The 229,246-nt window shown below is 47.7% G+C and overlaps 5 protein-coding genes, 1 non-coding gene and 1 pseudogene across 16 annotated transcripts; 5 read left to right on the top strand and 2 right to left on the bottom strand.

Moving 5' to 3' along the window:
• Positions 1-6,557: 6,557 nt before the first annotated feature.
• On the top strand, positions 6,558-43,912 carry BCAR1 (BCAR1 scaffold protein, Cas family member). Of its 5 annotated transcripts, none has more exons than XM_069456568.1 (7): positions 6,558-6,648; positions 30,266-30,898; positions 36,880-37,041; positions 37,250-37,366; positions 38,119-39,216; positions 39,924-40,013; positions 42,890-43,912. In XM_069456568.1, exons 1-7 carry the CDS (start codon positions 6,580-6,582, stop codon positions 43,400-43,402), a joined length of 2,682 nt encoding a protein of 893 aa, XP_069312669.1. In that variant the 5' UTR covers positions 6,558-6,579; the 3' UTR covers positions 43,403-43,912. The 5 variants fall into 5 exon arrangements, with proteins under 5 accessions (XP_069312669.1, XP_069312668.1, XP_069312671.1 ...); XM_069456567.1 differs by lacking the exon at positions 6,558-6,648 and adding an exon at positions 8,616-8,801; XM_069456570.1 differs by lacking the exon at positions 6,558-6,648 and adding an exon at positions 21,137-21,296.
• A 10,000-nt stretch (positions 43,913-53,912) lies between these two features.
• Positions 53,913-58,970, top strand: LOC138373867 (chymotrypsinogen B). Its single transcript, XM_069456489.1, has 7 exons — positions 53,913-53,986; positions 56,857-56,960; positions 57,044-57,123; positions 57,226-57,304; positions 57,492-57,672; positions 58,159-58,292; positions 58,756-58,970. The coding sequence occupies exons 1-7, from the start codon at positions 53,935-53,937 to the stop codon at positions 58,915-58,917; spliced, it is 792 nt and encodes a 263-aa protein (XP_069312590.1). The 5' UTR covers positions 53,913-53,934; the 3' UTR covers positions 58,918-58,970.
• A 24,216-nt stretch (positions 58,971-83,186) lies between these two features.
• ZFP1 (ZFP1 zinc finger protein) lies at positions 83,187-111,974 on the bottom strand. 4 transcript variants are annotated; one of them, XM_069456352.1, is made up of 4 exons: positions 111,853-111,974; positions 105,853-105,911; positions 96,206-96,332; positions 83,187-85,288 (listed from the first exon to the last, which is right to left on the bottom strand). In XM_069456352.1, the coding sequence occupies exons 2-4, from the start codon at positions 105,865-105,867 to the stop codon at positions 84,207-84,209; spliced, it is 1,224 nt and encodes a 407-aa protein (XP_069312453.1). In that variant the 5' UTR covers positions 105,868-105,911; positions 111,853-111,974; the 3' UTR covers positions 83,187-84,206. The 4 variants fall into 4 exon arrangements, with proteins under 4 accessions (XP_069312453.1, XP_069312455.1, XP_069312454.1 ...); XM_069456354.1 differs by lacking the exon at positions 96,206-96,332; XM_069456353.1 differs by lacking the exon at positions 105,853-105,911.
• A 5,065-nt stretch (positions 111,975-117,039) lies between these two features.
• On the top strand, positions 117,040-117,909 carry LOC138373857 (U2 small nuclear ribonucleoprotein B'' pseudogene; annotated as a pseudogene).
• Positions 117,910-121,702: 3,793 nt separating this feature from the next.
• On the top strand, positions 121,703-126,216 carry LDHD (lactate dehydrogenase D). Of its 2 annotated transcripts, none has more exons than XM_069497854.1 (11): positions 121,703-121,817; positions 122,625-122,737; positions 122,974-123,115; positions 123,335-123,476; positions 123,631-123,790; positions 124,315-124,379; positions 124,474-124,602; positions 124,680-124,807; positions 125,420-125,510; positions 125,632-125,743; positions 125,826-126,216. In XM_069497854.1, the coding sequence occupies exons 1-11, from the start codon at positions 121,746-121,748 to the stop codon at positions 125,989-125,991; spliced, it is 1,320 nt and encodes a 439-aa protein (XP_069353955.1). In that variant the 5' UTR covers positions 121,703-121,745; the 3' UTR covers positions 125,992-126,216. The 2 variants fall into 2 exon arrangements, with proteins under 2 accessions (XP_069353955.1, XP_069353954.1); XM_069497853.1 differs by having other exon boundaries at positions 124,180-124,379.
• Positions 126,217-129,983: 3,767 nt separating this feature from the next.
• ZNRF1 (zinc and ring finger 1) lies at positions 129,984-225,526 on the bottom strand. Of its 3 annotated transcripts, none has more exons than XM_069497849.1 (5): positions 224,503-225,526; positions 144,250-144,345; positions 133,674-133,779; positions 132,022-132,113; positions 129,984-130,793 (listed from the first exon to the last, which is right to left on the bottom strand). In XM_069497849.1, exons 1-4 carry the CDS (start codon positions 224,924-224,926, stop codon positions 132,056-132,058), a joined length of 684 nt encoding a protein of 227 aa, XP_069353950.1. In that variant the 5' UTR covers positions 224,927-225,526; the 3' UTR covers positions 129,984-130,793; positions 132,022-132,055. The 3 variants fall into 3 exon arrangements, with proteins under 3 accessions (XP_069353950.1, XP_069353953.1, XP_069353952.1); XM_069497852.1 differs by lacking the exon at positions 129,984-130,793 and adding an exon at positions 131,090-131,109; XM_069497851.1 differs by lacking the exon at positions 129,984-130,793 and adding an exon at positions 131,157-131,479.
• On the top strand, positions 162,165-162,273 carry LOC138374095 (U6 spliceosomal RNA). Its single transcript, XR_011231365.1, has one exon. It is a non-coding gene; the product is annotated as a U6 spliceosomal RNA (small nuclear RNA).
• Positions 225,527-229,246: the final 3,720 nt, after the last annotated feature.

The following is a 229,246-nucleotide window of genomic DNA, read 5'->3' as shown; positions in this document are numbered from 1 at the left end:
GTCTGCAGAATGAAAATGCCCCTGACAATCATGAAGCAACGAGACAGGGCTTGTGGCAGCTCTTCCCTTCAATGCCTCAGAGGAGGAGGAGGGGGCTCCCGGCCTGCCAGGCTGGAGCCCTGGAGAGCAGGAGGTGGTGCCAGCCGGGCTTCTGTGCTTGCGGATGGGGACTGGCCCCTGCTCTCAGCCACGCAGGACCACGGGATGCCCAAGAAGAGCTGGATGGGCTGAGGCCGCTGTAGACCTCAGGGCGGGTGGAGACGCCATCCCTGGAGACGGGTGAAGGGATGGTCTGAGAGGCAAACTTTCAGAATCAAAAGTCACATCCTCCTCAGGTGAGAGAGGGAGAATAACACAGGGAAAAAAGAAAACAAAAAGTGGACAATACCAAGTACTAGCAAGGATGTAGAGCAACTAGAATTCTTATACATTATTAGTGGGAATGCAAAATAGTCTGGCCAATTTGTACAGCTCCTTCTAGAACCTTCTGTCAGACATTCCCGTCAAACATTGAGCCCAAGGGCCTTATGTAAAGAAACTGCCCAAGATTATCCAAGAGACCAGAACTTGGGCCAGCGTTCAGCAACTGTATTAGCCCGGCCTCCGCTCAGCCCCCGGGGTAAACACAGGGGCGTCCTTCTGGAGGAGCAGGGCCATCTGCTGCCGCAGGGAGTTCTAGAAGCAGAAAGCTCGGGCAGGAAGCGCGGGCTGGTGGGTGGAGGATGGAGAGACCGAGTCAAACAGCAATTCCTACTGAGTGTCTCCTGCGTGCCAGGTGCCACTCCAGCCTTATACCCAAGTCCTTCCAGGGCCACAGGACGTGGATGCTGTGTCTGAATCGGGCCACGACACCGCACAACTGCAGCGCGCCACCCACACAGGGTGGAACAGGGATGGCGCTCCCCGCAGTTGTGAGATGTGAGATATTTTGCTGCTTTATTAATGGGGAAAAACATGCCCGGAGAGTATAAATACCTTGCTGAAGTTCACACGGTAGGACTAGAACCCAGGCCAGCCCCCGCCCCGCCCTGCCACTGGAAGTCAGAGGTGACAGGGAGCCTGGCTTCTCGCCAAAGCGCAGACCTCGCTCCCCACAGTGAGTTCCTGTTTTCACAGGCTCAGCCTCGCTCCCAGGGAGCAGCGAGATTTTCCCAGCGCCCCACTCCCACCCGGGGCAGGCCCTTGGCCTCCGGCGACATCACAGAGCAGCCGACCCTGTGCCTGGCGTTCAGGCCTCGCTGAGAACATGAAACTGCTGCTCTGGGGACGCGCTCCAGTGACCCCGGTGTGGCAGCCGCTCTTTCGGCTCTTTAATAATTTAGAGAATGTATACTATTCAGCAGGCAGCTCCATCTCTGGGTTCAGAAACACAATGCCCTGGGGATGGTTGCCAGTGGAGAGTGACATTCCACTTGTCACAGTCACCGAGGACAGGAGCCTGTTCCTGGAAGGGGCTCTGGTCTCTGGGTGTTTGCAAACATTCTAGAAGACCAGGAGGCCGGCAGCCGGGGCCCTGGGAGCCGAGGTGAGGGTCTGGGGGTCTGCTGCAGCTCCGAGGTCGGATGCTGGGCACCCCCCCCAGCACCGCCCTTTGTCCCCCTTGCCTGATTGGGGGTGCGGGGGCTGCATAGATTGGGATGTGTGGGTCCACATTGCTGCTCACAGCTTGGTTGCTCCCCCCACCCCACCCCAGCCTCCCTCAGTGTCTGCCCCTGGGAAAGACCCTTGCACCAGCCCCCAGAGGGTCCATGGGAACCTTTCCAGGGAGGCTTGCAGCTCCTAGAACTTAGTAACTGCATTTTTCCCTCAAAAATCGTTCTTAAAAAAAGAGTTACACTTGAAAACATGATGCTAAGTGAAATAAGCCAGGCACAAAAGGACAGATAATGTCTGATTTCATTTATACAAAGTACATAGAATCAGCAAGTTGATAGAGACAAAAGCGGAAAGGGGTTGCCAGGGGTTGGGGGTGGGGGGGGCAGTTATTGTTTAATGAATAATGAGTTTTGGGGGGTTTTTTTGTTTGTTTTTTGTGTATTTTTTGAGACACAGTCTCACTCAGTTGCTCAGGCTAGTCTTGAACTCCTGGGCTCAAGCAATCCTCCCGCCTCAGCCTCCCAAATTACCAGGACTATAGGCGTGTGCCACCATGACTGCCTGATTTTTTTTAATTTTTTGTAGAGATGGGGTCTCGATATGTTGCACAGGCTGATCTTGAACTCCTGGCCTCAAGCAATCCTCCCACCTTAGCCTCCCAAAGTGCTGGGGTTACAGGCCTTTGCCACTACTTGCAACCATGAATACAGAGTTTTTGTTTAGGATGATGAAAATGTTCTGAAAATAGACAGTGATTGTTGTACAACATTGTGAATGTACTTAATGCCACTGAATTGTACACTTAAAAATGGTTAAGCCAGGCGCAGTGGTGTGCACCTGTAGTCCCAGCTACTCAGGAGGCTGAGGAGGGAGGATCGCTTGAGCACAGGAGTTCAAGACCAGCCTGGGCAACATAATGAGACCCCCGCCATCTCTACAAAAAAAAAAAAAAAAGGTTAAAATGGTAAGTTTTATGTTACGTATATTTTGCTACAATTTAAAAACTGTTTACTATGAAAAATTACACAAGGAATGAATGAATTCAAGAAAAAGTAGAGAATAAAGCAAATAAACCCATTCTCCGCCCCCCTCACCAAAACAAACTAACCTGTGAAATTCTAATCCAAGGAGAAAAGTCCCACTTATGGACCACACAGAACAAGGCACCCAAAAGGCCCTCCCTAAATATTATACAATGGTGGGAAAAAAATCCTACCTCTTCCTCCAAGAGAGCCACAGCTGACATTTTGGTGTCTATCCGCCCATACTTTTCCCAGTGCAAATATACGACATAAATATAAATATGTGAATTTTTATGAAAATAGGTTTCCGCTATTCTTATTACTTGGAAGCCTATTTTTTCTCACTTCTCAGTACACTGTAAACACATTTTCCATGTCCTGCCCTGTTGTTTGTGGTAGCTACCCGATTCTGCTGTGAGTGTTCCATGACTTTTTAGCTAACAGGTGCCCGTTACAAAACACGTAGGTTGTTCCCAAGTTGTCCTGATCACGATCATAAGAAAAGCTGCAAGTAGCATTCTTGCATGTATAGCTTTGGCTATTTGTGGGTGCATTTTTTAGAATAAATTCCTGGATTTTCTGGGTCAGAAGGGTCTGTCCATGTGAGGGGCCTGCCCGCATCTTGGGAGATGTTGCTTAACTGAACAACAGCATTCCTGAGCTGCCCAATCTCAGCCATGGTACCCAGTGGGGCAGTGGTGGAGGGGCTCAGGGGTCTCCCCTGTGCTACCTAGCTGCCAAGGAGTTATCAGTTCTCTTACTCACAGAGGGTGTGGTCTGCAACCAGAGGACAAGAGTGGGTGTCTGCGTGAGAAATCAGGACTAGGTCCCAGCCCTGAGAACATGGAGGGCCATGCACAAGCCTCCCAGTGTCTGCTGAATAACAGCCCCTAAAGGTGTCCTCGCCCTAAACCCCGCAATCTGTGACTGTGCTACCTGACAAGGCAAAAGGTGCTTTGCAGATGTGATTCAGTGAAGGATTCTGAGGTGGAGAGAATTTGCTGGATTCTCCAGACGGGCCCCATGTCATCACAAGGGTCCCTATGAGAGGAAGGCAAGAGGGTCGGAGTCAGAGAAGGGGATGGAGGATGCAAGCAGGGGTCGGGGTGATGTGTGGGCCACGACCCCAGGAGGAGTGGGCGGCCTCTACAAGCCAGAAATGGCAGGGAAAAGGATTCTCCCCTAGAGCCTCCCAAAGGAATGCAGTTCTGACAACCCATTTTGGACTTCTGACTTCCAGAACTGTCAAGTAACAAATCTGTGTTGTTTTGAGCCTGTAAGTTTCTGATGATTTGTTACAGCAGCAACAGGAAACTAATACATCCCTTTCCCAGGGTCTTGAAAGCCCCACTGACTAAGGGACAATGGTCTCCCTCTGCCCTCCACAGCCTGATGTCCTGGACATCCCCCCCGCCCCCCGCCACACCAGCTGTCTCCTCCAGGCAGAGTGCACCCAAGGTTCTATGCATGGGGGACAGACAAGGGGGCGGCCTGCCCCAGCCCCCAAGGCCCACTCTTGACCAGACTGTAAAATTACCGTCAAGGATGTTGGAAACTGAACATGTTTAAGGTCATGGAGGAAGTGTGAGGTGGTACCAGGACTGAGTCTGGCTGACTGATGGGATCCCCATCCACTTCACAAAGCTGAGTCTTTCTTTCTGTGCCAGTCTGACTTACCTTCCTGGTGAGAGATAGTCCTTCACACTTTAGAGAGAGTAAGATAGGGCATCTGGCACCTGGTAACGTGGCGTTACTACAGGGTAGTAGACATCGTCTCTCATCTTGAAAACCAGGCTTGGGGTGAGCAGTCCCTGTTCCCACCCACTCTACAGCTCATAGGGTGTCTTCAGCCACCCATATTCCTGAAGGTGCCCTCCAGGTCTCCCAGGATCAAACTCAGTTCTTGCCCTCCGTAGGGAGCAAGAGGCATAACCATGTCTGGCTCATGTGTGTGGCAACGATGGTTAATGCCATTTAATCAGCAAGGCATCTGTACCAGGTCCAGTGCCCCAAACGTTACCTGTGTCATTTAACCAAAACCTCTCAACCAGCCAGGGAATAGTCTCCCATTTTACAGATGAGGAAACAGCCCCACGCAGGTTAACTCGCATACACGAGGGCATTCAGCCACAAGCAGCACGGCCGGGTTAAAACCAGCCGATCTGACTTCAGAGCCCAGATTCGCCCAGAGTCGGTGCGAGCATTTCCTTTGGCTCATTCAGTCAACGTTTCAAGATCCAAAGATTTTTTAAAAACACAGTCTGGATTTCTAGATTCTCTTGAAAAATCTGATTCACCAATTGCAAGAGCTCCCCATGGCCAAAGCAGGAAGAATTTGAGCCACAAAATACATAAAGTAGTATTTTTTTTTTTTTTTTTTTTTTTTTTTTTTTCTTTTTTTTTTTTTTTTTTTTTTTTTTGAGACAGAGTCTCACTCTGTTGCCCAGGCTAGAGTGAGTGCCGTGGCGTCAGTCTAGCTCACAGCAACCTCAAACTCCTGAGCTCAGGCGATCCTACTGCCTCAGCCTCCCGAGTAGCTGGGACTACAGGCATGCACCACCATGCCCGGCTAATTTTTTCTATATATATTTTTAGCTGTCCATATAATTTCTTTCTATTTTTAGTAGAGATGGGGTCTCGCTCTTGCTCAGGCTGGTCTCGAACTCCTGAGCTCAAACGATCCGCCCACCTCGGCCTCCCAGAGTGCTAGGATTACAGGCGTGAGCCACCGCGCCCGGCCCATAAAGTAGTATTGAGTTATAAACCAAAGTGTAAACTAAACAGCCATGAGTCGATAGTGAAAGGCAAATTAGTGCAGAAGAAATTCCAAGTAATTTACGTAGCTGCCCCGCCCTCAACAAGGTGGGAGGGACTAAACTCCCCACCCCGCAAGTGTGGGCTAAACACAGTGACTTCCTGCCAAGGAGAACCACGGGGAAATCAGAGGGGAAAGGGCAGATTTACGGCGCAGAGACTGGACAGGCACACCTCAGCCAGGTGCTCAAGGTCAACATCAACAGTGACGTCATGTCATAGTAGGTACCCTTGACATGAGGTAGTGAGAATGGCACTGTCCCTCTGCGGCTGTCCTCCCCAAAACCAACAACCCCAGTCCAATCCCGACAAAAACATCAGACAAATCCCAAAGGAGGGTCATCCTATAAAGTCCCTGGCCACCTGACACCTCAGGTGTCACGTGACACCACCCTGACACCTCAAAACTGTCACGGTCATCATAAACAAGGGAAGTCTGAGAAACTGGCACAGCCCAGAGGAACCAGAGGAGACAGGACAACTAAATGCAGCGTGGGACCTTGGATGGGATCCCAGAACAGAAAAAGGGTGTTAGGGAAAAACTGAGGAGATCTGAATGAAGTGTGGGCGTTAGTTAATAAAGATGCGTCAATAGCGGTTCATTAATGATGACAAATGTACCGTACAGATGTAAAATCGTTACACAGAGCCTGGAAGGCACCTCCAAAGATTTGCTGCACACTCCTAGGCTAGGGGCTCCTTTGCCAGAGAAGCCCCCAGTTCCCAAGGTGGGCAGAGAGAGAAGGCGCCACCTCCCAGCCCTCAGCCCCTCTAGACATGGCAAGGCCCAGGGGACAGAGTGCTTGGTGTTGAGAGCGCTGGGTTGAAGCTGGTCTCTGCACAGGTTTACCCTGTGGCCATGTCCAAATTCCTTTCCCTCCAAGTGCCAGGAACAACAATGATCCCTGCCTCCCTGGAGTCTGAGCCAGCGCCCATGGGTGTGAGGGCCCTGGTCAGCCCTCAAGGACCTTCTCGGGGTGCTGGCGCCTGCTTAGGCAGCCCAGCTATTGCTTCTGGTCTGAACTGCCAGGCGCGAGGAGCCCAGAGGCCGTTCCCTGCAGGACTGAGTGAGTCATCCTGGGATCATTTGCTGGCCAGGGCGGGTGAGGGAGGAGCCGCCTTTACAGACACCTGGTACAGTCTGGAAATGGCGTTCAGTGCCCTGTGGGGCACCTGGCTGCCTCCAAGCCCGCACCCTAAGGATCCTGGCCTTGGAGTAAGGGAAGGTGCTAGCCAGGGGCCCCTCTCCCTGTGCTAAGGGATGAGTCAGTGACGCCTTCCTGAGTAAGGGCTGAGAGGACCCAGCCCCAGGGGCACCCCTCCCCTAGGTTCCCACTTCCCTGCACCCAGGGGTGTGGAAGGGGTCTTTCCCTCTACTGCCCACCGCGTTCTGGCCCAGGGACCTAGAGATGGGGGAGATGGGAGAGGAGACAGAAGCTGTGGGCCAAAAGACAGAGCCGCCAAAGTGGGAGAGACAGAGGGGAGGCGGAGCCTGCCCCAGGAGGGGAGGGGACAGAGGGTGCTTGGGTGGCGTCAGGGCCTGAGAGACAGTGGGGCGTGTGGCCGGGAGGCGGGCGCCAGGCTGAGCTGCTGCTCCCAGCTCAGGAGCCCCGGTGCCAGCTGGACGCTGGAGGGTGGGCACGGGCAGGGCTGTGTGCCAGACATGCACAGAGCGCCCTTTCAGGAGATGGCAGCTGTCGGTCCAGACTCCGCTGCTGGCTGTGGCCCTGCCTGCCCCCTCCAACGCCTTGCTGAGCACCGGGCTGGGACACTGAAGTGCACAACTGGAAACCCCACTAGAGGGGTGAAGGGGGCAACCCTGCTCAATTGGGGCATGGGGGGGGACCCCCTCATCAGTGTCAGGACAGGGACCTGGGGCCTGTGGCAGGCCTCCATTGCCCCCTTTCTCACACATCTCACACTCCTGTCATTGCCAGTGGCTAGTTAGGACCCTCCTTGGGACACCCCTGGAAGGAAGAAGGCCAAGAGCCTTCCAAACTCCAATAAATGACCTGCTGATGGGGTTTTGAGGTCTGGAGAGCTGGGGCCAGACGTGGGCCTCCGGGGAAGCCAGCCTGCTGCCTGTGTCAGCTTCCTCCATCCTGTCACCGTGGGCCTCCTGGCACAGCACACCCGTCAGGCAGAAGAGCCTGTCCCCTAGGCACATGCACATACACACAGATTTCCTAGGGGGTGGGGCTCCCCAGGTACCCCTATGAGCTGGAGCTGCTGCCAATCAGCTTCATGGAAACAGCTGTGTCTTTCCTCCCCAGGGTCGCTGCCCTGGCCTCCACCCAGCCTGGTCTCGGTGCTCACTCACCCTCCCTGGGCAGCAGAGCAGAGTGGTCAGACCCCTGGTTCTTCCTTTTGGTAGCTGGGGGATCTGAGCCTCAGCCTATTAAATGTAACCTGGAAGCAGCAGCCAGGTCTACCTGGCAGGGGGTGGGGGGGGGGTCAGGACAAACATGTATGTGCCCAGTGGTTGCAGGTACCATGTTTAGGCACCATGTCACATGTCAACAGCTGAAGAAATTGAGGGTGTTTAATCTGGGGAAAGGAAGGCTCAGGTCCGCGAATGCCCGTCTGCCAGCATCTGAAGGGGTGGTCCTCGGCCCAGCCGGCCTGGCTGTGGGTGGGCCCGTTTGTGGGGTCACCGGGAGACCGGAGGGAAAAGGGATCCTCCCTCGAAGCAGTCCAGATCCCACTGTCGGGTGACCCGAAGATGAGCCAGTCTGTCGGGAGCTCCTCTTCCCTGGGGGTGGGGGCAGAGGCGCCCTGGCAGCGCCGCGTGGGGTGTTGGGGGTCTCTAGGCTCCCCCTCGGCTGGGGGCCCGCAGAACAATTCTAGGAACCCTGCTCTGCCAGCCAGCCGTGGCCTTCGGCCCGACCGAGCCCCTCCCCCGTCCGCGCCGGGACACGGGGACTGGGAGTTGGGCCAGGGCCACGGGGCAGGCGCCCAGCACCCAGGGATGTGCAATGTGGGGGTGGGGCACCCGGGTGGGCGAACAGAGCATGGTGCGACTGACTGGAGGTGGCCCTTGAAGGATGGGCAAGGTGTGGACACGAAGCCTCCTCGCCGCGTTGGGCCGACAGAAAAGCTCCGAGGTCCAGGGTCCTCGCCTTTAATGCGGCCCCCCGGCGGCGGAGAAGGGAGGGGGAGGGGGAAGGGCGGCGCGGGCGGCGCATGCGCGGCGCGGCTGGAGAGGCCGGACCGTCCGGCGGCCGGGAGCGCGCACCAGCCCGCGGGCCGCCGCGACAGCGCCGGGACCCCGCGCCGGGGGCTCTGAGCGGCGCGGGCGGACCCAAGCCCCCAGACTGCCGCGCCGCTGCCCGCCGGGCCCCGGGAGCGGCGGCCAAGATGTCTGTGCCGGTGAGTACTGACCGCCGCCCGGGACCCCGGGCTGGTGTCCCCGGCGGGCCTGCGACCTCGAGCCGCCCGCTATAGGCCTGATGCCGCGGGGGCTCCCCGACCGGGACTCGCCCTGGCTGGGGGTCGCTCCGCCCAGGCCTTGTCGAGCCTGGGAGGGGAGGGTGGGGGAGCGTCCCCCAAGCCGGCCTCTGCCCCTGCCTTTCCATCCTCTTCCAGGAGAAGGGGTCTGTGCTGTCCTCGCAGGGAGCCCCGCAAGATGGCTGGGTCGGCAGGGGTCTTTGTTGCCCGCCCCCGGCCCCCGGCAACCCCCGGGGACAGCTGGGCCAGGCTGGAGTCCATGCTGTGCCCCAGGACCCCACACTAGGAAGGCTGGGCCTGGTGGGGAGGGGTCTCTGACGCTCCCTGGGGAAATCCTTCCAGGACTGCTGGGCGGGGTGCGGGGCTGGGGAGGTCTGTGCTGGCTCCCAGGAGACCCCCTCGAGTAGCTGCCCTGCTGTGCTCCCGGGACCTCCGCGGTATGGCCAGGCTTGGGGCGGGGTCTGTGCCTGTCCCCGTAGACACCCCTTTCCTGGAACAGCTTGATTTCGTGGGAATGGTGCCCACCCCAGAATGGCTGGGGTACTCACTTTCCCAGGAAGTTTTCCTCCCTCCGCTGAATCCCCGGGGCCCTGACTGGCAGCTCCTTCCCCCCTGGCTGTGGGGGCTTCTCTTCTGCTTGACACCCCCTCTTGGCAGGGCTGGCAGGCTTGGGCAGACCCAGGGCCCTGGCGTCTCTGGGCATCTGGATCTCACCTCTTGAGCAAGGCAAGTGATCCTGGCTATCCTTGGTGACCAGGCCTCAGGCACAGGCCCACTTTACAGATCGACTGACTGAGGTGGGAGGTGGACACCCCTCATCCTGCCAGAAAAGGGACCTTCTGCACGCTGGAGGCCACCCAGCCATTGTTTCTCTGCTGAGTTAGAGGGTTGTCACAAAGGGGCAGTGGGCCAGAGTGCCTGTCCACTCTGGCCTTGTTTCTGGAACTGCTCCTCACCTGGGCGACCCCATCCTTTCTGTGAAGCAGACGGTCAGGGCTTCCTGGCAGGGCAAGTGGCCCCTTCGTTAACTACCACAGAGTGTGTGCAGATTACTGAAGGGGAGATGCTGGGTGAGTGCAAAGCATTGTTATTATGGAATTAAAGATCCCGGCTCCTGCCTGCCTCCAGAAGCGGTAATGCAGAGTTGCAGATGAAAAAATTAGGGCTTCCAGACCACGCTAATGTGAACCCCCCCCACCCGCCGTCTGTTCTGGTTCAGAGCGTAATTGCCTCATCTTTAGAAAGAAAGGAGACAGAAACTGCCTGCCAGCACTTCTCTCCTCCTCGGCCTTCCTGCAGAGCTCTGCTGTCTCTGGCCCAGGGTCATCAGGGGACTGACCAGTCCTGCTCCTGTGGGCACTGCTCAGAGAGGCAAGGTGGACCACCTGAGCTTGCTGGAGGGCCGGGGTCTCCAGGGCAGTAGACCCTGGCCACATCAGAGCCTGGACAGGTCTCTAAGGAGAGGTCCTGTTTGATTTGGCTTGGGGGTCTAGGATGGCGCGCAGACCCCTTGCCTTATGGGACTTTGGGCAGCCTTCCTGGCTCTGTGCCTCATCTGTGACAAGAGGGATGGCAGGCCGGGTGGGACTTGGACAGACCAGCCCTGTTGTGGAGGTCTGCTTGGTCCATCTACCCCATGGCAGGATCCAAGTCACTTCCCCCCTCTCGCTTGTAGCCACAGCCCACAGGAATTCTGCAGGGGTAGGTGGGGGTCTCGCCGTCTGCCCCTTGGGTGGCTGGGCTGTCACATTACCCTGGCTCTCTCCTAGGACCTTGGGCAGTGTGTGAGGAGGTGGGGCCAGGAGGAGTTCATTTTTGGAGCGGCTGTGAAATGTTCAGAAAATTGCTTTCATGTGCTGAGGGGGCCCAGCCGCCTGCTCAAGCCCTGCTCCTGGAACCCAGAGTGGTGACTGCCCACATGGTGCTCAGGGACGCATTTGGGTTTTAAGCACACCCATTCATTTGGGCAGTCTTTTCCTGGATGGGGCTGACGCAGGCACTTTGGCCCACAGAAATTACAAGATGCTTCAAAACAGATAGAAAAGGTTGTGTGGACCAGGTTGAGTGGGGAGTGACTCCCTGAGTATCTGAGCATGGGTTGGCTGGTGTCACCCTGTCATTTGACTCACATGGGGTCTGGGGTCCAGCGAGGGAGGGGAAGGTACCAGGGTGTCCCTGGCTCCCTGCTCAGTGCTGCTTCCTCTGCTCAGGTGGTCCTTGGACACTCACCTGCTTGCTCTCTGACATCTGCCTTCCTCTTGGGCATGGCTGTCCAGTGCCCTGCGCCTGTCTCTTCCCTCACCTGGCAGGACACATGTGAAAGGAAAACGGCTGTGCCACCCACCTCAGACCTCTAGCTGATGTTGGCATGGGTCCATGTTAAGAGTGGCAAGATGCTACTGCCTCTGGCACTGTCACGCGAGAGGCCAGCTTCCAACTTGCAGAGTCCTTCTGCTGTCTGTCTCTGCCTTTCATTTCCTGTCTCTGAAATGGGTGTGGCCATTTCAGCCTCTCTTGTGCTCCTTCACTGAGGAAGGGGTCCCTTCAGGGAGCACAGATGCTGCCCTGCGTGCCAGGCACTGGGCTCGGCCTCACAGGCACAGGGAGGGCCTATGTTTTGCCAGAGCTGGATGGCCAGGGCGAGGCAGAGGCAGGGTGGGAACCAAGACTGGCAGGATCCAAAGCCATAAAATGACCATCATCCTGCGTGGCCTCTAATTGTGGGGACTGCAGCCTGCTGAGCCATCCGCAGAGGCCAAGGCTGCTGAGAGGCCGACCCTCTGCTTGTAGCTTCCCACGTGTGAGCTTGTGCAACCCCTTCGGCGCCCCTGGCAGACCAGGCAGCTCGGGCTCGGAGAGGCCAGGCAGCTTGCCCGAGGCTGGGCAGTGGGCTCTATCCAGCCCCTCCAGCCCCCGCCGGGCTCGATGGAGATCAGTGGATCAGGCTTGGCATCTGGTTGAACCTCTGCCAGCCATCCTGGGACCCCCTCTGTACCTGGCTCTGTGCCAGCCAGCACCGTGAATCGGAAAGCTGGCCAAGAAACCTTGAGCTTCTGCCCTGGGGTGCACAGCTGGCCTGGGCAGCCAGGCAGTAGACGGCTGGCGCCTGGTAGAACAGGCTCCAGAGGGGACAGTGGGAAGTGGCCACGTCCAAGTCCGAAGTCCTCAGCTCAGTCTCCACAGCCTCTGCCACGCCCTCTCCTGCCGCAGGGCCCTGGCCCTGCTGTCCCTCCCTCTGTAGGAGTGATCCTGCTCCCTGCAGCCTGCTGCACCCCTGCAAGCCCTCCTGCCTCGTGGGTGATGGCTGGCAGTGGTGGGGGTGCTTTGGTTGCTGTCAGGCTTCCTCGGGGCAGGACCGGTGGCTGCCTGGCTCCTCTTTCTCCCTTCTTTGCTGCAGCTGAGGGCGTGGCCCCCATGGTAGAGGCCCCGCAGGCAGGGGCCAGGTCCCCATTCGGAGCCTGGCCTCTCCCCGCTCTCCTGAGAGCCGTGCTGGGGGCTGAGAGGGGTTCCCAGAGAGGCTGCTAAGGGTGGGGAGGGGGTTTTGGTGTTGGCGCTATGCCTGAGTGAGTTGCTGAACCTCACTGAGCCTCAGTTTCCTCATCTGTGTCATGGGGATGTTAACAGCTCTGAGCTCTTGGGGGTCTTGTGAGCGATTGGTGAGGGATGCGTGAAGCTGCCAGTAGGGGCTGGTAAGTGACACAGCTACTGCTGTAGAGATTATTGTCTTTATCCTGCCATCGTTGGCTGGTGTGGTGCCCCAAGACCCACTCCTGGCTCATGCACAGCCAGCTTGGGGAGGGGGTTCCCAGCCCTGCCTCACTGGGCTGGGCCCGGGCTGATGGGCCCTCTGCCCCCAGGATTCTCTGGGGCCCACGCAGTCTGCCTCCAGCCCTTTCTTTATGGTCTATGTGGTTCCCACCAAAGCCTTAGTGGTAGGATGACCCTGGCTTCTCCCTTGCACTGGTGTGGCCTGTGGGACCCCTGTCCCTTGTCCTCACCCCACTGCGAGAGTGACCTCTGCTGGGGCCACTAGCTGGCCCATCGCGTGGGCAGAATCGCAGGCAGTGGGAGCCACTGCAGGGGTGCAGGCCCTTCCTCAGGCGTGGTCTGCGGCGGCCTGGTCCAGCAAGGGGCAGGCAGGGCCCTCAGAGGGCTGGATAGCCCCCAGTCCCCACCCTGGGGATCACGGCACCTTAAGGGAGGGGGCTTGAGCCTACCAGGGAGGCAGGTGGGCCTCAAGGCTGTGAGGTGAGTGTGGGATGCAGGTGGCTCCTGCAGACCTCCCCACTTCCCACCACTGGGCCCGCGGCTGTGCCTTGTGGTCAGCTGCGGTCCCCTTTCCTCCCTGTGCTCACTTCACTCCCCAGCCTTGGCCTTGGCCTTGGCTTCATTGCAGCTGCTCGCTTTTGTTACATCGTGTTCAAACCCCACAGTTTCTGTGGCTTTCTCTGAGTCACTGTTTGCTGGGGCACTGTCTCCCTCTCTTTGGGAAAAAGAAAAAGAGCTGAGGACAGGTGGGGACCTCGGTGGAGGTGAGGAGGGATGCCCACTCTGGTGAGAGAGATGGTCACAAGTTTCGGCTCTAAAGTTAATCTCTTCTCTAAGGGGGATTAGGGGCCGAGGAAGCTTTTCAGTAATTTTAATTTATTATTTAAGCCCTGCCAAGTTCCAAGAAGGATTTGAAGCAGATTATAGTGGGAGACACAAAGAATCTAGAATCATCAAAAGATCCAGAATTATGGAATGTGTGAGAAAGGAGGAGGAATTATTCCAGAAAGCCTACTAAGTAGGCATACAGATTTACCTTAAGCTCCCTGTCAGGCAGGGCAAAAAGGGTAACATGGTGGGTTTAGGCCTGCAACACCTGTTTTTGGTGTTCGTAATGCCATGTATTTTTTCTTCTGTGCTTTATTTTTTTTTACCAATTGAGACTCTTTTATTGAAGTAGATTTTACATGTCGTGAAAGATACAGATGTTAAATGTACAGTTGGATGAGTTTTGGCTAACACGGACCATGTAACCATCAGTCAAACCAAGGTAATGAATGTCTGCACCACCTCAGAAAGTTCTCAAGGCTGCTTTACAGTCCCGTGCCCTCACGCACCATTCGTGTTTCTGTCACGCCGGCTCAGCGTCGCCTGTTCTTGAACTTGGTGTGAGGGGAAGCATACAGTAAGTAGGTTCTCTTGGACCTTGCTTCTTTCATTCACCGTAGCAGTGTTGACATTTGCAGCTTGGCAGTGTGTATCAGCGGTTTGTTCTTTCTTGTTGTTGCCGAGGAGTGTTCCATTTAGGAATATCCCCGGCGTTGTTTATCCATGCCCTTGCCAAGGGATCTCTGGCTGAAGCTTTAGCGGGCTGTGTATTTTGGGGCACTGGAACACTGGCGTTATCATTGGCCTAACACCCTAGTGCAGTGTTTTATAAAGCCTGATATCCAATCCCGTGTGCCTGGAGGCATGCCCAGAGGTCTGTGCCCCGACATCCCAGCCCTGCCAACGTTCCATGCTTGCTCAGGAGGTAGGATAGCCACACTCCTCCCCGTGCACAGCCCTCGCCGGGTGTCAGAGTTTGAATTCTCTCTTCCCAAGTGACCTGGGAGGGCAAGCATCTTAGGCTTTTGAGTCATCTGTGTTTCTGCCGCGGCCCCTGTCACTCCAAGGTCCTGGCTGCGAGCCCTAAGGAGACCGGGAGGCATGAGGGGAGGCAGCGGAGCAGCCACATCCCTCTTTCCTCCCCAGCCCGGACAGATTCCTCGGCTCCCTCCTCTTCTTCCCTGTGCATGTGCCAAGACATCCCACCAGCAGACACTCCTGGCTGTTCCTGCTTCCACTCTGGGAGCCCCAGGCCCAGTGGACACCCCACCTCTCAAGAAGCTAGGATGGGTTGGGGTTGTTTGTAAGTTCCCTGTGGCCGCTCCCCAAAAATGCTTCTGTGCTGCCTTCCGTGCAGCTGCCCCGGCTCTTACTCTGAAGGAAGGAGCTGGCTCGCCTGCGCTATTTTTATAAACCTTTACTGTTATTTTTTCCTGCATAATGAGCCTTAGCAAAAGATTCACACATCTGCTCAAATGTCACCTCCTTGGAGAGGCGCCCCCATGTGTGCCCCTGTCCCCATCACTCCTGCAGCTTCTTACCTGCACAGACGGGCGTGTGTTTCCCCCTGCCTCGGAGTGTAAGTTCCCTGACAACACGGACTGTCCTTTTCAGCAGCAGCATCCTGCAGAGCCTAGCGCAGGTGCTGGGGCAGCGTGTGTGAGTGAATGACCATGTGCAGGGACAGACCCCATAAGCAGCTGCTCCCCTCTCCCTCCATGGGGGGCCTGAGGGGAAACCCTGCCCCTTGCCCACCCCCCAGTGTTGGCTGGTGGATCTGGAGCAACAGAGCTCCAAGGAAAGAGTTTGTCCCAGAGTCTCAGACAAGGTTTTGGGGAAGGTGGGGGAAGCCCAGGGCACCTGGAGAGGGGGTATCTGTGCAGGGGTGAGGAGAGCAGGGAGGGTTTCCTTGGGGATGGGCTTAGTGGGGTGTCCTTGTGCAGCTGGGGCAGGCCAGGGGAGCGTGCATGATGGTACGGGGTGCGTGTGCTGCTGGAGGTGGGGCATCAGGGTGCCCTGTGGGCGACAGCCTGCCTGTGCCATAGTCTCACGGCCCTGGGCATGGGCAGGGCTGCTGGCAGGGGGTAGGGGTGGCAGATGAGCCTCACCTCTGAGACTCTGAAAGGTGCAGTGACTGGCACCTCTCAGGGAAACCATCAGTGTTGTGTGGAATCATTGATGTTGCCTGCTCCTGTCCTTGAAGGCTAACCCTGGGCACAGGCGTGGGCCTGATCTCCTGGGGCAAAGGAGCCTTTCTCTGTAGGCTGCTGCAGGCCCAGGCTGGGACGCCTGCCCACCACGGTACTGTCCAGGAGGGAGAAAACACATTATTTTCCAGTGGCTGCTGTTGCTCTGCCTTCTCTGGAACCAGTCTTTCCTGCACTCCCACCCCAGCGCCCCAGGGTCCCCTCCTGTGCCCCTGCTGGCCACTGGCCTGCCAACCCCAGCAGAGTGGCCTGGCCACACTGCTCTGCTCCTTTGTGGGTATCTGTGGGTGTGGGCACCTGTGTTCGGTGGAAGCGGCCAGGGGTGGGCAGCAGATGGCTTGTGAAGTCATCATCTCTGCCTGATGTGCTGGGGCTGGTTGCCAGGGAGAGCAAGAGCAGATGGCCGGGCCGGGGCAGCCTCTTGACCACACCCTTGTCCCTGCCCACCCAGCCCATCAGAGACCTGGGCAGCCACCAGCAGCTGAGCTCGCTCTCTGGGGACAGGGACTTGCCCTTTATCCCCACGTCCCCTTTGCAGACTGAGCCCCGTCTTCCCCACCCACCGTCCCCCAGGGCCCTTCCCCACCCAGGCCGTGTTGAGGGGCAAGGATGTAGGAGTGGGATCCCAGGTCTGCAGGGAGGACAAAGTGCACAAGGCCCAGCCTCCTCATCTCTCTCTCTCTCTCTCTCTCTCACACACACACACACACACACGCACATGCACACACGCACACACAGCTGGCTATTGGTCCAAGTCTGCACCTGCCAGCCAGCACCCAAGGAGGCCCCTGATGAGAGGGGAGAGGGATGGGAGCGGAGAGGGTAGTTCTCAGAGGGAGATGGGAGGTGGGAGAGGAGGGTGCAGAAGAGAAAGGGGGACTCAGGCCACCACGGCCAGCACCCTGGGCTGGGGCAGAGAGCTCTGAGCAGCACTCCAGGGCCTAGCCCTGCTGACTACTCCAGCCTCAGCTACTGTGGGCAGAGCCACTCTCTGAGGTAGGCACCCCACTGCCTCTGCTGCTCTTTAATTTTCAAATTAGAAAAGCAGGAGATAAGTGAAGGTAATTAGGAGAGTTGTGCTTCCTCTTCCAGGTCTGTGCCTCACAGTGGTTGAGGGGAGCAGGTGGGAAGGCCCTGGGTTTGCTGGGATCCCGGCCTGGATCTGGAGGCAGGAGGCACCCCGTACCCCTGGACTATGTCCCCCACAAACCTGGCAGCTCCACCCAACCCTGCACACCTAGGAGTCCCGCCCTGGCCCCCAGGTCTCTGGGGACTGGCCTGGGGTCATGCTAAAGGGGACAGCCTGCTGAGCAGGGATTTGGCTCCAGGCTTAGGGTCTCCCACCTTCCCACAGTCAGAGTCACTGCTGTAATGACAACGGACCGCCTCACTGGTCACTCCACACAAGAGCTCCAACACCCGCCCTAACAGTGCACACTCTGCTCTGTCTGGGGTCACCTGGGGTGCTTTTCAGTGGGCACACACCCAGTTGGTGGGCGGGGGGTTGTGAGCTCTGCCAGTTTCTGGCCATGTGACCTGAGTGAAGCGCCGCCCTCTCTGAGCCTCTGGGTAGCTGTAGTTCCATCCTGGTCCCCAGGGCAGCAGTGAGACTGACTGATGTCAGATGTGTGGGGTGTCCAGTCTGTGCACATCCGGGCTCACCTCTGTGCCATGCATAAGGGTCCCTATACCCTTGCCCAGGTTTTGAGCTTGGCACCAGAAGTGGCCAGCCCAGGGGGAAGGCATCAACTCCCCATGGCCCTCCAGAGCATGGCTTCTTCCTGTCCCTGGGGTTGGCAGCGCTCACCTCCGGCCTCAGGAAATCCTCTCCTGCTGCTCCCAGAGCCGGCCATCAGCTGACCCATCCAGCCCGCCTTCCCTCTGCTGTGGGAAGCTGAGGCTTCGGGAGGGGAAGGGGCTGTATGCCGTCAAGTCCCGCAGGCCATTTTTAACCTGCTCTTTTCGTGTCACTTTGTCATAAGCATTTTCCTGCGTTATTTTGGTCTTGGAGGTGGCAATCTTAGTAGTTGCACAGTGTTCCACTGAGGCGCTGTGGTTGTCTGACCAGTCCCCTAGAGTTGACATTTACGCTATGCCTCCCCTGCCCGCTTTTGCTGTTACAAATGCCGCGATAGACATCATTAAGCATCAGGCGAGAAGCGTTCTTTAGTGCAGTGGGTCTGTGCTGAAGGCTAAGACCTCAGAAAGCCCAGAATGCAGGAATCCTGTCCCCGCCCATTCTCCCCACTTAGGGTCCCGTCTAAGCAGCCCACCCCCAGGAGACACTTCAGTGACCCCAGGTGCAGGGCCCTCCCCGTTCCCTGCACAAACAGCCTGTGAGCTCATCTTCGGCCTGGCTGGAGGTGCCAGGCCACTCCTGAGACGACTGACAGGGGTCAGAAGAGAACCGTGTTGGCGCCTGGGCTGTACACCTGCTGCTGTCTCCATAGATTGCAGCGCCCTCTCCCAGCTCCTAGTCACCCTGGCCCCTCTCCTTTCTGCCAGTCCTGCTGTTTGTGTGTGTGTGTGTGTGTGTGTGTGTGTGTGTCTTAACCACCCCTGTTCCTGAGACTAGGGCAGCCTCAGGTTTCCTCACTCTGGCCTGCTCTTCCCACCCGGGCTACCTCTGAGGTCCCACCCAATTAACAAAGATTTAGCAGACCCCTCCTCACCAGCAGAGCTGAGCTTCATGGGTGGGTGGCGCTGGGCCCCAGTGCTGAGCTCAGTTGTCGTGGAGGTGCTTCTGTCCCAGCTGCTTGTCCTTTTGGAGTCTGAGTGTGTCAGGGGTCTTTGGCTTCCTACTGTCCATAGATTCCCTTCCTGCTGCAGAGTAGTCAGGGTGGGCTGAGGTCTAGCAGCCCCACCATCCCTTCCCTGGCCACCAGCTCTGTCCCTTCTGTGCCTGGAGTGTGTGGAATGGGCCAAGGGCCAGTAAACTGGGCCTAAGTCTCTTCATCCATAAAATGGGGCTAATGGTGAAGCCTGTTTTGCGGGATTTCTGTGGGTGTGAAATAAGCGTGCAGCGCAAGGAGGCTGTGCAGGGTACCTGGGGTTGCATCCCTGTTGTTGGCCTTGGCAGTAGGGCCAGGGAGGCTGGACTGGCGGTGAGGTTCTGCCCCTCATATACCCCAGCCAGAGCTTGCCCAGCGGGCACTCCTTCCCCGCACACCAGCCTGGGAGGGGGCATTTCTCCGCAACCCCCGGCCATGCCCTCTCCAGCACAGTGGGGTGTAGATCCTGGGGCCTGTTTCCAGAGCGGAAATGCCATTCTGGGAGGCACAGGCTTGGGGGGAAGGGAGTTTAAGTGGAAAAGAAGCAAATTTTTGAAATGCCTGTGCCTGAGCCGTGTTCCCCTTCCCCCGCCTCCCTGCCCACACCAGCAGTCCCACCCCCAGTGCAGCTCTAATCCCACTCCCATTCCCCAAGACTCCATCCAGCCTGTCCTCTCTTCCTCACCCACACTCCCCTCCGGCCAGCTACAATGGAGCAGGGGCCATCTCCCTGGAGGGCTAGACCTTTTGTGTCCCTAACTGTCCCTGCAGAAACCTCCTACCTGCTGGGCACTGCCTGGCTTTGATGCCTGGTGCCAGCCATTCCCAAAACAGTGAGGACCCAGGGACAACCTGAGGACTCCTTCGGCTCCCAGCACAGCCAGCCAGTCATGCATGGTCCAGCTGGTTCAGACCTGCTCCCTGGGAACATGGGGTGCCAGCCAGGCTGAGGAGTTAGTGGCTGGACAGAGTCGGGGTGTAGGAAGGACTGGGGACACAGCTCTTGGAAACAAGCAGGAGGGAATGTCCCAGGCCATGTTGCCTTGAGAGCTAGCTCCTCTTCTGTGGAGAAGTGGGCTGTTGGGAGGGCAACCAGTGGGGCAAGCCTTGGGGAGGGCACAGGGTGTTGGTTAGTTGCCTTCTTCCTCTCGAGAACTTTGGGCTACAGTGTCCTGTCACACTGCTCCTTCCTCACACACATGCTGAGTTCTGACCAGTGGTTCCCAAGCCAGGAGCTCAGAAGCTTGGGGAAATGCAGATGTCTGGTTCTTCTGGAGGGTGGGACCTAGGAATCTGTTTTTTTGTTGTTGTTTGTTTTGTTTTTTGTTTTTAGAGAGAGGGTGGAGTACAGTGGTGCCATCATAGCTCACTGTAACCTCAAAATTGTGGGCTCAAGCCGTCCTCCCGCCTTGGCCTCCCAAAACGCTGAGATTATAGGTGTGAGCCAAGGAATCTGTTTTTCTTTTAAAAAGTTTTCCACAGGATCTTCATTTTGAGAAAAGAGTCCAGAGAGGGAGAGGGCCTGCCCAGGGAGGCACATCTGGCCAGGGTCTGAGTCAGCTGAGCCCCAGCTGTCAGGCAGAGGGGCAGCTGTAGGAGCCCCTTGGGCTTGTGTGCATTTTACGGGCCATGCCTGAGAATTCTCTGCTGGGGGAAGCCGGGTCTCCCTCACTGCTTCCCGGGCACCGTGAACTGTCCGATAGCATCGTTGTGCTCAGCCATAGCCCAGGATTGTTGACCGGGGATCCTGTCTGGTCCAGGGCAATTTCCATTCTAGATCTCCCTGCAGAGTGCTCAGGGACGTTGGCACCCTGGTTCTGCTGCATGAGGTGACAGTCACTGACCTGCAGCCTAGCAAGGGGGATACTCAGGGCCAGGGATGGCTCTACTCCCTTTCACTGCAGTGGTTCTTCCTTCTCTTTCCCTCATTCCCGCCCCTCCCCCGTGTCGCTGAGACAGACAAGATGGAGCAGGACTCAGGAGGGTACTGGGCATAGGTTTTAGGCCTGGACGCCGCGGACTTAGGAATGGGTCGGGGGAGAGGCAGACCAGCTGGAGTCCCCAAAAGCCAGTGAACCGCATGGGAAGGGGAGGTGCTGCATGTGTAAAGCTGAAGCTTGCCAGCCTTCCTGCTTTGAGTCTTCATTTCCTGGGGCCCTCAAACGATAGGCCCGTCCATTATTTTTCCGTAGGCTGGGACACGCCCCCTCCCGTTTCCCTTTAGATTCAGATCTGAGTCCGAGGGCCAGACTGACGTGCGTTAAATGCCCTGGGGCTGGTGGGCGGGGAAGACAAAAGTCGACTTGGGCCCGTGGTGGGGCGGGTGCAGCGTGCCCAGTGCTCCGGAGGAGGGGGCAATCAGGGTCGTCTTCCCAGAAGTGGAGGCGTTTACGTAGGCCCTCGGTGCCCGGTGCCTGCTCACCCGCGCAGGAAGGCGGGGACATGCTTTTGGAGGAAAAGGGATATCCCGCGCCATAGGCTAGAGCCTGGCATTGGGCAGGGGCCTGAAGCCTGGGGGGCGGTGCCACTGGGCGGACGCTTGTCCGCGCGCTCCCGCGCCGCCCGCGCCGGCGACTCATTTGCATGGGGAGCCGCAGCGGCCAATGGGCGCGCGCGGCCGGGCATGCCGGGAGCCGGGCTTGGCCGGCCGGGCAGCGGCGGCGGCGGCGGGCGGAGCTAAGTGGGACCGGCTCTGGGCTGCGGAGGCGACGGCGGAGCGGCGCGAGTGGGACCGGGCGGCTGCGGCGCGCTCGGAGCCCCCAGGGCCCAGGGCCTGGGCAGCTCGGTGTGCGTCCCCGCGGGGAGCCGGGGCCCCGGGCCGGCCGGACACCATGAACTACCTGGTGAGTGCGGCAGGCGCGCCCGGGGTCTGCTCACGGCGGCCGGACGGGCTTCGTGGACCGGCTTCGAGGCAGCCGCCCTGCCGGCTCCCGGGGCGGGCCCGGGCGGGAAGGAGTTAAGCGAGTGGCATTTCCTGCTGGACCTGCGGGTCCTGGGAACCGCCGGCCGGTGAAGACACCGCGGGGGCGCGTCCGGGTGGGGATCCGCAGTCTTGGGACCTCCTTCCTCCCTGTCCCGGGAGCGCTGGGCAAGGGCTGCGGAGGCTCCCGGAGCTTGGGGGCGGATGGAAGGGCCGGGCGCAGGGGCCGCTGGCGGGCAGGAAAGTTCCTGGATCCGGGAAAGTTGCTGGCGGGAGGCCTGGCCTCCTCCTGCCGGCTGCCGCCTGCTGTGTGACCTTGGGCTTCTGCGCTCTGCCTCCGGGCCTCAGTTTCCCCGGGTGCGAGGAAGAATGGGGGTCCCTGGAGGCCGTGACGGTGAGCTTCCAGGCGGGGGTGGTGGTCCGACTGTTTGGGAGTGGGGACTACCCGCCACTCCCAGGCATGGGGGTTGAGGTCCGGGCGAACAAGTACGTGCGTCGGAGGGTAGTCGGCGCATCTGGAGGGCCAGTCCGAGGTCAGTTAATGATTCACCCGGCCACCGGCGCTGGATTCCGGGAGCAGGGGCGGGTGCTCCTCGGACTTTACCTGCCTCGCTTGCCAAGCGGCGGTAGGAGCCGGATCCTGGCGGCGGGAGTCCAGGGCTGCACTGCGACCTTGCTGCTTGGCACGCGAAGAGTCGAGGAAAGCGGCTAGGCTAGGCTCCAGTTCTGCAGCGTAGACGTGGGCGCCTTGGGATCCGCTGTTGGGGGATCCCGGGCCGCGACAGCCCGCAGAGCTAGGGTAGGGGCGGGGCTGCTGTTACGATGTCCGCAGCTCCGGGCTCCTCCTGGGAATCTGGGAAGCCGAGATTTGCTGAGGGCTGGGGGGTTGGGGGAACAGGGACCCGGGAAAGGCGGGTTAGGGCCTGGGGGATGTTGGGGATGTGAATTCCAGATTCGGGCAACAGCTCCTTTTCCCAACCACAAGGTTCCCCTATCCGTCTTGGGGGCACTTAGTTTCTTTCCCCACAGCCCCACTGTGTGGAAGGATCTGACTTGGGAGGCGCTCCCGGGCTTACTGCAGCTTTAGTCACCTCAGAATAACCGTGGGTCGATCTCTTCTTTGCTGAATTTGGCCAGGTGAGGGGCTGTTTCCCACAGCCCTCTGCTGGGGCACACACCCTCCTGTGCCCATGCCTTTCCCCTGGTGGAGAGCTGGATGGTGGGGGCCGGCAGGCCTGTTAGGTGTTGGGGTGCCTGGGGGATCAGGGCTGGGCACAGGTGGAGCCTGTGGGGAAAGGAGCTATGGGAGGAGCTGGCCCTCCTTTCTGGCACTAGCTGCCACTACCCGCTGGCCCTGGGCAAAGAAGGAGCCCAGTGGGAGCTGGGTGGAGGCAGGGCAGGGCAGTCCCAGGTTCTGCCCGGAAAGTCACCTTCAGCTGGGGGGAGGAGGACTGGAGACTCTGAGCACAAGCGTGAGCACTGTGGGCTGGTACCCAGGTGTGGGCAAGGGATTGAAATAAGGGCAGTGCCACTAGGGCATCCCGTCTGCACAGGAGAGCCTCCTGGGACAGCTGCTCTCCCCCTGTTCTATGAATGATACAGATGGGGAGACTGAGGCACAAAGAGGGACAGTCAGTTGTCCTCACAGAACTGGATCTAGAACCTAGTCTCCCAGCATGGCCCCGTATACTACACCACATGTGCTCCCCATCTGGGATTGGGGGAGCTCTGGTCCTAGGGGGACTGCCATGCTCTACTGGGGCTGCCTACTTGGAGGAGCCCCTCTGGCTCTAAGACTGTGCCTTTGTGGCCCCCTCTTGGCATCCATTGTTCTTTGAGGAGGTCCCACCGCCCATTTCTCCTGGACCTGGACAACTCCCTCCCCTTCCCCCAGGAGCCCACAGCCAGCCGGAACCAACCAGAAGGGGAGGTGTGCTCCTGGGAGGCTTCTTGGAAGAGGCAGTATTGGAGTCAGACTTGAAATGTGGGGAGCGGGATTAGGTGATAGGGATCTTTGTTACCCCTGGACAAGACACCCCAGAGCCTCTCTTTCTCTAGGTCTTTAGGGCACTCAGATAAGGGCTGCAGGGTGGTCTTCCTCCAAGGGTTGGGGCTCTGCCCTCGATTCGGCCCTTTCTGGCTCTCTGAGCAAGGGGGAGAGGCCTTGGCTCTGCCCTGTGCTGCTGCCCTAACTCCCTGCCCTGTAGGTCCTGGCCTGGGATGGACGGAGTCAGGGTGGAAAGGCAGGGTCTCACCTCGGGCCTAGTCTCTACTGGTGCATCTCACAAATCAGGGGTTTGGTACTTTTTTCAAAGCTGGAGAACCTCACATTTTGGGATATCGTGTCCCCCTCTCCCCACACAGGCAGATAGTGCTGTGTTAAGGGCTGCTGAAAGTTACCATTTAGGATTGGAGAGGGGCAGAGCTGCAGGGGGCTTTAGATGTCAACATGGAGAAACCGAGGCCTTGTAAGGTGTGTCCCTTCTGCCTCTGGCCCCTGGGCCCCCGTGATGACAGTGCTGGGGCTGGAGGTTGGGTTCTTGCCCCTGTACTGGGTGGTGCTGTTCTTGAAATAAGGGGTCAGCTTTACAATAAGCTCCCTGCTGAGACCCAAATCACAAGAGTGAACTTGTCGATCCACTGGAGAATCCTGTGAATCTTCCCTACAAGGTTCCAAGGCCAGGGAAGGGGAGCAGAGAGTAGTCAGGGGTGCAGGCCCGGGGTCTGCCAGCATGTCCCCACCATCCATGGTGTGTTTGGAGTTGCAGACACCATGTCCTGCAGCAGGAGGGCCCTCCGGGGCCCGCTCCTCTGCCCAGCCTCTCAGGGACAGTGTCTGGGGTGTCTTGGTAGGAGTGCGGGCAAGGACATGCTTCCAGCCCATAGCTGGCCCTGGACACAAAGGCATCTGCTATTGCCGCTGTGGCCAAGGCCAGGCTGTGGCCCTGTGCTTGTGCAGGGGGGCCCTTGGCAGCGGCCACCCAAAAGGTAGCCCTTTTTTTTTTTGAGACAGAGTCTTGTTCTGTCACCTGGGCTAGAGTGCAGTGGCATCATCATAGCTCACTGCAACCTCACACTCCTGGGCTAAAGTGATCCTCCTGCCTCAGCCTCCTGAATAGGTGGGACTACAGGCGTGCACCACCATGCCTAGCTAATTTTTTCTATTTTTTGTAGAGATGGGGTCTTGCTCTTGCTCAGGCTGGTCTTGAACTCCTGGCCTCAAGATCCGCCTTAACCTCCCAGAGTGCGGGGATTACAGGTGGCTCTTTATCCCCTCAATCTGCAGACCTTCCTGTGGCAGCTGAGTGTCAAGCGTGGGGACCTGCGAACCAGTGATGCTTTGAGAGGCAGGTGGGACAAGAGCCGTGCCCCCTTTGGGGTAGCTGTGGAACGTGAGGCCTGCACACAGGCCGTTTGGTCCACCCACACTCTTGCTCTCTGCCAGCACCAAGGACTTGAGCCGGACCCTGGGCACTCGGTTGTCTATGGGAGTATTAGAGGGAGATGCCTCTACGGCTGGCTGATCCCAGAATTCCACCCGGAGTGGGGCAGTGGGGACATTCTGAGAGGGAAAGGAAGAGGTGCAGTCCCTCAGAGCCTGGGGGCAGGGCAAGGTGGGACAGCCAGGACCCTAGCCCCAGGTCTGTGGTCTCGCTCCTTCAGGTGCATCGCCGGGCCTGAGTGAGGAGGGCTGGCCGGTCAGATTGCCAGTCGGGCACACACTCTCTGGGCCTGCATCCATTGGCCACCAGGGGCTCTTTGGGACAAGCAAACAGAATACCCCAGAAATAAACTTGGCCCACATTCTGGGTATGAAGGGAGCCAGTGTTTGCCAAGCGCCTGCTGTGTAAGGCTGTGTGTTGGGGCTGGGGCAAGGAGGGCAGGAAAGGCCTGTGGAATTTCCACCCTGGCTTCCATGAACCTCAGCATCACCCAGGAGCCACTAGCTCCACTTTGTCTCAGAGCCCTGGTCTGCCCCTTCTGCCCCTGATGTGGACCCTGGGCAGGTAAGGTAATTATTCCCAGCCTCAGTTTCCCCATCTGTAAGGTGGAGGGAATCACAGTGTCTCACAGGGTCGTTTTGAGGGTCAGTGAGCTGATGGCTGTGCACAAAAGAACTCTGCATCTGGTGGGGCATGACTGTGCCACGCTTGTTAGCATTATAAATCTAGTGACCAGCATGTCGCTGTTCCCCTTTTCCATGTCTCTCCCCCTGCCCCAGGGACTTGGGCAGAGATCAGGAGTCCCACTGTGGGCTGGCTTGTGGATGCTGAGAGCACATTTGCTGTTTGAAAGAGCTCAGGCCAGACGTGGAGCCAGGCCTGGCAAAGGGGTCATTGGTCAGCAGGGACGCCTTCAGTGTCCTCTGCCATTGGCCTGGCTGGGCCCTGCTCCTAAGGAACTCGTGGGAGCTTCCGTTGAGGCAACCAGCGAAAGCTCCTCAGAGAGGGAGCGTTGCAGTGTCATCTCCCCTCACCACCCGCCAGCCACCAGCTTGCACCTTCCCCCAGGGTCAGAGTTTGGGGATACCCACGTCCAGGGCTCCCCTAGTGGAGCCGAGAAGGTGACCTGAACACCCATCAAACGGCTGCAGTTCTCCCTGACGTGTGTCTGCCTGCAGCCAAGGCCCCAGCTGCTCTGATTCTGAGGGTCCACCCGGTCTGGGTGGGTCTGGCACCCAGACAGGCCCAGGGACACAATGAGGGCCATTCTCAGAGCCAGGCAGGCCTGTGGGGCAGCCCTGGCAGCTCCCATGTGCAACAACCAGGATGTTGTTCTGCATGGGCCTGGCTGGGGCGTGCTGGCATCAGGCTGGCCGCCTTCTCTGCCCCCGCCCTCCTGGATGAGCGAACCCCAGAGGGTCTTCCTGGGTCCCTCTGTGTGGCCGAGCTGCTCACCAGGCAGGACGGGGGCTCCCAGGGTATGACCTGGCCTTTCTCACCCAGGGCTTCTTTCTCAGCCCCTCACACTCAGTGATGCTCGCTGGATGGGCATCCTGTGCAAGGCCTGATGCGCGTGCTCGGAGGCACCACGCTAAAGGAGATAGACTTCTCCCTCCCATTCGGGGCATGAACTGGGCAGTAACGAGACATGTTGGTCAGCAGTGGCAGGTGAGAGCAAGGGGCGTGGGAGCCCCAGGAGGGACACGGAGCCTGCCTGAAGGTGCAAGCTGGTGGCGGGGGATGGTAAGGGGAGATGACACTGCAAGACATGCTTTCCTAGCGTGTCTTGAAGGAGGAGTAGGACGCAGCAGGAGGGTTCCTAGAGGCAGAAGTGAGGTGGCCAGAGACTCTGGGCAAGTTAGGCAACATCCTCCGTTGTGCCTTGGAACAGATGGCCGATGGCATCCACCTGGACTGGCAGTGCCCTGGCTGTGCACCCCTCCAAGGTCAGTTGTGCCCCTCGAGAGCTTGAGACGGGAACCCCTAATTGGCCCAGATGGGTCATATGCCTGGGCCCAGCAGTTAGGAGGCCAGGATAGCAGGTTTGGGGAGTCTGGCCTCTCCTCCAGCTTGGGCACAACGCAGGATTCCGGGAGAGGTGACTGGAGGGCCTGGGAGCATGTCCAGAGCAGGAATGCTTGGGGTGGTGTGGGCGTTGGCTGGTCTGGGCTTATCTGGCCACGAGAAGCTGCTGTTTGGATGACATTTATTGAGTTATTGCTGCTTCATCCCTTGGTGTCTGCAGTGCTACCATCCCCTGCCTGTCTGCCACTCCAGGGTCACGACCTGTCTCCCCTCCACCCCCTCCCCTACTCTCGCACCTCGGGTAGTGCCCTTTCTCTGGCCCCATGCTCTTCCCTGGCATGAGTTGTCTGAAATGTCACTTCCTTGGGGAGGCCATCTCCAGCCCTATGTGTAGAGGCCTTGTCCCACATTATTTTTTGCACCCCACTTTTTCCCCATCATAGCAAACTGTCTTTCTTCCCCACTTCACAGTGAACCCCACGAGGACAGGGGCCTTCTTCATGGAGCCTGGCCAAGTGCCTGGCCTAGAGCAGGAGCCAGGCGAATCTTTTGTTAAGCAAAAGAATAATCCTATGAAGCCAAGGCTGTCATCTCAGTGGAGAGGATCTGCAGGCTCAGAGAGGCTAAAGGACTTGCCCGAGGTCACATAGCAGTGAGAGGGAAGCTGAGCCCCAGGGCTGGTTCTTAGCTGCTGCTGAGTGACTGAGAGAAAAGAAAGGAGTAGTATGTCCCTGGGCAGCAGCTGGGGAGGCAGAGAGGCCCAGAGAGGTGGGTGCTTGGCCAGCTAGAGTGGTCTGTTGGGCACCAGCAGTGCCCAGGACTCAGGCTGGGTGGGGGACGAGCTGCCTTGGGGACTATGGGTGGGGCCATGCCAGCTGACGCAGGCGGGAGAGCTCCTGGTGCCAGGCGCCTGGTGCCACGTGCCCAGCCCAAGCCTGGCTCCGCTGCCCCAGACTAAGTTGCAAACTTCAGTGAGCTCATGCTGTGAGCGGTGGGGACTGGCCATCCTGGGAGGCCTGAGGCTGGCCGCTGGCTCACCTAGGCCAGACCTCCCCTCTCTCCTCCCCGCCAGCCTTGCCTTCACCAGACCCCGAGTGCCCTGCCCTGTCTGGTGGGGCCTCTCTGCCAGCCTTCACTGGGCTGCCCTCCTAAGGTGAGGGGCCTTTGGGGCAGTCCCCTCTGTCCACACCCCCATCCCTTCTGACTCCGCTGGAGGGGAATTTTCCTGTGACTCACTCTGCTGGCACTTCCTGTGGTCACCAGGGCAGGGGCTAGGGGGACCCGGCAGGGCAGCTCTGTGTTCTGTGGGGTCACTGGGGGAGGGTGGCCGGTGTCCCGCCCCCTGATGGGATGCGATTCCCGGAGGCCGGCTGCAGACCATATTTGGAAAACTTGCATCTCTGGCTGGAAGCCTGGGGAGGGGGGCCGTGAGCCCAGGGTGGGCTGCGGGGCAGCCCCCGCCCCTGCCGGCTCCTCTGTGGGGCTCTGGCCTCTGGACCGGTTGAGGCTGCCTGTCCCATCCTGCCTCGGAGCCTAGGAGGTAGTTCACTGTTTGCTTTTTCAGGATGTGTATTTTTTCAGCCCCAAAGCAAGAAATACTCATTAAATACAAATTGAAAAGTTCTGAAAAACAGGAAGAGAAAGTATCCTCTATTGTCTCAACATGCCGGTGCTATTCTGACCCTCTCCCCATTTAAAAATTTCTCATGATGTTTAATTGAAGCATCATTTATGCTTCAGTGCATTTTAAATTCTGTTGTAATCGTGGTGTGGATGGTGCTGCGATAACTGTAGCAATTCCAAGGGCCTTTGCCCTTGATGTTCACCTTGGTACTGAGGTGAGCTCCCCACCCCCGCACCAGGCACTGCCCTCCCCCAGCTGCCCATGTGGGCTGCTCTCTCCCTTTGGCCTTGCCCCTCCTGGCTCCCACGGCTCTGGCCTCTGGCCCTTTCTGGGGCTGTGGGCTCTGAGCTACTCTGGAGAAGTGGGCTCCTGGCTGGTGGTTCCCTGGACACACGAGTGGCTGGGTCTGAACGTCTGCTCCTGGGACCCTGAGCACCCACTGCCTGCCTGGACCTCTCCCCTTGTGCCAGCATCCTCTTCCCACCTTCAGTGTGCTGGCCTGGGAGGCGGAGCTCAGAGGGGCACTTCCCAGCTCCAGCTGCTGGGGTGGAGGGAGGGGGGTGGGCCTTACCCTGCACTTCTTTCTGCCCCAGGGCCCAGGCTCCCACTTCCTGCTTCTGCCAGAGGGGGCATGGCCCTTCCTTCCGCCTGGAATCTCATTTGACTCCTTGGAGATGGAGTCCAGAGACAGGACTCAGGCTAGAACCCAGGTCCCATTTTTGAGTCGGTCTAGACCAGGCTGTGTGTCTTCAGACGCCGAGGAGGGACCCTGCAGGGCAGCCAGAGCTGAGGCCAGGCTGGGGGGCGGCTGGAGCCCAGAGGGGTCCCCAGCCCAGCAGACCTGGCTTCCCTGTGTGTGAGGCCTGGGGCCCCTGCTGAACCCAGACACCCCTCTGCTGCCCTAGGAGGGGCTGCGGAAGCCCTGGCCTTGTCTCTCCTCGGTGCCTCCCTCATGCCTGCTCTGCTGGAACTGACCAGCACCCTGGAGCTGGGTACCCTCTGTGATATCTCTGGGCTCAGGCTGAGCCTGGCACCTGGGCAAGGTGAGCAGCAGGGGTGAGGACTGCAGGGCCTCCCTGCCCAGGCTGTGTCCCTAGTGAGGCTCTGGGCCTGCCCGAGCTGTGGTCCTCCTGCCTCTAATCCCACGGCCTCCTCCAGGCTCTGCTCAGGCTGTGTAGGTCCTGGGCCCCGTGGAGCAGTAGCCCTGCTCTGGTGGGATTTGCTGACGGCAGCAGGACCGGGAGCAGGGAGTGAGCCTCCTGTTTTCTCCCCAGCCTCAGGGGAGGTGTTTGAAGTTTCTTCATTAATTATAGATATTTTGGTAGATTTTTGATAGATGGACTTTTAAGTTAAGAAAGTCCTTTGTCTTTTTTTTTCCCAGTATTTTTATCCTAAGAAGCTGTCATTTTTGTCAAATTATTTTCTTGCATCTCCTGAGATAATCATTTGCTATTTCTTTTAACCTTCTTGTCACTCTGCTGCTCTCCCTGCCGTTGGTCTTAGAGGTGGTGTGGCCTCAGGAGGGGTTTAGGAGTGTCTTGAATATCATCGCTAGAGTGTTGCTGGTGGCTGCAGTTGGGGGGATCAGCTGGGCCTTTCTGCTGGGGGGGGTGGACAGTGGGGACAGAGGTACTGTGATCTCACCAAACCCGACTGAACCCCTTTCCCAGTGCCAAAGCCAGACGGTGCCAGGTCCTGGAGGGTGTGGGAGCCAGATGAGCCCCCAGGAGCCCATGCCCGTCCTCCTGCCCTCATGCCCGTCCTCCTGCCCTCATGCCTACCTGTGTCCTCTCTCCCCAGAACGTGCTGGCCAAAGCCCTCTATGACAACGTGGCCGAGTCCCCAGATGAGCTTTCCTTCCGCAAGGGCGACATCATGACAGTGCTGGAGCGGGACACGCAGGGCCTGGACGGCTGGTGGCTTTGCTCACTGCATGGGCGCCAAGGCATCGTGCCAGGGAACCGCCTCAAGATCCTGGTGGGCATGTACGACAAGAAGCCAGCAGGGCCTGGCCCCAGCCCACCCACCGCCCCGGCCCAACCCCAGCCCGGCCTCGCGCAGGGCCTCCATGCTGCTGTGCCCCCAGCCTCCCAGTACACGCCCATGCTCCCTGCCGCCTACCAGCCCCAACCTGACAGCGTCTACCTGGTGCCCACCCCCAGCAAGGCTCAGCAAGGCCTCTACCAAGCCCCTGGACCCAACCCTCAGTTCCAGTCACCCCCGGCCAAGCAGACGTCCACGTTTTCGAAGCAGACGCCCCATCACCCGTTTCCCAGCCCAGCCGCAGACCTTTACCAGGTGCCACCAGGACCTGGAAGTCCTGCCCAGGACATTTACCAGGTGCCACCTTCTGCTGGGATAGGGCATGACATCTACCAGGTGCCCCTGTCCATGGACACACGCAGCTGGGAGGGGACGAAGACCCCAGCAAAGGTAAGGTCAGCCTGGCACCGCCACGCAGCCCGCCGTGGGTTTAGCCCAGACCCTAGTTTCTGGGCGCAGCAGGGCCCAACCTCCCTCAGGGTTGCTGGCATCCCGGCAGCAGATATGCATTTGGTCTGGGCTCGAGGTGATAGGTATTTGGGGAAAGCTTTCATTTGTCTTGTGAAGATGGGCGTCACCAGGCTATGGCAGTCCAGAGTAGAGACATTGAGCTGGCCTTGGACAAGCTGACCAGTGTGGGCACGTGTTACCGCAGAGGAAGCAGCCTGCAAAGGCCGGGAGATGTGGACAAGTGTCCTGCATTCCAGGTGGGCAGGCAGGGCTTGGCACACAAGGCCAGAGCAGCAGGCTGGGGCAGATCTCAGGGGCCCAGTGCCCACTGAAGGGCCGGATGCTGCCCGATGGTGGAGGGTGTTGAGTAGGAGCGACCTGCCCAGATCCACATCTTAGTGAACTCATTGTGATCCTGAGTGGAGGACATGGCGGAGTGTGGAGAGGTCAAGACTGAGACAGCGAGTCCAGGAAGAGGAGGGCATGGGGCCTGGGGCAGCACTGGAAGGGGAGAAATCAAGCGTGGAGGGCAGCGTGTTGGTTAGGTGAGAGTGGGTGGAACACCAGGCGTTTCTTTCTTTCCCACATAAGCCAGGTCTGGAGGGGAGAAGCCAGGACAGACGGACACCTCCACAGCTGTTAGGTGCCCTGCCGTCCTCAGCGTGGTCCTGCATCTCACGGGGCAGGGCGGTTGCTGCCAGAGCTCTGGCGTCCTCTCTGGCCAGTAGGGAAGGGAGGGACAAAAGAGGATGTGCTCTCTCTGATGATCCTTCCACTTACCTCCTTGGGCCAGAACTTGAGTCTGTGGTCCACCTAGCTGCAAGGGATGCTGGGAACAGGAGCCTTTTCCCCGTGGCCACCTGTCTCATGTCTCACTAACCGAGACTCTGTCCTAAGGACGAAGGGACAGAGGGCTTCTGGAGGACCCTCCGCAGCTGCTGGCCAGCCCCTGGATGGGTTGGACACACTTCAGCCATGCCAGGCTCCACATCTCAGCCCTTCTCCACTCTGGGGCCTGTTAGTGGGCCAGTGGGTGCCTGCAGAGTGACCTGTTCATGACTCCTGGACCATGGGGGACACCACCTACGGGATTGCTAGGACAGGGTCGCCCTGGAGAGACTCGGGCTCAAGGCCCACATGGCCTGTTGCCGACTGGACTCTGGGCCGAGGGACAAGACCTCTGGCCGCAGGCTCTGAGCCCAGCAGCCTGAGCTGCACAGAGGCCTGCCTGCCCCGCACGCACCCCCATGCCCACCCGTGGGAAGGAGGCAGGACGGAGCGGGGAGGCAGGGCCTGCCGGCTGCTTTGGGCTGAGTCAGGAGCGACCTCTGCGCACCTTTGGTTGGCCTGTTCTCCCGGTTCGAAGCCCCCCAGGAGTTGGGGAGTGGAGTTTCCTAGGCCTGGAAGACCTGGAGGCTGAGCCACCATGCCCAGCTCCCCACCTCCTCCACGCCTGCTCCTCCCCTGCAGCTCACCCAGAGGACCCGAGAAACCTGTCCCACACCGCCCCAGGGAGCCCTGGTAGTCGGCCAGGTCCCGGGGAGACCACGGCAGGGGGGTGAGACCACCTGGTAGTGGGCACAGCAGCTGGCCCTTAGGAGAAGCAACCCGGGCCCTGCTGGGTCAGCTTCCCAGGGCCCAGGCTCAGCCTCATGTTGGCACCGTGTCCCGTCCAGAGCCACCTGTGTCTGGTCAGGCAGTGGCCAAGTGAAGTGGACACTCAGCCCATGGCACTGAGCCTCTGTCCTCAGAGCCAGCCGAGGGCTGAGGTGGGGACCTTGCTGGTGCCAGCTGGGCAGCGAGTCAGTAGGCAGATTGGCCACACCCCTGGCCACAAGGGGAGCCTGGATCACCAACTACCTGCTTCTTCAGCCATCTGGCCAGAGACAGGCCAGTAGCGGAAGTGTGCCGTGCTGGGACAGCCCAGGGTGGGGCTGCTCTCATGCTGGCTCTGAGGGGAGGGGCAGGGTCCTGCCAGGGGGGGCAGTGCCTGGCACTCCACACCCACACATCTGAACACAAGTGCACACTCACTCCCCCAGCCCACACGTATGAACGCATGTGCACGCCCACCTCTCACACATAAGAATGCACATGCTCACACACACCCACACGCAGTCCACACTCCGCACGCACCCTGCTCAGGCACACCCTTTCCCTGCCCTCCCCTCCCCAAGCTTGTCCTGGTGCGAATGGGAGGCTGGGCAGGCAGCAAGAGCCCTGTGGCCAGGAAGCAGCAGTGAGACCTTGGGGCCTGGCCTTGGCCTTGAGCCTGTATTTTGGTAGCTGTTCTGTTTTCCTCCCAGGCAAGGGGCCTGCTCGCAGACTGCTTCAGGGGCTTACCCGGCTGCGCCCTTCTATGCCTGGGCCTGTGTCCCACAAGCTCTGACCTAGCTGGTGGCCCAGGAAGGACTGCCCTGTGTTAGGCCCAACTGGCCTCCCCTGGGAAGCCTCACTGCTCCTGGCCTGGGCAGCCTTGATTGTGTCTGCTTGTGTTTTGTGATCATGAAAGCGATGCTTGTTTGCCATAGAAAATGCATAATGTCTGAAAAAGTCTAGAGATGAAATTCCGCAATCAAGAGGTAATCACTCACTGGGAGATTTTGGCATATTTTGTCTAGCATATTCTCTATTTGTTTCACAGATTCGTACACGTAGTTTTGCATTTTGAAGTTGTAAATCCAGCGTCAGATCTCAAAAGCATTTTCTTGGGCTACTAAACTCCTGTCTAGAGTGTGCTGGGCCACCCCTCTGCTGGGGTTGGCACTGGGTGGCTCTGGATTGCTGGTGTCTTCGTCACAAGCAGCATCTGGATGTGTGCATCTGTGCCACATTCAAGGTCCTGCCCTCAGATGCGTGGGAACCCGTCTCCTGCCCCCGGCAGAGGTCGGCGGGGCTGACTTACCAGAACTGCATGTGGGCAGGAGGCCACTGGCACCCAGGAAGCCGAGAGGGCAAGTGACAAGGCCGGTGGCCAGGAGAGGTCAGACCCCTGGGCCTGGAACAGGTTCCCTCTGGTGCTGAGGGGAGCCGAGTGACCTGCGTGGCTGGGGGAGAGGCCGGGGCTACCCTGGGTCCCGAGACCCTTTGGGCCAGGGCGTGGGCTTTCGGGAGCTGAGGGCAGAGGCTCCTTTGTGTGCCCATAGGAGCCCCCAGGGGAAGGCATCTGTATGAGGTCACTCTTGGGGGAGCGCCCCTGGGTCAGGGGCTGCAGCTGTGCTCAAGGGGACAGGTGTAGCGTTGAGTCAGGCCCAAGGGACGTGGTGTGAGCTCAGTCCTGTTCTGCCTGGATCTCAACTCTCCGCACCCCGGGAGGCTTCGTCCCCGCGCTCAGGCAGCGCTGGACCCTGCTCAGGTGAGTGTCTCCCTCTCAGGTGTGTCCTAGGAGTCATGGTCACCTGCCCGACCCCATGGTGCTCCTGTGGAGCTCGCTTTCCCAGGGGAGGAAAATGAGCCTTCTGGATGAGGGGCGGGCTGCACAGAGCAGGGAGATGGCCCAGGTCGGGGGGTGACATCCACTTTTCAAAAGGGCGAGACCAGCAACCGAGTGCCTGGAGGTGATCAGGGGCCCCAAAGCAGAGTGCGGAGCTGGGAGGCCATCAGGGGCCAACCTCTCCCTGCAGGACTAAGGCTGCTCTGGGACTTAATCACCTCCTGGGACTGATCTGAAGGCTAGGGCGTATTTCTCAGTCATTCGTCCCTTCCCTTGAGGCCCGATTGTTGGGGAGGAGGGGACGGGGGGACGTGGCCTCCAGGGCCCTGCGCCGCCTGGGCTGCTAGTGCTCCTGGCAGCGTGCCCTGCTGTGTGTGTTTCCCCTGCACTGTGTGGGGGTGTGTGCCAGCGTGTGGGTCCTGTGTCAGTGGCTGTGTCTTTGGCTCCTCCTCCCGGACACTGGCTGTGTCCCCCAGGCCCCCAGGGGCCTCCAGGTCCCGCTAATGAGGCCGCAGGTGCAGAGCAGGCTGGCCCATCGTTAGCGGGGCTCAGCAGCTCTCCGGAGAGTCCGTTTCCCTAACAGGCTTTCCCCGCTGCTGTCTGGCCTGCAGTTTCCTGACAAGAAAGCATTTGCTGTTCAGTGGTGTTGTGGCTGCTTGCTGCCACCCGCCTCGGCCGCAGGACTGGCAAGCGGCCGTTAGCCCTGGGTCTGGGGTCTGGCTGCGTGAGGGCACAAGTTGGAGGGTGTCACACCGCCTCCTGGCTTCAGGGGCTTACCCGGCTCGCCCCACCTGCCTCTGGGAGGCTGAGGGGCCTGGAGAAGCTTTGGGCCTTGCCTCAAGGCCCGGCCAACCTGCCACGTCCCGCCAGCCCCCGCCTGCCCCGCTGTTGGCAGGTTCCAGTGTCTAAAAATAGCTCTGGAGGAGACTCCAGTCTGGGGCTCGAGGAGGGAGATGCGTCTGGAGAGGCTGCCCCAACTCCACGCAGACGCCCCGGGGGCAGGGAGCACCGCCCAGCCTGCCCCTCTGCTGCCAGACGGCCCAGAGGCCCCGCAGGCCCAGCGTCACCGCCCAGCCCTGCCACCGCCCAGCCCTGCCACCGCCCAGCTCTGCCCGGCCCTGCCGCTGCCTGGGAGGCTGGGCCAGGCCCAGGGCTGCTGGTGCCTGCGCTGCCTGCAGGGAGGTCGAGCTGCTCCTGGGGAGCCGGCGCCTGTCCTCAGAGCCGCCGGCCTCAGGCAGGCCTGCGCAGGGTGCTGCTCAGGGTGCTGGTGGAGCCCGAAGGAGGGGCTTGCTTCTCTGCTGCCCCCAGGGCTGTGTGTGGGGAGGGCCAGAGTCAACCCTGTCCCAGACGTCCCCTTTGATAAGGGAACAAAGGCCTTTCTGTGGAGAGAGCTGAACAGGGAGCCCCTCGGGGAGCTGTGGGGGCCTGAGCTGGGCCTCATCCTGCCCAGGGTGGTGCAGGGTGGCGCACGGACGCCTGCGGGGAAGGAGGCTGCCAGGCACGCCCCTGCCCGCTCGGCTGTGCTGGGCTGAGGGGCAGTGCTGTCCCGAGCAGGCCCCACCCCCACAGCCGCCCACCACGTGTGCCGAGGCTGCTCTGCCGTAGCCCAGCGCCCCGGGCCAGGGTGAGAGCACCGGGGGAGGGGAAGGGCTGGCCTCCTGGACCAGCGTCCCCCCTCCAAGACCTTGTCCGTCAGGTGGTTGGGGTCTTGCCTGCTGCAAGGCGGCTTTGCAGGTGCGGGTGCAGAGGGCAGCAGGGGCCTTGGTTCTGGTTGTAGCTCCCCTGCCACCCACCTGCCCTCCCGAGCTGCCCTGAGATATGCGAGTGCTTGGTTCTCCTGTCCTCAGGATGTCCCTCAGACGGGCTGCCAGGGGACAGGGGAGGGTGCTTGCTGCTCTGCTGGGTCCCCACCTCCTTGGAGGTCCCAGGCCTTGACTCCTTGGTAGCCCCTTCAGGCCACGTCCGCTGGGCCCAGCTAGGGACCTGCACCTGTCCCCAGAGCAGGGAGGCAGCTGCTGGGTCCTGTGGTTGGGGCAGGCATTTCTGAGGAGGGAGTGGCTGGGAGGTGACGACAGGCTGTGGTTTCTCACCGTGGGGGGCCAGGCAACCAGTCAAGGGTGGCCCTTGCCCGCTGGCAGTGTCCTCCAGAGCCAGGGCCTCAGCCCCTCACTCTGCCTCCTCCCCTCCTGGTCCACTTACATGCACCCTCCTCTGGAACCTTCCGGGTCATCCAACTATAGAAACTTTCTGTTTCCTGGCCCAGAACCAGACAGCTCTAAAAACATAGGGGTCTTATTGCACCCCACGTGCTGCATTTCACTGAAAAAAGGTCAGAGGATACGAAGGGGATGAGACCCAGTGGCTTCGTGGGCCTTGCCTGCGCACAGGGGAGTGGCCTGCAGCTGTGAGCGGGGTCTCCCCGGGGGCCTGTGGGGGATCCTGAGGGCTGGCTTGGGGGCCAGGGCTGAAGTCGGCCGTCTGCCCCCAGGTGGTGGTGCCCACCCGAGTAGGGCAGGGCTACGTCTACGATGCCTCCCACCCGGAGCAGGACGAGTACGACATCCCACGCCACCTGCTGGCCCCAGGACCCCAGGACATCTACGATGTGCCCCCTGTTCGGGGGCTGCTTCCCAACCAGTATGGCCAGGAGGTAGGTGTTCGGGGATCAGGGCCGGGACGGGAGTCTGTGCCTCTGCTTGGCCTCGCCCAGGGAGCTGGGTTTTCTGCGCCCCAGGCAGGGCCTGAGCCACCCAGCGTCCACAGCCCCGGTCCTGGGGGGGCTGCTGCAGCCCTTTCACCGTCCCCACTCCACCCAGATGGCCCTGGCACCTGTAACACTGCACCCTTTCTGCCTCTAGGTATATGACACACCCCCCATGGCTGTCAAGGGTCCCAATGGCCGAGACCCATTGCTGGACGTGTACGACGTGCCCCCCAGCGTGGAGAAGGGCCTGCCGCCATCCAGCCACCATGCGGTGAGCAGGCGGCAAATGCTGGGGTCCTGGAGGCTGAGGCCTTACTCTGCGGGTGGTTGTGGGTGACCGGGTGTGTGCACAGGGCTGGGGGCAGGAGGAGACTGGCCCCCGGCCCCGCTCTGCCCTGTGTATATATGTGTGCGGGGGCCTCAGCCGCTTCACCTATGGGCCGGCCCGTCAGGGGCCCTTCTCAGCAGGTTCTTAGAGGTGCCAAGAGGGTGACCACAGGGTCTGTCATGTAAACCAGGATACTTCTGAGAGTGAAAGCGGCACTAATAGTTCCATGGGAACATCAGGCACAAACCGGGACTGTCCTGGGGAAACCAGGGTGTGGCCACCTGAGTATAACGCACAGCTCAGCCACATGCCTGCTATAGAGTAGAATCTCGTCCACACGTGACAGTGGCAGTGACGGCGGTGGTGTTGGTGATGATAGTGACGATGACGGTGGGGGCAGTGGCAGTAGAATAGATAACGTTTCACTGAATGTCTGCACACACACAGTTATGTGCATTAACACACGTGTGACCCTGCGAGGTCCTCCCTGTCATAGCTGAGTGGACAGGCACAGACAGGCAGTCACCTGCCTCCAGAGTTGGGCTCTTAACCACAACCATTGTGAGTAAGACTCATGACGAACGTGTCCCCGGGCTGTGTGTGTGTGTGCATGCGTGTGTGTGGCTGGGTCCTACCCCGGCCCCTGCAGTGGGCAGGCAGATGACGGACAGCCTTGGCCCCTGCTTGGCCCCCAGGTGTACGACGTTCCTCCATCAGTGAGCAAGGACGTGCCCGACGGCCCGCTGCTGCGTGAGGAGACCTATGACGTGCCCCCCGCCTTCGCCAAGGCCAAGCCCTTTGACCCAGCCCGCCACCCGCTGGTCCTTGCTGCGCCCCCTCCGGACTCCCCGCCAGCCGAGGACGTGTATGACGTCCCACCCCCTGCCCCCGACCTCTATGACGTGCCCCCTGGCTTGCGGCGGCCCGGCCCCGGCACCCTGTACGACGTGCCCCGTGAACGGCCGCTTCCTCCTGAGGCAGCCAACGGCGGCGTGGCTGACGACGGCGTGTACTCAGTGCCACCCCCAGCCGAGCGCGAGGCCCAAGCTGATGGCAAGCGCCTGTCGGCCTCGAGCACTGGCAGCACACGCAGCAGCCAGTCTGTGTCCTCCCTGGAGGTGGCAGGGCCAGGCCGGGAACCCTTGGAGCTGGAGGTCGCTGTGGAGACCCTGGCACGGCTCCAGCAGGGTGTGAGCGCCACTGTAGCCCACCTCCTGGACCTGGCGGGCAGTGCTGGGGGGGGCGGGGGCTGGCGCAGCACCCCCGAGCTGCAGGAGCCTCCGGTGCAGGACCTGCGGGCCGCTGTGGCTGCTGTCCAGGGCGCTGTCCACGAGCTGCTGGAGTTTGCCCACAGCGCTGTGGGCAACGCTGCCCACACATCTGACCGTGCCCTGCATGCCAAGCTTAGCAGGCAACTGCAGAAGATGGAGGACGTGTACCAGACGCTGGTGGCACATGGTCAGGCCCTTGACAGTGGCCGGGGAGGCCCGGGAGCCACCTCTGAAGACCTGGACCGCCTGGTGGCCTGCTCACGGGCTGTGCCCGAAGATGCCAAACAGCTGGCCTCCTTCTTGCACGGCAATGCCTCACTGCTCTTCAGACGGACCAAGGCCCCTGCCCCAGGGCCCGAGGGGGGTGGCCCCCTGCACCCCAACCCCACCGACAAGGCCAGCAGCATCCAGTCACGGCCCCTACCCTCACCACCCAAGTTCACCTCCCAGGACTCATCGGATGGGCAGTATGAGAACAGCGAGGGGGGCTGGATGGAGGATTATGACTACGTCCACCTGCAGGTGGGTGTGCCCCCGTCCCCCGCCCTCCCCCCACGCACAGGGCCGGCCACTGGTAAGTCCCTGCATCCTCCTCTCACCTGGGCCTTCCAGGCCAGATGGCCCCGGGAAGCCCATTCCTCAGCCCACGTTGGCCCAGTGTGACCGTGTCACCGGGTTCTGCAGTACCAACCAGGAGTGGCTCCTGAGCACTTCCGGGGCTGGGCGGCTCTGATGACCATGGCAGAGGTGGCTTTGCTGTATTTCGGGTGGCAGATTCTGGAAGAATACAATACAAAGACGCTTTGAGGCATGGGGGACTTAGAATAAGGTGATGGGAAGGTGGCTGGGGCTGGGGCTGGTCCCGAGGCTGAGACCCTTGCGCAGAGGCCTGGGTGCCCGCAGGTGGACGTCCTGGTGCAGACTGTTCCAGGCTGGGTGTGGTGGGCCAGGGACCAGGTGCTGGGCCTTGTAGGCCAAGGGAAGGGGCTTGGAGTTAATTCCTGTGGGAACCTGGGAACTGGGGGGGAGGGGCGGCCACGCCCCACAGACTGTCCCTCCTCCCTGTGGAGCCCACCCTGTGCCCAGCCCTTTCCTGGGCCAGGCCCGTGCCAGCCTGGTGTGCGCAGCGCCACCTGGTGGCCATTGGGCCCTCACTGCGCTGCAGGGGCCGGCTGGCTCTGTTGGCTCAGCAGAGACTGGACCCAGCCCAGCCCTTTCTGCCCCTGCAGGGGAAGGAAGAGTTTGAGAAGACCCAGAAGGAGCTGTTGGAAAAGGGCAACATCGTGCGGCAGGCGAAGAGCCAGCTGGAGCTGCAGCAGGTGAGGCCCCAGTGACGCCCAGGCCCCCGGCACCTGCCTAGCAGGGCGAGACCCTCGGGTTCCCCAGCTTCTCCCAGCACGGTGGTCTCATCCATAGGCAAGAGCCCCCCAGCGCTCAAGGCTGGGCCTGGTGCCGGTCCCTGGCCAGTCCCGTCCCATCGCAGCCCCTTGGCCATCTCCATTTGTAAGTTATTGCCAGGGTGCAGGTGGGAGGCAGAGAGGACAGACAGGTGGACACAGCAGGAGCAAACCCCGCAGCTGGGCTGCCTGTCACCTGCTCCCTCCCCTGGGACCTCTCCCCGCCTGTCCAGACAGGGCTCTGCGAACACTGCATCCTGCTTCTGTCTCAGGCATGTCTGCACAGCATTACACATTCTTCAGAAATTTCTTTTTTTTGAGATAGGGTCTCATTCTGTCACCCGGGCTAGAGTGCAGTCGCATCATCATAGCTCACTGCAGCCTCCAACTCCTGGGCTCGAGTGACATAAAGGACATAAAAAACAAGTTAAAATGCACATTGAGATATTTATTCCATTTTCATATCAGTGAAAAATCTGGAACCCCTCTATCCCCAAAATGTTTTAACGGTAGAGTATTGGTTGAAGAAGGTATGAACATTTGTACGGTAGAATATTCTGTAGCTGTTAAGAATTGTCAAAGAATAAAAAGACCCACCAAAGTTTTTAATGAAGAAGAAAACCGTGTATTGTCTCCCTGGACAAGAGAACCAAGAGGTGAATTTTACCAAGTAGCTGCGTAAGAGGGGAAAACAGGGTTTGAAGAGTTAGGAAGGGGCAGTTTCATATTGGCTTTGCTGATTAAGACTTAAAGCCTTGTCCCTTGGAGAAAACAGAGCTTGTCCATCCCTGTGTCCAAGCACACTGGTCACTGCCCTGGCCAGAACCAGCACTGGGAGGATACATCGTCCCCTTCTGGTGACTCCTAGGTGAGCACTGCTGTTAGTAGAAAGTTTAGATGCTTTTTTTTTTTTTTTTTTTTAATAAAAAAAAATTTTTTTTTTTTTTTTTTGGCCGGGTGCAGTGGCTCACACCTGTAATCCTAGCACTCTGGAAGGCCGAGGCAGGCGGATCATTTCAGCTCAGGAGTTCAAGACCAGCCTGAGCAAGATCGAGACCCTGTCTCTACTAAAAAAATAGAGAGAAATTAGCTGGACAACTAAAATATATAGAAAAAAATCAGCCGGGCATGGTGGCGCATGCCTGTAGTCCCAGGTACTCAGGAGGCTGAGGCAGGAGGTTGCTGCCTTTTGAGGTTGCTGTGAGCTAGGCTGACGCCACGGCACTCTAGCCCAGGCAACAGAGTGAGACTGTTGTCTCAAAAAAAAAAAAAAAATTTTTTTTTTTCTTTTTTTTGCATGTCAGAAATGGAATTAGAAAAAAGTTTAGATGCTGTTATACATGCTCACTGACATGGAAGAACTGAACGACATTAGGTGGTAAAAGTAGGCGACAATATGTTATATATAGCACTTGCATTTTTCTAATTAAAAAGGAAATAGAAGTGTTCATATTTAAAGGAAAATGTCATAAAGAATATTCACCAGTTTTTTTGTACGTGTGAATTTTGACTTTCTGAATATTTGGCTAACACCACATGACTTTTTCCTTTGCTTAAAAGTTTTACTGTCGGGCTGGGCACACAGCTGTAGCTGCTCAGGGGGCCGAGACAGGAGGATCACTTGAGCCCAGGAGTTGGAGGCTGCAGTGAGCTATGATCGCGCCACTGCACTCCTGCCCGGGTAACAGATCAAAACCCTTGTCTCTGAAAAAAAAATTTTTTTACTATGGAAAATTTAGTAGATTTATAAAATTGGAGAACGTAGCTCCCCAGGTACCCATTAGACAAAGCGAACCCCCAAGAATCTGTCAGCATCCACCTAAGTTACCAGAACAGCAGCTAATCCTGTTTCGTCTGCCTCCCTTTCTTCTTTGTAAAGTATTTTGAAGACATTATACCATTGCATCTGCAAATTCTTTAGTGTATAGTTCTAAAAGAGAATTCACCAGAATTTTAACAGAGATTATTTCTAGGGGCGCAGGAGTACAGGTGATGTCTACCATTGTTCAGCTTGGTATATTTGAATGCTTTTATAATGTGTGTATTACTTTTGAACTAAGGAGAAAAATTTTTTTTAACTTTTTATTTAGAAGTATTTATAGATTCACAGGAAGTTGCAGAGATAGTGCAGGGAGGCCGCCAGCACCCTCGCTGGGCTTGCCCAGTGAAAGTGCTAGGTAATTACAGTCCGATCCCAGAGCAGGGCGGTGGCACCCGAGCCCCCAGCAGCCACTGATCTGTTCTCCACCTCTATCATCTTTGCATTTCAAAAATGTTAAGTAAGTGGAATCCTACCTTTTAAGGTTGGTGGAAGAGTAATTTAACACATTGACTACCACACTAGAAAAAAAAATTTTTCCTTGGGGCCATGTGTTTTAGTGTGAAAGTAGAACAAAAGCTTTGAAAACAAAATGATCCTTTCTAATTTAATGAAAAATTTGTTATTTTTGATCATTTTCTGTGGGTGAATTACATGCCAATTTGAAAAATAGTGAAGGCTCCCAAGATGAAGAAATGGGAGTTAACACCTGTTTCATCAGGCCCCGGGCTTAAAAACTAGCATGAGTTAAATACAACTCACATGGCAGTTAATGTGTAAAAGAACCTCTAGCAGACGAACAGTATGTGGCCCCATCCATCACTAGGACAGGAGATTGCCTGTTTCTCCACAGCTCCGAGGGGTAGCCTTTTCTAGAAAAGCCTTGGCCAGTTTGCCCAGGGCAGGCTGCCCAGCCCTGTGGCTGTGGTCCTGACTTGGCCGAGAGCCTGACCTTGTCCTGCTTCCCCTGCCGCCCCAGCTGAAGCAGTTTGAGCGCCTGGAGCAGGAGGTGTCACGGCCCATAGACCATGACCTGGCCAGGTGGGCGCCAGCGCAGCCCCTGGGCCCGGGGAGGACAGGCGGCCTGGGGCCCTCGGACCGGCAGCTGCTGCTCTTCTACCTGGAGCAGTGCGAGGCCAACCTGACCACGCTGACCAACGCCGTGGACGCCTTCTTCACCGCCGTGGCCACCAACCAGCCACCCAAGATCTTCGTGGCGCACAGCAAGTTCGTCATCCTCAGCGCCCATAAGCTGGTGTTCATCGGGGACACGCTGTCGCGGCAGGCCAAGGCGGCCGACGTGCGCAGCCAGGTGACCCACTACAGCAACCTGCTGTGTGACCTCCTGCGCGGCATCGTGGCCACCACCAAAGCCGCTGCCCTGCAGTACCCGTCACCCTCCGCTGCCCAGGACATGGTGGACAGGGTCAAGGAGCTGGGCCACAGCACCCAGCAGTTCCGCCGGGTCCTGGGCCAGCTGGCAGCTGCCTGAGAACGGGCGACCGGGAGGACGTGTAGGGGGCAGTGATGGTCCGAGCTACCCCAGGCGCCCGTCTGAAGAGTCGATGTGCCACAGGCTTGGGGACAGGCAACCCCAGCTCTGCCTTGGGCCTGGTGCCCCAGACTGTCCAGGGATTTGTACGTATTTATGACAGGGCAGGATGTGGGACGGCCTCAGAGGAGCTGTGCCAAGGGCTGGCTGGTGGCTTCCCTGCGTGCACTGCGGCCCAGGGAGGGTCACCCCGCCAGGGGCCGGGGCCGGGGGCTTGAGGGTCCCTCAACCCACGGGGCCTTGTGTGACCCCTCGGGCTGACCCCGACCCCCACCAGGGCAAGTGCAGCCATCACATGTTCCTTCTCTGCACCAGGAGAAAACCCTAAAGAACTATTTTTCATTATTGATTTTCCAATCATTTGACTAATAGTTACATTTAAATAAAATTTTAAAAATGCAAAGCAGGTACCTGAGGTGTGTTCAAGATGAGAGAGAGGCTGTGGGTGGGAAGGCTGGTGTGTCCTCGGCCCTCGAGTGACAGACTTCAGGGGAAGTGATTTAAGGGGGTGAAGACCGAGGTGGCATCTCTGGGGAGGGTGAAGAAAAAGTGGGTCCCTTCAGAAGAAAACCAGGGCTGGGCCGGGAGCTGGGGCTGGGGTGTCTCCTGCAAGGTGGGGTGAGGTCTGCAAATGGCCACCAGGCCGTGGGAGCGGGTGGGGGCTGGGCAGAGCCTGGGCGCTGGAGAGAAGTTGGGGAGCAGTTGTCAGATTGCAGGGTCTGAGGCCCAGAGGCGCAGCCTGAGTGCACCCATCAGGGGTGGCAGCCGTGTCCCCTTGAATCATCCGTGGAGCCCAGATGTCTGTAGTAAGGGCAGATGTGGGGCCAGGAGCAGCCCAGTGGGGGACAAGCCCTGCTAGGACTCCCCCACCCCTGAGGAGAGACCCCGCGGGCCGAGGCTGTCTCTGGGGGACACCTGAATGCACACGAGAAATTCGCTGTCACAGGCCTTATCCAGAACTTTGCTTAGAAAGAAACTTAACATTCCAGTTTGTGGAACTTCCCAAGTGTGTTGGGATTCCACACGGACTTGGCCTCCGAGTTGGGCGGGGGGCGCAGAGAAGGGCCTTGCTCCGGCCAGCGTGTGCCCCCGGCAGCCTGTGGCCTGGATGGGAGCTGCAGGGTGTGTCTGGCGCCCCTGGCGCTGCTCAACTCTGACCATTCTGCGTATGAACTTGGGCCTCAGTTTACCTGTCTGTACAAAGAAGAGCATAGGGCTGGGGGCTCTGCTAGCTGTCCCGGCTCTAAACTCCACAGAGGGGTCCCGGGTGCTGCAACCATCCTCCCAACCCCCACCCACGCTGGTGGGGACACAGACACCAAGGTGTAAGCAGTCGCTCTCGGTGGTTTTATTTGAGTTTTTTACACAGATGGTGGGGAAGGAAGGGGCTCAGCCTCCAGACCCAGGGCAGGAGCGCGGTGACGCGGGCGTACGCAGCGGGCGTGGAGGTGGAGCAGGGGCCGCTGCCCCAGGACACGATGCCCACCAGGGTCCAGGCTCCGTCCTTCTGGTAGACCAGGGGGCCACCAGAGTCACCCTGCAGGAAGGAGAGAGGACGTGTCTCCAGGCCTGAAAGGGTGCCCTTGCCCTGGCAGAGTCCAGGGAGGGGTCAGTTGTCACCAGAGAGGTGACAATTGTGGGCCCAGGGCTGTGCCCGAGTCCTTCAGACTGGATCCACGAGGCAGTCCCAGCTCTGCCATTGATTCCGCTGGCAGACCTCTCTAAGCCTGGTCACCATCTGCTGGTTTCTACATCTGGTTACCCAGACCCCACTGTGGTGACCCCACTGTGACAATGCCACCTCCTCTGGAAACTTCCCCTGGTCTCCCAACCTCTAGGCTCAAACATCTGCCCACACGCAGCCTGCGGACCCCAAGCTCCCTTCCAGCGTGGGCACCATCCCACCCATTTTCCCTCTTGGCCCCCACCTGGCTCCCACCTCCCCTCCTCCGAGAAGTCAGCCCTGACTGTCCTGGCCCAACCCTGGAATCCTCCAGAGGGAACCCTGGGCACTGGGACGCAGGGCAGTGGGACCGTGTCCCCACCTCAGCCGGGCAAGCCACCCGGGCAGGGTGTCAGGTGGGTTGCAGGCCCGTAGCCAGGGCTCCACCGCTGCTAGACTACATGGAGTCTCAGTTTCCCCATCAGCAAAATGGGAATCACACAGTTGCTGGCCTCACGGCTGTGGCATACAGATGCTGGGCGAGTCAGCAGGTAAGGCACGAGCTCTGTGCCTGGCCCATAGCAAGCACTCTGAACAGGAGTTTAAAAGGGCAGGAGGGCTCAAGGTCCCAAAAGATTTGGGTTTGAAGGTGCCAAGCCACAACTGCCCACATGCACCATCTGAGCCTGTGTGGGAGCCACTGATGGTTCAGAGAACTTTCTGAAGGCCACCAGGAAGCCCCAGGGACATCCGCTCCCTCCCCTGGGAGCCTCAGACCGGCTGGGTGTGGGGAGGAGAAGCAGGGACCTGAGGTCTGGTCCAAACCTCCCAGCGCCCCCCTGTAGAGGTGGGGCCAGTGAGGCTCAGGGACAGGGTGACTTGCTCAGGCCCATGCCACTGTGCACAGCTGAGCTAGGAGCAGGGACCCCGCTGCCCCTCGCTGGGCTTGGGGATGGGGGAGAGGGGAGACCACCTTCCTGTCCCCGCGGGGCCCAGCACTCACCGATGGCGGTGCCCAGGAGGGCCCAGCAGGACAGGAGCCAGAGGCAGGCCATGGTGCTGTGGTCACGGTCACGGAGGTGGAGGACGCCTGCCTGGGGCTCCCCATTACATACCTGTGTGCCAGCCTGTTATCTGGAGACCTTGGGCGATAATCCCTGCCTGGGAGTGTGCCCAAGTGGCCAGGATGTCCCAGAGCAGGGCTGGCGTGGGAGCCTGGGATGGCAGCAGCTGTGGCCCTGGCCGAGCTGGGGCTAAACAAGGTGGCCTTCGACCCACAGCCTCCTCCCCCAGGCCCTGCCTTGGGAGGGGTCCTCCAGGGACGAGTCCAAAGGCCCCGGGTTTGCGCCCCAGCCTAGTCTGCTGGTCTGGAGGACCTCGGACAAAGGATTTAGTGGATCCATTAGTGCCTGAAAACCCCTGGGCAGTGTGGCGAAGTAGGGGAGAGGCTGGGGGTGGGGGAGGGCTGCGCCCCGGGGTATAGGAGGGAGGCTTGGGTGGATGGCGGAGGCCACCCGGTCTCGAGACTGCTAAGAAGCGAAGGCTCAGCCGACGTCTGTGGCAGTCACTTGGGCCGTGTGCAGGGCGGCTCGGAGGGATGAGCTGCCCTTGGCACATTCGCACGGAGCAGGCCCTGCACACAGGCACCGGTGCACGGGGGCCCGGAGCCGAGCGCGGGGCATCCGGGGGAGACTGGGCCTGGGGACCAGCGGGGGGCCCTGCTGTCACCCTGATGATAGCTGATGGAGGCTGGACCTCAAGGCGTAGTGGGTGTCGGGGAGACCCAGTTCCTGGTTTGGGCGGTAGGGTGGGTGGTGCAGCCCTTTCCCAACTCTCGGGAAACTGGGGAGGGAGAAATTTGGGGTTGAGGCTGCCAGAGGCAGGGCCAGCGCCCCCACACGCACAGGAAAATGCCTCTCGGCTGTTCTGAATTCCCACTGCACTGAGGACGGCAAGGTGTTTGTTCACGGCACAGGTTTCTGTGTTAGGCAGCTGTGGAGCCTTGGGCAAGTTACTTACCCTCTCTGATCCTGTTTCTATGTATGCGAATGGGGATGCTTCTAGCATGGGTCCCACAGGACAAACGACCCCACCCATCTGGACAGCACAGGGACCAGCCTCACACGATCCATGCTGATTGGTTCTTTGTATTTCTTCCTTGAATTCATAGCCTTGGCTCATTCTAGAAGAGTGTCTAATGACAGGGAGGGAAGGCAACAGTGTGGGAGGCGGGAAGGCAGAACAGGAGACAGGTGTCGTGTGGCCTGGTCTGCGGGAAACCTCCTGTTCCGCAGGTCGGTTCGTCCCGTCAGCCGGCGCTCACCGGCCCCCCGACTGCAGTAGCCCACCGGAAACCAACAACGAATTCCTGCCCGCAGCACGCTGGACTCTCTTCCCAAACTCTCCCACCTGGCTTACGTGGGCAGGGTGGGAGAGGCTGGGAAAAGAGTCTACTTTAAAAATAAGTAAAATCTACACCACCACCCGCTAAGCAGCCAGGAGGGCCTTGCTCTGAAGGGGACATTTAGAGTTTGTGGAGCAGCAGGGGCATCTTGGGCGGAGGCACAGGGAGCAGAAAAGCCAGCGCCTGGGCATGGCAGGAAAGGCCCTTGTGGCCCAAGGGGACCAGAGTCAGGGTGGAGGGGTCAGGGCAGAGCGAGGAGGGCCCTAGTGCAGACCAGGCACCGGCTGAGAACCGGCCACCTCTCTGGGTGGCCCAGCATAGGGCGAGAGGGCACAGCGGCCAGGCCCTGGCAGCCCGTGTCTTGCCTGAGCCGACCTGCTGCACCCCTCCCCCTCTACAGCTGGCTGCCCAGGCCAAGGGAACCAACACAGCTGCGTGGGGCGGGGAGGCGGCCCCACACCTGGCCCTCGGGAGCACAGGATCCTGACCATCCCTCCCCCACAACTCCCGTGCATTGGTAGGAAGGAGCCCGGAGGCGAAGAGTCAGGTGCTGGGGAAGCGGGATGTGCACACCAGGGGACAGACCAGACACGTGTGCCGGGAGCCGGGGCAGGGGTGTGCGGCAGAGCTGCGGCCCGCCTGGGTGGGAGGGGAGGGATGCGTTTGGGGTCCCCAAGTACTGCAGCCTCCTGCACCGCCTCTTCCTTTATTTATGTTGTAATGGAATTATACTTTACTTAGGGTAAAACACACCTATTGAAAGTGTATATAGGCTGACATGTGACGGATGCATATGTCCTGTAACCCCCACCCCCATCACGACAGACAGCATTTCTTACACCTGCCCCCTTGGCAGCCAATCCCCCGTTTCCAGAAACACCCACTGTTCTGATTTCTTTCTCCATAGATTAGTCTTTGTTTTTAATTTAAGAAAACCTTTTAATTGTAAAATGCACATAAAACTTATCATCTTAACCACTTTTTTTTTTTTTTTTTTTTGAGACAGGGTCTCACTCTGCCGCCCAGGCTAGAGTGCAGTGGCGTCATCATAGCTCACTGCAGCCTCAAACTCCTGGGCTCACACAATCCTCCTGCCTCAGCCTCCCCAGTAGCTGGGACCACATGTGTGAGAGCTGGTTAATTTTTTCTATTTTTTATAGAGAGATGGGGTCTCACTCTTGCTCAGGCTGGTCTCAAACTCCTGGCCTCACGTGATCCTCCTGCCTGGGCCTCCCAAGTGCTAGGATTACACGCGTGAGCCACCGGGCCCAGCCCCGTCTTAACCGTTTTTGAACATGCACTCGAGCAGTGTTTAGTGTGTTCACAGTGTTGGGCAGCCAATGCCCACTACTTTTCATCTTGCAAAACCGAAACTCTGTACCCTCCCCATAGATCAGTTTTGCCAGTGGTGGAATTTCACATGAATAGAATCCCATGGCGTGTGCGCCTTCCGTGTGGCTCCTTTAACCCAGCACCGTGCTTTTGAAGTTCATCCATGCGGTTGCAGGTCTCAGCAGCTTCTTCCCTTTTCATGCTGAATAGTGACTCATGGTATGAATGCACCGGGATGTGCCTCTCCACGCTCTGGTTTTGATCTATCACAAATAAAGCTGCTAAGGACAGGTCTTCATGCGGACGTGTGTTCGTTTCTCTTGGGTGAATACCTAGGAATGGAGCGGCTGGGGGACAGGGTAGGGGTAGGTTGATGGAAATTGTCGGACGGTTTTCCACACTGGCTGTGCCTTAACAGCAAAACCGAGGGTTGATTCCTGCACCCCATTCGGAGTGGCCCCTTCATAAAATTTCCCTTCCCCTGCCACAAGGGGAAGGACTCGGGGACCGGGTTTACACAGGGGATTGGGACCCTTCTCACAGCGCCAATAAGTATTTCCAAAATTCCCAACCAGGTTTTGTCCCTGGCTAGGTGAGGCTGGGGGCAATGTCTTCTTGAATGAAAGCGCAGGGTGCTTCCTGAGCCAACCCGATCTATTCTCCTCCTGCTGCATGGCGGTGCAGGGCTAGTGCAGGGCCCGCGACAGCGGGAGGTGGGCTGCGGCCCAGGAGGGGTGGCATGTGGGGGGCAGGTGCTGGTGTTTGTGGAGATACACGAACCCCGCCCAAATGAGAATGAGCAGAGGACATCTATTCAGGGCTTGCCACAGCAAGGAAGTCGGCCACTGTCACTTGTGTCAGGCAGAGACTCCAAGGCAAGCAGGAGAGAGGGGAAGATCCCAACGGACATGGGGAAGCTCAGAGGTGCCCTGGGGTGGCTGGCAGCCAGCGGGAGGAAGCGAGGGACAGGCTGCTGCGGTGTGACAGTGTGTCCCCTGAAATTCCTGTTGAAATGTTGTTGCCATCGTGACAGCATTAAGAGCTGGGACCTTTAAGGGGCAATTAGGCTGCGAAGCTCTGCCCTCCCTGGTTGGATTAACACCCTTGCAAAGGTCAAGGGTGAAGGGCCAAAGGGCGAGCTCAGCCCCTCGTGTCCTCCAGGTGAAGACGCAGTGCTCCGGGTGCCATCTTGGAGCCAGAGCCTCCAACCCTGCTGGCGCCTTGACCTTGGACTCCCAGCCTTCAGAACTGTGAGAAAATACATTTCTGTGTTTTGTCGGTTACCGTCTGTGGTCTGTTCCAGCAGCACAAGCGGCCCGGGACGCGGGCGAGGGCTCGCTCCGAGGGGGCGTCTCATGTGGTCGGCGAGGTGCGTCCTTGGCTTTCCCAGCTGGTCCTGAGTTGGAAGCAGGGCGAGGTCAGGGCCGCTGTGGTCGGGAATCAAGGGCAGCCCTGGGGCTGTCTGGTGTCGTTGGGCCTCCTGAGGGGGCCAGATCTCGGTTCTCCTGCACGTTCTGTCACTGCTGGTTTGCACATTGTCTTTCGCCTTCCATGGAAGTTTCCTGGCGCAGGCGTGGGCATGGGGAGGTGTGAAGAACCGGGGCTGTGTTCCAGCCACTCCAAGGTCTGCTCTTGGAGGCCACGGGGATGGGTGGCTCTGAGGAAAGCTGGTCCTCTTGAGAGGCGACCCCGGGTTGTCCTTGAGAGCTTCCATGGAGAGCAGGCAGCGCCCTGCGACAGAGGAAGGGATGCCCGCGTTGGCAAGGGGGGCTCGGCGAGACTGGGGGCTGGAAGCTCTCTGCCCTTTGCTCCGTCTGCCCCAAAGCCCTTGTCGTGTGCTGGGTGCCCACGCCTTCCCCATAGTTCCTGAGCCCTGGAAGCCTGGAGGCCCGGCAGCGTGAATTTAACAGGTCCTGCGACTCTCCAGCCTGCACGGTCAGGCCATGGCCATGTCTGTCTGTCCTGTGGCCACTGGAGGTGGGTGACTCCTCCAAAGCCACCCCCAAGGCTTTCTGATTGTCGGCCGAGCTCTAGGCTGAACGTTTTCCCTTCCTTCAACGGCTCCTGTTCCTGGATTTGCTCTCTAGGGAGCTGTCGAAAGAGGCTGATTCCTCAGTATCTGTTTGAACAGCTTTATTGAGATGTAATTCATATACCGTATGTTCACCCATTTAAAGTGTATGATTCAAGGGATTTGGGCTTATTACATTAATTCTTTTAAACGGTGATGAAATATATACAACAAAGTTTGCCACTTGAACCATTTTTAAGTGTACAATTAGTGGCACTAATGACATTCACGGTATTGTGCAACCATCATCACTATTTCCCAAACTTTTTCATCACCCCAAACAGAAACCCTGTACCCACCAAACAGTAACTTCCCGTTCCTCTCTCCCCCAAGCCCCTGTGGATCTCTAACCTAATTTTTGTCTCTATGAATCTGCCTGTTGCAGATGTTTCATATAAGTGGAATCATACAATATTTGTCCTTGTGTGTTTGGCTTATTTCCCTTATGTGATGTTTTTAATGTTTACCGATGTTGTAGCCTGTTTCAGAACTTTATTCCTTTTTATGGCTGAGTAACGTCCCATTGTATGTATATCCCACATTTTGTTATCCATTCATTTTTTGTTTTTTGTCTTCTTTTTTTTTTTTTTTTTTTTTTGAGACAGAGTCTCGCTCTGTCACCCGGGCTAGAGTGCAGTGGTGTCATCACAGCTCACAGCAACCTGAAACTCGTAGGCCCAAGCGATCCTCCTGCCTCAGCCTCCCAAGTGGCTGGGACTACAGGCACGCACCATGACACCCAACTAATTTTTCTATTTTTAGTAGAGACGGGGTCTCGCTCTTGCTCAGGCTGGTCTCGAGCTCCTGACTTCAAGCGATCCTCCTGCCTCGGCCTCCCAGAGTGCTAGGATTACAGGTGTGAGCCACTGTGCCTGGCCCATTCATTTGTTTTTTAATTGATTTATAATAGTTGTACATATTTTGGGGGTATGTGTGATATTTTGATGCCGGTATACAGTGCGTAATGACCAAGTCAGGGTGACTGGGATAGCTAGCACCTCAAAGTTTTATCTTCCCTTTGTGTTGGCAACGTTCCAATTTATTGGTTGATGGTTTCCTTCTCTTGGCTGTTGTGAACAGTGCTGCTATGAACACTGGTGTGCAAGTGTCTGTTCAAGTCCCTGCTTTTACTTTCTGGGAGGATATACCCGGGAACGGAAGTGCCGGGTCACAGGGTGACTCTATGCTGAGCTTTCTGTGGAACTGCGCACGGTTTTCCGCGCAGCTGCGCCCTTTCCCCTGCCCGGCAGCCATGCACGAGGCTTCCTGTTTCCCCACGTCCTCACCAACGCTTGGTATTTTCTCTTTTTACATTACAGCCTCCTGGCAGGTGTGACATCGTGTCTCGTTGTGGTTTTGCTTTGCGTCGCCTTAATCCCTGGTGATCTTGGTCACCTTTGCACGGCGTACTGGCCATTTGCATGGCTCCACAGTGCGCACGAGCAACCGATGCTGCAGGACTTAGCGCCACAGCCCTGGAGGCTCCAGGGCCTCGTTTCCACCTGCCCTTCAGCCTGGGCCGATGGAAAAGGCAGCCGTGTAGGGGGGCTGCCTGGAAGGGGCTCTGGCCTCTGCGGAGGGAGGCAGCCCCCATGGGGGCCTCTCGGGGAGGAGCCGGGGAGCAAATGCTCCAATACTGATCCCTCTCTCCTCTGCCCTCTTCGGGGCTGCTCCTGCTGGGCTTCCCCGGGCTGAACCTGCCAGGGGGCCTGGGCCAGAGTGTGGAGAAGGGGAGACACCCAGCGCCACGACTGTGGGTCTTTCGTGTCACTTAAGATGCTCTTTGTAATCAAATGCGCCTGATGGTGGCTCAATATCAGGGATTTGCTTTTCTCCTACTAGCAGAGATTTGGAGGTTGGCGACTGTCTGCTGGCGCCTGCAGCCCAGTGGCGCTGTAGTTCTGGGTTAGGGTCTCTGTCTTTCCGCTCAGGGTCTGGAGGCTCCAAGCACCACAGCCCCCGAGAACAGGCCAAAGTGCAGAGAGGGAGGGGCTGGGGCTCTCCTGTCTCTGTGTCCCCCCAGGCTTCTGTAATCAGAGTTCTGCACCTGGATGGGGGGTGGCCCTCTGTGAAACCCCTCCGTGTGGACCTGCTTGTTGTGTCCCATTGTCATTGGTGTAGTGTCTTCCTTGTCTGTCTCGAGTGCATGGGCTCTGTCCCCGGAGCTCAGGGCCTGTCCACAGGGCACTGAGGGTCCCTTGGCCTCTGCCTCCCGCCCATGGTCATCAGCCTGTCACCCACACCTGTCTGTTCTCATTGTTCTGTGACAATGAAAAGAGTTTGTGTCATTTTGTGGTATGGAATCAAAGCTCTATTTTATAAGAAATTAAACTTTATACAATGACTGGTTCTTTCAGTCATGAATCATCACAGAAAAAGAGAATTCCATCGAGCAGACTGGGCTGGCCTGTCAGTGGGTTTGGCCACCCGTTACCGCCACCGGCCTGGCGGCACCACGCTCAGAAGCTGCTGGGCTGGACTGGTGGTGGCCGGGGTGGCGCCCTGGGTAACCCAGGGCACTGTGCCCGCCTTTGCTGCTAGGTGAGTGTTAGCTGGGTTGAGACACTGCTGAGAACCTGTAGGCAACGGCTGTGGTCCTGGATGTCCCCCAGCGGCCACCAGCTGAGGTTCTCTGAACCCTGGGATGGGGCTGCCTTCAGTTCCTCTCTCTTGCCTGGGGACAGAAGAGCCCTGAGCTGCCTCCTGGCTCTGCCGGTCCCTGGGGGTGCCGGGCATCGCCAAGGCTGCTGGGTGGCTGGTGATGTGGGGACAGAGCAGCTGCCGCTTTCCCAGGGACTGACTGAGGTGTCCCCGGCTGAGAGCCAGAGGGCTGTGCAGAGGGCTTGGCCCCCACTTATCACCCAAGGTCCCTGGATAACAGGGAAGGTGGCCCTCGGGCCGTGGGGTGGGCAGGGCCAGGGGGGCTGGGCGGGGTCTGGGGGTGCAGGGGACGTAAAAGGGGCCCCCAGCGGCAGGCCACACACCTCCCTGGCTGCTGCACCATGGCGTTTCTTTGGCTGCTTTCCTGCTTTGCCCTCGCGGGGGCCGCCTTTGGTGAGTGCTGGGCCGGTGGCCGGGAAGGCTGGGAGGAGGCCCCGGGTGCCTCAGGCCCCCACGGCTGGTACCGTCTGGGCCAGAGCGGCTCTGTCCTGGGGCTGCAGGGAGGAGAGGGGTCTGTCTGCCTGGGGCCTTCTGAGCCCTCACACCTGCGTGAGGAGGGAGGCGGCACTCTGGGCTCTGCCGTGGTCTGAGGCTGCCGAGGTGGCTCGAGAGCGGGGTGCTGTGGCAGAGTAGGTGTAGCCACAGGGGACCTCCCATGGCCTCCACCTGGGGTTTTTATTTATCATGCAGGCCCGTGCTAAGCATCTGGTTTTCTATTTTAAAGGAAGAAAGAAATAGTAAGAAAAAAATATATAGAAAATATTATGACATCCAATTATCTATCATTGGAATTCAGCAAATCTTATTTTTTTGCAGATAGGCTTCAGATATGTCCTTTTTTTTTTTTGAGACAGAGTCTCACTTTGTTGCCCGGGCTAGAGTAAGTGCCATGGCGTCAGCCTAACCCACAGCAACCTCAAACTCCTGGGCTCAAGCGATCCTCCTGCCTCAGCCTCCCGAGTAGCTGGGACTACAGGCATGCGCCATCATGCCCGGCTAATTTTTTCTATAAATATTTTTAGTTGGCCAGATAATTTCTTTCTATTTTTAGTAGAGACCGGGGGGGGGGGGGGGTCCTTGCTCTTGCTCAGGCTGGTCTCGAACTCCTGACCTCGAGCAATCCTCCCACCTCGGCCTCCCAGAGTGCTAGGATTACAGGCGTGAGCCACCGCGCCCGGCCTCGGATATTTCTTTTTAAAACATAAAATAGGTTCAGCTAAAGCTTCCCCTTCTGTCTCTGGAAGGCAAACCTCATTCTGAGCTTGCTGTGTGTCATTCCTGTGCGGGTTCATGCAAATGTCCTGCAGATTTATAAATCCATGAACCATGTATAGGTTTTTGGAAGTTTACATCAATAGTATTCTAAACTCTTTATCTGTCTGTGCTGTGTCGCACTCGAGTGCTGTTTTAGCTCTCTCCATGCTGAGAGGAGACGCAGCTCGTTCACTTGCATCAGTATAAGGCCCTCTCTCTCGTGTGACTTTACCACCACTGGTTTCTAATTTTTTGCCAGTACAATACCAAGTTTTTTATTTTTTTGGAGACAGGGTCTCAATCTGTTGCCCAGGCTACGGTGCAGTGGCGTCTGCAGTGGAGTCATAGCTCACTGCAACCTCCAACTCCTGGGCTCAAGCAATCCTCCTGCCTCAGCCTCCTGAGTAGCTGGGACTACAGGCATATAACCACACTTTGCTCATTTTTTATATTTTTTGTAGAGGTAGGTTCTCACTATGTTGCTTAGGCTGGTCTTAAACTCCTGGGCTCAAGTGATCCTCAGTCTCCCAAAGGCTGGGATTACAGGCATGAGCCCAGCCTCAGTTGTTTTTTTTTTTTTTTGTGATACCACTCCTCTGGGAAGGGCCTTGCCCAGCTCCGTGTTCCTGTGGACAGGAGAGGCAGGGGCTCAGCCTGTGGCAGGCGAGTCTGACCCTGGAAGTGGATGGCTGGCCGGAGGGGCTGTACCTGCTCAAATGTAAAACCCAAGTGTGAAGCCATGCACAGGTGCCGAGAACTCACTTGGTCCTGATGCAGCAAGTGTACCCTGGACATGTGACGTGGTGAAGTGCACATGCCTTTTCTCATCGTTCTGTTTGATTTCTGCTTTCTTGATGTGTCTTGTATTTTCTCTTTTTTTTTTTTTTTTTTTGAGACAGAGTCTCACTCTGTTGCCCAGGCTAGAGTGAGTGCCGTGGCGTCAGCCTAGCTCACAGCAACCTCAAACTCCTAGGCTCAAGCGATCCTCCTGTCTCAGCCTCCCGAGTAGCTGGGACTACAGGCATGCACCACCATGCCCGGCTAATTTTTTCTATATATATATATATTTTTTTTTAGCTGTCCATATAATTTCTTTCTATTTTTAGTAGAGATGGGGTCTCGCTCTTGCTCAGGCTGGTCTCGAACTCCTGAGCTCAAACGATCCGCCCACCTCGGCCTCCCAGAGTGCTAGGATTACAGGCATGAGCCACCGCGCCCGGCCGTGTCTTTTCTTTTTTTAAGAGACAGGGTCTTGCTCTGTCACCCAGGCTGGAGAGCAGAGTCACGATCATAGCTCACTGCAGCCTTGAACTCCGGGGCTCAAATGATCCTCCTGCCTTGGCCTCCCAGACTGCCGGGATTACAGGCATGAGCCACGGTGCCCAGCTGATGTGTCCTTTTATTATGTGGAATCAAAATCTGATTTTATTTTAAAAAATTAAGAAATCAAAACTTTACACGATGAATAGACCCTGAATTGTGAAGTATCACAAAAATACAGAATTCAAGGTACACCTGCAGTGTAAAATGGTGACATTTCACACTCCCATCAGCAAAGTGTCAGAGTCCCACATTCCCCATGGATTGGGATTTCAGATTGTCGTTCTACATACCTTCCCCCCACCAGTGTCACAGACGAGCTGTGACCTGTGGTGTTAGTGTTGTTCTGCCCCCATATGACAGCCAGGGACACTGGGAATGAGAGCGCTGCCACAACTGGTGTAAGTCACACAGCCAGGAAGGGGTGGCCTGGAGGGTGAGCCGGGCAGTCCCAGGGCTTGGCCAGGTGGGGGCAGCTGCGTCCCTCTGCATCCCTGGAAGGGAGCTTGGGATCCGCAGGCTGCATGTGGGCAGATGTTTGAGCCTAGAGGTTGAGAGACCAGGGGAAGTTTCCAGAGGAGGTGGCATTGTCACAGTGGGGTCCCGAGCTGGCCTGGGTGACCAGATGTAGAAACCAGCAGTTCTGCGAGGCAGACCTCAGCCCCTCCTCACCCCACTCCCACCCCCAGGCTGCGGGGTCCCGGCCATCCAACCCGTGCTCAGTGGCCTGTCCAGGATTGTCAACGGGGAGGACGCCGTCCCCGGCTCCTGGCCCTGGCAGGTGTCCCTGCAGGTGAGGGGGGTTCCGGGCATGGGGGGGCGCACTGGGGTGGGGACCAGGCCGGGGAGCTGCTGACCCCCCATCCCTCTCCCCAGGACAAGACCGGCTTCCATTTCTGCGGGGGCTCCCTCATCAGCGAGGACTGGGTGGTCACCGCCGCCCACTGCGGGGTCACGTGAGGGCCGGGCAGCCTCGGGCTCTGCTTCCAGGTCCAGCTGGGTGGGGGGTGGGGAGGGGGGTGGGCGCGCTCCCAGGCCTCACCCATCGCTTTGTGTAGGACCTCCGACCAGGTCGTGGCTGGGGAGTTTGACCAGGGCTCCGACGAGGAGAACATCCAGGTCCTGCAGATCGCCAAGGTGCGCCCGGCGGCGGCTCAGCCCAGGGGCCGGGCGGGCAGGAGGGACGGGAGCCCAGGGGGCTGGGCCGGCCTCGGGGTCCCCCTCTGGCTCCGTGCTGTTCCTTCCAGGAGGGAGTCTGTGTCCCGGAAGCCGCAGGTCCCCGACGCCCCCGGGGCTCAGCGGGGCGTTCTGGTCCTCACCGCAGGTCTTCAAGAACCCCAAGTTCAGCCTGCTCACCGTGCGCAATGACATCACCCTGCTGAAGCTGGCCACGCCGGCCCAGTTCTCCAAGACCGTGTCGGCCGTGTGCCTGCCCAGCGCGGACGACGACTTCCCCGCGGGGTCGCTGTGCGTCACCACAGGCTGGGGCAAGACCAAGTACAACGGTGGGTGCTGGGCCCCTCCAGGCCGGAGCTGCGCTGGGCTTGGGCTGCCTGAGCGGCGGAGTGTCCGGGTGACCCGCTGGCTGTCCTTGCTTTGGGCTGACTCCAACACAGTCCTAAATCCGTCCATGTCTTTACTGACAATCCTCTGAATTAAAAATGCACCAACCGGAAATGAACACTCAGCCCAGCACCGAGGTCCCTGAATAGTAAGTTTCTCGCGAGTTCGCCCCGCCCTGCTCCCCTGCAGCGGGCGGCGGCGCCAGGGCCAGCCGGGCTGCTCTCCAGACGGGGGCGCAGAGTCCCCAGCTGGTGTGTCCTCTGAAGGGACCGTGTCCCAGACGCTTTCAGGCTGTGGGGGATGTTCCCACCGCGTGGCGATGGTGAGGGGGAAGGGCGCAGGAGAGGGGAGGTGGGGTGGAGCCCGGTCCCCCACTGCAGTGGGCTGGGTGGGCCGAGGGCCCTGACCCGCCCCCTCCCATCCTGTAGCCAACAAGACCCCCGACAAGCTGCAGCAGGCCGTCCTGCCCCTGGTGTCCACCGCCGACTGCAAGAAGTTCTGGGGCAGCAAGATCACCGACGTGATGATCTGTGCCGGGGCCAGCGGGGTGTCCTCCTGCAATGTAAGGCTCACCCGGGCTGCCCTGTCCGCTTTGGCGACCTTACCGAGCCCCTGGTCAGGCCAGGGGGCCACAGGGCTCCCACCCTGGAGACCTGGGCTCCCCTCTCCCCCTACCCTCACCCACTAACTGCACTCCTTCCCGGAGCCCAGCGAAGGAGGCTGGGGGAGGCTCACAGGCCCATGCGCCATGCGGGGCTTCCTTGCCCCGGGCGGGGGACGGGAAGTGCTTCTGTCTGAGCTAGATGTCTCAGCTCATGTGACAGATGGTGACCAGGCTTAGAGACGAAAGCCCCTGCCCACAGGGGTGAATAGCAGAGGAGCTGGAACTGCCCCATGGACCCAGACCTGAGGGACTTGGGCACAGCCCTGGCCCACACTTGTCACCTCTCTGACACCTTTCCAGACTCTCCCAGGGCAAGGGTACCCTTTCAGGCTTGGAGACACATCATCTCTCCTTCCTGCAGGGTGACTCTGGTGGCCCCCTGGTCTACCAGAAGGACGGAGCCTGGACCCTGGTGGGCATCGTGTCCTGGGGCAGCAGCACCTGCTCCACCTCCACGCCCGCTGTGTACGCCCGCGTCACCGCGCTCCTGCCCTGGGTCCAGGAGATCCTGGCCGCCAACTGAGCCCGAGGCTCCTGCTGCCCCCACCCCAAGATTCCTCATTAAAAGCATCTGTTCAACAGCACCGACTGCACTGCACGTGTCTCTCTGTATCCCTGGGGTGAGGGCTGGAGCTGTCCTTGTCTCTCACCAAAGGGTCGCACTGTGGTTTCCTGGGAGGCTGCAGTTACCCAGGCAACCCCGCCTTTTCAGGAAGCTTGGTATTGTACCTCATCCTTGTTCAGGACTCCACTCCGGGTTTAGAATTCAGACCCTACCTCTTGAAGCCAGCTTGACCTATGGAACTTTCTAGAAGGCTGTAGTCCTTGGCCACGCTATGCAGTCCATAGCCCTGCAGGTCGGCATTGGTACCATGGCAGCCTTGCAACGAGGGTTACTCCTCTGCCACTCACGCCAGGCACCTTTCTCCTTTGTGAACCCCCACACCCAGTGCCTTGGAACACGCCTCCAAGCACCCCATTCCTGCTTCACGCCCCACCGCCCTGCACACCTGTGCACGAGCTAAACTGTGTAGCCATAGATGTATGGGTTTATTCCTGGACTTTCAATTCTATTGCCTTGGTCTATAACATATGTCTATTCTTAATGCCAGTACCACACTGTTCTTTGGGATTTTTAGAAATGGAGTCTTGCTCTGTTGCCCAGGCTGGAGTGAAGTGGTGTGATCATAGCTCAGTGCAGCCGTGCATTTGGGCTGAGGGATCCTCCTCCTGAGTAACTGGAATTATAGGTGTGAGTCACCACACCTGGACACACTATTTTGTTTTTTTTTTTTTTTTTTTTTGAGACAGAGTCTCACTCTGTTGCCCGGGCTAGAGTGAGTGCCGTGGCGTCAGCCTAGCTCACAGCAACCTCAAACTCCTGGGCTTAAGCGATCCTACTGCCTCAGCCTCCCGAGTAGCTGGGACTACAGGCATGCGCCACCATGCCCGGCTAATTTTTTTTTTATATATATATATTTTAGTTGTCCATATAATTTCTTTCTATTTTTAGTAGAGACGGGGTCTCACTCTTGCTCAGGCTGGTCTCGAACTCCTGACCTCGAGCGATCCACCCGCCTCGGCCTCCCAGAGTGCTAGGATTACAGGCGTGAGCCACCGCGCCCGGCCTGGACACACTATTTTGATTATTGCAGCGTTGTAGTACGTTTCAAAATTGGGACGTGGGAGTCCTCTGACTTTGTTCTTTTTCAAGATTGTTTTGACTATTTGGAGCCCCTTGAAATTACATATAAATTTAAGAATTGGATTTTCCATTTCTGCAAAAGAGGCTGTTGGAATTCTTATAGAAATTGCTTGAGATCTGTAGACCACTTTGGGTAGTATTGACATTTTTACAACATTGTCTTCCTACCCATTAACACAGGATGTGTTATTTATTTGGGTCTTTAATTTCTTTCAGTGATGTTTTATTCTTTTCCATGTACAAGTCTTTCACCTCTTTGGTTAAGTTTATTCCTGTGTATTTTATTCTTTTAGATGCTATTGTAGATGGAATCGCTTCCTTAATTTCCTCTTCAGATTGCAGGTGCAGATGCAAAGCAATACAACTGATTTTTGTGTATGGATCTCGTACCCTGCAACTTTCCTGAATTTGTTTATTAGTTCGAGCAGCTTTCTTGTAGATTCTTTGGATTTTCTCTTTGTAGATTCACCTGGTCTTTTCCTTTGCAAATTGGATGAATTTTATTTCTTTTTCTTGTTTAATTGCTCTGTCTAGGACTTCTAGTACCATGTTGGATAGCAGTGGTAAAAGCAGGCATCCTTGTCTGTTCTTGGACTTTTATTGGAAAAGCTTTCAGGTCTTCACCATTGAATAGAATATGATGTTACCTGTGGGCTTTCCACAAATGCCCTGGATCATATTAAGGAAGTTCCCTTTTATTCCTGCTTTTCTGAGTGGTTTTTATTATGAAAAGGTGTTTGATTTTGTCAAAGGCCTTTTCTGTATCAGTTGAGATGTGATTTCCCCCTTCTATTAATGTGGTGTATTACATTGATTTTCTTATGTTATTTCTTGTATCCCTTTGCATGTTTGGGATAAATCCCACTGGATCACAGTGTATAAGCCTTTCACAATGCTGTTGGATTCACTTTGCTAGTATTTTATTGAAGGTTTTCGCATCTATATCCATGAGGGATAGTGGTCTGTAATTCTCTTTTCTTGTGATGTTTTACATGGTTTTGACATCAGGGTATTGTGTCCTCCTAATTTCTTTGTGTTTATTCACTTGTGATTTTTAAAAACATTTTAATTTGGATATTCTGCTCATTCATTTTCAGCTTTTCTTCTTCCCTAACATAAGTATTTTAGTCTGCAAATTTTCCTCCAAGCACTGCTTTCGTTGCACCGCATAAAATTTGACATATGCTTTATAGTTTTAGGGATTATTTTTATGTCCTCCGTTGAACAGAGCTTCTGCATGACCCCACCTTTGCTAGCTGTCCCAGACGGGCCTGGGGCAGGCGTCCGTCACCCCAAAGTACTGCAGTCGGGGGAGAGGGAGAGTGAGATGCACGTCACTCAGTTCCCACTTTAGCCATGGCCATAGCCGTGGCCACACGCCACTGCTGGTTCAAATCATCCCTTTCTCTCCCGGGTCTTTGTCCCAGTTTTCTCCATATCTCGAAAGTTCCCTCAAGGCTGGTCTTGGGGGAGGCATCTTGCTAGGAATGGGGCAAGGCTCCCGTCTGCATCTCTCTTTCACTCTTTTTCCTAATGCCCTTCCTTCTCTGCCTTGTGGAATATTAGATTGTTTTTTCCTCTGTGGATGACATAACTTCAAATATTAGATGTTCTGACAGGGGGTCATAATATGTTGAAATTAAAGTTGCTTTTTTTTTTTTTTTTTTTTTTAAGACAGAGTCTCATTCCGTTGCCCGGGCTAGAGTGCCATGGCATCAGCCTAGCTCACAGCAACCTCAAACTCCTGGGCTCAAGCAATCCTTCTGCCTCAGCCTCCCAAGTAGCTGGGACTACAGGCATGTGCCACCATGCCTGGCTAATTTTTTCTATATATTTTTAGTTGTCCAGATAATTTCATTATTTTTTGGGGGGGGGGTAAAGATGGGGTCTCGCTCTTGCTCAGGCTGTCTCGAACTCCTGAGCTCAAACGATCCTCCCGCCTTGGCCTCCCAGAGTGCTAGGATTACAGGCGTGAGCCACCGTGCCCAGCCTGAAATTAAAGTTATATATACAATTTAATTGCCAAGGACATGAAAAGAGCTGAACTTGAATGTGGAGAATGAACACGTGAAAGGGAGAAAAGCAAAAAGAAGCGTTGGGCAGGGGAGTGGGAATTGAAATGAACTATTAAAAATATTAGGAGCCCAGTCTTTTAAGGAAACTCCCAGTTCAGTGGGAGAGACCTGCTCTTAAACAGAGAGCAAAGGACATATATTTCATTAATATGTCAACAACCATCTACATACAAATGAATGGGATGCGTAATTAATATAAAAACGCAGCAGCGAGCACAAACCTCACTTACTGGTAAAACCCGTCTCTGCCACCTGCCCCGCCCACTGGTCTCCTGTGAGGCTGAAAACCGCAGCCACGGGATAGGGTTGCCATCTAGTGGTCATCCTGAAAACTGCATGCTGTGCCTTTTTTCTTCTAACCGGCGCAGTCCAAAAGAAATACCACGCGAGTCAAATGTGATTTTTTTTCTTTTTTTTTTCTTGTTAGATACAGTATGTCCTCATAATGTATACATTATTTCTTGTACAATGATATGAAATAATATGGGAAATATTCATGATAAATTATTAAGTGAACAATGCAAGTTAAAAACAACAGTTTCATATTTTTTTTCCCCACCTCCCCTTTCCCGAGTCAGCACCTTCAAGTGTTACCACTCCCCAAACGGTGCGCAATGCACTCATTGTGTAGGCATACCCCCATCCCCTCCCCCACCCCCCACCTCAGTCTGATGACCAATTGGTGTCGTTCCCAGATTTGTATTTAGGTGATGATCAGGGAAACCAATTTTCTGGTGAGTACTCAAATGTGATTTTATTTATACATGTGTGTGTGTGTGTATATATTTTAGGGACAGGGTCTCACTCTGTTGCCCAAGCTGGAGTGCAGTGGCACGGTCATAGCTCAGCTTCCGAGTAGCTGGGACTACAGGTGTGACCCACTGCTCCCGCTCAAAGGGGTGATTTAAAATTATCCTGTAGCCTTACTAAAGAAGTAAAGTGAAAAGAAATAGGTGAATTAATTTTAATAATATAGTTCATTTAACCCAGTATATGCAGATATTATCATTTCAACATGTAATCAACACTTAAAATTTACTAATATTTTACATTCTTTTTCTCATACTGAATCTTTCACATCCAGTGTGTCAGTTTGCACTTCCAGCACACTCCCGCTTGGATGCCAACTCTTCATGAGAGATACTTGATCTGCGTTTATATATTTTTTCTTTTTCTGAGACAGAGTCTCTCTCTCTTGCCCGGCTTACAGTGCCGTGGCGTCAGCCTAGCTCACTGCAATCTCAAACTCCTGGGTTCAAGCAATACTCCTGCCTCAGCCTCCTGAGTAGCTGAGACTATGGGTGCATGCCACCATGCCCAGCTAATAGTTCTATTTTTAGTAGAGACAGGGTCTCGCTCTTGCTCAGGCTGGTCTCGAACTCCTGAGCTCAAGCGTCCCTCCCGCCTTAGCCTCCCAGAGTGCTAGGATTACAGGTGTGAGCCACCACGCCCAGCCTTGATCTGTGTTTAAATCTCATACAACTTAGAGTTGAAAAAGTAGACTCACAGACTCACGTTGTTCCAAATATACTTAAAATTTTTCCAATAAATATACTTAAAAGTACAAATAAGCAAAAAAAAAAAAAAAAAAAGGAAAGAAAGAAAAGAAAAGAAAAAAAGAAGAAGAAGAAGAGTTAAGCAAAAATCTCTGAGTTTAATCAGGGATCTCACCTGGTTTAATCTCAGTTAATCTCCCTTCCTAGGGCAGGGGCTGCCCCACCCTGTTTCTGAATCAGTGCTCGTGCCCCTCGTTCTCTCTCACCAGGTGATCTTGCTTTCCACTAACCAACATCCCACCACACACCATCCTGCATCTGTGTCCACAGTCTAGCAGCTACTGGGATCAGCTGTCCAGAAGACCTCCGGGACGGAAGGACGGCCTCCCCCAGCCACTGCAGTGCGGCCCCCAGACAGCCCTCAGCTGCCAGGCCTCTCTGGGAGTCCCCTCAGCTGAAGAGTGTCATCTTGACCAAGGCTCACGCCTCTTTTGTGGGTAGCCCCCATACAATGATTGGTCAGTGGGGCTTTTAAAGGCCCAAGCTCTTCACCCAAGCTTGGGGCCGTGTTCAAGCTTAACTTCTTTCTGTGGCTAACGCTGCTCCTTTCCTACCTGCAGCTGTTGATCCTGGGGCACTCCCTGCAAGCTCATCTTTGTTTCAGAATCTGCTTCCTGGGGAGCTCAAGCCGTGACCAGGTACCTGGCGGGGGCTGCAGAATGCAGGTGTTAAGACGGGATATGGAGTTGTATCTGACTGCCTGGCTGGCGGCGAGGACGCCCTCCTGTGGTTGGTAGGGGGAGAGCAGATAGCCCGGGCACAAGGTAGCACTGCGACCGTGGAGACCGCTGTCGCTGCCGCGGGACTCTGGTGGAAGGCAACTCACTAGCGGGTTCCATACGTTCGGAGTTGGAGAGAGATCAAGGGACAGAGTAAGTATGAGAATGGCGAAACGGGGTGGTGGTTGTTAAACATGGAAAGACTTCAGAAAAAGAAAAAACCTGAGAGATCACGAGGCGATTAGCAGCCAAGTGTGAAAGCCTCCTTAGGGGCCCACAAAGGGGCCTCTATCTCCTGCAGCTGAGAGGCAGAGAAAGCTGAGGGCCACGCCCAGGACTTGGTCATAAAAGCAGCAAAGCTCCCAAGAAGGAGAAACTCTCAACCTAGATGGGTTGCTATGCCAGGAAGGGCTCTGATGCACGAGATTCTGATATCTTGGTTAATAAACCCCCAAGCCTCAAGTCCCCAGAGCCTGCAAGCCCTCCGAGGGGACAGAAGCAGCCCACTCTTCCCTACCAGGGACTAGCGCTTCGCCCTTACTTGCAGGTGCTAAAGAGGCCTCCATCTTGCAGGACAACACGCACCCCAGCGTTCGCCCCACCTCCACCCCTGCCCACCGTGGTGCACCAGGCCGGGTAAGAGGAAAGGGACCGTACCCCAAGGAAGCTGCAGACCCAAGCCAACAAGTGCTGGCAGGGGCCAGGCGCGTGGGATGGGCACTGGGTGCTGAGAGGGTGGATCAAGGGGGCAGAACACAAAACGGACAAAGGGAGAGTTTATGGACTTGGGAGCAACCCTTCCTCCCCCCCCCCCCCACAGGATCTAACACCTTGCTTAGGACCCCAGGTGCTGGCATGCTGCCAGATGGCTCCTAGACACCTAGAAAACAACAGAGCACACCCAATGAGGCAGAAATGCCAGGATCGCTGTCAGGTGGTGGAAGGAGGGGTAAAGGGCTCAGGTGGGCTCGGTAGAGGGGACGTATCACGTAAGGCAGAAGCCCCGTGGATGGCTGTGCCCGGAAGACGCACCGTCTGCGGAAGCAGTAAGGAGCGTGGCGGCGCAGCAGAGAGGCTCAGACGCCCCCAGTGGCTCCCGCGGCCAGGGTCACCGTGGGAGTTGCTGCTACAGAACGGGTGCTCGTGGCGCGAGGGTGCTGAGATAGCAGCGCCAGGTGGGTGTGGTCACCGTCATGAGTGGCCAGGCAGGGGTGGCAGCCAGGGGCCCCGCCCCGTGAGATTATGAAGGTGCTCGAGAGAGCCTGGTGACGCCGGGGCAGAACAGAGGTCCACCCACAAGGGCACTGCCCAACCTGTACTAGCAGACGAAACCAATGGCTGTGGCTGGCAGGCTGGGTCGCCTCAGTGTGAGTCTGGTGCCTCAGTGTAGTCTCAGGGCTCCTGTGCCTCGCCCAGACCCGGTGTTCCCCTCTGCTGCAAACAAATTACTCCCCTGGACTCGCCTGTTGAGGGCTCCAAGCGGGACTGCGGCCTTCACGAGGCAGGAGCTGTGTCTCTCGGTGTCCCGGGAAGCGGACGACTTACTCATGAGTAGGATCCTCAGCCCAGCCGCAGCCCCCGGGGACCTTGTCAGCAACGCAGGTTCTCGGGCCCCACAGATCCCTAGAGTCAGGAATGGCGGGGATGGAGTCCGGCATTCCGAGTGTCAACACACATCCCGGGTATTCTGACTGAAGCACGCCCATGTTTGCGAGTCACTGACACAGAGGAAGGGCTCGGGGACTGCAAAGCGAGTCCCTTAGGTGGAGGGAGGGGAGGAAGGCAGAGAGGGAGGATGAGAGAAGTGTCGTTTCATTTCCAGCCAGTAGGGGGCAGTGCTAGCCCACGGCAGCCGCTCACAGGCGGGGCGGCAGCCAGGCTCCGAGCAGTGCCACGTCTGGGGCGGCTCCCAGGTAGGACTTGGAGCACCGTGATGGAACACAGCAGAGGTTGGGACGGCGTGTGTTACAGACCTTAGGTTTTAGGGTCTGGCAGACCTGGATCCAAATCCTTGCTCTGTCCCAAACCTACGCACCCGGGTCCCTCGTCCTAAACAAGGTCTGCGCTGTCCTTACCTTGGGCAATTTTATGTTTCATTGACTTCTTCTCATGTCTTCCCCTACTTTAGGCTCTGCCCTTTTCTTCTCAAGGTGGCACCTTAGGCCTCTGACTTTTTATACCCTTCTAATAAAGGCATTTAAGGCTGTAAGTTTCTCTCTAATCACTGATTTAGCTACACCACACAATTTTGATGTGACGTTTTCATTATAGTTAAAATATTTTCTGATTTCCTTTCTGATGTCGTCTTTGAACCACAGTTTGGAGTGTTTAATTTACAAGTTTTTTCGTATCTTGTTACTGATTTCTAACTTAATCCCACTGTGGTTGGAAAGCTCAGCCTGTGCGCTCTCAGTCCTCTTAATGCATTAAGACTTGTGCCCAGCCAATCTCCCTAGTACCCAGCCTGTGTCCCTGGTGCCCCTTAACAGACTATGTTCTCCAGCTGGCTGGAGTGTTCCCTAAATGAGAGTTAGATCAAGGTGGCTAGGAGTGCTCATATTTTCTGTATCTTTATTGAATTTGGCTATCCATTGCTGAGAGAGAGGGTTAGAATCTCCTATGCTTGTGGGGTTTTTCCTTTTTTTCTCAGACAGGGTCTCACTCTGTTGCTCTGGCTACAGTGCCGTGGTGTCGTCGTAGTTCACAGCAACCTCAAACTCCTGGGATCGAGTGATCCTCCTGCGTCAGCCTCCTGAGTAGCTGGGACTACAGGTGTGCGCCATGATGCCCAGCTAATTTTTCTATTTTTGGTAGAGATGGGGGTCTCGCTCTTAGGCTGGTCTTGAATTCCTGACCTCAAGCGATCTTCCCCTCTCGGCCTCCCAGGGTGCTGGGATTACAGGCATGAGCCACAGTGCCTGGCCTAAATCTGTCATCTTTGGTTTTGTCTATCCTGAAGCTTTATTACTAGGCACATACTCCTTTGTCTTCTAAATAGACCTTTTATCAGGACTACGGTCTATCTCTGGTAATACTGTCGTCTAATGCTCACTGAGCCACTCCAGGCTGCTCGTGTTCACTGGTCACCTGGAATTTTTCCCCAGCCACTTCCTTTGCATTCATCTGTGTCTCTGTCATACACTATTGTAGTACATGTGGTTAGGTCTTGTTTTTCTTATCCATTTGACGGTTTCTGCTCCTTACTAATATGGTTGGATTTTAAGGTTACCATTCTACTGTTTGTCCCTCTTCCCCATTTTTCCTTTTCTTTCTTGCCTTTTTTTGGGCTAAAAACATCGTTAGAGTTCAGTTTTAACTTACCTACTGGCTTTTTAGATACACCTTTTTTATGTCCCCCCCCCCCCAGTGGTTACTTCTCATGTTCTTATGTTCTTAGAGTTAGTATTGTACCACTGTGTGCACTTGTGAAAATTTCTTAACTTCTCTGAACCCTCAGTTCATTCATAAAAGAAGAATAACCCACGGGACTTACCTCCTGGGTTGACTACGGGAGGAGATGATTCACATGAAGCAGGGAGCACTGCCCAGAGCAGAACAAGCGGGCTAGACCTGTTTGCCCCGTCACTAAGTAGTGCTGTTACCATTCCTCCCTGCTTGGTTGGGATTACCATTAGTGTTTGATTTCCTGAGCCCACAGGGGACCCTCCCCTCACGTGATGTCCTGTGTTTCTACCTGTTACGGATCATCTGTTCCTCTAAATGGCTTTCAGTGAATGACACCTGATGTCTCACCAGGGCACCCCTCCGCTTCCCTTCCCCTGCCCAGGCCTGGCCATCCTGTGCCCACTCTCCGGGCTGCTCCTGTACCAGCTGACCGGTCGGTCCCAGCCCTGCCTGCTCCCCACCACAGACAAAGCCTGGCATTGTGTCCGGCATTACAGGGTCTGTTGTCCTCTGCAACAGCCCGCAGGGCTCCCTGCTCCCTGAAGATGTGCCCTGCCTGCGTGGCAGGGCACTCGCGTCTCTGCCCCGCCCTCTGCCAGGCAGGGGAGCTTCTCGCATCTGTGCTCCATCCTGTCCTCTCTCCAGGTCAAACTGTTTTCCTGGGGTGCATCCTGTATCCTTCTGTTTCCCCTCCTTTCCTTGCTTGCACTGATAGCCTCAGCCACCCGTGGGGACACAGACCTCCAATAACTTCATCTTTTCACGTTCAGCCGGAGTGCCAGCGTCAGCCCTACCCTGAGACAACCTGCAGTTACTTTAAATGGTTTTCGGGAAATGAGATTCTAGAGTCTTGAAGTGGGGATGGGTAATACTAGGGAGTCTGGATGGACTGGAGGCAGGAGGAATGGGGCAAACCCCAGAAGGCACTGGAAACAGCTCTAGGAATGCAGAAAGAATCTAAGTGAACTTGGATCCCTGCACAGGATGATTTATTTATTTATTTATTTATTTTTGACGGGGCCTTGCTGTGTCACCCAGACTGGAGTGCAGTGGTGTCATCACAGTTCACTGCAACCTCAAACTCAAGTGGCTTCAAGTGATCCTCCTGCTTTGGTCTCCTAAAGCGATGGAATTACAGCGTGAGCCGTGGCGCCTGCCCTGCACGGGATGACTTCAGATTGTCAAGTCAGTAACAGGTAGAAGGAAACATGTGGTTCCTGTCTGAGCAGGTTTTGCTGATAGCAGTCGAAATAAGGCCTATAAATCGGCAGAAGTTCATCTCTCGGGCTTCTCTTCCTAAGTGGGGTTTCTGATTCTGGGCAGCTCTCCCCAAATTCTCTACCTGGTTAGCACCAAGCTCATCTACTTCATAAAAATCAGCTGATGATACTCTTTGCCTAAAGCCCTACCATGGCTGCTCATTGTTCTCACCTGCTCCCAGATTCATCACCAGCCTGTTCTCTCCTGGGTTTTGTATCTGCTCCTGGCATACACACCGCTAAGATGTGAAGGCCCTGTGAACAGGACCCTTGTCATGATCTTGTTGACCATGTCCCCGGCAGCCTGAGATGCCTGTTCTGTTGCTGGTGTTCAGGGTGTCTCGATGAATGAACGTCCCACGTCTGCCATTAGCGTCAACAGCCATGGTCAGGACCTCTCATGGGGTTTTATGTTCCCATTACTCGCCAGTAACTTAAATTCTTGAGTACCCATCGCTGGGTTCTGTCATGTGAGTCCTGACTCTTATAGGTGTTTTGGTTTGCTATATTTTAACATTCTGACAGTTGTTATAGAACTGAGACCTAGAAAGGTTCTCCATTCAAATGGGTTTCATGAATGCCTTGTGGGCGTGCGAGGTAGAAGGGCAGGCTTTCCACAGGGGCAGGAGAGAAGATCTGAGATGAGACGGCCACTAATGCTGAGCTGAGGGCTGGAGAATGGGGCAGAGGGGGCAGTCCCAGCTGTCCCACTGGCTGCTGCTCAGTGGGATGAGTTTGTGGGAATTTTTTCAAAACACAGAGCACGGACTGAAGTCCGGACCCTGTCAAGTGGAGACCAGGTACCAGGAGTCCACTCTTAACTCTGGCTAGTAGGACAATCAGGTGGGCAGTTGGGCCAAGAAAAATTGTAGCCAAACAAGGCCTCACGGTGGCACAGGCCCTGACTGCCCAGGCCAGCTGCCTGGCAGGGGCAGGGCTCTGTCCGTCACACAGCTGAAGAGGATGTGGGTGCACTGTGGCCAACGGTGGCAAAGGTGGCACGGGGAGACAGCAGGGGTTGCTCGGACCAAACCTCCATCTGCCTCCCACAAAACCCCCCACCCGAGGACCCCTGGATCTTGCTTCTGCATCTTCACAAGCTTTGTGCCTCCTGCCTGGATGCCCTCACCTCATTCCCCACTTACTGGTCCATGGATTCACCAATAGTAGATTGGTGCTGGGTAGATTCATCCACACCAGCTTTATACCAAGTAGATGAGTCCCAACTCCAGATTTATAAAGGCATAAGCCAACATGAATACATTTAAAATGCTTTAGCACTTCGGTGATGAAAAGATACCTATGGAAATAAGTCTCCAAAAACTGAAGTATCAGCGGAATAAGGACAGGTCATACGGCGAAGCACAGTGAACTTGGACTTGCAGTCAGACAGGAAGGGGTCTGAACTCGGAAATGCCCCTGCCCGCTGGGTTGCTGTGGAAACAGCATTGCCCGTCTCGGCCTGCTGCCTCCCAGGCTCGTGCAAGGGTTAAATGCAATACTGTTAAATCTTGAGATACGCCCAGGCTATCTCATCTAAAACCACTTTGGTTTATGAGGATTACAAGGTACTGTTTTTTTTTTTTTTTTTTTTTTTTTGAGACAGAGTCTCACTTTGTTGCCCGGGCTAGAGTGAGTGCCGTGGCGTCAGTCTAGCTCACAGCAACCTCAAACTCCTGGGCTTAAGTGATCCTACTGCCTCAGCCTCCCGAGTAGCTGGGACTACAGGCATGCGCCACCACGCCCGGCTAATTTTTTGTATATATATATTTTAGTTGTCCATATAATTTCTTTCTATTTTTAGTAGAGACGGGGTCTCGCTCTTGCTCAGGCTGGTCTCGAACTCCTGACCTCGAGCGATCCACCCGCCTCGGCCTCCCAGAGTGCTAGGATTACAGGCGTGAGCCACCACGCCCGGCCTATTTTTTAAAAAAAATTGAGCTCTGATCTGGATTTTTAGGGCCTTAGGAGCACACAGTTCATGAAAGAGTTAAGTCTTAAAGTAACCTTTGTAGTTGTAGAGTTGGGTGTTTTCTCAACATACTTGTAATGCGCTAGTTTATAGTAACTTTGGCACTCCTTGCGTTGCTTCCATTAGTTTTGTGTCTTTACTATTTTTTGTGTGAAAGGTCACATCATGTGAACAGTGAATGTCAAGTGTGCTCCGATAGCAAGTCTCAAGCTGCTGCCGTGACAGAGCCGGAGGACCGTACACAACCCTTTCATAGCATGAGTTAAAAGAACTTGCCAAGGTCATGCTGTTGACTGACGTTAATTATTTAACTGTTCGTTTTAATGGGTTTATGGTGATTTAGGATAAATGGGCGTTAGTTTAGGAACTAAGGAGTACATACCAATCTCTCCGTTAGAATTAATGCTCATTATATATTCTATCTAGGAGAATTCATCCTAAACTCGGGTACGAACTACACTTAGTTCTAAGGCAGGAGAGTGTAGATGAAGAGCACGTAGCAGACCACACAGCACAAAGTTTTCTGTAAAATGTTTAATGATTGATTTTGTACTGCCTTCTTTTAAATATGTATTGGAAAAATACTTCAAAATGTAGAACTCACCGTTATGCCTCTACTCTATTTCAAACTGTATCAAATTAGAAGTAAAAGTCCTTATCAAGTCACCACCCCAGAGGCAACCGCTGTATGGCTTGCCGCAGATTCTTCCTGGTTTTGGCCTGAGTTTGTAACATACCTCTACATCTATGCGTACAAACACATCTCCTGTAAAAGTAAAATTGTGCTATACATGGTGTTCTGCAACCTTCTCTTGTATTTTCAAAATTAAGCCTGCAGAAAAGTGGAAAGTATATAATGAATACCACATACGCTTCACCTAAGATTTGCCAGTTGTTAGTATACTGCCACAATTTCCTCCCTCCCACTCTCACCTTTCTCTCGATAGGTGTGTGCATATTCATTTGTCCCTTGGTACCCACGGGAGACTGGTTCTGTGACCCCCCTGCAGATTCCAACACCTGAGGATGCGCAAGTCTCTCCCATAAAATGATGCAGTATTTGCATGTAACCTATGCGTATCCTTGTGTAAACTTTAAGTCATTTCTAAATGACACCTAATAGAACATAAATACTACATGAACTGTTACATCGTTTAGGGAATAACGATGAGAAAAAAGTCTGTTCAGTATAGACACACCCATTCATTTTTTCTGAGTATTTCCAACCCAAAGTTGGTTGAATCTGCAAATGTGGAACCCACGGATACGAAGGGCCTGTGTGTGTGGTGTATGTGTATACACACATCCTTTTACAACTGGTTAAACTTTATCAAACATTTTTCCAGGTCAGTACAGTTAGTCTAACCACGTTCACTCCCAGGAGCTCTACGGTAACCACCACATGCAGTGAACCATAAGGTGCTCAAATGTTCTAGTGACCCGTGGGCAAGGGTCAAGAGGGAGCCCCAGGTGCCCGCACTTTGTTAGTAGGTCTGAAGAGGGAGCCCCAGGGCTCTGGGTGCTCTTGGCCACACGCTTACCTCTCCTTCCCCCAACACTTCGGCTTCTCCACCATTTTCTGCAAGACTCTCAGGTCTGGTTTCATTAACACCTTTACTCTCATTTGTTCAATCACGAGATGCCCAGGATTTCTGGGTCATCCCCTGATTGGCCCCGTTCCAAACGTCCTCTGCTCTATGTTCCTTTCTGATTCCATCTCTCACTTCTCCTCTCACTTTGGAAAACTTCCTCTGCGCCCTCTGAACTCACTGTCAGTTATCAGCAAAACTGTCCTCAATGACCATTCCTTATGCTCGCCTCCTTTAACTGGGAGCTGGATCTCTCTTGAGGACCGCCTCACTTAGAGCCCTCTGTGTGGCTGTTTTCTCCCCTATATACCACCCTTACCGCTAGGCCTGGGGTGGGAAGATGTCCTACTCGCTGCTTCTAGACCATTCTCCTTCCATCCTCTCCAAAATCCCTCAGGCCATCAGACCATACCACCCACTGCCTCTCCTTAATGTAGTCATCTTAGATTCCTGGGTCATTATCCCTTGAAGACTTCAGTTGCCACTCATTCTCTAATGCCACCATCTGAATTTTTGATAGTGTTAATATCCATGTGGATGATTCTTTTGCTACTTGGCTTTTCAGTCATCCTTGATCTCCACTTTTCCAATGATCTTGTCCTCCCTCTTTCAGCCACTGACTCTTACAGACAAATCAATCTTGTCATTACTAGTAATAACAACCTGCTCATAATCTGTCTCAAGCATCTCATACTCGAGCACATTCTCTCACCTCTAGTACCCTAATAATCCTACCCCACAGAAATGTACAGTCTCTAGACCATACCTCTTTTTTATACTCCCTTACCCTCAAGTTCTTTTTTTATAAAATTTATGTCTTTAACTTTCAAAAATCAATTCCCGAAGTATGTATTTATTGTATGTAACATGGTGTTCTGAAGTATGTATACACTGTAGAATGGCTAAATCAAGCTAACTTGTTACATATTGTATCACATACTAATACTGTATTGAGATCACTAAAAATCTCAGCAATTTTCAAGAATACAGCACATTGTTATTAGCTGTAGTCAGCATGTTGTACAACACACCTCTTAAATTTATTCCTTCTATCAAACTGAAGTTGTGTATCCTTTGATCAACATCTCTTTAATCCCCTCCCCCAGCCCGAGTCCCGGTAATCACCATCCTACTCTCTGCTTCTATGAGTTCAGTTTTAGATTCTACATGTATGTGAGATCATGTGGTATTTGTCTTTCTATGCCTGGCTTATTTCACTTAACACTATGTCCTCCAGGTTCATCCATGTTGTTGCAAATAATAGAATTTCCTTCTTTTAAAAGGCTAAATAGTATTCCATTTTGTGTATAGATCACATTTTTTGTATCCATTCATCTGATAAACACTTAGGTTCACTCCGTATCTTCGCTATTATGAATATTGCTGCAGTGAACACAGGAGTGCAGACATTTCTTTGATAGCTTTTTGAGGAATGTCCATACTATTTTTCATAATGATTGTACTAATTTATATTCCCACCAACAGTGTACAGGGGTTCCTTTTTCTCTATGTTCCTGCCAACACTTGGCATTTGCCTTTTTGCTAATAGCCATTCTAGCAGGTGTGATATCTCATTGTGGTTTTAATGTGTATTTCCCTGATGATTAGTGATGTTGGACATTTGTATGCTGTCATTTCAGAAATGTCTACAAGGTCCTTTGCCCGTTTTTAAATTGGGTTATTTGTTTTCTTGCTATTGACTTGAGTTCGTTATATATTTTGGATATTAACCCCTTATCAGATGTATGATTTGAAGGTATTTTCTTCCATTCCAAAGGTTGCCTCTTCATTCTGTTGTTTCCTTTGCTGTGCAGAAGCTCTTTGGTTTGATGTAATCTCATCTGCCTATTTTTGCTGTTGTTGCCTGTGTTTTTGAGGCCATATCCAAAAACTATTGACCATTCCAATGTCATGGAGCTTTTCCCCTATGCTTGCATCTAGTAGTTTTAAAGTTTCAGGTCTTACGTTTAAATCTTTTATCTACTTTATTATTGTATTGGTTTGAGATAACAGTCTAACTTCATTATTTTGCATGTGGATAACCATTCTTCCCAATACCATTTATTAAAGAGACTGTTCTTTGCCCATTGTGTGTTCTTGGCACCTTTGTCAAAAATCAGTTGGCTCTAAATGTGTAGATTTATTTCTAGGTTCTCTATTCTGTTTCATTGGTCTATGTGTCTCTATTTATGCCAGTACCATGCTGTTTTGATTATTATAGCTTTGTAGTATTTCTGAAGTCAGGTAATGTGATGCCTCCAGCTTTGTTCTTTTTGCTCAAGATTGCTTTGGCTATTTGGTGGTTCTATACAAATTTAAGGATTGTCTTTTGTTTCTGTGAAAAATGTCATTGGAATTTTGACAGGGATTGCATTGAATCTTATACATTGCTTTTTGGATATCATGGACATTTTAACAATGTTCCTTCAATCCATGAACACAGGATGGCTTTCCATTTATTTGCCATCTTCAATTCTTTTTATCAATGTTTTATAGTTTTAGGTATACAGATCTTTCACCTCCTTGGTTAAATTTACTCCTGAGTTGTTAATTTTTTTTTTTTTTTGTAGCTATTGTAAATGGGATTGTTTTTTCCTTTTTAGATGGTTCGTTATTAGTATTAATTTAATGCTACTTTTTTCTTTAATTTCTTTCTATTTTTTTTTTTAGTAGAGACAGGGTCTTGCTTTTGCTCAGGCTGGTCTCGAACTCCTGAGCTCAAATGATCTGCCCGCCTTGGCCTCCCAGAGTGCTAGGATTACAGGCATGAGCCACCTCGCCTGGCCTACTACTGACTTTTGTATGTTAATTTTGCATCCTGCACTTTAACAAGGTTTGTTTAGTCTAAGTTTTTTGGTGGAGTTTTTAGGATTTTCTATATATAATATCATGTCATCTGCAAACAGAACAATTTAACTTCTTCCTTTCAAATTTGGATGACTCTTATTTCCTTCTCCTGCCTAACTGCTCTAGCTAGGACTTCTAGAACTATGTTGAATATAAGTGGTGAGAGTGGGCAACCTTGTCTTCCTCCTGATCTTAGACAAAAAGGTTTCAACTCTTCACCATTATGTTGTACGTTTGTAATATAGGGACTTTACTGTGTTGAGGTACATTTCTTCTATATTTATTTTGTTTAGAGTTTTTATTATGAAATGATGTTGAATTTTGTCAAATGCTTTTTCTGTATCAAGGTAATCACATGGTTTTTGCCCTTCATTCTGTTAATGTGGCATACTGCATTTATAGATTTGTGTATGTTCAAGCATCCTTGCATTTCTGGGATAAAGCCCATTTGATTATGGTGGATGATCCTTTTAATGTGCTATTGGATTTGATTTGCTGCTATTTTGTTGAGGATTTCCGCGTCTATGTTCATCAGGGATATTAGCTTATAATTTTTTCTTTTTTCTTTCTCTCTCTTTTTTTAAAGACAGGGTCTCACTCTGTCACCCAGACTGGAGTGTGGTAGCATGATCATAGCTCACTATAGCCTCAAGCTCTCAGGCTCAGGTGATCCTCCTGTCTCAACCTCCTGAGTAGCTGTGACTATAGGTGCACACCACCACACCTGGCTAACTTTTTTATTTTTTATAGAGATATGGGGTATTGCTATGTTGCCCAGGCTGGTCTCAAACTCATGGCCTCAAGCAATCCTCCTGCCTCAGCCTCGAAAGCACTGGAATTAGAGGCATGAGCCACTGTACCTGGCCACGAGCGTGTTGTTTAAGTTCTACATATTTGTGGACTTCCCAAAATTCCTCGTTACTGATTTGTTTCATACCATTTTGACTGGAAAAGACACTTGGTATAATCACGATCTTCTTAAATTTGTTAAGACTTAATTTGTGGCCTAACATACATCCCGTCCCAGAGAATGTTCTGTGTGTACTTGAGAAGAAGATGTGTAATGCTGCTGTTGGATGGAATGTTCTGTATATGTCAGGCCCATTTGGTCTAAATTGTAGTTTATGTCCAGTATCTCCTTATTGATTTTCTGTTTGGATATCTGTCCATTGCTGACAGTGGGGTACTGAAGTCTTCTACTGTCCTTACAGTATATCTCTCCCTTCAGATCTATTAATATTTGCTTTATACATTTAGGTGGTATGATATTAGGTGCACATACATTCACAGTTATTATATCCTCTTGATTGACAGCTTTGTCGTCATATAATGATATTCATTGTTTTACAGTTCTTGTCTTAAATTCTATTTTAGCTAAGCATAGCAACCCCTGCTTTTTCAGTTTCTATTTCCATCCTTTCACTTTGTCTATGTGTCCCTAAAGGTGAAGTGAGTCTCTTCTACGTACTAAATAGTCGTCTTTCTTTTTTTTATCCATTCAGCCACTCTGTCTTTTGATTGGAGAATTTAATCCATTTATGCTCAAGGTAATTATTGATAAGTAAGGACTCACTACTGCCATTTTGTTAACTATTTTCTGGTTTTCTATAGCTCCTTTGTTCCTCCTCTCTTGCTATATTCTTTTGTGATTAGGTGATTTTCTTTAGTGGCAGGCTTTGATTCCTTTTTATCTTTTGTGTACGTACTACAGGTTTTTGTTTTCTGGTTACCACGAGACTTACATAAATATGCTATAGTTATAACTGGCTATTTTAAGCTGATAACTTTGGTTGTATATCAAAACTACACTTTAATCCCACCCCTCTCCCAATTTTGTTTTTGATGTTACACTTTACATCTTTTTATATTGTGTATCCCTTAGCAAATTATTATAGCTATTATTTTTAGTTTTGTCTTTTCACACTAAAGATATAATTGATTTACGTACTACCATTACAGTATTAGAATATTCTGATTTTGACTGTGAACTTTTACCAATGAGTTTCATGTTTTCATGTTACTATGATCCTTTTCTTAGAGCTTCAAATCCCTTTAGCATTTCTTGAGAGAACAGGTCTAGTGGTGATGAACTCCCTCAGCTTTTGTTTGTCTGGGAAAGTTCTTATCTCTCTTTTATTTCTGGACAGCTATGCAGGATACAGTATTCTTGGCTGGCAGTTTTCTTTTTTTTCCTTCAGTACTTTGCATATATCATCCCATTATTTTCCTAACCTGTAAAATTTCTGTTGAGAAATCCACTGCTAGCCTTATTAATACTCCTTTATATGTTTTTTTTGTGTGTGTGTGTCTTGCTGCTTTGAGGACCCTCTCTTTCACAGTTCAATTACATGTAGTCTTGGTTTTAATTGAATCTGAATGGAGACACTTCATTTTCCTGCACCTGGATATTTACATCTTTTCCCAGATTTGGAAAGTTTTCTGCTTTATTTCTTTAAGCTTTCTACTCCTTTGTTTCTTTCTCCTTCTTGAACTTCTATGACTCAAACATTTGATCTTTTGATGCTATCCCCCAAATCCCTCAAGCTTTCTCCTTTCCTTTTTTATTCCTCTGACTGTATATTTTCAAAAAACTTGTCTTTGAGTTCCGATTCTTTCTTCCGGTTGATCAGTTCTGCAACTGATGTTCTCTATTGCATTTTTCATTTCATTCATTGTATATTTTTCTACTCCAGGATTTGTTTTTATAATTTCAATCTCTATTAAATTTCTCACTTTGGCTCAAGCACAGTGGCTCTCATCTGTAACCCCAGTGCTCTTGGAGGCCAAGATAGGAGGAATGCTTGAGGCTAGAAGTCCAAGACCTGCCTGGGCAACATAGTGAGACCGTCTCTACAAAAAATAAGAAAAATTAGCTGGGCTTGGTGGTGCGGGCCTATAGTCCAAGCTACTTAGGAGGCTGAGGCAGGAGGATCACTTGAGCTCAGGAGTTGGAGGCTGCAGTGAGCTATGACTATGGCACTGCACTCCGGTTTGGATGACAGAGAAAGACCCTATATCTAAAAATAATACTTTCTCATTTTGGTCATTTATGTTACTGAATTCAGTGCATTGCTTCTCTGTATTTGCTTGCAGTTCACTGAGCTTCCTTAAAATAATTATTTTGAATTATTTGTCAAGCAGATCATAAATGTCCTGAATTTCTTTCCTAAATATCTTTAGGGTCAATTACTGGTGCTTTATTTTTTTCCTTTGATGGGATCATATTCCCCTGATTGTTCTTGATCCTTGTGGATGTGTGTTGGTGTCTGGGCATTTGGAGAAGGTAGGGACTTATTCCAGGCATTGCAGACTGACTTTGTGTGTGGAAGCTCTTCAGCCAGTCCAGGGATTCTAGGCAGGCCATCTGGTCTGGTCCACAGGTGGGCTTGTTGCTGGTGTCCTCTGGCAGGCTGATCTGCTGTCTGGGTCAGCAGGTGGGCAGGCCCGGTACTTGGGTCTGTGTAATTGGGCCTAGAGCTTGTGGACTTGGTCCTTGAAGGGAAGCCTGGAGCCTGGGTCCATAGGGGCTGATATGAAGCCTGGGTGCACAAAGGCTGACACAGTGCTGGATGGGGGTCTTGGGGTGGTGCCCAGTGAGCCAGGGCAGGCTGGAGGCTGGTCCCAGCACTGTGTCAACTCTTGTGGAGCTGGCGGGGGCAAGGGCTGGGGCTCGCTATGCCTGAGGCCAAGGGTGCTGACCTGGCTGTGGGCTAATCTGGAACCTGGGGCACTCCTGGAGCCTGTGTCTACAGGTCTGGGACCCAATTCTGTGGGGCCTGGACTGATGGTTGGGTGAGCCTGGAGCCACTGAAGTTGGCTGGAAGACTAAGTCTCCTATGCAGGACTGAAGCATGGCCTGTGGGATCCAGCATGGTGATGGGGTGGGCCTGAAAGTTCAGCTGGTAGCTACTGGCCTTGAGTTTAGGTGGTGGAGGCCTGCCCCGTGCTGAGTTTTACTGTGGTGGACTGCTATTAGGGTCTGAGGCAAAGTCTGGTGTTCACTTCCCCCTTATGCCCCAAGTGGAGACTGTATCTCTATACACACTGTGATGCCTGGGGTTGGGGAAGGCTTGATGCGAGTAACATAATACTGTCCTTCGATGTGTCTTTTATTTCTGTAACTGTAAACTCTCACCTGGTTCCCTTAGCTTTTACAAACGTTGTTTCCATGCATGGATAGTTGTTCAAATCGATGTTTCTGCAGGGAGGTAAGCACTGGGAAGTCTTATTTTGCTATCTTCCTGATGTCAGTCCCTCTGATTTCCCTCAAGTTTTGCCTCTTCTCCTAACCAGCTTAAATCCCATCATTCATTATAGTTACTCTTTACACCTATCAATCCAGGCTAAATCCAATTCTGCTTAAGGTGGAGCAAAACAAAACCCTGATGACTGATACATTAAACTCATGACCACTGACCTCAAGTGGGCCTTTAGTGCACCCATACTACCTTTCCATTACTTCTTTTACTCCCTCCTATCCCCCAAACCTCTCACACCACTTCCCCATCCTCACCTTCAGCTGATAACCTTGTTTCCAGTTTAATAGTGCAAATAAAAGCAACCAGATGAGAACATTCAGAAGCTCTAATGTTATTTCTGCCCATACTTTGCCTTCTTCCTTGGTTGATGCTCCAAAGTCTGATCTTTTCATAGCATACTGGATCCCAATTTCCTCTTACCTGCTCAGACTCTGCTCTAGTCCATTCTCCTCATATTTTCCTGTGGTAGTTTTTCTTTCTACTGGTCATTTCTGTGAATTTGTAAGTACATCTTAGAATTTCTAACATCTTAAACACCAAAATCCTCTTGAGCCTACATCTCTTCAGCTACCCATCCATTTCTCTGTTGAGACAATTCTCCATAGCTTTCTCATGTTTGTCTGTCTTACAAGTATAGACACCGATGCCAGTTCTAGATAGTTCCAAACTATCTTTTCACAATGTCTGAAGCATGAACAGCCCTAGAAGACAGTTCTCTCTCCAGAGCAGGCAGCAGGTTTAGCATCCACCATAATAAAGATAATTCGTTCCTTCCAGGCAAAGGTTGGGAAGGTTTGCTCCCAGCCCATTGTAAGATTCAGGTTTCCTAAACCCAGAGCTCCTCTTCTGTAACACAACTCACTGCATGTGCAGGCATCACGCGGCCCCTACAGTGTCATCCTGTGGGAATTGGCACAAGAAAATCATGATACTCTGGTTACTGATATTGCTATGAGTAATAAATACCACCAATATTTTCCCAAGTCAATACAATGTGTCCTCTGCTAGGATCCATGACATTGTGGCAGGTTAACTTGTTAGCCTGCAAGTAGGGCAAAATCTCAGACCCTTCAGTCTTTGACACTTTGCCCCTTATCTACACTTTCTATTTCCAATTTGATCTTGAATCCTTCTAGATTTTCCCTGACCATTCCTTTGAAACTATTATCAAAATGACCTCACTGATGGTTAATCTCGGTGCATACCCTTCTCTACCTTACTAGCATTTAATACTGTGATTACTCCCTCTACTTGAAAATACTTTTTCACTTGGCTCTGGGATAATACCCTTTCCTGGTTTTTCATCCTAACCCTGGGTGTTCCTTCTCAGTCCCCTTTTCTGGTTCCTCCTCATCCCCTCTGAACACTGGGATGAGTGTTCAGGACTCCATCCTTGAAATTCTTCTTTATGCTCTTTTTCTAGGTAATCTCATCTATCTTATGGTTTAAACTACTGTCCGTGCAGTAACTCTCCAATTAATATTTCCTCTGAAATTGGGTTTTACAGAGTCATCCTACCTCTAAAGGCTTAAGGGACATGACAGAAAATAGCTGCTACTCAAGATGACTATAATAGGGGAAGTAGGGTCCTTCTGGGAAAGCCTCATTTCAGTTGGAGCAGCAAGGTTCAGAGGTTGAGATGATGGATTTGCTGATTGTGCTGTTTGCCCTTTGGGTCCACTCTCCATCCTTCTCTGCCCTGCTTTATGCCAGGAACACAGCATCCTCTGGGCTTCTGGTCTGTGTCAGTCAATGGAGGCATCTGCAGGAGACTGAGCAGCAAAGAGATGAGGCTTCTCCCCTCCCTGCTTTGGATCTGTCTCTCACAGTAGCTGCATCTTTCTAGGGCTTCAACATGCACTTAGAAGACCCTCTTCCAAGATTTTTGGCTCTCACTGGGCTCCTGGAACACAGTTTTCTACTTTTATCACTTCAGCCTTAGGGAGACAACAGCTTCCTAGCGCTGCTGGTCTATGGATCATCCTTTGTTTGTTCCCTTAACCCTTCCCTCATTTCTGTAAGTAGTCCTTTCATATGAAGAATATGGGACTAATTCAGTTTCCTGCTGGAATCTTCACTAATACAGCAATTGGGTTCCAGAAGTTAAAAATGGAAGGAATTCTATTCTCCAAGCCCATAAAAATCATATGCAAGTATACACATATACAAGATGTTTGAATCTTTATTTTATAAAAATTGCCATACACATACATACATCTTCTCTCTTTCCTTTTGCTTTCCTCATCTGACCTGGAGGAGTTTGCTCCCACACATTCTTTTCAATGGAATACCATTCAGCCATGGTATGTTTTTACAATTTCTTCAACCATTCCCTTACTGATGGTTTTTTTCCTCCTTTTTCTTGTTTTGAGGTCCTTACCAAAAAATACTACAATATACATTGATAAACATATAATCTTAACTTCTGGCACTTTATTTTTTTTCTTAGGGATAGATTCCCAGGAGACTCCTGGGTTGAAGAGTATAGATACTAACGTTAAAACACTGAGTCACAATGTTTTCCAGGGAGGCTGTCACAATTTCCATTTCCAACAGCAGCATACAAAATTAACTTTTTCCCCTGCTGCTTTTGTTGTTAGTAGGTAAGATGACAACTTACAAAAACAAACTTACTGGGCTACAGATGTTATGGTAAATTTGTTGGGCAATTCATTCACATTCACATAGTCACAGCACAACAGTGATCTTTAAAACAACGAGTAAAAGAATAAAAGGCCAGTTTTGGTTGCCATTTATAATTCTAATGCATGATTGACAGGGAAAGGCTGAACTTGTGAATTTGAGCCTAAAATGGCATTACTTTGAGCTATGCAAAAATAATTTGTTTACTTTAATCATCAAACAATATATGGAGAGACCACTGTAAAGTCTAACTTATACAGTGTGAACATGGAAAGGAAAGGTAGTAACTTACACTAAGTTAGGTTCCAAAAGGAAATGTTTTAGGTTGACAATAGTGAAACTCAAGAATGTAGATATGCTTCCGCTAAACAACAGAATACTGCAAAAGTTCATTTCCAAATATGGAAAATCTTTTTTTTTTTTTGAGACAGAGTCTCACTCTGTTGCCCAGGCTAGAGTGAGTGCCGTGGCATTAGCCTAGCTCACAGCAACCTCAAACTCCTGAGCTCAAGCGATCCTTCTGTCTCAGCCTCCCGAGTAGCTGGGACTACAGGCATGCACCACCATGCCCGGCTAATTTTTTCTATATATATTTTTAGCTGTCCATATAATTTCTTTCTATTTTTAGTAGAGATGGGGTCTCGCTCTTGCTCAGGCTGGTCTCGAACTCCTGAGCTCAAACGATCCGCCCACCTCGGCCTCCCAGAGTGCTAGGATTACAGGCGTTAGCCACCGCGCCCGGCCTCCAAATATGGAAAATCTTAAGCATGAAAAACAGTTCTTGACAGTCTCTTAAAATAAATTATTTTTCCTGTAACATTTTTGAGCTATATAAGCATCCTATCATTTTTTTTGCAAGACAATTCATAAAATATTAAGAGAAACACAAATAAAAACAGGTAGTTCCTGGGTTACACAGTATTTTGGTTATAGACATGCATTTGTATGTAAATATCCTGCTGAAAAATAACAAGAGCATGACGAATGGGGATATTGTCTTTACATGGTAAATCCTTATTCTGTGGGCATACTGAGTAGTACAGCCCACATCTGCTTTCTCTCTCTCGATCACCTCTTAAGTATCTCACACTTGCATATTTATGTAAATAGTGCTTCTAGAAAATCTTCAGCACACCAGAAGCAAGTAAAACTTCAACAGTGTCTTCTGTTTAGTGAAGAGGGAGCTCAGTAACATGGTCATACCAACATATATATGCCAGCAAGCAGTAGGAAAAGACATAGGCTACATGCTACTTTAAAATCTGTTACATATTTCATTTGGAATGCATACTGGATTGTAGAGGTACTGAAAAACACATGTGATGTTCAGTATGGAAAATTGTTTGATATGTCCTAATTATCACAGAGGACAAGAATTTCAAACTCCCAGTGATTATGCTAAATTCACATGTACAGATCTAAAACACGCAATTTGTGTTCTGTGGCATGCTTGCACATAACCACTGAATTCTTAGGAAACTGTGTCTCCTTTATGCTGCTGCTTAGAATATTCAATTCATTCAAGATTTTAAAAAGCTCATTGTAATACAGCTGAGTATGTCTATTTACAATTGGATACATTCTCATATGTATTGTTTAGCTAGGTATCATATGTAACTTCCAGTATAATGTTCTTATGGGATCCTATTTTTTATACATTTGAGTTGAGATTATATCTCAGTGTGAATTCCTATGTTCCTTCAATACCTTCATAAGGTTTCTCCCTGGTTGGAAGGGTTCTGGTGGGAGGGTTTTCCACAGTACAACCTAGGTGCATGCAGTCTCAGGGTTTATCCCCTATGTGAACTCTCTGGTGGACACTGAGTCGGGACTTTCTGCTGAAGGCCTTCCCACATTCAGAACACTCATACGGTTTCTCACCCGTATGGATTCGCAAATGTAATCTAAGAGTTGACCTCTGGCTGAAAGTTTTGCCACATTCAGTACATTCGTAGGGTTTCTCTCCTGTATGAGTTCTCATGTGTATGATGAGTTGTGAGTTCTGGATAAAGGATTTTCCACATTCGCTGCACTCATAGCGCTTCTCCCCTGTGTGAATTTTCTGATGTATTATGAGGTTTGATTTCTTGAAGAAGGTTTTTGCACACTCATTACACTCATAAGGTCGTTCTCCTGTATGAATTCTCTGGTGTGTAGTGAGTTCAAACTTCTGGGCAAATGTCTTTCCACACTCGCTGCATTCATAGGGCTTCTTCTCCATATGTGCTCTCTGGTGTACAATGAGGTTTGACTGGTGAGTGAAAGCTTTTCCACATTCAGGACATTCAAAAGGTTTCTCCCCAGTATGAATTCTCTGATGTTTGATGAGGTTTGCCTTATGGGAGAAGGTTTTCTTACATACATTACATTCATATGGTTTTTCTCCAGTATGTATTCTCTTATGACTAATAAGGAGTGACTTAAAGGAGAAGGCTTTGTCACAGTAATTACAAATAAATGGCTGAACCAAATTTTTAATTTTCTGATGTTTAAAAATGGCTTCTTTATGGCTGAAGGCTGTTCCACTTTTATTATATTCAGAGTATTCTACTTCAGGGTGGGTTTTCTCTTGCTTAACATAGAGGAATGCTTTTCCAAATCCATTACAGTCATCAGCTTTCCTTCTTGCATAGTTCCTATTACTATTATGTAAGTCTGAGTTATATTTCAAAGTTTTTTCATATAAGTCATATTTATAGGGTACTTGTCTTAAAGAAACAAAGTCTGTATTCAGATTAAGTGTTTTTTCAAAGATATTACCTCTTTCCTCAATTGGAGTTTGGTTCTTAAGGATTACAAATTGCCTCGCATGCTCCTGTGGGTTTCTGGGGTCCCTTTCCATCTGGTCATCAGCCTTCCACACTTCTAGGATAAAAAACAATGAAATGTACCCTGTTAATACCGTCACTATTATAGAATAGGAAGTCTTCACAAATGTTCTATCATAGGGCTGATTCTTTAGTTTGGGACCTAGTCTCCCAGTATTAAAAGATAGCCAGTGCAAATTTTTCCTCTTAAACTTTCAAAGAAAAAGACAAATATAAAAGTGTGCAGGCAAAAAAAAGCAGAAACCCAAATGGATACAAGTAGCATTGCCAAATGACAAAACGACCTTAAAAAGTAGGTAGAGAAAGTGAAAAACAAAAGGCAGCAAAAAGAACACAAATGATGGGGGAAGGTTGGCAATTCCAGGGATGAAGGAGATTCCTAGTGTCCTCAAGGACACTGAACAGGCCGGGCGTGGTGGCTCACGCCTGTAATCCTAGCACTCTGGGAGGCCGAGGCGGGTGGATTGCTCGAGGTCAGGAGTTCGAGACCAGCCTGAGCAAGAGTGAGACCCCATCTCTACTAAAAATAGAAAGAAATTATATGGACAACTAAAATATATATATACAAAAAATTAGCCGGGCATGGTGGCGCATGCCTGTAGTCCCAGCTACTCGGGAGGCTGAGGCGGTAGGATCGCTTAAGCCCAGGAGTTTGAGGTTGCTGTGAGCTAGACTGACACCACGGCACTCACTCTAGCCCGGGCAACAGAGTGAGACTCTGTCTCAAAAAAAAAAAGACACTGAACAGTTAGCACAGAGACCAAGAAAATAAGTAGATGAGGCTGTTAAGGGGAAACACCTAGGGAGATCTGAGTTTAGCAGCCAACACTCTGTAGTTTACTGTGGCAGACTCAGCATTAGTCTACATTCTTCTAGGCTCTTTCCCCTTGTTTCTACTCTGCTCATTCATACCAAAAATTTCCTAAAAGCTGCATTTCTCACAGGTTTGCAGAGACAACCTCACTGCAGAGCCCCAAATCTCTAAAGTTAAGACTCTCTTCCAAATGGATGGCAAGATACCCCCAGGAACTCATATTCTATGGAAATACAAAACAAATCTAAGATCTTTACAACAGAATCACTCACTACTGCTGCTGGTTTTACAGCTTTCTTTTCTATTGAAGTTGTTAGGAGAGTGAACATGTTTTCACCATCATTCTTTCCTTTTCTTTCTTTCTTTTTTTTTTTTTTTTTTTTTTAAACACACAGGGTCCTGCTTTGTCACCCAGGCCGGAGAGCAGTGAGCAGTGCACGATCACAGCTCACTGCAACCTCCGAACTCCTGGGCTCAAGCTACTGTCCAACTTCAGCCTCCCAAGTAGGCTACTTTCCTTTCTTTAATACTTAAGTTCGTTTTATTTGAATGGATCTTAAGGATCAAGTTACCCAGCTTCAATATATAGGCCTTTAATAACTTTGACTTTCAACTTAGTTACTACTCATTCTTGAGTTTTGTGATCTTGCTGCCATTTTGTGCATGACATTGTCTTTTTTTTTTTTTTTTTTTTTTTTTAGAGTGTCTTGCTGTTGCCCAGACCTAGAGTGCAGTGGTGTCAGCCTAGCTCACAGTAACCTCAAACTTCTGGGCTCAAGGGATCCTCCTGCCTCAGCCTCCTGAGTATCTGGAACTACAGGCATGCACCACCATGCAAATCATTTTTTAAATTTTTAGTAGAGACAAGGTCTTACTCTTGCCAAGGCTGGTCTTGAACTCCTGAGCTCAAGCCATCCTCCCACCTCAGCCTCCCAGAATGCCAGGATTACAGGCGTGACCCACCATGCCTGGCCAGAAGATAGGTTTTTCAAAACAAGAGTGACCTTGTTGGCCAAGCGTGGTGGCTCACGCCTGTAATCCTAGCACTCTGGGAGGCTGAGGCGGGAGGATCGCTTGAGGTCAGGAGTTCAAGACCAGTCTGAGCAAGAGCAAGACCCCATCTCTACTAAAACTAAAAAGAAATTAGCCAGACAACTAACAATAGAAAAAATTAGCTGGGCGTGGTGGCACATGCCTGTAGTCCCAGCCACTTGGGAGGCTGAGGCAGGAGGATTGCTTGAGCCCAGGAATGTGAAGTTGTTTTGAGTTGGGCTGATGCCACGGCACTCTAGCCCAGGCAACAGAGCAAGACTCTGTCTCCAAAAAAAAAAAAAAAAAAAAAAAAAAAACCACCCTTATCTTCCTTAAGACCACTACACTGTGAACTAACATAAAATCTTAAGCCTCCCAGCCAAGTGAATGGACACCCTCTTGGCCAAGGGGATCCCAGAAATACCCTAAAGCCAAGTTGCTGGCCCTGAGAAGGGAGGTCAGACATGCCTCCTCATGTCTCCCTCCCTTCTTGGAAATACCCTTTGTAACTCATTAACAGGCCTGAGGCTATACAAGACAAAGCTTCAACCACACCTACAGGTGTATGTCTGGTGACTTGCCTCTGATTAACAGACTTCTGTATCTTAAAACATTCTAAGGCTTTAGAGAAAGCTTCATTTCTTTGACCAATTACAAATCAGAATCTTTAAACCCATCTATAACCTGTAATTCCCCGCTTTGAGATGTCCCGCCTTTTCTGCCCAAACCACTGTATGCCTTCCATGTATTGATTTATGACTTTATGTGTAATTCCTGTCTCCCTGAAACACATAAAACCAAACTCTAACCCCAAACCATGGCGAGACCACTTGGTCAAGGCTTCTTGGGTATGACTCTTGGGCCATGGTCACACATACTCAGCTCAGAATAGACATCTTTATTTTACAGAGTTCTGTTTCTTTTCCATTGACAAGATGGCATCCAACATGGGGCTTAGAAGACTCAGGGCCTCCCGAACGAGTAGCCTGAACTCGGCACCAGGTACCAGCACGGACTCCCTTGGGCCCCTGTTCTTGGTTGATGATCCTGGTTTATTCTAAGGTGTTGGTTCTTTTCCTATGAATTTGTTGTTTGGGATCAACAAATTAATTTTGATTTGGAAGTACATTCTAAAAGGTCTTCTCTATTGCCTCTTCCTCCCAAAATTAATCTCAATTGGCTTTTCTGCACATTTGTAAAAGAGGAAACCAAACTGTCCTGTTTGTAGATAAACGAGAGACTGAGTTTCTCGCCTCTGAAGAGAAAGGGCAGTTTACTCTTCCTTGCTGAAAGGTGTGACTGGGGACCTAAGTGGGCGTGTCTGGGGTGACTCCCTGAGGAGTGAAGTGGCCTACTGGGAACTCCTCAACAAATTAATTAAAAGGAGGCTGGTCCAGGGAACACATGTAAGAGCTGATCACTCAGTGTTGTGAGCCCTCTCAGAGTTAGCAGACCCCCGAAGAGAGAAACTGAGACACAGAAGAGGATGCAAACACTAAATCCCACCCAAAATTGGCGTACTCTAGTGCACTACACTAAACCCTAGACTACAGTTCGGTTGCTTCTTTTAAAGAAAAATTGGAAACAAATCCTCTAAAAATGAGGAAAGATGAGGAGAACAACCTCCTTCAGGCATCTCAGTTGGTTTATAATGCCTCTACTTGTAAATATTTTCATAAATAGAAAGGTTCAAAGGCATGCCAGGTTTTCTAGGACTAGCTGGTTATGGCTAATTCTTGTGTATAAGTTTTAACTGAAGGGCAAATTACATCAAGGAAAATTCAGAGCTCAAATGTTTGACCTGCCACTATAAAGTTAAAACGTTGAGTCTCTTAAGCTTTCTATTTTCTTTTCTGTCTACTCTGAATATGCTAACTTTTCCTACTGATGTTGAGATAAATTCACTGTTTATGGTATTACTGCTTGAAGGCTATTCCAAGATCTTGCAGCCAGTTCTAGCTAAAATGTAAAAATTGAAAACTCATGTTAAACTGAAGAAAAAAGGCTAAGTGAGGTTTTCCTTTTAAATTAAACTGCCATGGAAATTATTTTACCCAAAAGTTTGATCCACAGGTGTTATTAGATTATCAGGGCAAGTGAGGTTTACCCATCTGAACAAGTTCCAGTTTTGTCGGAAGCAATTTGGATCCAGTCATCTTTCATAAACTGGTGAGTTTATATTACTATTTCATGGCTAGAGTTCTGAGGTAAAAGCTACTGGAACTTTGTGTGCAGGTGAGTGTATGTTTAGATATGTTTCATGTGTGTACATGTATTATGTTTGTGACTACATGGTTCTAAACTGGCTTATAAATAAGGGCACTCATAAGTTAATTAAGCAAATCCAAATGCTTTTCTAGTTGACATGAATTTAGTAATCTTTGGTAAATAAGCTGGTTATTAAAAAAGAAAAACATATTACTGGTAAAGTATGAATAAAAATGTTTTCAAATTGTCAGCATACATTTTTTGCCTGGGTTTCACTGGACATTTTTATGTTCTTAAGGTGTCAGGGTTTGACACAAAGGTTATAAAACTATAGTTATATAGTTATAACCCAGCCTAAGACAAACTGCTATGTGTTTGTATGATTTTTGGTAAGTAAGGCAAATTTAATATTATTGGACTACTGATGATAGCTAAATCTCCTGAGTTATCAATAAAAATACCCACGTGTTTAAGGTTCTTTAATGAGGTAAAAATGTAGAAAAGCTTGAACAAAAAAATGAGATTTAGTAAATTAGAATATAAAACATCAAGTAAACAGGAGCATAAAAACAGAAACTTATGGTCAAAGGTTTATAAAGGTATTTTGGTTTTGGTCTTTTAATCCTAGTTGCAGATGCAGTTTCTTCCACTGATTTCAATGTCTATGGAAAGGTACAGACAAAATGTGTTTCTGACTCTTTCTATCATCTAATACTAACAGCACTGTTAGGGATTCAAAGCTGTCTTAGAAATTGTAGTTACAAGAGCTTAAATTGGAAGCTTTAGTTTTCCCTTTGGTCTTGCCCGCTCGTGATCTGTCCTACTCTTTACAAGCTAGCTGGTTGTGTGTGTACATTGTATTGCCATAGCAAAGTATTTGCAGGGGAGGCGGGGATCCCTAAGTTGTTGATTTTTGTATAGTAATTTATTTTAAGATAAACAAAATGGTTATTAGAATCTGAAGAGAATCTCAAAGCAGTCTTACTCTTTGGAAAAATTACATGTACTCAAGTTTACACTCAAATTGGAAAATGTTTTGAGACTACTTACCTTGTTTTTAGAATAGCTTAATCTTAATCCTCATGTAAAAAAAAAAAAATGCTACAACTTTGTGTCATTATTTGAGGTGCTAAGCATTGGTCCTGAAGGTTTTTTCCAGTCTACAGTCAGGTGACATCACATTGATGGGGCTCAAAAAACTATTCTCAAATAGCCTCAGAAGCAAAGGTTCCTGGTCTTCCTGCTTCTCCATTCCATTCTTCCCCGAGGCTAGCCATAGAAATCAGAACCCCTTTACCCCAAGGCAGGTTACAAAGCCAGAACTGCTTTTTCTGAAAGCCAGCCATAAAACCTAAAATTATTCTATGTCAAAACTGGTCATGAAGTAATTACCTGACCTACTTTGTCTTCCTGTAAAAACCTGGTTCCAGAAAGGGCCCTGCCCCATACCCAGAAGGAAGGAAAGCACACTCAGAGAAGTCAAACGCGATCTAGAAAGAAAGGCCTTGCTGGGTTCTACTACTCAGCCTGTTAGCATTAGATCATACCCTTTTTGTCCAATCAAATTTCTACAGAACTGTCCATACTTTGTTGAACCCCTAAGCATAAAAACGTACAATTTTCCCTGTATCTTTGAGTGTTCATTCTGAAGGCTCCCACGTATAAGTTTGTAATTTAACTCCTATTAATCTGCCTCACATCAGTTATTTTTCAGCAAACCTTTAGGGTGACAGAGGACTTTGCTTTCTACAGTTTGGCCCAACTTTGGGGAGGGTGGGCGGGGAGGCAGAGATTTTGATCCCTATAATGTCAACAGATTTTATGTTGGGATGATGGTGTTTTGGAAGGATCTAATTAGTTAACACCCTTAAACAGGATATATTCTAAAACTTCTATATTTATAAAACTTAGAAAAGATGTCACATTGTTCAAAATAGCAACTCTTACTAAAATACGTATGTTTGTTTTCTTGGTAGAATTTTTTGAGTTTAAAAGCAGTAATCAAAACTATTTTGATACCTAGTCTGTGTTCTGTATCTAATTTACAGGGTATAAAAATGGTTAAAAGAATATTAACTTAAAAATAACTGGATTCTAAACTAAGATAAATAAATTAGGCAAATATAAATGGGATAAATGAAATTTTCATATACTTTAGAATCAGAGTTTTGTTATAGTAAATAAAAGACACTCAAATGGTTGGTTCATTTCCAGTTAACAGAAAAGTTATAAGAAAATGTTTTCTAAAAAAATTGGTTCTCATCTATAAAATACTGATATATAATAGACAAAGCATGATTTCCTGCTTCTTATTTTTTGTAACTTAAAATTTTAGTGAAAACCTAAGAATTCTAGTCAATACATGTGATTCTATATATAAAGTATATCAAAGAATAAGATGTTTTTCATAAGAAAAATTATAAAAGAGGCATGAAATGTTATTAAAAAATTACATATATAATTTTGTCTAATTCAGAAGTTACTTAAAGGTTGATTCAAAATATAGATTTAGGAAGAAACGAAAGGAAGTAATAAAAGATATTTTAAAAGGCTATGATAATAAAAATATGTTTTGGGTAAACATAAAGGAGAATGTTGTATGAGAAAAGATCTTATATGGTAAATTTGTGTCCTAAAATAACTGGTTATTTCAGAAAATTTTTTTAAAAATTTTGGCTAAAACACAGTTTTCTTAAAAGATATTTACTCTTAATGAAATTATATGACATTACTTTTTTTAATTAAAAAAATTCTCAGATTTATATCTTAAAAGCTCAACTTCCTCTACATATGACTGACTTCAGCTTTTTTTCCCCCCTTTAAAAAAGCTGAGATGATAACGCTCACCTTCACTTTCTGTCAGCTCCTGTAAATTTTTCCCTTCTGGTTTGGAGTCTGTTGTTATGGCCTGACCTTAGAATATCTTAAAGGTTTAAGAAAACAATGTTTTGGCCGGGCGCGGTGGCTCACGCCTGTAATCCTAGCACTCTGAGAGGCCGAGGTGGGTGGATCGTTTGAGCTCAGGAGTTCGAGACCAGCCTGAGCAAGAGCGAGACCCCATCTCTACTAAAAATAGAAAGAAATTATATGGACAGCTAAAAATATATATAGAAAAAATTAGCCGGGCATGGTGGTGCATGCCTGTAGTCCCAGCTACTCGGGAGGCTGAGGCAGGAGGATCCCTTGAGCTCAGGAGTTTGAGGTTGCTGTGAGCTAGGCTGACGCCACGGCACTTACTCTAGCCTGGACAACAGAGTGAGACTCTGTCTCAAAAAAATAAAAAAATAAAAAAAAATAAAAAAAATAAATAAAAAAGAAAACAATGTTTCCCTCCAATATAGCTTAACAACATACTCTTGGCCTTTCTTGATATGTCTAAATTATTTAATATGGTCAGAAAACTTTTGCGGTTGCTAAGAGTAATTTGTTCCCCTATTCAAGGTACTAGTTTTTCTTATTCACATTCTTCTATGTAATGCACTGTACGCTCATGACATTCTTACTGTGTCTGATTAATCCAACTGCCCTTTTCTTCAGGTTTAATGCCCAAGTTATCTAAATGGGCTTCCCATAAAAAAACAAACAAAAAAGCAAATGCACTATAGAAAGTTTTCCTTTAGGCCATCTGGCCTAACAGAAACAAAGATTTTATGCTTTATCAAGATACTCCCAGTGTTGTCTCTATTAGGTTTCTGACTACAAAAACTAAACTTGAAAAGGGTTATCCCCCATATAACTTCCTACATTGACTTTAAAGCCACTTTTTTTTTTTTTTTGGAGACAAGGTCTCTGTCGCCCATGGTAGAGTGCTGTGGCACTCACAACTCACTACAACCTCAAATTACTGTGCTCAATGGATCCTCCTGCCTCACTATCCCAAGTAGCTGGGATTAAAGGTGTGTGCCACCATACTTGGCTAATTTTTCTATTTTTTTGGAAAGATGGGGTCTTGCTCTGGCTGGTCTTGAACTCCTGGCTTCAAGCAATCCTCACACCTGACCCACCCAAAGTGCTAGGATTACAGGCATGTACCCCCGTGCCTAGAGCCCTTTGATGACTATCACTCTTGGTTAAATAAATGACCATTATTTTACAGTGACTTGTGATTTTATTTTGAACAAATGTTTTAAACCTTTAATATTTGACAACTTTCTAAAACCAAAATTCCAAATTCAGTGCTTTTAACCTCAAACTAGCATTTTAATAGAGCCACTAAAAGTCCAGGAGAGACATATCAGGCTTACTTGGTATATTAAAACCATACAGAAAGCATTGTCAAATATGAAATGGTGTTTAACTTTCCTTGGGTTATATTTGTATAAGTATTATGAATATCTGTTCCAAAACTGCATGAGATTCCTAAAATTCTAATATGTCTTGGTATATGTAAATAATTATAATTACGTTAAATTGCTATATGCCACAGAAATAACCAAATCTCCTTTGTGTCTTTAACCATGACTATTTTAAGACTTTTTTATCATCCACAATTATTAATTTACTTTGATTCTTCTCAAACAACAGTTTATAAGCAGCTACAGTACAAGATTTACTTCTTTAAGAAAGTCATCAACAAAGTGAGACTCTGTCTCAACAACAACAACAAAAAAAAAAAAAAAAAAAAAAAGAAAGTCATGTTATTTAAAACATAACTGATTCTCTTGCTTTGTTTTCCAGAGTCAAGGTAAGTATTAAGTAAATAGCAAAGTTTACCTGATATCTCCAGGATTTAAAACCATTGAATCCTGCCAGGCAGGCCTGTTACTCACTAACACTGCCCCGCTACTAAAACTGCAAACATCCTTCCAGGGACGACTGTGGAAGACTTGGGCATGTGAGATTGTAATGGCAGATTTCAAGGTATGGAATTAGTTCAGACCCTCCAGATCAAGGATGGACATGCAGATACGTATACACATGTGAAATGAAAGACTTTGCCCTTTCGGCCCACACGGTCCAAACGTCAATTCCAACAGTAAGACTTTCCTGCTTCCCATAGACTTTAGAGCTTCCTGTGTGTAGCTATTCCCAGTTATAGGGTTAATGCAAATAAATGTGTAGTAAAAAATTTATTCGTCAGCTTGGGACAAATTACTATACTGACCACAAAAAAATATTGCTGTACAACAAAGGTCTCTAAATTACTAAGCTTAAATGGTTAACAATGCTTATGTTTTATATAACAAATTCCTACAAGTCTGCAACCAAACCCAAGAATACAGTAGTAGCTCAACACTTACAAATTTATTCTGTACCCTTGGCCTTTGATATTTTGATTTTACTCTTATCTTACCTAGAAGTTTTTAAGGAGTTGATAGGTGCCTGTCCACCTACAGTCCTGTCTGGCCTAGAACGTTTAATTGGCTGTTAGCCAGTTGTCCCCAACCTTTTTGGCACCAGGGACCATTTTCACGGAAGACAATTTTTCCACAGACTGGGGGAGGAGGGATGGTGTCAGGATGATTCAAACGCATTACATTTATTGTGTACCTTATTTCTATTATTACTACATTGTAATATACGAATGAAATATACAACTCACCTTCTGTAAGCCCTTTTGGCTCTTAAGTCCCCTTGGCCACAGGGGTTCCACTGAGGGCCTTGATGGACCCGGGGCAGGTAGCCAAATCACCCTGGCAACAATGGGACAAAATAAAGGTCTGGCCAGCAATGCTGCCTCTGGCAGATCTTGGCCAAACGGGGAATTGTGAACTAAGATAAAATCTTAAGCACCCCCCCCACCCCGCCCCGCCCCAGCCAACTGAATGGACCCCCTCTTGGCCAAAGGGACCCCAGCAATTCCCTACAGCTGAGTTGCTGGCCATGAGAAACGAGGTCATACATGCCTCATCAAGCTTCCCTCCCTTCTTGGAGATAGCCTTTGTAACTAATTAACATGCCTAAGGCTATTAAGACAAAGCTTAAACCACACCTATATGTGTATGTCCACTGACTTACCTCTGGTTAACAGCCTTCCTTTATCACAAAACATTCTAAGCCTTTAGAGAAAGCTGCATTTCTTTAACCAATTACAAGTCAAAGAATCTTTAAACCCCCATATAACCTGTAATTCCGTACTTTAAGATGTACCACCTTTTCAGGCCAAACCACTGCATGCCTTCCATGTATTGATTTATGATTTCACATGTAATTCCTGTCTCCCTGAAATGCATAAAACCAAACTGTAACCCAAGCATGGCAAGATCATTTGTTCAAGGCTTCTTGGGTGTGGCTCTCTAGGCCACAGTCACAGATGCTCAGCTCAGAATAAACCTCTTTAATTGTACACAGTTTGGGTTCTCTTCCAATGACAATACCAATTCCCATGAGCTAAAATATAAAGGTCACCATTCTAGCAAACAGTATTAATGAAAGAACAACTAATTATAACTCAAAGGTTTAAGATGTTTTAGGCAACTATGAGGGCTCAAGTGTGAGAGGTAAATATCAAGTCAAGCAGGGAGAGACTGGTATTTGGAGGTGTGATTCAGAAATCTGGGGTACAGGTCCTCTGTACTCAGCCATCTTGAAAGATTTAGGGATTTGAAAAAGGTACCAATATGTTTATAATCCCTGGATTGCTAATTCCACTGGTTTCTAATTCCCCTTTTATATCTCCCCTAAAACATTCTGAACTGGCAACTGTAACGATACTATCCACAACTTTTTGTTGCTCCAACTTGAAAATCACAATTTACTAATGGGACATAGCACCTAACTGATTGAACTTCAGAAACCTTCGAAAAAGGTAGAACTTAAGAGGCTGCACTGTCTCTCAGCTTTAACACCTAAAGCTTGAGGCCAAAACCATTTTGTAAGTCAGAAGCTCATAATTTTTGGTAACTAAGAAAGGACATAAATGCTACTAGGCACATAGCTCCAAGTGAAAATTGTACTTACCCACTGAAAGTAAGTTGCTATAATTCTCCAGCATCACATCCATGTATAGGATCCGCTGAGAGGGGTCCAGTTGCTCCCATTCCTCCTGGGTAAAGTCCACAGTCACATCCGTGAATGAAACTGATCCCTGAAATGGCATATTGTTATTCATTCTGAAGTGATCACCATTTGGTGATACAGAAAGGATATATGAAAACTGTTTCTTACCATGTCACAAGTTATTCACCATGAAAATTTACATATAACACTACCAGTACATCCTCATGTCATGTCTCAAAACACTCAGATTTCCCTATCATATTAATAAACCCTGTTTCTGCTCTCAAGATGGGTACAGGGAGACAAGCATATAAACATAAATATTTGGTATTTGATGGTACTAGTGCATTGATGAAGATTATATAGGGATCAACATTAAAGCTCTGAATATTTAAAGGCAGAAGATGCACTTCCAATTATGAGAAAAAAGTAACAGAAATAAGGAACTCCCTACCACATCCAAGCCATAAAAATGGTGGAAAAAATTTTAAGTATATAGTTGGATATAACAGATTAGACACAGCTGAAGGGATAATAAATGTCAGTAAAAAAATATCCAGACTAACATATAGAAGGAACAGGCCAGGCACAGTGGCTCATGCCTATAATCCTAGCACTCTGTGAGGCCGAGGCAGGAGGATCCCTTGAGCACAGGAGTTCAAGACCAGCTTGAGCAAGAGTGAGACCCCGTCTCTAGTAAAAATAGAAAAATTAGCCAGGTGTCGTGGCACATCCCAGCTACTAGGGGGGCTGAGGCAGGAGGATCACTTGAGTGCAGGAGTTTGAGGTTGCTGTGAGCTAGGCTGATGCCATGGCACTCTACTCAGGGCAACAGAGAGAGAGTTTGTCTCAAAAAATATAGAAGGAACAAGGATGGAAAATACATTAAAGACACATGCAATAACCTAAAAAGGTCTAATATATTTGCAATTGGAGTCCTAGTAGAAGAGGAAAAATACAGCAGAAACAATATTTGAAGAGATAATGGCCGAGAATTTTCCAAAACGGCTCACAGCAGGCTACAGTTTCAAGAAACACCACTAACCTCAAGTAGAATATAAAAAAAACAAAACCCCACTTAGGTACATCATAATAAAACTAATAACCCCAGAACATTCAAAGACAATAAAACTGACAGCTTATTTTTTAATAGAAACAATGGAAGCCAGAACATAATGGAATATCTTCAAAGTGCTGAAAATATCTAGAACACAAGTTGGCAAACCTTTTCTATAAAGGGTCAAATAGTAAATATTTTAGGTTTTGCAAGACGTATGTAGTCTCCGCTGAAACTAATAAACTTGACCATCATACTACAAAAGCAGGCATGGACAGTATGTAAACAAATAGGCATGGCTGTGTTCCAACAAAACTTGATTTATGGACACAAATCTGAATTTCATATAATTTTCAAAACACAAAATACTATTCTTTTGATATTTCCTCCCCAATTGTTCTTAGCTTGTGGGCCACATAAAAACAAGGCAGCAGGCCATTTGGACAATGGGCCATAATTTGACAACCCCTGAACTGGAATGATGACTGATAATAAACGTCATATGTTAGGTATTATTACTATTAAAGGACATACTCCAAAAAGAAGAAAATTAAGCCCAGCAAGAATCAGTTGGATGCTATGGAAAAAACAAAACAAAAGCAAATAAATCAGCAACAGATGTTAAAATAAGTACATACAGAATAGGAGGAGGTGTTAAATAATAAGCTGTAACTAATTTTTGGATTCCATCAACTTGGGAGTTGTAGCATGGGGAAAGTATCATGTTTGGGAGAAATATTCTGATTAAATTTTGTTTGTTTAAAATAAACATTTAAATAACTGCTGAAAAAAGTAAGATACCCCTTAAAAGGATGCAAATATATTCTGACAGACCAGCAGAGAGGGAAAAGTAGATCAATAAAATCAGTAATCAAATTAAAATAGGGGCCAGGCACAGTGGCTCATACCTACAATCTCAACACTTTGGGAGGCCAAGGTGGAAGAATCACCTAAGCGCAGGGGTTTCAGACCAGCCTGGGCAACACACCGAGACTTGCCTCTATAAAAAAAGTTTTAAAAAATAGCCAAGGTGCAGTGGTGCACATCTGTAGTACCAGCTACTGGGGAGGCTGAGGTAGGAGCATCGTTTGAACCCAGAAGTTCAAGGACACAGTGAGCTATGATCATAGCACTGCATTCCAGCCTGGGTGACAAGAGTGAGACCCTGTCTCTTTAAAAAATAAATAAATAAAAATGGGATAAATGTTTGTTAAAAGACTAACACCGTCACGGTTTTTTCTTTTTTTTTGAGACAAAGTCCCACTCTTTTGCCCTGGCTAGAGTGCCGTGGCATCAGCCTAGCTCACAACAACCTCAAACTCCTGGACTTAAGCAATCCTTCTGCCTCAGCCTCCTGAGTAGGTGGGACCACAGGCGTGCGCCACCATGCCTGGCTAATTTTTTTCCATATATATATGTTTAGCTGTCCAAATCATTTCTATTTTTAGTAGAGACGGGGGTCTCGTTCTTGCTCAGGCTGGTCTCGAACTCCTGAGCTCGAGCGATCCTTCCACCTCGACCTCCCAGAGTGCTAGGATTACAGGTGTGAGCCACCAACGCCTGGCCCACGGTTTTAAAAAATATATATATTCACACTTTTTATAAGAGACAAACTTAACACAAAGCCTGAAAACAAAAGGCACAGAAAGCTGGCTCAAGTGCATCGATAATTAAACAGAATTCCCAAAGTATGCATATGACATGATCTAAAAATTCTATATAATCCTGTTAATTCATACAAAAGTACTTTTAAAAAGAGGACTGGATACACACCTACACAAAACTTCTTTTTTTTTTTTTTTTTGAGACAGAGTCTCGCTCTGTTGCCTGGGCTAGAGTGAGTGCCGTGGCGTCAGCCTAGCTCACAGCAACCTCAAATTCCTGGGCTCATGCAATCCTACTGCCTCGGCCTCCCGAGTAGCTGGGACTACAGGCGCCACCCATGCCCGGCTAATTTTTTCTATATATATCTTTAGTTGGTCAGATAATTTCTTTCTATTTTTAGTAGAGGTGGGGTCTCGCTCTTGCTCAGGCTGGTCTTGAACTCCTGAGCTCAAACAATCCGCCTGCCTCGGCCTCCCAGAGTGCTAAGATTACAGGTGTGAGCCACCGCGCCCGGCCCAAAACTTCTAATATTGATTACCGCTTAGGTGAGAACACTGGCTTTAACAGTCAAGAAGATTTTAGCAATGAGTGAGGTGACATAAAACGAAGACAGACACTATGCTAGGGAGGGCACATCCTCATATGATAGAGGAAGAGACAGAATTCATGTATGAATTGTGTAATATAAAGAAAAAACTTTAATGTGTGGAAGCAAATATGCTAAAATATCAAGTATTGACTAGACTGTATAATAGGTTGGTAATTATTAGTTATTCTGTGCATTTTTCACACTTCACAAAATCAAACAAAAGAAAAAAAAAATCTTATGACATACCAAACAAAAAGGAAGAAAAAGAATCACATGTGACCAGAGAGGCAGAGATTGGAGTGAGATGGCCACAAGCCCAGGAATGTCCGCAGCCACCAGAAGAGGAGGGAGACTAGGAATGGAATCACCCCTAAAGCCTCTGAAGGGAGCATGGTCCTGCTAACGCCTTGAATTTGGACTTCTGGCCTCCCAAACTGTGAGAGAATAACTTTCTGTTGTTTTAAGCCAAAAAAAAAAAAAAAAATCACTCATAAGGAAATTTCTGAACACTGGGTACAAAGAGAAAAGTTTATTAGTTTCAGGAGAGTAAGTCACATTCTAATAAGCAGACAGACCACCTTTAGACTTCCTAACTACACTACACTACACTAAAAAGTAATGAATTCAAAACTCTGAGAGAGCAAACAATAAAAGCTGGACAAAATAAAATGACCATTTGCAGGCATGGGAGAGCAACCAGTGCCCTTCTACTATTATTGAAAAAAGGGCACGTAGGAGGGGAGCCCCACATTCACACTGATGCTGAAAAGAAAAAAAATATATCAATCTCGAATTTTACATTCAGTAAAAATGTCCCTAATGGTCTTTTCTAAACTATGGCACAGGAAAATAAAGCCCAGGCAGAAGTGTTGCTACATGGAATAAATAAAAACTGGCATTTGGGTCTGCAAAGCAACTGGGATTTAGGGTCAGGATGCTATGGTTTGAATATTTTTTGTCCCCTTGAAAAAATTCATATTGAAATTTAATCCCCAATGTAACAGTATTGGGAGGTATGGCCTTTGAGAGGTGACTAGGTCATGAGGGCTCTTCCCCTTGCAAATGAGTTAAGCGCCTTTCTAAAGGGGATTTCAGGAGGGAGTTAGTCCTCTTTTTGGCCCTTCTACCTTCTGCCGTTCAACGATACAGCACTCCTTCCCTCCAGAGAATGCAGCATTCAAGGTGTCACCTTGGAAGCAGAGACCAGGCCTTCACCATACAGCCAACCTGCTGGCACCTTGATCTTAGACTCTTAGCTTCCAGAACTGTGAGAAAACAAATTTCTGTTCTTTATACATTACCCAGTCTCAGGTATTCTGTTATAGCAGCACAAAACAGATTAAGTCACAGGGTCATGGAGCTAAGGAAGCCACAGAAAAGGGGCCCTGACATTCTCTATAATAATTCACCTCAGATCTTTGGCTGGTTCTTAATATGCGCAGGTGCACCGGAAGCCTCCAGGAGCACTAGCAGAAAGCAACAATTGGGAGACTGATATTTGAACAGAGATTTCAAAGGTTGTGCAGCGCTGGGCAGATGCTGCAGTTGGAATCTGGCGGGAGTGGAGATACCGGTGAACAGCTGAGATGCCAGAAAAGCCATGGAAGGAAAGACCATACCCTAGGAGAAAGGACTATGATCTAACTGAAATAGACCCACCCTTGCAACTCTGAAAAACAAGCTCCAGCAGGATCACAATGATCTGCCAATAATTTAACTGGCTGAACCAAACATATTTTAGAGGGAGCTATTAATATGTATCATACAACATGTCCATCATACAAACAAAATTTACTAGACACGAAAAAGCAAAAACACTGGCCGGGCGCAGTGGCTCACGCCTGTAATCCTAGCACTCTGGGAGGCCGAGGTGGGCGGATCGTTTGAGCTCAGGAGTTCGAGACCAGCCTGAGCAAGAGCGAGACCCCACCTCTACTAAAAATAGAAAGAAATTATATGGACAGCTAAAAATATATATAGAAAAAATTAGCTGGGCATGGTGGCGCATGCCTGTAGTCCCAGCTACTCGGGAGGCTGAGACAGGAGGATCGCTTGAGCTCAGGAGTTTGAGGTTGCTGTGAGCTAGGCTGACGCCACGGCACTCACTCTAGCCTGGGCAACAGAGTGAGACTCTGTCTCAAAAAAAAAAAAAAAAAGAAAAAGCAAAAACAATGAAAAGACAAAACTAATCAAGAGATAAACAAGGCAGAAGCAGATGTAGAGATAACCCAGATTAGAGTTAGCACACAACACTTCAGATGAACTGTAGAGTGATATGTAAAAATACAAAGGTGGTCAGAAAAGCATATAAGCTGTAATTCCTAGAGCAACCACTTAAAAAAAAGAAAAAGGAAAATGGGAACAGATAGGACAAAAATAAATAAATAAATAAATAGCAAGGCCCGGGCACGATGGCTCATGCCTGTAATCCTAGCACTCCAGGAGGCCGAGGCAGGAGGATGGCTCGAGGTCAGGAATTCGAGACCAGCCTGAGCAAGAGCAAGACCCTGTCTCTACTAAAAAAAAAAAATGAAAAGAAATCAGCTGAACAACTAAAAATATATAGAAAAAATTAGTCAGGCATGGTGGCGCATGCTTGTAGTCCCAGCTGCTCGGGAGGCTGAGGCAGTACAATTGCTTGAGCCCAGGAGTTTGAGGTTGCTGTGAGCTAGGCTGATGCCACAAGCACTCTAGCCCGGGCAACAGAGACTCTGTCTCAAAAAAAAAAAAATCTTTGTGAAGAAAAACTGACAGAACTAAAGCAAGGAATGGACAAATTCACATGCATATCTAGCTATCAATCAAATATCAGAACAGAATGAAGACATTTTCAGAAATGAAAAGTCTAAAAAATGTATCTCTCACATATCCTTTCTCGATAAGCTACTGAAGAACATACTCCAATAAGACAACAGTAATCCAAAAAAGTCAAATACATGGGAAAGGGCAAACAAAAGATCAATACAACACAGAGCTGAAGGAAATCCCTAGAACTTAGAAGAAGCTTGAAGGAGACTGCAGAGTGGCAGTGATTTCCTACTGACACCAAATTGCTTACAGTATAGGCTGGAACAGAGTGATTCAAAAGCAGGCACTTTGAGGGCTGTTATCAACAAGATATCTGCTGCCACTCTACCACCTTTTTATTAACTTGAGGGTAGAATGCCTGGATGAGCCTGGCCCAGATTCTTATCTGTACCTGGTTTGGCTTGTCTTGAACATGTGCTAATGACATCTGTCTCCCTCCTCCACACTAGGCTGCTTTGGATCAGATGAAGACACTCATATCACCTCACAGAAGTGTTCCGCTTTAATCTGCTCCTGAGAGCTGGCAGTTGACCAGTGAGTGAGCCAAGAAGCAGAAAATACACAGCATCCCATCCCCTCTAATTATATTCCTACCAGACTTTTAATACCTAATCCACATTTTGATCCTACCAGATGGCCCAAATGCGTAGAGCCCTATGTTTCCCTATGTTTCTCATGACCTTGCCAATGACTTCCCCAAATGGGACTTATGTAAACTCTCAGGAAAGCTGAAGCCAGACCATGACCCAGAGATTCCATTTGGCTCCTCTTCTCCTGGAAGCCTTTGTTCAATAGTAGCAGAATTTCTAGACACAGCTAAATTTGCTTGGTAAGTATTGCCACATTGTTCTTGGTAAGGCTGTATAATTTTATACTATCACCAACAATGCATGAGTGGTTTCATCTCCCCTTAGCTAACACACGGTAATGTAATTTGGAAAAAAAAAACAAAAAAACCCGAGTCTTGATAAAGGGCACATATGTGCAAGAAAGGACATGTTTTAGATCTTACATGTCTAAAAGAAAACAACTCTACCCATCAGAAAAAAGATTATGCAAGCCAAGGCAATATTAATTCCAGTTATAGCTTTTCAAAACTAAATTTTATGTTGATTAGGAATACATATGTAAGTGGTAAAGTCTTTAAGGAAAGAAGGGAATGATTCACAAAAATATGAAGATAGTGGCTATTTAGTTGGAAGGTTCAATCAGAGAATGTGTCATAAAGAACAGAGAACTTTCTGTTTTAACCTGGCATACATGGGTACCCATTTTTTCACTCTTTACTGTGTACATATTTGTTATACATGCTGTTATAACACATATAGAGTATTATAATATTTTATACACTGCTCTGTATATATGTTTGTTATATTACACAAAAAAATTAGGAAAAAGAAAGAATGAGGAAACTATGCTCTGCTATGGAAAGATTTCAAAGATATGTTATTGAGTGATAAAAAACACACAATTAAGAAACTGAGAAGACAATAAACTGGAAGAAAATCTTCACAGAACACATATCTGATACAAGATTTGTATCTAAATCATGCAAATAACTCTTAAAACTCAAAATAAAAAAACAAACAACCTGAGTAAAAAATGGGCAAAATATCTGAACAGATATTTTGCCAAAAAGATAGATAGCAAATAAGCATATGAAAAGATGCCTGACATCATGTGTCATCAGGGAATTGTAAATCAAAACAAGATACTATTACACACCTATTAAAATGCCTAAAATCCAGAACACTGACAACACCAAATGCTGGTGATGATGTGTAGCAACAGGAACTCTCATTTATTGCTGGTGGGAATGCAAAATGATATAGCCACTTGTAAGACATTTTGGCAGTTTCTTACAAGAGTAACCAAATTCTTACTATATGATCCAGCAATATGGCCCTTGGTATTTACCCAGATGAGCTGAAAACTTATGTCCACACAAAAACCCGCACACAGATGTTTATGGCAGCCTCATTTATAATTGCCAAAATTTGGAAGCAACTAAGATGTCCTTCAATAGGTGAAGGGATAAATAAAAAGTAGTACATTCACATAATGGCATATTATTCAGTGCTAAAACAAAATGAGGTATCATGCCACGAAAAGACATGGAGGAACCTTAAGTGCCTATTTCTAAGTAAAGGAAACCAATATGAAAAGGCTACCTACTGTGTGAATCCAACTATACAACATTCTGGAAAAGGCAAAACTAGGAAGATAAGACAATAAAGAGATCAGTGGTTAAAATATCAGGGGCTTAGGGAAAGGGAGAAAGGGATAAATAGGTGGATCACAGGGGATTACTAAGGCAGTGAAACTATTCTGTATGATACCACAATGGGAGATTTACGTCATTACACATTTTTCAAAACCCACAGAATGTGTAACACAAAGAGTGAAACCTAATGTAAACTATGGACTTCATTTATTTTATTTTTTTTTTTTTTTGAGACAGAGTCTCGCTCTGTTGCCCGGGCTAGAGTGAGTGCGGTGGCGTCAGTCTAGCTCACAGCAACCTCAAACTCCTGGGCTTAAGCGATCCTACTGCCTCAGCCTCCCGAGTAGCTGGGACTACAGGCATGCGCCACTATGCCCGGCTAATTTTTTGTATATATATATTTTAGTTGTCCATATAATTTCTTTCTATTTTTAGTAGAGACAGGGGTCTCGCTCTTGCTCAGGCTGGTCTCGAACTCCTGACCTCGAGCGATCCACCCGCCTCGGCCTCCCAGAGTGCTAGGATTACAGGCGTGAGCCACCGCGCCCGGCCTGGACTTCATTTAAAGTATCAATATTGGCTCATCAATTGTAACAAGAATACCACATTAATGCAAGATTTTTTTCCCAAGATCTCAATAATAGAGGAAACTATGGAGGGCAGTTGGGGAGTGAAGGGGTATATGGAAACTCTGTACTTTCTACTAAATTTTTCTGTAAACCCAAAACTGCTTTAAAAATGAAGTCTATTAATTAAAAACAGAACAAATATAAACAGAACAGTATGATTAATATGCTGTCTTATATTTTCATCTATATTTGTACTTATATAAATATGTACAAATAAACTCTGGAAAGCTACTCAAGAAAGTATTGACAATGGTACCTGTAGGGGGTTGGGAGACAATTTAAATACATACCCACATATTTACTGAGTTCTCTGGCATTATGCTAATCTAATTGGAAAAACAAAATACCTACAATAATACTCTGCACTTGCACTGAAGAATGCTATATGAAAAAAACCAAAGACAAACTGATAACTCATTCAATTTTGGTTGTTTCTGGGAATGCTGTCCAAAATATCACCTATATGAAGTGGTATTTATTCAGACCTAATACAGAGAACCAAGAAATTGGCACTCATAACCAACGCAAGCATCTTAAATAATTCAGTTTGCTTTTTGGCTGCTATATTGATCATTTAATTTTACAATGTTTTCCTTGAATTTTATTCATTTATATTTTTCTATTTCATTTTCCAGATCCTAATAAGCACCCTCAAATGCACTGAAAAACAAAGTGGGGAATAAATAAACAACTCACCTGGAATTTGTTCATTTTCTGCAGTTTTGGGGTAAAGGCAGAGAACTATGAAGGCAGAACTGGAATAGAGGAAAAAGGAAGGCATTGTTATTAAGAGTCTGACCTGCCTCACAACTCCTAGAATGACCTGTTTAGAAATCCCTACACACCACCTGGGAAACTACTACTTCCTGGGACAGTCCCTTTGCCTCTTTAGAAGGGGCAGAAAAGATCACACTGGCAGCACCTACCTTCAATTAAACATCATGAGACACCCCAAAAGGCAAGATTAAGACAACCCATGATCAAGAGACAAAGCAATCAATAGAATCCTCAACTGCTGAAATGAACAGACAGGGAATTTAAAACAACTATGTTTATATACTAAAAGCTTTAATGGAAAAGATGGACAACATGAATGAACAAATAGGGAATTTCAGCAGAGATGGAAACACCTAGAAAAAAAATCAAATGGAATTGCTAAGAAAGAAAAGCACAGTAACAGAGATGAAAGAATACCTTCAACAGGTTTGTTAATAGATTCAACAGAGCCAAGAAAAGTTTCAGTAAATTTGAAGAAAAGCCAAAGGAAATTACCCAAACTGAAACACAAAGAGAAAGGAAAGGAAAAAATAAAGGATAAAGCACTCAAAGGCTCTATCCTTGAATCCAAGTAACTCTTTAATTGTGATACTGAATCACAGTCTAATGGTCTAACAAACATGTAATTGAAATTCCAAAAGGAAAAAAGTAGTATTTGAAGACATAATGGCCAAGAATTTTCCAAAAATAATAAATGCTATCAAACCACAGATCCAAGGAGCTCAGATAATTTATCCATACAGGATAAATACCAAAAACCAAACAAAAAACATACATGGACACATCATATCCAAACAACTGAAAATTAAGGTTAAAGAGCGTCTTCAAAGTAGCCAGAGAGAGGAAAAGACACATTATATACATTAATAAAAGAACCATGTCAAACAATCACAGCCACTTTCTCATCAGAAACTATATAAGCCCCAAGACAATGTAGTGACATCTTTATAATGTGCTTTAACAAGAAAAAAACAAAAACAAAAAACTATCAACCCAGAATTCTATACTCAGCAAAAAATATCTTTCAAACATTATGATGAAATAAAAATCTTTTCAAGCAAACAAAAATAGAGAATTCATTATCAGTTGACCTGTGCTATAAGAAATGCTTAAGGAAGTTCTTTAGATACAAAGAATACGATAGCAGACAGAAATCTAGATCTACACAAAGAAACGAAGATCTCTGAGAATAGTTATAATGAAGGTAAATATAGATACTTTTTCCTGTTTTCAATCACTTTAAAAAATAGGGAGAATTGGTTGGCCACATGTAGAAGACTGAAACAGGACCCACAGCTTTCACCTCTCACAAAAATCAAATCATGGTGGATAACAGACTTAAACCTTAGGCATGATACAATTAGAATTCTAGAAGAAAATGTAGGAAAGACTCTTACAGACATTGGCCTAGGCAAAGAATTTATGAAGAAGACCCCTAAGGCAATCACAGCAGCAACAAAAATAAATGAATGGAACATGATTAAATTAAAAAGCTTCTGCACAGCCAAAGAAACAGTCACGAGAATAAAACAGACCACCTACAGAATGGGAAAAAATTTTTGCATACTACACATCAGATAAAGGACTGATAACAAGAATCTATTTAGAACTCAGGAAAATCAGCAAGAAAAAATCAAACAACCCTATCAAAAAGTGGGCAAATGACATGAATAGAAATTTCTCCAAAGAAGATATAAGAATGGCTAACAAACATATGAAAAAATGCTCAACATCCCTAATCATCAGAGAAATGCAAATCAAAACCACAATGAGATATCACTTAACCCCAGTGAGAATGGCCTTTATCAAAAAATCCCAAAACAACACATGTTGGCGTGGGGATGTGGAGAGACAGGAACACACACACTGCTGGTGGGACTGCAAACTAGTGCAACCCCTGTGGAAAGCATTATGGAGATATCTTAAACAGATTCAAGTAGACCTGCCATTTGATCCAGCAATCCCATTATTGGGCATATACCCAAAGGAAAAAAGGTCATTCTATAACAAAGACACATGTACCCGAATGTTTATAGCAGCACAATCCACAATAGCAAAGATGTGGAAACAACCCAAATGCCCATCAATACATGATTGGATTAGTAAGCTGTGGTATATGTATACCATGGAATATTACTCAGCTATAAGAAATAATGAAGATACGACATCTCTATGGTTCTCCTGGAGAGAGTTGGAACCCATTATATTAAGTGAAGTATCCCAAGAATGGAAAAACAAGCAACACATGTACTCACCAGAAAATTAGTTTCCCTGATCATCACCTAAATACACATCTGGGAACGATACCAATCGGATATCAGACTGAGGTGGGGGGTGGGAGGAGGAGATGGGTGTATGCCTACACAATGAGTGCAATGCGCACCGTTTGGGGAATGGTCACATTGGAAGGTGCTGACTCGGGAAGGGGGGGTGGGGAGGGGAGGGATATATACCTACATGATGGGTGCAACGCACACTGTCTGGGGAACGGACAGGCTGTACATGGGCAACGTATGTAACTTGAAATTCTGTATCCCCCATAATAATAAGATGAAATAAAAAAAATAAATAACTGATTATCTAAAGCAAAAACAGTAGCAAAGTTCTGTGGGTTTATAGTGTATATAAAAGTAAAATGTATGACAATAACAGCACAAAAAACGAGAGGATAAAATTGGGAGTATACAATTATAAATATACATACATTAAGCAGTATAATATTATTTAAAGGTCCCCTATGAATAATTCAAGATGTTTATTGTAAACCCTAAGGCAACCACCAAAAATTTTGGAAAATTTTTCCAAATAAAGGAAAAGTTAATAGTGGAGCTAAAATGTAATCATATAAAGTACCCACTTAAGCCAAAAGTAGGCAGAAAAAAGGAAAACAGGAACAAAGACCAGATGAGACAAGCAGAAAAATGCCAGCAAGAAGGTAGATTTTAATCCAACTTATCAATAATTGTTATAGACACACCAATTCAATCACTGAGGTCAAACTGGATAAAAAAGCAAGACCAAACTATGTGCTGTGTATAAGCATTTTGTATCAAATATAAAAACATAGCTACATTAAGTGTCAAAGGATGAAAAAAGATACAACTTGCAAACATTAATCAAAGAAAAGCTGGAGTAATGATAGTAATGTCAGACAAAGTAGACTTCAGAAAAAGAAATATGATCAGGAATAAAAAGTGATATCACATAATAATAAGTGTGTCAAATCATCAAGAAGACATAACCTACATGTATATAATCCTAAATGTACATGCACCTTAAAACTTCAAAATACAAGAAGCAAAAATTGACAGAATTGAAATAAAAATAAATAAATGCACAATTTCAGTTGGGCATTTCAATATCCTTCTCTTAGTAACTGATAGAACAAGTAAATAGAAAACCTATAAGGATACAGAAGACTAAACCACCCTATCAACCACCCTGACCCATTTAATATTTACAGAAGACTCCACCACTAACAGTACAATATTTATTCAAGTGCACATAAAACAGTCAACAAGATAGACCACATCCTTGGCCATAAAACAAACTACAACAAATCTAAAAGAAGAGGCCAAGTGTGGTGGCTCAGGCCTGTAATTATAGCACTCTGGGAGGCCCAGGCAGAAGGATTGCTTGAGGCCAGGAGTTCCAGATCATCCTGAGCAAGAGCAAGAGTGAGACCTTGTTTCTACAAAAAATAGAAAAATTAGCTGGGCATCATGGTATGTGCCTGTGGTCCCAGCTACTCTGGAGGCTGAGGCAGGAAAATTGTTTGAGCCTAACAGTTTCAGGTTGCAGTGAGCTGTGATGACACCACTGCACTCTGGCCCAGGCAACAGAGCAAGACTGTCTCAAAAAAAAAAAAAATAATAATAATAATCTAAAAGACATTTGTAACAGAGTATATTCTTTGACCAAATCAGAATCAGAATTAAACTGTAAATCAGTAATAGAAAGAGATCTGGACTATCCCCAAATATCTGGAAATTAAGCAATACAATTCTAAATAATTAATGGGTGAAAAATGAAATTTACAAGGAAAGTTAAAAAAAAACTGGAACTGAATAGTAATGAAAATACAGCATATAAAAATTTGTAAAGATATAGCTAAAGCAGTATTTAGAGGAACAGTTATGGCATGAAACTGTTTCTATTAGAAAACAAGTTAATGGCCTCAGCTTCCACTGTATAAAACCAAAAAAAAAGAAAAGAAAAGAAAAAGAAAAAGCAATTAAACTCAAAGCAAGCATAAGGAAGGAAATAAAGGTAAGAGCAGAAATCAATAAAACTGAAAACGATAGAGAAATGCAATTAAATGCTGCTTATTTGAAAAGATCAATAATATTAACAAACCTCTAGCCAAACTGGCCAAGAAAAAAAAGACACAAAGTAACCAATATCTGGAATGATGCAAGAGACATTATTACAGACACTACAGACATTAAAAAGACTTACTCTGATAATAAAAATAGATAATCATCAGCTAGACTAATCAAGAAAAAAAGAGGAGAAATCCCAAAAACACACAATAAATGGGAATAACCAACAAGAGGAAAAAATTACAGAAAAGGGATTCTATCTCCAGTAGCAGTAAAATACCATACAACTAAGAAAAATGAAAATCTTTTTCACCAATTATAAAATGCTGAAGGTGACAAAACAAAAAAAGCACTGGAACAAATGATAAAGACTATAGGCAGACCCAATATCATAATGGTGTCCATTCCCCCTAATTTAATGTAACCATCAATCAGATCACATTAAAAGTGCCAGATTTTTTTTAAAAAATACAACTGATTCTAAAGCATAGTCATGCATCACAGGACAGGGATACCTTCTCAGAAATACATCATTAGTTGATTTCACCGTGTGAACATCATAAAGCATACTTACACAAACTTAAATGGCATAGCTTGCTACAGACCTATGCTATATTTCTATTGCTCCTCGACTACAGACCTAGGAGTAACAGCATACTACTGTACTGAATACTACAGGCAGCTGTAACGCGATGGTAGCTATCTGTGTATCTTAACATAGAAAAGGTACAGTAAAAATATGGTATTATCTTACGGAATCATCACTGTGTATGAGGTCTGTCGCTGACCAAAACATTGTAATGTGGCGCACGACTGTACCATAATCGTGATAAACTTTTGCATAATCTGAAAGTGATGAAGACTTTTGGGTGCCATAAAAGGAAACAGCAGTCAATTCAACCATAAAGAAAATAAAAACGCGGGCATGGCAAAAACTACCAGTGGACGAAGTCAAAAGACAAATGAAAACATCAGCTACGCATATAACATAAAGTACCAGCTGGCTGTGAGACCTTGGGAAAATCACTTCCCCTTTCGGAGCCTCCCTTTTTCTTCGCTCGACACTGAGATGATAATACCGGAAGTCACAGGATAGATGTGGGGGTCGGCCGAACATTTCATGGAAAACACCCTGACAAAGAGCTCTCACCCACTGGGAGGCTTCCAGTCCTCAACCTCCCCGCCAGGCCCAAGACGCAGCCCGTGGCATCCGGGGCGTGGCCAGGTGTGTCCGGCCCCGCCCCCCCCACGCCGGCGGGGCCCGGTGGGCGCGCGCCCGCTGGGGCTTCCGGACTCGCTCCCGCGCGGCCCGAGACCCCCGCCGCCCGTCTGAGGCGCGGCTCCTGACAAAGGGAGGCAGGCGAGCCCCCACAGCCGCTCTCCTCTCTGCCGTCTCCGCCCCCGCACGTCCGGCCAGGCGGGCCCCGCCGGCCCCACTCGAAGGAGGGCGCCGGGCAGCCTCACACGCCACCCCGAGGGTCACCGCCGCCTGCGAGTAGCCGAAGTTTGGGCTCCCACCCTGCACTCGAGCCCATCCCACATCTCCTTGCCCTCCGCCCCAGGCCGAGCGGAGCTACCTGGCAGCCCCCCCTCATACCTGGAGGGGCACAGGCTCCACTCGTGGTTCAGTGCCACACCAGGTCACGGCGCGGGGCGGTGGAGACGCGCGGAGACTGGGGTTCTGTCACCCACTCGCGGCTGGAGGTGGGGGGGAAGGGCGAGCACGGGCGAGCTTCTAGCACTGCACATGCGCAGATGTAGGGGCTGCGCGCCGTTCCCAGGGTCCTCGGAGGGGTGGTCCGTGGGAACCTTCGGGACTACACTTCCCATAAGCCTCCAGGGCCCCGCCGTTAGGGACTCTCAAAAAAGTCTACTCCTCGTTAGGAGGGTCGGATGAGCGCTGTCCAAGATAATCCCTTGGCCTATTCCTTTCTCCCAGAGCTGGTTGTGAATTACAATCCACTGCCTCTCCCCAAAATACAAAAACTTGGCTTTTAAAAGTTACACACGTAATCTATGATAACTGTATTTTTTTTTTTTTTTTTTTTGAGACAGAGTCTCACTCTGTTGCCCAGGCTAGAGTGAGTGCCGTGGCGTTAGCCTAGCTCACAGCAACCTCAAACTCCTGGGCTCAAGCAATCCTCCTGTCTCAGCCTCCCGAGTAGCTGGGACTACAGGCATGCACCACCATGCCCGGCTAATTTTTTCTATATATATTTTTAGCTGTCCATGTAATTTCTTTATATTTTTAGTAGAGATGGGGTCTCCCTCTTGCTCAGGCTGGTCTCGAACTCCTGAGCTCAAACGATCCGCCCACCTCGGCCTCCCAGAGTGCTAGGATTACAGGCGTGAGCCACCACGCCCGGCCATAACTGTATTTAAATTAGAAAATATGTACAAAATAAAAGAAAAAAGCAGGTATCACCCATAATCTCACTTTCCGAATGTATCTGTAACTTTAAATTCACACTTTTCTCATTTTTTTTTTTTTTACAAGACTGGCCGTAAGGGTATTATGCGCTGCAAATAGCTTATTTTGCCTTTTTCTTTTGCTTTTTCTCCCGAGCTTTATTGAGGTATAGTTGATCATGATAAAAATTGTATATATTTAAGGTGTACGACTTGATGACTTGATATATACAATTGTGAATAGTCACCATGATTAAGCTAATTAACATATCCATCACCTCACATTACAGTTAACATTTTTTTTGACTGTGCTATGAGAAACGCTTAAGATCTACCTTTTTCTTACCTAAGATGTCTCACAAGAAAAAAAAATATTTACCCTCTTAGCAAATTTCAACTGTACGTTGTTGTTAATTGTAGTCACATTGTTGTACATTAGCTCTCCAGAACTTACTCATCTTGCATAACAGACTTTGTACCCCTTGACCACCATCTCCCCAATTCTCCCTCACCCTCAGTCCTTTTATTCTTTATTTTTAGAGCAGTTTTAGGTTCACAGCAAAATTTGAGCAGAAAGTATAATGAATTCCCATATAACCCTTGCCCCACATGAATAGCTCCTCCCCATCCACACAGGTTCCTAGATATGTGTTTACACCAATGTACATAGCAGCATTATTCACAGTATTCAAAGGTGGAAACAACCCAAGTGTCCACCAACTGATAAATGGATAAAGAAATGCGGTATATACATACAATGGATATTATTCAGCCATATAAAATAATGAAGTTCTAGGACATGCTGTAACATGGATGAACTTTGAAAATATATGCTAAGTGAATGAAGACAGACAGAAAAGGACAAATATTGTATGATTTCACTTATATGGGGTACCTAGAATAGGCAAATTCATAGAGACAGAAAGTGAGATAGAGGTTACCAGGGACTGGGGAAAGAAGAGATGGGGAGTTAGTGCTTAAGGGGTATAGAGTTTCTGTCTGTGATGATTAAAAAGTTCTAGAAAGAGATACTGGTGATGGTCATACAATGTTGTGAATGTGTTTAATGCCATTAAATTGTATGCTTTATTTTGTTATTATTGTTATTTCTTTGGAGACAAGGTCTCAGTCTGTTGACCAGCCTGGAGTGCAGAGGGGCAATCATAGCCCCTGCAGCCTTGAACTCCTGAATTCAAGCAATCCTCCTGTTTCAGACTCCTGAGTAGCTGGGACTATTGGTGTGCACCACCATGCCAGCTAACTTTTTAGTTTTTTCTAGAGACAGGGTCTTGCTATGTTGCCCATGCTGGTCTTGAACTCCTGGCTTCAAGCGATCCTGTTCCCCTCAGCCTCCCAAATTGCTGGGATTACAGGCATAAGCCATTGCACCTGGCTCTAAATTGTATGCTTTTATTTATTTTATTTTATTTTATTTTATTTTTGAGACAGAGTCTCACTCTGTTGCCCAGGCTAGAGTGAGTGCCGTGGCATCAGCCTAGCTCACAGCAACCTCAAACTCCTGGGCTCAAGCGATCCTCCTGTCTCAGCCTCCCGAGTAGCTGGGACTACAGGCATGCACCAGCATGCCCGGCTAATTTTTTCTATATATATTTTTAGCTGTCCATATAATTTCTTTCTATTTTTAGTAGAGATGGGGTCTCGCTCTTGCTCAGGCTGGTCTCGAACTCCTGAGCTCAAATGATCCGCCCACCTCGGCCTCCCAGAGAGCTAGGATTACAGGCGTGAGCCACCGTGCCCGGCCTGTATGGTTTTAAATGGTAAAGTTCATGCTATATATTTGACCACAGTAAAAAATAAAAAATAAACTGGATTAAAGGGAGGGTTGCACAGCTCTGTAAATTGCTAATAATTTACAGTCTCAGCAAGGTATTTTCATTGTTTATTGTTTGCATTGTTTTGATTATTTTTTGTTTGATAGAGTATTTCTATACTTCATCAGAAAGAAAAATAGAATATTCAGGGCATTTTTTTTAAAAAAGGAGAGCTATAACCATTAGATATAAAAAACGGGCCAGGTATAGTGGCTCACACCTGGGATTACAGGAGACAGGAGGATTGCTTGAGGCCAGGACTTCAAGACCACCCAGAGCAACATAACAAGACCCTGTTGCTATTATATTTTTAAAAACAAAACAAAACAAAACAAAATCCCAAAAAAGATATAAAAATGTCTTATAGAGCTAAAATAATAAAACCTTTTTGGTGGGTGACTCCAAAAAAGCCACAAAAAGACTCAGGAGTATATATTAATATAGTGTCTGTTTTCAGAATGCTGGTGAAAGACTGTAGTATTCCATGATTGCTATTTGGCAACTATTAAAAATCTGGAGAAAAAAATTAGGTTCCTAAGATTGCCCATTAGAACAATTAAATATAAGTTGGATTCAAGATTTACATTTTAAAATGGAAGCTCCAAAAGAGTCATAAACACATGATAAATGAATGTTTTCTATATTCTTTGGATGAGAAGCTATGACAGCCAAGGTAAAAATCATAAAGGAAATTATTGACAAATTTAAGTATAGAAAAAAATAAATTCTGAAAAAAGTTGCTATGAGCAAAATTAAAGAGCAAATAAACTGTGGAAATATTAAATATTATGTGGTACAAAAAGGAAAGACAAAAGATAAATACTCTTAATCTATAAACTTCTTTTACAAGTTAATTTAAAAACAAACACCTTGGTCAAGTGCAGTGGCTCAGGCCTGTAATACCAGCACTTTGGGAGGCTGAGGTGGGAGGATCCCTTGAGTCCAGGAGTTCCAGGCTGCAGCGAATTGTGATCACACCACTGGACTCCAGCCTGGCCAACGGAGTGAGACTCTGTCTCTGAAAAAATATAACTAAATAAATAAAAATAAAAAGTTTTCAGTGAGAAAAAAATAGACTAAAGATATAAATAGGCCGGGCGCGGTGGCTCACGCCTGTAATCCTAGCACTCTGGGAGGCCGAGGTGGGTGGATCGTTTGAGCTCAGGAGTTCGAGACCAGCCTGAGCAAGAGCGAGACCCCATCTCTACTAAAAATAGAAAGAAATTATATGGACAGCTAAAAATATATATAGAAAAAATTAGCCGGGCATGGTGGTGCATGCCTGTAGTCCCAGCTACTCGGGAGGCTGAGACAGGAGGATTGCTTGAGCCCAGGAGTTTGAGGTTGCTGTGAGCTAGGCTGATGCCACGGCACTCACTCTAGCCTGGGCAACAGAGTGAGACTCTGTCTCAAAAAAAAAAAAAAAAAAAAAAAGATATAAATAATTAGAGAAGAAATACATAGGACAATAAATTTACCAAAAATGTTTCTCTTTACTAAAAATTTTTAAAAAGCGGTATTTTAACATATGTAGTATCATTTTGACCTATACATTTGGCCAATATTTAAAGAATAATACTACTGAGGGTTGGAGAAATTTGCAAAAATATTTTTTATACAATTCTGGTGTAGTATAATACATAACGATTTTCTGAAGGCCTTATTATATTAAAATTTTAAAATTACAAATGATCATAACCTTAATCTTATGCAAAGATGTACATATAAGAATGTTCCTCAAATTGCCATTTACATTTGCAAAATTTTGGAACTAATCTAAAAATCTTTCAGTAAGTATAAATAAGATAAATTGTGGTGATATGTAAGTAGAATTTGGGGAGACACTAAAAATGATAATTTGTACTAACTACATGGGGGAGGTGTCTAATCCATTGAGAAATGAAAAAATGCAAATCACACAAGAAAATGTAAAGTGTGATCCTATTTTTGTAACATCTATGCATATTTTTAAAAAACAAAACACTGATATATATACAAAGAGAATGGAGAACCCCCCAACACACACACACACACACACACACATACACACACACTTCATACGCACACACGATAAATTCCCCAACTGCCTTATTCATGCCAACTCTGAGTAAGCACTGTGTGTGTGGGCTGTGTTTCTGAAGACTATGCAGGATTCAAAACCACATTATCTCCGATTAAATTCCCCTAGGACTAAAGGATATTTTTGAAAAACATATTGCATGTTTTTATTTAATTGCTGCTTTTAATTTGTTTGACTTTCCACTAAAATTTCAGAATGTTCTCTTCTCAATCAACTATACTGCACATGGTTGTGGTTAGTCTCCACAACCACAATTTGGTCTCCATTCATAGCATGTTGCAATATCTTACTTCTTCCAACTAGCCCTGACATCACCACTAAGTACATGCTTGGATGACACTGCCGTGGGATGTAAAGAGGTTTTAATTGTAATAATGGTGACACTTTAAGTGGAGCAAATGTCCTAAAGCATAAACAATGGTGCGGTTTGGGCCTAGCTCCATTTCCGGCTTTGGTTCTTGCAGAAGACGCCGTAGGCCTCAGGCTATTTGAAGAGTTTAACCCAAACATGGATATCAGACCAAATCATACAATTTATATCAACAATATGAATGACAAAATTAAAAAAGAAGAATTGAAGAGATCCCTATATGCCTTGTTTTCCCAGTTTGGTCACGTGGTAGATACTGTGGCTTTAAAGACCATGAAGATGAGGGGGCAGGCCTTTGTTATATTTAAGGAACTGGGATCATCCACAAATGCTTTGAGACAGTTACAGGGATTTCCATTTTATGGTAAACCAATGCGAATCCAGTATGCAAAAACAGATTCAGATATAATATCTAAAATGCGTGGCACTTTTGCTGACAAAGAAAAGAAAAAAGAAAAGAAAAAAGCCAAAACTGTGGAACAGACTGCAACAACTGCAAACAAAAAGCCTGGTCAGGGAACACTAAATTCAGCTAATACCCAAGGAAATTCAACACCAAATCCTCAGGTCCCTGATTACCCTCCAAACTATATTTTATTCCTTAATAATTTACCAGAAGAGACTAATGAGATGATGTTATCCATGCTGTTTAATCAGTTCCCTGGTTTCAAGGAGGTACGTTTGGTACCTGGGAGGCATGACATTGCTTTTGTTGAATTTGAAAATGACGGGCAGGCTGGAGCTGCCAGGGATGCTTTACAAGGATTTAAGATCACACCATCCCATGCCATGAAGATCACCTATGCCAAGAAATAACATTTAGGATAGTTATCTTTAAAGGACTTGGTGTTATTTATACTGTTTGTTTTGTTAATATTTGGTCACATCATTTTAATAGTCGGAAGTGGGGGGGGGGAGTAAAAGTGAAACTTTTGTGAAGGATTTAGTCTTTCTTTAGCCTTAGTGAACTATGAAATGTGAAGGCCTTAATTTTGTACAATAAACTTTTATTTGTATTCTGTATAAAAAAAATGGTGCGGTTTGTGCACAGAAAGTTGACAAAAAAATGATTTTTATTTACTTGTTAAAGTGACATCGCCATGTGGCACAAGCACATATCACTATACATGATCACATCAATGAACTTCTGTACTCTGTTATATTAAAATCCATTGGTCTTTCTTACACTTAGAGTGGATCTTTCATACAAGTATGATTTTGTGACTTCATGCCTTGGTCATTTGAAAAGTACTGGTTCATTGAGTCACGCAGAGCTTCTAAATGTTGAAACACAGTACCAAACAACCACATTAATATCACCACTGGTCTCATCAGAAAATCTTTGAGTATTGGGAAGCAGATATATGCTTTGGCCAAAATTCTATTTCATGTTATATCTCATTTTACCATTGAGCAACAAATATGGTCAGTTGTTTTCCCGGAAGTGACAGTTCACTTCATTCATTTTTGAGAAAATGTCTGCCAAATATGCAGTCAGCATAGCCATTGTTTAACTATCAGTCATTCTTTTAAGTAAAAATAGTGTTTCATAAGAAAAGTAGCTAGTTTCAGCTCATGACTCAACTGCACCAGGGCTTTTTCTGGATAGGATCATCATGGTTCTGTGCAGAGCACAAGTACTTTCTGCATACCTTCCATTTCATCAGACAGAATGTTAAAAAGACATGCACTCAAAAGTTAAGACTTAATATAATTAATAATATATACTGCTTCATCAAGGTCATGCTTAAGTGAAACTGGCATGGTGCCAGAAGTCTTGCCTACCAACTGCTTTTGCACCATGAGTGCAAATGTCAACTCATTGAAGCAGGAAAATAATGCCTTAGCATTATTATTACAATAATCTTTACTCGTTAGTATACTGATGAAATAAAGGAAAGGAAGGAAGGCATGAAGGAAAGAAAGAAAGAAGAAAGAAAACAGTCTTGACCTCCTGGATCCCCTGAAAGCATTTGGAGACTCCAGGGGTCTGCGGATTACACTTCAAACATAACCATAATAATATGATCACATAAAAAATTAACAATATTTCCTTAATATTCTTCAATATCCAGTGTTCACGTTTCCAAATTCTTTTCATAAACAAACATCACACATTTCTTCAGATTTTTAAAAACTCAGGATCCAAATGAGTCTACATATTGTGATTGCTTAAGGTCTTTTCTTTTCTCTCTCTCTTTTTTTTTTTTTGGAGACAGGGTCACTCTGTGTCACCCAGGCTGGAGTGCAGTGGCATCATCACAGCTCACTGCAACCTCAAACTCTTGGGCTCAAACCATCCTCTTGCCTCAGCCTCCTGAGTAGCTGGGACTATAGGCATGCACCACCATGCCCAGCTGATTTTTCTATTTTTTTTTTAGAGACAGGGTCTCACTCTTGAACAGGCTGCTCTCATGAACTCCTGAGCTCAAGGGATCCTCCCGCCGAGGCCTCCCAGAGTGCTAGGATTACAGGTATGAACCACAGTGCCTGGCCCTTGGTTTTTACTTAATGTTCTTTTCCTGTTCCAGGAATCCTTTCAGGATCCCACATTGCATTTAATTCTCATGTCTCCTTAGGTTATTCTTGGCTATGACAGTTTCTCACACTTTCCTTGTTTTTGATGACTTTGATAGTTTTGGGGAGGACTGGACAGGCATTTTGTAGGATGCCCCTCTTCTAAAATTTACCTGATGTTTTTCTCATGATTAGACTGGGGTTGTGGGGTTTGGGGAGCAAGACACTAGAGGTCAAGTGCCATTTTCATCACATCGTATGAATCCAGGGTACTGCATTAATTTCCTAGGGCTGTCATAACAAAGTGCCACATAGGTGGCTTAAAACAACATAAATTTATTCTTTCACAGTTCTGGAGGCTAGAAGTCTAAAATCAGGGTGTCAGAAAGGCCATGCTACAGGGGAATTAGACGAAGCCTCTGAATTTGTGCCATCCATTTGGCAGCTACCGAACATGAAATGAAAAGACATAGAAAATTCAGTTATACTAGCCACATTTCAAGTGCTCAATGGCCACACGTGGCTCGTGGCTATCACATGGGCTGTGCAGTTAGAGAACACATCAGTCAGTACAGGAAGTTGTACTGGACAGCATCGTACCTAAATTTAACAGTTTACAAGAAATACAGGCCTGGTGCGGTGGCTCACGCCTGTAATCCTAGCACTCTGGGAGGCCGAGGCGGGAGGATGGCTCGAGGTCAGGAGTTCGAGACCAGCCTGAGCAAGAGCGAGACCTCCGTCTCTACTAAAAATAGAAAGAAATTAGCTGGACAACTAAAAATATATAGAAAAAATTAGCTGGGCATGGTGGCACATGCCTGTAGTCCCAGCTCTTCAGGAGGCTAAGGCAAGAGGATCACTTGAGCCCAGGAGTTTGAGGTTGCTGTGAGCTAGGCTGACGCCACGGCACTGTAGGCCGGGCAAGAGTGAGACTCTGTCTCAAAAAAAGAAAGAAAGAAAAAAAAAAAAAGAAATACAGAGATTAGAGAACTATATTAAACAATGCCGTGAGGATGCAATCATCCAAACAAATTATGTGAAAATTTCTACCAAACAAACGACCCGGTTTCTTTTTTTTTTTTTTTTTCCGAGTTTCTTTGGCAAATAATTAGCATGAGAAAAGGGGAAGAGGGAAAACTTGTTGATTTTAACAGACTTCTGAGATACATTAACCAGATGTATCATTTGCACTTTCACTGGATCTTGATTTGAACTAACCAGCTGTTTAAAAAACCGAAATTTTGGCCAGGAATGGTGGCTGATCAAGACCGCTGTTCTCACCTGAGAGTCGTTTGTTACCCTGCTTGCCAGCCTAACAAAACCCAATCTTTCAAGTAACAGAAGTAGGAACTCATTCAAATGTGGCTGGGGTGAAGAACCCAACTAGAATTAGGTAGGAGTTGGTATTCCAGACTTGACTGGGAAGAAAAACAAAGCTAGGGATAGCTTTGTCTCGGTGATGTTAGCAACATGCCTGTTCACTTTTGCCATAGGAGGAAAACCGATCTAGAAATTAGCTTCAACAAGAAGCCAAATCACTCCAGCATGGTCCTGGGATCTGCCCCTGGGCTCTGCCCCTGGAAGGATGGGGGATGAAAGAGATGTGAAGTTTTTTCCTTCACCTACCTGCTGAGCTGCTGCTCATCCTCTGATCTCCTCTTCCAGGAAGCCTTCCTGGCTTGCTCCGCTGCCCTCCCCTGTCCCATCCTGAAGGGCCTCCCTGAGTTCTCTCCTCGTGGCCCTGATGGCAGCCCACTCTACATGTGACACGGGTGCTGAGACTTGTAGGGAGAGTAAGAACTAGCCAGGCGGAGAGTCTGGAGATGCGCCGGGTACAGTGTGTGCCATGGCCCAGAGCCCTGGGGGGGGGACGGGCTCAGAGTGCACAGGGACTGGAAGGGAAGCTGGAGCTTGAAGGTCAAAGAGGAGACTGAAAGGAGAGGTGGAGAGGTGGAGAGGTCAGGAGCTGGGAGGGCAGGACTTTTAAGGCCTCCGCAAGGAGTTAGTTTGAAGGACCACGGGAAGCCACTGCAGAGTTTTAAGCAACAGAGTGGCCGCTGTCCCTCAGTTTCCCCAGGCGTCTGGTGAGCCTTGCCTCTCCTTTAGAAATATTGGCCCTGGCGCCCACAGCCTCCCCGGCCAGCAAGGTCTGCAGGGGCCACCTTAAGCCTGAGCCACCTTAAGCAAGTCCCGCCCCCGGCGCAGCCAATGGGTGGGCAGCACTGGCCCAGTGGCTTCCCGGCCACCTGTACGCGTGCCCACACTCTGGTGGCTACCCAGCCATGGCCCGCTTGCTCCGGGCTGCGACCTGGGGGCTGTTCCCCCGGAGGGGCTACTGCTCCCGCGGGACGCAGGTAGGGGGCTGTTCCCCTGGAGGGAGGGCGGCCCGATCCCGAGTTCCCCAGGCTCTGTGATGTCCCAGCACCATGCGACCTGATGTTGGGCAAAGGATCGCTGGGCTCGCCCCGTGTCAAGTGTGGGTGTGGAGATGGGCCGAGGCTTCCTCGCTGCCACGAGTGGGGCTGCGGGGTCAAATGGAAGGTTCACGGGTCCCAGGGCCGGCCTCGGGGCTGGGGACTATACACGCGTGTTTGAAAGAGCGAAGGCACGGACCGGGCGCTCGCCGGGCTCCATCCTTGACTTGTTGGCCTCGGTTGCCCATCCGCGAAGTAGGAAGAAATCTCCAGAAGGGCTCCAAGAGCCCTAGGAGCCCCTAACAAAGGTAGAGTGAGGGGGGCTGTGGAAGCTCTTCCTCTCTGTCATTCCCTGATCCAGCCCAGGGTCCCTGGTGCCTGGGCAGTGCTTGGCTTGGCCTTGGAGGAAGGAGACCAGTGACATTTTCAATTCCCTAAGGCAGGGCTGGCTCCTGAAGGAACCCTGCTGATATCCTTTTTGAAGAGTGAATCTGGATTTTATTTTTATTCTGGTGGTGGTTTTTCTGAAGGGAAATGTTGACCCCAATGATTCTGTTCGGAAAGGGCATTCCTGTATAGTGGGTTTGCTTAAAGTGGGCCCACCAGCCGAGCTGGCCCCTAGGGAGGGTGTCAGTGGGGGCGGGGAAGGCTCACTCCAGCACCCCCCCACCCCCCACCTGCCAGAGGGACAGGGCTGTGGCCTCAGGTGTCTTTCAGGTGACCCTGGCAATTGTTTCTCTCCTGCAGGAGGAACTCAGCAAGGGCTTTGTGGAGGCCCTGAAGGCGGTGGTGGGGACCCCCCACGTGTCTACTGCTGCTGTGGTCCGAGCACAGCATGGGCAGGATGAGTCGGTGCACAGGTGTGGGGGGCTCGTAGGTTCCCTTCCCTGCCACAAACCCCGGTTGGGAGAGAAGAGGGTCCTGGGTTGTCTTCTTCCCACCCACCTGTTTTGGGGTGCTGTGGCATTCTCTCTCCAAAGGGTGTTCTCTGCCCCTTGTTCACCATATAGCCTCAGGCCTGCAATACCTCCAGGTTCCTTATAAGGAAAACAGGTGGGTGTCACACCCTCCTAAATCACTGAGGGTCTGGTTCTAGGTGCCAACCTCCGGATGCCGTGGTGTGGCCGCAGAATGTGGACCAGGTCAGCCAGGTGGCAGCCCTGTGCTACAGCCAAGGTGTGCCCATCATCCCGTTTGGCACCGGCACTGGGGTTGAAGGTGGCGTCTGTGCTGTGCAGGTATAGTAGGTGTCCCCCAGGGGTATGGTCTCACCACATTTGGAGCACTTGTAGCTCCCTCCGTCACCATACATGGCTGTCGGCCCGGCCCAGCCCTCGAGCTACCTGCCATCCAGGGCTCTGGTCTGGCTGCTGGGAGGTCAGCTGAGGGTAGGGTCGGGGAGTTCGGGCCTGGTTGGAGACCGAGGTCGGTGGCCTTCTTGGCTCCTTTCCCACCAGGGTGGTGTCTGTATTAACCTGACCCATATGGACCGAATCCTGGAGCTGAATGTAGAAGATTTCTCTGTGGTGGTGGAGCCCGGCGTCACCCGCAAAACTCTCAACACCTACCTGCGGGACAGTGGCCTCTGGTTTCCTGTGGGTAGGCCTGGGACTCGTGGACCTTTCCTGGACCCTGAGGGCTCCCTGGTGGCAGGGCTGTTTCTGGGGTTCAGGGGGACCCCCTCTTCCCCCAGCTGGAGGGAAAGGGCCCCCCACCGCCCCCAGCCTGCCCTCTCCTGCACTCTGCCCTCCAGACCCTGGTGCAGACGCCTCTCTCTGTGGCATGGCGGCCACTGGGGCCTCAGGCACCAACGCTGTGCGCTACGGTACCATGAAGGACAATGTGCTCAACCTGGAGGTGGTGCTGCCTGACGGGCGGCTGCTTCACACCGCGGGCCGAGGCCGGCATTTCCGGTGAGCACTGCCCAGGCCCCATCCCCCTCCCCCCACCCCCCCCCCCCCCACCCCCCCGCCCCTGCTGGGAGCCCTGAGTACTGATGGGGGTGCTCCCCAGCAGAGAGGAGGCTGGCTGTGAAAGACACCTCCTGCTCCAGCTGACCTCTTGCCCAGGCAGGCTAGGCCTTTGACCCGTGACTCGGGCCAGAGTTGATGGCACTAGGGTTCACTCTGTGCAAGGGAGATGCAGGTTGTGGAGCACGAAGCACTGGGCCAGGGAACATTTGACCTGATGGCCACGTGGTCCGTGGGGACGGTGCCCTGGGTTCCCGATCCAGGCTTCTAGCCAGAGGTCCCTCATCATGTGGTCGTGGCACTCACTTACCTTGTACGTCCCCGGGGACCAGGAAGAGTGCAGCTGGCTACAACCTCACAGGGCTCTTCGTCGGCTCTGAGGGGACGCTGGGCCTCATCACAGCTACCACCCTACGCTTGTACCCTCTCCCTGAGGCCACAGTGGCTGCCACCTGTGCATTCCCCAGTGTCCAGGCTGCTGTGGACAGCACCGTACACATCCTCCAGGCTGCAGTGCCCGTGGCCCGCATTGGTGAGTGGAGACAGGGACGGTCAGGATGGGCTCCCTGGAAGAGGTCCCCTTGGAAGGCCAGGCCTCACCTGGCCTGCCCTCTCCCTGGTCTCAGAGTTCTTGGATGACGTCATGATGGACGCCTGCAACAGGCACGGCAAGCTGAACTGCTCTGTGGCACCCACACTCTTCCTCGAGTTCCACGGCTCTGGGCAGGCGCTGGTGGAGCAGGTGCAGCAGGCAGGTATGCTGCGGTGTGTGTGTGGGGGGCTGGCTGTCCCAGGGTGGGGCCCAGTGCCAACCCTCCTCCCCCGACTGCAGAGGAGATAGCCAAGCACAACGGAGCCTCCCACTTCTCCTGGGCCAAGAAGGCTGAGGAGCGCAGCCAGCTCTGGGCAGCGCGGCACAACGCCTGGTACGCGATACTGGCCCTGCGGCCGGGCAGCAAGGTGAGCTGGGGCTGGGGTGGAGGTGGGACCCGCAGCTCAGCCCGCAAGGCCTTTCCTCCACCTACCAGCCCATGGTACAGAGCGGCAGGTGGTGCCCCACCAGGGGGCAGGGCCTGGCTGAGCAGGTCCTAGACTACAGACTGCTGACCCCACGCGCCCCCAGCCGCTTCTCAAGACACCGTCTACAGAGAAGGCACAGTTGTCTGCCAAACTCTCTAAACCCTTCCTTTGGGCCGGGCCACGGGGACAGTGCAGTGCGCTTAGGAGTTGTAAACAGAGGGAAGGCTTCCTGGAGGAGGTGGTGGAGAGGAAGGTGTTAGCCCGACCCGGAAGGGGAGTCAGGGCTCCAGGCAGCTGTGCAGAGGCTGAGGTGTGGAGCCAGGTGGGAGAGGTGAAACCTCTGCTGGCAGGGCCTGGCGAACACACTTGGGCGTATCATCTTGGGCGGGGAGGGGAATGAGGCCTAGAGAAGAGCAGGACGTTCCCTGTGTGAGGCCAAGAGCCAAAGCCCAGGGCCCTAGACCTGTTCTCAGCCTGGGCCACAGCAACCCTTCACCTCCAGGCAGGCAGGGGCTGAGGGGGAGGACCTCACGGGCCTGCCCTCTGACCCAGGCCTATTCCACCGATGTGTGCGTGCCCATCTCCCGGCTGCCGGAGATCGTGGTGCAGAGCAAGGAGGATCTGAAGGCCTCGGGACTCACAGGTTCTGCATGCTCCCTGTTGCAGTGATGTGGGGGAGGCACTGGGGCTGCCCAGAGCCTGGGCCAGGGGGAGGGACGGGGAGGCTAGGCTGCAGGCAACAGCTCTGTCCTCTGGGCCCCTAGGAGCCATTGTTGGGCACGTGGGCGACGGCAACTTCCACTGCATCATGTTGGTCAACCCGGATGATGCTGAGGAGCTCCACAGGGTCAAAGCCTTTGCAGAACAGCTGGGCAGGTAGGAGCAGTGCCAGGGTGGGGGAAAGCAGAGGGCAGTGGGAGGGGCAGCCCGCTGAGGCGCTCTTCTCCCTGCCCCCCAGGCGGGCACTGGCACTCCACGGGACGTGCACTGGGGAGCACGGCATTGGGCTGGGCAAGCGGCAGCTGCTGCAGGAGGAGGTGGGCGCCGTGGGCATAGAGACCATGAGGCAGCTCAAGGCCACGCTGGACCCCCGAGGCCTCATGAACCCAGGCAAGGTGCTGTGAGAGGCTCTGGCTATGCAGCGCACAAGCCCTCAGGCTACGGAGCCCCTGTTCTGGAACCTTCATCCATGCCATTGACCCTGCAAGATGCTGTCTTCATCTGCCAGCTAGCCCTCCGTATCTGGGGCCCAAGGACAGAGGGCTGGAAGAGAGGTCTGGGCACCGGGCTCCTCCCTGGCCCCCTTGCTATCCTTGGGGGCCTTTTGTCCAATAAATGACCCAGGGTGGTTCCGGTAAAGCTGCCTCCTCTCTGCTCTTACACATCCTGTCCTGGCTGGGGGAGATGGCGTGGGTCCACCCCAGGACTTAGAGAACACTCCTCCTTTGACACCTCCCCATTGCTGGGGGCCCAAGACCCTTCCCCTCACACCCTGTGACAGGAGTGCTCCTCCCCTGGTACGGGAAGGGACTTGCCACTCCATGTTGATAGGTCTTCTCCTTGGGGCTCCCCAAACATCTGAACCCCACTTGCAGCTGTCTGGAGATCGGGAGGCAGCACTTCCCTCCACTGCTGTTGCAGCTTCTCTGTCTTTGAGCCCGTGATGCCTTGTTTTGAGCCTGTCCTCTGATTTCTTGCAGCCTGGGACAGGGTGGTGCCCAGGCTTCAGAAAGGAACCCAGGTCCCTTTCTCAACTACTCTGCCTGTGAGAACCTTGGCCTGGGGACCTGTCCATGGCCGATGTCACTTATGATAGACTCCCCCACCAGGCCTGAACGGGGCCCTACAACACTGAACATGTTCTTCAGGTAGCTGCTGCCAGTCATTAGAAGTGACACTATTCTCTTTGTACCACACCTGTCTATGCTGTGACATATTGTGCTACCAGTGTTTTTGTTTTTTCTTATTTTTGTTTTTTTTCAAGATAAGGTCTCACTCTATCACCCCGGCTCAAGCGATCCTCCCACCTTAGCCTCCCTCTTGAGTAGCTGGGACTACAGGCAGGCACCACCATGCCCAACTAATTTTTAAATTTTTTGTAGAGATGGGGTCTCCCTGTGTTGCCCAGGCTGGTCTTGAACTCCTGGGCTCACCTCTGCCTCCTAAAGCATGAGCCACCGAACTGGCCTGCTACCAACTTTTTGGCCATCAAAGTCAAGGTCTGTCCACCCTGGGGCCTGTCTCGGGATTCCCGGCAAGAGCTACTGTCCGGAGACCTTGGCAGGTGTTCCCCCTAAGCCCAGGAGAGGGCGCCCAACATCATGAAGCTCAGACAGGACAGCATCTGCTCTGGGCCACTGTGGCTCAGGACTTACCTGTCTGGGCCGGCAGCTCTCAGCTCAGCTCTGGGCCACCCACTTCCCAGGGTCAGGCTGCCAGGAAGCTGGTCTAAATCCTCCATCCCCCTCCCCCGCAGGTCCAAAGAGCCAGTAGTGCTGTCCCATCTCCCCCAACCCTTGGGCCTTTGGCCCCCTTAGGAGAGGGGCTGGGTGAGGGATGCAGGGGGGCAGCAGCCATCTCCCTCCTACTCACCCCACACCCTCCCGAGTCTCTCCCGCACCCCCCTCCCGGCAAATCAGCTGTTATCAGCTGTTCAGGCTGAGCAGCCAGGCCCTGGGCAGAGGCACTGTGCTGACTCCTCAGGCCTCAGTTCTTGGATCCCCTCCTCTGTGACGTTTCTGTCCCATGCTGCCCTGGCTGGGAGCGGAGACGGTGCCAAAGGTGATTCGGTGGCAAGGTTCATCGGCCCTTCCCAAACCACCCCAGCACGCATGTGCATGCCACGGAGACACCGCTCCCTAGCCCCTCCCCTTGCAGACAGACCTGCCAACCCCCAAGCCCTCCCAGGTGACGGAGGGTCCTCAGAGCCGGCCTCGCCCATGCTGGGTGGGGCTCTTCCCTGGTGCACCCCCCAGTGCCTGGCAGCTAGTAGGTGCTCAGCAAATGACCATTTCCCCACAGATTTTTATTAAGAAAAATTCCAAATATACAGAAAAGTTGAAAGAACAAGTACACTGTTCACTGAAAGACCAGCCACTGCAGATTCAACAAGGAACATTTCTGCCTTATTTGCTTTGTGTAGTTTTGGGGGGAACCACTTGGAATTAAATGACACATTTCTTGAAGTCGTTCACCTACATAATTCAGCATCTATCTCCTAAGGACAAGGACATTCTGCTATAAACCTCAATACAATTACATGGCTATTAAATGAGTGGTGTCCAGTGAGGGCTCCTGGAACCCCACAGAAGCGTGCTGGGCCTTGAGCAGACTCGGTATAACCCAGGCCCGGCTCCTCCTCCTCCTCCTCCTCTCAGGGGCAACAGGGGATCCTGGAGAGCTGTCTGGATGGAGAATGACAAACACCAGCTCCACCTGGGAAGCCCAGACACCCCCAGCTCTACCCTCACATTGGGAGCTGGCAAGCTGGGTCCCAGTTCAGGGGACAGGGCAGCCAGCAGAGGGCTGCAGCACACCAGGTAGTAGCAGAGTCCCTGGGGGTGGACTGAAACAGCCAGCATGGGCTGCAGCCCTGCCCCACACGGCCTGCAGCCGCTCTGCTCAGCCCTGGCACTGCCAAAGCAGTGGGCTTAAGCCGCCAGGGTGGGCCCACAAAGCCTCCTTTTCCAGGTCCAGGGGTCAGGCAAGGAGATCTCCTCCGGGCTGGGCCCTGCCTCGCCAGCTTTGCTGGTGGAATTAAATATAGAACAGGGAGACACAGTTGCCAGGCAGGAGCAGGAGGTGCTGTGAATAGAACAGTGCCCTTTGCGGTGACAAAACTATGAGGGAGCCTGCTGTGCGTGTGCCAGGGCCTACAGGGCAGATCCCCCGACCCTCACAGTGACCTCTGAGCTGTGGGATTTTGTCCCCATTTCACACGTGAGAAACCTGAAGTTCAGATGAATGAAGCTGTTTCCCCCAAGATCATTCTGCCAAGAAGCAGAAGAGCCCAAGCGCAGACAGTCTGGAGCCCACGTTCTTGCTGCCAACTCTCACGACGGCTTGGGGGCTCCGCCCCAGGCGGGTCCCACGCTGAGACCCAGGCTCAGAACGAACTCTTCTTTAGTGTTTCTCCACACAGGCCAAGTGTGCCCGCCTGCCGTGGCTCACGCTTGCCCACTGCCTGCAACGAACGCCCTCGCGCAGAGTAGGTGCTTCCGGAAGCGTCTGCAGGAAGGTGACTGCAGAGTGGAGGGTTGGTCCAGATCCCTGGGGTTGAAGCCTGAGAAGGGTCAAAGCAGAGGTGTGGAGGTGTCTCCCTCCAGAGCGTTCCTCGGTGACTGCAGGAGGCTCCGGGAGCCTGTCTGGCACAGGGATGGAGGCCAGGCGTGCACTGCTGCTCCCTGCCCCAAGCTCCCCGCCCAGCCTGCTGTTTGCCAACTTCTGTGAGCTTGAGCGGCTGGTTCTGGTTCAAGGGCTCTGAGCTGGCTCAGCCCCAAACCAGGGCCTCTTCCTGGGCCTCAATGAAGCATGCCCGTGAGTCAGCACTGAGCTGCAAGCTGAGCAACAGGCAGGCGAGTGTGGGGGGAGCAGAGGCTGAGAGGAAGGGGGCTGGGCTGGTACCTGGAAGAACCCACATCCTTGCAGCCTCCGGTGGCTTCAAGATCTTTGCCCCTGCAGCTCTTTCCAGAAGTTTCAACACACCCACTGCGCAGATGATGGCAGATTGGTTCCATGTTGTCTGAGAGGGCCAGGAGGCTTGCAGGACGCATGCCTGACCTGCCATCTTTCTTCCACCCAGGAACGACCTTCTGAAAACCACTCTACACACCTGTAGCCCAAAGTAGTAGCCTGAAGGAATGCTAAGGAGGTAGGTGAGGGAGTGGGGGGCCGGCCCTTGCCCCCATTTCTTGATTGTATAATACTTCATTAAAATAAAATCACACAGCGTATCTTTTATTAGACATTATTTTAATACCATATCAAAACACCTTGACTAATGAAGAAAGCTTCTCTCCCAAGCTTTGAACATTTTTTAAACATTTTATAAGGTTTTTTTTTTTGTATTTTAATATATAAATACAGAAACCTATCTTGCATGGGCTGATGCCACGTGTGAACATCAACGGCTAAAATGTTCTCAAACAGAATGCCTGAAAACAGGGGTAGCTGTACAGATTTCTTAGTCTTTTTTGTTTAAGTTTTCTAGGGAAAAAAAAATCCACAAGGGCCTAAGAATAACGTTCAGGCATTTTTGCAGGACACTTGTGATTGTTAAATCCTCTGAACTGACCAGAACCAGAAGGAGAGGAGGGAAAAGAAACGGGACTGGAGGTGGGAAGAGAGTCCTCGAGGGGTTGTTCTTTTGGCAAAGAAGTCAAGATATCAGGATCCCAAGGGGAGAAAAGTGCAAAACCAAGCCAGGAAAACAGAAAAAAACCCAAGGTAGAGAGGTTGGTGGAGAGGGCCGGTCAGGGCACTGGGCAAAGAGACTGTGTGCGCTCGCCAGCACCGGGGCGCGGGCGGCGAGGACTGGCGTGTCCGTTTCTGTCACTGAGTGGGTGGTAGCTGGGCAGCAAACAGCAATCTGTAAACATCACGAGGGAAAACACCAGTCGACACTAGACTTTTTTTTTTTATATAATTTTTTTTTTTGTAAACACTTTAAAGACAGACCCACAATGCCTTTCAAAGGTGAAAATGAAAATGCCCTTTCCCTCCTGGGCTGAGGGGTGAGGGGAAGGATAGCAGTTGATTCGTTCTTCTCTCAAACTCGCTCTCATCCAATTTGGTGTCCTCGGGGAGGAAGGGAGAACCATTTTCTGAAGTCAGTGCAGAAGGGGTGCCCTGTTCCCACTGGTGTCCCCAGCTCAGCTCTGCCCCAGTGTCCGATGAACCTCCTCTCGGGAACAGGGGCTGTCTGTCCCTGTGTGGATTGTAACAAGTCAGTCGTGCTCCGCCGGGCCAGGCTGGCTGCTGCGTCCCCTGGCAGCGTGCGTCCGCCGAGGGCAGGCTGGCGGGGTGTCGGGGTTCGGTCTGGGCCGCCTCCCGGAGCCAAACGCCTGCAGGGGGCTTGGGCCCTCGCTCCTGGGCAGGCTCCACTCCCCGCCTCACTCTGGCCCTGGCTGTTTCTTCTCCCCATGCCATCGGTTTTTGAGGTGAAGGTAAAAAGAGCAAATGTCCCTGATTTGTCTGACATCATCGGCTGTTCTGGGAGTTTACTTGGAATAAATAAAATAAACCTAACAATAGAAAAGAAAAGAAAACAGAAGAAAGAGAGAAAGAGAAAGAGAAGGGGATGGGGAAGAAAAGAGGCCCCAAGACCTTTGGATGTGAGATGAGGTGGAGTTGGGCTTTTGGCTTTCTGGGGGTTTTGTCTACTTGTTTGCCAGAAAAGAGGAAATGCCAGCCCAGAGCTGGAAGGGAAAGGTAGGCCGGGAGACAGGAGAAGAGGGCAGCAGCAAAGCCAGGTGCCCTGGGGAGGAGATGGGGAGGCCAAACCCCACGTGGGCCGGGTGAGATGCTCTCCTGGGAGCAGGGGGCCGCTCTAGGGTCAGCACCCTGCGCTGAGGGGCAGCGGGGCCGAGCCTGGCCCGGAGGCCTCAGATTCATCTGGAAGTGGGACAGGAAGAACCAACAGTAAAACGATCGCTGACAAGCACTCTGCAGTGGACAATGCACCGTCCCACGGGCTGTCTGTTTAGTAAGTGCAGTGTCCATATGGCGACAGGGAGTGAGATTATTCCCAAGCGGAGACTCCAGGGTGAGCGAGGACGAGGCGGAGCCGGGCGCAAACCCAGCGCTCCAGCTCCTTCTCCTGCCCACACACACATTCCCAGGGGATCTTCCTGAACTTTCTTCAGGGAGATTCACTCTAGCATTTGGAATACTTCTCTCTCTCAACTAATTCTAACTCTTCTGAGCAAGTTCTTCATAATCCTGCATGTAAGTTTCTCTCTCTTATCCTTCTCCAGGAGAATCACTTCCATTTCTAGATAGCTACTAACTGAGGGAAAGGTGCCCCCGTCTTGCCCTCTGCTCCTGCTTTCTTCTCAGTGGGGTATGTAAGGGCAGCCCCGCTCCCCCACCTGCAGGCCCCCAGAGTGACTCGACCCCCAGCCTTGCACCCAGAGCACCCCTGACCACGGGCTCACCTTTGAGAGGAGTCGGCAAGCAAGCCCAGCAGGGTCAGTCCGCAGGGTGTTCCGGACAAGATCTGTTCACCTCAAACCATGAGTCTATGCAGCTAGGGAGGAGGAGGCAGCAAGGGGAGACCGTGTTACCACCTGGCCAGACTGCTCCTCCAAAAGGGGCTCTTTCAAAGGGTCAGATTCCTGAGTGTGGGCTTCCTAAATCTCTCCTGAAAGGACCCCAGGGAAAAACAATCATGTCCCCAGACCCCTACTTTTTGAAGAGAACACCAAGACCGATCTTGGCTCGGCTGGAGGCAGCAGGTGGGTGCAGGCCTGGTGGACCTGGCGCTGCAGGAAGGGGAGAATGGACAATGCACCATGCCATGGGCAGTTTAGTAAGCGGAGCCAAGGCCTTATGTTCACGGAGCCCAGGAGGAGGCAACAGCCACTACTGAGAGGGTGAGAGCAAGGGGAATTTTCAGGGCCACCAGTCAGCTATCACCAAGGCTTGGAGGGCAGAAGTGGGAACAATGGCACAGCAGGACAGCCATGGCTGTAGGCCCTGGGGTCCTGAGAGAGCCCCCTCCTGGGTCAAAAGAGCAGCCAGGGGGCCCCCTCCCAGTGAGTGACCTCAGGAAAGCCTCGCTCTACCAGGTCACAGCGGCACCTAGTCCTTCCTGGAGAAGGTGGGGAGGAGCACTGAGAAAGCAGGCCAGAGAGGAAGCTGACCGCGAGGCCCTGGTCTCTGGTGTTTATAGAAAAGGACTGTCTGCATTAAAGAGGGAACAGAGATTGCCCCAAGACAGCTTCCCAATTTGTAAACCAACATCTGGGCATTTTCAAAGACAGGAACCAGACAGATAATTTGCATAATTCTCCCCCAGGACCAAAGATTTCCTCTTCTGGTTCTGGTTAGTGCTTTGCTGGACACTGCAAAGCTCTGTGCTGGGCCCCAGACCAAGAATCTCTCCCAGGCCAACCGTGGGCCTCCTGTGTACCAGCCACATCTCATGCCAGGCGTGGCTATCACCGTGTGGACCAGTGGCCCTGAGAGTCAGGCTCTGAAAGTGTGTTAGGAAGAAGCCCTGTGCTCGGGGAGCTGGAGAGCAGGTGGTGGCCACAGGCAGCATGGAGCGTCTGCCTGTCTTGGGCAAGGGGGTGTCTTCTTTCCAGTTGGAAACAAGATGGAGGCTCATGCTAGAGCCCGAGGACAGATCTGGGTCCTGCTACTTGTAGCAGCTCTCAGAGCCCTGCCCTCGCAAGCAGTGGCTTTTCCTGCCTCCCAGCCGTCTGGGGAGAAGCGTGAGTCTGGAGCAGGGCATGGCACACCCTCGACATGGCCCCTCTGGCACAGATGGACACTCTCACCCTGGGTGCAGGGGGGCCCATGAGGAAGGAAAGGCTCAGGGAGACAGAGGGAGAACCAGCTTTCTAAGGGGATCCTTAGCACCTCCAACCTGCGGGTCTCCTACCATCCAAGCCCCTAAACCAGAGCAAAGCTCTGGCAACTCAACTCCGCCCTGCACCTGGGGTGCTCACACCTTCCGGGCAGCACACAGGGACACCCGTCCTCAGGCCTCTACCTCAGCCCTACTCAGAGACTGAGGTGGGAGGAGCGTTCATCCCACAGCCAAAGGGGACAAGATGGCTAGTGATGGGCCAGCCGCTTATACCTTTTGTGATAGATGCACAGGCAGGGCAGCCTGGCTATCGTGTCCCCCTGAAGCAGCTCCTCCAGGCAGATCACACACTCACCCGCATCTTTAGTCAGCACGTCATCTGCAAGGGGAACAGGGGAGAGTGCGAGGGGGTTAGTCACCAGTGGACAGGTGGCACAAAGTAGGCCTGGGCCTAAGAACTAGTTGGGATTGCTTGAATGGCCCAAACTGTGCCAGGCTCTATGGGGGGACACAGAAGCCCAAGAGGGACCTTGACCTGACCACCCTCACTGTGGAGACAAGACATACACACCACAGTTGGTTACCCAAAGGCAAAATGGGATTAATCCTCAAATGGGATTAACCAAAGGCCCAAGTGGTGGAGGAAGAAAAAGGCTTGAAGGACACACGTGAAGCAGAGGTGGTATGAAGCAAGCTGTTTCCCTTAGTAGCCTTTTCCCTAAACATACACATACACCAGGTGCACTGATTTCTGGTTTGGAAAATACGGTAGTGGGGAGAGTGGCATGAAGCAAGAATGCGGGGAAGAAACAGCAAATACTCATACACGAATGCTTTTTTACAGCAGTGCTGTTCGCAATAGCCACGAGGCAGAAACAACCCAAATGTCCACCAGCTAATGAATGGATAAACAAAATGTGGTATATTCACACAGTGGAATATTACCCAGCTAAGAAAATGAAGGAAGAACTGATACATGCTACAATGTGGACAAACATTGAAAATACCATGCTAAGTGTGCGAAGCCAGATGCAAAAGGCCACCTATTGTATGAATCCATTTATATAAAATGTCTGGAATAGACAAATCTACAGAGATAGAAAGCTGACCAGGGCTTGGGGCAGGGCAAATGGGGAGTGACTGCTTAATGGGTTAGGAGTTTTCTTTCTCCCCTTTCAAACAACTTTATTTTATTATGGTAAGAACATCTAACATGCAATTACCCTCTTAAATTTTAAGTGTACGATACATATTGTCAATGACAGCCACTATATTGTACAGCAGATGTCTAGAACTTATCCTGCATACATGAAATTTTATGGCCATTAATCAGCTATAACTCCCCTCTCCCCCTCCCCCCAGCTCCTGGCAAACACAATCTACTCTCTGGTTCTGTGCATTTGACTATTTCAGCTACTCATATAAGGGGGAACCACGCCAGGGGTTTTCTTTCAGGGTGATGAAATGTTTGAAACCAGATAAGAGATGGTGGTGGCACAACATTGTGAATGTCCTAAATGCCACTAAATTGTACATTTTAAAATGGTTGATTTGGTGCTATATGAATTTCATCTCAATTTTTAAAAAAGAAAGACCCCCTCCCCTTGCCAAAAAGAATGAATGGAAGGAAGCTACTGCCCATGGGGACACCTAGCAAAGCCACCGCTGGAATAGCCGAGTAGAACAGGGACAGAGTCAGCAGTTCTTTATTTTCTACAACATTCTGTGCGCTGACGACTCAGAGTAAATAAGCCACAGTCTCAGGGTGCAAGAAGCTCACAGACTAGTAAAGGAGGCCAAACAAGAAAACCAAGAGGCACAGCATGGTAATTTCTAGGAAGTCTTATGACGCACAGGCCCAGGTATGAGGGGTATGGAAGATACCTAATCAGGGTGGGGACTGTTCAGGGAAGGCAATGACGAGGATGGGTGAAGTTGGGTGGGGAGAGGGAGATTCTGGGCACGTGGGAACTGCAGGAAGTGTGCTATGGCAGGTGCAGAGGCACACGGGGCCAGGAAGTTGGTGAGACCAAGTCCCTGAGGACAGACTCGTGTCCTGCTGCGGTGCCTGGGTTTTGTCTGGTTAACCGCAAGGCACTGGAGGTGCACCCGATCACATCTCCGGCAGCTATTAGAGGACGGAGTGAGGAGTCCGCAAGTGGGGAGCCAGCTCTGGAGGCCATTACCACGCAAGGCGCAGTGGCAATGCACGTGCTGATGAGGGCAGCGGAGCAAACAGCAGGCACCTGTCACTAAGAGAGGGAATCTAGGAGAAGGCATAGGAAGGAAGTGACCAATTCCACTGGGTGAGAGGTATTGACTCGGTGTGCTGATGGAGTCTAGATTGGGGTGTGGAACAGAGACGTGGGTGACAGGCATAGATGTGGGATGAAGACACTGCCTGGGAAGAAAGTTTAGACCGAAATCCAAAGGCAGCAGAAAACAGCCCCAGGTTGATGCTGATATTTGAAGGGCAGGTAAAAGAGGCGAAGTGACCAAAAGGTTACCCAGAAGTTCTCAGAAACACAGGGGAAATATCAAGAGAGTGGGTTATGGAAGTGAAGAAAGGAGAGCTTGCAGGGGGGTCAGTTCCCCACCACTGTCCGTGAACACTGCCCATGACACACACCGAGAGTCTGAGCGTTTTCTTTGAGCTTCATAATCTTCCGGGCTAGGCAGGGCACACAGAGTTATTCCATTCCCACTTTGCCAATAAGGATATGGAAGCCCAAAGAAGTCACGCACCCCGCCTGGTCAGAGGGCTCTAGAGTGGTGCTGCTGGGACTGGGACCCTCTGCTCGTGTGACCTTCCTCATGGCTGTTTGTGTTGCCCCATTATTTTGGTGGAGAGGGAAACATCTGGGGCCCATCAATGAGGATTCTTCATGGCCCGGAAGGCTATGACAACTTAAAGCCTCTCACCAGGAACGACGAGGAAAAAGCATAAAACAGGACCGATTCGATAATCAAGTTCCCAGGCACATGGGGTGTAAAAGTCACTCTTCACTTCCTGGCCACCAGGACAACATGTGGTCATGTTCTCTGCCTGTAACATCTGGCTACCCTAAAGACCCGCTTGTAAGGGCAACACAACAGACAACGGAGATGGCACACAGTCTGCTACTGGAGTTTCACCCCAGACTCCAAACGCGGCAGAGGCGATCAACGTAACGGGCGTGGTCCCCCTGCTTTAGAGCAGTGGGTACCATACATTTTAAACGTTTGCGTAGGTACAGAAAAAAGTCTGGAGGATACACACACTTTAATAATGGTGGAAAAAAGGAGAATTAGAAGAAAAATACTTTTATATACTGTTGGATTCTTTAAATGTTTCAACATGCATGACTTTTATAATTAGGAACCCCAATAAAGAAGCATACTGGCATGTGCACGTCACTCTGAAATGCATCAGAAGGGTAAGAAGGGTTGGTAGATGGAGAGACAGGTGACAGAGCACAGTGTAATGCACTCTAGCTGCTGGGTATATGGGTACTGACTGCAAAACTCTCCACTTTGCTGTATGTTTGACACTTTCCATAACAAAACATTAGAGGAAAAAAATCTCAACAAAGATGGGAGGCAAAGTAGCCTAGCCGTGAGAGGGCAGAGCCATCCTGCGGACATCCTTGGACCTTGTTTTCCACTCTCTGTCTTGGGCATCTCGTTCAGGACAAGAGCGTTTGGGCTACAGCCGGTAGAGTTTCCTTTCAAGTACTCCTCTCCACACTGAAGGATGCTTTCCTTAGAGCAGGGCAATTATTGATTCCAAAGTAGTTTCCCTTTGCATCTTCCCCTGCTGAGTGGTAACTCAGCTGTGAGCCCGAGGGACTAGTTAGAATTCTCTGAGTCCCAAACAGCTTCCCACACCAGTCTGTGTCCCCTCCAGGAGGGCACATGTGGCCCCCTGGAGGTGATGGATTCAGGAGAGGGGAGGCAAGTGTGGAGACAGTCTCAGGGGCTCTCTTCTTCAACAAGACTGGACTTGACTCTCCTCTCTTTTTCTCACTGAACATCACTAGGGAAGGGGAAGGGGAAGGGGTGCGAGGGCAACTCTTCTTGTCCCAGGGTGGGAGGCCCATGCGCCAAAGGGCTCAGACCTGAGCACAGAAAGGCTGGATGCCGCCTGTCCTTACCACGCCACAGAGCGGTTTTGTGTACAGTGCAGATGTGCCCTGCCAGCTGGCCTGGGTCTGCAGCATGGGTGGGGAGAACCAAAACGTGCAGCTGCCCTGCCAGGCTGGCACGTGGCAGGGAGCACACTTCACTGGGACCAAGAGCCACTGGCTGCAAAAGGCCACTTGGAGATTCCTGGGGATGGGGAGGAGTCAGAGGCTTAGACTGACAGCACGGGAAGCCAGCAGTGGCCACATGTAGCGCAGGGCCCAGGGAGCAGCATTCTTCCACTCGGAAGGCAGGAGCACAAAGCCAGCAAGAGGTCTGAGTGGGCTGAGTAAAACTTCCTGTCCCAATCCCTGGGGCTATGGGAACCAGCAGCCCCCAGATGTCCCTGGGGTCCTGGCAGGGAGTGGAACTGGCTGGAGGTGAGGCTTGGCTATCACTGGGTCCCACAAGATGGCCACACTCATTTACCAGGAGTCTGCTTCCTGCTGTCAGAGGGACGTCAGGCGAAGGCTTTGCAGCACAAAGCCAAGGACCCTGGGCCCGCAGAAGCTGAGGCCACAGTGTGATGGACTCATGTGCCCCTTGGCACCCCCAGGCCCCTGGAGGAGGGACTCAACAAAGGCTGGTTGATGAGAACACAGGAGCAAAGCTGAACTTTCTGCCTTTTGGGTTCTACGTTTTCCTTACTGCTTCTCAAGTCCCTCCCAAGCTTCCTGATACCAGTGTGCAAAGCCCATCAGTGTCACTGCCCAAGGGGAAGTCTGGAAGTGCCTTTGGCCTGGCTGAGGGTGATGCCAGTGCCTGTCCCTCTAACCGGACCAGGAAACCAAACCAGAATGGCAGGCAAAGCTCTCTGGAGCCAAATGGGAGGTGTGATGCCTGTGACAGGCTGGGGGTGGGAGGGGACAGCATCTTCTGCTGCCTCCCTGGGATCCAGGCATAGCTCTCCTGACAGCTGCTGTTTGTCAAAGAAAAGAAATCCAGGAGGAGGAGAAAAAAGAGCCCTCACTTCTTTGGGCCAGCTATATGTGGGCAACTGCAGACACGTCTCAATGGATCCTAGACCCCGTGGGGGCCTTTGGACAAGCACATGCAGCTGCTAAGTGGCCATGACTCCCAAGCCAGAGTTCCTTTCGCCCTGTCGCCCTGCCTCCTTTCCTTAAAAGACCAGGCCATATGGCTGTCTTCCCTTGGGGCTGGAAACCACCACCCATCTCACCGGCAGCTTCCAACCTCTCCCTTTTTGTGAATGTGTGTGTGGGGGCTGAGGTGGGTGGAGGAACCTGGGTGCGCAGAGTGAACAGGCCAGACTGAGCTGCACACCTGCCCTCCACCATGCCGGGCTCGACTCCCCTGTGGGGAGCTCTGGCAGCAGCACATCCCCGAGGGAACCCAGAGCTGCTGGCGGCATGGAGAAGGCGGGGAGGCCCAAACAGCTGCAGACACATCTCCGCGCCTGGCTCGGAGGGACGGCTGATGTCGTGCAGCTCAGAGCGAAGACATACGTATCCATCTCCCCTTGTGTCTGGTGGCAGTTAAGGCCCCAGAGAGAAAGAAAGTGGGAGCCAGAGGGAGAACCCCTGCTGAATGACGCAGAGACACAGGCCCCGCCCTCTGGCCTCATTTCCAGCCTAGGTGAGCAAGACTGCCTGGTCTCGCAGCCTCTCTCCAGCGTATGCAGAGCTGCTGGCCCAGTCTGCTGGGGGCAGGACAGGGCAGTGCCACCAATGCCAGGCCTTGTCGGCTCCCTCTCTGGGAAATCTGGGGTGCTCTGCTCTCTAGGCAAAGAGGAGACCTTGGACAGAGAGATACCCTGCCAGCAGACCCCATCCCAACACACCAGACCTGTGAGGCGCAATCCGATTATTTTGGCGAGTTGGGCTGTGATGAGGATAGTAGGGGGGTGGCCAACTAAAGCTCAGGACTGGAGCATTTCATATTTATAGAGGCTCTACTCAGCTCCCACACAGTCTCCTCTCTTTTAGCCACCTGTTCCGGTTTCCTCATTTGTGTGAAGCCCCTGCAGGCCTCCCTGGCGGTCAGCAGAGCTGGTCAACAGGGGCTGGAAGCCCTGGGCGAGCAGCTCCCTCCCTCCACCTCTCCCTCCAGCAGGAGGAGCATCAGGACAGACACCTCTGCAGCCAGACTCCAGCCAGACTGCAGCCGTTGCTCCGACATCTAACAATAGCCCTGGGCAGGGCCCTACATGGGGCTGGGCAAAGTCCCCGGCCAGGACCCGGCTTCCCCAGGCAGAGAAAGGGCAGAACTTTCCGTTCTGACCACAGGGTCTCTGAGAGCAGAAGACACAGGACAAATAATCACCTGTTTACACAGGTGTGCTGGCTCAGGGGATTTACAAGGAGCCAAACTCCCTCTCCTTTAAAAAAAAAAAAAAGCTCATGTGACATTTAGCATTTCAAGAGCCCTGAAGATGGGAATGACAACTGCCTTTGGTGGAAAGGAGGGCTAAGGCATCTTGACCTAAGAAGCTGTGCATGGGCCTGCGCCCCAGAACAAAGCTGAGGGACAGTCCCCTGAAACAGCACCGACAGCTGCCAAGGTCTCCCTGGTTCAGCTGGCAAATGGACCCGTTCCCACCAGAATGTCCCTGGGCTGAGGACCCCTGGTTGGTCTCAGAATGAGTGCCCGCTAAGCTTTTAGTAGATAGCTGGTCGTCCATCCGTATGACCGGGATTTCGATGCACTTCTGTTCAGAGCAAAGTTAGATTCCCCATCTCGAGGCGTGTTCTGCTAGCCAAGCAACTGGATGGTTGAAATTTGAGTGTGTACTCTCAGGGCAAGGTCCCTGATTTCAGAGCCACAAAGAGAGACGTGGGAAAAGGAGAGAAAGGAAAAGGCCCATTCAAGCTGGCCCCTTTTACCCACAAAAATGGGTTCCAACACCTCCCTCCTCTCTCCTGCACAGCGTCCCAGGTTCAGAGCTGCCCATGGAAGGCACTCGTGTGGACAAAGGGTCAATATTCGGTGCTTTGGGGCCCACCACCCTGCCCTGCCCCTCCAGCAGGGGCTCAGCACATTCACAAGCCTCCTCCGCCTGGCGTTTGCCCCTGGAGCACCAGGCTTGGTCTTTGGTCTTCAAATTTCTCGTGCGCACCGGGTGAACCAGTTAAACCAGTCTTGCCTTTCCTAAGTTGTTGTGTGTTTTTAAGTCTGGCAGGCAGCTACTGGAGGCCTTCCAACCTGCCGCTCAGGCCAACCCTCATAATAAGAAAAATACTACTCTCTATCTGCCTCATTTAGGAGGTTCCTAAGTTTTCCTTTGGTGGTTAACTAAATTTCATCTTATATAACCACCATAAATTTTCTAAAAATTTCCCCAACTGGTGCCAGCAACTGCAGAAGTGTGTGTGAGACAGGGAAAGTCTCCAGGGAGTGACCAGGAGTTCTAGTGAATCTTCATACAACAACGGAACTTCTCTCTCCAGCCTCTAAGAAAGCCTCACCTTGCCCCCTTTCCAGAAAGATTCTAAGAGCTCACCTCTCACAGACTCTTTAAGTATCCTCACATTTTTTTTTTTTTTAAATTAGAAAAGGTAATGTGAAGCAGGTGAGGCTGGGATGATGAGACATCACGGGGAAGCATGTTATTGACACAAACAAAATAAACTCAGAGCTTCCGACTTGGGAGTTTTGGCCTTCGCCCCTCGAAAGGCTTGTGCTTTATCTGAGCTGGGGCAGGCCCTAGTTATGCACTGGAGACTTCCACTCAAGGAGCAGCCCCTGGGGGCAAACACTTTCCTCTCAGTTGGAAGGTTTAGGTGTCTTCAGAAAAGACAAAGACTGAACATGCCACCAAAGCCTCCTCTTCACATCAATAGCGTCCAGGGAGGGGTCGGCTGTTGTTTCTGAAGCACCTTCATCGCCTTAAGACAAAGTCCACTGGGAGGACTGGAGACAACTGGCCTCTCTGACTGGCTTTTGCAGAAACTAGGGCTTGGGATTAAAGCCTTTAGTTCCCACACACAGAGACACATGTGTACACAAACACACACACAGACATACACATCCCTTGAGGAGGTGGCCACTCAAGGACAAGGGGAAAACTAGGACTAAGGCAGGAACAGCAGCAGCTATGCCTCAGGCTGGCTGGCCAACCTCCCCTTCCTCTCAGGGGACCTCGACTCTCAGCGAGGTTTCTGCAGGTAATCTGTGATAGGGTGGGACTGCCAGGCCTCGCCTCCTCAGCTCTTCCCTGAGGCTGCTGGGGGGAAGAGACGGAAGAGATGGAAGAGATGGACGGGCAGCACCAGGCACTCAAGTGCTGACAAGGCGGAGGACAGAGACACTTGGGGGCATCTCAGGCAGTCCTCGGGCAGAGGGGCTGGAGCCCCTCACCTTCCCCGTTCTCCACATGGGTGTGTGGGTAACTGCTCACTCACTGGCCCCAGGAGCACTCTGTCCTCTGCAGCTGCTCTCGCAAAGTTCTCCCTGATGACTCCAAGAGCCAGGTTCTTGCAGGCTGAGCCTCCTCTGAGGCATCTTTGTGTTCTCACTACAGCAAAGGCAGTGTCTACGGAGAACCCTCCCCAGCAACCCACAAGACAAAAAGAGGTCTTCATGAGGTCTCCACACATGTGGGAAAGAAGTGAGTACAGTTTTTGAGGCTGCGACTGGGGAGGGCCAGGGAAGGCTCCTCTCCCTCCGTGGTCCCAAGCAGAGATGGCTAACTGGGACAAAGCTGAGCTTGAGCATCTATCTCGACACAATGCGCACGTGACACAGTGACGACAGATTCAGGGACACAGCGGCAGTCAGACCAGGGGGAAAGGAAGGCTGTCCACTGGGGAGGAAAGAGGCTTCCCAGATACCAGGTAGGATATAAAAGGGAAGGAAATGCAGGGGGCAGGGACAGAGCCATAACCTGTCCTGCGCTGGTCCTTCAACCTGTGCAAAGGTTAACAGGCTGCATGTAGCTGAGACAAGTGGGTAACGTGCCCCCTTGCATCCAGAATCTTCTGGCTGAGCAAGTAATTAAGAGACAGGAGAAGGCTCTGGGACCACGAGCCCTGCCTAGGCTAGTGCTGTTGGGGGGAGAGCCCGTGAGCCCATCTGGCAGTGAGGAGGCTGCAGGGTGGAAGCCCAAGGACGTCTGCGAGAAGAGTCTCCCCAGGAACTGGTCATCGTCAGGACCCCGGTTAAATGATCCTGTCCTCAGACTCTCGGAAATCCCAGCACTCTTTTTCTAAGAACCCTGCTATGACTTTAATCTGAGAAGGCAGGCCCGGCCCAGGGTTGGAGGCACCCCTGCTCAGACCCACTGCCTGTTCTCACAGAGGACACGATCCTCTGATGAACATGGTTTGGAGACCAGACCGAACAATAAGAATGGAAAATCAGAGAGTCACCAGCAGCGCGGGCTGAGCAGCACTGAGAAGTCAGTCTATTCTGAAAAACTGCAAAAAGAAACCTCTGGATGATCTCGCATCCTTCGTGGCAGCTGTAACTTCCTAAGCACTGACCATGTGCCAGGCTCTGTACTAATAGGTTTTACACATAATATCTTACTCAGTTCTCACAATGCTATCAACCAAGTGTTGTTAGCCACATTTCATGGACCAGAATATCAAGGCTCTGCTAAGCTGAGCAACGTGTCCAAGATTATAGTCAGTGAGTGGAGAGGGAGACTGAAACTCCGATTAGCTGGACTCCAACTCCTTAACCACAGAATACCAGGGAGAAGTTGACACTCATTTTGTCCCCAGAGATGGCACGTTAGGGTGACATAGGAGTCATGGAAGCCCCTGCCCCTGAGATCCTATCCCCTGCGGTATTCACTGCTGAGCTCTGAAGCAGCCTCCAAGGTAGGAGGCAACATGCCTTGGTGGAGCAGCGAGGCAGCCCGTCAGCACTTTCTTTTTTTTTTTTGAGACAGAGTCTTGCTCTGGTGCCCTGGCTAGAGTGCAGTAGCGTCATCATAGCTCACTGCAACCTCAAACTCCTGAGCTCAGGTGATCCTCCTGCCTCAGGCTTCGGAGTAGCTGGGACTACAGGCACGCGCCACCATGCCCGGCTAATTTTTTCTGTTTTTTTGGTAGAGATGGGGTCTTGCTCTTGCTCAGGCTGGTCTCGAACTCCTGAGCTCAAGTGATCCTCCCACCTTGGCCTCCCAGAGTGCTAGGATTACAGTCGTGAGCCACTGCGCCCAGCTACTGTCAGCACTTACAATCCCTAAAAAGTGTCTTGGCATTGTACTCACTCCCTCAAGCTCTCTCCTGTGGACAGCCACAGGGCGTTCTCAGGTGTTTGCCTAAGTTTAAAAGTGATGAGGGGATGGCCAGACTGCCCAGTGATCTGTGCCTGTCACCAGCACACAGACTTTCCCCCAGGAGAGACGGTACACTCCGGCCCTCTGCTGTTGGAGTGAGCCCGGCTGTCTCGGGGCCTACCACCGTCAGAGGTGATGGTTAAGGAGTGGCTGAATCTCCCAACCCAAGTCCATGGAACGAGGGTGCTGAAGGGCAGACGACTAATGGAGCAAGCAGAGAGCCTCCCCAGGTCATGGACCTGACCCCTGGGCCCTCCTTCCTTGTCCTGCTCTTCTTCCTCTCCCACCTGAGCAGCGAGGCTCTCTGGAACACTCTGGTTCCTTACCACCTGAGGAACCATTCCTGCCAGAGCCAGGGTGGAAAAGCTGCACAGAGCCACCCTCCACTGGAGGCTCCCCGACCAGTGCTCAGGGGGCTGGTGAGGCAGGCCAAGCCCTTACCGTTGTAGGAGAGGCGAGGTTTGCTCAGACACATTATAAAGTGCATTTCCATCTCATCAGAAGCCACAGACTTGGAGCAAATGGGGCACTTGAAACCTGAAAGAGAGGAGAACAGGATGAAATGTTTTCTCCAAATCCAGTATATCCACAATACACATGGGCACTCTCAGCTGCCTGCAGCCACGTGGTGCCAGAGTCAACGTGGAGGATGACAATTTGGACACACCCTAGACCTGAGTTCTTCATTAAGTCATTTGAGATTTTGCCTTTTTATTACAGCCGTCGACCCCTGGCTCTCACTAGGGCTCTCCCTGTCACATGACCCTTGCTAACATTTAACAGAGGTCACTGACAACCGATTTGAGTTTTATTTTCTTTCAGAGTCTTTCTCAAGGGGGTCTAGTGGACAGTGGGGACAGGGAAGCACCAAATGAAGACGGCTGAAGAGTTAGCCTTTGCCTAGTAATTTCCCATCCTTCTGCCTCCTGGCCTTTAAACCACATGCCTGGGCCACCTGGAGAGGAATCCCTGCAGCCACCAGCACCTCCATCCCTCACCCAGAGCACCTTTTGCCTCCCTCATGGCCAAGGCAGCTGTCCTTCGAGAAGTGTGTGAGCTTGAGGCTGGCCTTCCTGAGTGCTCCCAAATGTTACACCAGCCCTGGCCAAATGCCACTGAGAATAACAGTCATTTCATGGTTCCAGGTGAACACAGGGTATTGTGATCCTGCCATTTTATTCCCCAGCAACTGACTGCTTATAAACCCAAGAGTTGCAACTGATACAGAATTGTACCCCTACTGGAGAATTCTGGTTGAGAATCTTCTGAGTTGAACCCCATTAAGCAAACCTAATCCCTTCATCTATTTTTTTTATACAACACAGATAGAACTATTTTCCAACTTTTTCCATTTTACTTTCATTGAAATCATTTTCAAGTAGATCAAAACTTTTCCATATAAATTCTACCAAAAAGATCCCCAGCCGTTGAAATCTTATTTATCCGTCTGCATTGAACTGTACAAATCATAGCTACTCCCTGTTGTGATGGTGATTCCTACCTGCCCAATCTGGACTTCCTAATATAGCACATCTAACTACAGCTGACCCTCAAACAACACAGGATTGAACGTCTAACTACAGCTGACCCTCAAACAACACAGGATTGAACGTCTAACTACAGCTGACTCTCAAACAACACAGGACTGATCGGTGCAGGTCCACTTACATGTGGCTGTCCTACCTCTGCCACCCCTGAGACAGCTCGACCAGCCCCTCCTCCTCCTTTTGAGCCTACTCAATGTGCAGGTGACAAGGATGAAGGCCTTCATGATGATCCACTTCTACTTAATGAATAGTAAATATATTCTCTCTTATGATTTTCTTAACAACATTTTCTTTCTTTTTTGTTTTTAAGAGACAAAGTCTTGCTCTGTCACCCAGGCTGGAGTGTAGTAGCCCGATCATAGCTCACTACAGCCTTGAACTCCAGGGCTCAAGTGATCCTCCTGTCTTAGCCTCCTGAGTAGTTGGGCCTACAGGTGTGTATAACTGTGCCTGGCTAACTGTTTAATGTTTTTGTAGATACAAGTGCTCACTGTGTTGCCCAGGCTGGTCTCAAACTCCTGTCCTCAAGTGATCATCCCACCTCAGTGTCCCAAAGTGCTGGGATTATAGGTGTGGGCCCACCATGCCCAGCCTTAGTAACATTTCCTTTTCTCTAGCTTACTTTATTGTAAGAATATAGTACATAATACATATAACATATAAAATACGTGTTAATCAACTGTTTGTGTTATTGGGAAGGCATCTGATAAACAGCAGGCTATTAGTAAAGTTTTGGAAGAGTCAAAAGTTATATGAGAACTTCTGACTGTGTGGGGGTTGGTGCCTTAAACCCCTGCGTTGTTCAAGGGTCAACTGTACTGTCGTAAAGGTTTGACTTTACCATAAATTTTTAGTCAAAATTTTCCATACAAGGTTTTATTTGGTGCTGGAAATAACTATCTGCAGCATTTCTTATGAAACAGATAAAAGGCTGAATGCTCAAGCCAACTGCTAGCTGTTCCAGGACAGGGGGGGAGTTCACATCTTCACTGGTGACCTTCACGTGGGAGCCTCCCTAACTCTGTGTGGAAAGCCGTGACCCTGGCAGCTGGGTGGTGCCGAGATGGTGCCGAGATGGGAACATGCCGGCACAAGCACTTGGCTTAAAGTCTTCTCCAAATCCTCTTTATTTTTTCAGTGACAATGCTCTGAACTCTAGGACCAGACAGAAAATTCAGGGTCTGGTTAACTACGGACCAAGTGGACACTTGACTCCACGGCACTGTCCCCATCCCCCAACCCCCTTCCTCAAAGGTTCTTAGCACCTCAACATCTCAGCTAAAATGTCTTGCAAATGCTACCAACCCCAAGGTCTCTGGCCGCGCTTTGAGAAAAGGCTGTTTCTGACCTCTGGGTAGTTACAAATCCTTCAGTAATGAAACCAGAAGCCTTAAGAGAAACATGGAGGTTTCAGTTTTCCGGCAGAGCTGGATCAAAAAAGCCCCAGGCTGATTATTTGTAACCCAGCTTAGAAATGTGCTGACCTAGTGTCACACACTTGATGGAGAGATGAGGAACGATCGTGAGCCTCACAGAATGAAGATGCTTTTCACAGCTAACCTACGTCCTTCTGCTTTCACAAAGCTTTTTTCTTTTTTTTTTTTTTTTTTAATTCCAAAGACCAAGGTTTTGCAGCCCTTTAAATGACTACAGGACACCTGTACTTTAAACGTGCTAAGCTGGCACCTGTCTGCAGGCTGGGGGCTGAATGCTGTGGCAGGCAAGGACAAGTGTGCTCCAGAACAGGACTTCGCCACCAGGCCCCAACACTTTCACTGTGAAGTGTTAAAAGTGACATGTGACTAATAAAAAACCTTGCACCTTTCAAGTATGTACTTTCTTGATAACTCAGAACAGATTCAAGGTTATCCTTATAATAGCATCTTTCACTTCCCTGTATACCAACATGATTCCTTGAGTGCAGGAGTGGGGGTCAAATTACAGCTAAGGTGTTGGGAAAGTAGGCCACCCAACAAGGTCTACAAGGGAATGTCACCAGACATCTATGTCCTAGAAAAAAAAATGTTGAGACGCAGGTTTAGAGCACTCCCCTCTTTGTACAGATAAGGGAACAGGCCCCAGTGAGGCCTTCAACTTGCACACAGAGACTAGCCTCAGATTTCTTAGCTCCCAACCTGCAGTTCTTTCCAATAGGGAATAAAGAGTGGCACACAGGGCTTTGACAAAGAGGTGGGTTGGGAAGTATTACCTCTGGAAGGGAAGCACCACTGTAGTAGAAAGAGACCTACATTTTAACTAAAGCAGGTTCAGTAACACCAGCAGCACCTGCCTCTGGGAGTTTCTGTTTTATTTTGGTAAAGCTCAAGCAATAACGCAGGGTCTGTTACACGAGTGGGAAATGGCATGATGGCCTGGGCTTTCCAGCCTCAAGGCCCTGGCAAGTAACCTACCCCTCCCTGTACATCGCAGTGTCCTCATGTGAAAAGTGGCGGATTTTACCTCACTTGCAAGGATTAAATGAGATAAGAAACATGAAAGTGTGCTGAAAAGCAGCAAATCAAATGCAGGTGGTATCATCATCATCACGCCTGGAGGAAGGAACAGGAGAGTGAGAGGAAGGATTTAGGGGACTAAGGGCTCAGGCAATGGGCCAGCAGGAGCCCGAGCACAGGTTCACTGCTGGTGGTGGCCAGCAGCCACCACACTTCTGGCTTTCTCTGCTAGATCCTGTTCTTGTTTCCTCTGAACTTCTAGAGCACAGTGCACCGCTACTAGCACATTCCGTCCCACCAGTGTGAGAACAACAGTCTCTGTTTAACCTCTACAGCCGCTGTCCCCAATCCTAGGGGGCTGTTTCCCAGTGCCCCCAACCTCCCACACTGGTTCACCCATGGAAAAACTGTCTTCCACGAAATTTAGGAACCAGGCTGCACAGCAGGAGGTGAACGGTGGGCGAGGGAGCAAAGTTTCATCTGTATTTACAGCTGCTTCCTATCGCTCGCATCACTGTGTAACTTCTGCATCCCCCTAACATCCCCGCCCGTGGAAAAATTGTCTTCCATGAAACCGGTCCCCAGTGCCAAAAAGGCTGGGGACCGCTGCTCCACAGCACTTACTCTTGCAAAATAGTAAATCATAGTTTGCATGTATGGACTCATTATTATGGACAGCTACTGTGCTTTCTTTACATGTACTCTCATTTACTGTAATATAAACATAAGGTAGATACTACTATTAACTCCATTTTACAGATGAAGACATCAAGGCCCAGATAACCTGTTCAAGGCTAACGTGGCCAGAAAGAGCCAGAGCTGGCGCGCGACACACAGGAAGTCTGAACACCGAGTCTGCACCTTTACTCACTGTGCTGTGCTACTGGCCAACTAGCACAGCAGGGGGGGTTACATGGCTAAAAGAACACAAATACACTAAACAAAAAGTACTCATTTCTGAACCTTCCACATTGTTCCAGCAATTTCCCCGTAAGTGCCCATGGTTCTGGATAATCCCACGACCTGAAACAGTGGATAATTTTTTTCTGGGAACTCTGTTAACATGGAAGACAGAGCTCTGCTTTCCACTTGGCCCTGAGCCTGCCGCACTGGTTGTAAGACGCTGAGTTTGCAAATTACCCTTTAAATGGAAGATAAAGGGCGAAAGGTAAGAGGGACAGAAAAACACATAGAAGAACTAAGGGGAAAAGACTAATGTCCGTCCCCACCTTCTTTCCTGAAAGGTCATCCGATGATCAGGATGGATTCTACCACTCTACTGCCCCCAATCTTTTCTCACAATGGTCTAGTCACCACTCAGCGCCAACAGCCCTTCAGAATGATGAATACTGTGATATTTATGAGCTATCTGAAGGTTAAAATATCCAGGAAATTTTGAATCCATTTTGGAAAAAAATCCACACCAAATAAAATCAGCCCTGCAAACAAAAAATTAAAAGTAAAGGCCTGAAAAGTCATCCAGTACGCATGATTTTGTCAAGTTTCCTAAGAGACTTTCATCAGCACTCAGAAGAGTGGATAAGAGATGTTTTATTTTCCTTCAAGAGAAAGGTACAGGCGGACTCCAGGACACCCCCTAGCTGCTTCTGAGACCAGACTCTGCCCATGCCCGGCCCTGGAAGCCGTGGGAGCAGCCAGCCAGTGCTCCAGCCCCTTCCCAGCGGGCTGACAGCCTGCATGGGTTGTGTCTGCCACGTCTGCCACTGACAGAGCAAGGGAAGGGACATGTCGGCTAGCTCAAGCTTGCTGGCCAGGTCTGCCACTGGCTCGTCTTCAGCCGTTATCTCCTCCCACCAGACTGAGCAGAGGCAGGGAACTTATCTGGTTCCTTGTCCTTTTCTGCCCATCTCTCAAAATGAGGAAGGAACGAATCAAATGGCAGAGCACTGTGGGGAATGTGTCTGTAATCGCCCAACTCTGCAATGCCGCTGTGGGATCCCTCCACTCCCAACCGAGAGATGCCGAGAGAGCACTTCTCACGGAGACCTGATTTCCCTTCTTTCCCTCCTCATCAGCTCAGCTCAGTGTTTATACTGCCAGAAGAGCTGAGGAGAGCGTTAGATCAGTCAGAGCCCAGCTGCTGCCTGTCTTTCAACAGCGCCTCGTTTAAGTGGGGAATCCTCTGCCACTCTGCCTGCCGTGCAAGAGACCAGAGCCCCGGAGAGAAGGCAAGTCTGCACTCGCCACTGGTGACCCCATACTGCCAGGTCACAGGGAAACCCACAAGGTCAGACCAGGCTCACTGGTAGGTGAGCCAATAGTGACTCCAGGAATGCTCATGTGGGCATGCGCATCACACACCTTCCTGGATCAGGGTACCTGGGCCTCTGGGACTTGACCCAGGCCCTTGCATTTGACCGACAGAGCAACTGAAGAAGGACAGGGCAACTGGCTCAGGTTACTGAATTCTCCCAATCCACTATAACATTTATCTTGCAATATAAATTAAGAGTTTTCATGCTTTGGGGACTGATAGATTTCTCATTTTCCCAAACTGCAACCTTCTCCTTTAAGACCTGATTTTTCGGGCAGGACCACGTGCTGGCGGCATGTTGCTCCAGTTTCCCTCCCCTTGCCTCCCTCCCTATGCTGGTGCGCTATTTTAAAGGCTGCCCCAGTTCTGCCTGTCTCTGGGATCACCTAAAGGTAGAAGAATCAAAAGAAGCAACCAGGGAAAGGAAGCCACGCCAACCAGGCGGAGGGCCTGGGGAAGAGGGCCCGACGTGAAGCCCTCTTGGCCTAGGAGCTCAGACAGCATCTGCCCCTGACTCTGACCTTCCTATTCAGTTCCCAGATTCCTGCTTCAACCTTTCCCTGCCACATCCTTGTGGTGCTTAATGCCAGTAAAATGGAACTTGACTGAATGAATTTTATTAAATGGGATTATTACAAATAGAAGATCAAAGGGTAACATAGGATGCTTTTTTACATTCCTAAACCGTAGGTATCACACATCTTCACCCTCAAAGACACACACACTCACTCTCTCTCTCTCTCTCACAGAAATAACTAAAAAACAACAAACAATTTATCGGTTGCTGAAGTGTAAGTCACTCTCTCCTAGAGAACATTCTGGGCTGGGAAAAGGCCCACGAGTTCTGGCTTCTGACTCTTTCAACATCTGTTTTCTGAACTCACATTCTGCTGTTCTGTTCCAGGGCCTCGGCGCTCACCTGTTTCCCCAGCAGCCAAGAACCTTTTCAAGAGCAGACATCAAGATATCAGAAGACAGCCACACTGACAATCAAAGCTAGTTTAATACACTTGTGTGTGTATGTGTATGTGTATATATATAAATAAAACATGTCTGTTGTGGTGGTTAATTCTATGTGTCAACTTGACTCGGTCATGAGGTGCCCAGATATTTGACTAAACATTATTTCTGGGTGTGTCTATGAGAGTGTTTCCAGAGGAGATTAGCGTTTCGATTGGTAGACTGAGTAAAGCAGATTGCCCTTCCCAATGTTTTGAGGACCTGAATATAATAAAAAGGCAGAAGAAAGAGTTCACTCTCTCTGCCTGACAGCTTGAGCTGGGACATACGTCTTCTACTGCCCTTGAACTGGGGCTTACACCATCAGCTCTCCTGGTTCTCAGGCTTTTGAACTTGGATTGGAACTATTCCACCAGCTTTCCTCGGTCTCCAGCTTGCAGACAGCAGATCATGGGATTTCTAAGCTTGTCTATAATCCTGTGAGCCAATTCCTTATAATAAATCTCTTTATACACACACCCATACACATATACACCACTGGTTGTGTTTCTCTTGAGAACACTGACTAATACATCTGTCTATTAAGATGCCAGACAAAACATTTAAAAGACTAACACCACCAAATGTTGGTGGAGATGTGGAGCAACTGGAACCCTCTTATATTGTTGAGGGAGTGTAAGATGACACAGCTGCTTTGGGAAAAGGTCTGGTAGTTCCTTACAAAACAAACATACATCTAGCCTACCACACAAGCAATTTCTCATGTATATATTTACCCAAATGAAATGAAAATACATGCCTACAAAGACATTTACAAGAATGTTCACCTCAGCTTTATTTATAACAGGCAAAAACTGGAAACAGCTCAACTGTCCATTAACAGAATGGATAAAGAAACTGTGGTACATTCACAGAATAAAATGGAACATCACTCCGCTATAAAATGCAAGATACTACTGATACATGCAACAACACAGATGAATATTAAAAACATGCCAAGTGAAGGGCACAAAAGTGAACATATTATGATTCCAATTATATGAAGTTCTAGAACAGGCAAAACTAATCTATAGTGGAAAAAATCAGAACAGTGGTTATCTCTAGGGAGGTAGGGGTGGGAGACAGAGAGTCACTGAGAAAGTGATGAGAGAACTTTCTAGGGTGAGGAAAACGTTTCTATATCATAACGAGAGTCTGTGTTACACACACGTGCGTGCATTTGTCAAAACTCACCAAATATACACAAAATTTGAGATTTTGCTTGCAAATTTTACCTCAACCAGGAAAAAAACTATAAACAAATACTGAACTGTAGTTAATACGTCCTGAAGCTTTTAAAGGGAAGCGAACTGATGTCTCCATTGAAATGAAATACATCAAAAAATAAGATGTGTAAGTTATACTTCTTCTAACTCTGTGTTTGAAATTTTAATAAAACATTGAACAAAGTGTCAAGCAGTGAGCTCTATTGTGAAAAGAAAGCCAAGCAGAGGGTGTGTGTGTGCCAATTTAGATGCAGCGGTCAGAGAAGGCCTCTGAGGAGGCGACAGGTGAGCAGACACCTTGATGTATTACAAGAACAGTGAGGGCAGAGCATCCAGGCACAGAGAGGACAAGGGAAGCAGGTGACATCAGGGGACACATTCTGTGAATCCTTGTAAATGCTCAAATACCTTTCTTTTATTCTGACAGCTGAACTGATAGCTTGCCTGGGTACAGGATTCTTGAGTTGCGTTCCTTTTACCCTCCATGGTCTGTAGATGAAATTCCACCATCTTCTAGCTTCTTGGTACTATTGCAAGTAGGAAATCTGGCGCCAGTGTGATTCTTTTTCCTTGTAAATAATTTGTTCCTTTGGCCTGACTGCTTGAAAGATTTTTCTTCATCATAAGTGTTCGGAAATGTTACCAGTATATGCTTAGATGTATCTTTTCTCATCACTTTTACCTTTCAATATGTAGACTCAAGTCTTCCTTCTTTAGGGACATTTTCTTCTCTATGTTTCATTATTTCCCCTAGTGGTAAGTCATGAGTGCTGTTTGCCAAATAGTTCTAGCTTTCCTCCTTCCACCTATACAGGCCCTTGCCTGCTCTCTTTGAAGTTAAAGGTGGGTCTGGGATGTGCTTTGCCCAATGGAATGTGAGCACAAGTAACGTGTGAACATCCAAGTGGACTTTAAGAGCCAGTGCATGATTTACCACATGATAGAGTGCAGAATACCCCCACTTTACCTGCACTGCCTGCTGTAGCATGGGGAAAAAATACAAGTGTTGAACTAAGTTACTGAGCTCGTGAGAATGTTCGCGACAACCTCATGACCGAGTCCTAGCCTGTCGTGACCTTTACCCTTCCCTCTACCGTTTACTTCTTCTAATACACCTATTGCTTGTATGTCAGTTGTCTTGGTTCTATCTTCCAGGTTCCTTATCTCTTTCTTCATAACTTCTCTTAGCTTCTTCTCTGGAGCTCAGCCTTTCTACCTCCCTGTGGGCCTTGCAATGTCTCTCCACCCCTGCCCCCTACCCTGGCTTGGCTCAAAGAGGTAACTGGTTGGCACTGGGAGTCAAAGAGATGGGACATGTGTTCTAGCCACTATGTCCCCAGAATGCTATCTGCTGGATATTCATATTTTGCTCTTTGCATCTACACACTTCCTTGTATCAACCACAATATATATACATGTTATCTCCAATGTCTGTATTCCATATTGATAATCTAATATACTGTGCCTAGCCATTTTCTTCTGTTGGGCGGTAGGATTCCTAATTTTTATTTTCTATAAAGATCTCACCTGTGATCTCCATTCTCTACTCTAAGCATGGTATATTCCACTTGCAACATACGTTAGCTGTTTCTTGATTCTACATTGGCTGGAATGGAGGAAGGAGAATCAAGACTAGGCATCAGGGAATCAGACTCGATGTCAGAAGAAACAGGCTTTCCCAATCCCCAGGTGACTTTGTACAAGGTACTTTGTAATATTATAGCAGTGCCCTGTCTACTGTCCAGAATTGTTTCAAAGCTCAACCAAAGAAGGATGCGTGAATGCTCGGTGCGGGGGAAAAGTGTTGTGAAATGTCAGGTGGCCATTTTACTGGGTATATCCAACACAGCTCAAATATACTCAGGCTTGCTGGTGAATCTGCCTATTCAAGGAAATTCACAAATTCTTGAAGCAAAAAAGTGAAAAATGAGCTGAACCTACATAATGTATTTTGTGGATTCTAAGATGCCATCAATTGTTAAGAGGCACTATTTTTTTTTTTTTTTTTGAGACAGAGTCTCACTCTGTTGCCCGGGCTAGAGTGAGTGCCGTGGCGTCAGTCTAGCTCACAGCAACCTCAAACTCCTGGGCTTAAGCGATCCTACTGCTTCAGCCTCCCGAGTAGCTGGGACTACAGGTATGCGCCACCATGCCCGGCTAATTTTTTGTATATATATATTTTAGTTATCCACATAATTTCTTTCTATTTTTAGTAGAGACGGGGTCTCGCTCTTGCTCAGGCTGGTCTCGAACTCCTGACCTCGAGCGATCCACCCGCCTCGGCCTCCCAGAGTGCTAGGATTACAGGCGTGAGCCACCGCGCCCGGCCAAGAGGCACTATTATGAACGTCCACGAGAGGGGAAAAAAACTGCCAATTATAATTTTAAGATGCAATTACACAACATATGTTGGTTTTAGAGTTGCTAAATTGTGAAATGTATGTGACTTAGAATCAATGAACCTATGAGAAATACATATATGGATATCTGAAAAATTATACCGATTGAATCCCAATCACATACCCAGTAAATTTATTCCTGTGCACTTACTGCAAACCAGAACAGGCTCAGTGGAGATATCTATAGCTGGGGATCAAGGGAAAGACCTACACAGGGTGCACATGGAGGTGGGCCTAGGGACATCAAACCCACCCTGCCGTACTGCAGCCCTGGCCGCTGGAGCCTCAACAACAGCATTGCAACCACATGAAGAATGGGAAAAGCATCTGCCAAGAGCAGGGGCTATGGCTATTCATTTGTCCTGTTCCCTCTGACCCTCTAACCCACTTCTTCCAGAGGGGCACTGGAAGGGCTACTTAGGAGGGAATGACGGGTGGGGACAGGGACATTACGGCCCAATGACTTGAGCCTAAGCAAGTACAAGGAGCTGAAAAGCTTAGCATGAGTGTGAATCAAGTCCCCCCAACTACTGTGTAGGAAAGATGAATGTCAATGTATAATTCCTTGTCACCTGGCCACCACACCGGGGCAGGTTCAGGGACATCTAATTATGACTCAAAAGGTGTGGATGTAAAGTCTCCAGGGGAACGTTTGACTTGTATTTTGGAGATGTCTTATTTAAAGGATGGACCATCTGTTCGGAAAGGAAGATCCTCTTCCTCTAGGTCCAGTATCCCAAGGGTCAGGCTAGAATTTCTTCTAGTTCTTAGATATTAAGGATTAACTATAAGCTAGGCAATGTGATAGACAGGTCAGGCCAGGAAATGCTTAGCTGTTTTTCTCTCTTATGGCTGTCCCACCTCCATGTCAATCCCCAACTGCACACCTATGCCCCTTGGATCCAATACCCACAAGCACTGCTGGCTGGACTTTCCAGTGTTTGGGCAGTGCCAGAGAACACTAGTAAGAGTGGGCTGAATTCCCCAGCCTATTCCTCATAAAATCAGCAAGGATTGTAGCCAAGGACCACCTACGTCCCCCCAAGAAACTAAAACAAAGGGAATAATAAAAAATGGTTCCTAGGCAAAAATGGCAGTTACCACCCCCCGAGGATTCATGGACTGTCTCTGCCTTACAACATACAGGAGCATCACTTCTTCCGACTCGAGGGGGACGCTTTCTAAGCAGGACACCGGCCATGCAGGTTGGGCTTCACTTGCAGCAGGTGCCCTCAGACGACCTTCCTAGAGAAAGACGACTGGCCTTGGAACCTCCCTGTTGCAGGCTTGCTTCTCCCCTGTGTATAGACTGTTTTTCCAAGTCCTGGGGTCTTTATTGATATGGTTAGAAATTCCAACCTCTAACTCACTTGCCTTTTTTATGGAAAGTGTGTGAGTGTGAGTGTGTTTGGAAGTGTGATTGGGGGAGAAAAAGAGAACTAGGGAAGGGAAAAGAACACAGAAGGAAAGTTTTACACAGAATCTATACAGGACCAACAGTTTATTTCTGGGCTCCCAAAGGCATTGTCTATCCCATCATCCACCCCACTGGCTGTGAGAATTTTTCACTGGCACCAAAGAAAATGCTTAAACACACTACTAGATCATGTTCAGCACAGTATCTGACTCACCAGCAAATGGACATGACACTCACATCTAAGTGACTGCTCATATGGAATAAAACCATTTGCCGTGCACTGTGTAACTTACATCTATTCATGCCGACAGCCCCAGCCTTCATGTCACTGGCGGTTTGTTAAAAGGCTCCTTCCACGGCTCCCAATGTAATCCCAGGGTGCAGAACATGCGCTGCTATATTCATTTCATAACAACTATCAGCTCAGGTTTGGGCCCTGGCACACAGCAACATTGTAGGCTGGCTTCTTGCCTTGGACCCAGACTGGGCCTGTTCTCATCAGGGCATCCTCGCTCAGCTGTACCTCCAACACAGAAGTAGGTAGAGGCGGGAACTCAGAGGACATGATGGTCCTATGGATCGCAGCTGTGTTTGCATCTAAAGAGGAAGAAGCCAAAGAGTAGAATGGAGTTGTTTTGAAAGCTCAACAGCAGTGCAGCGATCAATCCCATCAAAGGGAACTCCCAGGGTAAGAGAAGGCCTTCATACTTCAGTCCTTCTTTTTCTGTCATCCATCCATAGAAAAAGAGATGGAAAGACCCTAGACAGCTATGAGGTCCTGACCAATGGTTCAAAAGGAATTTCCTAGGGAGACTCTCCAGACACAAAGCGTGAATGAGAAGGACCATGAATTCTAAGTTCCCTAAAATAGTGAATGACCCCTACCAAGGCATGTAAAGTGCTTCTGGTTCAGATTACTTGAATGTGGAGATAAGAACAGGAGGGGAGAAGGGTGGGAGCAAGAAGGACAGACGAGGCGGCTCCAACATGGTAGCAGGAACATGGCAACACCTCATAAATCTTTATTCATGATAATAATTCCAAGGTTGAGAAAGTCAAAGTCAAACATCTCCTAATGACAACAAGTAATCTAGCTGGCAAGCAAAAGATCTGTGATGTGAAGTAACGTTAAAATCAAGCATGGTGTCAGTAGACAAAATATCAAGCCAGTAAGCAGTCTCTGTACTGGACCTTATAAGCATAAATGCTTATGAAATGAGAGGACCACATAAACTGGCAATTCCTTCTTCGTTTTGGCATTTCACCTTGAAGACTACTTTTACTTTCATTTTGACATTCCCTCATTTCAAGTCAGCACATCAACTTCCCAGAATACAGGCATCAAGAACATAAATATTGACAAACACCTGAAATATATTTCCTGAAATGTGAGGAAGAGAGTTATAAAACAAGCAGACAAACAGAATGGGAAAATATAGCTCTGGATTCAGAACTCCAGCGCTCAAGTGCTGACTCTTCCACACCAGAGTTATATGGCCAAGGGCAAGTCACTCAATCTCTCTGAGCTTTCATTTTCGCATCTGTAAAGCAAGAGAAATTTTACCCACGCAGCCATTACACAGGAACACATGTGTAAATAGCTACAGGAATGTGTGGGAGGCAGAATGACAGTTCCCCAAAGACGTCCACATCCTAACCCCCAGAACCTGTGAATGTTACCTTACATGGCAAAAAGGACTTTGCAGATCTTAAAATGGGGAGATTATCCATGTGGGCTCAATCACAGGGTCTTTCTCAGGGAAAGAGAAAGGCAGGAGAGCCGGAGAATATATGACTATGGAAGCAGCCAGAGAGAGATTTGAAGACGCTATGCTGTTGGCTTTGAAGATGAAGGGGCCGCAAGCCAAGGAGAGCAGGTGGCCTCTAGAATCTGGAAAAGACAAGGGAAGAGATTCTCCTCTAGAGCCTCCAGAAGGAATGCAACCCTGCCAGCACCTTGATTTTAGCCTACTAAACCATTTCAGATTTCACACCTCCAAAAATGTAAGAAAATAAATCTATGCCATCAAATTTCTGGTCATTTGTTACAGTGGCAATAGGAAATTAATACAAAACACCACAGGAGAAATGGCTATTCTCTAAAGGATCAAATTTAAAAAGGGTTAGGTAACTGGAGTTCCCTGGCTCTGCTAAAAATTTTGAAACAAGTGTCTTGGTCAGTTTAGGCTGCTGTAACAAAATACTATATGCTAGGTGGCTTAAACAATAAACATTTATGTCTCACAGTTCTAGAGGCTGAGAAGTCTAAGATCAAGGTGCTGGTATATTTGATGTCTGGTGAGGGCCCTCTTCCTGATTTGCAGACGCCCACCTTCTTGCTGTATCCTCACATGGAGGGGAGAGAGCTCTGGTGTCTCTTCTTAAGAGGGAATCAATCTCATCAAGGGGGCTTCATCCTCATGACTTCATCTAAACCCAATTATCTCCCAAAGATCCTACGTCCAAATACCAACACATTGGGGATTAGGCTTCAACACATGAATTTGGGGGGAGAGAGAGGAAACAAAACATGATCATTCAGCCCATAGCACATGGCATCCTCTCTTGGGGAATGATTGAAAATTGTACAGATATATGCCACAATCAAGTAGGAAAAGCAACCATGTTAGTCAGTCTGTCTATCCATTCATATTTACCCTAGTTATTAAGTAGTAAGGAAACATGGCAAAACATTAAATATAATTTCCACCCTCAGTGAACTGATGACCCATTAGAGAAAGGGAGAGAAGAGAAGGCCACAGAGCTCTCATTCCTTTCACAATTTTCACAGACCTAAGTGGCTGTCTACTGAATGTATCTAACACAGCTTTTCGACCTAGACGCTCCTGAAATGGACTTCAGAGAATACAATAGCCTCCTAAACAATATGCCACATTCCAAGGTAGGTGTGTTTTTCTAGGAATGGATCCCTAGATATAGGTTGTCAAAGGGTTTGGGGGTTTATAACCCAAGGGTTCAGAACCATTTGTATAACAAGAGAAAGAGTATAGACAGAAGATTAAAACATACTGTAATATTAACAGATATTTCGGTAAGGGTCCCAACACTTGTCACATACTTTTAGTATAGAGGAGACTCCGAAGGAGGAAGAAAACTGAACCAGGCCCCCCAGGGCTCTACACTTGGGGATCAGGGTCATTTATTATTTGCTAAGGCTTACAAGGGGGCTATTTACAGCAAGTTCCATTAAACACATTTTTCCTTTCTCCTGAGCCAGCACACAGGCTGCTATTCCCCACCCTACACAATGCTCTCTCAACCCCTCCTACGCCTCGACTGCCCCACTATCTATGAAGGGCCTGCAGAGAGTTGTCTCCAATGGCCACCTTCACTTCCTCTCCTTCCAGTCCCTCTTGAGTTTACTCCAATCCCCCAAATCACCCTTTCCAAGGTCGACAATGACCACCACGTGACAGCATCTTAAGTCAATTCCTGAACACTCAGCAGCCTTGTTGGAAGAGTGACCCTCCGCCACCTGTCCACCCCCCACATTGTTGCATTTGCTTTCTGGCCCCTCTCTGACACCTGTTGCTTCCCTCTCACCTCCTCAGACAATGCATCTAAACCAGCCACCACTCTGGACCCCCCATCACATTTTATTTCCTTCTTAGCACTCGCCACCCTTGCACCTGCTGTTTATCTCCCTCATTACAATATAAGCTTCTTGAAGGCAGAGTTTGTTCCTTTTACTGCTGTATCCCCAGAGCCTGGTGCATGATAGGCTCTTGAAAATATCTGTTGGATGAACGAGCATCACACTTCATGGAACTGTGTGAAAAAGTCCCAGGTGTACAACCGGAAAAGAGGTAACAAATTAAGAGTATGTCAGCCTGTTGTTTGAGTCCATTCCCAGCAGAGGCTGATTTTACCATTCAAGGTTCCAGCAACTGCCAGCAACAGTAAGTAGGACAGCGAAGTGTGTGTGAGACAGAATGTCAGTTAGGAACCCACTGCGGTCATGCTGCTTCCTGCCCAAACTGTGGTTCTGATAAGGGACACAGATAATAATCATGTATGTGTGTGCCCAGACTGCAGGCACCCCTGTCACCAGGCTGTGCAGCAGGCGTGATGGGATCTGCTCTGGTTGCCACCTGGGCAGGCCTTGACAGTACTGGGGGAGGAAAAAGGACAGCCCCTGCCCCCATGCTAAATTAAGTCATGCTGTAGAACAGCCTCCAGTTTCTCATGCCTCCTACCAAAGGCAAGGAGCAGGCAGGGCCTCTCCATCTACTCTTCCCCACCCACCCCTACACCTGGAAGTGCCCACAGACTGCACCAGTGACCCAGGCTTACTACCCCAGATGGGCTGGCATGGGCCCCAACAGCCTGGACAGTGGGGACTTCTGAACATTTCTGCACTCTGATAAATTTCCTTTAAAAGAAAAACAAAACTTTTTTTTTTTTGCCCAAAGTGATTTACAGATTCAATGTAATCCCTATCAAAATACTAACATCATATTTCACAGATCTAGAAAAACTAATTCTATGCTTAATTTGAAACCAAAAAAGAGCCTGAAAAGGCAAAGTAATCTTAAGCAAAAAGAACAAATCTGGAGGCATCACATTACCAGACTTCAAATTATACTGCAAGCCTATAATAACCAAAACAGCATGGTACTGGTATAAAAGTAGAGATATAGACCTATGGAACAGAATAGAGAACCCAGATATAAAACCATTTACCTACAACCAACTGCTCTTTGACAAAGCAGATAACAACATACACTGGAGAAAGGAAGCCCTATTCAACAAATGGTGCTGGGAAAACTGGATAGCCACATGCAGAAGAATGAAACAAGATTCCTATCTCTTGACATATACAAAAATTAATTCAAGATGGATAAAACACTTAAATGTAAGGCATGAAACCATAAAAATTCTAGAAGAAAATGTAGGAAAAACTCTTTTAGACATCAGCCTAGGCAAAGAATTTATGACTGAGACCCCAAAGGCAAATAGAGCAACAACAAAAATAAATAAATGAGACTTGATTAAATTAAAAAGCTTCTGCAGAGCAAAGGAAATAATCAACAGAGTACACAGACAACCTACAGAATGGGAGAAAATATTCGCAAATTATTCATCCGATAAAAGGCTAATATCCATAATCTACAAAGAACTCAAATCAGTAAGAAAAAAACAAACAATCCTATTAAAAAGTGGGCAAAAGACACGAACTAAGGTTTTTCAAAAGAAGACAGACAAATGGCCAAAAAACACATGAAGAAATGTTCAACATCACTAATCATCAGTGAAATGCAAATTAAAACCACAATGGGATACTCCGTACTACCCCACCCCTGTCACAATGGCCATTATTAAAAAGTAAAAAAAAAAACATTGGATACTAGCGAGGATGCAGGGTTAATGGAAGAACTTATACACTGTTGGTGGGACTGCAAATTAGTGTAGCCTCTATGGAAAACAGCATGGAGATTCCTCAAAAAATAGATGTAGACTTACCATTTGACCCAGCAATCTCATTATTGGGTATCTACCCAAAGGAAAAGAAGTCATTTTATTAAAAAAAAAAAAAAAAAAAAAAGACCCCTGCATGAAAATGCTTACTGTAGCACAATTCACAATTGCAAAGATGTGCAATCAACCTAACCTAACTGCCCTTCAATTCATGAGCAGATTAAGAAAATGTAGTATACATATATGTCATGGACTACTACTCAGCTATAAAAATGAATGAAATAATGCCTTTTGCAGCAACTTGGATGGAACTGGAGACCATTATCCTATGTGAAGTATCTCAGGAATGGAAAAACAAAACCAGACACGTATTCTCTAATAATTGGGAGTTGATTGATGGGCACACATGAGCACAAAGAGATGTAAAAGTCATAGGAAATCAAGAAAGCGGTAGGGGGAAGGAAGGAGGGGAGGGGTAAAAACACGCCTATCGGGTACAATGAACACTATTTGGGTGATGAGTTAGGCATTATACAAGGTATCCATGTAACAAAAACATTTGTACCCTCCCCCTTAATATTTTGAAATTAAAAAAAAAAAAGTGCTCGCTTCGGCAGCACATATACTAAAATTGGAATGATACAGAGAAGATTAGCATGGCCCCTGTGCAAGGATGACAAATATAAAAAAAAAAAAAGAAAGAAAGAAATCGAAGGTGAAAGGGGAAAAAATAAAACCCCTTTTATTATGGAGATTTTTAGACAAACAAAACATAGAATAAAACGAGCTTCCAGGTACTCAGCACCCAGCTTTAACAATGATCACATCAGGGTCAGTCCTGTCTCATTTTCCCTGGGGTGTCCATGTCTTGCTTTTGCTGGGACAATCCTGTATTAAGCTTGTTGTCTTGGTGTAATTAATAGCTCCCTCTTTCAGTCTCAGACATTCCTGGGATCAAATGATGAATTACATGGTCATCTGATCTTTACTCCATCCACTCCCCTGCACCAGATTATTTTGAAGCAAATTCCAGACATGGTAGAAGTCCACCCGTAAATATTTCATAATATGATAGCAAAGATTTAAATATAGAGCTCCACATCCTTTAGACACCAACTTATGGAGCAGTGTGCCCTTTTCCCTCAACAGTCTTGCTGTGGGGTCACACAGGCAAGGAATAAAGGGAAGGGGGAGTTGGAACGGTCACCGGATAGGCTCTGTGCTATGTGCTGGCATGTAGACCCTCCACACCCACCCAGTGGCCCAGTGGTGTGACCTCAGCTTAGGATGGGGCTGGCACACATGCAGAGAAGCCGAAGGTGTGCTTAAGCTGCCCTGACTCTGCACCACACTGCCTCCATACAGGGGGTCTGTAAACAGTCGTGCACAACAGGACAGCGGAACAGACCTCAGCAGTGGTGGCTCATTTTATACTTAGACGTAGAAGGAACAGCATGAGCTTGAACAATTCAAAGTGAATGAACACAAACCTCAAACTGACCCACAAAGAATTAAATCCCAATCTTTATCTTTGCCCTCTGGATGGTATCACTGCAAGATTCCAGAGCGACGCTCCAAGCTAGGGCATTCCAAGCAACTACCTTCCTAACATTTAAGAGAAAACCGGGGGAGAAACAGGGTACAATTAAGTTTTCCGAGTCCTCAAAAGAGATGATCCAGCAATCCTACTTCTGAGTATATGTCCTAGAGATATCCTCATGCAGGTCAATCAGAAGACAGAATGAGGATGTTCACCACAGCGCCACACAGCATCTACACTATGAAATAGTGTGCAGCAGGCACAGCAATGAATTAAAGTACCCTGGGTTCACAGAAGACAATTTTTCCACAGACAGGGGTGGGGGAGGTGGAGCTCAGGCAGTGATGCTCGGCTCGGTTCCTAACAGGCCGCCGACTGGTACCAGGCCACGGCCCAGGGGTTGGAGACTGCAGGATTAAAGTATAAACAGGACAGATCTGAAAACAGATCCTTTTGAAAAAACAAAAGGATCCATACCACCAAGCCATTTCCTTAAGTTAAAAACGTATGCATGCAACTAGTTAAAATCCTAAATAAACAGAAATGCACACTCAAACCCACATAGGCACACAAAGCAACAATTCATAATATACCAATAAAAGAATACACATCAAACACATTCATGGGGTTGGCTATGGAGGGGACAGAAATGGGGAAAAGGAATAAAGTTAACAAATCGATGTACGAACCAAGACGAACCAGACCAACATGGTGTGTCACCACAGAACAGTGCTAACTCTACCCTGTGCACTAGAGGGAGGTCCAAAGAGAGAAAAAGAAAAGGGAAAAAAGCTCACTATTAATAAAAACCAGAAATCAACCAACAATTGTGGAAAAAAGCCTGGCCTCAATTTTTTAAATGTTTTCTTCAACCCAACTAGATAGTGGGTTGGCTGTGATGAATGGTAGCACTGGGGGTGCCATCGCTGCACCAACACGGTCCCTGCGGCTCCGAGGTGAAGGGGCTTAAATGGAGGCCCCCCCACTGCAATGTCTCCCCTCACAGGGAGGGCCTGAGATTGCCAGTCACAGGGCCCCCTGCTTCTAGGTGGGTGACGCATGTCGCAGCTCTATTTGCATTTCTTATTTGCAAAAGGAGGCGGTCTGATGAGACTATCTACACCTAAAATTGCTTCCTGCTCTAACACTGAAACTTGCACAGTATGTGTTTGTGTATCCTACAACATAGCTAATCCTATGTTCTAAACTGTGTTCATGCTTAATTTTGTGCATATGTCACTGTCTCGAGTGGACACTGAAGGCTAAATCCATTTCTTCCATTTTACAGTGGGTTACTGTGTGCCAGGCACTGGGCTAGACTCTGAAAGTGTACAAGGCAGAGAGAGCTCCTTCATGGAGCTTAAACTCTGATGGGGGATACAGACACGTAAACAGGCCAGAGCACTGCCTCACTGTCAGCATTATAACAGGGACAGGACAAGGTGCCAAAAGGAATGAGGAGTGGGGCCTGCATCAAAATTTTGGGGTCCAGGGGGCTGGGGTGACAGTGCTGTCAGGAAGTGTGTCTTGTAAGAAGGGAAGTCTGAGACTAAGGGATAAGCAAAAGCCCACCAGGCAGACAAGGGGGGACCCAGTTGCAGGAGTCAGGTTAAAGAGAGATAAAGGGAGAGGGTTCCAGGTCAAGGGGACACCAAGGCAAAGGCCTAGGGCAATGGAGAAGACTATTCTTTCAAAGGACTGGAAGAGTATCAGTGTGGCTGGATCAGAAAGGTAGATACCTATCAATAGCTGAAGGGTGTAGTAGATTGTATTTTCCCAAAACAGCCTCAGGACTATTTCCAGTTCCATGTGTACTTCCAGAACCTTGCTGCTCTTCTTCAAGCACCAAGCATCGAAAGTCTGTTCCCCACCACCCTCTGAACCTGGGTGGGCTTGGGACTGGACTATTCTGACCCATGGAGTACAGTTAAAATGCCATGACTCACGAGGCTAAGTCATACAAAGGACACAGCTGCTGCCTAGCTCTCCCAGGACCCTCACCCCTGGAAGCTAGCCACCATGCTCTGAGGAAGCCCAGACCACACAGGGGCACCACCCGTCAGCATTCAGGGGCACAGCCCTTGCTGAGGTCTCTGTCAAGAGCCAGCCAAGTGAGTGAATGAGCCATCAAAAGACACCTGTGCCCAGCCTTCTCATTTTCGGCTGAGGCCCCAGACATCATGAAGCAGAGACAAGCTGCTTCTGCTGTGCCCTATGCAAATACAGTGCCTAACCCACAGAATCCATGAACATAATAAATAGCTGTTGCAAACAAGTGAGTTTTGGAGTATTTTGTTATGCAGTCCCAGCACAAGAATAAATGGATTAAGTATAGTTTATTCATATGATGGAAAACTATTACAGCAAGCCGAAGGCAAGGTCTACAACTCTACATAAAGGAGGGACAGCTCTCATAAACATAATACTGAGTGAAGGAAGCAGACATACAAGTACATACTATTTGACTCTATCTACTTGAAGTACAAAAATAGGCGCGGCAAACTCATGCTGTTACAAGTCAGGAAGGCAGCTGTCATTTACAGAGGCTGCAACCAGGAAGGGGCATGGGTTAGGGTGCTGGTTACACAGAGGTGTTCAGTTTGTGAAAATGCATCAGGATGCACACTTACGCTGTACTATAAGCACTTCTTTGTATGTAGATTAAATTGCAATAATAGGTTTTCTTTTTTGAAATGTTGACAAGCAGAGTGGCTAAAAAAATGTGTTAGCTAAAGAGGTAAGTAGGGATCAGACCAAACAGGGCCTTGGCAAGGCACACTGAGGATCTGGGTGCATCACTGCAGAAATGCTGCAAAACTACAGAACAGTTCTGAGATGGCTTATGTTTTAGAAAAACCACTCCGGCCACATTGCAATAAATGGATTGGGAGGGGTCTAAAAGCTTGTGGAGCAGCTGGGGGGTTGCTGTGGTCATTCAGGCTACTGGGGTGTGAATGGCGAGAGGCAGGCCTGGGTTAGGCTGCCCTGCTGCCCTGCTGCCCTGCCAAACATTAAGGTCCCTCTGCTACTGGGGACCCTGGGCTGGCTGCCCAGTGGGCCATCTGGTAGACTCAGAATCCAGAAGGGACATCTGGTCAACCTGACCCTGAACAATTATTTATCTTGATTACTGGGGTTTTTTGGCATCCCCTTATATTTTGTGCCCAGCCCTGGCAGAAAAGTATATGGATTAAAAATATCTTGAAAGGGTTCACTCTCTCGGACTTGTTATTACCTTAGAAGTTACAGAAATGGGGGTGTAGAAGTAGTTGACAAGATGTGCAAGTTTCTGGCTTGGGCGACTGGGCAAAGAGTGGTATTCATGGAGATACGGATCCTAGGAGGAGGACAGGTTACTGGAAAGGGGACAGTTGTAAAAATGATGGTTCAGTTTTGGACATGCCAAGTCCAAAACTGGATTAGGCTATAAAATGGGTTAGGCTACAGTTAAAAAAGTCACGGGAACAGATAAGCCCACTCCAGGAGGATCCAAGTCTGAGCCCTCAGGGAAAATACCATTTAAGGGAGCACATTAAACACTTGGGTGGGGGGAAGATGGGGGCTACAGGAAATAGAAGAGAGCAGCAAAGAATAATGACAGTACATAGCCACAGGGCCAGAGAGAAAAAACCCGCCCAAAACAAATGATGTTCCCAAACCCTAGATGTCTATATGCAAAGCAACTCTTCTTGCCTGCCCTTTATTTTTTATTTTATTTTATTTGTTAAAAAGGCAATAGCACTACTAAAAGACAACTTTCCAACTTTTTTATTTTTTTTGAGACAGGGTCTCACTCTGTCATCCAGGCTAGAGTGCAGTAGCATTATCATAGCTCACTGCAACCTCAAATTCAGGCTCAAGCAATCTTCCTGCCTCAGCTTCCTGACTGCCATACCACCTGACTAATTTTTTTAGTTTTTTTGTAGGGACAGGGTCTCACTGTGTTGCCCAGGCTGGTCTCAAACACCTTCCTGGCCTCAAGTGATCCTCATACCTCAGCCTCCCAAAGTGCTGGGATGACAGGCATGAGCCACTGTGCCCGGCCTACCTCCTAACTTTGATTAAACTTAACTCAGATCTTTAAAATGATGAACGAATTAACCCTGTTCATCTCCTGTCTAAAGAGCAGCAGAAAATTCCATTTTTCTGACTTTCTTGGGCCCTTCTGGTGTTCCTCAGATATCAACCTCATGCCATCCAGTTGCTGAATGAAGCCAGAGAGCAGGGGGTGGGAACCTCGTAATTTTGAGTATACCCAAAATAACTGGGTGAGGAAATTCCAGCCATTTTCCAGAAAAGGAGAAAGGCTCAGACAAGCAAAGGACTAGACAGAGGGTGAAAAGGGAAGTGTGTTCTCCAGCCTCAGCCACCAGTGCCAGATTTTAAGCTTGGATTAGGGCGATTACATATTGTGCCCTGGAGGGAGTGAGCTGTGTGGCTGATGGAGTGATGAGGGGGCTTGCTGCACAGACCCCAGATGCAGCCCCACCCATCATAATAGCAGCTGGTTCTGGAGGGCCTCACACACAACCTGGGTTAGTCTTCCTCCAGAGATCCTGCTACAAAACACAATCAATGGGTCTGTAACTTTTTGGACTGACAAATATTTGCATTTGGCTTTAACAAGCAAAACCGATCAGCTGGACAATCCGTGAAAAAGGACTGGTGGGTGTGGATTAGAACCCCACTCAGCCTTCTGAGAAAGGGACTGGTCACACCAGCGCAGCCGCTCACTGCCTGCTCTCCACAAACTGAGACCCCAGCCTGGCTGGCAAGGGCATCTTCTTCCCATCCTGGGTATAATGCTGGAGGCTGCCCTTCCCACCACAGAAGCATGTTACAAAACGCTCACCGATTCCACCTGCCATCCTCCTCCTGGCAAAGGCCTTCCTGATGTACTGTGCTCTTGGGAAACACACCAGTATTTGGCCCTAAACTGACACCTGTTTTATTTATTTGACACCCCCTCCCCCATGTAGAAAAGGTTTTTATTTTTAGAATATATTTCAGGATTAAATTATTTATATAGGATTACTTTTTTAAAAACACAAATAAGATGTCATCTATGCTATTTTGAAATCTTTTTTATTTAAAAATACTTTTTCTTTCCATGGAAATAGGATCTCCTTCATCTCTTCTAAAAATTGGTTATAGTGGCTCATACCTGTAATCTCAGAACTTTGGCAGGCCGAGGCAGGAGGATCACCTGAGCCCAGGAGTTCAAGGCTGCAGTGAGCTATGATTGTGCCACTGCACTCCAGCCTGGGTGACACAGCAAGATTCTGTCTCCAAAAACAAACTAAGAACTGGTTATATAGCATCCTATTATACTACGATATCATTTATTTAGTTAATTTCATACAGATACACATTTAGGTTGTCTTCAATTTTCTAGTATTAGAAACAACACTGCATTAGTGTCTTGGGTACTTGTCCAGTTTCATTCTTCAGGTAAATTTCACAAAGTAAAACTACTTAGTTAAGACACAGATACTTTACAACAACAATGGCTACTACTATGAAAGTAATTCATGTTCTTTTTTTTTTTTTTTTTTTTTCCTGAGACAGAGTCTCGCTTTGTTGCCCAGGCTAGAGTGAGTGCCGTGGCGTCAGCCTAGCTCACAGCAACCTCAAACTCCTGGGCTCAAGCGATCCTCCTGCCTCAGCCTCCCGAGTAGCTGGGACTACAGGCATGCGCCACTATGCCCGGCTAATTTTTCTATATATATATTTTTAGTTGTCCATATAATTTCTTTCTATTTTTAGTAGAGACGGGGTCTCGCTCTTGCTCAGGCTGGTCTCGAACTCCTGACCTTGAGCGATCCACCCGCCTCGGCCTCCCAGAGTGCTAGGATTACAGGAGTGAGCCACCGCGCCCGGCCCATGTTCTTGATAAAAAAGAAAATCAAAAAGTATTAATAGGTACAAGTGAAAAAGCAAGTTTCTCTCCTCACCTCATCCCAGGTCCCCAGACTAAGTCCCCAGGGGTGGTTCCTGATAACACTATCTTTTATGTCCCGCAAAGGACATGGGCATCTTCCTACCTCCTCCTCTGCTAGCTCCCCTTTCCTCGATGCCATGCTTTGCTCTTTCTTGGTTTACTCAATCATTAGGGAGAACATTCTCCAGGAGCTTCCTGAGAAAGAGTAAATTTTTTTAGCCCTTCTACTGAGCCCCTGTGCAGCCTCTAATCTACCCTCATATGTCTGTGGGCAGGCAGGATTGCAAGATGATGGGATGTCGGGCTACTCTCTGCCCACCTTTGTTTTTACCCTCCAGTGGCAGGGGCTGATTTAATTATGCTCTGCACACTGGTCTGAGCAAGGACTATCTCTGGTCTGCTTCCTTGCAGGGCCAAAGGTCATCCCCAGTCTCCCCTGTAGATCCTCTGCCCCATAAGCAACCCCTGCAATGTGCTTATGCACATCCCTTGGCTCACAGGCATGGTTGCAAAATGTGGACTGTAAAGAAAATACAAGGGACAGAGGAACAGGTTAAATGACATCCTGAGGAAACAATCAGACAAATCCAGAATGAGGGACATTTTCTAAGTCAATTGGTTCTGGGCCTTTACAAGAAGTCAGTGTCACTTGTTCTCATACACACACACACACACACCCCCACACCCCATTAATGGGCTGGGGAACGCTCTGGATCAAGAGAAATGAAAGAAACACGACAAACAAATGTAATGTATGAACCCTTACTAGATCTTTGTTCAATAAAGTCATCTAAAGGAGGAAATTTTTGGTCTCACTAAGGTCAAACATCCCTCAAATCAGAATCTCTCTAAGATCTGAGCACAAAGAGAAAACGGTTAAGACTGGAAAGAGGATTTAGCAATTCCCACAACATGTTGTTAACGGGAGAAAGCCCCTCTGAAAAGGAATCGATTCCCTGCCCCGTGTCTTGATAGAGCTTTGTTTTTGCCAGTATTATGGCACTCAGCGAAGTCGGTCTGGCATCATAGTTTTCATCTCCCACACGAGATTGTTCCTGACGGTAGTGGGTATACCTAGTTTATTTCTGCATTTCCATGTGCTTAATAATAATGTTCACTAAACATTATTGTTTAATGAACAATAATGTTCAAATGTTCAATAAATGTGTTGAGTGGAGAAAAATGAGAAAAGTTGAAAATTGACTGGATATTGGATATTATGGAATTACAGGGTTTTTTTTTTTAAACTTGTCACTGACTTGGAGCTCATACTGTTGTTTTTAAGTGTGACCATTATATTGAGATTCTGTAGGAAAAATGTCCTTTTTCTGAAGAAATACCTATATGTAGCAATATATACAGATAACATGTCATAATGTTTGCAACTTGTTTCAAATGGTTCAACAAAAAAGAGAAAAAATATATAAATACACAAACATATATAAAGCAAATACAGCACAATGTTTTAAGTGTTAAGTTCAGGTGGTAGATAATTTTTCTGAATGTTTGAAAGTTTTTATAATAGTTAAAAAAAGCTACAGTGAATTGTATGATATTCACATTAAGCAGGATAAATAAAGGAATATAAAAAGGCTTGCTTCAGCTCAAGTTTTGTTGCCATGTGGGTTAAGAATAAGCGTTTGGTTTTCAGAGCTTTTTGGATTTCAGATTTGTAGATACGGGATGCTGACTGTATATTAATTTTGTGGTACTACCATTCTCATTTAGGTCTTTAACCCTTCTAGAGTCTAAGACTGTGTGCGATATTACATGGAGATCCAATCTGTTTCTCCCTCTACTAAGTCAATTCTCCCAACATTATCTATTAACACAATCCATCCTTTTTCCATTGATTCATTAAGTTCCCGTATGTACATTGAGTCTTCCTCTGAGATCTTTATTCTATTCCATGTGTCTATTACCTGTCTTTGCACAGACACCATACTGGTTTTAGTACTATGGCTTGGCAACTTACACTATCCAATACACCAACGCAAAAGTTCCCCTTTCTCTTCTAAAGGTTGACTTAGTTAATCCAAATTATTTAAGAATAAAAGTTCTTCAAAAAAGCCCAGTTGGAATTCTGAGTGGGATTGTTACTTGTGGCAGACTGTATTTTCCAAAGATAGCTGCACCAACATATACCTACCTACCTCATCCTACATGACCTTCTTACAATGTGATACTAACATTCCTGTTGAGAGAAGCAGTCTATGTTCTCTTCTACCCAGAGTGACCTTCACACCTGCCTCAACCAACAGAATGTGGCATGATGCTGTATGACTTCCAAGGCCAACCCCAAAAAGGTGATAATGGTTTCCACGTGGTTCTCTCTTGAGAGAAGGCCTTGGGAGCCCTAAGTCAACAAATAATTAGTACAGCTACCCCAAAGTCACTAGCTAGAGAGATCACAGGAAAACTTACATAAGAAACAGAGATGCTGGAAGAACCCCAGCTGTTCCCGCCCCCAACTGCTTGAGTCTTCCCAGATCAGGCACCAGGCACATGAGTGAAAAAGGCTTTGAGATGGTTGCAGCCACAGCCACATCTGACTGCAACCCCATGAGAGGCTTCAAAAGCCAAAAATGCCTGGCAGAGCTACTCCCAGATTCTTGGCTCACAAAACACTGTGAGAGATAATGATTATTGTTGCTTTAAGCTATTAAGTGTTGGGGTAATTTCTTACCCCATAGTTGCTGGACAAGCACTGAATTTATAAAATCAATGTGAAAGAAAAATTATCATCTTCATACTATTAGATTTCGAGCCAGAAGCAGTGGTGTGAGCCTGTAGTCTCAGCTCACTCAGGAGGCTGAGGCGAGAGGATCACTCGAGCCCGGGAGTTTGAGTCCAGCCTGGGCAATACAGGGAAACCTCATCTCTAATAAATAAAACCATAAAACAATAATATTAAATGTCATGCAAGAATACAGAATGTCTTTCCATTTATTTGGATCTCCATAAAGATTCTACATACTCCTGTTTAAGTTGATACCAGGAACTTCATGGTTTCCTTTGTTATTATTTTATTTCTAGTTGATTACTGCTGGCATAGGGAAATTTGATTTGATAGATTTATCCCACATCTGATTACATCAAGTGAAGATGAGAAGTGTTATCTCTTACTTTCTAATTCTTACATTTTTCTTTCCTTAACCTGTTGGTCAGTACCCCTCTACTCTTTTTTTTTTTTTTTTTTTGAGACAGAGTCTTGCTCTGTTGCCCTGGCTAGAGTGAGCGCCCGGCCCCCTCTACTCTTATGTTTAACAAAGTTTCTTCCACTGAATATGTTTGCTGTAGATTTTTGGCATAGGATTTTTAATCAAACTAAGTGTTCCTTTTGTTATTGTTTTATTGAGAAATTTAAACATAAAATGGTATTGAACTCATCAAATTTATTTTCTGTATTAACTGAGATAATCATGTTTTCCCCTCCATTGGTCTACCGATGAAATATAAGGTTTCGGATGTTGGACCATTCTTATATTTTTAGGAAAAATCGTACTTATTGTGTTGTGTGTATCCTCAATACATTATTGGATTGGTTAGCTGATAGTTTTATTTTTATTTTATTTTTTTACTTTTTTAGAGAAGAGTCTAGCTCTGTTACCCAGGCTGGAGTGTAGTGGCTCAATCATAGCTCATTGTAACCTCGAATTCCTGGGCTCAAGCCATTCTCCAGCCTCAGCCTCCCGAGTGGCTGGGACTACAGATGCATGCCACCGTGCCTAATTTTTTAAATTTTTTTTATAGAGAGAGTCTCACTATGTTGTCCAGTTTGGTCTCGAACTCCTGGCCTCAAGGAATCCTCCTGTCTTGGCCTCCCAAGGCGCTGGGATTCAGATATGAGCCACTGCGCCCAGCCTGATACTTTTTTGTGATAGCAGTGCCAAAGAGCTTTCTCATTTGTGATTCAAACATTACTTTCTGTAGGTCTTTTCTCTGTAGTATTCAGTTTCTTCAAAGAAAGATCCTCCAAACTCTTGTCTTTACCCCTGTACTTCCAGAATTGAATGGGAAAGAAGTTTGGAGCCTCCTTGAACTACAGAGATGCCCACCTGACCCTCCTGCCTGCGGTTTGGCATCTTATTCCCACCTTCCCTTCCTAGGTGCTTGGCCAAGTCCGTAAACTCCCGCTCGGTCTCCAGAGGAGGCCTCCCAACTGCTGAGGGCCCACGCAGGAATCACCTGATGGAGAAAAAGCAGCAGTGGCTTCCTCATACAGACATTCAGGCAATCCCCTTCTTTCCAAGGTTAACAGTGGCCTAGCTAATAATTTGTGGAATGTCCATAGGAGGGGCTATGAGCAACTCCCCAAAGGGTAAAACTTCTGTATACTAATTTGTCCACAAACTGAATTTAGAAAAAAAAAAAAAAAAGCAAGTTGCAGAACAACACGTAGAGTGTGACACCCTTGGCAAACAAAGCAAACCTATTCATGCTTGTGTAAGCATAAGGAAGGACACGCTTCTGAACATACACACCCACGTTTCACAAGGGCTACCTGGTCTCCCACCAGCAGGGAGACTGGAGCAGAAGGAACATGATCTTTTACTTCATACCCTCTAGATTGTTTGCTTTTGTGACACTGAGCTCAAATTACTTTCATAATTACAAAAACAAAAAAATTTTAAAAACTAAGTCCCCCCCACCGACTCCAATTATCCCTGGATCTCAGTTAAAGTCATAGCAGTTGGCACTACGACTAAGAAGGCATAACCAATGGTCTGGGCTGGGACACATGGCTCTGGCTAAGAAAACCCTGGGGACTTGCTGTCAGTGGCGGCAGTCTAGGCCCATCCCCATCTAGGGAGCTGCTAACACAGCCAGCCCTGCCACATGCTGGGCTGACCCGCCAACCCCAGTGCAGGAGCAGCCCAGCGTCTCTTAGTTGGCAGACTGTACTGAACGAGACACGAACACAGCCTCCCCCAGGCTTTCTTATCCTTCTTGCTTTCCCCTTCGTTTTCAGCTGCAGCTGCCTGTATTATCACATGTAACATGGTAATTATCAAGGCAATGGGATAATCTCTCGTTCTGCATGAGAGCTACTAGCAAGGGTCACAGGAACACAGCCCATCTCTCACGGGAGATGAGGTGAGATACACACCCTGCGCCCCATGAAAAGCAAAGCAGAACTATGAGTTCCGGCACAACCAGGTCTGCAATCCGGTGCATCTGCCGGTTTGCTGTCCCTGTGAGGGCACAGGACAGGCACATGTGCTGCTGAGGAAGCAAGCACGGTGAGCTGGGGCTGGGCCTGGCAATCAGTGCTTTCAAACAGCCTCTTTGGTTCTCAATGATATGAGATATACGGGGTGCCGAGTATGGCAAGAAAATGCCACAAGCAGCCAGAAAAGGTCTCCATTCTCTCTCCCCAGCAGCTCTCCGCCTGTTGCTCATTTAGCTTTTCCTTGCACCCAGTAGAAGGGTGGGAGGGGGAGGAGGAAGAGTAGAAAGAAAAAATGAGAGCGGCAGCCCACATTTCTGGAGCCACTCCTTTGTGTCAGGCACAGTTCTGGGCGATTTGTCTGCACTGTTGCATTTACTCCCATGAACCTCTGCTCAAAGCACCATTATCATTCTTACTTTACAGATGAGGAAATCAAGGCACAGGAAGGTGAAGGTCAGATGGCTATGAATGACCAGAGCCAAGACCCCAACCCAGGCAGCCAGATTGTGGGACAACATGAAAGGAAACACCCAGGGTGAGGTAGGGTGGAGAGCGATAAAACAAACCAAAATTCAGACTTGTTCTTCTTTTCTAATCAAGGGCAAATCAGTCCTTATCTCAAAGATTAACTAATGGGAAACTCAAGGCAGGGGAGACGTTTACAGGAGTAATATTCCTGTATTCCTTGGGGTGAGCTAAAAATATACAGGAAGAACTATAAGAAATGCAGGGAATGAGCCAGGTGCAGAGGCTCACAACTGTAGTCTCAGCTACTGGGGGCTGAGGCTGGAGAATCACTTGTGCCCAGGAGTTGGTCACAGTGAACTATGACTGGGCCACTGCATACTAGCCTGGGTGACAGAGTGACACCTTGTCTCTTAAAAAAAAAAAAAAGAAGAAGAAAAAAAGAAACACGGGGAATGGAGCCCTGTATTTCAACATAAAGCCTAAGCCAGGAGACCACCTCCAATTCTTCTCTAGCCCCACGTTGCTTGAGGGAGGCAGATGTACACAGGGAGGTCACAGCCAACCCAAAAGAAGGTCACTTCTCCCTCCATTACTGGACTGCTTGGTGCCCGGGGCTCTCTCCCCCTCTTCTCATTCCACCTCCCATAGGAAAAGGTCCTCTTTTCACTGAGCCAAGTGGCAGGGGGCAGGTCCACAATGTGTTTGTAAATACTTGTTCTCCTGACAGCCGCAGAGCTTCAGAGTGTACAAAGTGACTTCACAAACTCTTCATCATTCACTCTAGAAACCACCAGTGCATTGTCTCCCTTCATTCATTAATTCAAATACTTTTAAGAGTAGATCAAGGTCTTTGGGCTAAAACTTAAAACATATTCACAAAATACCACCATATATTTTTTCAAAGCTGTATAACATGCACACCCATCCAAGGCAAATGCTGAACACACTCTCTGGAGGCCAATTAAGGCGGGGGGTGGGAGGGGTTCGGATTAGAAGGGGGATACGCTAAAGGTAAAACCAGGTGGGGCCTGGCTGTCTGCACCCACCCCAGTCTAGGCTGGAGTCTACCCCTCACCTCCAGGAACTCACGCACCCACCCACCTAGCCAGCTGGATGTGTCTGGCCCTCCCTGAAGGCCTGCATCAGGGTGAGAGGAATGAGTCCGGCTCTAAGAGCCCAGCTTGCCGCTGGTGTGGCATGCTAGGAGAGGGACTGAGTGGGGAGCCCAGAGCACGTGCGTTCTCACCCAGGGGCTGTCCCCAACCACTCGCATGGCTTTGGACAAACCTTATTTACGCCTCTAAGTTTCCTTCCAATTCTAAGGAGTAAGGATTCAAAGTTAGGGATTACTGTAGTATTTCTCTCTCACCGCAGGTCCCCTTCAAGGGGAAGTTCAGGGAGAACCCTGGGTTTTTCTGCCCCAGAAAAAAGTAAGTACTATTTCTAGGTGAACAGAAGAAGCTGGGAAACCCCAGGCCTCACACATGGTAAATACTCTAAAATATTTTCAAAACTGACATCCCAGTTAAACAAAAAAAGTCCATATAGGAAAAGGCAATACCATATTGGAAAAAGGTGATGCTTGCTGTTCACATCCACTGTAAACTTCAGAAGATTCCTGCTCTGTACTTCACATGGCAGGGCCCTCTACACACCTCTCCGAGCACCATCGTGCAACATCCCAAATCGCAGCAGGAGCCTTCATGACCTACAGTGGCCTGCAGTAGAGATGCTGGGAGGGACAGCAGTGACATTCGTCTTGCCACAGGTACCAGAGGAGCCTGATATGGGGGCATCCCAGCTCCTCCTGGATGACCCTGCTATACACGTGGATGACAAAGTGAGCTCAGGGGCTGTGGCCAAAGCTGCTATGGAAAGATAAAGACACAGTCCATGTACGCACTCTTTTACTTAGCTCTTTTAATTGACTTGGATAAATAATTCATCTCTTCAGCAACTCTCAACTTCAGCAGAAGGTCAGAGTATTGACCACCAGCCGCTGCAGGTGGAAACTTCTCCAGCTGCTTTCAGAGATGACTTGAGAGGTGGGTGCTATGGCTGGGTGTTGGCCTCAGATGACACCTTAACCTCCCAGGGCTGGGCTTAACGCTGTGCCAGTGGGACAACTACAAGGCAATACACTTCTGATACGCTCTTAAAAAGAGAAAGTTCTAAGCATGTTATTACAAATGAGCTGGAACAGGTCTGTCAAAGCAAGTTTTTTTAAACTGTCTCAATTCTTTTGAAGTTATTGAACAGCCATTTGCTTCTCGTTTTGCTTAGATCTCACAGAATAACAGGAAGAACATGAATATTTTTTCATTGATACTTTGTCAAGTCAAAAGCGTAACCTAATTTAAAATTTCTCTTATATTGTATTTGAGGGAAACACAATATAAACCAGCAGGTTTTATCATCTCAGAGCAGGCTCTTGGGAAAGGGAACCTCTCCCAGTACTACCACACGTAGGCCGATTGTCAGTAAGAGACCCTGGCCAGGTCAGAAGCTGACACAAAGTAGCTGGTTCCTCAGATCAGCACTTTGAACCAAGCTGGCAGCAAGATGACTAATTCCGCTAAGAAACCTGGTGGGGTGAAAGTTATACTGAGGTATAGGGATCAAGTGAGAAGTCCCATACTTTTTATGTCTTCTTCCCTGGGTGACTTCTGACTAAGCCATCACACATATACACATACAAATCAAATCATAAAACTGCCAGCAAAAATATCAGATCTTCATTGCAGGGTCTGAATTCATTTGTGTCCCTTGAAGGTAAGTCACTACTGGGCAGCTTTATTGAGATCTTCTTTCCTCATTTTCGTGGCCTCCCCTTCATGTAGTTAAAAAACCCCAGTACTCTCATTGTATAAAGGAGAAATGAAGAGATGACCTCAGATGTCTTTCCTCAAAATCAAGAGTGCAGCCAAGATTAAAATCCAGTTTCTCAACTCCTAAACTCTCCTTCAAACTCTTGAATCTGGTATGCGAGGGTGGATTTCATGGTCCTGGTGCTCAAATGTATGGACAGGAGAATGTATTTCCCTGCTCTTAACACAGACAAGGTGGGATCACCCTAACTTAGAAAACTGTCGCATCACTTGGTTTACAGTGGCAAGTCCAAGTGCTTCTGGGTTCTCTACCATTGAGAGAGGCTCCTTATATCCTGGACTGTACCAAAAAATTGAACCAGGATGTCTAGTCAATAACACCCTACCCAAACTGTCTGTCTGATGCCCTAGACTTTGTAAATGCAAAGGAGTAAAGGGAGAAATAGGATGAAGGAACAAAAGAATATGACTTTCAAGGGTCAAATGAAACAAAGCCAACCTGAAGCAGAGAGGAGAGAGTCAGATCTGTCAGCCTGACACCTTTAGTTCACTTTTAAATTGATTTATGAAATTTCCAAACATCAGAGCTAGAGTAAAAACCTCAAACTTTTGGCTCCAAACACTTCTCTGCTCATCTCCAGAAACGGAAGGATCAAATAAGACCTGAGAACAAACTTCAAGAGACTGACATCCTTTGATGGCAGAAAAACTGGTTCCTAGGAGATCTGGGCTGTTTTACCACAAACAAAAATAAAAGGATGATAGTTTTCTCTGATACCCCCATAGCATTAGAGATTTATTATGCTTGATTCTGATTATTATGCTGTTCTTTTTGAAAATCCACAGATATTTGGTGCCAAGCGTGTAACGGGGAAAGGTAGCTACAAAGTGTCTGTAATGAGTCCTGGTATAATCTAAAAACAGTGCCAACAGCAAGCAGTTCCTATGGCTCCTCCAACAGCAGGGAGGCCTGGGACATTTTTTTTTTTTTTTCCTCATTCAGGGATTTATCCATGTTGTTAATATATAAAAATTTGCATGGTAAAGGTTAACAGTAAATTCATAAAATCCATTACTATTTTGGAGGGAAGGTAATTCAAAAGGAGAAAGGTGTACAGGTGGCTTCAGTAATGTTCTGTTAATTCAGTTGGCAGGCAGTGGCTACTGAGGTGTAGGGGAGGGAAAAATGGCTTCCCTCCACCATCCTACATTCTTTCGGCCCAAGACACTTTAAGGGCTTCCTTCACTGCTCCCAAATGCTCACGCATCTGGGGATCAAGGCCAGAATCTAGTCATTTATATTCAAATATCAAAAGCCTGGCAGGTAGCATCACCTTCAATGGAAAATGTTTGGCAGAAACAGTCCAAGGAAAGACCAAGGTGGTCAAATGCTCTCAACTAAGGTACACAGAAAACAGAGCATGTCTCCTGGGTGATGAGATCTGACTTATTTTATTTATTTATTAATGTGAAATATATTTAATTTGATGTTATATACATGCAGAATCTCTGGAGGAATACAAGAAAAACTAAGTTTTGAGAGAAACTAAGTAAATGAAGGCATAGTACATAGAATTTCATATCTTTCTACATTTTTAAATTTTTTTTAAACATATGAATGCATCTTTTTTCAAAATGAATAAATAAATTAAGTTTGAAAACAGTTTGTGGTTTGTTTCTAGTGGCCTGGCATTCCCAAAAATGCTATCGGTCTCTTTATCATCAAAGAACTACAAAATAATCTGGTTCCACATCAATTTAAATGAAGAATACAGTTCTTAATTTCTTTTTTTTCTTCCATGCATTTTTAAAAATTTATATTTTGTTAGATTTAGTGGTAGTACAAGTGGTTTTGGTGGGATCCAATTTATTTAAAGGAGAAAAGGAGAGGAACCTTGGGGAGGTGGATCCACTCTGGCTCCAATCACCAGAGCAAGGAGAGCACTGCTACCTACTGCCACCTGACCTCTCAGTCTCTCACCTGCAATCAGGTTACCAAATCCAATCCAAACCCTTCTTTACAAAGCAACGTGATGGGACTTCCTGCCTACTGTCTCCCCAAGTGCTCACAGGAAGGGCTGGGACCCTTCCCCCTACCTCCAGCAGGGCCCTGACTCCCCCTCAGGTAACCCCTATGGCAATCACTGCTGGTCTGGAAAGCTGTCCCCATCTTTAACCACTTCTCTCATTCTTTTGAGAGGCCCTGGCCACTCTGTTCTTCCCCTTAGTTCTTACTGCTTGCTGTGGTGCTAGGCCAGCAGGTTTGGAGAAATAATCCTTGGATCTGTTATTGTTGTGCCCCTTGCAAGCAAAGCCACTGAAAGCCAGAAAGGAAAAAGGTGCATATCACGGATGAAACAGCCATGGCTATCATCAGATCTGTGTACTTCTGTATAGAAAGCAAAGGAGCCAGGCACAGTGGTGCACGACTCCACTCCCAGCTACTCAGGAGGTGGAGGCAGGAGAATCACTTGACTTCAAGGACAGCCTGGGCAACATGGTGAGACCGCATTTTTAAATAAGAAAACAAGAATAATGATTCAAAAAAAGCAAGCGAGCAAAGGAAAAGGTGCAGGTCAGATGTTAGTGTTGGTATAGGACCAGAAGGGGCGGAATAGAGGCTGTCTCAGGGCCTCATATTTGGTAAGGGATTTACGATGGCACTGGTCCCTCCCCTTCTCCCACTGTGTATAGACAGCAGTTTCCAAGACAGGGAGAACCAATTCTACTGACTTCCTTGCGAAGCAGCCATTGATGACAATCTTGAGGGTCAGGGAAGATAAATCCCTTTATAAAGTTTTAATTTTTACTTGTAAAGTTACTTTCAATTCTACCTCTGGAACTAGAACTAGAAGGTTACAAAGTAAAAGTGACCCAGAGAAAGCACCTGAGAGAACAGAGTGAATCTGGTCACTCTGCTGTGCTGAGCTGGCCAAGCCCCTGGCCAAGGGAATGAATGCTCTTCGAGGGGAGCTTTTCTTGATCAAGCACCTCTCAATCCAGGACCAAATTAATACATTAAAAAAAAAAAAAAAAAACCTCCAAATGTTGCTCAAACTTGGTGACTCTTGAAGAGCAAACAAGAAATCAAAACTCTGTTGCCATCTACATTTGTATTAGAATAATCTTACTAATAGGGTTTGGCACTAATAAGCATGAAACGAGCATCTGAATGACATGGGAGTCAAAGGAGCAGGGCAGTGTGGGAGGACGGCAGGGTGGAGGGATCCTAAGGAGACCTGGAGCTGATTGTGAATGAGGGAAACTCCCAGGAGATTCTAAACAAATCTGGGGGAAAAAAAAAAAAAAAGCAAGCAACAGCAGTAGAGTACTCTGTCGGGAGAAATGCCCATCAAAACAAGAATCCAAAATCAGCTACCCAAGTAGCTGAACCAAGGAAGATTCCACAGGACTGAATGCATCAGGGAAGGAATCTAGTGGCATTAAATGTCTTTTCCGTAAGGCAAGTCCGTGGAACCTATAAAATAAAGACTTGTCCTCTTACATTATGCTACCTGTGATCCGCAACATCTTTAAGTCTTTGTACAAATATACAGTTTCCATTTTGTCAGAGAGTACCAATATCAGATTTGTTCTTTAACCAAGAAAGGTAAACACCAACATCAGACAGAACCTTGTATCTGACTTTCAAACCTGTTCTGGTCACAACTGCCAGGACTTATGAACAGTACTGTCATTGAAAATGATGGCTCCCTCACCCCAACTTCAACCCTTCCAGGGCCTCTGGCTAGAACTGTCTGATACAAATGTGAATGAACACACAGCCTTTTGGCTTGCATGCTAGGAGTGAGAAGGATCCTTTTACGGGTTAACTTCTTTAAGCCAATTCAAACCAGACACAAAAAAAGAATTCTAAAGTGATATGGGCAGGGACATCTGCAGAAGTGACCATTAGCTATTACTAGCTAAAATGACTACAGTCCTCAGAATTTTCTCCAACAGCAAATACTCCCAGCTACCTAGAAATATAATGTGCCTACTCAGCAAAGGAATTGATCTAAATTCTGAGCAGCTCAGGGATGGCTCTGGGTCGCTGACTAGCAAATGTCTTTACTGAGGAAATACAGGAGCAGAAACACTGTTTGTTTTCTTTGAAGCTTGTGATGCAAGAGACACCCTCTTGGTTCTTACGGATATGCCTACTTGGAGACAAAGCTGGCTTTTCCAAGTAATGCTAATTTTAGTCAAAAAGGCAATAATTACCCCCACAAGACTATGTGTTTATGCTGTTTTTCTTCTGTAAAATCAAAGTCCTTTCATCTCTATGCTCAGTTGGAGAGCTAGGTGGGGGTCCCAAGGTCAAGGGCACTGCACTCTTGTGCCTTTCTAGCAGGAAGTGAGGCTCCATAGACTGGTATGAAGGAGTTCCTTCCTCCGGGTGGGCAGCTGGTGTGCACAATGCCTTGGCTTTGTGGGCAAAGAAAAAGGCCTCTCTCCCAGGGGGACGAAGAGAGCCTGTCATCAAGCCCACAGTCTATCCAAGAAGACCCCGATGTCTGAGGACAGAACATGACCTGCTCCTGGGCCAGTAGTATGGAAAGTGCTGGGGACCAAGTTCTTCACAACAGGGACACCCAGTACCTTAAATCAGGGCCCTGGTTCTGCCATGAGAAGGTGAGGTTCTAAATCACATGTGGGGGACTGGAAAGACAGAGTGGATCCACACAAAGACAGCAGTGGTTCTAAATTTTAGTAAGCAAGTACTGCCACTTTATTTAAAAGGGAGAAATAGTTCCTTTAGAAAGCATTAAAATGGGAGCAACGGATAAAGTCCAAATGATGTTCCCACACTTCTCTCGATTCGCTCCCTGCATCAACACAGACGAGGCAATGCCTGACCCTGCCTGCTGGGAAAGGGATGCCGTCTCCCTATAAATGAACGTCTGCCCACCCACTCTGCCTGTTACAAAAGGGCTTCTTTCTGAATTTGCCCTGGGAAGCTGATACGATCACAGTAACAGGTTCATCAAGACACCCTGCTCCTTTAATTACTGCTCTGAAACAAGAAAGCTACACAGGAGAACAGACCAGGAAGAGAGTCAGACTCTCCTGTCTGGACTCGACTGGTAGGAAAGGCTATGTGAGAGAAAGAGGGAGGTCTGACATCGGCCCACTGATGGGGACAGTGAAAGCCTAAGCACCATTGCCACAGAGCAAGTGTCACAGTCCTAGAGAGGCCACGATCCATGTGACTAGGTAAGGCCAATCTCCCAGAGGGATTAATACCAGGGGAGAAATCAGGTAATGCCATCACAGAACTTAGCTGGAGAAAACGGTCAATGAGGTCGGGCGAGGTGGCTCACACCTGTAATCCTAGCACTCTGGGAAACCGAAGCAGGAGGATCACTAGAGGTCAGGAGTTCGAGACCAGCCTGAGCAAGAGCGAGACCCCGTCTCTACTAAAAAATAGAAAGAAATTAACTGGACAACTAAAAACATATAGAAAAAATTAGCCAGGCATGGTGGCGCATGCCTGTAGTCCCAGCTACTCGGGAGGCTGAGGTAGGAGGACTGCTTGAGCCCAAGAGTTTGCTGTGAACTAGGCTGATGCCACGGCACTCTAGCCCTGGGCAACGGAGTGAGACTCTGTCTCAAAAGAAAAAAAAAAGAAACCGGTCAGTGAAGCACAAAGCGCTAGTATTATCTGACCGCTGAATTATTAAATCGCTGCTTACAGTAAAAAGCAACAATTCCTTAGACCCCCAATTAGAGGTGTCTGAGTCAGAGACCAGAGTCAAGGCTGATAACCCAGCCTGAGGCCTGACCAGCTCATAGAGATCTCTGCAGTGACCAAATCCACCCCTTTTCCCTGCAGACCCTAGGGGGAAATCTGCCCAGGGTCTAAGACAGGAAAAGACGAGTCAGTGTCCAGCCTGTCCCTTGGGCCACCAAGGTCAACAAAGCAGGCAGAACAGCCAGTGTACCAGGAAGGCCAAGCGGCATCAGCTTCTCCTAGCAGGGCTACCCTTCAGCATGTAAGTACTGCACTCCTCACAACAAAGGTTGCCGAGTTTTATTTTCCTTCACCAAAGGAAAACTGAAGCCAGGAACCCCATTTCTGGATCAACACAGTAAAGGTCCTTCACTCTGGAAGACAAAAGCATATATGAAACTGCTCTGCTTGTTGAAATACACATAGCAGGAGAATTATCATCCACATGGGCTTCTGCCTTTTTCATGGGAAGCACAAAGTCAGAGGAAACTCAGGGGCCTTGCTGGGGGGTCGGGGGGAGCACGAAGTGAACTGTCAACAAGAAGGGAAAAAATAATGTAAAATGGGATCAGCCCTATTAGTGGAGGAAGAGATACATAATGAGTCATTCAATGAAAAGCTAAGTTTTGATCAGGACTTGGGAAGATTCTGATCGCCAAAGGGAATATGTAACGGAAGAACTTGAGCCGCCATGTGTCAAACAAGCCAGTGGACGCTGCAGCAGAGATGGCCCCAACAGGAGCCCAGGAACAACCTGGAACTGCCCTAGGGGTGCTTTTCTAATGTCTAGATGTTCTCAAAAATGTGACATGTACACACTGAAAAGACATAATCTGAGTTTATGAGGAAATTACTCTATTTATGAATCTAATTTGCTTATTTAATAAACAAATTGTGTTTTGCAGCATGAGGCACGTCTATGATGGGAATTATGGATGCAGAGAGGAAAACCTCTGGGCTCACAAGTAGCTCTAGAAAGCTGCAGACACCAGACATTTGCAATTTTTATCTTTCCAGCTGGAATCTTCAAGTTAGAGAACAAAAATTCTTTTGGGACCCTCTATTCCCACTGAGATAACTGGTGTTTAACTTTAAGGTTCTAGCCTCCCACCTACACTAATTTTAAAAGGTGGGGTGGGAAGTGAGATAAAATCCCCTAGATTTCCTGAGATCTATAAATAGAGCTTCAGGAAGGCAATGAGCCTACCTAGCGCAGGACTCTGAGAAAGAGTCCACTTCCTCAGGAGGCCCCTCCCTCACTTCCAATCCAGACGCCTCAGGAGCTAAGTCAGAGGATGTCTATAAGCATCACAACCCCAACGGCAGCAAATGAAAAAGCTTCTCCCATCTGTGGGCACATATTCTCCTCGTTTTCATATGGGTCACCAGCTCTGCTTCAGTTCTGTAAGTCTGTGCACCCCAAGAGCAGAATCACAGAAGAGATCACACAAGGATTGAGACTGCACTTGGGCCGGGCGCGGTGGCTCACGCCTGTAATCCTAGCACTCTGGGAGGCCGAGGCGGGTGGATTGCTCAAGGTCAGGAGTTCGAGATCAGCCTGAGCAAGAGCGAGACCCCGTCTCTACTAAAAATAGAAAGAAATTATCTGGCCAACTAAAATATATATAGAAAAAATTAGCCGGGCATGGTGGCGCATGCCTGTAGTCCCAGCTACTCGGGAGGCTGAGGCAGTAGGATCGCTTAAGCCCAGCAGTTTGAGGTTGCTGTGAGCTAGGCTGACGCCACGGCACTCACTCTAGGCACTCACTCTAGCCCGGGCAACAAAGCGAAACTGTCTCAAAAAAAAAAAAAAAGACTGCACTTGGAGTCATGCATCAAAACATTAAGATGGATGCATGGATGGAGGGCCACACAGACAAACAGTTTGTGACAATGTTGACTGTAGAGCAAAGGAGGTAGTTATATGCGTGTTCATTGCACAGCTCTCTCAATTTTGCTGTCCCTAGTGGACCTGTTTGTCAGAGGACTGAGGTGGCTTTGCAGGAGTGAGAATGTCACTCACAGCCCTGAGATCAAAGGCCATGGCTTCACCTTAAATAAGCCTGCTGGCCTAGAGGAGGACTTTCAAGTCCTCAGGGATTCTTTACAAGGGTAGGGATCAAAATCAGGGACCTTTCTAAACAACTCAATTTGGGCCCCGCTGTAAGTTTACTGACTCACAATATGAAGTAGATGGGGTAATGTAATATTCTTTATCTTGATAGGGATTTTGGGGATGCTGGTGCATGCACTTGTCAAAACTCAATGAACACATACTTAAAATGTGAACATTTCATTGCATGTAAACTTTCAATCAAGAGAAAAAAACTGTAAACCAACAATGAACATCAGTTAATGGTGCACGTGTTGAAATATTTAGAGCTAAGTATATACAGATGTCTACCATTTACTTCGAAATGTGTTAAAAATCAGACAGGTTGATGGATGCATAAAAGAGTAAGTAGATGAATAAATGTGTGATGATACAACAAACATAGTAAAAAGAGATGTATCTGGAGGTGGGCAGTGGTGGAGGGGGTGGTGCTGTGGCTGTGCCAGTGCACAAGTATTTTTTAAAAGGTCATCAGATGCGTTAAATAAACTGTGGTCCACCCAGACCATGGAATACTACCTAGTAATAAAAAGGAATGAACTACTGAAACACAGCTTGGACACAGAGTTATGATGAGTAAGAAAAACCAATCCCAAGGCTTACACACCATACCATTCCATTTACATAGCATTTCTGAAATAACAAAATTATATAGAACAGAGTAGTGGTTGATGGGGTTAGGGATGGGTGTGACTACAACTGGTAGCATTAGGGAATCTCTGCAGTGGTGGAACAGTTCTGTATCTTGATTGTAGTTCTGGATACATAAACCTGCACATGTGGTAAAACTGCATAAAACCACACACACTCAAACACATACATACACACACAAATGGATGCATGTAAAAGTGGTGAAATCTGAATAAGGTCTGTGGATTGTACCAATGGCACTAATGTCAGTCTCCTTGCTTTGATATAGTCTCATAGTTATATAAGATATATCACTGGAGAAAACTGGGTGAAGGTACTCTGTATTGTTTTTACAGCTCCCAGTGAATCTATAATTATTTCAAAGTACAAAGTTAATCCAAAGTTCCTCAAATAATTCCAAAATATATCCCTGGTTAGAAGGGCTAATGTAGTCTAACCACCTATGGCAGAGGGGAAAAACCAAAGCCTATAAAGGTTTCCCAATCACCAAACTTGTATCTTCTAATTCCAAAGCTAAAGGTAAGTTAAATAATTAACTGCCAACAATGTTCACTGCTACTTCTGAGCCATGTGCCAAACAACGTCATCCCTGGGATGGTAATCTTGGTATTGCATTGAAACATTAGGATTGAGATCATCCAGACAGGTAATGGGGGGGATGGGAAGGTTGAGTGGGCCAAAAGGAGAAAAAACAGATGTTTTCTACACTTACATTGGGGCAGCTACAAATTTGCAAACTAGAAATTACAGAGAAATTTTTTAAAAACTGAGTATTTCATACCCATCACATCCAAACCTGAGGTTGTCAAAATGGGGTTCTCTCAGCTGTGAGAGCTCCCTAGACCATTATTTGCTAGTAAATTTCACCAGAGGCATAAGGGAGCATGCTCTAGACACAGCTGTTTCCATCTGTTGTTGAAACTAAGATCCTGTCTAAAAAAAGAAAACATTACAAAGTCATAAATCCTTCAAACTACAACCTCAGCAGGGGAGTGAACTATCATTCTTTTTATCTTTTATAATGTAATAACTTTGCTTCAGTTTAATCACTCTGAAAAGAAACTACTGACACATTTAAAGCTGATGTACTGATGCCCTTAAGAACTGGAAGATTAAGTAAAACAAGACACTTGAGACTTCTACAACTCCACTACCCTCCCTTCTACTTTCCATCAACCCATCCCCTCTCCAACCTGCAATCATTTAAAAAAATAATTTGTAAGACCTTTGTAATCAGGGTTAATAATAATTTGGGACCTAAGATTTCAGGACTTGCTAAATGATGAGCAAGGTATCAACTCTAGTCACTTGCTGACAGCTCACAGGAGTAAACCTAAGCCTTAAAAACTGCTTGAAGTGATAAGTCTCAATTCTGAACATGAAAATCATGGGAACTTCCAGGTACAGTAATATAACAGCCTAGATAACCAAAAAACCCTACAGCCACATACCTAAGACTACTGAAGAACAAAGAGGTAACTGGAAATCCCCAGGGCCAGAAAATAAGGGCAAACTAAAAAGTGAGGGGGGGGGGGTTCTCTGCCTGTGCTACACACAGAGGAAAGAAAAGTCTGTCCTGCAATCTGTAACCAAGGGCCTGCACCTCTATTCTCTGTTTAAGATAAGCTCACAGTCAAAAATGACAAAACAATCCAGCATGGACAGAAATCAGAAAACAGTACAATCTGACAGATCCTATAAAATAGGTATATTTAAAGATCAAAGACATAAAAGATGGATTCCAAATTCTAGAAAATAAGATACTATCGAAGGCAGGAAGGAGGGAAGGAAAAAATAGACAAGAAAAAGAACTAAACAATTTCTGGAAATGAAAAGATAGTCATTAAAAATGTTTTAAAAATCAATGACTGTAAGGATTATCCATGGATTATAAAAACCAGTGGGTCAAACAAAGGTTACTGGGAAAGGAGACCCTCACACCATTTCAGAGTTATCAACTACAGATCATCTTTGCCTCACAGACACCACTTTAACCAAGTCATGGGACAAACTGACATTATGGGCTTCCTGGTATGATGCAATGAGAAGGACACAAGTCATCTATGCAGTCCTTTTTCCAAAAATGGTTAACCTGAATCTAATCACAAGGAAACAATCTGACAAATCTAAATTATGGGACGTTTCTGGTCTGTACTTTAAAAAATCAATCCCATGAAGGAAAGGGCAGAAAGCAGAGGGACTGTTCTAGAATGAAGGAAGCTAAGGAGACATGACAACTACAGGCAATACACAATCCTGACTGAATCCTGGGTTAAAAAAAACAATGGGGGGCACATTTTGGAGACAACTGGAAATTTGAATACAGACATAATATCTACCATTATTATTAGTTAATTGGATATTGATATCAATGTCAAATTTCTTAGGCGTGATGACAGTATGGTAACTATGTAGAATGTCTTTGTCTTAAGCATTAAATACATAAGGAAGTATTTAGGAGTGAAATGTCACAATGTCTACAACTTTTATGACGAGATGGGGCACATTCAGGGTGGTTATGGCTGTAGACTACAATTTACTTTTAAATGATTCAGAGAAAATACATATATGAGAGAGACAGACAGACAGACAGAAGGAGGGAGAGGGAGGGAAGAGTTGTGCAAATATGGCACAATGTTAATTGGGTGCATCTAGGTGAGCTGTGTAGGGGAGCAAAAAATGGCTACTCTCTACCCTTCTGGGTTCTTTGGCTGGGCTACAAATTAAATGACATACAAACAGATTAACAGGAGAGAAAAAACCATTTTAAGTATGTACTTATAGTAGTCCCATAAAACATCAGACTTAAGGGTCTGATGACTGAAGCTTATACAGTATCCTGAGCTACATTAAAGAATAGGGGCTTTGGGCTTCTGGGGGGGGGGGTTGTGGCCACACAAGTTATGGGGGAGGGCAATGCGAGGGAGGGTAATGGGAGGGACTGTAAGGTGAATAAAGTTTGTCTTGTTATGCAGATAAAGTCTCTCAGGTATTAAAAGCTGTCTCAGAGCAGCCCAGAGAGTAGGCGCTAGTGTGTCTAGGCGAGCTGTCAACAGTTAATCTTGACACCTTTAGGCAGAGAAGGAAAGTTGAGAGAAAGGTCCTCCCTACATTTGCTGCTCACCAAGTAATCACTCAGCATACCAAAGTGGTGTTTTTGGGGATGGCATTTCCAGAATATCTTCAGGGGTAAGTGTCTGTTGTCCTAGTTTTTCAAATTTTCTGTAGGATTGAATTTTTTCGGAATAACAAGTTGGGGAAAAAGAAAAATATATATCTTGTATATTTATAAACATAAAAATCCGTGTATGTAGCAAGGCAATTAAATATGGCAATGACTGTATGTGGGGGGGAGGAATAAATGAAAGAATTGGAAGCATTTAATGAATGATTTAACGTAGTTCCAACCCAAGTAATTTAGAGAGATAAGGAAGTCTTGAGGAGATCACCTGAGGGAGAGTTAGTTCATTTCTTTCATGGATCTCCATTCCATGTTGCTTAGAGCAGACAACAGTAGGCATCTGTAATTGATTATCTAAGGAAATGTAATTGCCAACTCCACCAAAAGATCTAAGAATAATATTTTCACTATGTATTCTATAGCTATGAATCCCAAATACTAAATTAGCGAAAGGCTTTTTATGTTGCCATCAAGTTGATTTTTAGAAAGAAACAATAAAAAGCGGTAGAAAAAAATTCCTCTGATTAAAAAAGCTGTGGGATAATGCTAAGGCAGACCTAGGGGGACTTAAAACACATGTCCTAGAAACGCAAATGTACAGAAAGTAGACTGCCTGGGCTGGGGGAGAATGTTCTAAAATCAAGTGTGGCGATGGTTGCACAACACTGTGACTATACTAAAAACCACTGAAGTGTGCACTTCAAATGGCTGAATTATATGTAAATTATATCTCAATAAAACTGTGGAAAATGCATATACTAGAAAATAAAAATGGAAAATTAGAATGTCCAGCTCAAAAAATCTAGAAAAGAACCACAGAGCATACCGGGAGGATAGCTGGGCCACAAAAGGGTTGTTACAGCCACCAGTAGAAAATGACCATGGTGATTAGGCAGGAAAGAAGTTAATTAAAAGGATGCTGGGTCTCTCACAGACATGCCTCAGGTGGCAGAGTAACATGGGGACGTGGCCAAACACCACACCATACAATTGGACTGATGAGGAACCCTCCATCCCATCTGGGGCTGCCCTGCCAAGCACTTAAGAAAAACGCCACCATCACCCCCTACCCCAGATGCCATCGACATACCAGACCTTGACTCTATAAACATGCCACCTGCACTGCCTCGAGCTGCTCTCTTCCCAAGCGCCTTGGGACAGAGCCCAGGTCACCCCTCGGGACCCTGCTATAAGGAAGGCATTTAAGTTTTCTAAGCTCTAACTGGCGAAGGCAGGCCATGTGCAAGTCCATTCTTGAAAGCAAACAATGTACACAAGGGAGCTACTTTAACTCTGTGAAAGGCAGCTAGAAACCCACAGCAACTGTCACTTTTGGTGGTGAGACTTTAAGAGGATTCTCCTTACAATCCCCCTATGGAAAGGGGCAAAACACGCTGCCCACCTTCGCCGCTTTAATTCAACGGTGTATTAGAGGGCCCAGCCAGCATATCAAGGGCTATGGGCTGAATTGTGTCCCCTTACAAATTCACATGTTGAAGTCCTAACCCCCAGTACCTCAGAATGTGACTGTATTTGAAGATAGGGACTTTAAAGAGGTAATTAAGTTAAAACGAGGTCATCAGGGTGGGCCCTACTTCGGTATGACTGGTGTCCATACAAGAATATGAGATTAAGACACAGACACAAAGGGAGACCATGTGAGCACACAGGCAGAAGACGGCCTCGGGATTGACGACCCTGCCCACACCTTGATCCCGGACTTCATGCCTCTAGAACTGTGAGAAAAACTTCTGTTGTTTAACAACCTGGTCTGTGATAATTCGTTATGGCAGCTCTAGCAAACTAACGCAGTAAGAAAAGGAGACAAAAGATCTAAGGGCTAGAAAGGAAGAAACACGACTGTGATATAATTATCTGCAGTAGGAAAGGCAAAAGAATCTACAAATGGCTCGAACTCAGATGTTAGTTCCACACAAGATCTACACACACAAAAGTCAACAGCACTTCTCCATGTGCCCACAACAATTAGGAAACACACAGGTACAAAATTGTTCCTTGCGACTCTATTTCTAATAGCTAAAACGTGGAATCAAATTAACTGCCCCTCACTGTGCATATAAATAAATAAGTTGAAGTATACTTATGCACATATCAAGGGAACACTATAAAGCAGTTCAAATAATGGGCTGGATCTGTATGAATACATCTCAGAAACATAATGCTAAATTAAAAAAAAAGTCAAGTCGCAAAGAGCTGAATACATTATATCCTTTCATTTTTAACTTACACACAAAATCATGGGATTCACAGAAGTGGAACAAGTACAGAGAAATCCATAGGAATAATAAAAAATATTATGAACGTTTCATCTTGGTGAGCACATAGATGCTTACTACATTATTTTCTGTATTGTTCTGTATATTTGAAATACTTAAGAAAAAAACCCTTTGAGGCCTATATAAATGCAAACATTAAATTCTAAAGGGCTTACAATGTTTAAAAATGCCCCACATCTCTCTGCTCCCTACTATCTGCACACACGCCTCTTCAGGGGACCCGAAGCTCACTCCCACGCCACTACCATCCCAGCAACAGACGTGCGTCAGGGAAGGTAAAACCAGCAAAGTAAGCAATTTAATTTCTAAGACGTTTATTTTTAAGTCAGAATAAAAACCAACCTTAGGCAGTGCCCCCTTTTCATGGCTTGCATGATCTCCTGTAATGTGAAAGGTGTCAGGGATAAATATAACACACTCTCACCTGGGAGTACTTGGTGAGATCATTAAAGAGAAGATTCAGCTGAGCCAAAGGAACAAGCCAGCCCTTACAGGCACCACGGGCAATAGGGCTCATGCTCCGAGTCAAGCTGAGACCATATACTATGGCTGACGCGGAAGGATCATTGGGCCCAGGAGTTCAAGGCCAACTTGGGCAACATAGTGAGACCCGGCACCCCCCCCCACTCCCCGTCTCTTAAAAAAAAAAAAAAAAAAGACCATACTATGGATCACTTGGATAAAGCCAGTGATTGATATGTCATAGAATCTTTATTGCTAGGTTAAAAAAAAAATCTTAGATCCAGCATAACTTGTACTGGTCCCACTTATTAACAGTAATCTTCCCAGCTCATCCATCACCTCTCTATGTCTAGGATAATGACTCAAGCTTGTCCTTCCTGGCCTTTTCCTAAGGGAAAAAAATAGTTCGGAGTACCTAACCAAAAACCATAATGCAAATGCAAAAGGGCAGGCAGAGTTTATGGATTTAATTTTAGGTCAGTTACCAGGTTTTTCTTGAGGCCTGGCCAGGGTTATTCTGGTACTGGCATGGGGAACACAGTTTGCATGGGTGCGGGTTAAATTAAAAACAAACAAACAAACAAACAAATAAAACTCTCCACCAAGTGCTCAAAGAACATGTCCCTAAGCCGGATCCTTAAGGTAGTGGGACAAGCACTGCCCACGGATCCAACCAAGACACCTACCAGGAGACGCTAAGACAAAGGTTTCCCACATTACAGAAAAAGACAGGGGTAGCAGCTAACAGAATCACCATTTCAAATACTCTACCACCTTCTTCTTCTGGCAGAAGTATTATGCAATGTTAGAAAAAAGAATTCCACTTTCGAGAGACCCATGGGGGACAGAAGCACCACACTAAGCTCTCATTGGGGAATTACATTAAAAAACAGATGAGCTGCTTAAAATATTATGTTACTTCATTTATAAGTATGTCACTCACGGTTCATTTGTTGTACACGCCGTTCCTTTTCCAAGGGAAAACAGTATGCCCATCAAATAACCTGATGAAAATATAGCTTATAGCCTTGTGAAGTAAGTGGCAAAAGAGTCAACAGGACGAGGAAGCCTAAGAGTCAGGAGCTCTATCTGTCCTACACCCAGGGAGGGTGACATCTAAACCACAGCAGGAGATTCCAAGGTTTCAATTCTGAAAGTTGAGATCATATTTTAAAAATAAAAGTAAGGATAAGCTCCTGCTTTGCAACAGGTTCCTTGTGTGACTAAAATAAAATTTTAAGGCCCACCCCCCCACTGGCTGACTGAATGGACCCCCTCAAGGCCAAAGGAATATCCTAAAACTAAACTGCCTGCCAGAAGGAGGGAGGTCAGACATGCCTCATCATGCCCCCTTCCCTTCTTGAGGACATCCTTTGTAACCCATTAACAAGCCTAAGGGTATATGCAAGACAAACCTACAGGCCCTCAATTTACACAACAAATCTCCGTCAGGTGGCTTGTCTCTGATAAACAGCAACTACGTTAAAACATTCCAAGCCTTTAGACAAAGCTTCATGTCTTTAACAAATTGCAAGTCAAAGAATCTTTAAACCCACCTATAACCTGTAAGCCTCAGCTTGGAGATGGCCCACCTTTTCGGGCCAAACCAATGTATGATTCCCACGTATTGATTTATGACTTTACCTGTAACCCCTGTCTCCCTGAAATGTATAAAACCAAATTGTAACCCAGCCACAGCAAGTCCACTTGCTCTAGGCCTCTTGGGCGTGGCTCCGGGTCATGATCCCCAAATTTGGCTCACAATAAATCTCTTTAAAATTACTTTACAGAGTTTGGTTTCTTTCCCGTTGACACTTGGAAAACCAGTACTCCACCCAAGTCGGAGCCCTCCCTACCTCTTACACACTACCTTCCGTACCGATGTGTGCACTGACACCATACGCTGTCTCTTTTATCAGACTGTAGGCTCCATGAGGGCAAGAATCATGTTTTAGCCATTTATTTACATCTGTCAGGTTCTGAAATGATGTCTTGTATATAGTTAAATGCTCCGTATTAGTTGAGTTTAAGTGATTCCAGCACAAAAAGGCCTGGTGAGGTAGAAGGAAGATAAGAACTACACAGCTTTGGAAGGCAGCCTGTTCAGAAGAAACACATATCTAAAATGTTAAGAGATGAACAGCCAAATTTTGCAAGAAAGATAAATGTTCCTCAAAGTAAAACTGAGGAAGGGAAGCACCAGAGTTTCCTCTCACGAGCTTCTGAAAAGATAAAAGCATGTCTGGTTTGAGTGATAATGTGTTAAAGGCTTAGGCAAGAACAGGTGTAAAAAATCTGATAAAAGCAATCAGCCATGAAGCTGTGCACGGCTCAGGGCAGAGGGAACCAGACTTGGCCGGGCTGCTTCCCAACTTGCTGCTCTAAATACAGTTTTAAAATAAAGGAGGCTCAAAAAGAGGAGAGAGATGATAAACGCAACATTCTCAACTTGTTCTTTATCGTAGACGCTCTCCCACTCCTATTCAAGTATTTATGGAGTGCCAACTACGGGTGAGACAAAGAGGCAGAACGCCACAAAGCATAACTCGGAGGGAAGCACTCAAAAGTCATTATCACTACTCGAGTTGGCGCATGTTCTCACTAGCCGTTAAACCTAACATGCCTAGCCTGGAAGAAAAGCAATATATCAAGCGTTGATGTACACCACGCCTTGGTTCATTATAACCCCTCAAAGACCAGTGAACCGATTTCAACCCCTCTGTGAGAAGTGGAAGGACCCCTGAATGAAAACAGATAACCATTTTGTAGAAATTGACAAGCTGATTCTAATATTAGTTACACAGAAATGCAAAGGACCTAGTATAGCCAAAACAATTTTGAAAAAGGAACAAAGTTGGAGAATGTATACTACCAGATTTCAAAACTTACCAAAAAGCTAAAAGTAACCACAATAGTGACAGACATATAAATCAATGGAAAAGAACTGAAAGCCCAGAAATAAACTGTTACATTTATGACCAGCTGATTTTGCCAAAGGAATTCAGGGGAAAAAGGATGGACTTATCAGCAAATGGTGCTGGGACAACTAGATACACGTGTTTAAAAAAAAAAAAAGAAGGCACTTAGACCTTACCCCATACCATACCCAAAAATTAACTTAAAATGGAATGTAGACATATGTAAGAGCTAAAACTATAAAACTTCTAGATGAAAGCATAGGAGAAAATCTTTGTGACCTTGGACTAAATGATATTTTTCACATATGGTACCAAAAGCATGATCTTTAAAACTGACCAGGTGTGACAGCTCACACCTGTAATCCCAGCACTTTGGGAGGCCAAGGTGGGAGGACTGTTTCAGGCCTGGCCAACATAGCAAGATCCCATCTCTACAAAAAATAAAAAAGCTGGGCATTGTGGCACATGCCTATAGTCCCAACTACTTGGGAAGCTGAGGCAGGAAGATCACTTAAACCCAGGAGTTCAAGGTTACAATGAGTTATAATCCTACTGCTGCACTCCAGCCTGGGTAACAGAGCGAGACCTTAATTCTACATTTAAAAAAATTGATAAATTGGACTTAATCAAAAGTAAAAATGTCTGGGAATCATATATATGATAAAAGACATTCATACTACATAACAAATTCTTACAACTCACAAAGATGACAAACAGCCCAATTTTTTAAAAATGGGGGTATATGGGAAATATTTGTACCTTTCTCTCAATTTTGCTGTGAACCTAAAACTACTCTATAAAAAATTAAGTCTTAAAAACAAACAAAAAACACAAATGGGCAAAGATTTGAATAGACATTTCACCAAAAAGGATAAAGGCATTGCTAATTAGCACATGAAAAAGGCTCAACATCATTAGCCATTAAGGAAATGCAAATTAAAATTACAATGAGACACCACTACAAACCTACTAGAATGGCTAAAATCCACAAGATTGACAATATCAGGTGTTGGCAAGGATATGGCAAAACTGGAACCCTCATCCATTGCTGGTAAGAATATAAAATTACAGCCACTTTGGAAACCAGTTTGTCAGTTTCTTAAAAGTTTAAACATAGACTTACCATGTGGAAACATACATCTACAGAAAAACATAAATAGGAATGCTCACAGCACATCAAAAGTCCATCAGCTGGTGAATATATAAAATGTGAAAAATTCATACAATACTATTTAGCAATAGAAAGTAACCACTAATACACACTCAACATGTATGAACCTCAAAAATGTAAGTAAAAGAAGTCAAATTGCAAAAGAATACATGCTGTATGATTTTATTTATATGAAATTTTCAGAAAAGGCAAATCAAGAGAGACAGCAGTTGCCTGGGATTGAGGGTAGAGCAGGATTTTTTGTGGGATGAAAGTGTTATAAAATTGATTTTAGTAATGGTTGCATAATTCTATACATTCACTAAAATCATTGAATTGTACACTTAAAATGAATGAATGTTATGGCATATAAATTATACCTCAGCTTAAAAACAGTTAACAACCAATAATCCACATTATCTAGAGGGTCCCTAACTGCAGGTTCCTACACACAGTGAGTATCTTTTGGGATACTTTCCAGTAGAAACTTAGTTTTCAGGCACAGAATGATGAAATGGAGTTCTCTACAACAGTGCTTCTTTAACTTTAGCACATGGAATAATCACCTGAAAAACCTGTTAAAATAGAATAAGCCCTCTCCCCCCATGTGGATTCAGTAGGTCTGGGATGGGGCCCATGAATTTGCATTTTTTTGTTTTGTTTTCTTTTTTTTTTTTTAGATACAGGGTCTCCCTCTATTGCCCAGGCTGGAGTGCAGTGGTGCGATCATTAACTCGCTGTAACCTCAAACTCTTGGGCTTAAGGGATCCTCCCCACTCAGCTTCCCAAATAGCTGGGGCTACAGGTATGAGCAACCATGCTCCACAATTTTAAAAAATTTTTGTAGAGTTGGGGTCTCGCTATGTTGCCCAGGCTGGTCTTGAACTTCTGGGCTCAAGAGATCCTCCTGCTTCAGCCTCCCGAAGTGCTCGGATTATAGGTATGAGCAATTGCCTGGCCCGAATTTACATTTCTAACAAGGTCCAGGAACACTTATTAAAAATAGAGATTCCAAAGTCTCACCAGAGTTCCATTACATCAGAATATTTAAGGAAGGGAAACCTAGGAAATCTACACCTCTTACAGGTATCAGGGAGAATCTCATGATCAATCTCATGGTTAACACTCCATGAGTTACAACACTTTTATATGCCACTAACTCCAATGATTTTATAACTAGTTTCAGGTGTAAAATCTGTGTGTTCCTGTGTTGAAAATGACAAAGTAAATTCTCTGTATTTCAAATGGTTCAAAGTCTGAAGGGTTCTGGCTTAGGCCTTTCTAAATAAAGTAATTTGCAAGGAAGTAAACTATATTTGTTTAAGGTATTCTAAATATGCTTCCACATGTTTAAAAAAATGTGTTCTCCTTTAAAAATGTTTAGGCTACTTTTCAAGTTTAATCTAATTTTAAATCTGTTCATTTAAAGACCACATGTTTTTCTGAGTTTTTAACAGGGGTGTGTAATTGTCAGATCTACAGAAACTACTAATTCTGCACAATTCTGACAGGCACCGGTAACAGCAGCAGCAGCAGTGCCATTTTTAATGGTTCAATTCAAGGATTTACCACATGTCTACTGGAGTCTAATGCTGTGCTCAACACAGAGGTTAGACACAGAAGAAGATAAGGTTCTCACCAGGAATGCACTAGTGATAATAAAAACAATAGTACTCAACATCAGTATATACTGGAGCAGATGGGGAATTTTTATAGAAGTAGGACTGTGTCCTAGAAAAAACATGTAACAGCACTTCAATTATTTTCAATTTCTCTTATCAGTATGGCTCAAAGGAGTGGGAGGACTCATAGTCTCGCACAATGGAATGCCATGTTGAATGAGCCACAAAGAGCCAGACTATAGACCTCAATGGGATCATGCTTGGAGGAGTACACACACGGGTCCTCCCTGACAGTATCTCACTGTTTCTTCAGGGATTCTGATTTAATTGGTCTGGAGTGAGGTTCAAGCTCCCCAAGGAAAGAGTTCTGTGATAAATTATGTTTCTAAACATAGCTGTAATAATATTGTCCATCCCATAGGCTCTTTGCAATGTCCCCTCACCTGCCTCTCCTCCTGTCATACGGCCAACTCAAATTCTTGTTTTGACCAACAGAATAGAATATAAGGGAAGCCAGGCCATGTAACTTCTGAGGCTGGGCCCTAAGAGAATTACAGCTTCTGCCTTTGCAGCTTGGAATGCTCACTTTTGCAATCCAGCTTCCAGACAATATAACCCAAGCTAGCCAAGTGGAGAAAGCGCCACACGGGGACGGGGAGGGGGGGGGGGGAGGTCCTTGCCTCCTAGTCATGCCCACCAAGTTGCCAGATGTGTGAGTGAAGCCATCTTAGGCATTCCAGTTGCTATCTGACTACAATGTCATGAGACACCTCAGCAGTTAGCCACGTAGAGAAGAACCACCTAGCTGAGCCCTGCCTGAATTTCTGAGTCACAGAATTATGATCAAATATAAAATGGATGTGATTTTAAGCCACTGAGTTTTGAGAAAGGTTTTGTTGCCTAACAATAGACAACAAAAACACGTTTCAAGTTTGCTCTGGAACATTCTTCTAGGTAAACAATATGCAGATTATAGTCAACATATATGGACTTGGTCTCTACACCTAGAGGTGAGAAAAGCTTAAAATCTAGCTACCAGGGCAAAGAAAATAAGTGTTCAGAAGCCAGCTTCAATTCACCTCCTTATCATAGACTTTTCCACATTGGTCAGCAAAAGGTTTTGTTGCTTCCCAAATTTTACATTAAAAAAGCAAGTTGTATGAATGGAATGTTTTAAGTCCTTTCTGAAGGCCATGTTAACTAAAATCAGTGGCTGAGTGAGAGGTTTTCAGCTCACTACTCTTCTTCCTCTAAGCATATTCTATTCATAGATTTGGAGTCCAGAAAACTTTTTTTAACCTTTAAAGGAAATGGAAGGAAAGGGGAATTGGAGGGGGGTTGGAGGGAGGGAGAGAGGGAGAGAGGTGGGGAGAGAAAGAAGCTACCTACAAGAAGAGTGAAGACCAAATGACATCAAAACTGAATATTCCCACACTGCCTTGTTTAACAAAGCAAATGAGGCACAGCACTGCCATTGCACACCAACCTATCAGTGTAGTTCCAATCTTAAGAGTTTGCTGAGGCCGGGCGCGGTGGCTCACGCCTGTAATCCTAGCACTCTGGGAGGCCGAGGCGGGTGGATTGCTCAAGGTCAGGAGTTCGAGACCAGCCTGAGCGAGACCTCGTCTCTACTAAAAATGGAAAGACATTATATGGACAACTAAAAATCTATATAGAAAAAATTAGCCGGGCATAGTGGCGCATGCCTGTAGTCCCAGCTACTCGGGAGGCTGAGGCAGTAGGATCGCTTAAGCCGAGGAGTCTGAGGTTGCTGTGAGCTAAGCTGACGCCACGGCACTCACTCTAGCCTGGGCAACAAAGTGAGACTCTGTCTCAACAAAAAAAAAAAAAAAAAAAAAAAGAGTTTGCTGAAACAGGAACAAAAGATCTTAAAGATGTAGATTTCAACAGTATCATTCATTCTGCTCTTCCCTCTACAAACTAATACTTCCTGTCAATTTCATAATAGGAAGTAAGAGTTAAACCCAATCAAATCTAAAATGCCACCCATCATGAAGGCTGCAAAAGATGATGCTGGAGTCAGGCAGATTCAAATTCTTGCTCTGTCATTTCCTGCTTGTAAGATGGAAATAATTTCTTTCCATCTCTTGGGATTGTTCTAAGGAAAAATGAGAACATGAGTAAAGTATTATCCCAGTGCCTGGCACAGAAGAGGCACTCAAGAATGGCCAAGCTCATGTCCACCTTCTCTCTTCTCTCACAATTCAATGCACTGGACCCATTAAAGTATTGCATAATCCAAGGATTTTCTTGAATATACTCTAAGCAAACACACTGAAGAAACTAAATCACATATGGCTCAATTCCTAGTGGTCAAGGGAATTAAACATATGTATATATACACACATCCGTATACACATATACCATCCAGGTGTACACTGGACAAATCCTACTCATCCAAGTACCATACAGGTATTAGTATCCCTTTTAAACATTTAAAATTTCAACAGCTGAGAGTGAAAATGAATGAAGTTGCTTCCACATTTTTGGATAGGTTGTCCAAAGTTCTTTGGATGAGGAAATGGGTAACTTTAGCTGCCAGAGAACAGGCTGTGCTTGTCTAGATCAGGATCCTTAAAGGAGAATTACAGATATGAGCTCTGAACCCAAGACAGCTAAGCAAGTCTTAATGACCTCAACTTCTGTGAGCTGGCTAGTGAACACCTGAATGTCTGTAATGAAAAAATCCTTGAGTCTACTGCTTGCAAGAAAGGAAGGCTCTGTTGAGAAAGGGCAGATGGTTTTCATACTCAGAAGGGTTCTGGCAGGTAGAGGAGCTTAGTTCTGCTAGAGTTTAGAAGGAGACTGAAGGTTCCCAGTGTGATCCTTCTTGATTCTTACATAAGGTAGCAAGTGGCATCTGCTCCTCTAACTGGCATTAAACTGATAATGGCAGCCTCCTACTAATTATAGCCCAGCCGTCACCTATCTCTGTTATACTAAAATTTCCCTCACTCTTTTAGCCACTTGAACCACAGAATCAGAAAAATAAGACTACATGTGCTTTTCAGGTGTCAACTTCATATGGCTCCAGATCTTACAGTGTCTGCTATATGAACTATGAATTCTGGATTTTTATTATTCAGAGTCTACTCATTCATCCTCCTCTCAGGTACAGTGGGAGAATTTGGGGCTGTGGTAAAGGACTTAGAGATCTTCCACTGAGTGTGGATTTCTGGACCCATTTAAAACCAAATTTACCTGGGTAAATAATAAAATACTTCATCTCAATTTTAAATTTCTTTAAAAGATAATTTAACTGTTTGAAGCAAAAACAAAAACCAACACTCTCCCTTCAAAAAAAACCCCAGTGTACCCTGAGGTGTGTATATGTGTGTGTATAAAATACATGACAACAGTGTCTCCAGAGGTCAGGAGGAAGTGAGTGTAAGAATATTGTTGCAAGGTCTTACGCTACATGTGAAGTGGTGTAATACTAACCGAAGACATACTGCGGAAAGTTAAAAGATGCATACTGTAAAACCTAGAGCAACCACTTAAAAAAAAGAAAACAAAAAAAGCCAAGGAGGTAAAGCTAATATGCCATAGTGGAGATAAAATGGAATAAACACTTTTCTTAATCCAACTGAGGGAAAAGAGAAAAAAGAAGAAACAGACGAGAGATAGGAAATGAGCAAGATGGTTAACTTAAACCCAATCATATTGATAATTGCATTAAATATAAACATTTCGGGGCTGGGCGCGGTGGCTCACGCCTGTAATCCTAGCACTCTGGGAGGCCGAGGTGGGCGGATCGTTTGAGCTCAGGAGTTCGAGACCAGCCTGAGCAAGAGCGAGACCCCATCTCTACTAAAAACAGAAAGAAATTATATGGACAGCTAAAAATATATATAGAAAAAATTAGCCGGGCATGGTGGCACATGCCTGTAGTCCCAGCTACTCGGGAGGCTGAGACAGGAGGATCGCTTGAGCCCAGGAGTTTGAGGTTGCTGTGAGCTAGGCTGACGCCACGGCACTCACTCTAGCCCGGGCAACAGAGTGAGACTCTGTCTCAAAAAAAAAATAAAATAAAATAAATAAATAAATAAATATAAACATTTCCGTTTTAAGGCAAAGATTGTCAGTCTGGACAAAAAAGCAACACCAAATTATATACTTTTTAAAATAAGAACAACACTTTAATAAGCCACAGGTTAAAAGAATAGAAAAATACAACTATGCAAACACTCATCAAAGGAAAGCTGGAGTGGCTATATGAATATCCACAACTATTGCTGGAGATTTCAACACCTCTCCCTCTGCGATTAGCAAGTAGAGAGAAAATCAGTATAATTCTAGAAGACTTGAAAAATACTATCAACCAAACTGACCTGACATTGACAGAACAATATACGGACAACAGCAGAAAACACATTCCTTTCAAATGCATGTGGAACATTCACCAAGCTAGAACACATTCTGGGCCATAGAGCAAGTCTCAAAAAAATTTAAGAAGATTCAAGTTATACAAAGCATGTTCTCTGATCACAACAGAATTAAACTAACAAACCCACACCAGAAAGATATCTGGAAAATCCCTAAATATCTGGAAATTATATAAGATGCTTCTAATAACCTATGAGTCATAGAAGAAAAAGAAATAAGAAAAAGTAAAAAATATATTGAAATGAATGAAAATATAAGCACAATATATCAAAGTTATGGGATGCATAATACAAAAAAATCTAAGTAGAGCAGTGTTTTTTTTTTTTTTTTTGAGACAGAGTCTCACTCTGTTGCCTGGGCTAGAGTGAGTACCGTGGCGTCAGCCTAGCTCACAGCAACCTCAAACTCCTGGGCTTAAGTGATCCTACTGCCTCAGCCTCCCGAGTAGCTGGGACTACAGGCATGCGCCACCATGCCCGGCTAATTTTTTGTATATATATATATTTTAGTTGTCCATATAATTTCTTTCTATTTTTAGTAGAGACGGGGTCTCGCTCTTGCTCAGGCTGGTCTCGAACTCCTGAGCTCAAACGATCCGCCCACCTCGGCCTCCCAGAGAGCTAGGATTACAGGCGTGAGCCACCGCGCCCGGCCACCATCTTTTTTCTTTCAGCTTAATTTCTTCCAGAAAGTCAACTCTAAGCCACCTTTGCCAACTCTACAAAAATCACCAGAATAAACCAAGTACTGAACCCCCTTCCAACACAAATTACCTTTATCTCTATCCCTAAAATTACTATATTTCATCATGCGTATCTTTGCTGAACTTTTATTTAAGGCACCTACTCTGTACCATGGGTCAAACAGACCTCTTTTTTTTTTTTTTTTTTAACTTTCCTAACTAACACATGAGGACTGAACTCTGATTTTTTTCCTTTTGCTCAAATTCCTTCCTAACGAGGCCAGATGAGTCAGGCTCACAAATGGTAAAATCCCACTAAGCAGGTTTTTGTTAACCAAATATAGAGTGGTTTACTTCCCAACCTGATTCCGGTATAGCATTAGCATCACTTAAAAGATAGAAAGCCCCCATCTTAACTCAAGCATCCCAGCAGATCCTAATCTTAACTTGAGAGATTCTCCTGTCTGGACCTCCTAGAGTGCTTGCACCTTTATCTTAAATTAAGCATTTCCTTTCTGACTTTCAGATAAAGCCTAACTCTCTCAGCCAATTGTCAGCCAAAGAATCTTCAAACCCATCTATAAACTGTAAACTCTCGCTTCAGGATGTCCCAAATTTTCGGGCCAAACCAATGTGTAACTCCCACGTGTTGATTTATGACTTTACCTGTAACCCCTGTCTCCCTGAAATGTATAAAACCAAACTGTAACCCAGCCACAGCGAGTCCACTTGCTCAAGGTCTCTTGGGTGTGGCTCCGAGTCATGGTCCTCAAATTTGGCTCAGAATAAACTTCTTTCAAATATTTCAGAGTTTGGATTTTTCCGTCCACACACATTTGGCTCATAGTAAGTACTCTGCAATAAGCAACAACACCACCCCTTCTCAGAGTATCAAACTTCAAGCCTCAAATCCCTAGCAAAGGACAGTAAACAGGTTTAGTCTCCCGTGTCAACTCCAGCAGTTGGTATGGACTGTGGGCACATGAAGTACTATGTTGACAAGGATCCTGAGTCCCTACAGAGCTTCATGTAAAGAGTGAAGTAAACTGTAGCAATGTCTGCCATGGGCAAAGAACAGGTTGGGGTCAGTGCCCCTTTCCCTCTGTGTAGCCTGTTGGGGCCAGGGCTGATGTGACTCATGTTGTTCTTAACCTTGCAGTCCAGTAACTGAAATGATACCATATTGAGAAAGCTATGAGTATGTGAGTATGTATGACAGGGGTATCTTTTCTTTTCTTGAGAATTTTAAACTATTCTACAGAACTCAAAGGAGAATGAGATGGCAATTTAAGGGGGTGGAGAGAAAAGATGATTTTATTACAAGGAATTTCCAACCTGAGTCAAATTTCAAGTAATAAGACTTTGTGCTGGTGGTCACAAACCCATCCTCCCTAGTCTGAGCTTAATCCCAGTTACCTAAAATCAATAAACCCATGCAGCAAATTTTCTGCATTTTCCCCAAAGCTTATTCAACATCAGAAGTTCATTCGCCTTTCAACTTACCTAGTTTCTCTCTTCCCACGGTACCAAATTAAAGCTAAGACAACTGGGCCTGGGATCACCGATGAGCCCATAAATCATTCGTGGAATGCAATGCCCTCTCTGAATTCTTCCCACACACAGATGATACAGAACGGCAGTAACTCTCAGATCTTCCTAGATTCTGGACATCAAGAAGTTCACTTGATCCGTTTTCTGAAATTACACATTTACCAATTCTCTATCTACTGTAAGAGTATTATGGAAGAGTTTAGAACAGTGCTGTCCAATAGAACTGTCTGCAATGATGGAAATGTTCTTTATGTATGCTGTCTGTCTATAGCAGTCCCTAGCCATTTGTAGCTATTGAGCACTGGAAATGTGGCTAGAGTGACACAGAAACAGAATTTTAAATTTTCATTAAACTAAAATCGCTGGGAATGGTGGCTCATGCCTATAATCCTAGCACTTTGAGAGGCTGAGGTGAGAGGGTCGCCTGAGTCCAGGAGTTCAAGGCTGCAGTGAGCTATGATTGTGCCACTGCACTCCAGCCTGGGCAGCAAAGTGAGACCCTGTTTCTAAAAGAAAAAAAAAAATTAATAAAAAAATCAATTAAAATAACCACCTGTGGCTAGTGGCTACTATTTTGGACAGTGTGATCTAGGAGAAGAAAAAGAATGAATCCAGCCTGCCTAGAACATAGAAAGCTCTACAAGTTTATCGTGTAACTTTCTCTGCACATGCTGAGTACAGAGGAAGAATTAAGCTGCCTGTTGCCATAGAAACAGATCCTTGCCACAGCTGTGAGCCCCCAAGAGGTACAATGCTGAAAGGTTTCCCTACATGACTCAGGAGCTGCTCTTCCTTTGGGAGTGGAGAACAACAGGATGATGGGCTTCCAGCTTCCTGCCTCCCTGTTCATAGTGCTTGTTTGCTCAACAGTGTACTTGCCGCAGTGATATGGCATCAGGGAATTTTTGAGCAGGAAGAGAATGTAACAGAAAGCAGCTAGCCAACTCCATTTACTTTCCCAAAGAGGAAAACAAAAAAAATAGAAGCATAGAGATTTACTCATTTTTGTTTGTTTTTGCACAACTGACGGCAATAAGTAATCAACCCACCAAGTTATCCCAAGGAATTTAAAACATAGTTTAGTGAAAGATAAAAATCAATGAATAGGTTAAAAAGCAGAGGAAACCACCTGAGCAAGAGCGAGACCCCGTCTCTACTAAAAAAATAGAAATTAACCAGAAACTAAAAATATGTAGAAAAACTTAGCCGGGCATGGTGGCACATGCCTGTAGTCCCAGCTACTCAGGAGGCTGGAGGCAGAAAGATCGCTTGAGCCCAGGAGTTTGAGGTTGCTCTGAGCTAGGCTGACACCACGGCACTCTAGCCGGGGCAACAGAGTGAGACTCTGTCTCAAAAAAAAAAAAAAGGGCAGAGGAAAAAAGAATTACAGTACTGAAAAGTGAAGATAAGAAATTATTCAGAGTACAGCATATAGAGATAATGAACTGAAAAAAAAATAAAAGATTTTAAGAAACATGAAGGAGATAGAAGTCCCAAGGTATGACTTCTACAATTTCCAAAAGGAGAGATGGGAAAGAATAAAGGTAAAATATGAAGAGGCAACTGGACGAAAATTTCTCAGGTGCTTTCAAAACACAAAATCTCTTATTCAAGGAGAAATAACAAGCCAGAGATATAAAAATAAATCAAATCAGAAACACATAACAGTAAATTTGCAAAGCACCATGAACAAAAGAGAAGATTAAAAAACAGCTAAGAGGAAAAAAAAACAGATTAACTCTAAGAGTTGAGAAGCAGATCTCTCAACAGCTAGAAGCATACTTCTCATCTGAAGCTAGAAGACAATGAAACAGAATAACATCATTTAATTGCTGAGAAAAAATAACTGTCAACCCATATTTTTACATCCAGCTAAATTATCCAACAGTTATGACAAAAACATTTTTAGGCAAGCAAAAAAAGAGTTTAGCACTAATAGACTCTCAGTGAAAAAAGTTTTCAAGCCTACCTCTGGAAAAAGGAAATTTAACTCAGAAGAATGAAGTATGAAGTATGAAGAAAGAAGGGATGGAAGGCAAAGAAGTTGGTAAACAGGTGGATGAATCCAAATAAGCAGACTTTATCAAATAAGAATACCAACAACTAATTCCATGGTATAAAAATAAAGTGGAATTATAACACTGAGCCATAGCAACGTGTAAGATAAACTGTGGGTTCTTATTCAGGAAGAGAGCAGAGATAACTGATTTAACTTTAGATTGTATTGAAGAATGCAGGCCAAAAATTTAAGAGAAGCTTCTAAAAGAATTCAAAGCTTCCAGATGATGAGGAGTGGAAGAAGGTAAGAATGGAAGTATGGGATAAAGAAAACCCGAACTATCTAACAAAATATAGGAAAGGAGAAAAAAATGCAAATAAACCATATGGTCAATAGCACAAAGTAAGATATTAAATAATATATTTAATATATTAAATAATTACAAAAAAGATGTTAAATAAGATATTAAAATAATATATAATTGTAATCATAAATGCCTTTTTCTTTAAAGCGACAGGGTCTTGTTCTGTCAACCAGGCTGCAGTACAGTGGCATAATCATAGCTCACTGCAGCTTAACTGGGCTCAAGCAATCCTCCTTCCTCAGCCTCTGGAGTATCTAGGACCACAGGTGTGCAACACTGCACCGGGCTAATTTTTTTATTTTTTGCAGAGACAAGGTCTTGCTATGTTGCCCAGGCTGGCCTCGAACGCCTAGCCTCAAATGATCCTCCCACCTTGAATTCCGAAAGCACCATAATACTTTTAAATGGATTACACTTCCCAATTAAAAGACAGTCTCAGATTATGTTGGGCAAAAGTCTAACTATGTGTCATTTACAGAAGATATATCTAAGACATTAGGACAAAAAGACTAAAAGTAAAGGGATAGGAAAAGTTATACTAGGCAAATATTTACACAAAAAAGTTGACATTAATATCCGACAAAACAGACCAAGGGAAAAAGTATTATTAAGGATAAAGATGCTCTCTACAATTCTCCAGGGAACAATCCTATACAAATATTCACTTAAGAGAACTTCAAATTATATGCAGAAAAATTTGACAAAATTATAAAGAGAAGTTAACAAATTGACAGTCATAAAGAAATTTTAACATAGTTCTTTCAGCAGCTGTTAGATCAAGAACACCAATATCTAGTAAGAGATGGAAGATGTGAACAATACAACTAATAAGCTTGATTTAAGGATATACAGAATACAACCTCACCCAGCATTCAGAATACAACCTTCTCAAGCATGAACAAAATGTTTATGAAAACTGACAATGTAATATGACACAAATCAAGCATCAATAAAAACCAATTAGCAACATAGACTATTCTGTGACTATAATGCAATTAAGTTAAAGGCCAACTTTAAAAAATACTGAAAATTTTAAAATACAACTGTAAATAATTCATGAATCAAGAAAACGTCATAACAGAAATTAGAACATACCTAGAACTGAATGATAAAACTCTGTAGGTTGGAAATCATGGGATTCAGTTAAAGAAATACTTAAAGGGAAATTTGAGAGCTTCAAATGCCTATATTAGAAAAGGAGAGTGAAAACAAATGAGCACAGGGTCCACCCCAAGAAGTCAGAAAAGTGATGGAGCACACCCAAAGAAAGCAGAAGGAAAAATAAAATATAGTTAAGAGTAGAAAGCAATGACATAGAGGCAAAAAAAAAAAAAAGATAATAGACAAAATCAAAAGTTAGTACTTTGAAAATAAACTCATAAAATAGACATCTGGCAAGATTAATCAAGAATAAAAAGAAAACATATAAACAATATTATGAATGAAAAGGGGGACAGAGTATAGAGATTGACACAGAGATTGCCTTGAAATATACACTTTTTTTTTTTTTTTTTTTTTTTTGAGACAGAGTCTCACTCTGTTGCCCAGGCTAGAGTGAGTGCCGTGGCGTCAGCCTAGCTCACAGCAACCTCAAACTCCTGAGCTCAAGCGATCCTCCTGTCTCAGCCTCCCGAGTAGCTGGGACTACAGGCATGCACCACCATGCCCGGCTAATATTTTTTATATATATTTTTAGCTGTCCATATCATTTCTTTCTATTTTTAGTAGAGATGGGGTCTCGCTCTTGCTCAGGCTGGTCTCGAACTCCTGAGCTCAAACGATCCACCCACCTCGGCCTTCCAGAGTGCTAGGATTACAGGCGTGAGCCACCGCGCCCGGCCGAAATATACACTTTATCAAAACTGACACAAGAATGGAAAAACCCGACTAGACCAATGATATTAAAGAATTTGAATCATTCAGTAAAAACCTACTCACTCAAAAAAGTCCCAGGCCCAGATAGTTCTACAGGAGAATTTTACATGTGAGTTCTACCAAGCCTTCAAAGTATTGATACTTTTCTTTCTCAATTTGTTTCCTCCAGATCCTCTTTCTACTCTGATGTGTACAGCACAAGGCTAACAAGATTAAGGGTAAGTCTGGACAAGGTTCCCTTGTCCATAAACTTCTGGGTTTGGCCAATGGGAAGCACCAGCAGGAGACTGGAGTGCAAGATGATAGAGGGCTTAAGAGTTTTTACTGCCTGGCTCCCGCTGTGCCTTGCCATGGCTTGGCAGTGGTTTCATTCTTTGGTAAATCCAAAGTTTTGTGAAACACCTCTGCCAAGGTGACAGTTCTCACCAGGTTTGATATAGCTCTCTCCCCCGCTCGTCAGATCTAAGGGTGATAACAGCTTCCCAGGATGGCCAGTCTCTGGATGCTTCACCCATCCACCGTCAGTTCCTTTAATCCTGCTCATACCTTAGTAAACTGTCTCTTTATTAAATCTGATCCAATTACCTCTCTGAGGGTGCCATCGTTTTACCGCCATAACTCTAACATACCTTTATACAAACTCTTCTAGAAAAAAACATACATTTCTCAACTCCTTTTCAAGGATATGTTAATCCTAATAACAAGAGAAGAAAAAGACACTGTAAAAATAAAATTTTGAGTGAAATTTCATGTTATATGCAAAAATCCAAAGGAGAATATTAACATTAAATCTAATTAATGTATAAAAAAAGAATACATCACACCAACTAGGGTTTATTTCAAAAATATAAGGATAGTTTAACATTAGAAAAATCTATTAATATAATATACCTCATTTACAAATGAAAGGAAAAAGACCAGATGATCATCTGAATAAATGCAAGGAAAAATTTTTATAAAATTGTCATCTGTGATACTTATTTAGTAACGTAGGAATAAAACAGAATAAAGTCTATCTACCAAAAAAGATATACAATGCTTTCAAAGCAGGAAATATTCCTTTCAAGAATAGGAGGAAAATAATGATTCCTATGGTTATAGATTCCAATAGTTTTACTGGAGGAACTAGGCAGCAATCTTAAAATAAGAAAGAGAAGTGACATATAAGAGGAGTAGAAAAAAGGAAACAAAATGGTCATTATTTGCAAAGGATATGATTCTCTGAATTTTCTATGTCAATGATTCTCATTAAAACTATTAGACCTATGAGAGTTCAGCAACTCTGGTGAATATACAAGAAACCTGAAACAATTACAAAAAATTTTAAAAGCTACTATTTACAGTAAAAAACAAAAAACTGTAAGGTACCTAGTGATAAATCTAACAAAAAGGATTCAAGATCTTTAAAAAATTATAGCTTTATCCAATGACATTAAATAGTAGCAGCTTATAATTACTGATCCCGTACTATCTGCTGAGCACTGTTTTGAGAGATGTGGATATTCCTAGAAACTCATGTAATTCATACAGTAGTCCGATATGATAGATATTATTATTATTGGTAGCTTCACTTTAGAGGTAAAGAAATTAAGGTGCAAGGTTGTTAGGTCACTTGCCCAAGGTTCCAAAACTAAAAATCAGCAACACTGAGGTTGACACCTGAGGAGGAAGACTGGCGCCAAGCCTGCAACCTTAACCACTATCCCACTCTTCCTCTCCCGAGAAAGCGTCTCATTCCTCCAATAAACATATCTCTGGCTCAGCTGAGCCAAGTTTCCATAAGCCATTCTTATGTCATCCTGAGGCAGACCTGGTTTGAATTCTCCAGCCTGTAGCTGTCTGAAAACCGTTTCTTTCAACAGATGGGATGAGAGCACAGACTGGGAGCAAGAGGGTGGCAGTGGATCTATTATTTCAGTTTACCTAGGGACATGGACCAACAACGATAATTAAAGGAGATCTCAGTATTGGGCCTGCCACCTCTTCAGACACCATGTCACATTTAAGGCCATATGGTTCTCCCATTTCCAGGAGCAGGCCAATGTAGATTTTTTAGACTTGAGAAGTTTCATTTATTAAGACCTTAAACTGCTTTGCAGAGTCAAGAACTTAATAGATGTCAATTATTTCTTTCTGGTAACGGTTGAGGATTCTGGGTGACGGATATACAAGATTTATTTGCATAAGTTCTGCAACTTTTCTGTAAGTCAAAAATCAAAATTTTTAAAAATGTAAATAAAATGTAAACAAATTCTGTTCTTATATTGGTAAATCCATTCCCATCAGGTTCATGGATAGATTCAAATTTACAAAAATGGCAACTGATAAATTCAATGTAACTCTAATAAATATCCTACCATTTTTTTTTCCCTCACAGAAGTTAACAAAGCTGATTCTAAAATTTATCTAGAAGCATAGTGCCAAAAATAGCTAACCAGTTTTTGCTGTTTTTATTGTTGTTGTCTGTAACATACAGAACTGTTTATTCTGTTGTTTGCAATACAAAGACATCGGGAAATGTTATTGTTTGTGCAATATAGTAGGGGAAAAAATTTTGAAACTGCCCATTAGAGTGGGTTTGCCAGATGTCCTGTCATTAAAAAAGAATACCAGCTATAAACAGAGCAGTTCCTGGTACTTTGTACTTTATTTTGTTGATCCTATCTGGATTCCCTTATTTGTCCCCTAGAAAGGTTCATTTAGCCAACACAGTTTTGAAAAAGAATGGAAGGATTTGCCGTTCTACTCAGTAAGACCTATAATAAAACTACAGTAATTAAGACAGTATTAGCACAAGGATAGACAAATTGACCAAGAGAACAGAAAAAAAAGCCCAGGAACAAACATACCTAGAAAGGAACTTGACATATGACACAGGTGGTTTTGAAAATCAGTAGGAAAAGACGTTCTTATTTCTCACAGGCTGCTGGGAGAGCTTGTTATTCATATGAAAAAAGGAAAATATGTCCCTATCAAAATATTTAATTCTCCATGGGTTAAGAATTTAAATATAAAAGGCAAAATTTAAAAACTTTGAGAAGAAAATATGAGATATTTTTATGACCTCAGGTAAAGAAAATATTTCTTAACACACAAAATGCATAAGCCACAAGAGAAAACACTTTATCCAATTACATTAAAATTAAGTTAACCCTAAGAAATCACAGAGACTAGAGAGAAAAGCCACAGACTAAGAGGAGACACATCTGCATTACATACAGAATTATCCAGAAACAAAAAAACCAGAAACACAAATTCATACAAACCAGCAGGAAAAGGATGAACCACCCAGTATAAACATGGGTAAAAGACATGAAAAAGCATTTCACAGAAGAGGAAACATGATGATTAAATATACAATATTAATATAAATATATATTATCAAATATATAAATAAATTAAGTCACAATGATATACCATTCATACCCACTAGAGCTTGCCAAAAATTAACATCAAGTTTTGACAAGGACATGGAGCAAGTAAAAATAAGCTATTTGGGGAGTGTAAATTAGTACAAGCACATTGGGGATCTACTGTGTTGTATATATGTGTGTGTGTGTGTGTGTGTGTATATATATATATATTTTATTTTATTTATTTATTTTTTGAGACAGAGTCTTGCTCTGTTGCACAGGCTAGAGTGTAGTGGCATCATCATAGCTCACCGCAACCTCAAACTCCTGGGCTCAAGCAATTCTCCTGCCTTAGCCTCCCAAGTAGCTGGGACTATAGGCACACAGCACCGCACCTGGCTGATTTTTCTATTTTTTGTAGAGACGAGGTCTCGCTATGTTGCCTAGGCTGGTATGTTGCCCAGGCTGGTCTCAAACTCCTGGCTTCAAGTGAACCTCCTGCCTTAGCGTCTCAAAGTGTTAGGATTACAGGTGTGAGCCGCCATACCCAGCCTACTGGGCAATATATTTAATTAAGAGTTGAATTATACCACACACAATATTTATATATATGTGTAAAAATACATACACACACACACACACACGCACACGCACTCCCATAACCCTATTTCATGACTAAAGATGTACTCAAGAAAAACTTATTCAAGTATATAAGCAAACATTCTTAAAGCAACTGAAAATAACTTTATTATCCATTGATAAGAGAATGATCAATAAACAGTGATATCTGTGACGTTCATACGATAGAGTGCAACAGTGAAAATGAATGTGCTATAGCAGTAAGTAGTAAAATGGATTTATATACTACCTCAAATCCATTTTGAGGTATATATATGTATGTATATACCTACCTATCTGTATCACAATGTCTCTATCCTTCCATATCTATACAGTATACATAAAGTTTACATAAAATTAAACAGGTAAAACAAACACTGTTTGCGTAGATTCATGCAGCAAAAGTATGAACATACATAGCAGGAGAAACACTAGAGTTAGGGCCATGCTTACCTTTGAGGAGGGAAGGAGAAAATGGGAATAGGGCAGGGAACATACAATCATATCCATAATGTTTTATTTATTAATCTGCTTAGTAGGTAAGTATCTGTCTCTTCTGAATGCCTAAAATATTTCATCTTTTAAAAATAATTCCAAGACACCAAAGAGTTCCTATTCAGAGTCACACCACTATTTTTTTTTTTTTTTTTTTTTTGAGACAGAGTCTCACTCTGTTGCCCCGGCTAGAGTGAGTGCCGTGGCGTCAGCCTAGCTCACAGCAACCTCAAACTCCTGGGCTCAAGCGATCCTACTGCCTCAGCCTCCCGAGTAGCTGGGACTACAGGCATACACCACCATGCCCGGCTAATTTTTTCTATATATATTTTTAGCTGTCCATATAATTTCTTTCTATTTTTAGTAGAGATGGGGTCTCGCTCTTGCTCAGGCTGGTCTTGAACTCCTGAGCTCAAACCATCCGCCCACCTCGGCCTCCCAGAGTGCTAGGATTACAGGCGTGAGCCACCGCGCCCGGCCCACACCACTATTTGATTTCCTGAAATGTGCAAGTGAAACTAAAATTGAAACAGCACAAACCCCTGTGACTGTTTCATTTAACAATCACAGGACTAAAACTTTAGAGTTCATTACTAAAATCTATCCCATGATAAGATGTACCCTGTAGACCCTCAAGTGAAAGAGATATAGGGAAGTGATTCCTACTACTTTATAAAAGTGATCATCACTTTTTCTTTAAGTGTTTTGAACTCCTTAGGCAAAAGATACTTTATAATTACTTGTATGCCTACTTGTATGCCAGTCATATAAAAGTGCTGAACTTCCACTACATAACCTAAGAAAAATCAGTCTTCTCTGAACAGAGGCTCCTAATTACTTTTTCCTTGTTTGAAGGAGTTGGTAAAAGTCATTGTTGACGGATACATGTACAATCCTACAAGCTTGGCCCCTTCAAGGCCCAGACTTCTCCCTCCCAGTTCCACGCTTGTGCCCTTTTCTCTACTATGTTATGCCGGCTGTTATGCATCAAATGCCGACTTCCTGTTTCCCCTTTATTGAGCTCTGGAGACCTGGAACTGGAAAGAGGCTTTGAAGAAAAACACAAAGGCAGGAAAACACGGAATGTAGACAGCCATGACTTTCCAAAGGAAAGCAAATCTTAGCACAATTATAATAATCTTTCAGACCTCCCTGTGTCTGCATCTTACGTAAGACAGTGGTTCAGACATGAGTCCTGAAGAAGAATGGCAAATCAATGAAGTTGAAAACAGTTAAAACTCAGGCTCACGTTGGCAGAAAGGTTTAGGGCACACAATTTAGATGTTGATATCATAATCCTGGCTTGTTCTAAACTCAGCATCTCTAGTATTTCCTTTTCACCATCCTACAAGGAGGCTGGCTAGGTGAATCTCCTTTGGGTGCCACTCTAAATGCTTTAGACCGAAAATCTTAAAGAGCACAGATGACCTTGTACGAATCCACTCTTTGCAAAGTGGTACCATGGTCAGTGCCAAGCACAAAGCTGCCAGTTCAGAAACTATTCAGGACCTTTAGATTCTTATCAGTGGGTCCACAGCCATCCCTTAATCCAGAAAGCTGATGCTCTGCCTGTAAATGGCTTCTGGCCCTCCAACCCAAGGCCTCCATTTCAAGGCCCTTTTTTTTACACGACAATGGTGTTTTAATGAACTTATTGTCAATGTAGAAACTCCAGTCTCACTGGTCATGCCACTGCAGCGATTCACTGAGCACAGACTTCTCCATTCCATTCTGCTGTCCTGCACTTTGAATTCAGGGCTTGGTGTCAGCATGGAAAGCACCAGAGTTCTGATATGGTAGCCTTTGGTTATGTTCCACTGGGGGATTTATCATCCACAACCTACTCAAATCCCTCCCCCAACAGCTACCAAAAATTCCCCTGGTGAGAAATGCTATTATGAGAAGGGGTGGCTGCTTTGTGACTCACACTGTTTCATTAAAAAGATTTTTTTTTTCCAAACAAGTTTTCAGTAGAGGAATCCAAAGGTTTTCCAAAGCCACAGCAAAACAGAACAGCTCATAATACTATTTCTCAAAGATCTGCCACTTCAGAGGAGATTCCTATACCTCAAAATACTGGAGACACTTAGATTCACGATCCTTTTGGGTTGCACTTGGCCTCTAGGTTGAGAGAGGAGGTGGGAAATGGATGAATTAAATATGGCAAACACGCCTGGGCTTGCCAGATAATAAGATGGAAGGCAGCTAGCATGCAAGACAGCCCTCATCACAGGTCTTAAGACTTGCCTACGGACTTCCAGCTTACTGACTGTGATGGTTTCAGCCATATCTGACCAGGGCTAAGGACAGCTAGTAATACAAGGTGTACATGGGGATTTGGGGATGCTTGTTATAGTAGTGGTCAGAGTTATAATAAAGTTTCTTTGAAAAGCTGACTTAGACGGGTGTTATACCTTTGACAGTGTAAATGATCTACGTGGACTAGAACAACATTACAGAAAGCTAATTTGTTAGGTAGGAATCCCAAGGGCTTCCTCAAATCCACGTAGGATTCCCAGAGTACTTAGGCAGGCATCAGGATAAAAGAATCTTAATACCTCCTTCTAAGGAAAGGTACCTTCTCCACAGGGAAAAAAATCATTTGAGATGGAAACAATGAAAAGATCTCCAAAAAGCTGAGAAATGGGGGTTAAATGACCACTCTGGCTGAGCCCTGGGACCTTGGGTTCTCCTTCTACCTCTGTTCTAGACCAACTGGGTGACTTTAGATTAAAGTTTATCCCACATGCTAACAAATCAACTTTGACCTTAAAAGATACTGTACAGTACAGAGATGACTAATTTTAGAACAACTCTTTGTGAAGCATGGCTTTATTAAACTTTTTAGAGAGCTCAAGGTACTACCAAAAAGAAAGCTGGAGCACTGCTCTGACAAGTCTAATTCACTAAAATGAGTAACTACATATACCTAAATGTAAGGCAAGGTTCTCCAAAAATTATCCTTCAGAAATTAAGGCATCACCTTTATAGCCAACATCCTCATAAAAGTCTCTCAGTACAAACCAGTCTTTTAAATATCTTTCTTCTAAGCAAAAAGTACTCAAATATAACATAGATTTATTAATTATTCCAGTGGGGGGAATAACATTATCGTCACCAGTATAGGCTATCATAAATAAGGCTTTAAATTTTTTCTTAAAACAGCACAGAAAACAACGAGAAAATAAAAAACAACTTGATTCAAAAATGGGCATAGGACATGAACAGAAATTTTTCCAAAGAAAGTATATGGCTGGCCAATAAACACATGAAAAGATACTCAACATCAATAATTATTAGGGAAATAAAAATCAAAACTAGGAGATACTACCTCACACCCATTAGGATGGCTACTATCAAAAAAACAGAAAACAACAATTGTTGGAGAGAATGTGAAGAAATTGGAAGCCTGTGCAGTTGGTGGGAATGTAAAACGGTGCAGCTGCTGTAGAAAAACAGTATGGCGGTTCCTCAAAAAAAATTAAATGTAGAATTACCATATGATGGAGCAATTCCACTTCTGGGTATATACTCAAAAGAACCAAAAGCAGAGTCTTGAAGAGATATTTGTACATTCACATTCATAACTATATTATTCACAATAGCTAAAATGCAGAAGCAACCCATGTCCAACGACAGATGAACGGATAAGCAAAATGTGGTATACATACAATGGAATACTACTCAACCTTAAAAGGAAAGGAAATTCTGACATATGCTACAACATGGATGAACCTTGAGGACATTATGCTAAATGTCATAAATCAAACAGGCACAAAAAGACAAATATTGTATGATGCTACTTATATGCAGTACTTAGAGCACCACTGAACTTGTATACTTAAAAGTGGTTAAGATAGTAAATTCTGTTATACGTGTTTTACTGTAGTACAAAAAAAAAAACAAAAAATTGGGGGAGGACAGGGACCAGCATAGCAGTGTCAATGTTGTGGAGCTCAGAGATACAAGCTTACCAAGGAGGAAATTTCCTCATGGGTATTTGTGGCTTGGGATAAATTTTACAGAGACAGATTTAAAAAGCGGTGAATCATGCTTCCAGAAAATAGTGTTCAATGACCAGAAAGAAAAGTGGCTCCAGGGATGACAAGGATACTGAAGTCAGAGACACACAGAAAGAGTTTGAAAATCAGTTTTTCTTTTGATATTCTCCTTGAGAAGACAGAGGAACCCTTACATCAGGACATATGAGGAATTTCTTAGTAGGTACTTGCCTGGAAGCACAAAGATCACCTGCCCCAGCCCAGAAATAGGGTTTAGGAAAAAATGAATGGTGACTGAGAAGTAGAGAAGAAATATAATAAACCCTTGCAGCAACCTCTTGGACAAATACCTGAATTTATTTGTTTATTCAACAGAGGAGCTGATGAAGAAGGTAAAATCTCAGATTCTTAAGGAGTGAGGAAGCAAAGATTCTCATAAAGAACAAAGTAATGTTAATCACCTTTGTAATAAATACATATTTCCAATACCTACCATAGGACCTAGTATACTGGAGGCACTCAATAAATATCAATTGACTACAAGAATGTCTGTGCTCAACAGATCTTCATACGCAAAGAGTCTTATACTTTCGGGTCAGGCAGAGAAAAGGAAAAATAGGTATTCCATCCTCTTTAAAGTCTGGATTCATTCTAAGATCTTGACTTGTCTAGCTGCCTGGGGATGTATGAAAGAGGATACAACTCAGTAAGCCCTTCTGTAGCACCAGCAGCCAAAGACAACTGTGCCTTAGAAGAAAAATCAGGGGGAAGACAAGCACAGAAGGAGAGGGGACATTGCCACAATTACCCTCTGTTCAGAACAACCTCAATTCTCAGCACCAAGGCAGACTGGCTTAGGTCTACATGTAGGAGATAAATGCTTAGTGCCGTGTAAAAGAAAATCATCAAACAATGAACAACGTTCTTGCCAGCTGAACCTACCCTCTGGAAGCTGCAGAAAAGACTTATTAGGATCTTGCTTAGGAAATAGCCGACCAGTTTAGCAATACTGAAAACAAAGCTGATGAAGCACCAAACAAGCATTCAGAATTCTTTCTTTCTTTGGAGAGAGGAAAAACCAAATACGTGGTAGAGTTGAGTTTCACATGTAGAAGTTCTTCTTATCATACCTTCAGAATCATTTGCTACAAATTCAGATTCTTGGATCTGTCGTCAGCTCTACTAAATTGTGGGAGTGGGGTCCAGTCATCGGCATTGTTAATTGGCTCCCTAGAGATTACTGGGCACAGTCCAGTTTAAGAATCCTTTTGAATCATTCACAGAAATCAGGAGAGCTCTTGTCTGTATCCTCCTCCTTCTTGTTATAGATCCAAGACTGTGCTGTAAATTCTTATCATGCCCCCCCCCCCAACTTGGAGTTTCCTCTTTTCTCCCAGCAGATGAAGGCTGTACCCTCAAGACTAACAACTCCAGGGAGATGTCAAGGTAAAGTCTCATCAGTCTAAAACTACCCCAGCCGCTGCTTTAAGGTTAAACTTGGTTCTTTACTTGCTTCACACTTGAGGGTTGGTCTTCACGTTATTCATTCATTCCTACCCTCATCCATACCGTACATCAAGGACAGGAACCCAACTGCTGGATTCAAGGATAAACCTGTGTCCTTATGAGAACATAAAATTCAGAAGTGAAAACTGCTGAGTCTCTAAGAATTCCCTTTTCATCCTCAAGCCACAGTAATCACTATGGACTATTTGATTCAGACTAGGCCATGACAGAGCTTGGGAAAAGAAATAGATCAAAATTTATATTCATCCATCATCCTGAAAGACTGGGGTTAGGATTTAGGTTTTGGGCTTTCAAGATTCTAGTACAACCTCAGTGATCCACTGTCATTAAAAACAGCCCTATTTAGGGGTCAGTAGGAGCAGGATCAATATCCCCTTTAAGTTACCGCTACTTCCCTATGAAATTTTTTCCAATTTTGAAAGTGTCAAAATTGAAGTTTGGTTTTATAATTGGGTATACAGTAGTCCCTATTACCCATGGTTTCAGTTACCTGCAGTCAACCAAGGTCTGAAAATATTAAGATATAGTCCTGCGCCACATAATGACGTTGCAGTCAACAACTGACTGCATATACAACAGTGGTCCCATAAGATTACCATATAGGTAATCTGTATTTTTACTGTATTTTTTCTATGTTTAGCTATGTCTGGACATACAAATCCTTACCATTGTGTTACTGCCTACAGTATTCAGTACAGTAACACACTGTACAAGTTTGTAACGCAGGAATAATCAGCCACTATACCATATAGCCTAGGCGTGTGGTAGGCTACACCATCTAGGTTTGTGTAAGTACACTCTTGATGTTTGCAGAATGACAAATCATCTAACGACGCATCTTTTGTTAAGTGATGCATGACTGTATTTTTTCTTTTTTTTTTTTTTTTTTTTTGAGATCTGGTCTCGCTCTCTCACTCTCTCGCCCAGGCTAGAAAGCAGTGGCACCATCATAGCTTACTACAACCTTGAACTCCTGGGCTCAAGCAATCCTCCTGCCTCAGCTTTTCCTCCCAAGTAGCTGGGACTACAAGAGTGCATCACCATGCCTGGCTAAATTTTTTATTTTTTTGTAAAGACAAGGTCTTGCTACATTGCCCAGGCTGATCTCGAACTCCTGGGCTCAAGTGATCCTCCCACCTCAGCCACTCAAAGTGCTAGGATTACAGGTGTGAGCCACTGCATCTGGCTACCACCAAGCCTGGCCATGACTCTACTTAGAGAGAGAGAGAGAGAGAGAGAGAGAGACACACCACATTCACATAACTTTTATCACATCATGTGGTTATAAGTGCTCTATTTCATTGTTAGTTATTGTTGTTAATCTCTAACTGTGTCTAATTTATAAATTAAACTTTATCATAGAAATGTATGTACAGGAAAACTATAGTATATATAGGCTTCAGTATATCCAAGGTTTTAGGCATCCACTGGGGGGGGGGGTCTTAGAACGTATCCCCCTTGGGTAAAGGGGGCTACTGTACTAAAATTTTTGTGCTCAATAAGCTTGGGTTGAATACCACATTTGTAAAGCATATTCCTTTTCCCAAAAGGAACCAGAGCTTCATTTCTTTGGTTAAGAGTGGCTTGGCTCAGAGTATTTCCTATGACACATTGGGGTAGGTCTTTGTTTAATATCAAAACACACATATCCCATAAAGCAACACCTTAAGAGCTAAACCACTGTTCCTTGCAACATCTTTCAAATCTCAATGAGGAAGAGTTAACTATGACCTTCAAGAAATTATCTTTGCCTCAAGGTAACTTTATAGAAAATAAGCCCTCATAGTAACAGAAAACTAAAAATTCTGCTTTAAAAAAAAAAAAAAAAAGTTTTCATTAAGAATAGAACTTTTCCAGGGCAGAGAACTCATCTCTTTGGAGACCACAAGATGCTTTTCCTTCTCCAGAAACCATGTAAAGATCCACTACCTCTAGCACATCTAAGGGGGGGCACAAAGGCTTTCTGATCCACTCAATGGCATTGGCAACTCTCCCCCATTAGCTAATAGTAGAGAAAAAGAAATCGCTTGAGAATCACAGAGTGGCAGCAAAATAGAACCCATGGGACACCTCACTAGCACGTTCAAAGACTTATCAAGTCAGTCACTTTATGTCAGTCCCAGTTGATGGCTTGGTGACAATAGTTTAGATTTTTCTGAATATGGATAGGTAACACATACATCCATATGACCAAGAAGGTGGAGCGAAACCCTCCATGACCAGCCATTTTGTAGTAGGACCCAGAAAACAGCGACCTCTTCCAAGATGGTGGGTTCTCTATATTTTTACCCCCTATCTAGAAATCCATATTCTGAGATAAACTGGGCTACTATGAAAGAATGAACAAGCCTCTAGAATATCACCCAACCACTAGGAGTTAGAGCAAAATTCACTTTAATGTGGAAAGGAAGGGAGGGACTCTAGTGCTGCTTCTCTAAAGCAGCTTTCCTCAGTGGCATTCATTACTACGCAGCCCATCGATGTAGGTCAGATTTCAGGACACAGCACCAGCTTGCATTTGGGGGCTGCAGCTAACAGTTGTGAACCTTTCTGCCCATCATATTCTGAGGCGATTAAAGAAGACAGAGAACTACAGGAGAAATCCCCCCACTGGAACACCACTACTGTCCACTTATATGTTCTTTGGCTTTTGTGTACATTATCTCACGAGACCCTCATGAGAGACACGTAATTTCTAGGACCTGCTCCCTGAGGTTTCAGGAGGAGAGATAGGAGGGTGGCATAGTGAAGAGCCCAGGCTCTGGCACCAGCAAATCTGCATTCCAATCCAGGCTCTGCCACTTACTAGCAGTCTGATCTTGTATGAGTTCCTTAACCTCCCCCTAAACCTGTTTCCTCACCCATAAAATGGAAGAAAATATAGTCTAACCTTACAGAGTGATAGTGATGATTAAATGAGATGACGGACATAAAGCACTCGAATTCGTTTACTCAAAAAATTTTAGTGCCAGGCACGATGCAAGAGTTACAACAGTGACCGAGAAACACAATCCTGCTCTCATGGAGTTAGAATTTATTCAAACTGTAGGTAGAAAAATGTGACCAGATAAATAAAATACAAAGTGTGTTAAGAACTATTAAGGTAACAGGTGAGTGACTGGAGCGAGTAACAGTAGGGGCGATTTTTAAGAGTGGTCTCTGAGGAGGAATTTCAGTTGGGCCCTAAGGGGTCCAAAGGAGCCATCCATGTGAACAATGGAAGGAAAAGTATTCCAGGCCTAGGGAACAGGATGTGCGAGTGTCACCGTGTGGGGAATTGTAGGAACCTAGAAAAGAGAAATGTGACTGCAGGGTTTCCTCTCCCAGAGTTCAGAGAACAAACTTCATAGGCTGCCACTCGTGAGGATTACTACATCCATTTTAAAAATAACGAAGATGAGGCACTAGAGAAGTGGTATGTTTTGCCCAAGGTCACAGCTACTCAGAGGAGGAGCTGGGCCTGGGACCCCTCAGTATTCTACCTCCAGACACAGCATAGGCCCACTCTCTCTGACGAGGCCTGGTGTACACTGAACTCCCCCACTTATTTCACTGACAACTGTTTTCTGTGCCTATGAAGAGTTCCAAAAACACCCTGGAAACAGAATCATATCAACTTCCAGGCATCTAGTCAATTGTGCACAGAAATCCTCACACTTCTAATCTTACAACATGAGAGCAAAAGCTGCTCAGACCTTACTCAAAGGCTCCAAAGTAGAAACAAGTTTTTCTTCTTACAGCAACGAACGAGAGAAGAAGGGGATGTCCCAGAAGATCCTGCGGCCTGTTCCAGGTGATGAGATGGAACCTCTACTGCATATGAAAGCTCATCTCAAATGAACTGCACAGGAGAAGCTAATTACTTTATTTGAAGAAAAGAAGCAATCCCTTAAGCAATGGTTCTCAATCAGGGTGGTATCACTCCCCTCAAAGGGTATTTGGGAATTCGGGAGGGCATTTTGGGGTGACACACTGAACTGCAGCATTTAGTAGGTGGGGCCAGGTATGTCTGAGATCTTTCAAAAGGACAGGATGGCCCTATATAGTAAAGAATGTATTACCCAAAATATTAATAGCAGCCTCCCCCACACACTTTAGACACCCTTCCCTAAAGGATTAATATGCTCCAACTTTTCCTGCATCCCCATGGTTCAGTGGCTCTCCCTACCCTCACCACAAAGTGGATGAAAAAAATTAAGGTTTCACAGCTGAGGAATGAAATTTTGGAATCTAATTATAAGCTCAAAACTCCAGCATGCAACCTTGTAGTGGAAAAAGGATAAAGAAATTTTTAGAAAGAGACAGACCTAAGAAATTTTAGCAAAACGAGAACTCCCTTTCTTTCTCCCCCTCAAGTCTTTATAAGATTATATATGTTTTTCAACACACAAAATTCTAACTGATTTTAGAGAAACTTCTTACCATGTTTTTCAGTTTAAAACCAGATACTAATTACAGTTTTTAAAAAAACTTAACCACAATCATGTCACAAATACAGCTGACTCCTTCTAGGCTAAATTTCACAAGAAAGATTATTAATTTCAAGACGCCTGATGCTGATCAATGCCTGAAAGTGCCAAAGGCAGTCATGCCTTGCATCTCATTCAGGGCAGAGTTTGATGAGGTCAGAGAAGCTCCAATGATATCCGGACGTCTGTTCAGGGATTAAAATACCATCCTAACAATTCAAAAGCCACTCGGAAGTGTTGCCTTAAATTAGTCACTATTTTCTCCAAGAAATTATTTCACAAATTATGGTTTATAATTGCCCCCCAAAAAAAGACTATTTGCAGGGGAGAAAAAAGAGATACCCAAAAAGTTGACCTTGTTTCACATTAGCTAAAATAGTGATCTGACAGATATATCCTCTAGAGTACCTTAAAGGCAGGAGCAATGTATTTCCTACACAATATCTAAATTTTCCCACTCACCCAAAGGACTCTGAATATGTAACTTCTTCACTCAACTTGCCAATTAGCAAATAGCGGCCCCACACCCCTTTTGGCCAATTTTCTAGAAGCCTGACCTGGCTTCTCAGGATAGCCAAGCAGACAGACCTGTTTTCCTCCAGAAGCGCCTGCCAGGCCTTTTCTGCCCTGCCCATCAGAAATCCCCCTCCAGCCTTTCCTGGCCTGTCACCAAAAGTTCACAAAATGAATTCATCCAGATTCTTTGAATCCTCCTCTTCCCCTGTCATGTGCCAACAGCCAGGCAATAACACTCCACCTTCCCAGGCTCTCTGTTACGAAAAGATGCAGATTCACGGCAAGAACAAGCACTTAGCGTGGAGAATAAAAAAGATGGAGGGATGTGAGTCTTTGAGCCAAGCCTACTGCATACAGCACTGGTGCCCAGAGCCCAAGTCCTGCAAAGCCCCCTGGAGGCTCCCCGGCTGGGCCCTCCATACAGCAGGCCACACCTGTCTATGCTAGCCGCCTGCCGGCTGCTCCATTTTAAACAATTCAAACAGATCTCCAGCAGGGTGGCAAAATTGGGCAGCCTTCCCTCCCAGCAAGGGTGAGAGCCTTAATCCAATCACCACTTGCCCTTAATATTATTTTCCGTTCACACTCTTTGTTTAGGAGACACTGCCTGGTCAAACTGGATCCGTCTCTCCATTAATGGTGAGGCAGGCACAATGCTGCAGTGGCAGAATGGAGGCACCAAGCTGACTTGCTCTAAGCCGACAAGACCTCTTCTCTGAGGAGGGTGATGCCAATAAACGAGACTTCAATAGGCAGGTTTCACTCTGCCCATCCACAAGTGAACACACGCCCAGAGTCCTAAAACGCCCGGCTCCGCAGCCAGCCTCGCAGGAAGCCTCTTTTCTAGAGGGCAGGTATCCCATTCATCCCTTGGCATCAGGAACCAAAGGGAAGGCAGATACATCCAGGTCGTGCACCACATACCCAAACCTTGGCACGCACGCGAAGGTTTGGGGCGCCCCGGCGCGCCCTCCCTCCGAGGCCTCCACTACCCGTGGACTCACCACTGTGCGAGCTGAACCACCTGGGTGCGATGTGCAGAGGTAGAGCATCCGCCAGCGAGGCTCGGGAGCCCAGGTACAGCATCCCGTCTCTATGGTGACCGCCGCCCGTCTCCTGGTAACCATTGCCATGGGCATAGGTAGAGTCGGACGCGGACCCTCCGCCGCCGGGTGCCCTCTCGGAGTCGCCGGTCCCCCTGGAGGCGGGGGTGTAAAGGCCAAAGGGCACCCCCCCGGCCGTGCTGGGGTCCATGCCCATGCCTGCCACCGAGCTGACCGAGCGGCTGCGCAGCCCCATGGCCCCGCCGCCAGTCCGGTAGTGCCCAAAGTGGGGCGCCCCTCCCGGCGGAGGTACAGCGCTGTCATCGGTGGAGACCCCCGGGAAGGGGCCCCGGGAGCGGGCCGCCGTACTCTGCTTGCCCCCCATGCTCGCCCGGGCCTCGGTGGGGCGGGAACCTGGAGGCCGAGACCCTCCCCCACTTATCAGCAGCGGGGGGAGGGCTGGGCGAGCATAAAGGGGAAGGGAGTCAAAAAGGAGACAGGGAGGGAGAAAAGACAAAAAAGAAAAAAAGAAAAGAAAACCCGCGGGGCGCAAGAGGCAGGCGGGCGGGGATCCCAAACTAAGAATTTCAAACGATCCAAGCCAAACGCATGTTTCCCCTCAAGGTCCAAAGAGGCGCAGTCCAGCGCGGGCTTCGCGCGCCACAGGCCGCCCCCGGGCTCCAAAAGCCGGGGGAGCCGCAGGGAAAGAGGGAGGGAGGCGGCGGCGAGCGGCGGGCGGGCGCAGGGAGGCGCCGGAGGAGGCCGCCCGCCCGGGAGGAGGAGGCGGAGGAGGGCTGGGGGCGCCGGGCGCGTCCCCCGCCTCAGGACGCCGCGACCATGGACGGCAGCCCGGACCCCTCCAGGCCTCGGGCGGGCCGCGGCGCTGGGCGGTCAGGCGGAGCTCTGGAAGCGGCGGTCGCGTCGCGTCGCGTCGCGCTCTCGCTCCAGCCGCCGCCAGCCCCGCCAGCCGCGCCGCCCCGCTCGGTCCCGGGCTGCGCTCGCCGGCGCTCCTCGCCGCCGTGGAGACAATGGAGAGCGGCAGAGCGCAGGCGCGGCCCGCGCCCCCCTCCCCCTCCCCCTCCCCCCCCCGCCGGGTTAACCCCTTCGCGGCCCCTGCGGCGCTGGGCCGCTAACGCCCCAGCGGTCCTCACCCACCCGCCCCCGGCCGGCCTGTGACCTGGGTGGCTTGGGTGGACTGAGCTACTGGGCGTCAGCAACAGAAGACGTTTTCTCAAAGCAATAACTTCCTATGTCCCCGAAAGTGGCTAATTATTCAGGGGGAACCATATATGGGGGAGGGGCAGCAATGGTGGGGGGGTGGTGAGAAGGAAACACCACGAGGAATGAAAATTACTCAACAACGCCTACCTGCCTCGGAGGGTCACTGGTCGAGATCCCCTCCTGGCACAAATTTGCCCCCACAGCACCCTCTGGTGGACGTGCTGTCCATTCTTTCGGAGGTTCCCCATCCAAGGACCCCTAACGTCAGGAAGCTTACCTTAGCTGTTTGGAGGTAAACCGCGCCCTGGGGGCACTTGTGAATCCAGGCCTTGCTGACGTTAGATCAGAACGAACTTCTTAGGTTGGGTTTAAGCAAGTGAGTAGATTCGTTAAGCTAAAAAGTAATCCTCAAAATCAATAGGTATACGTTAAAAAATGAAAAGATATAGATACGGAAATAAAATAATGTAGCTAAATGTGATTTTAGAAACTCCCTTGTCCAAGGCAGAACCCTTGTTTTGTTTGCCATGTACTATATAAGGGCATACACCACAGGGCCAAGGGCACAGTGGGTATTCAATAAATATTGTTAACCAAGTCTGCGCTTTGCAATCTGAGAATCCCTTTTCCACCTGAATTCCTATCTATCTCACGTATTCACACTCATTCATTCATTCACTGAACAACTATTTTCAAGTGCTAAGTGCTGGCTATGAGCATCATTCAGTCCCTGGCCTAACTGACTTTCTCTTCTCTTCTGGCTCCCCAGGTACTTTCAAACCAGGGAGCCAAAACAGTATGGAGAAGTATTAAGAGAAAACCCAAAAGAGAAGGGCTGGCCTGTCACAGATACTGATTATTTCAGTGTGGCCAGCCTGGAAAGAAACAGAAGGAAGGCTGTTTGCAAGCACAGAATGGAGTGCCTGGAGGTTAGCAAACAGCCCTACGGAAGGCAGCTGAAAGTTTTGTATGAGAAATGAAAATAGGAAAAAACCAAATGTGCCAATATCCAAGAAATTACCTTTAGGTGCCTAATTGAGGAGGTTGTGCACACCTAAAATACAAATGACTAAGCTGAAGAAAAATAAGAAAGCTTAAATTTATCCCGGTTTCCTCTCAGAAGAAAGACTGTGGTAACAGAAGAGGGGTGGTTCAGTACTGTGCCAAAAAGAAAAGTAATAGAGCCCTTGACAGATCCCTATTGGGGAGATAAATGCATAACAATCATTGTAACCATCCAACTAGCTTTTGATTTATCTATTCATCCAACCTTTTTTTAGTGTATTTAACAAAATATTTGGTATTTAATAAATTCACAGCACTGGACTAGGTTCTGGGATACAGTGGTGAACCAGACAGATGGAGTCCCTGTTCTCATAGAACTTCAGAAGAACCACTTTATGTCCACCTGAACAGCTATAATCAAAGAGAAGGACAATAGCAAGTGTTGGTGAGAAGTGGAGAAATTGAAACCTCATGCCTTGCTGGTGGGAATGTAAAATGGTGCAGCTGCTTTGAAAAACAGCCTGGAAGTTCCTCAAAAAAGATTAAATATAGAGTTACAATATGAACCAGCAATTCCGCTCCTGGGTATATTTCCAAGAGAAAGGAATACATACGTCCACAGAGCAATTGGTACATGAATATTCATAGCAGCATAGAGCCAAAAAGTGGAAACAACCCAAATGTCCATCAATTGATGAAGGGAGAAACCAAATGCGGTACATCCATACGATGAAATATTACTCAGCTATAAAAAAGAATAAAGTACTGATACATGCTACAACCTGATGAATTGTAAAATCATGTTAAGCAAAATAAGTCGGTCATAAAAAACCACATATTGTATGATCTCACTTATATGAAATATCCAGAATAGGCATTTCCACTGAGACAGAAAGATTAGTGGTTGCCAGGGCCTAGGAGAGGGGAGAATGGAGGGTATCTGCTAATGAGTTTCTTTTTTTAATCACAATTTTTTTAATTGAATGAGTTTCTTTTTGAAGTGATGGAAATGTTCTGGAATTAGTCATGGTGATGGTTGCACAAACTTCTGAATAAATATACTAAAAACCACTGAGTTATACACTTAAAAGGGTGAATTTTATGGCATGTGAATTACAGTACAATATTATATATATGTATATCAAGAAGTATTGAAGTAAGCAATGACAATTCAGTATGTGTGACAGATAAGCTTAGAATGCCTGGCATGTTGTAGGCACTCAATAAATATTTGTTGAATGAATGAATGAGTGACTAAGTGCTATGAGAGAGAAAGAGTGTGGTGCCAATGGAAAGACAGGAGACAGACACAAACACAATGATTCCAAGCCGAGACCTGAAAGATGAGTTGGAGATTAGCCAGGCAAGGAGGTAGGGCGGGGACAATTGTGTTTCAGGAAGCGAAGAGTGTTCCAAGCAAAAGGACTAGCATGTTTGAAGGGCCAGAGGTGAGAGAAAAAGGCATATTTTAGGAACTGAAAGAGGCTATACTACTGGAATGAGACAAGGTAGAAGCCAAAGATCAAACTTCAGGGGCAGGCAAGAGGGTCCTGTGAGCCATGGTAGGGATTGGGGACCAAGTTGCAAGGGGACGGGGAGTGTGGAAAGACTTATCAGCATCCTGATCTTGAATAATAAGAATGGCACTTAGGATGTGCCAGAGTTAGTGCAAAGTTTTTTTTTTTTTGAGACAGAGTCTCACTTTGTTGCCCAGGCTAGAGTGAGTGCCGTGGCGTCAGCCTAGCTCACAGCAACCTCAAACTCCTGGGCTCAAGCGATCCTCCTGCCTCAGCCTCCCGAGTAGCTGAGACTACAGGCATGCGCCACTATGCCCGGCTAATTTTTCTATATATATTTTTTTAGTTGTCCATATAATTTTTTTCTATTTTTAGTAGAGACAGGGTCTCGCTCTTGCTCAGGCTGGTCTCGAACTCCTGACCTTGAGCGATCCACCCGCCTCGGCCTCCCAGAGTGCTAGGATTACAGGCGTGAGCCACCGCGCCCAGCCAATGCAAAGTTCTTTAAATGAATTTGACATTTAATTCTAAGAAATTTGTCCCCTCCCCACATAAAGATCTATATATTTCTTTGGTTATACACTCATAGATTGGATCGATACGTGAAACATCCTAGTGGTCCCCTTCAGGGAGCAGTAGGAACTGGGGAGTTGGGTGACAGGATGGATGAAAAAATTTTGTTTCATTATATACCTTTTTGTGCTTTAATGTTGGGCCATGTAAATTTAGATAGATAAAATACATACCATGTGCACATTAAAAGGTCACACAGCCAGTAGGAGTAGAACTGGGCTTCTAAGCTTTACAGTGAACATGCTCATCAATGAGATCTTCAGATGACAATTTTGTTTTCTCTGTGTGCTTTCCAAAGAGATGAAAAAAGATTAGATCTGCTTAGCAGCTATATTTCTTCCTGTAAATTAATCATTTGGTCTGAAGGTTTATATTCCAGTCTACTGGTT

Source organism: Eulemur rufifrons, chromosome 23 (assembly GCF_041146395.1).
Source record: "Eulemur rufifrons isolate Redbay chromosome 23, OSU_ERuf_1, whole genome shotgun sequence".
Classification (NCBI taxonomy): Eukaryota; Metazoa; Chordata; class Mammalia; order Primates; family Lemuridae; genus Eulemur; species Eulemur rufifrons.
Note: the sequence above shows the minus strand (reverse complement) of the source record. Positions and strands in the feature narration are given on the sequence as shown.

Excerpts from the sequence above, each read along its gene's own strand:
- BCAR1 (XM_069456567.1), top strand. The coding sequence starts at position 8,616 with ATGCGCGGCGCGGCTGGAGAGGCCGGACCGTCCGGCGGCCGGGAGCGC. Across the intron at positions 37,042-37,249 it reads CCAACCAGTATGGCCAGGAG|GTATATGACACACCCCCCAT; the intron begins GTAGGTGTTCGG and ends TTCTGCCTCTAG. Across the intron at positions 37,367-38,118 it reads CGCCATCCAGCCACCATGCG|GTGTACGACGTTCCTCCATC; the intron begins GTGAGCAGGCGG and ends CTTGGCCCCCAG.
- LOC138373867 (XM_069456489.1), top strand. The coding sequence starts at position 53,935 with ATGGCGTTTCTTTGGCTGCTTTCCTGCTTTGCCCTCGCGGGGGCCGCC. Across the intron at positions 56,961-57,043 it reads CCTGGCAGGTGTCCCTGCAG|GACAAGACCGGCTTCCATTT; the intron begins GTGAGGGGGGTT and ends CCCTCTCCCCAG. Across the intron at positions 57,124-57,225 it reads GCCGCCCACTGCGGGGTCAC|GACCTCCGACCAGGTCGTGG; the intron begins GTGAGGGCCGGG and ends CGCTTTGTGTAG.
- ZFP1 (XM_069456352.1), bottom strand. Across the intron at positions 85,289-96,205 it reads TAGCAACTTACTTTCAGTGG|AAGTGTGGAAGGCTGATGAC; the intron begins GTAAGTACAATT and ends TTTTTATCCTAG.
- LDHD (XM_069497853.1), top strand. The coding sequence starts at position 121,746 with ATGGCCCGCTTGCTCCGGGCTGCGACCTGGGGGCTGTTCCCCCGGAGG. Across the intron at positions 121,818-122,624 it reads ACTGCTCCCGCGGGACGCAG|GAGGAACTCAGCAAGGGCTT; the intron begins GTAGGGGGCTGT and ends TCTCTCCTGCAG. Across the intron at positions 124,808-125,419 it reads CCCTGCGGCCGGGCAGCAAG|GCCTATTCCACCGATGTGTG; the intron begins GTGAGCTGGGGC and ends CCTCTGACCCAG.
- ZNRF1 (XM_069497849.1), bottom strand. The coding sequence starts at position 224,926 with ATGGGGGGCAAGCAGAGTACGGCGGCCCGCTCCCGGGGCCCCTTCCCG. Across the intron at positions 144,346-224,502 it reads GTGGTTCAGCTCGCACAGTG|GTTTCAAGTGCCCCATTTGC; the intron begins GTGAGTCCACGG and ends CCTCTCTTTCAG. Across the intron at positions 133,780-144,249 it reads ACCTCGCCTCTCCTACAACG|ATGACGTGCTGACTAAAGAT; the intron begins GTAAGGGCTTGG and ends TTCCCCTTGCAG.